This window comes from Chiloscyllium plagiosum, unplaced genomic scaffold (genome assembly GCF_037043375.1).
Source record: "Chiloscyllium plagiosum isolate Xiang-an unplaced genomic scaffold, Cpla_swu_hap1 HiC_scaffold_4, whole genome shotgun sequence".
Lineage (NCBI taxonomy): Eukaryota > Metazoa > Chordata > Chondrichthyes > Orectolobiformes > Hemiscylliidae > Chiloscyllium > Chiloscyllium plagiosum.
The window spans coordinates 137158809-137447166 of NW_028270142.1; the positions used below are offsets into that span (position 1 = coordinate 137158809).

The 288358-nt window shown below is 43.7% G+C and overlaps 1 protein-coding gene across 1 annotated transcript; it reads right to left on the reverse strand.

Annotated features, from left to right (window-relative positions):
* Positions 1-30232: 30232 nt before the first annotated feature.
* Positions 30233-199048, reverse strand: LOC122548764 (cadherin-7-like). The gene is made up of 12 exons (XM_087986720.1): positions 198911-199048; positions 157515-157854; positions 137963-138257; positions 131840-131959; positions 120847-121014; positions 107496-107683; positions 101037-101290; positions 93882-94012; positions 89357-89478; positions 44844-44961; positions 35804-36055; positions 30233-31948 (listed from the first exon to the last, which is right to left on the reverse strand). The coding sequence occupies exons 2-12, from the start codon at positions 157713-157715 to the stop codon at positions 31455-31457; spliced, it is 2343 nt and encodes a 780-aa protein (XP_087842846.1). The 5' UTR covers positions 157716-157854; positions 198911-199048; the 3' UTR covers positions 30233-31454.
* Between the last annotated feature and the right edge of the window lie 89310 nt (positions 199049-288358).

The following is a 288358-nucleotide window of genomic DNA, read 5'->3' on the forward strand; positions in this document are numbered from 1 at the left end:
ATATTGACGATTAATGTACAGAAAGCTTCACTCGGTGAGTTGTGTAATACTGTCCTAAGGGGCTCCTGACATTGACACTCTGCCCAGTCACTGGCATTAACCATCCTTTATTGGCGAACACGGAATTCGTGAAATGGCATGACAAACACAACTAAAACAACAATCAGATAACAGCATACAAACAATGTGTCTAAATAAGTCCTCATAATCTGCTGTAATGAGCTAAGCAAGATTCTGCGAAGAAGTAATGACATTTTAATGGTTGAGTCAACAATACACTTAAATATTGATCATGAATCACCTACACAGATATGTAATCACCTTACAGCTAATGTCTTCATAGAGTTTGTGTTAAAGTGTTCAGGATGAATTCTGAAACAGATTGGTAATTATAATTTTCATCATAATTGCTTATTCCAGCCATTAACGATAATCATTTTGGCAGGAACCTTATTGCAGAAATTGTTGTTCAGTATCTTGCTCCCAACAGAACTATTAGCCTCAGATATTTATGTGGCTTGATCATGAGGCAGAAGACTGAAACTGTCTGTTTGTATTATTTAAAAAATGAGGCAGGTCAGCTCTTAAAAGAAAATATGAAATGCAATGCAAGGTTGAGGAATGAACTTAGTTTTTCAATTAGGCACCTTCAAGCCTGAATATTTTTTTAAAAACATATTCACAGGATCGCTGGCATTTATTGACTGTCCCTAGTTGCCCTTGAGAAGGTGATAGTGAGTTGCCATCTTGAACTGCTGTAGAGACAAACATAATACCATTAAGGAGGGAATTCCAGGATTTTGACGCAGTGACAATGAAGGAATAGTGATATATTTCCAAATCAGAATGGTGAGGGGCTTGGAGGGGAATTTGCAGATGGTGGTGTCCCCTTGAATCTACTACCCTTGACTTTCTGGAGGGAAGCAGTCATGGGCTTGAAAGGTGCTGATTGATGAGCCTTGGTGAATTTCTGCAGTTCATCTTATAATTGTTGTTGTCAATGTGCAATAATAGTGGACACTGTGAATGAATGTTGAAGGTGTTAGATTGGATGCAAATCAAATGGGCTGCTTTGATCTGATAATCCATCACACTCCTAACTTGTGCCTTGTAGATGGCAGACTGGATTTGAGAAGCCAGGAAATGAGCTTCTTGCTGCAGTACGATTCCCAAGCTCTAATCTGCTGTTGTAGCCATTTTATTTCTACAGGTAATCTCGTTCAGTTTTCGGTCAAAGGAAAATGCAGGACATTTTTCATAGGGAATTCCATGATGGAAACACCAATGATGTGAAGGAGAGAATGCTATACTTTTCTTGTTGGAAATGGTTATTGCCTGACACTTGTGTAACTTGAAAGTTATCTAAAACTTATTACCCTGAGTCCAAATGTTGCCCAAGTTTCACTGCATTTGGATATAGACTGCTTCAGTCTCTGAACAATGAGCAAACATCCTCACTTCTGACTTTAGGATGGAGGGAAGACGATTGATGATGGAGCCAAAGGTGGTTAGTATCCAAGTTTAAGAAGGGAGGTAGAAGTCAAGAAAGTATAGGAAAATGCAGGACATTAATCATAGGGAATTCCATGATGGAAACACCAATGATGTCAAGGAGAGAATGCTATACTCTTTATTGTTGGAGATGATTATTGCCTGACACTTTTGTGACTTAAAAGTTATCTGAAAGTTATTACCTGAGTCCAAATGTTGCTTAAGTTTTACTGCATTTGGATATAGACTGCTATGGTCTCTGAATAATTAACAAACATCCTCACTTCTGACCTTAGGATGGAGGGAAGATGATTGATGATGGAGCCAAAGGTGGTCAGTATCCAGGTTTAAGAAGGGAGGTAGAAGTCAAGAAAGTATAGTGTGGTTAGGCTGAACTTGGTCACTGATAATATTGTGGACTCCATTATTAAGGATGAGATTGCAGAAAACTTAGATGTGCATGATAAAATATGGCTGAATCAGCATGGCTTCATCAAGGGGCGGCCATGCCTGACAAACCTGTTAAAATACTTCCAGGAGGTAATGAACAAATTTGACAAAGGGGAGCCAGCGGACGTGATCTCTTTGGATTTCCAGAAGCCTTTGACATGGCGTCACACAGGATGCTTCTAGATAAGAAAAGAGGCCATGTTGTTAGGGGCAAGATACTGACATGATTAAAGGAGTGATTGACTAGCAGAAGGCAGAGATTGAGGATAAAGTGGTCTATTTCAGGATGACAACTGGTGATTAGCAGAGTTCTGCAGCGGCACATTTGGGACCACAACTATTTACGTTATACATTCATGATCTGGACGAAGGAACTGAGGGCATTGCTTTCTAAGTCTGTAGATGACACAAAGAAAGGTGAAGGGATGGTAGTGTTGAGGAGGTGTGACATGGCTGAAAGGGCTTGGAGAGTGGGCAAAGAAATAGGAAAATTTGAGGCTATGCATACAGGGAGAACGAACGGACTATATTGCAGAACTGAGATGAGGAGGAATTTCTTCAGCCAGAAGGCAGTGAATCTGTGGAATCCTTTGTCCAGAGAGCTGTGGAGGTTAAGTCATTGAGTGTATTAAAGATAGAGGTAGATAGGTTTATGATTGCTGAAAGGATCAAGGGTTGCAGGAGAAGGCAGAGGAATGGGGTTGTGAAACATATCAGCCAAGATTGAATGGTGGAGAAGACTCAATGGGCCGAATGGCCTAATTCTGCGCCTATGTCTTATGCACTAGGACACTATATGTTCAATAATTTAGACTGTAAACACTATCCTTCTTTTAGATAACTTGACTAAAAATGCCTCTGCTGTAACCATTTGCTTGCCCTCTGAACCTAGATTTTGTTTCTTTCCATTTCCCATCATCAGTTCCTTTGGCACTGCACCATTATTAATTTTCTTACTTTATCACTACATACATCCACTCAGCAATGGAGCGTCCTCCTTGTACTTCTCCCTCCTCCCCTCAGCCCCACCTCTCAATAGCTTCTCCCTTGTTTGATCTTTGATTTCTTTCAGTTCTTAGGTAAGAGAATTGCCCCGAAGCAATTGTCAAAGTAATGCTGAGGCAAATGAAGCTTGCCATTATTCCAGTGTACATGTGTACTTCAGATGATTAAACAGAGAGATATGAAAGTTGCTGTTGGATATGCAGCACATAGCTGCTTGATTTGTTAAATTGGCTTCTTGCTGTCTTGCTGCCCATTAAGATGCATTGGGCAAGAGGAAATTGTTGGATCAGTTTGGTACATAAGCTAATCTCACCACAGCATGTTCTATCTTTTCCAGTCTAACTGTCTTTTTAATGACATGATAACTATTGGATACAGCTCATCAACTTTTCCAACACAGGCAATTAACTATAACAAATCCTTTAGGTTTTAATAGTTGTTTGAGATTTTGATTCAGAAATAATGCTTTTCTTAAAATCTATTCTTTGTATTTTTTTCCTTTGCTCCCTCCTTTTCTCAAAACTTTCATCTCTTACTTTCATTTTCATCCCAGTGTCAATTCATCGACTTGGAGAGTGGGCTATGTTTCGATTCTCTGAAAATTCTTTCACACTTAAAATCAGGGTTGGTGGTCCAGAATGCTACTCAGATAAATTGTGAGCCACACATGGCAAGAAAGCTTTGGGCCATCTGTAATGTTCCATACTTTTGAAACAATATTTTCCAATCAACACGTTCCATGATGTTATCATGCACCTTTGAAGCAAGGGATGGATTTGAATCCAGGTCACATGGCTCAATGGTAGCATCAATACTTCTGTGTCACAACAGCCCTCAACTGTAATATTTAATTGCTCTTTGTTCACTATGTCAGCTTGGGAATTGATCTGTGCTCGATGGGTTAGGCCTGGACACAGACTCAGTGCTAAATTAGTCAGAAAATCCTAGAAGCTGAACTGAAAGCATGTGCGTAAGCACTTTGTGATCTCAGAAATATTTAGAACACTGTAAATAAAAGCTGTTACACCAGAGACTGGCGTGTCATCTCTGTATTATCTAAAGGGAAATTGAGTGGATAAAATATATCACAAACTGTCAAATACAGAATGCAATCTGTTTCAGAGTCGCGTTCTTGAGTTATGCACAAACGTTTCTCTCAGTTCTATTTGCGGTCTCTCTTTTCACTTTAATACTCCTTGATATGATGAAAAGTTATAAGGACGAATTTAAAAAGAAATCTTTTTGTTCACAGGTGGACAATACCATATCTAATAGCATTAAATCTGTTCACGGTGCAAAATATTGAATAACCAGATGAGGAAGTGACAGAAAGGGAAAAAACTTGACCTTTAGCTGAGCCCATTAACACAGCATACCAGCACCTGCCTTATAATTATTGCGCTAATGCAGTTATGGTTCTTGTCTTGTGATGTACCTAGATAAGGTCATTCATGTTTACCCCTTGTCTCCTCTTTCTGTCAGTAACATTTGATCTCCTAATGCAGGTTAGCATTATCTCAATGAAGATCAGTGGACACTTTTTAATGACTTTCATGGCAAATGCTCAGCATTAATTTTCAGTCATTTCTGCACACGTTGAACCCATCAAAACACTCATGACTAGCCTGTGCAAAGCATTTTGAGCACTTTAATTGGAGCATGCACTGAGCCTCGAACCGGACTTATAACTTGATGTAACATGCGATTGCAAAAAATAATGATTTATTCAACTTATTTTTTTTTAAATTTACACAATACTCAGATGGGAAAAGGAAAAGTAGTCTAGCTATAGTCTGAGCTAATCACGTAGTTGTGAAGTAAATGGATCTCAAGGAAAGCATGTTCATGTTTGTAATGTCATCTTACATTTTAACTGAAACTCCATGCCTGAAATTCTCTAACAACCTGATAAAGAATGACTGACTACATTTAATTATGAAGGTGGTGGGAATTGACATCTCCAAGATGGAAGTAAAGATAAAGGCATGACAGATCCAGAGGGCTGCTCCCTCACCAAACTTCAGGTAAAGGGATGAGGTCAAGAAGGTAAGACTTTCAAGGTGACCTCAGATGGTGCAGAAATTGAACCCATGCTGTTGGTGTCATACTGTATCGCTGACTGAGCTACCTGACCCCTTCAGATGCCACGAAGTAACACATCGACAGATTGGATGCTGGGAATGATGGTTGGGAGACCCAGAATAATGGGGGGGGGGGGGGGGGGGGGGTGGAAGAAGGGGGGCGGCGGGGGGGGTGTGCGCAGAATAATTTCAGGATAGCAGGTAGACCATTCCAGATTGAGGTCAGGAGAAAATCCTCAGTCAGAGAATGTAAAGCCCATAAAATTCTCTAACACTGTGGAGACAAAATCTCTTGATATATTGAAGAAGGAAACATTTTTTTTAAGAACTACTCATTTAAGGGATGTGGGCATTGTTGCCTGGGCCAGCATTTATTGCTCCATTGCTCATTGTCCTTGAGAAGATGGGGGTGAGCTGCCTTCTTGAACCGCTGCAGTCTGTTTTGTGCAGGTAGACGCACAATGCCGTGAACAAGTGGTTTGGAGGGGAATGTGTGAGTGGTAATGGTCCCATGTATCAGTTTCCCTTATGCTTGAGCTAGAATGAACGTAAAAGGAAGCTCTGAGAAACAGAAAGTAGTCCTTAACAAATAAAAACATTTGTGACTTGGAGTATTTTATTCTCTTTGTACTTGGCTCTGTGCTGGGCATAGTCAAATTGTGGTTAATCCCAATTTAAAATGAGACAATATTGACCATATCTTTCTGTGATCAAAGTCAGCTTGTGTGAATAGAAATAACATGTTATTGCAGGTGAATGGGATGGTGCTAATTTACTGGAAGTTCATTGCCATTTTGAATTGAAATTGGAGGTGTAGTGTACAGCCAAGAAGGTTATCTCAGAGTACAAATGGATATTGATTAGATGGACCGACGTGCTGAGGAGTGGCAGAATGGAGTTTAATTTTGATAAATGTGAGGTGCTGTATTTTGGAAAGGCAATCAGAACAGGACTTATACACTTAACAGTAAGGTTCTGGGAAGTGTTGATGAACAAAGAAACCTTGGAGTGCAGCTCATAGTTCCTTAAAATTGGAATTGCAGGGAGATAGGATAGTGAAGAAGGTGTTTGGTATGCTTGCCGTTATTGGTCAGTGCATTGATTGTAAGAGTTGAGAGGTCACTTTGTAATTCTGGTCTCCTTCCTATCAGAAGGATGTTGTGAAACTTGAAAGGGTTCAGAAAAGATTTGCAAGGATGTTGCCAGGGTTGGAAGGTTTGAGCTATAGCGAGAGGCTGAATAGACTGGGGCTGTTTTCTCTGGAAAGTTGGAGGCTGAGGGGTGATGATATAGAGATTTATAAAATCATGAGGGGCATGGATAGGGTGAACAGTCAAGCTGTTTTGCACAGGGTAAGGGAGTCCAAAACTAGAGGGCGAAGGTTTAAGGTGAGGGGGAAAAATTTATGAGGGGCCTAAAGAGCAACTTTTTCATGCAGAGGGTGGTGTGTGCACGGAATGAGCTGCCAGAGGAAGTGATGGAGCCGGTTGAAATTACAACATTTAAATGGTATCTGGACGGGTGTATTAATAAGAAAGGTTTAAAGGGATATGGGCTAATTGTTGGCATATAGGACCAGATTAATTTAGGATATCTGGTCGGTATGGACAAGTTGGACTGAAGGATCTGTTTCCATGCTGTACAGTTCAATGACTCTATAAATTGGAATTGAAATCAGGAATCATGTGAGAATAGGTCAAAATATTCTTATTTTTCCCTATGATTATTATTTGGGGAGGGGATTATTATGAAGTTCAAGTGTTCTGGATGTTCTTGCTGCTTGGATATGTCATAGGGTCAGGTTCAATAAACCAGAGCGAGTTGCACAGCATGTATAACCAAGTTGCGTGCGATTGTCTGACAAAGCTCTGCTCATAAAGCATATCACTAAAGACTGAGCTATTGATGGTGTTTATTAAAAAAAAGCAAGAAGATTTGTTCAGCCTATGTAACAGTGTTTAACTTCATAATGACTACTATTCTCAATTCTGGGCATCAGGGGACCTCTCCCTGGGTCAGGAGACAAGGGAGAACTTATTTGTTCTTTGAAATAGTGCTATGCAAAATAGTCTTTTACATCTGCATGAACAATAGATGGAAGATCCCATTCAAAAGACAGTACTCCCTTAGTGTAGCATTCACGTTTTAGATGATAATTTTATGTCCAGTCCTCTGAAGTAGGGATTGAGTACACAAAGTTCTCCCACAAACAGTGACAGAACTACCAACTAATCCATATGGCTTTGATGCTTATATCAAAAGCTGGTAATGTACTTTAGGACCAGCACAACAGTAATCTCTCACCAACAATAGACTGATTAAACTTTACAGGTTTTCCAAATCGAATATTCACTGTTTATTTCCAACTTTTGAGATTTTATTCAAATATGGGATCTCTGTGCATGATTAATTTAAATCTATTAAATAGAAAAGGAAGTCACTTGACTGAATGAAGTCATCCCCTTGTAATATCAGCATTGGTAATCTGTATATCCTGCTATAGGAACATCAATTCATTATTGACATAAATCTTGTCCATGGCAACAATTTGTTCTCAGTTAATATAAAAACCACCCTAGAATTGTGTCCTAAATCAGTAACTAGCTAGGGCATTTACTTTAATTGTACAACCGTGCATGCAAATATATCCAACATTCAAATGTAATTCCCTACCACCTAAATGTTACGTTCCACACAACAAAACAATATAACATTAGTAGAACATTTGCTGCTGACTAGTCACATTGCATTAATTGATAGTCAGCTCACATTGATTCCTTATCCCCCCCCTACTAATCATTTGACATGTCAATTCACATATGTTTAAACCAGAATTTAATATTTTCATTGCCATATCCTGGTCTTTATACAATTCAGTCAATCATTAGGGCTATCGGGTGGACTATATTATTGAAAACAAATGAAACACTTTGTGTCTCCTGACCACTCAGCGACAGCACTCACAGACTAGGGAGGAACCTCGATTATCTGGCATTCGATTATCTGAATATCAGATTATCCACATGTTATCCGACATTCAATTATCTGGAATTCAATTAACCAAACGAAATACCCCCCCCCGCCATGTCCTTTGGATAATCGAGGTTCCTCTGTATAAATATTATAGTGCTAGGTTGAGTGCAGGCCGATCAGAAAATGAGACTCATCTTCAGCCTCCGAAAACAGGTGCAGCCTCATTGGACCGCTGTCTATCTTTAGCATTTTCATACCAACCATCATGATGATTGATTATCGTTGGGTTTGCCAACTTTCTTTTCAATGCTCAACACCATTCTCTTGTTATTACAGTGAATCCATGTCCGTACAGAAAGGTATAACAACCCTTTAGTGGTAGTTGTCAGTTTTGACTCGATGGGCCAAAAGGCCTTTACTGTACTGTTATGACTCTATGACAAGGGAACCATTTAGAATATGACTATAATTTTTGGACTGTACATTTTATCTTTGAACACATAAAAGCTTCAGAGTCCACAACAAGCCTGGGAGACATACCCCCGCGGGCAGTTCTGACATATTTGGCTTTGCTTTGTCTGACAACGCTTCTTTCAAAGTGAGCATAACAGCCACATCTCACAATTGATCAGAATAAAGCTGTGAGACTGCACTTTAAAATCAGAATTCTCTCGACATGCCTAGGATGACTGTAGTGCTTTGAACCAAGTGGATCTTATTGATTATGAGATCCTTGATTGTGGTCAATCAGGGAGCTTTGGCTGACCAATGTTACCAGGAGATTTAGACTCCTCTCAGTTTAGAGGACTGACTCTCTGCTGGCTGGGCCACAGTCAGTGTGTTCCTGCTGCTACTGTTGGTCTCTGGTTTTGGAAGAGGAGAGATTGTTTTTCTTTTCCCCTTGTCCAGGGAAGCCTTTTTATTTGGTTTTCTTTCCTTTAATTTGAGCTGTGCTCAGCTGTGCAAGCAGCTACTGCTGCTGCTGCTGTAGCATGGGCCTGCTCCTATTACTGCAGCCTAGACCTTGCCCACACCTTTACACCTCAGCACTGCTACTGCTGCTGCCTGGGCCCCATCTACACCTGGGACTCTATAAAGGAAAATATAACCAGGAGATTAGAATCTCCTCATTCAGAGGACTGACCCTGAGCTGTGCAAATGTAAATAAAGAGTGACATGGTGACAAAATACTGGCTTTCAATGACATCATGAAAAAGGGATATAGCGAGGAGCCAACAGATGGGGCTAGTTTAGTTTGGGATTATGGTCGGCATGGATTAGTTGGACTAAAGCGTTTGTTTCCACACTGTATGACTCTATGACTCCATGAGAGTTTTCAGCACAAGAGAAAGGTTTGTCTCAGGAATCAACTACAGTTCTGCAAAAATGTTCAGGCAAACCACAAGTGCCATAAACACAGAATGAGATTGAAACAGGAAAACCGATTCTTCTCAAATACTTACTGGGTTAATCTGTGTGAGAAGTCTCCAATTATTAAAGTACAAAGCTACAGCAACTGCCAAATTCTGACTTCACATTTATAACTCGGCTTTGAAAGAGGAATCTTCAAATGAGGAATGGTCCAAGCGATAATTGACTAAACTGACGTTAATTTTATAAGCATTCTTTATCCGCATCTACTTTGAATGTTTGTATCTGTACTTTATCTAATAACTGTATCACATAATAACTTCCAGCAATCATTGTGTATGAGACTAAACTTTGATCTAATTTTAAAACTAAAGCTTGCTTGTTATTTTTAAATTGGAGTGTTCAATTAAAAATTGAACGGGGGGAGTGAAGCCTTTCTAAGTTCACAGCTCAATGACGACAATGCGGAGATGCCTAGTAGTCATGATAGTTGCAGGTTTAAAGCGAGTGTCTAAAAAAGTGCCATGACGTTTTTATACAGAGGGTTGACACAATTTGGACTGCACTACTTGAAAGGGTGATCAAACAGATTCAACAATAGCTTTCAAACGGATATCAGGCAAAAACATTAACTTCAAAGGAAGCAGCTGCAAAATGACAGGAAAGAACAGGAGAGTGCAATTAATCTAATAGTACTCCAGAAGATCTGACACAAGCATGATCAAATGGTAACGTTCGACATAAGATACATGGACTAGGTCAGGTTTGGATGCATGTGGGGCAGGAGCAGGCAGATGGGACTAGTTTAGTTTGGAATTAGTTCAGCATGGACTGTTTAGACCAAAGGGTCCATGCCGTATGACTCTATAAGTCTATGTAGCAGCAGTATTAGGCCATTTGGCCCATTGGGTCTGCTCTACCATTTGACCATGGCTGATACGTTTCTCAATTCCATTCTTCTGCCTTCTCTCCATAAGCTCTTACTAAACAACAGCTCATTTATGTCTGTCTTAAATATACTCAATAACCTGGCCTCCACAGCCTTCTGTGGCAGTGAATTCCACAGATTCACCATCCCCTGTTTGAAGAAATTCCTCCACATCTCAGTGCTGTGTGATGCTGTTAAAGATAACCCTGGCATCATGTTTTAACTGGGTGAACATATTTGACTTGTGGTAATGACTTGTGTGCAGTTCTGAAGGTAACATTAAGTATCCTCTGAAAAGCAGAATTAGTGTCATTTCAGAGAAGATGAGGAAATGGTATGAGCTGTAGTATTCACATTCATTTCCTTCAAATGCAGGCACTGTTAGTAAACCTAATTGGAGCTTAATTATGGAACGTCGAAGATTCCTTTCATATTAAGGCCTCAGAGCCTTCCCCAAAGGGGCTGACTTGTCACAATCAGCCTAAACCCCATCCCCCCCCCCCCCCCCCCCTCCCCCCACCACCCCACACGGGGTGCCCAAAGATCACGAGTGTGGGACTGAAATGCAACCAAAAGCAGAGGAGAAGGTTCTCTAGAAAACTAAAAGGGGAGTGCAAACACCCACACCCCATGTGTACATTGGCCACGGACTCCACAGCACCACAGAACAAGCAGTTGGGCTGGGAGTCTGTGAACCACCGCAATCTGCGGTTGCGGGCACCATTATGTGCAGCACCCTCCACCCCAGATCCCCGAGAGAAAGGGGGAGGTCTCCCACTTAGGGAGCCCTCCACTTGTCCAATGTATTGGTTCTGAAGGAATTAATGTTCATGTTCCATTGAGCTCCACTCAATATGATGATGTTACACAGTCACTGAGTGGAGACAATGAGTAACTACAGGGCATAGATATATTCTTTCAACTCCCAGAGTCCTTCATAATTATGCCTGACTGGTAGTGTAAGCTGCACCTATTCTGATCATAAGATTACCTGCCTTATTAGATATGATAAGAAATTCTTCTGTTTCATTTCACCAGTGGTCTATTCTCTACTAATAATAATTAGTCAAGGCCTAAACTCAACATTGAGATGGAGGATGGTTAGCAATGAACTACTCAAACCAGATGAGCTACTCAAACATGGTGACAGTAGTATCTGAAAATGTAACATTATCCATCATCCATAAATGATTGCTATTGAGGAGTCAAGATATATTAACAAGTAATTAGCACACAATGTGAATTCTAATTTGTGCTTCTTCTGATCACTAAAGGCATTTGACAGATCTGGGTTCCAGTATTGTTAAAAGGTTTAACTCCACATTGTCGCATCCTCAGCAATCAAATGGAGCAGCACTACAGTAGAGTTATATACATGTAGAAATCTGAAGCTCTCACCTCTAAATAGCTGCTGAAACCAAAAGTGAATTGAAGACATCAAAATTTAGAGTCTTAGAGATTATTGAGTAAAGATATTAAGGACTGGGAAACAAAGGCAAACAAACAGAATTAAAATACTAATCAGCATAATCGAAATTGAATGGTTGGAACAGACTCAAGGGATTGGGTTCCCATCTCCTATTATGATACTGGAAACAAAAGATGCTGGAAATCACAGCAGGTCAGGCAGCGTCCATGGAGAGACAGCAAGCTAATGTTTCAAGTCTCGATGACTCTTCATCAGAGCCGACTGAGCTGCTGAAGAGTCATCCACACTCGAAACGGTAGCTTGCTTTCACTGCCTGACTCGCTGTGATTTCTAGCATTTTTTGCTTCCAGTATAGATTCCAACATCTGCAAGAATTTGCTGCTGCTATGATACTTCTAACCATTAAGTTCATATCAAGAACTACTTAACATATGCAACAAATCATAAGGAGTAACTTTAAGAAGGAATGTGACTGTTAATACAGTTTTAAATGGTTGAATTACGAAGGGATTATTAACGAAAGTTCCTCCTTGCTAATATGTTGAGAACTTTTAATGTTACATCACAGCTTAATTGCAGGATCAAAAATGAATAACATTCCTTAATACATAGGACCCACAAACAGTATCCTGGGCATTGACATTTCAGAGCATTGTGACTTCTGAGAATGTAACACTGTTTGCAGGAGTTGTAGAAAAAAATTCAGCCAATTAAAATACTTCTGCAGCAATAATCCTCTGACATTTTCCATGCAGCTGAAGAGGCTGCTGAGAGCATACATTTCCATGTCGTCAATAAGGCATTGTAGTGTTAAAGCCAGTGAATTCCAATGAGTGTACACAGCGGCTCAGAAAATTTACACTAACAAGAGAATTGATGGAGTCAATTTGAATCCTCAAACATCCGATCAGAAAGTGCTGGAAACAGTCAGCAAATCAGGAATTATTTTCCAAATATATTCCTGGGCAGTGCTGTCTCAGCAAGAATTTATTCGGCATCTTCCCGCTCAGAAAGGCGGTTAGCTCCACTCACCCGACAGCTGAAAGTGGGATGAGTGCAGCTAGGTCAGCACAGACTCGATGTTCCGTAAGGTGAAGGGTCACCCATCATGCTGTTAGCAGGGGATTTCCTGGATTGTGACCAAACAATGGTGAAGCAATGGCCACCTAACTTCCAAACAGCATAGTATGTACCTGAAGGAGAACTGCAGGTAGTGACTGAAATAACTCCACAGAGGTCTGTATCCTGTCGCTAAGTCAACCCTTTATTTATACATGTCGAATCCTTGATACTGATTCAGCTCCCTCAGAGCCAGTTCTCAGACTGAACAGAATCTCTGACACTCCTGTTTATATCTGTCAGCCAGGGCTCACTGATTGCCCCATGGTTAACAGCCCCAATCAGGGAACTCATATTCTATGAGGTCCACCTGGCTGACCTCATTACAATCGACACAATGATGTTCCTATTTATTGACTGTCCTTGTTCTTTCTCAGATGTCATGTTGATTTTGTCAAACATGTCTTGGTGAGTTGCTGCAATGCACCTTGATGGTAGGTACATACTTCCTCTACTGTTCCCTGTGGACAAGGGAGTGGATGTTTGGGATGGTGAACGGTCTTCCAACCAGGAGGACTGCTTTGTCCTTGATGTTTGGTAATGCAATATTCTGATGGACACTAATTTGCGTGATATATTGTATCACGGTCTCTGCATGTAACCAATCAGTAAATTCCATGCAGTCTTTTACCAGCTTCCTACCTTTTAATTTTAATTTCTATGGAAATAGGGTCAATGATCCCTTTTAGTTATAAGCATCGTTTCCCATGGCTTTCTATAAGTCAACCCAATCCAGGAAATGATGACAGATGGGAGAAACACCACAAACTGCCAGGGCATTCATAGCAAAGTCATATATTTCCCAGCAAGGTCCATTTGCATCAAGAGCTGGATTATATCCATTCTTGGGCTGATAAGTGACAAGTATTATTTGTGCCTGACACAGCTAACTCACCCCGATCCATTTGTCATTTCTTTTGTTTGGCCATGATGTGGACGTGCCAGTGTTGGACTGGGGTGGAAAAAAGTCAGGAGTCAGATGACACCAGGTTATAGTCTGGCAGGTTTATTTGAAACCACAAGCTTTCAGAGCCCTGCTTCTTCATCAGGTGCTTCCCTCCACTTCACCTGAAGGAACAGCACTCTGAAAGCTTGTGATCTCAAATAAACCTGTTGGATTATAACCTGATGTTATGTGAATTCTGACTTTGTCCTTTGTTTAGATTTAGGGCCCGAGTTTTGGATTGGACTACTTCACTTTGTCCCCCAGAGAAGAATTTGATGATGGGGTTAAAGCTTTGGTTCAGTAACACCTCATCAGATGCTTCTGACCTGCTGAGTTTTTCCAGCATGTTCTGTTTATATTTCAGATATCCAGTGTCGACAGTTCTTTGTTTTATCAGATAAGAAGTTGATGATGTTATGGTCATTATTTCCTAAAGGAACCATAAGTAGATAATGCTGGATACAGCATGGGTTAAATTTTTTTGTGGAATATGAATTTGATCCTAAACAAGTACATCAGAAAGAAATGCAGAATTAGGTTAGGTTAATATGTAAGATTCGTATGTTTGAATCCATTTATCCCCATTCAAGGAAGTTTCAGTAGTGGAGAGTTTGTTCCCAGATACCCATTGTGTCCAGTTTTGCTCAGGCCCCATGATGAAAAGTGAGATAAAGGGCTGTGGGAACAGGCAGGGCAGTGGATTTGAAACTGGGATAAGATCAGCCACCATCATGGTAAATGGCAAAGTGAGCTTGAATGGCCAAATTCCCTCTCCTGCTTTTAATTCCTACATTCACTACATTCCATACTTGATATTGAAAGCTGTCACTCTCACCTGACCTGGCACATAGGAAGATGGTGGTAGTTGTTCGGGGTCAGTCACTCAGCTCCAGAAGATCCCTCAGGGTAGTCTCTGAGGCCAAACCATCTTCAGCTGCTTCATCAATGACCATCCCTCTAGCAGGCAGTCAGAAGTTCCCTCACGTTTGCACAATGTTCAGCATCATTCATGACTCCTCAGATACTGGAGCAGTCAATGTTCAAGTGAAACAAGATTTGAGCAATATCCAGGCTTGGGCTGGCAAATGGCAATTACCAGGCGAAAGTGAGTACTGCAGATGCTGGAGATTAGAGTCAAGAGTGTGGAGCTGGAAAAGCACAGCAGGTCAGGAAGCATCCCAGGAGCAGGAGAATTGACGTTTCAGGCAAAAGCCCTTCATCAAGAATGAGGCAAGTACTATTCGTGCCACACAAATTACCATCTCCAATAAGAAACAAACTGACCACTGCCCCATGACATTCAATGGTATTACCATCACTGAATTTCCACTAGCATTATCCTTGGGGTTACATTGATCAGAAGCTCAACTGGATTCACCACATAAACACAGTGGCAACAAGAGCAGGTCATAGGCTGGAAACACTCAACAAGTAACTCCTTCCTTACTCCCCACAGTCTGTTCAAACATCTACAAGACACAAGTCGGGATGGTGATGCAATACTCCCCAGTTGCCTGGATAGGTGCAGCTACAACAACAGTCAAAGCTTGACATCACCCAGGACAAAGAAGCCCACTTGATTTGCACCATGTCCACAAACATCCATGCCCTCCACCACCAATGCTAATTTGCAGCAGTGTCACTAAAGATCCTCAAACAGCACTTTCCAAACCCATCACTACTTCCAACTAGAAGGACAAGGCCAGCAGATACATGGGAACAAGACCAACTACAAGTTCCCCTCCACGCCACTCACCATCCTGATCTGGAAATATATTGCTGTTCCTTGACTGTTGCTGGGTCAAATTCCTGCAATTCCATCCCTAAGGGCATTGCGGGTCTACCTACAGCACTAGGGCTGCAGTTGTTCAAGAAGGCAGCTCACCCCCACCTTCTCAAGGGCAACAAGGGACGAACAATAAATATTGACCCAGCCAGCGACACTCATGCCTCATGCACGCAAATAGAAAAGAAAGGTTTGCTGATGTGGCAGACACATGGAACCTTGTAAAAGTGTTGACCTAACAATAATCTTTGAGATTTCTTAAGGCTGCAATGTTGATGATCCGATACCACTGTGAGGAAGGTCACCAATCAGGCAACTGTGAGGACCTCAAAGCGATGAGAATAAGTACAGACTCTAGAAAGGACACAGGACAACTCCTGAAAGATAGGAAGAGGAATGCTAGGCACCTCTACCATTTGGAATGTGTGAAAAACGAGGTGCTGGTCTAAAACGGAACCTAAAATAAGAAAGCAAAGCTTCATGTGTTGCTGAGGATTTCATTAGTTTTCCAGAGCAGAAGGATACTGGAGCTTAAAGGATTAAAGTCTTTAATAATGAGGACAGTCCCCGACAACTCGAATAAAACCAAGAACTATGGATGTTGAAAAACTGAATAGCAGGAGAAACTCAGCAGAACTGGTAGCATCTGGGGAGAGAAAACAGAATGGCTGTTTCGGGTGCAGTGACCCATCATCAACTTGACTAATGTTTCGGTAAGCTCCGAGTTGAGGGCTACCTTCCCAACTCTGAAGAGATGCAGTAAAGTAGAAACAAAAACTGAACTTCGAGAAAAACTCAGCAGGTCTGGCATATCTATGGAGAGAAAACAAACCCTTTGACTCTGAAGAAACATCGCAGGTCTTGAAACACTAATGTTGATTTTTTCCAGTCCCTCTCTCTGCAGATGCTACCAGACCTGTTGAGTTTCTCCAGCAATTTCTACTTTATTTGTTTTAGATCTCCAGTATCTACAGTTCTATGTTTTATCGAAACCTTTGAGACCAGGTACCATTTTTCCCACAAGTGTGTTAAAAAATAACTGCTGAATTCTGAGTTAATTGAAATTTTCTGAACAGAAGTTGATAGATTACTGGCTGACTAGAGTACTGAAGACCATGGAACAAAAATGAGGATTTCCAACCACTTCCATAAGGCATATGGAATGGTGCAGGTGTCCTAATACGCTTAAATACGCACAATACGCTTAAAGTGTTCAATTATTGACTATATCTAGTCCGACGGAGCAAGGTGTAAAGTCATCAAGACATTTAAAAAGATGACAATTTTCACCCAGAATAAGAGCATCATAATGTTGAAGAATAGGCCGTAGTCAATCCATTTAAATAGATTTAGAATTGTAGCATTTACTTTATTCTGTATTATATTTTTTTTTACATTAAGGTAGGTTAAGAGTGTGTTGCTGGAAAAGCACAGCAGGTCAGGCAGTATCCGAGGAGTAGGAGAATCGATGTTTCGGACATTAGTCCTTCATCAGGAAGCTGCCTGGATGCTGCTTGACCTGCTGTGCTTTTCCAGCACCACACTTTCAACTCTAATTTCCAGCATCTGCAGTCATCACTTTCTCCTATTAAGATGTTATGTTGACTTAATTAAGTGAATCCAATCAAAGCTGCTGTCTGCTGTATTTACCTAACCATGTAATAATGTCATTTAATAGTTATTATCTCCCTTGTTTTAGACCATCCTGAAGAAATTTGAAGAAATTAACCATTGATCCATGGTGTAGTGCCAACAGGTGTTGGGCAGTGTTAACTTTTAGTAAAGGAAGTCGCTTAAACTACCTATTGGCACAACCAACACAGACTGTTTTGAGAGTCTGTGTGGAAGGGTTGGGGATCAGAGCGTTCACTATGTGCCATGCTCAGCATTCCCACCTCATCGAAAAACAAAATTGACTTGCCTTTGATCTCCTTCATTGGAACTTGAGTAACCCTGCTGCGCATAAAATGATTATTGTGTTTTATGTGATGAGTGTGATTGTGTGTCAGGTTTTATTTGTTTTCCATGAGAAACTCTCTGAACAAAGTGAAGACACACACACAGACACAGACATACACGCACACACAAACACAAACACACACATAGGTATGGACACATACACATACAAACACAAACACAGGCACACTCACACAAACATAAGCACAGACAGACACACACACACACAAAACTGGTCCTGATGAAGGGCTTTTGCCCGAAACGTCGATTTCAAAACTCCTTGGATGCTGCCTGAACTGCTGTGCTCTTCCAGCACCACTAAGCCAGAATATGGTTTCCAGCATCTGCAGTCATTGTTTTTACCTGGTCAGAAGTAGCTGTGTGTATGTTACTGGTTTACAATGAGTGATATTTAGCACATCAGTTTAACATTGGTGATGGGAAGCAATAATTTGCATCAAAATGAACAGTCACTTGGGCAGTTTAATTTACAGGAGTCAGCTTGGATTTCAGAAGGGACAATTCTGTTGAACTAATTTATTGGGAGTTTTTTGATGGGGTAAAAAAGTAGTGTTGATGGTGGCAGTGCTGCTAATGTGACCGACACATATTTCCAGAATGTGTTTGATACAGTGGCACACAACAGACTAGTGACCAATATTATAGCCAGTGGAATAAACAGGACAATGGGAATAAAGATTCTAAAAACTGGCTGGGAAACAGAGAGCAATGATGTTTTTCGAATGGGAGAAATATTTATAATGGGGTCAATTTTGTGACTCTGGTCTTTGTGACGAATGAATAAAGTGAAGATACACACATACAATGACGAATGCACAGTTTCAGCAGTGCCATATGGTAACAAGCTATGAAACGTTGTCAATATTGAGAAAGACAGTGCAGCATTTCAAAAGGACATAACAAATTGGTGGAATAGGTGCTCCAGTGTCAGGAAAATTCAACATCGAGGAACGTGATTCCTTTTGTTTGAAAAAGCTTGAACAAACAATAGAAAATAAATAGTACAAATCTAAATGGTACAACAACAATAATAATAATAAATAGTACAAATCTAAAAAGGGTGCAACAGCTGACATGCCGGAATAAGTGCATAATGCACTGGAGACAGCAGATCAGTTTAAGAACACAGTCGATTAAATATAAAAAATATCCCAGGTTTTATTAATAGGGGCTAACAGTACAAAAAACCATGGAGGTTTTGATAAACTTGCAGAAAACATTGATTAAAACCCGTTGTGTCTAGATCTGGCTACCCAATGGAAGGAGGATGCAATGGCATCAGTGAGAGTGAAGAGAAGAATTGAGGGGATGAGGAACTACAATTAAGTAGAAATTGAGTCTTTTTTTTCATGGAGAAGGTTGACATGAGATTTCATACAGGTATACCATGAGGACACTGGGCAGAGTAACAATGGAGAAACTGATTCCAACGGTGGAAGGATGATGGTGTATAGAGTGAAGGAGATGTTTACACTAGTAGGAGAGACCAGAACCCAATGGCAAAGCCTCAAAGTGAAAGGAAAACTCTTTAGAACTGATATGAGGAGGAATTTCTTCAGGCAAAGGGTGGTGAGTCTGTGGAACACATTGCCACAGAGGGGTGTGGTGGCTGACTGTTTAAGACAGAGCTGGATGTTTCTAGATTATTAAGGGGATCAAGTGTTATGGGGAGAAGGCAGGACAATGGAATCGAGAAATGTATCAGCTGTGATTGATCCTTTCATCCAGAGAGTGGTTATGATGTGGAATGCAGTGTCTGACAGTGTGGTGAAGGCAGGCTGAAGTGAGACATTCCAGGGGGAATTAGATGATCATCAGTAGAAGAAGAACATGGAGGGCTAGAGGGAAAAGGTGGAGGAATGGCTCTAAGTAAATCACTCATTTGGAGAGCGAGTACAGAGAAGGTGGGCTGAATGGTTTCTTTCTGTGCTGTAACCATTTTGTGACTTATCATAGAATCCCTACTGTGTGGTAACAGGTCATTTGGCCCAATAAGTCCACACCAACCCTCTGAAGAGTATCCCACACAGACCCATTCCCCTATGTTTCTCTTGAATAAGCAGCTAACCTACACATCCCTGAACACCATGGGCAATTTACTATGGCTAATTCACCTAACCTGCACATCTTTGGACTGTGGGAGGAAACCCACACGGACTTGGGGAGAATGTGCAAACTCCACACAGACAGTCGCATGAGGCTGGAATTGAACCCGGGTCCACGGCACTGTGCGGCAGCAGTGCTAGCCACTGAGACACCTTGCTAATTTATACCTTATCATGTTTTCAAAGACTTCCAACTGCAGATTGAAGTGAATACATCTTGCGAACACTATACTGGATGTTGTCACTGAAGAAATGGAATGAATGTTTAGAAACATCAAGGGAGTAAAATTAATCCTCAGGGTTATAAACTGGCAGAAGTAAAATCTGTTCAAAATTGCAAATATACCTGCTCCACTTTTAATTGGCAAACTCTGCTAATGCATTGCCCAATAACAATGAGTGAAATAGCTGTAAACAACATGGCTTCAGCCTCAGCATGGAGCTCTCTGAGCTAAAATGAGGCTGAGTGAAAAGGGCATAAATTATTGTTTTATTCGTGACTATTTATTGAAGGGATGTGAGGTCAGTATTTAGCCACTCTTCACCACAAATTGGCTTGCCAGGCCATTCCAGTGAGCAATTGAGTGTCACCCACATTACTGTGGATCTGGAATCACATGCAAGAAAAGGGATGTGAGCTACTGAGGGAATGTAGCGAGGTTTCACTGGACTGACTCCTGCAGTAGCAGGTTTGTCCATGAGGAGAGACTGGGTCAAATGGACCTGTATTCACTGGAGTTTCAAAGAATGACAGGGGGTTGCATTGAAACATATCAGATTCTGACAGAGTTGGACAGACTTGGTGCAGGAATGATGCTTCCCTCGGTTTGGTGCCCAGAACAAAGGGTCATGGGCTCGGGCAGGCTGCCTTAAGCACAGATAAAGTGAAATGTCTTCTCTCAGAAGGTGATGAACATGCGTAATTGTCTTCCCCAGAAAGATGCGGAATCCAAGACACTTATTTAATAATGAAAGAGAAAAGTTGATTTCCAGAGACTCAAGGGGAAAGAGCTGGAGTATGACATTGGGATAGAGAATCAAGAATGATCTAATTGAATGGCATAAGCATTTGATGGGCTGAATGGCCTTTTCCTGCTGCTAGTTTCTGTTTATATGTCAGATTGGGTAAGGATGACAAATTTCCTGATTGAAAGAGGCACAAGTGAATCACCAGATGTTAGAGAAACAGTCAAACACAATCCAGATGTTAGAGAAACAGTCAAACACAATCCAGCAGATCTTGTGAAATGAAGACTATTTATGTATGTTTGGAGACCTGCAGAAATTGATTGTCTCGGGTTGACACAAAGTTTTATATGAATTAAAATTTTGTTGGTGAGCAATGTATATTAGTAACTTATTCCTTAAATGCAAAAATATGGTCTGCACTTTCTTCTGGAAAATGGATGTTTGAAGAAATCTAATTGTAATTTGTATGCTGGCTGGCTAGCTTTCCATAGTCATGGAGTCACACAGTCATAGAGCACGGAAACAGACCCTGCCCCACATAGTACAAACCTAAACTAGCCCCTCCTGCCTGCTGCTTGCTCATGTCCCTCCAAATCGTTCCTATTCATGTCTCCATTCAAATATCTTTCAATTTGATTGTACCCACACCCACACTTCCTCAGGAAATTCATTCCATACGCGGACTGCCCCCTGTGTAAAACAATTTGCCTCATGTCTTTTTTAAATCTCTGTCCTCCCCCCAAAAAATGTGTCCCCTTGTCTTGAAGTCCCCCATCCTATCATTAATTCTACCTATACCTCTCATTATTTTATAAACTTCTGTCAGATTGCCTCTCAATCTCTTATACTCCAGTGAAAAAAGTCCTCGACTATCCAGCCTTTCTATATAACTGAAACCTTCCATACTTGACAACATCCTGGTAAATCTCTTCTGCACCCCTAGGTCCCTCTGTTCTGCAAAACTACCCAAGGCCCTGTCATTAATTGTATAAGAGCTGAAAATGTGTTGCTGGAAAAGCCCAGCAGGTCAGGCAGCATCCAGGGAACAGGAGAATCGACGCTTCGGGCATAAGCCCTTCTTCAGGAATTCGGGCTTATGCCCGAAATGTCGATTCTCCTGTTCCCTGGATGCTGCCTGATCTGCTGCGCTTTTCCAGCAACACATTTTCAGCTCTGATCTCCAGCATCTGCAGACCTCACTGTCTCCTCATTAATTGTATAAGCTCTGTCATTGTTTGTTGGACCATAATGCAATACCCTGCAATTATCTAGACTGAACTTCATCTGCCATTTTTTAACCCATTGACCTATTTGATCAAGATCCCTTTGTAATTTAAAAAAAAACTCTCATCACTGTCTACTATGCCACCAATTTCAGGGTCATCTACAAACTTACTAACCGCGCCTTCTATATTCTCATCCAAATCATTTATATAACTGACAAACAGAAGAGAACTCAGAACCAATCCCTGTGGAACACCACTGGTCGCAGGGATCCAATCTGAAAGGCAACCCTCCACCATTACTCTCTGTCTCCTACCATTAAGCCATTAAGCCAATTATTCATCCAATTGACACGCTTACACTGAATCCCAAATAACCTAACTCTACTATACAGAACCTTGTCAAAGGCTATACTAAAATCCAAGTAAACAATGTGTACTGCTCTACCCTTATCAGTCTTTTTGACAACTTCCTCAAAACTGTGCTGGTTGCCTCTACATGAAGTGGCTACCTTTACATGAAGTCTATAGCAGCCATTAAACACACATTATTTGAAACTCACTGGGTCTAAAAGGAGTGAAGGTTTTGTAATGGAGCGATCAGTAGCTCTGAATACATTTGACGGAGTTCTAAAAAGACAATAATCTATCTTCAAAAATTCTTATCAATCAATCTTTGCAATTATGCTCTGGTCATTTACATCTTTTTCCTGTAAAGTGGCTATGGTGATTGTGAGTTACAATCAGTAATGTATAGGCTTATGGTTTAGCTGCTTTCTGGTCAATTAAGGCACTGATTTCTCATCAGATGCCTATTTTGTATGCAGTGGTACATCTGGCACAGGAGCAATTGTGATTAACTTTGTGATGAGTGGTTATAAGAACATTTCAATGCTTAACACAAAAGCCAAAAGAGTACAGATATCTAAACATTATCAATGAATGTAAGAACTCAGAGCAGGGTGGTTAATTCGATTCCATTTTCTAAGATCATGGCAGATGTGGCCTCAACTCTGCTGCCTTGCCTCCCCATGATAACCTTTGGCTTCCTCCCCAATCAAGACTCAAACTCCCTCATTCTTAAATGTAGTCAATGACCCATCTTCCATGTTCTCTGGCAAAAACTGAGGCCTGACCCTCTGGGAGAAATAACTTCTCCAAGCTTAGGTGGAAGACCCCTTCATTGTAAATGGTGTCTTTTAGTTCCAGTCTCTCAAGGGGAAACATCCCACATCCCCCATACCAAATCCCCTCAGGATCTTATGTGGTTCAACAAGGATTAACAAACCAGGAAAGGCAAAAAGTCTTTTTGACATTAGGTTCACCAGGGATTTCTTCAGGCAGTTATTATACTGAGAGATAATGATATTCTAATCCCAGCACTTGCACATATTTCCTGTTAGCTGGGTAAAGCCATCTCAAAATGGATACCCTGCTGCCTCAGTTGTTGCAAGACAATACTAATAGTCTCATAGTGAATTCATCTGTGCACATACCAAATATAGGAGCTATGCAGGGTAGTTCTGAATCGTTATCAGGGTCTTTATCAGTCATGACATGGGGTATAAGAACAGGGAGGTCAAGTTGAGACTGTACAGTACTTTGGCTAAGCCACAGTTGGAGTACAGTGTGCAGTTCTGGTCACTACACTACAGGAAGGATGTGATTGCCCTGGAGAGCTGCAGAGGAGATTCACCAGGATGCTGCCTGGGATGGAAAAGTTCAGCTCAGCAGAGAGGCTGGATAAACTCTTTATAGCAGAGAGGCTGGGAGAGGATCTGACTGAGGTACAGTACAGCACAGGAACAGGCCCTTCGGCCTACCAAGACAATGCAGAGATATTTCCAAAGTAAAATGATGCATCTTCCAAAATAATAACCTTTTGCCCCTGTGTGGTCTGTATCCTTCTATTTCTTTCCTATTCATGTATGTGTCAAGATGCCTCTTAAACATTGCAATTGTATCAGCCTTCATTGAGTTATAGAGACATACAACACGGAAACAGACCCTTCAGTCCAACTCATCCATGCTGACCTCGTTTCCCAAACTAAACTAGTCCCACTTGCCTGCATTTGGTCCCATGTCTTTCTAAACCTTTCCTATTCGTTGCCTATTTTCTGTCCAAATGTCTGTTAAATGTTTTAACTCTACCACTTCCTCTGACAGCATATTCCAGATACTTACCACCCGCAGTGTAAAAGACTTGCTTCTCACCTTACCTTCTTTTAGCTTAAACCCATGTCGGTTAGTTATTTTTCTAACCTGTTCAAAAGACTCTGGCTATCCATTTTATCCATGCCTCTCAATTTATTAAACTTCCAGTAGGTCACCACTCATCCTTCGATGTTCCAGTGAAAACAAACCCCAAGTTTATTTAATCTCTCCTCATAGCTAATACTCTCCAAACAAGGCAACATCCTGGTAAGCATTTTCCACCCCCTCTCCAAATGCTCCACATCCTTCTGGCAGTGTGGTGAACAGACCTGTACACAATATTCCAAATGTGGCTGAACTAAATTTCTATTCAGCTGCACAGTGAGAACAGCTATGGCCTATTCTCTACAGGTGTATGAGATTATGGAAGCCAAGGACAGCGCTGAATAGAGAGCAGCTATTCTCCGTTGTTGAAAGGTCAATAACCAGAAAGCACACATTTAATGTGAAATGAGGTTTAAAGGAATTTTGAAGAAAAATGTTTTCATCCAGAGGGTGGTGGGAAGCTGGAATGCACTGCCCGGGAGGGTCATTGAGGAGGGTAAGCTCACAAACTTTAAAAAGTATGTGGATGAGCACTTGAAATGTCGTAACATTAAAGTGCTGGGTCAATTGCTGCGAAGTGGGACTAGCGTAGATGGGTTGGTGCAGACTCGACGGGCCGATAGGCCTTTTCTGTGTTGTGTGACTCTGCTTTTTTGAAAGTTGCTGTGGGAACTGGGATTTGCTTAAACCCTTTGGGGGCAGCTAGAAACGTGCACAAAGGAGAAAGGCATTGAAGAACATGGTTATGGTTGTGATTTTAAAAAAGGGTGGGAGATGGCTGATGTAGGCTATAAAAACCAGCACAGACCCATTGGGCTGAATGGCCTGCTTCCATTTTGAAGACTTAGTAGCCTCACATTGACAATACCAGATCACCAATTCACCCAAACTGCACCTACATTCTTGCGTACACGCTGAAGTTCTCTTGTGCAAATCCAATACACTGACTCTATTATTGCAGACAAAATATTTTATTTTTAAAGATATATATAAATAGAAAACTGGCAATATATGTTTCGAATTAATATGCAATAAAAGATTCCACAGGCAACCACAGGCAATTTTGTGACATGGACAAAGGTTAAAGTCCAAATGTTGGTATCGAAACAACTCATACAGCAAGTGTTAAATAACTCAATAGGTTTTCAGTAATTCCTGGTTGTAAAATACAGGGAATTATCAGCTGGTAATGTAACTAATGTGGTTTTCAGCAATGGGTCACTCCGTCCGGCTTTACATCGATCTAGTTCCGATGTCAGGACCATGATCTTACCAATACCAGCCTGAAGTGCCAAGTGAGTTCCTGGATCTTTGGTTCTGTATTTCTGGAGTACCAGAATTCTGGAAATTTATCTCAGGATACAAATCATCAGAACAATATCTGTTTATGGGATGTGGGTAAGTCCAGCACTCAGTGTCCTTCCTTAATTGCTCTTGGGATGGTGGTGGTGAGCCATCTTTTTGAAGCACTGCAGTACATCAAGTGCAGGGATTTTGACCCTGTGATGTGAAAGAACAGTGATGTAGGCAGCTTGTTCATTCTTGAAGGGGAACTTGCAAATAGTGATGCTCCCATGTCCCTTCTGCCTTTGTCCTCTTGGCGAAAGCGATGCACCAGTGGTGGAAGGAATGAATATTGAAGGTTTTTAATGGGAAGTCTGTTAAGAAGTCTTAGGTAGTGCCAGGCGTGTTGAGTTTGTTGAAGCTACAGTCATTCAGGGAGTGTTCAATCACACTCCAGACTTGTGTCTTGTGTAAGAAAGTGGATTTGAGGATTATCGGATCAGCCATGATCTCAGTGAATGGGCGAACAGAATCAATGGGCTGAAGGGCCTGATTCCGCTGACTGCTTAATATTGTTGAAGCAAAGGTAAGCACAAGAAATATATCTTTTCCAACCAAATGATCCTGGTGATATTTTTCAACATAATGAATGCAAATGTAAAGCCAAGATATACCTAAGATATGCAGAAAAATGACTGAAGAAAAAGCACATTTCTGACAATGTTTTTCAAAATAGCCATAAAGTATTTTGAACAGGCTCAGCATATGCTTGAGCTCAGCAGTTTCTGACTCTCGTCAAAATTACTGTGTACAACAGAATGCCTGTCTTGATAAAAGACTCTCCATCCATGTCACTAGTTACAGAAATGGCTCCAGTTATGCTTCCTTTTTCACTTTCCTTCCAGCAGGCACACTTCTGTAGATATTAGAAAAATTATTGGAAATATTGCCAGTGACAGTCTTTGCCAAGGATGAGTTAGGAACCATTTGTCCAGAAGCACACTCAGTGAATCCGATCCCATTAAAGGACAGTTGCTTAAAATCAGGTACTGTCAGCCTAGGTGCTACATTCAAATGTGCACTAATTCCCAGCAACACTGATCTTTAATTCAGAGGAAACTATTTGGACACAACATTCAGGTATCCTTCTTGCCTTCATGGGGAGCGAATTATTAGAGTACCAATAGTCACCAGTGTCATGGGGAGAAAGATATATATAAACTAGAGATCACTTAGTGGAATATTAGCATACTGGCAATGCAAACATTCATATGCAGTGATCAACTCTATTTGGCAGAGATGTGAATCCATTATATTAAATGTGTTAATAGCTGTGTTAAAACAGGAGCTGGAGAAATGATACACAAAGCTACCAAATGTTTGTTTCCTGAGATTACTAACCCCCAGTGCAACCCCCTTTCCCCGCCCCCAGCAGATTAAATTGTCAGGAGGATCAGAAATCAGAGAATCCCCAGCTCATTGTCAAGCAAACTGGGGATGGAGAGAACTAGGAATAAAACTAAATAATATGTGTATACAAATAAATGATGTACATCTTGATACAAGGAGGGCATAGAATCCCTATAGTGTGAAAACAGGCCTTTCAGCCCATCAAGTTCACACTAATCTCCATAGAGCATCCCACCCAATCTGCACAACATTAGCATCATATATGGCTAACCCACCTAGCCTGCACACTATCGGCAATCCAGCATGGCCAATCAACCTAGCTTGCACATCTTTGGACTGTGGGAGGTAACTTGAGCACATCCACACCGAGAGAATGCACAAACTCTACACAGGCTAGAATCAAACCCAGGTCCCCGTCACTGTGAGGCAGTGGTGCTAACCATTGAGCCACCATTCCACCCTCTGCACAGCAATTTCAAATTTCTCAGGGGACTCAAAATTCTTGAAAGTATTTTGAACCATGAGGAGGACTGTGTACAACTCCAAAAGGGTATTGACAAGTTGGGTGGAGTGGACAGATATGGTTCAAGGCAGAGGATGTGCACCGTGGTGCAATGGACATCGAAAACCAATTTAAATAATGTAAAGGGAGTGCAGGAGCTGAGCATATCTGTACACAGATCATTGAGGATGGCAAGACAAGTGGAGAGAAAAGTTAGGAAAGCATGCAGTACCCTGGGCTTTATTAATAGGGGGATAGGGTACAAGAGTGAGGAAGTGGCATTGAACTTGGACAGGGCACTTGCTGGCTCTCAGCAGGACCATTGTGTATAGTTGTGGACACCACTTGATGTGAACATATTGGAGAGAGTGCAGCAGTGATTTACAAGAATGGTTCCAGGAATGAGAAGCTTCAGTTATGAGGAAGATTGTGAAGACAGCTGTAAGAAGATCGAATAGAAATTTTCAAAATTATGAGAAGCCTGGATAGAATGGATAGGGAGAAAACTTTTGTTGTACTTGTAAAGGAGAAAGAACAGAAAGGAATAGATTTAAAATGATCTACAAGAGGAGCAAATCTGATGTCGGAAAAAGATTTTCACATAGAGTATTTAGGCTATCAAATGCACTGCCTGGAAATATGGTAGATGCAGGTTCAATTGAGGCATTCAGGAGGGTATTGGAGGATCATTTGGATCAAAATGGTGTGCAAGAGTCTGGTGGAAGGAACGTGGCACTTGGTAATGATATTCATTTGAAGAGCTGTACAAGCATGATAGGCCAAAAGGCTTTTTGTGCTCTCTAACAATTGGGTGATTCTGTGGTTCTGAGTAGGAATAATTGGACACAGCTCTTTCAAAGAGCTAGGATATATACAATGTTTCCAATAGTCTCACTCTCCATTATATTTTAACACTATATCTGCCAGAATTCCAGCGATGCTTTAACTTGGTGGCACCAACTGCACAATTTCCTTTCTCCTGGATGGTGTTGAGCTTCCTGATTGTTGTCGGAGCTGCACCCATGCAGGCAAGTGGGGAATATCCATCACATTCCTGACTTGTGCTGTGTGGATGGTGGACAGGATTTGGTAGGTAGTGGTGATCCTTTGACCCCTGACTTCTTGATAGATGTGTAGATTTTTTCCATTTTCATCAGGCTCTTGGAGAGATCCATCGACCCCAGCAATTTATAGTAAAAAGAATTTTATTTGTGCGTAAATTATTACTTTTGAAAGAAACCAATCTTTATCTAAATACACTTCCCTGGCTCTCAGATAGATAGATTCCCTACAGTATGGAATCAGGCTACACCGGCCCTCGAAAGAGTAACCCACCCAGACCCATTCCCCTATTTATCCCTGACTAACACAATGGTCAATTTATCATAGCTAACTTACCTGGCCTGCACATCTTTGGATTGTGGGAGGAAACCAGAGCACACCCACACAGACATGGGGAGAATGTGCAAACTCCACACAGACAGTCATCTGAGGTCAGAATGGAACCAGGGTCTCTAGCGCTGTGAAGCAGCAGTGCTAACCACTGAGCCACCTTGCCACCCATTTAAAGATAAGCTTACTCTCTACCTTTCTTACTCCCTGAAAAATCCTTCTTTTCCAGTGATATATCTCACCTCTCCTACTCATTGTCATTATTTGGAGATAATGCTTCTATTTATAGTCTTGTTAGTTACATTTGTTTGGAGCTATTGGGGAGTTATTTTGGAGCAAAGGAGGTTGAGGGGAAATTTGATACAAGTGCACAAGAACACAGTAGACAAGGAATATTTTTCTTTTATAGTTAATGGTGTAAAGGTGAACAGAACCCAGAATTAAGGGTTTGGGCAAAAGATGTAGCAGAAATGTGTAGAGGAAAGTTATCAACCTCAACAGTGGAGCTTGCTTCACACAAGGGTGACGGAAGCAAAGATCATCATTAGTTTTATCAACACTTTGGGTGAGTGAATGAAGCAAATAAACTTGCAGGACATAAGGGCTGGATGCAGGCAATGGAGTGGATTGCTCCATTGAGAGCTCTTTTCCCTAAATGACTCTATCCACTTCTAATTATATTTCAAGATGAGCCAAGGTTTCTTTATCTTCATTATTGAGTTCTTCACAACTACAAAGGGCAGTACTGGCAGAGAAAGAGGTTGAGAAGATGTTTCCAATTATCGGAGAATCCAAAACAAGTAGAGGTGATCATTGATAATCCAATAATGAGTTCAGAAACGATTTATTTACCGAGTGCATGATGAGAATGAAACATGTGATGATTGAAATGAATGGCATCATGAAAGCCAAGGGGGAAGAAAGGCATAGACGAATATAATGACATAATATATAACATAATATAATATAATTAGGGCAGCACGGTGACTCAGTGGTTAGTACTGTTGCCTCACAGCACCAGGCACCCAGGTTCAATTCCACCCTTGGGCGACTGTCTGTGTGGAGTTTGCACATTCTCCCCGTGTCTGCGTGAGTTTCCTACAGGTGCTCCGGTTTCCTTCCACAATCCAAAGGTGTGCAGGTTAGATGAATTGACCATGCTAAATTGCCCATAGTGTTAGGTGTATTAATCAGAGGGAAATGGGTCTGGGTGGGTTACTCTTTGGAGGGTCGGTGTGGACTAGTTGGGCCGAACTAGTTGCTACTTCCTTTCCTGGCATTGGCTAGTCACAAAACCATCCCTAACATGAATTGTTAGTGTCGCAGTGAAGTAGCAATGGGTGATTCTCAGAGCCTGGGTTAAAGTGGAATCAGTTTTGTTGTGAAGCATGCAGAGCTGACTTTGTTTGATGTACACACTGTACAACAAGAAAAGCAAGCATTTAGTTTTCCAGCATCTTTCTCCTGAATAAACCCAGATGTTCTCTGAACATGTAAAATGCGAAGAGCAAGAAAAGTCAACAGAATCAGAATCATAAACGATGATTCTTTACATAAAATGCAACACAAAAATTATGTTGACCATTACAATGGGGGATTGTCAGCCACAGACGACCATTCTAGTTTTCCAACAAAGTGTAAAAACAAAAGGAATATTTTGCAAGGGAACATGTACCAAAGGCTTGAAATTACTGCTCTTGATGCAACTGTGGGACACAAATGTGCCCCTATCTCTTTTCTCCCTCAGCTGTTAAAGCAAAGCCATTAGCACATTTATACCTTCACAGAGTTTGATACTGAATGTCAGCACGTAGTTGATCACCAGCAATAACTTTTAGATCGTGAGAAAGAACCTGCCTGTTATGACCTCAGGGCGCCCATGGCACATTGCAGCCAATCAAATGCTTTCTTAGCTGCTGTCACCGTTATAATGTCAGACACAGGCAAACCACACACAGCAAGATCCCACAAATAACAGTGACTAAATAATCTGTGCGAAGGAGCATCCAGGAAGGGATAAACGAGTCAGATCTTTGACGCTCGTGCGCAAGGATCTCATGAGAAAGAAAGCACCTCTGCCAGTGCAGCACTTCCACAATGCTCCACTGGGGATGCCAGTCTGAGTTGAGTACTCAATAAGCTAAGGGGGGAATGTTAGCTACACGTCCTTCTGGGCTCAGAAACAGGAATGTGAGAGCTGATCCACACCTGCTCCATCCCCTGACTAAACCCCACTTTGCAGTTTGTGCAAAGAGTACATTTGGAGAGTGATCTGAGGCTGGTCTTATTGGTACTCTTGAATTCACGTTCATCAAGTCCAGGACTGTCCTGATAAAGATGTCACTTCATTATTTTGTTAGTAACAGAAGTCTCAAAATCTAGACCAGATGTGGAATGGGAATGGATTGAGAAGACAGGTATCTCCTCAACACGTTCCAGTTAAAAGCTCATATCTCATTCAGATGACACATTCAGAGATTCTGCGATATCTCCTACACAGGGTAAAGAATTCTGCAAACCACCTGACTACAGGTAACTTTTAGGTATTGGGGTTCTGATGGCTGGACCAGCATTTCAGAAACTCAGGTGGGCTGCAACAATAACTTACGGGATTTAAAAGAAACAAATAGAAAATTCCTGGTGGTGAAACGTTCAATACACACTTGCAGAGGTGGGCAGGCTTGACATTAGAATTGCAAAATCAGAAGAATATCCCTTGCCATGAAATTTCAATGTTCTTCTCCCTCCCTTGCTTCATGTATCTGGTTGATTTCCATTATCCCCGTACAGATCCAACAACGTATTGAAGCATAGTCCCCAGTCACTGAGGTAATCGTAATAATCGTCGAAACCCGAGCAGGATGAAGCCAAAGAACTCAAGGACCCAGCGACTGAGCCGGTCCCCTCAAATGCGTACATCTGCAAAGAATCGAATGGGGGAGCTGAGGGATCAGAGTCAGCTTCTCTCAGCCTCTCCCTGACGAACTCTCGGAAGACGGCTTGATCCGGCATCCCACGGAGCGACTGCCTGTAAGCTGACGGAATGTCGGACTTCACGCCTCTCCTTGCTCTGGAGCCACGCCTGACCTGAGAGTTCCTCAAGGTGGCCATGCTGAACGCTTCCGTGTCCTCTTCACCCCCACCTTCGTCGTCGTAGCTGACGATGTTTTCGCGGATGTCGTCGCGTTCGGTGGCAAAGCGAGGGTCTTTCCTGTGCCGCCGGAGTACCAGGAGGAGAAACACAAATGCTGAGGAGGAAACAGGAAGGAAAATGGTCAGGGTAGCTAATTGCACTGCACACACTAACTAATCTCCTGCTTGTCTGCATTGTTACCCAAACGCATTACGTGGTGACAATTGGATGGGGTCTTGTGTTAATGTCCCTACCCCTTGGCTCAGGTAAAAGGTAAGGTTTCCCTAGTGTTACCAAATTTTTCAAGTCCCACTTGCTCCACTTACTTGCATCAGTTGGACCAAAATAATGTGCACAGTGACTATTGCTGATTCAAAGGGAATCAAATTGAGTCTTTCCTTTGTTGCAACACATGCCTTAACTTTCTTTATTCCAGAGAAAATTTCTGAAAATATTACACTTTGATTAGATTAGATTACATTACAGTGTGGAAACAGGCCCTTCGGCCCAACAACTCCACACCGACCCGCCGAAGCGCAACCCACCCATACCCCTACATTTGCCCCTTACCTAACACTACGGGCAATTTAGCATGGCCAATTCACCTGACCCTGCACATCTTTGGACTGTGGGAGGAAACCGGAGCACCCGGAGTAAACCCACGCAGACACGGGGAGAACGTGCAAACTCCACACAGTCAGTCGCCTGGGGCGCGAATTGAACCCAAGTCTCTGGCGCTGTGAGGCAGCAGTGCTAACCACTGTGCCACCGTGCCACCCACTTATCCAACTCATTCAACAAGGAGAAGGAGGTGAGTGATGGCAAGATTAGGGAGGGGTAAGCTAATATCCTAGGGCATGTCGATATTAAGGAGGAGGTGGTTTTGGGTGTCTTGAAAAGCATTAAAGTGGATAAATCACAGGGGCCTGATGGGATCTATCCTAGAATACTAAGGGAGGCAAGGGAGGAGATTGATGGGCCCTTGACAAAGAACTTTATATCCTCCTCAGCCTCAGGCAAGACCAGAAAATAGCCAGTTCTCAGTTGTTCCTTTGTTTAAGAAAGGTAACAGGGATAATCCTGGAAATATTGGCGATGCAAACCTGTTGGACTATAACCTGCAGTCATGTAACTTCTAACTTTGTCAACACTGCCACCACCACATCATTTCTCCATTGTGTAAGACGTTTGGAAAATTTAGCCTCTGTGCGAATTGCTTACTGTAAAACGCTTGTTGGGTGGTTTATAAAGACAATTTTAATAGAAATGGGCCAATGCATTTGCTTCATGAAATCTCTTCACCTGCAGAGTGAATAATACATAATATGATTGCAATGCAGCCGTGAGCAGGGAAATATGCAAAAATATGATGATCCAAACAACAAATTCTGTGCAATTATGAAAGAGCCAGGAGGATAACTAGGCTTTCTTTGCTCAGAATCTTCAAAGTTATCACAACTATATCTTCATTCAAATTTCCCCTGAGCTGCTATTCTGTTGTCAACTTTGTTGCTTTGGTGGAATTCTGTCAACGGAAAAGAAAAACCAGTCAAACTTAGAAATGACTGTTTCTTATACAAGACCACTTTGGATCATTAAAAGTTACATCGAAGTTTTGCAGGACTTTCCTTTCCATGAAGCTGTAATTATACTTACAGTTACAATGTCCTTCAACTTAAAAGATAAAGTTGCCTTAATCCTATCAGAGCATTGGAGAGAGGGCGAAGATAGAGAGAGAGAGAGAGAGAGAGAAAGAGAGAGAGAGATGACTGGTGGTGGTTTAACCTGAGGGTCACCATGCCTCAGGTGAGGGCAGAGTTTGACTAGAAAAGTCCTTCATGGTCACCTCAGCCAGTGTGGGATTTGAACCCACCGCTGTTGGCATCACTCTACATCACAAATTGGCTGCCAAGCCGATTCCCAGATGACCAACAAACAAGGTTGATATGGAGTCATAGAGATGTACAGCTCGGAAATAGACCCTTCGGCCCAACCTGTCTATGCCGACTACATATCCCAAATTAATTTTGTCCCATTTGCCAGCATTTGGCCCATATCCCTCCAACCCCTGCCTATTCATATACCCATCCAGATGCCTTTTAAATGTTGCAACTGTACCAGCCTCCACCACTTCCTCTGGCAGCTCATTCCATACAGGCACCACTCTCTGTGTGAAAAAGTTATTGGTTAGGTCCCTTTTAAATCTTTCCCCCTCACCTTAAACCTCTACCCTGTGGTTTTGGATTTCCTTATCCTGGGGAAAAGACTTTTATCCTATTCATGCCTCTCATGATTTTATAAACCTCTATAAGGTCACCCCTCAGCCTCCGACGCTCCAGGGAAAATACCCCCAGCCTATTCAGTGTCTCCCGATATAATGAAGAATATCATGCATTCGCTGAAATTGCTTTGTCGAAATTAAACTCTTCAGCCTGGCATTTCTGCTCAGTCACATTGTTTATTCATTCAGTGCAACTTTCTCAAATTCAGCTTAACTGCAGCAAATGATTGCGGATACGTAAATGCAATTACAGGACAGTGCAATTCATGTTGCCATGATCTTTTGTACCGACGCCTGTCAATCAAAACAGGCCACACACACAATCCCCTGTTCCACCATGTTCTGTGAATTGTGCTTGTTTGCAGGTTTTTGAGAAGGCTACATAAATTAAATTGATTCTTTTGGAAGCAAACTTGAAAATCTTTTGAATCCAATTTTTAATAATAAATTGCGACAAAGCTTACTGTCAAATTCCAACAAAGCTGACGAGTCATCTTATATATTTATTTAAAAGTTAATTGTTAAAATCATTTCAAGTTGATTGCCGATAAGAATGGATTGAAGTGGAGGGTAAAAATTATTATTTTTGTGAGTTTTTTTGTCCCATGTCCATTAAGAACATCGGAAGAGGAGCTGGAAAAGTTAATGGTGTGCTTCATTCAGCAACCAATGTGATCAGGGTTGATCTTGGGTTTTAACTCCTATTCCCACTCCCACCCCGACCCTACCCCATCCCACCACCAACCCCCCCCACTCCTCCATGTCCCTTTTATTCCCTCGGAGACATGAAGTCTGCTTCCCCAGCGTGTAATAAATTCAATGACAGAGAATCCGCAACACTCCGGGTTGAATGATTTGAAAGAATGAAGGAATTCATCGACTTCTTTGTTCATAAACAATTTCCCCTTATTCCTTTATTATTCACAACAGGTCAGGCAGCATCCAAGGAGCAGGAGAATCGACGTTTCGGGCATGAGCCCTTCTTCAGGGATGGGTGCAGCTCCAACAAAACTCAAGAAGCTTGTCACCATCCATCCCTGAAGAAGGGCTCATGCCCGAAACGTCGATTCTCCTGCTCCTTGGATGCTGCCTGACCCGCTGCGCTTTTCCAGCAACACATTTTCAGCTCTGATCTCCAGCATCTGCAGTCCTCACTTTCTCCTTTATTATTCAGTCTTATGACTTAAGTGTTGGTGGCTAGACTAGTTTCATTGACCATCCCCAATTGTCTGGAGAACAGTTAAGAGTTAACCAGACCTGGAGTCACGTGTCGGTCAGATTGGGTAAGGGGACATCAGATTTTATTTCCTGAAGGACATGACTGAGCCAGATGGTTTTTTTCCAACAATGGTGGCCTCTTCAGCCAGATCCTCATCGAATTAATATTTTACCATGTACCATGATGAATTCATATTTCACCATGTTCCATGATAGTATTTGAACCCACACCTCCAGAATATTAGCCTCTGGCTGCAGATGACTAACTCAGACACTGCCACCCAATAATCTTGCAATTCTAAGTTCCCCAGCCAGGGAAACACTCCCTCAGTATCTACCCGCTTTGGACGTTTGTTAAGGACACAGCACCAATAACACAGGGATTGGCAAGACTCCTGCTTTTAAATCCCGCCCCACTTTCAATTCATTGGCTGACACGGTGGTGACACTACCAGTTGCGAGATTACTCACCCAGTATCATCAGGGCACAGATGAGGATGGCGATTAAAGCCCCGGTGCTGAGGCCAGCAGGCAGGAAGAAGGCATGAGCATTGCACAGTTGGCCAACGCCATTGTTGTTGCACTTACACACTCGGATAGTGAGGGTGTTGGTGCTGCTCAGTGATGGAGCCCCATTGTCCACTATCAGGATGGGCAAGAAGTGTACGGCTTGCTCTCCTCGACTATAACCAGCTCTCTGTGTCAGAACGGCAGCCGTGTTATCTGACAGGTAAGGATGATCAAAAGGAAAACAAGTTCAGCTGATAAATGCAGTGACAGATGGAATGAACAGACAAATACAGAGCAGAATAGACCATTCAGCCCCTCAAACGCACATCAACATTGCCCCAACAATAAAACCCTGCTTGATCTGAATCATAAGGATCCCAATGGCTGCATTATAAGATTCTACAAAATACCGGATTTGATATCCCATGCACTTTGTCTGCTTAATACAGTGATGTAACTATGAATTCATCACTCAGTGGTTTGGGGGGATGGCCTAACAAACCACTCAGAGTACTCTCGACTGACTGATACACAGTGGCACGTCACTCTGCGAGCAGCTTATCGTCTACCTTGCCTTTGATTCCAACCGTCTCCATCACATCCCACTCAGGAGAACCAATCATTTGATGACCTGCCAGTTCCATTTCATTTCCTAGAGATAGTTAATACCTTGGGGCTTGTGTAAGAAACAGACTTGACGTCACTGCAGAACACAGTTAAACAGGTAACCAGATTCAGCAATAAAGAAGGAAAATACCAGAATCCCCTCAGCTGGTCACACCCCACACACACACACATACACACACTCACACACAAAATCAAACACACACTCATACACACACACTCACACACACAACACACACACATTCACACACACACATAAACTCATTCACACACACACACACACTCTCACACACACACACACTCACACACACACACTCACACACACACACACACTCACTCACACACCCACACACTCACACACACACTCACACACACACTCATACACACACACTCACACACACTCTCAAACTCACACACAAACATACACTCACACACACATACACACACTCACACACACAACACTCACACACACAACACACACACTCACACACATACACTCACAAACACACACACATACACTCACACACTCACTCACACACACACACTCACACTCACACACATTCACACACTCACACACATTCACACACTCACAAACACTCACACACACACATATACACACACACTCACACACACAGTCACACATTCACATACACACTCACAAACACACTCACACACACACTCACACACACACTCACACACACACTCACACACACACACTCACACACACTCACGAACACACACACAGACACACTCACTCACACACTCACAAACACACACACACTCACACACATACACACATACACACACTCACACACACACACTCACTCAAACACTCACTCACACACACACTCACAAACACACACACTCACACACACACACACACTCACTCGCACACACACTCATACACACACACTCACACACTCACACGCATGGACACACACACACGCATTGACACACACACGCGTGGACACGCACGCCAGACACGGACACACACACACGTACGCGTGCACACACACACGTGGACACGCACACGTACACACACACACACACGCACACACGGACACACATACACATGTATCAACATGAATTGCGTTCACTTTAATCTCACATGATTACATTTTTTTAGTTCTTTTCACTTAGTGAAATAATGAGAAGTTGTTCCCGGGATGTCTCAGGGTTGAATGTGTCAGGGTACAATTTAGTTGATATTGAATCTATAGAATGCAGGAGACAAGTACACAGGAAACTCGATTATCCAGCATTTCATTATCCGAGTATTGGATTATCCAGCAAGATGGCAAGGTCCTGATGCTTGGCTAAACAACATCATCTGGCATTCGATTATTTGGAATTCGATTAACCAACCAAAATACTCCCTGCCCGTGTCCTTCGGATAATCAAGGTTCCTCTTTACTTGTAAGACCACATTGGGAAAAAGTTAGTCAAGAGAGTGTTGAGTTAAGAGATGGAACAAGGGAGGGAGGGCGTAAAACAAATGCCACTTTTCATGTCTTAATGAATTAGCATTGGTGTGCTCATGAGAAACATAATTTAAGCATCTAGGATGTCTTCAGTGAGTTCTAGAGAGAGGTGAAATTGGATTCAAAAAGGAAGAACAAATGTAACAAGTCTACCCAAAAAAATAAGAATGAGGTAATCCTGTTGAAACCTCTGTATTTCTCCAGCTTAATCTTCCAAGCAACAGCAATGATAACTGGATAGCCACTGTGCTTACAGATTCCCTTCACTCAATGTATTTCTCTGGGGGTCTTGGTCAGTGGCCCTCTCAGGGAACTGTATCAGGGATGGGGAAGAGTCAGGGGAGCACTGGACTTATTCCCATTTACCACACTAGCTGCTGTGTGGTAAATTTGAAGCTCCAGTCTGAAGATGAGAGAACGGATGAATGGATGGGTGAGTGAGGTAGACAATGAGCAAGGCCAGCTCCAGAGTCCTGAGTTATCCAGAAGCATGCTGGGTAAGATAAAGCAGAAAAAAACCCAAAGCTTAACTCAATCTCAAAGGAAGTGCTTAATTGGAAAACTTGGAGGAACAGAGAAAGTACATGGCAAAATGATAAAGTTAAATCAGGAAAGCAAAGAGAAGATATGAAGGTATGTCAGCTGGTAAAATTAAGGAAAATCTTAAGAGGTTGATGATGGTAAGGGTTGGGCTCTCTGAGATGTATATAGTAACTTGTATGTGGATATGGAAGATGTGGGCATGGTTTGAAATGAGTAATTTGTTTCTGTTTTCAGTTAATGAGGAGAGTGTGAAACCTCAAATAAAATAAGCATAAAGGGAAAGTAAATACTTGAGGAATACCAGTCCACACCGACCCTTCGAAGAGTAACCCACCCCGACCCATTCCCCTACCCTACATTTACTCCTGACTAATGCAAGTAACCTACACATGCCTGAACACTATGGACAATTTTAGCACGGGCAATTCACTTAAGCTGCAGATCTGTGGACTGTGGGAGGAAACCGGAGCACCCGGGGGAAACCCATGCCGACACGGAGAGAATATGCAAACTCTGCATAGATGATCGCCCAAAACTGGAATTGAACCGGGGTCCCTGGTGCTGAGCCACCGAGCCAACCATCTTGTAAACTTTATCTGATTCAATGGTTCCAACTGGATAGAGTGTACTCTGAGGATACAGTGGTTGGAGGATTTTGGTCCATTGTCTGTTTCAGAACTCGGTCAGATACAACATTGTATTTCTGGACACATTTTTACTGTCTGATTTAAAATGCTTCCAGGAGAAGCAAACAGGATTGATATTTCGAGTAATAACTGCTCATCAGATCTTTTCAGGTTTGGGAATAGTTTGTTTGACTGAGATAAACATATGCGTGAGCTAACATTTCAGCAATGATTCTCAATTCTCTCATCCTGATCGGGAGGTTTCTATGAAAGTTATTATGGGGGAACAGAGAAGTCAGTGGAAACTTACGCTGTGTGACAATTCCAATTCCATCAATGAGGAAGAGAACAATGAAAGAAAGGAGGAAGAGAACGACTGAGGCGGAGGGAGATTTGTCGAGAGGTGAGAGTGAGGAGCAGAGGGCTGCTGGGAAGGTGAGTAAAACTGTTAAAAAAAAAACTTACCTCAGGCATCGGGTCCTCCGCTTGTCAAGAGGTGAGAGTGAGGAGCAGTCTCTCTTTTTAAAGGAGCAGCAGAGGAAGAGGCCACAGCCAGGAGCAGAGGCTGCTGGGTATATATTCGGGCAGCAGCTGAAGTAAACACGTGGCTAAGAGATTGGTGTGGGGAAAGAGGGATTCTATTTCATGGGGCATTGGCATCAGTTTTGGAACCGGGGGGGATCTGTACCGATGGGACGGTCTCCACCTGAACCGATCTGGAACCAGTGTTATGGTGAAAAGGATAAATAGGGTGGTCTCTAGGACTTTAAACTTGTGAGTCGGGTGGGGAGGAGAAAGGGAAAGCAACAGGGATAATGGAGTCAAGTAGAAAGATAAGCAGCAGGTTAGTGTATGTGCAGGGTGTAAGTTCAAGGCAGACTAGGAATGAAGCAAAAAGGAATGATAACTTAGGACATATTACGAGGGAAGTTGGAAATCATGAGGATAAGAAAATTAGCATTAAGGCACTTTATCTAAATACTCATAGTATTCGTAACAAAGCAGATGATTTAAAGGCACAAATCATCGTGAATGATTATGATGTGGTAAACATCACAGATGTAGTTGCAGGGTTTCAGGACTGGCAGTTAAACATTCAATGATTTACAATTTATCGAAAAGACAGGGAGGTGGGCAGAGGGGGCGGGGTTGCCTTGTTGTTAAGAATGAGATTAAATCGATGGCACTGGATGACATAGGGTCAGATGATGTGGAGTCTGTGTGGGTGGAATGAGAAACCACAAAGGTAAAAAAACCCATAATGGGAGTTATGTACAGACCTCCCAGCAGTGGTCAGGACCAGGGGCGCAAAATGTACCAGGAAATAGATAGGGCATGTCAGAAAGGCAAGGTCATGGTGATCATGGGAGATGTCAATATGCAGGTGGACTGGGTGAATAATGTTGCTGGTGGATCCAAAGAAAGGCAATTCATGGAATACTTACAGGATGGCATTTTGGAACAGCTTGTGATGGAGCCCACAAGACAGCAGGCTATTCCGGACTTAGTTCTATGTAATGAGCCAGACTTTATAAAAGGTCTTAAAGTAAGGGAACACTTAGGAGGCAGTGATCATAATATGGTAGAGTTCAGTCTGCAGTTTGAAAGAGGGAAGGCAAAATCAGATGTAATGGTGTTACAGTTAAATAAAGGTAATTACAGGGGCATGACAGAGGAACTGACGAAATCGACTGGAAGCAGAGCCTAGTGGGGAAGTCAGTAGAGCAACAATGGCAGGAGTTTCTGGGTGTAATTGAGGACACAGTACAGAGGTTCATCTGAAAGAAAAGAAAGGTTATCGGTGGAGGGGGATGGAATTAGACAGCCATGGCTGACAAAGGACGTCAGGAAATGTATCAAAGAAAAAGAGAGAGCCTATAAAGTGGCCAAGAGCACTGGGAAATCAGAAGATTGGGAAAACTACAAAAACAAACAGAGGATAACAAGGAGAGAAATAAGGAAGGAGAGGATCAAATATGAAGGTAAGCTAGCCAGTTTTATTAGAAATGATAGTAAAAGTTTCTTTCAATACATAAGAATCAAATGAGAGGCAAAAGTAGAAATTGGGCCATTCCAAATTAGTGCTGGAAGGCTCGTGATGGGAGATAAGGAAATAGCCGAAGAACTTAATAGGTACATTGTGTCAGTCTTCACCATGGCAGACATGAGTAATATCCCAACAATTAAGGAGAGTCAGGGGGCAGAGTTGAGTATGGTAGCCATTAAAAAAGAGAAAGTGCTAGAAAAGCTAAAAGGTCTTAAAATTGATAAATCTCCTGGCCCAGATGGGCTATATCCTCGAGTTCTGAGGGAGGTGGCTGAGGAAATAACGGAGGCATTGGTTGTGATCTTTCAAATGTCACTGGAGTCAGGGAAAGTCCCAGATGATTGGAAAATCGCTGTTGTAACCCCATTGTTCAAGAAAGGATCAAGACACAAGATGGAAAATTATAGGTCAATTAGCCTAACCTCAGTTGTTGGTAAAATTCTAGAATCCATCGTTAAGAATGAGATTACTAAATTCTTGGAAGTCCAGGTCGGATTAGAACAAGTTAGCATGGATTTAATCAGGGGAGGTCATGCCTGACAAATCTGTTAGAATTCCTTGAAGAGGTAACAAGTAGGTTAGACTAGGGAAATCCAGTCGATGTTATCTATCTATACTTCCAAAAGGCCTTTGATAAGGTGCCTCATGGGAGGCTGCTGAGTACGGTGTTCGAGGTGAGCTACTGGCATGGATTGAGGACTGGCTGTCTGACAGAAGGCAGAGAGTTGGGATAAACATTCTTTTTCGGAATGGCAGCCGGTGACAATTGGGGTTGCGCAGGGTTCAGTGCTGGGACCACAGCTGTTCACATTATATATTAATGATCTGGATGAAGGGACTGGGGGCATTCTAGCGAAGTTCGGCGATGATACGAAGTTAGGTGGACAGGCAGGTGGTTCTGAGGAGATGAGGAGGCTGCAGAAAGATTTAGACAGTTTAGGAGAGTGGTCCAGGAAATGGCTGATGAAATTGAACATGAGCAAGTGCGAGGTCTTGCACATTGGAAAAAAGAATACAGGCATGGACTATTTTCTAAATACTTAGAAAATTCATAAAGCCAAAGTACAAAGGGATCTGGGAATGCTAGTCCAGGATTCTCTAAAGGTTGTTGTGCAGGTTGAGTCCATGGTTAAGAAAGCAAATGTAATGTTGTCATTTATCTCAAGGGGGTAGGAATATAAAAGCAGCGATGTGCTTCTGAGACTTTATAAAGCTCTAGTTAGACCCCATCTAGAATGCTGTTTCCAATTTTGAGCCCCACACCTCAGGAAGGACATATTGGCATGGGAGCGTGTCCAGCGAAGATTCACACTGATAATCCCTGGAACTGTAGGCCTAACATATGATAATTGGCAGAGGATGCTGGGATTGTATTCATTAGGGTTAGAAGGTTGAGGGGAGATCTAATAGAAACTTACAAGATAGTGCATGGCTTAGAAAGGGTGGACATTTGGAAGTTGTTTCTGTTAGGTGGGGAGACTAGGACCCATGGGCATAGCCTTAAAATTAGAGGGGTTCAATTTAAAATGGAAATGAGGAGACATTTCTTCAGCCAGAGTGGTGGGCCTGTGGAATTCATTGCCATGGAGCGCAGTGGAGGCCGGGATGTTAAATGTCTTCAAGGCAGAGATTAATAAATTCTTGGCCTCGATATGGGGAGAGTGGGGGTAAGTGGAATTAAAACGCCCATCAGCCATGAATAAATGGCAGAGGGGACTTGATGGGCCAAATGGCCTTGCTTCCACTCCTATGTCTTAAGGTCTTATGGAGATAAGAGAATGAATGAAGGACTTTGAAGATAAAAGAAAAGAGATAAAGAGTATGACATATGGAGGGAAGAATAAAGGATAGAGAAGTGAAAAAAAGCTAGTTTGGCTAAATGGGTCCAAATTAAAGCTGATCTTTGGTGAGGCTAACCCCATGTCAAATCAGACACTTGGAAGAGGTAAAACTGGAGCATTAGAATTATATTTTTCTTTAATTAACCTTGATATATCAAATTTATAAGAAAAATAATTGATGTAGCTATAGTATCCCTCCAAGGAAGAAATGTCATTTACACCACCAGATAGATTTTACAGTTTACACATCCTAATTGGGCCATAGGTATAAAGTCATCTCCTGATAAGATCTCATGTAAATCTCAACGTGTCAAATTCTCCATCGATCTAATTACTTCACAGAAACAGCTTCCTTTGTGTTAAATCTGACAATGATCTAAAAAGCAATCAGCTTTATAATGTTATAAATGCTCCTTTCTGGTTATGAGTTATTGTGTTTTACACATCAATATGCCATTCATTGTGGGCTTTAATATCTTGTGAAGCAATTAGGATGAAGAGATATGGATTCAGTTTGAGTCATATTTTTACACAGTTCCTGAGTACTTGATCCATCTATTATACACGCATTTGAGAACAAGTTCCTTCTTCTTAACTATGAATGGGTGAATTGTGGATAAACTATACATTCAAAGAGAGGTCAATTATTAATATGTACTCACACTGAAATCAATAAATGATTTCAATAGCATTTACTCAATTATTGAGGTAAAAGAGGCGAAAAAGACGAAGAGAGGAAGACAGAAAGAAAGAGCATGAGAGAGAGAGAGAGAGAGAAAGGTGGTGAAAGATGGGAGGGAGGGAGAGAAAGGAAGAAAGAGAGGGGGGAGGAAGAAGAGAGAAAGCAAGAGAGAGAGAAAGAGAGAGAGGAAGAAGAAAGTGTTTGAAAGAAGAGGAAAGAGGAGGAAGATAGAAAGATGAGAGGCAGGAAGAAAAAGAGTAAAGGAAGGAAGACAGAAAAGGAAGAAGGGAGTGGAGGAAGAGATTGAGGGAGAAAGAAAGAGAGAAAGAAGAGGAACAGTAAGAAAGTTAGGGAGAAGGAGAAGATAGAAGATAGAAAGAGAGTAGAAGGAAGAAGAGAAAGAAAGATCAAGAGAGATGGGAGGGAGAGAGTGAATGAAGGAAGGAAGAAAAAGAGGGAGGAAGACAGGTGAAAAGAGAGAGGAAGCGAGAGAGAGTGAAGGAAAGAAGAAAGAAGGAAAAAGAGAGTGGATGAGGAGATGAGGGGAGAAAGAAGAGAGAAATGGTAAGAAAGAGAGAGTGGAGGATGGAGGAAAAGGGACAGAGAGAAAGAGAGAGTAAAAGGAAGAGAAGTAGGAAGAGAGGAGCTAGGAGAAGGCAGTTGTAGAGTGAGGAAGTAAAATCAAGCCAATATCAAACATGAACATCATCTGACGAACTGTGACAGCACGATAAGGTTGTTCTGAGGAGCTGAATGTCAAATAGATACACAGCAAATTAAATCCCGTCCCAACCAATATGCAGATGGATTGTTTGCATTGACGAAGCAATAATCCTAGGGTGCTGTAGTGAAAGGAGAGGGAGAGGCTGCCAGCACTCTGCTGATTTACAGTATTCCAGCGGAGAAGGAGTTGATGTTTTTGGTCCTGGTGAACAGGCAACAGCGCAACAGCTGCTTTTCCAGTGATGAGATTGTCTGTTGCTGCTGTACCTGTTGGATCCATCACAATTATTGTCAATCACACACCAGGAAGCGTGTTGATAAGGTGCAAATTCCAGTTAGTATCAGAAGTTCAATCTCGTACACAACAGGGATCATCACACAATGCCTGTGTTGGAACATAGCCCACTCACTATGACATGCTCCTTGTGTCCTACCTTGACGATCCCGAACAGTAAAATTGGGATTACTGGCAGCATCTGGAGCCAGGGAGAAGTAAAAACGCTGTCCCTCCAATGGCTCATCCTTGTCCACGGCGCTGATGGTTTGGATCAGCTAAAGAAAGAGAGAGAGAGGAGAGCAGATGAAACACAGAGCTGACAGACATCTCCTCGTCCTTTGTTTCAACATGAGCTGATTGGCAGGGAGGAGCATGGCTGGGAGGTATCATTATTGGGATGAACTGTGCTTCACTGGGAATCTGAAAGCAAATGCTGGAATACTTTTCTGAGAGATACTGTCAGTCCGCACACGCTGAGGGAGACGCAAAGATCTGGTGGAAAGCTTGAAGAGATTGTTCTTCAGTGACTGATGCCATGGAGGAAGGAAGATTACTGAGATGGTGGAAACGTAAAACAGAAAGCTCATGGATTTGGGATTGTACGCTGGAAAGATCAATCCAGTGCAACAAGTAACCTCAGGGTCATTCTGTCAAACAAGATTCAAAAGGGACACTTCAGGACACTGCAGACTCTACACAGAATATCGTGCACACATGGAGATTCAGGGACACTGCAGAATCTACTCAGAATATAGTGCACACATGGGTATTCAGGGACACTGCAGAATCTACACAGAATATCGTGCACACATGGAGATTCAGGGACACTGCAGAATCTACACAGAATATAGTGCACACATGGGTATTCAGGGACACTGCAAAATGTACAAAGAATATAGTGCACAAATGGGGATTCAGGGACACAGCAGAATGTACACAGAATATAGTACACAGGGGGGATTCAGGTACAGTGCAAAGTGAACAAAGAATATAGTACACATATGGGGATTCAGGGACACTGCAGAATGTACACAGAATATAGTACACACATGGGGATTCAGGGACACTGCAGAATCAACACAAAATATAGTACACACATGGGGATTCAGGGAGACTGCAAAATGTACACAGAATATAGTGCACACATGGAGATTCAGGAACACTGCAGAATGTACGCAGAATATAGTACACACATGGGGATTCAGGGACACTGCAGAATGTACACAGAATTTAGTGCCCACACATGGAGTTTCAGGGACACTACATAATGTACACAGTATATAGTGCACAATTGGGGTTTCAGGCACACTGCAGAATCTACTCAGAATATAGTGCACACATGGGTATTCAGGGACACTGCAAAGTGTACAAAGAATATAGTGCACAAATGGGGATTCAGGGACACTGCAAAGTGTACACAGAATATAGCGAACAAATGTGAATTCAGGGACACTACAGAATGTACACAGAATATAGTGCTCACATGGGGATTCAGGGATACTACAGATTTTACACAGAATTTTGTGCACACGATGATTCAGGGACGCTATAGAATGTACACAGAATATAGTGGACACATGGGGATACAGGGACATTATAGAATGTACACAGAATATAGTGCATGCATGAGGATTCAGGGACACTGCAGAATGCACACAGAATATAGTGCACACATGGGGATTCAGGGATACTACAGAATGTACACAGAATATAGCGGACACATGGGGATTCAGGGACACTATAGAATGCACAGAGAATATAGTGCACACGTGGGGATTCATGGACATTGCATAATGTACACAGAATATCGTGAACACATGGGGATTCAGGGTCACTATAGAATATACACAGAATATAGTGCACACATGGGGATTCAGGAACACTATAGAATGCACACAGAATATAGTGCACATATGGGGAATCAGGGACATGCAAAGTGTGCACAGTGTGGGGATTCAGGGACACTGCTGAATGTACAGAGAATATAGTGCACACCTGGGTATTATGGGAAACTGCAGAATGTACACAGAATATAGTGCTCACATGGGGATTCAGGGACACTGCAGAATCTACACAGAATACAGTGCACACATGGGGATTCAGGGACACTGCAGAATTTAGTGCACACGTTGATGCAGGGACACTTATAGAATGTACACAGAATATAGTGCACATATTGGCATTCAGGGACACTGCATAATTTTCATGGAATATAATGCACACATTGTGATTCAGGGACACCGCAGAATGTACACAGAATATAGTGCACACATGGGGATTTAGGGAGACTATATAATGTACACAGAATATAGTGCACGCTTGGAGAATCAGGGGCACTGCCTAATGCACACAGAATATAGTGCACATGTGGCGATTCCAAAACAATGCGGAATGTACACAGTATATAGTGCACACATGGGGATTCAGGGACACTATAGAATATATACAGAATGTAATTCACACACGGGGATTCAGGGAAACTGCAGAATGTACACAGAATATAGTGTACACATGGAGTTCCAGGGAAACTGCAGAATGTACACCGAATATAGTGCACACATGGGGATTCATATACACAGCAGAATGTACACAAAATATAGTACACACATGGGGATTCAGGGACACTGCAGAATCTACACAGAATATAGTGCACACATGGGGATTCAGGGACACTATAGAATGTACACAGAATATCGTGCACACATGGTGATTCCAACAAAATGCGGAATGTACACAGAATATAGTGCACACATGGGGATTCAGGGACACTGCAGAATCTACACAGAATATAGTGCACACAAATGCGGAATGTACACAGTATATAGTGCACACATGGGGATTCAGGGACACTATAGAATATACACAGAATATAGTGCACACATGGGGATTCAGGGACACTGTAGAATATATACAGAATGTAGTTCACACATGGGGATTCAGGGACACTATAAAATGTACACAGAATATAGATAACATTTGGGAAATCAGGGACATTGCAAAATTTACACAGAATATAGTGCAAACATGGGGATTCAGGGACACTGCAGAATATATACAGAATATAGTGCACACATGGAGATTCACGGACACGGCAGAAAGTACAAAGAATATACTGCACACTTGGGGATTCATGGACACTGCAGAATGTACACAGAATATAGTGCTCACATGGGGATTCAGGGACACTGCAGATGGTGCACAGAATATAGTGCACACATGGGGATTGAGGGACACTATAGAATGTACACAGAATATAGTGCACATGTGGGGATTCCAAAAAAATGCGGAATGTACACAGTATATAGTGCACACATGGGGATTCAAGGACACTATAGAATATATACAGAATGTAGTGCACACACGGGGATTCAGAGACACTTTAGAATGTACACAGAATATAGTGCAAACATGGGGTTTCAGGCACACTGCAGAATGTACACAGAATATAGTGCAAACATGGGGTTTCAGGCACACTGCAGAATGTACACAGAATATAGTGCACACATGGGGATTCATATACACTGCAGAATGTACACAGAATATAGTAAACACATGGGGATTCAGGGACACTGCAGAATCTACACAGAATATAGTACACACATGAGGATTCAGGGACACTGCAGAATCTACACAGAATATAGTGCACACATGGGGATTCAGGGACACTATAGAATATACACAGAATATAGTGTACACATGGGGATTCAGGGACATTGCAGAATATATACAGAATATAGTGAACATATGGGGATTCACGGACACGGCAGAATGTGCACACAATATAGTTCACATATGGGGATTCAGGGACACTGCAGAATGCACAAAGAATATAGTGCACACAAGTGGATTCAGGGACACTGCTGAATGTACACAGAATATAGTGCACACATGGGGACTCAAGGACACTGCAGAATGTACACAGAATATAGTGCACACATTGAGTTTCTGGGACACTGCAGAATGTACACAGAATATTGTGCACACATGGAGATTCAGGCACACTGCTGAATGTACACAGAATATAGTGCACACATTGGGATTCATGGACACTGCAGAATGTACAGAATATAGTACACATATGGGGATTCAGGGACACTGCAGAATCTACACAGAATATAGTGCACACATGGGGATTCAGGGTCACTATAGAATGGACACAGAATATAGTGCACACATGGAGTTTCAGGGACATTGCATAATGTACACAGAATATAGTACACACATGGGGAATTAGGGACACTGCAGATGGGGTGCACAGAATACAGCGCACACATGGGGATTTAGGGACACTATATAATGTACACAGAGTATAGTGCACGCTTGGAGATTCAAGGGCACTGCCTAATGCACACAGAATATAGTGCACATGTGGGGATTCCAAAAAAATGCGGAATGTACACAGTATATAGTGCACAAATGGGGATTCAAGGACACTACAGAATATATACAGAATGTAGTGCACACACGGGGATTCAGAGACACTTTAGAATGTACACAGAATATAGTGCAAACATGGGGATTCAGGAACACTGCAGAATGTACACAGAATATAGTGTACACATGGAGTTTCAGGGAAACTGCAGAATGTACACAGAATATAGTGCACACATGGGGATTCATATACACTGCAGAATGCACACAGAATATAGTACAGACATGGGGATTCATATACACTGCAGAATCTACACAGAATATAGTACACACATGGGGATTCAGGGACACTGCAGAATCTACACAGAATATAGTGCACACATGGGGATTCCAACAAAATGCGGAATGTACACAGTATATAGTGTACACATGGGGATTCAGGAACACTATAGAATATACACAGATTATAGTGTACACATGGGGATTCAGGGACATTGCAGAATATATACAGAATATAGTGAACATATGGGGATTCACGGACACGGCAGAATGTACACACAATATAGTTCACATATGGGGAGTCAGGGACACTGCAGAATGCACAAAGAATATAGTGCACACAAGGGGATTCAGGGAAACTGCAGAATGTACACAGAATATAGTGCACACATGGAGTTTCAGGGACATTGAAAAATGTACACAGAATATAGTGCACACCTGGGGATTTAGGGACACTGCAGAATGCACACAGAATATAGTGCACACATGGGGATCTAGGGTCACTATAGAATGTACACAGAATTTAATGCACACATGGGGTTTCAGGCACACTGCAGAATGTACACAGAATTTAGAGCACACATGGGGATTCAGAGACACTATAGAATGTACACAGAATATAGTGCACACAAGAGGATGCAGGGACACTGCAGAATTTATACAGAATATAGTGCACACTTGGGGATTCATGGACACTGCATAATTTACACAGAATATAGTGCACACATGGAGTTTCAGGGACACTACATAATGTACACAGAATATAGCGCACACTTGGGGTTCCAGGCACACTGCAGAATGTACACCGAATATAGTACACACATAGGGATTCAGGGACACTGCAGAATATACACAGAATATAGTGCACACATGGGGATTCAGGGACACTGCAAAGTGTACACAGAATATAGTGCACAAATGTGAATTCAGGGACACTACAGAATGTACACAGAATATAGTGAACACATGGGGATTCAGGGACACCATAGAATGTACACAGAATATAGTGCACGCATGAGGATTCAGGGAAAATGCAGAATCTACACAGATTATAGTGCACACATGGGGATTCAGGGACACTATAGAATGTGCACAGAATATCGTGCACACATGGTGATTCCAACAAAATGCGGAATGTACACAGTATATAGTGCACACATGGGGATTCATGGACACTATAGAATATACACAGAACATAGTGCACACATGGGGATTCAGGGACACTGTAGAATATATACAGAATGTAGTTCACACATGGGGATTCAGGGACACTATAAAATGTACACAGAATATAGATAACATTTGGGAAATCAGGGACATTGCAAAATTTACACAGAATATAGTGCAAACATGGGGATTCAGGGACACTGCAGAATATATACAGAATATAGTGCACACATGGAGATTCACGGACACGGCAGAAAGTACACAGAATATAGTGCACACTTTGGGATTCATGGACACTGCAGAATGTACACAGAATATAGTGCTCACATGGGGATTCAGGGACACTGCAGATGGTGCACAGAATATAGCGCACACATGGGGATTTAGGGACACTATATAATGTACACAGAGTATAGTGCATGCTTGGAGATGCAACGGCACTGCCTAATGCACACAGAATTTAGTGCACATGGGGGGATTCCAAAAAAATGCGGAATGTACACAGTATATAGTGCACACATGGGGATTCAAGGACACTATAGAATATATACAGAATGTAGTGCACACACGGGGATTCAGAGACACTTTAGAATGTACACAGAATATAGTGCACACATGGGGATTCATATACACTGCAGAATGTACACAGAATATAGTACAGACATGGGGATTCATATACACTGCAGAATCTACACAGAATATAGTACACACATGGGGATTCAGGGACACTGCAGAATCTACACAGAATATAGTGCACACATGGGGATTCCAACAAAATGCGGAATGTACACAGAATATAGTGTACACATGGGGATTCAGGGACACTATAGAATATATACAGAATATAGTGTACACATGGGGATTCAGGGACATTGCAGAATATATAGAACATAGAAGAATACAGCGCAGTACAGGCCCTTGGGCCCTCGATGTTGCGCCGATCCAAGCCCACCTAAACTACACTAACCCACTATCCTCCATATACCTATCCAATGCCCTCTTAAATGCCCATAAAGAGGGAGAGTCCACCACTGTTACTGGCAGGGCATTCCATGAACTAACGACTCGCTGAGTGAAGAACCTACCCCTAACAGCAGTCCTATATGTACCCCCCCTTAATTTAAAGTTATGCCCCCTTGTAATACCCGACTCCATACGCGGGAAAAGGTTCATACTGTCTACCCTATCTAACCCCCTAATCATCTTATATACAGAATATAGTGAACATATGGGGAGTCAGGGACACTGCAGAATGCTCAAAGAATATAGTGCACACAAGAGGATTCAGGGAAACTGCAGAATGTACACAGAATATCGTGCACACATGGGGATTCAAGAACACTGCATAATTTACACAGAATATAGTGCACACATTGAGTTTCTGGGACACTACATAATGTACACAGAATATAGTGCACACATTGGGTTTCAGGCACACTGCAGATTGTACACAGTATATTGTGCACAAACGGGGATTCAGGCACACTGCTGAATGTACACAGAATATAGTGCACACTTTGGGATTCATGGACACTGCAGAATATACAGAATATAGTACACATATGGGGATTCAGGGACACTGCAGAATCTACACAAAATATAGTGCACACATGGGGATTCAGGGTCACTATAGAATGGACACAGAATATAGTGCACACATGGAGTTTCAGGGACATTGCATAATGTACACAGAATATAGTACACACATGGGGAATTAGGAACACTGCAGAATGCACACAGATTTTAGTGCACACATGGGGATTTAGGGTCACTATAGAATGTACACAGAATATAGTGCACACATGGGGTTTCAGGCACACTGCAGAATGTACACAAAATTTAGTGCACACGTGGGGATTCAGAGACACTATAGAATGTACACAGAATATAGTGCACACAAGAGGATTCAGGGACACTGCAGAATTTATGCAGAATATAGTGCACACATGAGGATTCAGGGAGACTGCAGAATGTACACAGAATATAGTGCACACATGGGGATTCAGGGACACTGCAAAGTGTACACAGAATATAGTGCAAAATGTGAATTCAGGGACACTACAGAATGTACACAGAATATAGTGGACACAATGGGGATTCAGGGACACTACAGAATGTACACAGAATATAGTGGACACAATGGGGATTCAGGGACACCATAGAAAGTACACAGATTATAGTGCACGCATAAGGATACAGGGACACTGCAGAATGTACACAGAATATAGTGCACACTTGGGGATTCAGGGACACTGCATAATTTACACAGAATATAGTGCACACATGGAGTTTCAGGGACACTACATAATGTACACAGAATATAGCGCACACATGGGGTTTCAGGCACACTGCAGAACCTACTCGGAATATAGTGCACACATGGGGATTCAGGGACACTGCAGAATATACACAGAATATAGTGCACACATGGGGATTCAGGGACACTGCAGAATCTACACAGAATATAGTGCACATACGGGGAATCAGGGACATGCAAAGTGTGCACAGAATATAGTGCACACATGGGGATTCAGGGACACTGAAGAATGTACAGAGAATATAGTACACACCTGGGTATTATGGGAAACTGCAGAATGTACACAGAATATAGTGCTCACATGAGGATTCAGGGACACTGCTGAATGTACACAGAACATAGTGCACACATGGGGATTCAGGGACACTATAGAATGTACACAGAATATAGTGCACACATGGGAATTCAGGGACACTGCTGAATGTACACAGAATAAAGTGCACACATGGGGATTTAGGGACACTGCAGAATGTACACAGAATATAGTGCACACATGGGGATTCAGGGACACTGCAGAATATACACAGAATATAGTGCATACATGGGGATGCATGGACACTGCAGAATCTACACAGAATATAGTGCACATACGGGGAATCAGGGACATGCAAAGTGTGCACAGAATATAGTGCACACATGGGGATTCAGGGACACTGAAGAATGTACAGAGAATATAGTACACACCTGGGTATTATGGGAAACTGCAGAATGTACACAGAATATAGTGCTCACATGAGGATTCAGGGACACTGCTGAATGTACACAGAACATAGTGCACACATGGGGATTCAGGGACACTGCAGAATGTACACAGAATATAGTGCACACATGGGGATTCAGGGACACTATAGAATGTACACACAATATAGTGCACACATGGGGATTCAGGGACACTGCGGAATGTACACAGAATATAGTGCACACATTGGGATTCATGGACACTGCAGAATGTACAGAATATAATACACATATGGGGATTCAGCAACATTGCAGAATCTACACAGAATATAGTGCACACATGGGGATTTAGGGTCACTATAGAATGGACACAGAATATAGTGCACACATGGGGATTCAGGGACACTATAGAATGTACAGAGAATATAGTGCACACATGGAGTTTCAGGGACATTGCATAATGTACACAGAATATAGTGCACACCTGGGGATTTAGGGACACTGCAGAATGCACACAGAATATAGTACACACATGGGGAATTAGGGACACTGCAGAATGCACACAGAGTTTAGTGCACACATGGGGATTTAGGATCACTATAGAATGTACACAAAATATAGTGCACACATGGGGTTTCAGGCACACTGCAGAATGTACACAGAATTTAGTGCACACATGGGGATTCAGAGACACTATAGAATGTAAACAGAATATCGTGCACACATGGGGATTCAAGGACACTGCATAATTTACACAGAATATAGTGCACACATTGAGTTTCTGGGACACTACATAATGTACACAGAATATTGTGCACAAACGGGGATTCAGGCACACTGCTGAATGTACACAGAATATAGTGCACACATTGGGATTCATGGACACTGCAGAATGTACAGAATATAGTACACATATGGGGATTCAGCGACATTGCAGAATCTACACAGAATATAGTGCACACATGGTGATTCAGGGACACTATAGAATGTACAGAGAATATAGTGCACACATGGAGTTTCAGGGACATTGCGTAATGTACACAGAATATAGTGCACACCTGGGGATTTAGGGACACTGCAGAATGCACACAGAATATAGTACACACATGGGGAATTAGGGACACTGCAGAATGCACACAGATTTTAGTGCACACGTGGGGATTTAGGATCACTATAGAATGTACACAAAATATAGTGCACACATGGGGTTTCAGGCACACTGCAGAATGTACACAGAATTTAGTGCACACATGGGGATTCAGAGACACTATAGAATGTACACAGAATATAGTGCATACATGAGTATTCAGGGACACTGCAGAATGTACACAGAATATAGTGCACATACGGGGAATCAGGGACATGCAAAGTGTGCACAGAATATAGTGCACACATGGGGATTCAGGGACACTGAAGAATGTACAGAGAATATAGTACACACCTGGGTATTATGGAAAACTGCAGAATGTACACAGAATATAGTGCTCACATGAGGATTCAGGGACACTGCTGAATGTACACAGAATATAGTGCACACATGGGGATTCAGGGACACTATAGAATGTACACAGAATATAGTGCACACATGGGGATTCAGGGACACTGCTGAATGTACACAGAATAAAGTGCACACATGGGGATTCAGGGACACTGCAGAATGTACACAGAATATAGTGCACACATGGGGATTCAGGGACACTATAGAATGTACACAGAATATAGTGCACACATGGGGATTCAGGGACACTGCGGAATGTACACAGAATATAGTACACATATGGGGATTCAGCGACATTGCAGAATCTACACAGAATATAGTGCACACATGGGGATTTAGTGTCACTATAGAATGGACACAGAATATAGTGCACACATGGGGATTCAGGGACACTATAGAATGTACAGAGAATATAGTGCACACATGGAGTTTCAGGGACATTGCATAATGTACACAGAATATAGTGCACACCTGGGGATTTAGGGACACTGCAGAATGCACACAGATTTTAGTGCACACATGGGGATTTAGGATCACGAGAGAATGTACACAAAATATAGTGCACACATGGGGTTTCAGGCACACTGCAGAATGTACACAGAATTTAATGCACACATGGGGATTCAGAGACACTATAGAATGTAAACAGAATATCGTGCACACATGAGGATTCAGGGACACTGCAGAATTTATACAGAATATAGTGCACACTTGGGGATTCAAGGACACTGCATAATTTACACAGAATATAGTGCACACATGGAGTTTCAGGGACAGTACATAATGTACACAGAATATAGCGCACACATGGGGTTTCAGGCACACTGCAGAATATACACAGAATATAGTACACACATGGGGATTCAGGGACACTGCAGAATATACACAGAATATAGTGCACACATGGGGATTCAGGGACACTGCATAGTGTACACAGAATATCGTGCACAAATGTGAATTCAGGGACACTACAGAATGTACACAGAATATAGTGCACACATGGGGATTCAGGGACACCATAGAATGTACACAGAATATAGTGGACACATCGGGTTTCAGGCACACTGCAGAATATACACAGAATATAGTACACACATGGGGATTCAGTGACACTGCAGAATATACACAGAATATAGTGCACTCATGGGGTTTCAGGGACACTGCAAAGTGTACACAGAATATAGTGCACAAATGTGAATTCAGGGACACTACAGAATGTACACAGAATATAGTGGACACATGGGGATTCAGGGACACCATAGAATGTACACAGAATTTAGTGCACACATGGGGATTCAGGGACAGTATAGAATGTACACAGAATATAGTGGACACTTGGGGATTCATGGACACGGCATAATTTACATAGAATATAGTGCACACATGGGGATTCAGGGACACTGCAGAATGTGCGCAGAATATACTGCACACATGGGGATTCAGGGACACTTTAGAATATTCACAGAAAATAGTGCACACATGGGGATTCAGTAACACTGCAGAAACTACACAGAATATAGCACACATGAGGATTCAGGGACACTGCAGAATGTACACAGAATATAGGGCACACATGGGGATTCAGGGACACTATAGAATGTTCACAGAATATAGTGCACACATGGGGATTCAGGGACACTATAGCATGTACACAGAATATAGCGCACACATAGGGATTTTGGGACACTGCTGAATGTACACAGAAAATAGTGCACACATGAGGATTCAGGGACACTGCAGAATGTACACAGAATATAGGGCACACATGGGGATTCAGGGACACTATAGAATGTTCACAGAATATAGTGCACACATGGGGATTCAGGGACACTATAGCATGTACACAGAATATAGCGCACACATGGGGATTTTGGGGCACTGCTGAATCTACACAGAATATAGTGCACACATGGGTATTCTGGGTCAGTGCAGAATCGACACAGAATATAGTGCACACAAGGGGTTTCAGGGACACTGCATAATTTACACAGAATATAGTGCACACAAGGGGTTTCAGGGACACTACTTAATGTACATAGAATATAGTGCACACATGGGGATTCAGGGACACTGCATAATTTACACAGAATATAGTGCACACAAGGGGTTTCAGGGACACTACTTAATGTACATAGAATATAGTGCACACATGGGGTTTCAGGCACACTGCACAATGTACACAGAATATAGTGCACACATGGGGATTCAGGGACACTGCAGAATGTACACACAATATAGCTCACATATGGGGAGTCAGGGACACTGCAAAATGCACAAAGAATATAGTGCACACAAGGGGATTCAGGGAAACTGCAGAATGTACACAGAATATAGTGCACACATGGGGATTCAGGGACATTGCAGTATCTACACAGAATACAGTGCCCACATGGGGATTCAGGGACACTGGATAATTTACACAGAATATAATGCACACATGGAGTTTCAGGGACACTACACAATGTACATAGAAAATAGTGCACACATGGGGTTTCAGGCACACTGCAGAATGTACACAGAATATAGTGCACGCGTGGGGATTCAGGGACTCTACAGAATATATGCAGAATATAGTGCACACATGGGGATTCAGGGACACTGCAGAAACTACACAGAATATAGTGCACACATTGGGATTCAGGGACACTGCAGAATGTACACAGAATATAGGGCACACATGCGGATTCAGGGACACTTTAGAATATTCACAGAATATAGTGCACACAAGGAGATTTAGGGACACTGCAGAATCAACACAGAATATAGTGCACACATGGGGATTCAGAGACACTGCAAAGTGTACACAGAATATAATGCACACATGGGTATTCAGGGACATTGCAGTATCTACACAGAATACAGTGCCCACATTGGGATTCAGGGACACTGCATAATTTACACAGAATATAGTGCACACAAGGAGTTTCAGGAACACTACATAATGTACATAGAATATAGTGCACACATGGGGTTTCAGGCACACTGCAGAATGTACACAGAATATAGTGCACACATGGGGATTCAGGGACATGATAGAATACACAGAGAATATAGTGCACACATGGGGATTCAGGGGAATTGCAGAATCTACACAGATTATAGTGCACACATGGGGTTTCAGGCACACTGCAAAATGTACACAGAATATAGTGCACACATGAGGGTTCAGGGACACTGCAGAATCTACACAGAATATAGTGCACTCATGGGGATTCTGTGAAACTATAGAATGCACACAGAATGTAGTGCACTCATGGGGATTCAGGGACACTGCAGAATGTACACAGAATATAGTGCACACATGGGGATTCAAGGACACTATAGAATGTACACAGAATATAGTGCACATATGGGGATTCAGGGTCACGATAGAATGTACAGAGAATATAGTGCACAAATGGGGATTCAGGGTTACGATAGAATGTACAGAGGATATAGTGCACACTTGGAGTTTCAGGGACACTGCAGAATCTACACAGAATATAGTGCACTCATGGGGATTCTGTGAAACTATAGAATGCACACAGAATGTAGTGCACTCATGGGGATTCAGGGACACTGCAGAATGTACACAGAATATAGTGCACACATGGGGATTCAAGGTCACTATAGAATGTACACAGAATATAGTGCACACATGGGGATTCAGGGACACTGCAGAATCTACACAGAATATAGTGCACACATGGGGATTCATGGTCACGGTAGAATGTACACAGAATATAGTACACACATGGGGATTCAGGAACATTGCAGAATATACACAGAATATAGTGCACACATGGGGATTCAAGGTCACTATAGAATGTACACAGAATATAGTGCACACATGGGGATTCAGGGACACTGCAGAATCTACACAGAATATAGTGCACACATGGGGATTCATGGTCACGGTAGAATGTACACAGAATATAGTACACACATGGGGATTCAGGAACATTGCAGAATATACACAGAATATAGTGCACACATGGGGATTCAGGGACACTATACAATATTCACAGAATATAGTGCACACACGTGGATTCAGGGACCCTGCAGAATCTACACAGAATATAGTGCACACATGGGGATTCTGGGTCAGTGCAGAATGTAGACAGAATATAGTGGCCACATGGGGATTCAGGGACACAAACTAATGTATACAGAATATAGCACACACATGGGGATTCAGGGACACTACATAATGTACATAGAATATAGTGCACACATGGGGTTTCAGGCACACTGCACAATGTACACAGAATATAGTGCACACATGAGGATTCAGGGACTCGACAGAATATATGCAGAATATAGTGCACACATGGGGATTCAGGGACACTGCAGAAACTACACAGAATATAGTGCACACATTGGGATTCAGGGACACTGCAGAATGTACACAGAATATAGTGCAAAATGTGAATTCAGGGACACTACAGAATGTACACAGAATATAGTGGACACAATGGGGATTCAGGGACACCATAGAAAGTACACAGATTATAGTGCACGCATAAGGATACAGGGACACTGCAGAATGTACACAGAATATAGTGCACACTTGGGGATTCAGGGACACTGGATAATTTACACAGAATATAGTGCACACATGGAGTTTCAGGGACACTACATAATGTACACAGAATATAGGGCACACATGCGGATTCAGGGACACTTTAGAATATTCACAGAATATAGTGCACACAAGGAGATTTAGGGACACTACAGAATCTACACAGAATATAGTGACACATGGGGATTCAGAGACACTGCAAAGTGTACACAGAATATAATGCACACATGGGTATTCAGGGACATTGCAGTATCTACACAGAACACAGTGCCCACATGGGGATTCAGGGACACTGCATAATTTACACAGAATATAGTGCACACAAGGAGTTTCAGGGACACTACATAATGTACATAGAATATAGTGCACACATGGGGATTCAGGGACACTGCAGAATGTACATAGAATATAGTGCACACATGGGGATTCAGGGACATGATAGAATACACAGAGAATATAGTGCACACATGAGGATTCAGGGACACTGCAGAATCTACACAGAATATAGTGCACTCATGGGGATTCTGTGAAACTATAGAATGCACACAGAATGTAGTGCACTCATGGGGATTCAGGGACACTGCAGAATGTACAGAGAATATACTGCACATATGGGGATTCAGGGTCACGATAGAATGTACAGAGAATATAGTGCACAAATGGGGATTCAGGGTCACGATAGAATGTACAGAGGATATAGTGCACACTTGGAGTTTCAGGGACACTGCAGAATCTACACAGAATATAGTGCACTCATGGGGATTCTGTGAAACTATAGAATGCACACAGAATGTAGTGCACTCATGGGGATTCAGGGACACTGCAGAATGTACACAGAATATAGTGCACACATGGGGATTCAAGGACACTATAGAATGTACACAGAATATAGTGCACACATGGGGATTCAGGGTCACGATAGAATGTACAGAGGATATAGTGCACACTTGGAGTATCAGGGACACTGCAGAATCTACACAGAATATAATGCACACATGGGGATTCAGGGTCACGGTAGAATGTACACAGAATATAGAACACACATGGGGATTCAGGAACACTGCAGAATATACACAGAATATAGTTCACACATGGGGATTCAGGGACACTAGACAATATTAACAGAATATAGTGCACACACGTGGATTCAGGGACCCTGCAGAATCTACACAGAATATAGTGCACACATGGGGATTCAGGGACACTGCAGAATATACACAGAATATAGTGCACACATGGTGATTCAGGGACACTATACAATATTCACAGAATATAGTGCACACACGTGGATTCAGGGACCCTGCAGAATCTACACAGAATATAGTGCACACATGGGTATTCTGGGTCAGTGCAGAATGTAGACAGAATATAATAGCCACATGGGGATTCAGGGACACAAACTAATGTATACAGAATATAGCACACACATGGGGATTCAGGGACACTGCATAATTTACACAGAATATAATGCACACATGGAGTTTCAGGGACACTACATAATGTACATAGAATATAGTGCACACATGGGGTTTCAGGCACGCTGCACAATGTACACAGAATATAGTGCACACATGGGGATTCTGGGACATTATAGAATGCAGAGAGAATAGATTGCACACATGGGGATTCAGGGGAATTGCAGAATCTACACAGAATATAGTGCACACATAGGGATTCAGGGACACTGCATAATTTACACAGAATATAGTGCACACAAGGAGTTTCAGGAACACTTCATAATGTACATAGAATATAGTGCACACATGGGGATTCAGGGACACTGCAGAATCTACACAGAATATAGTGCACACATAGGGATTCAGGGACACTACATAATGTACATAGAATATAGTGCACACATGGGGTTTCAGGCACACTGCACAATGTACACAGAATATAGTGCACACATGAGGATTCAGGGACACTGCAGAATCTACACAGAATGTAGTGCACTCATGGGGATTCAGGGACACTGCAGAATGTACAGAGAATATATTGCACATATGGGGATTCAGGGTCACGATAGAATGTACAGAGAATATAGTGCATAAATGGGGATTCAGGGTCACTATAGAATGTACACAGAATATAGTGCACACTTGGAGTTTCAGGGACACTGCAGAATCTACACAGAATATAGTGCACTCATGGGGATTCTGTGAAACTATAGAATGCACACAGAATGTAGTGCACTCATGGGGATTCAGGGACACTGCAGAATGTACACAGAATATAGTGCACACATGGGGATTCAAGGACACTATAGAATGTACACAGAATATAGTGCACATATGGGGATTCAGGGTCACGATAGAATGTACAGAGGATATAGTGCACACTTGGAGTATCAGGGACACTGCAGAATCTACACAGAATATAATGCACACATGGGGATTCAGGGTCACGGTAGAATGTACACAGAATATAGAACACACATGGGGATTCAGGAACACTGCAGAATATACACACAATATAGTTCACACATGGGGATTCAGGGACACTATACAATATTAACAGAATATAGTGCACACACGTGGATTCAGGGACCCTGCAGAATCTACACAGAATATAGTGCACACATGGGGATTCTGGGTCAGTGCAGAATGTAGACAGAATATAGTGGCCACATGGGGATTCAGGGACACAAACTAATGTACACAGAATATAGCACACACATGGGGATTCAGGGACACTGCATAATTTACACAGAATATAATGCACACATGGAGTTTCAGGGACACAACATAATGTACATAGAATATAGTGCACACATGGGGTTTCAGGCACGCTGCACAATGTACACAGAATATAGTGCACACATGGGGATTCAGCGATATTGCAGAATCTACACAGAATATAGTGCAGACATGGGGATTCAGGGACATTGCAGAATCTACACAGAATATCGTGCACACATGTGGATTCAGGGACACTGCAGAATGTACGTAGAATATAGTGCACACATGGGGATTCAGGGACACATTAGATTATTGACAGAATATAGTGCACACATGGGGATTCAGGGACATTGCAGAATCTACACAGAATATAGTGCACACATGAGGATTCACGGACACTGCAGAATGTACACAGAATATAGGGCACACATGGGGATTCAGGGACACTATAGCATGTACACAGAATATAGTGCACACATGGGGAGTCAGGGACACTGCTGAATGTGCACAGAATATAGTGCAAACATGGAGATTTTGGGACTCTGCAGAATGTACACAGAATATAGTGCACACATGGGGATTCAGGGACACTTTGGAATCTTCACAGAATATAGTGCACACATGGGGATTCAGGGACACTGTAGCATGTACACAGACTATAGTGCACACATGGGGATTCAGGGACACTGCTGAATGTGCACAGAATATAGTGCAAACATGGAGATTTAGGGACTCTGCAGAATGTACACAGAATATAGTGCACACATGGGGATTCAGGGTCACGGTAGAATGTACAGACAATATAGTGCACACATGGGGATTCATGGACATAGCAGAATGTACTCAGAACATAGTGCACACATGGGGATTCAGGGACACTATACAATATTCACAGAATATAGTGCACACACGTGGATTCAGGGACCCTGCAGAATCTACACAGAATATAGTACACACATGAGGATTCAGGGACACTTTAGAATATTCTCAGAATATAGTGCACACATGGGGATTCAGTGACACTGCATAATTTACACAGAATATAGTGCACACATGGGTATTCTGGGTCAGTGCAGAATGTACACAGAATATAGTGGACACATGGGGATTCAGGGACACTGCAGAATGTAGACAGAATATAGTGGACACATGGGGATTCAGGGACACAATATAATGTAGACAGAATATAGCACACACATGGGGATTCAGGGACACTGCATAATTTACACAGAATATAATGTACACATGGAGTTTCAGGGACACTACATAATGTACATAGAATATAGTGCAGACATGGGGTTTCAGGCACACTGCAGAATGTACACAGAATATAGTGCACACATGGGGATTCAGGGACATTGCAGAATCTGCACAGAATATAGTGCACACATGGGGATTCAGGGACACTGCACAATGTACACAGAATATAGTGCAGACATGGGGTTTCAGGCACACTGCAAAATGATACACAGAATATAGTGCACACATGGGATTCAGGGACATTGCAGAATCTGCACAGAATATAGTGCACACATGGGGATTCAGGGACACTGCACAATGTACACAGAATATAGTGCACACATGGGGATTCAGGGACTCGACAGAATATATGCAGAATATAGTGCACACATGGGGATTCAGGGACACTGCAGAATGTACATAGAATATAGTGCAGACATGGGGTTTCAGGCACACTGCAAAATGATACACAGAATATAGTGCACACATGGGATTCAGGGACATTGCAGAATCTGCACAGAATATAGTGCACACATGGGGATTCAGGGACACTGCACAATGTACACAGAATATAGTGCACACATGGGGATTCAGGGACACTGTAGAATATTCACAGAATATAGTGCACACATGGGGATTCAGGGACACTGCACAATGTACACAGAATATAGTGCACACATGGAGATTTAGGGACACTGCAGAATCTACACATAATATAGTGCACAAATGGGTATTCTGGGTCAGTGCAGAATCTACACAGAATATAGTGCTCACATGGGGATTCAGGGACATTGCAGAACGTACGCAGAATATAGTGCACACATGAGGATTCAGGGACACTGCAGAATGTACACAGAATATAGTGCACACACGGAGTTTCAGGGACACTACATAATGTACATAGAATATAGTGCACACATGAGGATTCAGGGACACTGCAGAATGTACACAGAATATAGTGCACACATGCAGATTCAGGGACACTGCAGAATGTACACAATATAGTGCACACATGGGGATTGTGGGACACTGCAGAATGTACACACAATATAGTTCACATATTGGGAGTCAGGGACACTGCAGAACGCACAAAGAATATAGTGCACACAAGGGGATTCAGGGAAACTGCAGAATGTACACAGAATATAGTGGCCACATGGGGATTCAGGGACATTGCAGTATCTACACAGAATACAGTGCCCACATGTGGATCCAGGGACACTGCATAATTTACACAGAATATAGTGCACACATGGAGTTTCAGGGACACTACTAAATGTACATAGAATATAGTGCACACATGGGGTTTCAGGCACACTGCACAATGTACACAGAATATAGTGCACACATGGGGATTCAGGGAAACTGCAGAATGTACGCAGAATATAGTGCACACATGGGGATTCAGGGACACTTCAGAATATTCACAGAATATAGTGCAGACATGGGGATTCAGGGACATTGCACAATCTACACAGAATATAGTGCACACATGTGGATTCAGGGACACTACATAATGTACATAGAATATAGTGCACACATGGGGTTTCAGGCACACTGCACAATGTACACAGAATATAGTGCACACATGGGGATTCAGGGACACTGGAGAATGTACACTGAATAGAATGCACACATGGGGAATCTGGGACACTGCAGAATGGTCACAGAATATAGTACACACATGAGGATTCAGGGACACTGCAGAATGTACACAGAATATAGTGCACATATGGGAAATCAGGGACATGCAAAGTGTGCACAGAACATAGTGCACACATGGTGATTCAGTGAAACTGCAGAATGTACACTGAATACAGTGCACACATGGAGTTTCATGCACACTGCAGAATGTACACAGAATATAGTGCTCACATGGGGATTCAGGGACACTGCAGAATGTGCGCAGAATATAGTACACACATGGTGATTCAGGGACACTGCAGAATCTACACAGAACAGAGTGCACATATGGGGATGCAGGGACACTGCAGAATGTACAGAGAATATAGTGCACATATGAGGATTCAGGGTCACGATAGAATGTACAGAGAATATAGTGCACATATGGGGATTCAGGGTCACGATAGAATGTACAGAGGATAGAGTGCACACTTGGAGTTTCAGGGACACTGCAGAATCTACACAGAATATAGTGAACTCATGGGGATTCTGTGAAACTATAGAATGCGCACAGAATATAGTGCACTCATGGGGATTCAGGGACACTGCAGAATGTACACAGATTATAGTGCACACATGGGGATTCAAGGACACTATAGAATGTACAGAGGATATAGTGCCCACATGGGGATACAGGGACACTGCATAATTTACACAGAATATAATGCACACATGGAGTTTTAGGGACACTACATAATGTACATAGAATATAGTGCACACATGGGGTTTCAGGCACACTGCACAATGTACACAGAATATAGTGCACACATGGGGATTCTGGGACATTATAGCATGCAGAGAGAATAGATTGCACACATGGGGATTCAGGGGAATTGCAGTGTCTACACAGAATATAGTGCCCACATGGGGATTCAGGGACATTGCAGAATGTACACAGAATATAGTGCACACATGGGGATTCTGGGACACTGCAGAATGTACACAGAATATAGTGCACACATGGGGATTCAGGGACATTGCAGAATGTACACAGAATATAGGGCACACATGAGGATTCAGGGACATTGCAGAATGTACACAGAATATAGGGCACACATGGGGATTCAGGGACACTATAGAATGTTCACAGAATATAGTGTACACATAGGGATTCAGGGACACGATAGCATGTACACGGAATATAGTGCACACATGGGGATTCAGGGACACTTTAGAATCTTCACAGAATATAGTGCGCACATGGGGAGCCAGGGACACTGCTGAATGTACACAGAATATAGTGCACACATGGAGATTTAGGGACACTGCAGAATCTACACATAATATAGTGCACAAATGGGTATTCTGGGTCAGTGCAGAATCTACACAGAATATAGTGCTCACATGGGGATTCAGGGACATTGCAGAACGTACGCAGAATATAGTGCACACATGAGGATTCAGGGACACTGCAGCAACTACACAGAATATAGTGCACACATGAGGATTCAGGGACTCTGCAGCAACTACACAGAATATAGTGCACACATGAGGATTCAGGGACATTGCAGAATGTACACAGAATATAGGGCACACATGGGGATTCAGGGACACTATAGAATGTTCACAGAATATAGTGTACACATAGGGATTCAGGGACACGATAGCATGTACACGGAATATAGTGCACACATGGGGATTCAGGGACACTTTAGAATCTTCACAGAATATAGTGCGCACATGGGGAGCCAGGGACACTGCTGAATGTACACAGAATATAGTGCACACATGGAGATTTAGGGACACTGCAGAATCTACACATAATATAGTGCACAAATGGGTATTCTGGGTCAGTGCAGAATCTACACAGAATATAGTGCTCACATGGGGATTCAGGGACATTGCAGAACGTACGCAGAATATAGTGCACACATGAGGATTCAGGGACACTGCAGAATGTACACAGAATATAGTGCAGACATGGGGATTCAGGAACATTGCAGAATCGGCACAGAATATAGTGCACACATGGGGATTCAGGGACACTTAGAATATTCACAGAATATAGTGCACACATGGAGATTCAGGGACTCTGCAGCAACTTCACAGAATATAGTGCACACATGAGGATTCAGGGACTCTGCAGCAACTACACAGAATATAGTGCACACATGAGGATTCAGGGACATTGCAGAATGTACACAGAATATAGGGCACACATGGGGATTCAGGGACACTATAGAATGTTCACAGAATATAGTGTACACATAGGGATTCAGGGACACGATAGCATGTACACGGAATATAGTGCACACATGGGGATTCAGGGACACTTTAGAATCTTCACAGAATATAGTGCGCACATGGGGAGCCAGGGACACTGCTGAATGTACACAGAATATAGTGCACACATGGAGATTTAGGGACACTGCAGAATCTACACATAATATAGTGCACAAATGGGTATTCTGGGTCAGTGCAGAATCTACACAGAATATAGTGCTCACATGGGGATTCAGGGACATTGCAGAACGTACGCAGAATATAGTGCACACATGAGGATTCAGGGACACTGCAGAATGTACACAGAATATAGTGCACACACGGAGTTTCAGGGACACTACATAATGTACATAGAATATAGTGCACACATGAGGATTCAGGGACACTGCAGAATGTACACAGAATATAGTGCACACATGCGGATTCAGGGACACTGCAGAATGTACACAATATAGTGCACACATGGGGATTGTGGGACACTGCAGAATGTACACACAATATAGTTCACATATTGGGAGTCAGGGACACTGCAGAACGCACAAAGAATATAGTGCACACATGGAGATTCAGGGACACTGCAGAATGTACGCAGAATATAGTGCACACATGGGGATTCAGGGACATTGCAGTATCTACACAGAATACAGTGCCCACATGGGGATTCAGGGACACTGCATAATTTACACAGAATATAATGCACACATGGAGTTTCAGGGACACTACGTAATGTACATAGAAAATAGTGCACACATGGGGTTTCAGGCAAAATGCACAATGTACACAGAATATAGTGCACACATGGGGATTCAGGGACATGATAGAATACACAGAGAATATAGTGCACACATGAGGATTCAGGGACATTGCAGAATCGACACAGAATATAGTGCACTCATGAGGATTCAGGGACACTGCAGAATGTACGCAGAATATAGTGCACACATGGGGATTCAGGGACACTTTAGAATATTCACAGAATATAGTGCACACATGGGGATTCAGGGACACTGCAGAAACTACACTGAATATAGTGCACACATGAGGATTCAGGGACACTGCAAAATGTACACAGAATATAGGGCACAAATGGGGATTCAGGGACACTATAGAATGTTCAAAGAATATAGTGCACACATGGGGATTCAGGGACAATTTAGAATCTTCACAGAATATAGTGCACACATGGGGAGTCAGGGACACTGCTGAATGTACACAGAATATAGTGCACACATGGAGATTTAGGGACACGGCAGAATCTACACAGAATATAGTGCACACATGGGGATTCAGGGACACTGCAAAGTGTACACAGAATATAGTGCACACATGAGGATTCAGGGACTTTGCAGTACCTACACAGAATACAGTGCCCACATGGGGATTCAGGGAAACCGCATAATTTACACAGAATATAGTGCACAAAAGAAGTTTCAGGGACACTACATAATGTACATAGAATATAGTGCGCACATGGGGTTTCAGGCACACTGCAGAATGTACACAGAATATAGTGCACACATGGGGATTCAGGGACATGATAGAATACACAGAGAATATAGTGCACACATGGGGATTCAGGGACACTGCAGAATCTACACAGAATATAGTGCACACATGGGGATTCAGGGACACTGCAGAATCTACACAGAATATAGTGCACACATGGGGTTTCAGGGACATTGCATAATGTCCACCGAATATAGTGCACATATGTGGATTCAGGCACACTGCAGAATGTACACAGAATATAGTGCACACATGGGCATTCAAGGACACTATAGAATGTACACAGAATATAGTGCACACATGGGGATTCAGGGACACTGCTGAATGTACACAGAATATAGTGCAGACATGGGGATTCAGGGACACTGCAGAATCTACACAGAATATAGTGCAGACATGGGGATTCAGGGACACTGCAGAATCTATACAGAATTTCGTGCACTCATGGGATTCATGGACACTGCAGAATCTACACAGAATATAGTGCACACAAGGGGATTCAGGGTCACGGTAGAATGTGCAGAGAATATATTGCACACATCGGGTTACAGGGACTTTGTATTATGTACACCGAATATAGTGCATACATGGGGATTTAGTGACACTGCTGAATATTCACAGAATATAGTGCACATATTGGATTTAGGGACACTTCAGAAACTACACAAAATATAGTGCACACATGTGGATTCAGGGACACTGAAGAATTTGCACAGCATATAGTGCACACATGGGGATTCAGGGACACTGCAGAATGTATAAGAATATAGTGCACACATGGGGATTCAGGGACACTGCATAATTTATGGAGAATATAGTGCACACATGGAGTTTCAGGGACACTGCAGAATGTACACAGAATATAGAGCACACATGGAGATTCAGGGACACTGCAGAATGTGCGCAGAATATAGTACACACATGGTGATTCAGGGACACTGCAGAATCTACACAGAATAGAGTGCACACATAGGGATGCAGGCACACTGCAGAATGTACAGAGAATATAGTGCACATATGAGGATTCAGGGTCACGATAGAATGTACAGAGGATATAGTGCACACTTGGAGTTTCAGGGACCCTGCAGAATCTTCACAGAATATAGTGCACACATGGGGATTCAGTGACACTATAGGATGTACACAGAATATAGTGCACTCATGGGGATTCAGGGACACTGCAGAATGGACACAGAATATAGTGCACACATGGGGTTTCAAGGACACTATAGAATGTACACAGAATATAGTGCACTCATGGGGAATCAGGGACACTGCAGAATCTGCACAGAATATAGCGCACACATGGGGATTCAGAGACACTGCAGAATGTACACAGAATATAGTGCACACATGAGGTTTCAGGGACACTGCAGAATGTACACAGAATATAGTGCACACATGAGGATTCAGGGACACTGCAGAATGTACACAGAATATAGTGCACACATGGGGATTCAGAGACACTGCAGAATGTACACAGAATATAGTGCACACATGAGGATTCAGGGACACTGCAGAATGTACACAGAATATAGTGCACACATGAGGATTCAGGGACACTGCAGAATGTACACAGAATATAGGGCACACATGGGGATTCAAGGACACTATAGAATGTTCACAGAATATAGTGTACACATAGGAATTCAGGGACACTGTCGCATGTACACAGAATATAGTGCACACATGTGGATTCAGGGACACTTTAGAATCTTCACAGAATATATTGCACACATGGGGAGTCAGGGACACTGCTGAATGTACACAGAATATAGTGCACAAATGGGTATTTTGGGTCACTCATGGGGATTCAGGGACATTGCATAATGTACACCGAATATAGTGCACACGTGGGGATTCAGGGACAGTATAGAATGTACACAGAATATAGAGCACTCATGGGGATTCAGGGACACTGCAGAATCTACACAGAATATAGTGCACACATGGCGATTCAGGGACACTGCAGAATGTACGCAGAATATAGTGCACACATGGGGATTCAGGGACACTTTAGAATATTCACAGAATATAGTGCACACATGGGGATTCAGGGACACTGAAGAAACTACACAGAATATAGTGCACACATGGGGATTCAGGGACACTGCAGAATGTACACAGAATATAGCACACACATGGAGATTTAGGGATACTGCAGAATGTGCACAGAATATAGTGCACACATGGGGATTCTGGGACACTGCAGAATGTATACACAATATATTTCCCATATGGGGTATCAGGGACACTGCAGAATATAAAAAGAATGTAATGCACACATGGAGATTCAGGGACACTGCAGAATGTACGCAGAATATAGTGCACACATGAGGATTCAGGGACACTGAAAAATATACACAGAATATAGTGCACACATGAGGATTCAGGGACACTGAAAAATATACACAGAATATAGTGCACTCATGGGGATTCAGGGACACTATAGAATGTTCAAAGAATATAGTGCACACAAGGGGATTCAGGGAAACTGCAGAATCTACACAGAATATAGTGCACACATGGAGATTCAGGGACACTGCAGAATGTACGCAGAATATAGTGCACACATGGGGATTCAGGGACACTGCAGAAACTACACTGAATATAGTGCACACATGAGGGTTCAGGGACACTGCAAAATGTACACAGAATATAGGGCACACATGGGGATTCAGGGATACTATAGAATGTTCAAAGAATATAGTGCACACATGGGGATTCAGGGACACTTTAGAATATTCACAGAATATAGTGCACACATGTGGAGTCATGGACACTGCTGAATGTACACAGACAATAGTGCACACATGGGGATTCAGGGACACTGCAAAGTGTACACAGAATATAGTGCACACATGGGGATCAGGGACATAGCAGTATCTACACAGAATACAGTGCACACATGGGGATTCAGGGAAACTGCATAATTTACACAGAATATAGTGCACAAAAGAAGTTTCAGGGACACTACATAATGTACATAGAATATAGTGCACACATGGGGTTTCAGGCACACTGCAGAATGTACACAGAATATAGTGCACACATGGGGATTCAGGGACATGATAGAATACACAGAGAATATAGTGCACACATGGAGATTTAGGGACACTGCAGAATCTACACATAATATCGTGCACAAATGGGTATTCTGGGTCAGTGCAGAATCTGCACAGAATATAGTGCACACATGTGGATTCAGGGACACTGCAGAACGTACGCAGAATATAGTGCACACATGGGGATTCTGGGACACTGCAGAATCTACACAGAATATAGTGCACACATGAGGATTCAGGGACACTGCAGAATGTACACAGAATATAGGGCACACATGAGGATTCAGGCACACTGCAGAATGTACACAGAATATAGTGCACACAAGGAGTTTCAGGGACACTACATAATGTACATAGAATATAATGCACACATGGGGTTTCAGGTACATTGCAGAATGTGCACAGAATATAGTGCACACATTGGGATTCGGGACATGATAGAATACACAGAGAATATAGTGCACACTTGGGGATTCAGGGACATTGCAGAATCTACACAGAATATAGTGCAGACATGGGGATTCAGTGAGATTGCTGAATCTACACAGAACATATTGCAGACATGGGGATTCAGGGACACTGCGCAATGTACGCAGAATATAGTGCACACATGGGGATTCAAGGACGCTGCAGAATCTGCACAGAATATAGTGCACACAAGGAGATTCAGGGACACTGCATAATGTACGCAGAATTTAGTGCACACATGGGGATTCAGGGACACTGCAGAATGTACACACAATATAATTCCCATATGGGGCATCAGGGACACTGCAGAATGGACACAGAATATAGTGCACACAAGGGGATTCAGGGAAACTGCAGAATGTACACAGAATATAGTGCACACATGGGGAATCTGGGACACTGCAGAATATAAAAAGAATATAATGCACACATGGAGATTCAGGGACACTGCAGAATGTACTCAGAATATAGTGCACACATGGGGATTCAGGGACATTGCAGAATGTACGCAGAATATAGTGCACACATGGGGATTCAGGGACACTTTAGAATATTCACAGAATATAATGCACACATGGGGATTCAGGGACATTGCAGAATCTACACAGAATATAGTGCACACATGGGGATTCAGGGACATTGCAGAATGTACACAGAATATAGGGCACACATGGGGATTCAGGGACACTTTGGAATCTTCACAAAATATAGTGCACACATGGGGATTCAGGGACACTATAGCATGTACACAGAATATAGTGCACACATGGGGAGTCAGGGACACTGCTGAATGTGCACAGAATATAGTGCAAACATGGAGATTTAGGGACTCTGCAGAATGTACACAGAATATAGTGCACACATGGGGATTCAGGGTCACGGTAGAATGTACAAACAATATAGTGCACACATGGGGATTCATGGACATAGCAGAATGTACTCAGAACATAGTGCACACATTGGGGATTCAGGGACACTATACAATATTCACAGAATATAGTGCACACACATGGATTCAGGGACCCTGCAGAATCGACACAGAATATAGTAAACACCTGGGGATTCAGGGACACTTTAGAATATTCTCAGAATTTTATGCACACATGGGGATTCAGGGACACTGCATAATTTACACAGAATATAGTGCACACATGGGTATTCTGGGTCAGTGCAGAAACTACACAGAATATAGTGCACACATGGAGATTTAGGGACACTGCAGAATGTAGACAGAATATAGTGGACACATGGGGATTCAGGGACACAATATAATGTACACAGAATATAGCACACACATGGGGATTCAGGGACACTGCATAATTTACACAGAATATAATGCACACATGGAGTTTCAGGGACATGACATAATGTACATAGAAAATAGTGCACACATGGGGTTTCAGGCACACTGCAAAATGATACACAGAATATAGTGCACACATGGGGATTCAGGGACACTTTAAAATATTCACAGAATATAGTGCACACATGGGGATTCAGGGACATTGCAGAAACTACACAGAATATAGTGCACACATGTGGATTCAGGGACACTGCAGAATCTTCACAGAATATAGTGCACACATGGGGAATCAAGGACACTATAGCATGTACACAGAATATAGTGCACACATGGGGATTCAGGGACATTGCAGAAACTACACAGAATTTGGTGCACACATGTGGATTCAGGGACACTTTAGAATCTTCACAGAATATAGTGCACACATGGGGAATCAAGGACACTATAGCATGTACACAGAATATAGTGCACACAGGGGGATTCAGGGACACTTTAGAATCTTCACAGAATATAGTGCACACATGGGGAGTCAGGGACACTGTTGAGTGTACACAGAATATAGTGCAAACATGGAGATTTAGGGACTCTGCAGAATGTACACAGAATATAGTGCACACATAGGTATTCAAGGACATTGCAGTGTCTACACAGAATACAGTGCCCACATGGGGATTCAGGGACACTGCATAATTTACACAGAATATAGTGCACACATGGAGTTTCAGGGACACTACATAATGTACATAGAATATAGTGCACATATGGGGTTTCAGGCACACTGCACAATGTACACAGAATATAGTGCACACATGGGGATTCAGGGACACTGCAGAATGTACACAGAATATAGTGCACACATGGGGATTCAGGGACACTGCAGAATGTACACAGAATATAGTGCACATATTGGGAGTCAGGGACACTGCAGAACGCACAAAGAATATAGTGCACTCAAGGGGATTCAGGGAAACTGCAGAATGTACGCAGAATATAGTGCACACATGGGGATTCAGGGACATTGCAGTATCTACACAGAATACAGTGCCCACATGGGGTTTCAGGGACACTGCATAATTTACACAGAATATAATGCACACATGAAGTTTCAGGGACACTACATAATGTACATAGAATATAGTGCAGACATGGGGTTTCAGGCACACTGCACAGTGTACACAGAATATAGTGCACACATGGGATTCAGCGATATTATAGAATGCAGAGAGAATAGATTGCACACATGGGGATTCAGGGACATTGCAGTGTCTACACAGAATACAGTGCCCACATGGGGATTCAGGGACACTGCATAATTTACACAGAATATAGTGCACACATGAAGTTTCAGGGACACTACATAATGTACATAGAATATAGTGCACACATGGGGTTTCAGGCACACTGCAGAATGTACACAGAATATAGTGCACACATGGGGATTCTGGGACATTATAAAATGCAGAGAGAATAGATTGCACACATGGGGATTCAGGGGAATTGCAGAATCTACACAGAATATAGTGCACACATGGGGATTCAGGGACACTGCAGCAACTACACAGAATATAGTGCACACATGGGGATTCAGGGACACTGCAGAATGTACGCAGAATATAGTGCACACATGGGGATTCAGGGACACTGCAGCAACTACACAGAATATAGTGCACACATGGGGATTCAGGGACACTGCAGAATGTACACAGAATATAGTGCACACATGGGGATTCAGGGACTCTGCAGCAACTACACAGAATATAGTGCACACATGGGGATTCAGGGACACTGCAGAATGTACGCAGAATATAGTGCACACATGGGGATTCAGGGACACTTTAGAATATTCACAGAAAATAGTGCAGACATGGGGATTCAGGGACACTGCAGAATGTACGCAGAATATAGTGCACAGATGGGGATTCAGGGACATTGCAGTATCTACACAGAATACAGTGCCCACATGGGGATTCAGGGACACTGCATAATTTACACAGAATAATATGCACACATGGAGTTTCAGGGACACTACATAATGTACATAGAATATAGAGCACACATGGGGTTTCAAGCACACTGCACAATGTACACAGAATATAGTGCACACATGGGGATTCAGGGACACTTTAGAATATTCACAGAATATAGTGCACACATGGGGATTCAGGGACACTGCAGAAACTACACAGAATATAGTGCACACATGAGGATTCAGAGACACTGCAGAATGTACACAGAATATAGGGCACACATGGGGATTCAAGGACACGAGAGAATGTTCGCAGAATATAGTGTACACATAGGGATTCAGGGACACTATAGCATGTACACAGAATATAGTGCACACATGGGGATTCAGAGACACTTTAAAATCTTCACAGAATATGGTGCACACATGGGGAGTCAGGGACACTGCTGAGTGTACACAGAATATCGTGCAAACATGGAGATTTAGGGACTCTGCAGAATGTACACAGAATATAGTGCGCACAAGAGGATTCAGGGACACTGCAGAATGTACACAGAATATAGTACACATATGGGGATTCAGGGACACTGCAGAATGTACACAGAATATAGTGCACACATGGGGATTCAGGGAAATTGCAGTGTCTACACAGAATACAGTGCCCACATGGGGATTCAGGGACACTGCATAACTTACACAGAATATAATGCACACAAGGATTTTCAGTGACACTACAAAATGTTCACCGAATATAGTGCACATATGGGGTTTCAGGCACACTGCAGAATGTACACAGAATATCGTGCACACATGGGGAGTCAGGGACACTGCAGAACGCACAAAAAATAGAGTGCACACATGGGGAGTCAGGGACACTGCATATTCTACAAAGAATATAGTGCACACATGTGGATTCAGGGACACTGCAGAATCTACACAGAATATAGTGCACACATGGAGATTCAGGGACACTGTAGAATGTACAGAGAATGTAGTGCATACATGGAGTTTCCGGGATACTGCAGAATGTATGCAGAATATAGTGCACACATGGGGATTCAGGGACATTGCAGTATCTGCACAGAATACAGTGCCCACATGGAGATTCAGGGACACCGCAGAATGTAAGCAGAATATAGTGCACACATGGGGATTCAGGGAGACTTTAGAATATTCACAGAATATAGTGCACACATGGGGATTCAGGGACACTGCAGAAACTACACAGAATATAGTGCACACATGAGGATTCAGGGACACTGCAGAATGTTCACAGAATATAAGGCACACATGGGGATTCAAGGACACCAAAGAATGTTCACAGAATATGGTGTACACATAGGGATTCAGGGACACTGTAGCATGTACACAGAAGAAAGTGCACACATGGGGATTCAGGGACACTTTAGAATCGTCACAGAATATATTGCACACATGGGGAGTCAGGGACACTGCTGAATGTACACAGAATATAGTGCATACATGGAGATTTAGGGACACTGCAGAATCTACACATAATATAGTGCACACATGGGTATTCTGGGTCAGTGCAGAATCTACACAGAATATAGTGACACATGGGGATTCAGGGACACTGCAAAGTGTACACAGAATATAGTGCACACATGGGTATTCAGGGACACTGCAGAACGTACGCAGAATATAGTGCACACATGAGGATTCAGGGACACTGCAGAATGTACACAGAATATAGGGCACACATGGGGATTCAGGTACACTGCAGAATGTACACAGAATATAGTGCAAACATGAGGATTCAGGGACACTGCAGAATGTACACAGAATATAGTGCACACATGAGGATTCAGGGACACTGCAGAATGTACACAGAATATAGGGCACACATGAGGATTTAGGGACACTGCAGAATGTACACAGAATATAGTGCACACAAGGAGTTTCAGGGACACTACATAATGTACATAGAATATTGTGCACACATGGGGTTTCAGGCACATTGCAGAATGTACACAGAATATAGTGCACACTTGGGTATTCAGGGACATTGCAGAATCTACACAGAATATAGTGCACACATGTGGATTCAGGGACACTTCAGAATCTACACAGAATACAGTGCCCACATGGAGTTTCAGGGACACTACATAATGTACATAGAATATAGTGCACACATGGGGTTTCAGGCACACTGCACAATGTACACAGAATATAGTGCACACATGGGGATTCAGGGACATTATAGAACGCAGAGAGAATAGATTGCACACATGGGGATTTCGGGGGAATTGCAGAATCTACACAGAATATAGTGCACACATAGGGATTCAGTGAAACTATAGAATGTACACAGAATATAGTGCTCTCATGGGGATTTAGGGACACTGCAGAATGTACACAGAATATAGTGCACACATAGGGATTCAGGGATACTTTAGAATATTCACAGATTATAGTGCACAAATGGGGGTTCAGGGACACTGCAGAAACTACACAGAATATAGTGCACACATGGGGAGTCAGGGACACTGCAGAATGTACACAGAATAAAGTGCACACATGGGGATTCAGGGACACTATAGAATGTCGACGGAATATATTGTACATATGGGGTTTCAGGGACACTGCAGAATCTGCACAGAATATAGTGCACACATAGGGATTCAGGGATACTTTAGAATATTCACAGATTATAGTGCACAAATCGGGGTTCAGGGACACTGCAGAAACTACACACAATGTAGTGCACACGTGGGGCTTAAAGGACACTATAGAATGTAGACAGAATATATTGTACACATGGGGTTTCAGGGACACTGCAGAATCTACACAGAATATAGTGCACACATGTTGATTCAGTGAAATTATAGAATGTACACAGAATATAGTGCACACATGGGGATTCAGGGACACTTTAGATTAGATTTTAGATTACATTACAGTGTGGAAACAGGCCCTTCGGCCCAACAAGTCCACACCGACCCGCCGAAGCGAAACCCACCCATACTCCTACATTTACCCCTTACCTAACACTGAGGCGGGAATTGAACCCGGGTCTCTAGCGCTGTGAGGCAGCAGTGCTAACCACTGTGCCACCGTGCCGCCCATAATATTCACAGAATACAATGCACACATGGGGATTCAGGGACACTGCAGGAACCACACAGATTATAGTGCACACATGGGGAGTCAGGGTCACTTCAGAAAGTACACAAAATATAGTGCACACATCGGGATTCAGTGACACTACAGACTGTACACAGAATATAGTGTGCACATGGGGATTCAGGGACACTATAGAATGTACACAGAATATAGTGCACACATGGGTATTCAGGGTCACTATAGAATGTACAGAGAATATAGTGCACACTTGGGCATTCAGGGACACTATAGAATGTACTCAGAATATAGTGCACACATGGGGATTCAGGGACACCGTAGAATGTACAGAGAATGTAGTGCACACATGGAGTTTCAGGGATACTGCAGAACGTACATAGAATATAGTGCACACATGTGTATTCAGGGACACTGCAGAATGTACACAGAATATAGTGCACACATGGAGTTTCAGGGACACTACATAATGTCCACAGGATATAGTGCACACATGGGGATTCAAGGACACTATAGAATGTACACAGAATATAGTACACACATGTAGATTCAGGGACACTGCTGAATGTACACAGAATATAGTGCACACATGGGGATTCAGGTACACTATAGAATGTATTCAGAATATAGTGCTCACATGGGCATTCAGGGACACTGCAGAATGTACACAGAATATAGTGCACACATGGGGATTCAGGGACACTATAGAATGTACTCAGAATATAGTGCTCACATGCGCATTCAGGGACACTGCAGAATGTACACAGAATATAGTGCACATAAGGGGATTCAGGGACACTGTAGAATGTACAGAGAATGTAGTGCATACATGGAGTTTCCGGGATACTGCAGAATGTACTCAGAATATAGTGCACACATGTTGATTCAGCAACACTATAGAATGTACATGGAATATAGTGCACACTTGCGGATTCTGGGACACTGCAGAGCATCCACAGAATATAGTGCACACATGGGGATTCAGAGACACTGCAGAATGTACACAGAATATAGTGCACACATGGGGATTCAGAGACACTGCAGAATGTACACAGAATATAGTGTACACATGGGGATTCAGAGACACTGCAGAATGTACACATGCATGAAACACACACAGAATGTAATACAGTTCAGAACACACTAAATAAACCATGTGCTGCAAATGCTTCCAAATTTCAAACCATCGAAAAGAGGAGCAGCAGTCGCCCTTTTGGCCCTTGAGGTCTGCTTCGCCCTTCAATAAAATTGTGAGTGTCCAACCTACTTTCTATCCTGCTCCCACCTGCAATCCTTCATTCTTCAAGCTAAGGGCATCACATGGTAATCAGGTTTCCGTCACTCCTGAGAGATGGGCAGCGCTGGCTGGGCCAACATTAAATGTCCGCTCCTGAGCTGCCTTCTTGAATCACTGCAGTCCATGAACTGTCGGTGTACCCACAATGCCATGAGGGAGGGAATTCTAAGGTTTAGTCCCAGCAACACTAAAGAAATGAGAATACATTTCCAAATCAGGATGGTGAGTGGCTCGGGGTGTGGTTGGCGGGGGGGGGGGGGGGGGGGAGCTTTCAGCTGTTGGTGTTCCCATGTATCTGATGCTCTTGTCCTTCCAGATGGAAGTGGAGGTGGGTTTGGTGGGTGTTGTCTGAGGACTTTCCGGAAAACCTTTGAAGTTTTGACTTCACGGTGATGAAGTTGTGCAGAATCATAACACGAGGTCAGGCGAGTACTGAAGCCACAATGCCTGAGCACTCCAAGGGGTTCAGGCACGGAATTCTTTGAACATTGCATCACAGGGTGGTTAAGAAGGCATTTTGCACACTAGCCTTTATTGCTCAGAGATTTGAGTATAGCAGTTGGGATGTCATGTTGAGGTTGTACAGGTCATTGGGTGAGGCCACGTTTGGAGTACTGTGTGCAGTCCTGGTCACCTTCAAGGGCAATGCTGAGTAGCTCAGAGCAAGAAGGAACAGGAGAGGGAAGACCATAAGGTGCTGGAGAAGAATCCCCATTTAGCCCATCAGGTCTGCTCTGCTGTCCAATGGGATTGCAGCTGATCTGATAACCCTCAACTCCACTTTCCTGTCTTTTCTCCATAACCCTTGATTCCCTTCCTGATTAGAAAACCGATCAAGGGCAATTAGGGCCAGGCAAGTAATTCTGACTTCGCCAGTATCGCCCACATCCCTGAGTGAATGAGAAAAGGGTGTTGGCTGGTGAGTGAAGTCGGGCAATGAGGGATGCAGAGTGGCTGTGAAGTGATTGAGAAGGGGTTCACTGACCTCGACTACTCATGTGGCGCCACTGACCTGCACTCGACTCCTTGAGGCGTGGCAGCAATAGCTGGGGCTGAGGGGTCCCACAGGGTTCCCCTCTCCGTGTCTCGCTCCTGCTCCAAACCCTTCAGCGCTGCGCTGCACAATGTCAGAAAACATTCTCTCCTACCCCTGCAGCACCCACCTCCAGCCATTTTCCAGATACACTTGGTGAGCCATTCCCACTGCCTGCTGCAGTTCCCCTTCCAAGGGTGTGGGTTGGTTTTAAACAGCTTTAAGTGGCACTCACCCCTGAGTGAGGACCCTGCTGGAGAGTGCACAAGGCTTGAACAGCCATAGCAACTTTTGTGCAATACTTTGGGCAAACTATGATCCTATTAACCTAATTATTCCTCCATCGAATCTTACAGCACAGAATGGAAGCCATTCAACTAATTATGCCACGCTTTGGCTCTCAAGGACAGTAACCTGGGAGCAATAAGGGGCGGCACAGTAGCTCAGTGGTTAGCATTGTTGCCTCATGGCACCAGGGACCTGGATTTCAGTCCACCTCGGGCAACTCTCTGTGTGGAGTTTGCACATTCTCCCCGTCTCTGCGTGGGTTTCCTCCGGGTGCTCTGGTTTCCACCCACTGTCCAAATATGTGCAGGTCAGGTGAATTGACCGTACTAAATTGCCTGTAGTGTTACGTGCATTAGTCAGCGGTAAATCTAGGGTAGCGGAATACGTCTGGGTGGTTTACTCTTCGGAGGGTCGGTGTGGACTTGTTGGGTCAAAGGACCTGTTTCCGTACTGAAGGTAATCCAACCTGATTTGACCCACTCTCCTGCTGGTTTCTGGCATTCCTTTCAATTTGATGTGTACCCTTTTTGAACAGTAACCATTTATCTTTCAAGAGCAGAGCGAGGCGGGAGCTGGGCGGAAGTGAAGTCGGAGCGCAGAGCTGGTCGGGAAGGTAAGTGATTGTTATTTGAGTGGAGAAGGAACCCGAGACACTACACGTGTAGTGTCTCCCACCCTCCCTCCTCCTCTAACCTAAAACAAGGTTAGGTTGACCAGGTAAGCGACTTAGTGTTCTTGCTTTGGAGACGAAGTGTAGAGTAATGGCAGCGCAGGCAGTGGAATGTTCCTCCTGCCGGATGTTTGTGGTAGGGGTGACCACCGATACTCCTGCCGACTTCATCTGCAGGAAATGCAGCCAGCTCCAGCTCCTCACAGATCGCGTTAGGGAACTGGAGCTGGATGAACTGAGAATTATTCGAGAGGCTGAGAGGGTGATAGATAGAAGCTACAGGGACATAGTTACGCCAGAGAACAGAGGTAGCTGGGTAACAGTTAGAGGTGGGAAGGGGAGGAAGCAGGCAGTGCTGGGATCCCCTGTGGTCGTTCCCCTCAACAATAACTATACCGCTTTGGATACTGTTGGGGGGGAACGACCTAGCAGGGGTAAGCTGCAGTGACCGGGTCTCTGGCACGAGGTCCGACTCTGAGGCTCAGAAGGGAAAGAGGGAAGAGGAGGAGAGCGCTAGTTATAGGAGACTCTCTAGTTAGAGGGACGGACAGGCGGTTCTGTGGACATGGGCGAGACTCTCGGATGGTTTGTTGCCTCCCGGGTGCCAGGGTCCGAGACGTCTCAGACCGTGTCTTCAGAATCCTTAAGGTGTGCTGCCAGAAGTCATGGTGCACATTGGCACCAACGACATAGGTAGGAAGAGGGGTGGGGAGGTCATTCAGGGGCTCAGGGAGTTAGGCTGGAAGCTAAAAGCTAGGACGGACAGAGTCGTCATCTCTGGGTTGTTGCCGGTGCCATGTGACAGTGAGGCAAGGAATAGGGAGAGAGTGCAGTTGAACACGTGGCTGCAAGGATGGTGTAGGAGGGAGGGCTTCAGGTATTTGGACAATTGGACTGCATTCTGGGGAAGGTGGGACCTGTACAAACAGGACGGGTTGCACTTGAACCAGAAGGGCACCAATATCCTGGGAGGTAGGTTTGCCAGCACTCTTCGGTTGGGGGGGGGGGGGGTTTAAACTAATTTGGCAGGGGGATGGGATCCGGACTTGTAGTCCAGCAAGTAGGCTAGCTGTTTGTCAGGATGTCCAAGAATGTAGGGAGGCTGTGGAGAAGGTAGCACTGACAGGGAATACTTGCAGACACAGAGATGGGTTCAAGTGTGTATACTTCAACGCAAGGAGTATCAGAAATAAGGTGGGTGAACTTAAGGCGTGGATCGGTACCTGGGACTACGAAGTTGTGGCCATCACAGAAACGTGGATAGAAGAGGGACAGGAATGGTTGTTGGAGGTTCCTGGTTACAGATGTATCAGTAAGATTAGGGAGGGTGGTAAAAAAGGAGGGGGTGTGGTATTGCTAATTAGAAATGGTATAATGGCTGCAGAAAGGCAGTTCGAGAGGGATCTGTCTCTGGAGGTAGTATGGGCTGAAGTCAGAAATAGGAAAGGAGCAGTCACCTTGTTGGGTGTTTACTATAGGCCCCCCAATAGCAGCAGAGATGTGGAGAAACCGATTGGAAAACAGATTTTGGAAAGGTGCAGAAGGCACAGGGTAGTCATCATGGGCGATTTCAACTTCCCAAATATTGATTGGAAGCTCTTTAGATCAAGTAGATTGGATGGGGCAGTGTTTGTGCAGTGTGTCCAGGAAGCTTTTCTAACTCAGTATGTAGATTGTCCGATCAGAGGGGAGGCCATTTTGGGTTTGGTACTTGGTAATGAACCAGGACAAGTGATGGGCTTGTTAGTGGGTGAGCATTTTGGTGATGGTGACCACAATTCTGTGACTTTCACCTTGGTTATGGAGAAAGATAGGTGCGTGCAACAGGGTAGGTTTTACAATTGGGGAAAGGGTAAATACGATGCTGCAAGACAGGATCTGAGGAGCATAAGTTGGGAGCATAGGCTGTCAGGGATGGATGTCGTGGAAATGTGGAACTTTTTCAAGGAACAGATACGACGTGTCCTTGATATGTATGTACCTGTCAGGCAGGAAAGAAATGGTCGTGTGAGGGAACCTTGGTTAATGAGGGAGGTTGAATGCCTAGTAAAGAGGAAGAGGAGGCTTACATAAGGTTGAGGAAACAGGGTTCAGACAGAGCAGTGGAGGGATACAGGATAGCCAGGAGGGAGCTGAAGAAAGGGATTAGGAGAGCTAAGAGAGGGCATGAAAAATCTTTGGCGGGTAGGATCAAGGATAACCCCAAGGCCTTTTATGCGTATGTGAGAAACATGAGAATAATGAGAACGAGGGTAGGTCTGATCAAGGACAGTAGTGGGAGACTGTGTATTGAGTCGGAAGAGATAGGAGAGGTCTTGAATGAGTACTTTTCTTCAGTATTTACAAATGAGAGGGACCGTATTGTTGAAGAGGAGAGTGTGAATCGGACTGGTAAGCTAGAGGAGATACTTGTTAGGAAGGAAGATGTGTTGGGCATTTTGAAAAACTTGAGGATAGACAAGTCCCCCGGGCCTGACGGGATATATCCTAGGATTATGTGGGAAGCAAGAGAGGAAATTGCAGAGCCATTGGCAATGATCTTTTCATCTTCACTGTCAACGGGGGTGGTACCAGGGGACTGGAGAGTGGCGAATGTTGTGCCCCTGTTCAAAAAAGGGAATAGGGATAACCCCGGGAATTACAGGCCAGTTAGTCTTACTTCGGTGGTAGGCAAAGTAATGGAAAGGATACTGAGGGATAGGATTTATGAGTATCTGGAAAGACACTGCTTGATTAGGGACAGCCAGCATGGATTTGTGAGGGGTAGGTCTTGCCTTACAAGTCTTATTGAATTCTTTGAGGAGGTGACCAAGCATGTGGATGAGGGTAGAGCAGTGGATGTAGTGTACATGGATTTTAGTAAGGCATTTGATAAGGTTCCCCATGGTAGGCTTATGCGGAAAGTCAGGAGGCATGGGATAGTGGGAAATTTGGCCAGTTGGATAGAGAACTGGCTAACCAGTCGAAGTCAGAGAGTGGTGGTAGATGGCAAATATTCAGCCTGGAGCCCAGTTACAAGTGGAGTTCTGCAGGGATCAGTTCTGGGTCCTCTGCTGTTTGTAATTTTTATTAATGACTTGGAAGAGGGAGTCAAAGGGTGGGTCAGTAAATTTCCAGACGATACGAAGATTGGTGGAGTTGTGGATAGTGAGGAGGGCTGTTGTTGGCTGCAAAGGGACTTAGATATGATGCAGAGCTGGGCTGAGGAGTGGCAGATGGAGTTCAACCCTGCCAAGTGTGAGGTTGTCCATTTTGGAAAGACAAATAAGAATGCGGAATACAGGGTTAACGGTAGGGTTCTTAGTGAGGTGGAGGAGCAGAGGGATCTTGGGGGTCTATGTTCATAGATCTTTGAAAGTTGCCACTCAGGTGGATAGAGCTTGTAAGAAGGCCTATGGTGTATTAGCGTTCATTAGCAGAGGGATTGAATTCAAGAGTTGGGAAGTGATGTTGCAGCTGTACAGGACCTTGGTAAGGCCACATTTGGAGTACTGTGTGCAGTTCTGGTCGCCTCACTTTAGGAAAGATGTGGAAGCGTTGGAGAGGGAGCAGAGGAGATTTACCAGGATGTTGCCTGGAATGGAGAATAAGTCGTACGAGGATAGGTTGAAGGTGTTAGGCCTTTTCTCATTGGAACGGAGAAGGATGAGGGGTGACTTGATAGAGGTTTATAAGATGATTAGGGGAATAGATAGAGTAGACAGTCAGAGACTTTTTCCCCGGGTACAACAGAGTGTTACAAGGGGACATAAATTTAAGGTGAAGAGTGGAAGGTATAGGGGAGATGTCAGGGGTGGGTTCTTTACCCAGAGAGTGGTGGGGGCATGGAATGCGCTGCCTGTGGGAGTGGCAGAGGCAGAATCATTGGTGACCTTTAAGCGGCAATTGGATAGGTACATGGATGGGTGCTTAAGCTAGGACAAATGTTCGGCACAACATCGTGGGCCGAAGGGCCTGTTCTGTGCTGTATTGTTCTATGTTCTATGTTCTATGTTCTAAGAGTGCTTCACAAAGATAACAGCTCACTGCAGACGAAAAGCAATACTCATTCGCTCTGCTTTACTGCCCCCCCCCATCTCTAACACTTTCTTTGAAACACTATTTTGTAAAAGTGTGTGATATCTGAAGTGTGACAGATTTACTGCAACGCTATCACAGCGACACGTGTCAGTTCAAGTTATACGTTGGAATGTTGCTTCACCACTCGCTGCCCTTGAGTCACTGGTTTGCTGTGACATCTTGTCAATCTGTTATTTCTTCCAAGCAATCCCACGCGATACTTCGCTCAGGCAGCGGAGCAACACCGAAGCACAGAGCCAAGGTTTGAGGTCACGAGGGGCTAGGCTCGGGTTTGAAAGGACATGCAACTGGGAGCTCATTTCCCCAGTTCCCACCCAGGAGAAAGTGAGGACTGCAGATGCTGGAGATCAGAGTCAAAAAGTGTGGTGCTGGAAAAGCACATCGTCAGATGTTGCCTGACTGGCTGTGCTTTTCTGGCACCACACTTTTTGACCCAGCTGGGATACTGTAATCAGTTTCCGGTCCCTCCTCTGAGGAAAGATGCACTGACATTGGAGGCAGTCCAGGCAATGTTCATTAGGAAGGATATTAGTAAATTGGAATAGGCGCAGAAAAGATTTACAAGGATGTTACCAGGATTGGAGGGTCTAAGTTTTCAGGAGAGGCTGGATAGTCTGGGACTTTTTCCCCTGGAGCATGGAAGGTCGCAGGGGTGACCTTGTAGAGGTTTATAACACAATGATGGGCATAGATAAGGTGAATAGCAAAAGATCTTTTCCCTAGGGTCGGGGAGACTAAGAGCAGGTCATCTGCTTGTAGAAGGTACTTTTAGGCAGAAAAAGGGCACTAGTGCTCCAGGTAATAGGCCCCATCTGCCCACCTGACACCAACTGCAGCATGATTTCCAACCGTCACTACACCCACTGCCCATACATCTCTACCTCCCCCACACCACCTCTCTTGTTACATTTACTGGTTTGAGATTGACCAATTCACCAACTGCACTTACAATGCCCAGGCATTGAAGGTTATGGGTCACGTGTTGGGATACAGGATTGGAATAGTCAGGTTATGAAAGGTGCTGAATCGATGGGCCAAAGGGTCTTTCCCTGTGCTGTAGATCTCTACGATTCCATAATTCCAATCCAATCAAAGTCCTATCGGTGTGTCTGTCTCACACTTACCCTCACTGCAGGGGCCTGAGGACCACTGAGCACGTCCTTCCCATCGTTCAATGGATAGAACTTTACTCTCCCGGAGAAGGTGGCGAGTATGTCAGAGGGGCTTGGCAATAGGCAGCTACCCCCCAGCTTTCCACCACCACAGGAACCAGGTTCTGGGTGGAAAGGCCCTGCTGTCTATTGAAATACTGAAGTGATTGATGAAAAGCCTCATTTCACCTGAGCAGCAACCACCTCAGCTCCAGGCCGATGAGATCAATTCGGCCTACTCAGCAGTGTGGGCAGGCTGAAGGGAGGTTTCCATCAATCCTCACTAGTTAGAGCCAAGCTAAGAGAACGGTGTTAGACCAGACTCTTGGCCTTTCATGACCCACCTCCTTTTCCTTGCACACAATGACTGAACCCACTGCCCACAGTCCAACTCCCTCCACATCTTCTTAGCCCAACACCCACTTCCCCAGCTCTCCACTCCCTCAAACAGCACCAACCTTTCTCAGCAAAAAGTGTCTATCCTCATCTTGGGAGGGGGCAGGGTTGTTTTGTCACATCCTGGTGTTGCTGAGATCTAGAGCAGCATCGGCATCTGATTGGCCAACTCCACCAGGTGGATGGGTCTCTCTACTCATGGACCTAATTCCGGCAGAATCCCCAATGTTGGGCAGGAGCTGGCATCATGGGAATGTCATTGGAGTAGTAACCCAGAGCCCCAGTTTTTGTTTATTCATTCATGGGATGAGGATGTCACTGGATAGGTCAGCATTAGTACCCCTCCTTAATTGCCTAGAAATCAGTTAAGAGTCAACCACACTGCTGTGGGTCTGGAATGACATGTAGGCCAGAACAGGTAAGGATGGCAGTTTCCTTCCTGTAAAGACATTAATGAACCAGATGAATTTTCCCAACTATTGACAATGGACTCATGGTCATCATTAGACTCTTTAATCCAATTTTGTTAAAAATTGAATTCAATTCCACTTATCATGGAGGGATTATAACCCAGATGCCCAGAATGCTATCAGGGCTTCTGGATTAATAGTCCAGCAATTATACCACTAGGCCATCATCTCCCCTCCTCCACTTTAATGTTCTGAAGATAGTGGTTCAATTCTCACTGTACCCAGAGGTGTAATTTGAATTCAATAAAAAAAAACCTGGAATTAGATTGTTGTAAAAACCCAACTGATGTACTTTAGGGAAAGGAACCTGCCTTCCTTATTCCGTCTGGCCTACATGTGACTCTAGACCCATTGCAACGTGGTTGACTTTCAAGTACCCTCTGCAATTGCCTCAGCAGACCACTCATTTCAAAGGCGATTAGGGATGGGTAATAAATTCTGGCCCAGCCATTGAGACCATTAAAAACAAAGTTGCAACATTTGGTGGGAAGTCTCGTCAAACTGAGCTCGAAAATGGAAAAATCCCCAACCACTACGATTGCTGGGAACACTTTACGTTTCAAACAAGGCACAGATAGAGTGGATGCACTCCATCTTTTTTCCCAGGGTTGGGGGATCGAAGACTAGAGGGCATCAGTTTAAGGTTAGAGGGGAAAGAATAAAAGGGAACCTGAGGGTCAACTTTTTTACACCGAGGGTGGTACACATATGGAATGAGCTGCCCGTGGACGTGGTTGAAGCAAGTCTATTAACACCATTTAAAAGGCATTTGAACAAATACATGGATAGCAAAGGATTAGAAGGATATGGGTCAAGTGCAGGGAAATGGGGTTAGCGTGGATGGACATTTTGATAGGCATGGCCCAAGGCCTGTCTCTATGCTGTTAAAAAAAAATACAACTGTTTCAGGAGTAGCATACATCACCTGGTCAAAGCAGGAACTGGGAGCTTGAGCTGTGATGCATTTCCACAATGTAACAACATTACAGCCAAAATAAAAACAGAAACTGCTGGTGAAATTCAGCAAGTCTGGCAGCATCTGTGGCAAGAAAGCAGCGCTAACATTTCTTGTCTTTTGACAGAGCCTCCTGCAATTTCTGTTTATGCCTCAGATCGCCAGCATCTGCAGTTCTTTGTTTGATTACAATGACGGGGACTATCTCACATTCCCAGGGAGCTCTTACCTGCCCATGCTTTGCGTTTTCACAGACAAATGCTTCGTATGAAACTGGGAATGCTGGAGGATGATCATTGACATCGAGAACCTGAATATGCACCGAGACTGAAGTCACTTTCTTCGGGTTACCTGGAGGAAATGTGAATAATCGAGAGGATAAGCATCAAGTGTAGGTTCACTTATGTCTGCAGATCTTTTCTGCAAAGTGAGTCAATGAACTTTCACTGGGGTGACGATGGTATAATGGTAACACTGCTGGCCTAGTAATCAAGCCATTCAGGTTTTTGATTTGATACATAGAGCATATAAGAGCACAGGCCCATCATGTCTGTGGGTTATTCTAAACTAATCCAAAGTTAAAAATCACACAACACCAGGTTATAGTCCAACAGGTTTAATTGGAAGCACACTAGCTTTCGGAGCGATGCTCCTTCATCAGGTGATAGTGGAGGGTTCAATCGTAACACAGAATTTAGAGCAAAAATTTACAGTGTGATGTAACTGAAATTATACATTGAAAAATTGATTGCCTGTTAAGCCTTTCATCTGTTAGAATACAGTGATAGTTTCACTTCTTTCATGTGTAAATCACAAAACCTTTTTTTTTAAAGTTGCATTCTCGGGTTAGCTGTTAACAATGGTGATAGCTAGACAATATGTTGAAACAATGTTCGTCCCCTGTGTTCTCTGTCTATGACCTGATGTTTAGATTGATTCTAATCTAAAAAGTGAGATAACAGAGTTTTACATAAATTCATGCAGTTTTTGAGCTACATGAATGCATGCAGTTTTTGAGCAAAGTACAATGTAACTCTGCAAGTACAAATTCACCCCACAAAATATATGTGTGCATGTGGGTCTTTGTCTGTCTGTCTGTGTCTGTCTGTCTGGGTTGTGGGGTTGTGAGTGTGAGAAAGTGTGTGTGTGTGTGTGTGTGTGTGTAGTGAGTGCAGAGTGTCTTAAGTCTGTGAGGGGGTGCATGTGTGAGTGTGGGAGTGTGTGTGTCTGTAAGAGCGTGTGTGGGTGTCTGTGTGCGCGTCTGTGTGTACCTGTGTCCGTGTGTATGTGAGAGTGTGTGTGTAGGAATATCTGTGTGTGTGTGTGTGTAGTGCAATGGTGATCACCTGTAATGTGACATGAACCCAAGGTCCCGGTTGAGGCCCTCCCTATGGGTACCGAACTTAGCTATCCAAATCGTAAACTAATCCCAGCTGCCTGCACATGATCCGTAACCCTCTATTCCTTGCCTGCTCCTGTCTCTGTTGAAATGCCTCTTAAATAATGCTGTTGTAGATGTGGATCTGAATCCCACCAGGGCAGTTATAGGGGACTTAGTTTCAGGTCATTGTTTTCTGAAAAATATGGAATATAAAGCTACTCTAAGCAATTAGAATTAGAAACCCTGCAGTGTAGAAACAGGCCCTTCGGCCCAACAAGTCCACACCGACCCTCCAAAAAGTAACATAGCCAAACCCATTCCCCTACACTTACTCCTGACTCATAACCTACACTACAGGCAATTTAGCATGGCCAGTTCACCCAACGCGCACATCTTTGGACTGTGGAAGGCAACCAGAGCACCCGGAGTAAACCCACGCAGACACGGGGAGAATGTGCATACTCCACACAGAGAGTCACCCGAGGCTGGAATTGAACCTGGGTCCCTGGTGCGGTGAGGCAGCAGTGCTAACTACTGAGCCACTGTACTGACCCCATATTAACCACAAAAACAATCATTGTGTGAAAACCAGAAAGTGCTGGAAAAACTCAGCAATTTTGGCAGCATCTGTAGGGATAAAAAAAGAGAGTTAATGTTTCCAGTCCAATGATGCTTTGTCAGAACTGAAATGTCTGGGAAAGGGTGGTGTTCATGGTGATGACAGCAACAAAAAGACCATTAATGGGAAGCTGAGAGAGAGGGGTTAATGGTTATTAGGGTGCTAACTGGAATGTAAATGGTTAAAAATGGGTTGGCTTTGCTGACAGCCAGCTGTACAAAGCAAGAGATAGTGTGTGTTTGGGAGGGAGAGGGAAGGGTCAAATAACTCCACAGAGGCCAGCACTCTGTCACCCAGTCCCCCTTTATCGACACATGGAGAGTCCTTGACCCTCATCCAGCTTCCTCAGATCCAGCTCTCAGAGTGAACAGAACCTCTGACACTCCTGTTGATATCTGTCAGCCAGGTCTCTGTGATTGGACCAAATTAACAGACCCAATCAGGGAACTCATATTCTATGAGGTCCACTTAGCTAACCTCATTACAATTACTTCAGTGGGTGACAAACATAAAGTTACTTTCTGAGTGTAATGGGAGACATTTCTCTTGAGGAAGCTGAACAATGCACAAGGTCATGAGAGAAGGATGTACTTGGATGATCTGAAGCCAATGATTGGAGCCTTGGATCATACAGTGTGCAAGACAGGATCATAGAAGTGTTACAGTGTAGAAAGAGGCCATTCAGCCCATTGTGCCTACACCTGCTCTTCAAATGAGCATCTCCAACTCGTGCTAATTTCCTACTTTGTCCCAAAATCTTTGCACATTGCTTTTATCCAATGCCCATCTTGAATGCCTCAGTTAAACCCGCCTCCACCATTTTTCCAGGCAGTGTATTGTATACCCTAACCACTCGCTGTGTGAAAAGATTTATTTTCTCACACCATCCTTGCTCCTTTTACAGATCACTTTAAATCTATGTGCTCGTGTTCTTACTCTGTAGTTGAATGGGAACATCTTCTCCCTACCTATTCCATTCAGTCCATACATGAATTTGAAAACTTCTATCAAATCTTTGTTTTGCCTTCTTCTCTCCAAGGAGACTACTCCCAGCTTAGATCATAGAATCATAGAATCCCTACAGTGTGGAAACGGCCGAACACATTCACACCGGCCCTCCGAAGAGTGTCCCATCCAGACCCATTCCCCTATTACTCTAATACTAATGCATCTAGCCTACATATCTCTGAACATTATGGGCAATTTAGCATGGCCTATTCACCTAACCTGCACATCTTCAAGCTATCCTCATAACTGAAGCTTATCATTCCTGGAACTGTTATTCTAAATTGTTTCTACTCCTTCTCCCATGAATTCACATCTTTCCATGGGCGGCACGGTGGCTCACAGCACCAGAGTCCCAGGTTCGATTCCAGCCTCGGGCAACTCTCTGTGTGGAGTTTGCACATTCTCCAAGTGTCTGCGTGGGATTCCTCCGGGTGCTCTTGTTTCCTCTCACAATCCAAAGATGTGCAGTTCAGGTGAATTGGCCATGCTAAATTGCCCATAGTGTTCGGTGCATCATTCAGAGGGAAATGGGAACTGGGTGGGTTACTCTTCGGAGGGTTGGTGTGGATTTGTTGGGCCAAAGGGCCTGTTTCCACACTGTAGGGAATATGTGGTGTCCACAGCTGTCCAGCTGAGGTCTATCAGGAGTCTTATACAAGTTCAGCATCACCTCCCTGCTCTCGTACTCTATATCTTTTATTTGTAGGAAATATAGTGGGGTGAAAAATAAATTGCAGTGACAGAATTAACTCAATTTGAGAAGAAGCAGCTGTGAAGACAATTGAAATTGGAGAAATTAAATTTGTGTATAAAATGCATAATTCTCTTACTTCTTGTAACTTGGCAACCGAGCAGGGCGAACAAACAGAGAAATAAATACTTGACTGAGAAATCTAGCATTCCATCTGGATACATCTTGGCTTGGTATGGCAACTGCTCCATCCAGGACTGTAAGAAACTACAGAGAGTTGTGAACACAGCCCAGTCCATCACACAAACCATCCTCCCATCCAAACTGACTCCACCTAGACTTCTCACTGCCTCAGAAAGGCAGCCAATGTCATGAAAGACCCCTCCCATCCCGGCTATAGTCTCAGCAGAAGGTGCAAAAGCCTAAAGACTTGTACCAACAGATTCAAGAACAGCTCTTTTCCCGCTGTTACTAGACTTCTGAATGGACCTCTCAAATTTAATGTTGATCTTGCTCTTTGGGCACCTTGTCTGCAGGAGTACCACTGTATTCCTCGCTGTACTCTAATACCTAAACCACATCGTACGGTATGATCTGCCTGCAAAACAAAACTTTTCACTCTACCTAGGTAAATGTGACAATAAAAAATCAAATCAAATCAAATCAAAACAAATGAGGCCATTCAGCCCCATATTTTCACAGGATCATGGCTCATCTTTATTTTAACTCCACCTGCCCACACTGGTTCTGTACACTCTGATGTTTATGCCCATTAGAATGAAGGAACTAGGTGAAAATGAAGTCTGCAGATGCTGGAGGTTAGAGTCAAGAGTGTGGTGCTGGAAAAGCACAGCAGATCAGACAGCATCCGAGGAGCAGGAAAATCGACATTTCGGGCAATAAACCCATGCAATCAATGGCCATAACATAGGTTTCAAATATAAGACCTGAGCATGAGAGATTACTATGAAAAGTATTGAATAGGTTACAAGGAAAATGAGAAATAATACATGTTATTTGATAAATTTCAGATGAATACATCATCAGGGACTTACTTGCTTCTGATGCTGAGATGGTTAAGTTGTACCAAGGGATCTCCTCGCGATCAAGGGGTTGTAATGTGGTTATGGTTCCATTCTTTGTATCAACATTGAAAGATCTGGCACGGTGATGATCAAGGGAGTACCTGCACGATTTACACAGAAGAATTCAGATTTTATCTCTCTCAGCTCTATAACCTGGCGCTAGAAAGTCATGTATGAATACCGGTGTCAAGGATATTGTGTGTAATCTCAACTGGCCAGACATTTCCGACAAAATTAATTTACTCACAAGCGTTTGATTCACTCAAGTCCAGCAAGCCTCCTCCCATGGGGTTTGACAGTTTAGCAGCACTAGCTGTCTGTGAAACATTATGATTTTCAGGCGGGTTGAGCAGAATTCCCTCAGCATTTCCCAAACATCACTTTTTGGAAGAGTACACAAAACCCGAGTTTTAAAGGATCCAGGATGCTGTCTAAGTGACCTATTCCTCACCCACTCAAAGTTTTTTTCTGAAAAGATAGGGGTTTCTCAAGCAATCTACAGGGCCAGTGGTCCCGAGGCTGCACAAAGTCCCTTTAACATGTTCCATCGTCAGTAGAACCTTGGTTGGACTGTACTTTGAGTGCTGCTTCGATAGATGTAAAACCTAAAATAGTAGTAATTCCTCTTTTGGGACTATTAGTATGATTTTCATGGAAAAGTCATCGGCAACCATGTACACACACACTTTTAGGTATGAACTGAGTACACCATGAAGGTCCCACCTTCTCCCCCTCAGGTTAAACTTATCACTGAGGAAGGATCACTGGACCTGAAATGTTAACTTTGATTTCTCTTCACAGACGTGCTGAGCTTTTCCAGCAACTTATGTTTTTGTTTCTGATTTACAGCATCCACAGCCCTTTTGTTTTTTTTTAAACCTAATTACTCTCTAATGAGAGAGTAGCCCTTTGGTCCTTTGGGACTATGACAAATTTGCAGCTACTTTTCGGATGGGTCACACCAGATTCCATACTGGGAAAGGGGTTGGACACCATACAGTGGAAGCAGACAGAGTAAGCAGGCCTTGGGACCAATGGTTCCAATCTTCGAGGAGAAAGTGAGGTCTGCAGATGCTGGAGATCAAAGTTGAAACTTTATTGCTGGAACAGCACAGCAGGTCAGGCAGCATCCAGGGAACAGGAGATTCGACGTTTCGGGCACAGGCCCTTCTTCAGGAATGAAGATTCCTGAAGAAGGGCCTGTGCCCGAAACGTCGAATCTCCTGTTCCCTGGATGCTGCCTGACCTGCTGTGCTGTTCCAGCAATAAAGTTTCAACCAATGGTTCCACAATGCTGACTTAATACCCGGAGAGTCATTATGGAGTAGGAGAAAGGGAGGACTGCAGATGCTGGAGATTAGAGTTGAGAGTGTGGTGCTGGAAACGCACAGCAGGTCAGGCAGCATCCGAGGAACTGGAGAATCGACATTCCGGGCATAAACCCTTCATCAGGAATGAGTCAATATGGAGTGCAATGCTTCAGCTAATTCTCTCTTGTAATCATAGGTGACTAAATGGAAGGAAAGACCCCGTGAATGCTATTTAATGGGATGGTCAACAATGTGCGGGTTAATTTGTGGTTGTGTTTTTCCTGACTGTTGCCATGTTTCTACAAGTGGAAGGTACTTTCTAAAATAGTTTCAAGGTTCGGGGAGTGGTATAGCGGGTGGTGAAGGATGTTTCTGCCGACTACAGGTTTCTGCACTGAGGTGCTGTTCTCAGACAGGGATGCACCAGCTCATATTCCTCTTCGGATGCAGCATGACATGACGAATCAGGTTGGGCTCACAGAGCTGGAAGAGAGAGGACAAAGGGAGAGGTCCCTCACCCTGAGGATGGGGTTGGAGATTCAGGATGCAGGTTACCTACTCAAGTCTCAATGAGGAACAACGGCTCAGACACCTACATTTTATGAAGAACTGCATCATTGAACATAGAACAGGAACAGGCCCTTCAGTCCATCATGTCTGTGCCGACCATGTTACCATTCTAAACTTTGCCTGCAAGTGGTCTATATCACTCTATAGCTTGTTCATGTGTCTGCCGAAATGCTTCTTCAATGTTGCTATCATTGTTGAAATGTTGCCCCAGCTGTAAACTCAGAGAAGAGAGAGGACAGCATTGGCTCTGGCTGTGCATGTGACTGGACTCACAATTAGGCAGACATTTTCCAGCAATACCACGTGATATTTGTAATATCTTCTCGCCTTCTGTTTATTGTTGCAGATTGAAGTCTTTGTTCGAAACAAAATCCTTTCCAGGATGTCAGTATTGCTGGCTAAGGCTACACATATTGCTTAGAGGGTAAGATATTGCCGTGGGTCCGGAGTCACATGCAGAATAGGGGATTTTATTTCCTAAAAAGACATCAGCGGATTAAATGGAATTTTATGACAATCAAAAGTGACTACATGGTCACCAATAAATTATCTTTTACCTCAGATTTTAATTTTTATGAAATTCAGAAATCACCACCCACCATGGACCCCTACAAAATTCCCTTAGAGTTCATGGATTACTAGGCCAGTGATTTCACTAGTACAGTACCATTGACGGCCATTCACTGGTTCAGTTCTCAAGGCAATGCTGTAGCCAATCAGAGTTAACTTGCCTGGTTTAAAGGTTAAAACAATACTTGGCAGTTAACTGTCAATCAGAATTGATGGGTGCATTATCAATTTTTGATTATCAATGGCAATGCCTCTACCAGACAGCAACCAATCAGCGCACTTCTCTCTTAATGGTATAAATACTGATTTTTCTTCCCCTTGCATTTGTATTCTTGGAAACTTCCCTGAATGCATGATGAAAACCTTCAGTAAAATGAGTCTTCTTTAAACAATAGACCAATTACTTGGATGAGGGAAACCAATGTAATATTACCAAGTTTGTTAATAACATAAAAATAGGTGATGTTGTGAGTCATGTGGACATTATAAAGAGGCTTCAGATAATGATTTAGACAGGCTGAGTGAGTGGGCAAATGCATTGAAGCTATCGTATAAAATGGTGTGGAAATGCCAGCATTGGACTGAGGTGGACAAAGTCAGAAGTTAATTCACCTGACGAAGGGGCAGCACTCTGAAAGCTTATGATTTCAAATAAACCCATTGGGCAATAACCTAGTGGCTTGTGTGACTTCTGACAATGTAATATGGACAATTGGGAAATTCTCCACATTGGTTGGAAAAACAGAATTGTAGTGTACTTTTTAAATAATGCTGGATTGGGAAATTCTGACGTACATCGGGACCTGGGTGTCCTTGTGCACCAGTCAGTGGAAGCGTGTATGCAGGTACAGCAAGCAGTCCAGGAGCTGACTGACATCTTGGCCTTCACTGCAAGAGGTTTTGAATACAAGAGCAAGGACTACAGCTGCACAGGGCCTTGGTGACACCATACCTGGAGTATTGTATACAGTTATGGTTTTCCTACTTGTTCTGGAGGGATTGCAGCAAAAGCTCACCACAATTATTCAGATTGGTAGATTTCTCATAAGAGGCAAGAGTCATAAGAGGATTTCTAATAAGAGGAAATGCACAGCAGGTCAGACAGCATCCGAGGAACAGGAGAATCAAGTTTCGGGTGAAAGCCCTTCATCAGGATGCCTGGATCTCCATTCTCCTGCTCCTCAGATGCTGCCTGACCTGCTGTGCGTTTCCAGCACCACACTCTCGACTCTGAGCTCCAGCATCTGCAGTCCTCACTTTCTCCTAGATCTGTCGTAAGAGGAGAGATAGTGTCAACTGAACTTGTATTCATGGGGTTTAGGAGAAAGAGAGAGGGTCTCACTGAAAAATATTTTGTTGAGAATGTCTGTGGTCTCTTTATCCAAATCACTTTTATAAGTTGTAAAAAGGAATTGATGCTCTAGCAATGATCTTTGTGCCACACTATTCATTACATCTTGTAAATGACCTCTTAAAGCCTCCTGTCTGTTTTTTGTTAGCTAGCCAATTTTTGACCCATGCCAATATGTTACCCCCAACACCATGAGCTTTCATTTTTCTTTATTTGAAGTGGTACCATCTCAAATGTCTTCCAGATATCCAAGTCCAGTACAACCACCAGAGCCTCTTTATCCACAGTAAAAGTACTTCTAGCAAGTTTTCTCTTATAATCTAACTTTTCCCTCCTTATTAAACTTTTAGCCACTCTGCTATTCTGTCCAATAATCTCACTCACCGGTCTTTGTGCAATTATATATTTTCATTTAAGTTTGATACTATCTTTAATCTCATTTAGTTAACCACATTTGGTAGGTCCTCTGTTTGGACCTTTCCTTTCATGTTAGAATGTAATTATTTTGAAATATTACCTCAAATCTCCACCATTCCACTTCCATTGACTTAGCTCTTAACCATCTTTACTTCAATTTACTTTGTTAAATGTCACACAACCACCCGATGAAGGGCCATCGCTCCGAAAGCGAGAGCTTCCAAATAAAACTGTTGGACTCTAACCTGGTGTTATGTGAATTTTAACTTTGTCCACCTCAGTCCAACACCAGCAACTCCAAGTCAATTTACTTTAGCTCACTCTAAGCATACCCTCATAATTGCCCTCATTTAAGTTTTAAAATCCTACTCTTGGACCACTCTTCTATTTCACAAACTGAATGTGAAATTCAACTATATTATGATCACTGCTATCTAAAGGTGCCTTCACTCAGAGGATATTAATTAATTCTATTATATTACAAAAAATCATGTTTAGATTAGATTACATTACAGTGTGGAAACAGGCCCTTCAGCCCAACAAGTCCACACCGACCCGCAACCCACCCATACCCCTAACCTAACACTACGGGCAATTTAGCATGGCTAATTCACCTAACCTGCACATTTTTGGACTGTGGGAGGAAACCGGAGCACCCAGAGGAAACCCACGCAGACACGGGGAGAACGTGCAAACTCCACACAGTCAGTCGCCTGAGGCAGGAATTGAACCCGGGTCTCAGGCACTATGAGGCAGCAGTGCTAACCACTGTGCCACCATGCCACCCACTAATAGCATGTTCGCTGAGTGGTTTCAGCAAATGCTGTTCTAAGAAACTATCCCAAAAACATTCTATGGACTCTTCAACTAGGCATTCATTGCCTGCCTAATCTTTCTACTAGATTCAAACCATACAAAAACAGAAATGGAGAAACTCAGCAGGTCTGACAGCATCAATGGAGAAAAAACTGAATGTGCATTTCGAATTCAGTGACCCATTCTGTGCAGTTAGAAGCTAGGGGAAGTCCTTGGAGCTCATTGGTGCAGGTAAATGTTGGAGCTCATACTCAGAGAAATCCTGTGAGTCTCAGATGATTCATTCATTGGTGGCTAGGCAAACATTTATTGACCATCTCTAATTGCCCAGAGGACAGTTCTGTCACGGTCTCCAAAAAATTATTTGGGTCTCTGGATTACTAACGTTAGTATCACAGGGCCATCCACTCCCCTTTAGTGAAGCTGAGAGTGTGGGTTGATATTGGTGAAGTTCATTGTGATAGGAGGCCAGGAAATTACCCTGGGGAAGCTGGAGTGTGGTTTCCATAATACAGGGGAGCACATGGCCAGGAAAAGGGAACCAAATGATCAGAGTGTGAGCAGCCATTGAGGCAATCAATGAGGATGTAACCTTTGGTTAAGTGTTGAAGGTCACTCCCTAATAAATATACGCAGGTAGACAGGCTGAGATTAGAATGGTCAGCACAGACTTGGTGGGCCAAAGGGTTTTTTTCTGTCCTTTACTGTTCCACGTTTTAACAATTGTAAATCCCTTGATGAGATTTTATAACCGATGGTTTCACTAATATCTTTGCGAATATGAGGAGGGAGGAAAAGTGCAACTGTTTCATGGTAGGGAGAAAGTGAGGACTGCAGATGCTAAAGATCAGAGTTGAAAAGTGTGGTGACGGAAAAGCACAGCAGGTCAGGCAGCATCTGAGGAGCAGGAGAGTTGACGTTTCGGGCATAGGCCCTTCCTAATGAAGGGCTTATGCCCGAAACATCAACTCCCCTGCTCCTTAGATGCTGCCTGACCTGCTGTGCTTTTCCAGCACCACGCGTTTTGTCTCTGTTTCATGGTATGTCTGAGTCAGAGATCTGGAAAGGATGGCCTTCAAAATTCAGACTGACATCGAGCAAGGCTAATTGACAACCCTCATCCTATTTACAATCCAATAGTGGTTATCCACCTCTTCAAAAAGTGACTGCCTTCCAGTGACCATATTAGATACTGCTGAAATGGAAAAATCTTTAACCTCAGCCGCCTCTGTACCTGAACAGTGCACTGCACCGCTCTGAAAGTTAGTGCTTCCAATTAAACCTGTTGGACTATAACCTGGTGTTGTGTGATTGCTAACTCTATGGAGAAGCAGAGTCAATGGTAACAATTTCTGGATTACTGTGTTTACCTGTGGATTCCAGAAATTGACATCAATTTCACAGGCGTTAAAAAAAGGTGAACGGTAACAGTTCTGCAAACACTGCAAAGTCCAGGCCAAATTCTCTTTATTCTTGGTCATGGCTTCCTCTGCATCACACGCACATCTTACTTAATGAGTCTAGCATGGTGTTTCACAGTTAGTTTTGTCTTTGCTATCAGTACACACTTCAATATTAAGGGACAGATGAAAATGGTGTCGCTCTCACTTGGTTCACAGTTCTCAACAGAAGTCTGGTGCATCTCCTAATATTGCTGTCTTGTTTGTTGTAATATTGACACCAGAATTCTATTGACTTGAAGAGATAGGTTTGACACATTGCACCTGAGTCCACTTACAGAAACAGCAGACAATGCCAGAAGAGATGAAATATGAGAAGAAATATCAGCGCAATCATGTCAGTCATGAATAAGCAATGAGACACTTGGAAGTCAATCATTTTCTTAGAGAAAATGTTGGAAACCCCATTAAACGTAACGCCTAAAAGCTAATAATGGTCCCCACTTTAACCATTCAGCGGTTCTCACAAACCGACTTGAATGTTTTATATTGTTTAAAGTGGCATAGCTTAACATTTGCAATTTTCTCTCAGTTTTGAGAATGGAATTGCAATCCGCACAGGGACGGATGGGGAGTTTCCACACCGTTCCACAGAATTGGCAATCGACTCATCAGTTGAAGCATCACCTACCTGATTGAGTTGTTCGCTGCATCTGGGTCCCTTGCTGTCACCACCCCAACAAAGGCACCAGCCTCTCTGTTTTCTTCAATCTTGAAAATGTATTCAGGAGACACAGAGACCGGCGGCTCATCGACGTCCAGCACATTGATTTTGACATTTGTGATATCTTTAAATGGTCCGAGGTTGAGGAATCGGGGATCAATGTGTTTGTTGATTGCTGCCACTCTGGTGTTAAATCTCCCCTTGCTCTCATAGTCCAATGGCTGTAGCAAAGCACACACACGCATCTGCCCTCTATTATTCATCATTGGCTCCAAAAGCATTGGTTTATTGATCAATCACACACTCCAAGACATATCACTTGCCACCGACCTGATTAATCAGTCGCCTTATATGTAGACTTCTAACGAGTTTTGCCCTTTATTTTTAATTAGTACTCGGAATATGGGCTTCACTGGTAAGCATGGCCTCTATTAATCATCACGAGGTACCTGGTGTGTGGTACAAATGAGATGGCTTGCTAGGCTGTTTTGGGAAGCAATCATGGCCGAATTCGTTAATACACACTAAACTCTGAGGGGATTCGTCAAGTTAATTGTGGACAGGATGATTCCCCGGCCCATTAAAAGGATCTAGAACCAGGGGACCCACTCTCAGAATAAAGGCAAAAATCACACAACACCAGCTTATAGTCCAATAGGTTTATTTGAAATCACGAACTCCGAAAGCTTGTGATTTCAAATAAACCTGTTGGATTATAATCTGTTGGCGGGTGATTTTTGTATTTATCCACCCCAGGACGACATCGGCACCTCTGCATCATGAGTCTCAGAATAAGAAGAGAACGATTTATGAGATCAGGAGGAATTCCTTCACTCAGAAAGTGCTGAATCTTTGGAGTTTTGTGCCCCAGAGGCACAGTCACTGGGTGTGCTGAAGAAAAGAGATTGATAGATTTCTAGATGTTAGGAAGTACCAAGGAATGGTGTGGGAGAATGGGGTTGAGGTGAACAATTTAGCAAATGGCAGAGAGGGTTCAAGGACTGAATGGTCCAGTTCTGCTCCAAAGTCCCTTGTTCCTCATGGTGTGGGCCTAGAATCCTGGCAAAGCGATGTCCACTGGAATTGAGAAGAGTAAGGGGCAACTTGATTAAAGTATATTTATTCCTGATGAAGGGCTTTTGCCCGAAACGTCGATTTCGAAGCTCCTTGGATCCTGCCTGAACTGCTGTGCTCTTCCAGCACCACTAATGCAGAATCCATTCCACGCCCTTACCACTCTCTAAGTGAAGAACCTGCCTCTGACATCTGTCTTAAATCTATCACCCCTCAATTTGCAGCTATGCCCCCTCGTACAAGCTGACGTCATCATCCGAGGAAAAAGACTCACTGTCCACCCTATCTCATCCTCTGATGTCTCAATTAAATCCCCTCTTAGCATTCTTCTCTCCAATGAGAACAGACCCAAGTCTCTCAGCCTTTCCACATATGACCTTCGCTTCAGACCAGGCAACATCCTGGTAAATGTCTTCTTTTCCAATGCTTCCACATCCTTCCTGTAATGGAGCAATCAGAACTGCACAGAATATTCCAAATGAGGCTGCACTAGGGTTTTGTACAGTCGCAGTATGAAATCACGGCTCTGGAACTCAATCCTTTTATTAATGAAATCTAACATACCGTATGCCTTCTTAACAGCACTAACAACCTGGGTGGCAACTTTCAGGGATCTATGTACATTGACTCTAAAATCCCTCCACACACCCACACTACCAAGAATTTTTCCATTGACCCAGTATTCTGCCTTCTGTTATTCTTCCCAAAGTGAATCACCTCTGCATTGAACTCCATTTTCCACCTCTCAATCCAATTCTGCAGTTTATCCAAGTCCCCCTGCAACCTGCAACATTCTTCCACACTGTCCACTACTCCACCGACTTTAGTGTCATCTGAAAATTTACTAACCCATCTACCTATGCCTGCGTCCAAGTTATTTATAAAAATGACAAACAGCAGTGGTCCCAAAAATGATCCTTGTGGCACACCACGAGTAACCAGACTCCAGGCGGAATATTTTCTATCAACCACCACTCGTTGCCTTCTTACAGAGAGCCAGTTTCTAATCCAAACTGCTAAATCACCCTCAATCCCATGCCTCTGCATTTTCTCCAACAGCCTACCATATGGAACCTTATCAAAAACTTTACTTAAGTCCATGTATACCACATCAACTGCCCTACCCTCATCTACATGCTTGGTCACTTTCTCAAAAAACTCAATGAGATTTGTGACACATGACCTGTGCTTGATGAAGCCATATTGACTATCTGAAATCAAATTGTTGCTTGCTAGATGATTATAAATCTTATCTCTTATAATCCTTTCCAAAGATTTTCTGACAACAGACTTAAGGCTCACTGGTCTATAATTACCTGGGTCATCTCTATTGCCCGTCTTGAACAAGGACACAACATTTGCAATCCTCCAGACCTCTGGTACTAAACCTATAGACAATGATGACTCGAAGATCAAGACCATAGGCTCTGCCATTTTATCCCTAATTTCCCAGACAATCCTCGGATAATCCCATCTGGCCCAAGGGACTACTTTCACACGTTCTAGAATTGATAACACCTCCTCCTTACTAACCTTAATCCTTTCAAGTCTAATACCCATATCTCAGTCTTATCCTCTGCCATATTCTCCTTTACCTGAGTGAAAACAAATGAGAAATATTCGTTTAGCACCTTTCCGATCTCCACAGGGTCCATAGGTTTAACTAGCCCTATTCCTACCCTAGTTTAGATTAGAGCGGTGCTGGAAAAGCACAGCAGGTCAGGCAGCATCTGAGGAGCAGGAAAATCGATGTTTCAGGCAAAAGCCCTTCATCAGGAATAGAGGCAGGGAACATCCAGGGTGGAGGCTCCACTCTGCAGGCACCCTGCCTCTATTCCTGATGAAGGGCTTTTGTCTGAAACATCGATTTTCCTGCTCCTCAGATGCTGCCTGACCTGCTGTGCTTTTCCAGCACCGCTCTAATCTAAACTCCTGGTTTCCAGCATCTGCAGTCCTCATTTTTGCCTATTCCTACCCAGTCATCCTTTTATTTCTCACATGCCTTTAGAAAGCTTTAGGGTTCTCCTTTATTCTAACTGCTAAAGACTGCTTATGTCCTCTCTTTGCTCTTCTTAACTCTCCCTTTAATCCTTCCTAGCTAATCTATAACTCTCCATTACCTCATTTGAAACATCACGTCTCAACGTCACATAAGCCTCCCTCTTCCACTTAACAAGAGATACAATTTCTTATAGTAAACCATGATTCCCTTATCTTATCACTTCCTCCTTGCCTGACGGGGACATACCTATCAGAGACGTGCAATATCTGCTCCTTCAACCAGCTTCACATGTCGACTGTCCCCATCCCTTGCATTTTGGTGCCCCATTCTATGCCTCTTAAGGCTCACCTAAGCGCATTATAATTGCCCTTCCCCCATCTGTAACTGTGGCATGTACCTATCCCTTTCCATCGCTAAACTAAACATAACCAAATTATGGTCATATCTAAATAGTTAACTTACACTATAAATAACAAGGGGCCCAACAACAAAGCTTGTGATATGCTGCTGGACACAGGCTTCCAGTCACAAAAATATCTTTTGGCCATCACCTTCTGCTTTCTGTTATTAAAATCAATTTTGGATTCAGTTTGCCAAATAGCCTGGATCCCATGGGCTCTCAATTGGTCTCTAATGTGAGAGATAATCAGAGGCCTTATGAGATCCATGTTGACAACACTTACTGCTTTACTCTCATCTCCTCGGAAAACTTAACCAACCCTAGAAAACAAAATCTCCCCCTTATAAAGCTATGCTGACTTACCTTCATTAATCTTTGCCTTTCTAAGTGGAGATTAATTCTGTTCCTCAGAATATTTTTCCAAAAGCTTCCCTACCACTGACGTTGGAATCACCAGCCAGTAGTTTTCTGGCTTATCCCTACCACCTACATTCAGCAATTCTACCACATTAGCTAACCTCCAGTTCTCCCTCAGCCTTCTGTGCCCAGAGAGGATTTGTAAGTTAACATCACAGGCCTCTGTAATCTCCTTCCTTGCCTCCCACAGCAGCCTTGGATACATTTTATCTGGGCCTGGGGACTCAGACACTTTCAAGCCTGCTAAAGCCACTCATATCTCCTCTCACTTAATGCTAATTTTTTTCAAGTATGTCACAATCTCCCTCCTTGATTTCTACACCTACGTCTAAATAATTAATACAGATGGAAAGCACTCACTTAAACCTCAGCCATGTTCTCTGACTCCACCTACACTTTGGTCCCTAATTGGCCGCATTATATTCCCAGTTATCCTCTTCCCTCTAATGTACATATAAAATGTCCTTGGCCTTTCCTTTATTTTATGTTCGTGATTTTCACACATCTTTATCATTTTCCCTGTACTTTATAATTGACTCTGGAGTTTCTGCTGTTCCGAGCCCTTGAGATCTACCATACAATTCCCTCTTTATCCTTGGCCAATCCTGTCCATTCCTTGATCGTCAGGGTTTATGGACATTTTGGTCCATCCTTCACCTTTAAGGGAATGTGTTGGTCCTGCCCTCTCACTCTTACCGTTTTGAATGATTCCCATGAAGTACTTCGGAAATAGAACCAATCCGGACTCAAGATTGGGAAGCAGGCAGACTCTAACCTCACAGCTTTAATACACTGTCTGAACTGGGATGTCACCTTTTTTTGGGTTAAAACATTATCTCGAGAATGTGACTTAAAAGAAGTTCTGGGATTTACATATTAATGAACCGAAACCTGCAACCCATCCTAAAAGGTGGAAGACTTAACAGCAATCTAGGTTTGTTCAGTATATCATTTTAATTACATGACACTGTGGTCTTTTGCTATAAATTCTGCATCTTATGATCCTGCTCCATTAGTTGCCTGATAAAGGAGCAGTGCTCTGAAAGCTAGTACTTCCAAATAGACCTGTTGCACTATAACCTGATGTTGTGCGATTTTTAACTTTGTCCCATGAAATAGTTTTTTCCTGCAAGTTGCTGCTCCCAGTCTGTTTTGGCCAGATCCTGTCTCATCATATTGAAATCAGTCTTTCCTTACTTCAGAACATCTATTTCTAATTTGTCTTGGTGCCTATCCATTACCATCTTAAATGTGACTGAGTTATGATCACTATCAGCAAAATACTCGCCACCCCCCACAATCTGAAATATGGACACTTGAATACAAACCCAGACTTGTTCCCTCAAATTATGATCCAGCTGTTTCTATCTCTCCCTGACTGTTTGGGAGTCCTAAGTACCCCTCCAGCAAGGTGATATCTCCCCCCGCCCCCCCACTTTTATTTTTATAACCTACACATATGGTCTCAGTTGAGGAACTTTTTAAGCTATCGTCCTTCTTTATTGCAGTAATTGGTTCCTTGATCAACAGTCCAGCACATCCCTTTTATATATCTCTGTGCCCCAAAATACTGAGCTACCAGACCTGTCCCTCGCTCAGTCATGTCTCTATGTTAGCAATGATGTCTTCTCCCCATATGTTACTCATACATTCATCTGCCTTACTCACAATACTCCTTGCATTAAAGTACATGCCACCCATGCTCCCTTGTGCCTTAAGGTGAAAGCGAGGACTGCAGATGCTGGAGATCAGAGTCTAGATTAGAGTGGTGCTGGAAGAGCACAGCAGGTCAGGCAGCACCTGAGTGGCAGGAAAATCGATGTTTCGGGCAAAACGCCCTTCATCAGGAATCAATTCCTGATGAAGGGCTTTTGCCTGAAACATCGATTTTCCTGATCCTAGGATGCTGCCTGACCTGCTGTGCTTTTCCAGCACACCCTTGTGCCTTAACCTGACTATAAACACATTCATACTTCCTGGCTGACTTGTTTTATTTGTCATAATTATCTGAACATCACCCTGTGTTATACATGGACTCCATATTCCCTTCCTCTGGCAAAGTAGAGTAAATCTCCACTAACAGCATTCCTAACTACCCTTTGGTGAATGGCTTGCAGTGCCATTTTAGAGTTAATCACATTGCTGTGGTCTGGAGTCATATGTTGGCCAGTCCAGATAAGGATGGCAGATTTCCTTCCTTAATGGACATTGATGAACTAAATGGGTTCTTGTAGCAATCAGTAGTGGTTTGATGATCACTATTTCTGACACTAGAGCTTATTTGTCTGAAATATTTATTTAGTTATTATCAATGAATCAAACAAATTTGAGTTGCCCCATCTGATAGCAGGATTTGAGCTCATGACGTCAGCAAACTAGTCTGTCAGTGTAGCAATATTATCACCATGTCACCTGCTCCCTCCATGAAGCAGCACACATTTGTTATTTTTGGCTAAAAAGAGAAGCTAAATTATTAGCGACAAAAGAGAGGATGGATCAAAGACAATCTCAGGATATTCCTGTTATATCTGACCTTCTTTAACTTGATGACACCTTCCTGGGTCTTCCTGTCGGTAAATACAACAAATGAATCTGAACTGTCGCCAGCTTCAACCACGTAGTCCATTTCTGCATTTTGTCCAATATCGACGTCTGTCGCCATGATCCTCCCGACGGTGGATCCAATACTGCCTGACTCCAGAACAGAGAAGTGATACAGCTCTGAAACAAGAGGTGGTTGATATAGGAGTGATTTGATCAGTCCCGGTGATCAATAGTTAGCAGTACACCCTACTACATAGAGAGTGGTACGTGTATGGAATGAGCTGCCAGAGGATGTGGTGGAGGCTGGTACAACTGCAGCATTTAAGAGGCATTTGGAAGGGTATATGAATAGGAAGGGTTTGGAGGGATATGGGCCGGGTGCTGGCAGGTGGGTCTAGATTGGGTTGGGATATCTGGTCGGCATGGACTGGTTGGACCTCCAGGGTCTGTTTCCATGCTGTACATCTCTATGACTCTATGACTCTATGAGATCGTAGGCCATTTCCCCATTGTGTGGACCAGACCAGACTCTTCAAGATATTCAGAAGGTAATATGGACCCTAACCTTTTCTTATTTCATGGGTAAATATGAGGTGTTGTGTTCCAGATGCAACTCAATTGGTCAAACTACTCGATATGAAGCAAAATACAATTTATTCAAACACTATAGTCAAAATACAACAAGAGGAAGGGGAGCGTGGAACAACTTAACACTATTGGAAAACATAACAGAATAAGAGATACAGTAACTATTACTAATTAACTGTTCCAGTATTGTAACATGCCATAAACACACCCTCAGCAAAAGGCAAATTCAGAAATTAAATTGTCTCACATGCAGTTCTTCAATCCAGGAGGAAAGTGCATCAAAAGACAATTCAGCGAGAGTGAGAGTGAGAGTGTAGCATCTGGGAGAGAGTCACTGCCTTCCAACCCTGCTGAGATCCCAGCAAACATCTGCTGCAAGTTAAAGCTAAAAATCCTGGTTCTGTGGGTGCGAACTTGACCACACCCATTCTGGCTGCTTCTATTGTTACAACTTTAAAAACAAAACACCCAGGGCTTCACAAGTTGTTAATCTTCTCATAAATTGCTTGCTTCCTGCCCCCAAATCTCTGTCTAAACAAAACCAGGATAAAATAACACCCACCGCTCCCCCCCACATTAAAGCCTCAGCAGACATGACCAGTCTAAATTTATTTGGCTTCATAGAATCCCCACAGTGTGGGAGCAGGCCATTCAGCCCATAAAGTCCACACCAACCCTCTGAAGAGCATCCCACCCAGACACACTATCCTACCCTATCCCTGTGACCCTGCATTTCCCATAGCTAACCCACCAAGCTTGCACATCCTTAGACACTATGGGCAATTTAGCATGGCCAATTCACCTAACCTGAACATCTTTGGACTGTGGGAGGAAACCCCCGCAGACACAGGGAGAATGTGCATACTCCACACAGGCAATCACCCGAGGCTGGAATTGAACCCAGGTCCCTGGTGCTGTGAGGTAGCAGTGCTGCCCCTTAACATATAATAATTAGACAGTAAGAAGAAGGTAGTCAAGTTGTACATTGAGAGTGCTTTTTACGGCTAGTTATGGAATAGGGCAGAGCAAACAGTTACTAGTTTCAAGACAGATGCAGAACCACAGACTGGCATTGACGAGGGAAGAGCTTCTGCTGTGGTTACAATTAGGAAATTGCACACACAATTGATTCGGAATCATGCTGGTTAAATTAGCTCAGCAAAACATAACTGTATCACACTGACGACAAAATCTTGCATGCACCGGGGCACTTAAAAATAACTATTTCATTTATATTCTTTGCGTCAAAGAATGGTAACCCAGAGAGATAAAAAAAGGTCTATTTTTGTTTACGGTGCCCATTCATTTAATGAGGACTGTCCTGCTTTTTTGATCAGAGATGTGAGTGTCACTGTGCAGGCCAACATTCATGGCTATTCCCTCACAGCCCTTGAAGAGGCAGAGATGAGCAGTCTTCTTGTTCAGATGGCGCAGGGTCCTGTTTGGAAGGGCCTTCCCAGACTTTGATTCAGGGGCAGTGAAGGAACAGAGGTATAGTTTGAAGCCAGGACTGTGTGTTGCTTGGTGGAAATTGCATGTGGTGCTGTTCCTCACACAGCCCTTGTCCTTCGTGGTAAAATCACAAAAAAAAAATTTGAACAAACAATACTGAACCATCTTGTTGCTGCTGCTGAGTGCTAGTCAGTTCTCTAGTAAGTAAAACAATGTTTGATACAAGAATCGTTTGAACCTGTGCCAATCAATGCTCTGCATACCGCTGAGATTTGATTTGATTTAACTTATTATTGTCACACGTACCTCTGTACAGTGAAAAGTTTTGTTTCCTGTGCAGTACAAGCAGATCATACCATACAAAGTGCATTAGTGTGACAGAACAAAGTGAGAAATACAATGCTATGTCTGCAGAGAAGGTGCACAAAGAGCAAGATCAGCATTAAATTAAAAAATTGAGAGGTCCACTCAGAAGTCTAATAACAGTGGGGAAGAACCTGTTCTGAAAAAACTATTAAGTTTTATAACTCCTGCCTGATGGAAGAGGTTGAAAGAGATTTTCACCAGGGAGAAATTGAACACACTTTGAAGAGTTACCATGAGCCAACGCTGGTGAGTCTGTCATCCTCAGGGTTGTTGTTGGCAATGTGTGATGGTCCTGGTGAATTATTTTCTTTGTTGGAAGTGAACATGATGGGCTAAGCCAGTAGTTTTCAGCTCATGTCCATAGCCCAGAGGAGAGTCAAGTATCAAGCACATTACTCTGGGCCTGAATTCACAGCCAAAGCAGGCAAGGCGAGTATATGTCCTTCCCTCAGATCCACAAATTTTACAGCTTCCCGTGAAATCAAACCTTCGAAACTCCAGTGAACATACTCCCAAACAGTCCAGTCTCAATTCATACTTCAATCTTACCATTCCATCGGCTCATGTTTAATTTTGGGATGAATCTTGGAATCCCTGCAATGTGGAAGCAGGCCATTCAGCCCATTGAATCCACACCAAACCCCTGAAGATCATCCCACCCAGACCCAAACTCTTACCCTAGCCCTGTAACCCTGCATTTCCCATGGTTAATCCATTCCTGAAGAAGGGCTTATGCCCCGAAACGTCGATTCTCCTGTTCCCTGGATGCTGCCTGACCTGCTGCGCTGTTCCAGCAACACATTTACAGCCATTGTTAATCCACCCAGCCAGCATATTCCTGAACATTATGGGGCAATTTAGTATGGCTAATCCACCTAACCTGCACATCTTTGGACTGTGGGAGGAAACCGGAGCACCCAGATGAAACCTACGCAGACATGGGGAGAAACTCCACACAGACAGTCACTCGACACTGGAAATGAATCCAGCTCCCTGGTGCTGTGAGGCAGCGGTGCTAACTACTGAGCCACCGTGCTGCCCTAAACAGGTTGGAATGACCTTCTCCATGAAGTTCCCAGAATTCACTATTTCCCGGATGCCCAAACCGTGAGGCCAAGAGAGAACAAAACAGCTTTACCCAGCTTCCTCTTCAATCTCAGGAGTAGAGCTGAAAATCCAAACACCTCACAGCTGTCTGCAGCACTTTCAGACTCTCAGAAAAAAATGGCAATTCTTCATGTGTGACAAGGGAGTACCAACAGCCCATTTGCTCACCGGTGCCAATCACAGTGGAGACAATCCTCAGCCCATTTAATACTTATACTTTTCCTGAACACCATTTTCTTTCTCCCTATCCATTCCTTGCTTCAGCCAACAGTATCCTATTTTTGAGCCATTACTTTTACAGGGTGCTCTATCAATTGGCTGCTCTATTAAGATACTAGACAATTTATTTATATGATTAGTTCCAGCGAGATGGTGAGATAATTCTTCAATCTGCTTTGGTCTGCAGTGAGCAAAGATTCATGCTTGATACTCATTTCAATTGCTCAGAAATCCAGTGAATCTGATCAGTGTTTGGTCGAGTTATTCAGATGAGGTAATAAATCGTGGCGTGAGCCATGAGCAGAAATGACCGTTTTAAGTTCAGCAGAGAGATGTTCCAGCAGGTAGATATGCAATGATACCTGGGGGCTCAGCATAAAATAACAACCTGCAACTGGGATTCTCCAGTCAGCAGATAACGTCCAAAGCAAAATTGATTTGTATATTTCTGAGGAGGAATCTTTGGCATTGCACCAAAGATATCAGTGTGTCCATTCTGAAGATCCATGAGTATTGATTACCCTGTTAATTTCAGGCACTTCCAATTTCTCCAACCAGTAACAGACTTTGGAGATCCACTCAGTGGCTGTAGAAATTAGGGGGAGTGTAGATCAGAATTACAACTTCGCAAAATCCTAAAAGTACTAGTTCTGAGTAGGACCTTTTGCAGTCAGAGATATTGATAAGGTTGGAATGATTCAATGATGAGGTCCACAATGATGATGAGATCCATAACTTTTCTTCCTGTCCAAGAGCAGTGGGAGACAGAGCGGAGGTGATGTTGGAGACCAGAAGGTTGCCGGGAAGGTAAGGACTTAGTATAAATACTTACCTTTGAAGCCCATGGCCTTTTTCCTGTCCAGGAGCAGAGGGAGACAGAGCGGAGGTGACGTTGGAGACCAGGAGGTTGCCAAGGTGGTAGTGATCTCAGTATTGCTACCAGTGCCACGTGCTAGCCAGGGTAGAAATGAAAGAATAGGCAGGATGAGCACGTGGCTTGAGGGATGGTGCAGGAGGGAGGGGTTCAAATTTGTGGGATATTGGGACCAGTTCTGGGGAAGGTGGGACTATTACAAATTGGATGATCTACACCTGAAACAGACTGGAACTAATGTCCTTGGGAGAGTTTTTGCTACTGCTGTTGGGAGATTTTAAACTAATGTGGCAGGGGGCTGGGAGCCAGGAGAGAAGACTAGTAGACACTGAGGTGGAAACTAGAGACGATAAGGATCATGAAGTTAGCATTGCCAAGGGGAAGAGTAGGCAGAGAGCAATTGAATGTAAAAGAACTGGCAACCTGAAGTGCATTGAGTCGGGTATGACAGAGGCCTTGGAGTATGACGTTATTGTGATCACAGAGACTTGGTTGAAGGAAGGGCATGATTGGCAACTAAATATTCCAGACTATAGATGCTTCAGATAGGACAGGGAGGGAAGTAAAAGAAGAGGAGGAGTTGCATTGCTGGTCAGGGATATATCACGGCTGTGCAAAAGAGGACACTATGGAGGGCTTGAGCAGTGAGGTATTATGGGTAGAGCTGAGAAATAAAAAGGGTGCAGTTACACTATTGTGTCTGTATTACAGGCCTCCCAACAGCGAGCTTGGGATAGAAGAACAAAAAGGTAAACAGATTATGGAAAGAGGCGACAGGGTGATGGTGATGGGAGATTTTAATTTTCCGAACATTAATTGGGATACATTTAGTTTCAGAGGTCTGGATGGGGCAGAATTTGTAAGGAGCATCCAGGAGAGTTTTCTAGAGCAGTACATCAATACTCCGACGAGGGAAGGAGCCATATTGGATCTGGGGTTGGAGAATGAGCCAGGCTAGGTGGTAGAAGTTGCAGTGGGGAATTTCTTTGGGAATAGTGACCACAATTCTGTAAGTTTTAGAACACTTGTAGACAAAGCTGAGAGTAGTCCTAAGGGAAGAGTATTAAACTGGGCCAAGGCCAATTATATAAAAATTCGGCAGGAGCTGGGAAATGTGGATTGGACACAGTTATTTGTAGGGAAGTCAACATTTGAGATGTGGGAGGCTTTCAAAGATAGGTAGAAGATAGTGCAGGATAGGCAAGAGAAAACAAGAGATAGAAAAGGCAAGATTCATGAACCTTGGATGAAAGGAGAAATTGTACGACAAGCCAAGAGGAAAAGGGAAGCATGCATAAGGTCGAGGCAGCTAAGACCAGCATGGGCCCTGAAACAATATCGGAAGAGAAGGACAAGTCTTAAACGAGGAATCAAGCGAGCTAAAAGGGGTCATGAAATAACTTAGCAAGCAGAATTAAGGAGAATCCCAAAACATTTTATTCATATACAAGAAGCAAGAGGGTAACTACAGAAAGGGTTGGTCCTCTGCAGGATAAGGAAGGAAGGGTTGTGTGTTGTAACTGAGAAAATGGGTGAGATTCTCAATGATTACTTTGCATCAGTGTTCACTGAGGAGCGGGACATGATGAATGTTGAGATTAGAGTTTGAAGTTTGATTAGTCTGGATCAAGTTGACATAAGTAGGGAAGATATGTTGGGTAGGCTAAAGGTTATTAAAGTGGACAAATCCCCAGGACCGGATGGGATCTATCCCAGGTTGCTGAGGGAGGCGAGAGAGGAAATAGCTGGGACCCTGACAGATGTCTTTGTGGCATCCTTAAACACAGGTGAGATGCCGGAGGACTGGAGGGTTGCTCATGTGTCCCCCTGTACAAGAAGGGTAATAGGGATATTCCGGGTAACTACAGACCAGTGAGCCTGACGTCAGAGGTGGGAAAGTTGCTGGTGAAGGTACTGAGGGATAAAGTCTATTTATATTTGAAAAAGAATAGGCTTATCAGTGATAGGCAACATGGTTTTGTGTGGGGGAGATCGTGCCTTACCAACTGAATAGAATTCTTTGAGGAAGTGACCAAGTTGATAGATGAAGGAAGGGCTGTAGACATCATACAGAACTGGCTTAAAGGTAGAAGACAGAGGGTTGTGGTGGAGGGTTGTTTTTCAGACTGGAGGCCTGTGACCAGTGGAGTGCCATAAGGATCGGTGCTGGATCCTCTACTTTTTGTCATTAACATAAATGATTTGGATGCGAGCATAAGTGTTACAGTTAGTAAGTTTGCAGATGACACCAAAATTGGAGGTGTAGTGGCCAGCAAAGAGAGTTATCTCTGATTACAACAGGATTTTGACCAGATGGGCCAATGGGCTGAGAAGTGGCAGATGGAGTTTAATTCAGATAAATGCGAGGTGCTGCATTTTGGGAAAGCAAATCTTAGCAGGACTTATACACTTAATGGTAAGGTCCTAGGGAGTGTTGCTGAACAAAGAGACCTTGGAGTGCAGGTTCATAGCTCCTTGAAAGTGGAGTTGCAGGTCGATAGGATAGTGAAGAAGGCGTTTGGTATGCTTTCCTTTATTGGTCAGAGTATTGAGTACAGGAGTTGGGAGGTCATGTTGCAGCTGTACAGGACATTGGTTAGGCCACTGTTGGAATATTGCATGCAATTCTGGTCTCCTTCCTATCGGAAAAATGTTGTGGAACTTGAAAGATGTTGCCAGGGTTGGAGGATCTGAGCTACAGGCTGAACAGGCTGGGGCTGTTTTCCCTGGAGCGTCGGAGGCTGAGGGGTGACCTTATAGAGCTTTACAAAATTATGCGGGGCATGGATAAGGTAAATAGACAAAGTCTTTTCCCTGGGGTGGTGGAGACCAGAACTAGAGGGCATAGGTTTAGGGTGAGAGGGGAAAGATATAAAAGGGACCTAAGGTTTTCACGCAGAGGGTGGTACGTGTATGGAATGAGCTGCCAGAGGATGTGGTGGAGGCTGGTACAATTGCAACATTTAAGAGGCATTTGGATGTGTATATGAATAGGAAGGGTTTGGAGAGATATGGGCCGGGTGCTGGCAGGTGGGACTAGATTGGGTTGGGATATCTGGTCGGCATGGACGGGTTGGACCGAAGGGTCTCTATGACTCTCTGACTCTATATACATGGACTTTAGTAAAGCATTTGATAAGGTTCCCCATGGTAGACTAAAGGAGAAAGTGAAGTCACATGGTGTGTAGGGTGTTCTAGCTAGGTGGATGAAGAACTGGTTGAGCAACAGGAGACAGAGAGTAGTAGTTGAAGGGAGTATCTGGAAATGGAGAAAGGTGACCAGTGGTGTTCCACAGGGGTCAGTGTTGGGGCCACTGTTGTTTGTGATATACATAAATGATCTGGAAGAGGGCACTGTTGGCATGATCGGCAAGTTTGCAGATGACGTGAAGATTGGTGGAGTAGCAGAAAGCATAGGGGACTGTCAAGGAATACAGGAGAATATAGATACACTGGAGAGTTGAGCGGAAATGTGAGGTGATCCATTTTGGAAGGCCTAATTCGAGAGCGAACTATGCTGTAAACGGAAGAGCCTTGGGAAATGTTGATGAACAGAGAGATCTGGGAGTTCAGGTCCATTGTACCCTGAAGGTGGCTGCACAGGTGGATAGAGTGGTCAAGAGGGCATATGGTATGCTTGCCTTCATCGGACGGGGTATTGAGTATAAGAGCTGGCAGGTCATGTTAAAATTGTACAAGGCATTGGTTTGGCCGCATTTAGAATACTGTGTACAGTTCTGGTTGCCACATTACCAAAAGGATGTGGACGCTTTGGAGAGGGTGCAGAGAAGGTTTATGAGGATGTTGCCTGGTATGGAAGGTGCTAGCTATAAAGAGAGGTCGTATAGGTAGTCACGGTCAGGTCCACGCCCCCCCTACAACCCACCCTCCCGTCCTGGCACCTTCCCCTGCCACTGCAGGAATTGCAAATCCTGCGCCCACATCTCCTCCCTCACTTCCATCCAAGGCCCTAAAGGAGCCATCCACATCCATCAAAGGTTTACCTGCACATCCACCAATATCATTTCTCCCGATGCGGTCTCCTCTACATTGCGGAGACTGGACACCTCCTAGCAGACCGCTTTAGGGAACATCTCTGGGACACCCGCACCAATCAAACACACCGCCCTGTGGCCCAACATTTCAACTCCCCCTCCCACTCTGCCGAGGACATGGAGGTCCTGGCCTCCTTCACCGCCGCTCCCTCACCACCCGACGCCTGGAGGAAGAATGCCTCATCTTCCGCCTCGGAACACTTCAACCCCAGGGCATCAATGTGGACTTCAACAGTTTCCTCATTTCCCCTTCCCCCACCTCACCCCCGCTCCAAACTTCCTGCTCAGCACTGTCCCCATGACTTGTCCTACCTGCCTATCTTCTTTTCCACCTATTCACTCTACCCTCCTCCCTGACCTATCACTTCATCCCCTCCCCCACTCACCTATTGTACTCTATGCTACTTTCTCCCCAGCCCCACCCTCCTCTCATTTATCTCTCCACCCTTCAGGCACTCTGCCTGTATTCCTGATGAAGGGCTTTTGCCCGAAACGTCGATTTTACTGCTCCTTGGATGCTGCCTGAACTGCTGTGCTCTTCCAGCACCACTCGAATCCAGAAGATGCATGAGTAGGTGGGGAGCAGAGGGATACAGATCATTAGGAATTGGGCGATAGGTTTAGACAGTGGATTTGGATCGGCACAGGTATGGAGGGCCGAAGGGCCTGTTCCTGGGCTGTAAATTTTCTTTGTTCTGCTTTGTTCTAATTCTGTAGGAGTGACTTTGGGAGATACACCAGTGACACACCCTTGATCCGAGATTGTGGAATAGGAATCGCTATCGCAAAAGATAGACTGATTATATTCTGCAGAATGTGGATTGGAATTATGGCACACTACTGGTCACAGGCCTCGAGTCTGAAAAACATCCCTCCACTACCACCCTCTGTCACACATTTTCAAGCCAATTTTGTATCCAAATGGCTAGTTCCTCCTGGATTCCGTGTAATCTAACCTTGCTAACCTGTTTACCATGCAGGACTTTGTCAAGCGTGTTGCTTAAGTCCATGTAGACAACGTACATCATTCTACCTTCATCGGTCTTCTTTGTCACTTCTTCAAAAAAACTGAATCAAGTTAGTGAGACATGATTTCCCATGCAAGAAACCAAGCAGCCCGGCCTTTCCAAATATGTGTAAATCCTGTCCCTCAGACTGCCTCCCCATGATCTACCTACCACTGTTGTCAGGCTCACCAGTCTATAGTTCCTTAGCTTTTCCTTACCACCTTGCTTAAGTAGTGGCAACATGTTAGTCAACTTCCAGTTTTCCGGCACCTCACCTGTGACTATCAACAATCCAAATATCTCAGCAAGGGGCCCAGATATCACTTCCTTAGCTTCCCACAGAGTTCTGGGATGCATTTGATCAGGTCCTGGAGGTTTATCCAACCTTATGCAGTTTAAAACGTCCAGCCTCCTTTGTAATAAAGATACTTTTCACGATATCGCTGTTCATTTCTCCACCTTCTCTAGCTTCTCCACATCAAATACTGACACAAAGGTTGGTGATCTTTAAGGGGCCCTATTCTCTCCCTAGTTAACCTTTCACCCTTAATGTATTTGCAGAATCTTTTTTAGGATTCTCCTTAACCCTAATTGCCAAAACTACCTCCAATCCCCTTTTTTTTGTCCTTCTGGATTACTGTTGTCTTCTAAGACAGGAAATCTGGCACCTGTCCATGCCTCTCATAGTTTTATATGCTTCTATCAAGTTGCCCCTCAGCCTCCAACGCTCTTGCAAAAACAATCCAAGTTTGTCCAATCTCTCCTTATAGCTAATACCTTCTCTGAGAGGCATGGATAGGGCAGATAGTGTCTTTTTTTCTGGGGATGCCAATGTCAAATACTCAGGGGGGGCAGAAATTTAAGATGAGAGGGGAATGTTTAAAGGAGATGTGTGGGGAAGCTTTTACACAGAGGGTGGTTGGTGGCTGGAACGCATTGCCAAGGGAGGTGGAAGAAGCAGATACAATAGCAACATTTAAGAGGCATTTTGTAAGGCACACAAATACAGGCAGGGAATAGAGGGATACAGACCTTTTACAAGCAGATGGGTTTACTTTGGAGTGGTGTCATGGTGGGTCAAAGGGCCTGTTCCTATGCTGTACTGCTCTATGTTCTTGAAGTCCTCACAAGCAAAAGAATCAACTCAGCAAACCCTGTGAACTGGGGCCCTTCAACTCTGGTTCCCTCCATCCATAAAACCAATTTCTTTTTGTTTGTCTGCGCCTATCTGAGTATGTGTGTAGGGAGTCAGGACGCGGTTTAGTGATTTAACTAATTCAGTCATATGTTGAGAGAGCTCACAGTTGCTTACTTGTGATTGGAATTTATTCATTTCTAACAATTATTGTGATTTGGAGATGCCGGTGTTGGACTGGGTGGGTGGTCAAAGTTAAAAATCACACAGCACCAGATTACAAGCCAACAGGTCTATTTGGAAGCACTCGCTTTTGGAGCGCTGCACCTGATGAAGAAGCAGCGCTATGAAAGCTAGTGCGTCCAAATAAATCTGTTGGACTCTAATCAGGTGTTGTGTGATTTTTAACTTAATAATTATCAATTCCTCTTCAGTTACAAAATCCTGGTCTGTGTTTTCTATTAACTCAGGTCTATCCCGCAGATAAGTGAGAGACTTTGTGTGCTTTGATAAAAATATTTAACACCTTTTTGTCACCTGCGGGAATAACAACGCTTCATTTTCAATGAGACATCCTAATGAGTCGTAACACAGGTGAGAGTGAACTACATTCCTGTAGGTGTGGAGTCACCCATAGCCCAGCTCAGGCAGATGGCAGATTTCCTGCTTTCGAAGACATCAGTGATCCAGATGGAGCTTTATGACAATGAAGAATGCTAGCTTTTTCTTTCTGAGCATTTTATTGAATTGAATTTTCACCATCTGTTGTGATGGGATTTGAATGCATATCTCTTGAACATTAGCCCAGTGACATCAGCACCACCTCCCCGTCATATGAACCATAATTACCAACAGGAGTCTGTTGAGTCTAATAATCATATTTTGACGCATCAATGTAACTGCCCCCTCTGATAATGACAGCCCAATGCTTTGTATTTAACACTGCAATGCAGTTATACTGAAACTGGAGTGACACCTACCAAATGGGGCTTGAAGTGGCCATACTCTGTGTCAATAGGATCTGAGTGTTTAACTGATTCACAAGTGTTTACATTCCCAATATCTTTTGAGTTTCCTGTCTTCACTGTTGCTCAGTGTACTTGCCACACGGTTTCTCAGAACCTACCACATTGCCCATTTTGTTTGGTGCCCTTCATTATCTTACTTGTCACGGAGTGCCACCTGCTGCAAGATCAAGGGAAAAGAGGAACTTCAAAATAACTTCGAAGTCAGTTTAAGATGGTGCGCAATCTGCCCTCTGTTGCTTTTGAATTGGACGGTGAGCACCGATGTGGTGCTGCGGGTGGACCAGGCCTTGAAGGAGATGTTTTGAGACTGTGACACAGATCACACAACCTGAGGATGGAAGCAGAATGGCCAATCCCAGTGGCCTGGGGAGACGGGGCATTGAAGGAATCAGTGCACCTGAATAAACATTAACGTATTGCACTGGGAAGAAGGATGGACCCAGAAAAGTGAGACTTGAGGCTTTAATGGAGGAGAATGACTCACAGAAAATATTCATCCAAAGTCCCTGGCACAGAACAAGGCCATAGTGTGTCGCAGTTGAGCAATGGGCCACCAGGTTTAACACTAGCACGGCAAGAGACGGAACTTGATTTGCATATCCAAACTTTTATTTAGATAGGCTTTTGCCTCTGCTACCCAATCAGGCAATGAGTTGCAAAACCCATAAAGATCCATCTCCTACTCCTCAAAGCCTACCCACCGAGGCACAAGTCAAGAATGTGATGGGCATCTCAACAGTTGTCTAGACGGCTGAAGCCCCAACAATACTCAAGAAGCTCAATACCATCCAGGCCAAAGCAGCCTGCTTCAATGGCATCACATCCACAAACATCCACTCCCTCCACCATTCACTCACATTTACTCTATGACACTTGTCAAAGCACCATCTACAAGGCGTCAACCACACATCTTCCCAGTTGGGAGCCATTTTACCATTCCTTCACTGTCACTGGCTTAAAATCCGAGAATTCCGCTCCTAACAGCACTGTGGATGCTCCAACACTATAAGGAATGCCACACTGCAGGTAGGTAGTTCACTACCAGCTTTTCAAGGGGATGAAGAATAAGCAACAAAAGCTGGTTTTGCAGCGATAATCACATTCCACAATAAAATTAAAATCAATGCAAGAACAGGTGTTCAGAACCAGGTGTGGGTGACTTGGCTCTGGAATGAGAATGACCCGAATCTCAGTACATCATTGCAAAATAAAACAAAACACATTGAAGCAAAAACTCTTAATTGTTGTGTTCAAAATATGATGGCAACTGCATATCGTAGTTAGGACTCTGGGATGGACTCCAAATCCCTGAATTATTTATCTTTTTTGAAAAAAACTGACAGATTGCCACTCCAGGTGGCCTCTGAGAACATAGTTGCTCTGTGTGTTGGAAAAAGCAGTTAAGCCTACAAGTATATGCTAATAGTTCCAGGAAAACATCAAGCCTTGTCCTCAATATTTATAACTTTTATGATAATGAGAATTCCCGTCGAGTTCAAAGTTACTTACTGTGCTGGAATTTCGGTCTGTTGTCATTAACATCAGACAGGGTAATGGTCACGGTGGTTGTCACGGAGAGACCTCCCTTTAGCCCAGCCATATCTTTAGCCTCGATAATAACCACGTGCTGTTCTTTGGCCTCTCTGTCTGTATTAGGCGAAGCAACTCGAATAACTCCTGCAGAATGCATTCCCAATTAGTTTAAAAATAAAAATATCCTTGTATCTGAAATCAGTTTGGAACGATAAACAAGAAAAGAATTTCCAATTGGTTCTACTATGTCAGATAATGTAAAAAGTCCCACAGATCAGAAATTATTTCCCCCTGGATTAATGTCTGGGAATCACCAAAAGGCAATTTCTACTGATGTTAGAAATTTAAGGTTCATTATTTTTCCAAGGAGTGACATTTCAGCTACGTAAATCATTTATTTATTGAATGCTTCTCTGTAGGGCACATAAACATGACAAAATGTATTCCAGTTGTAGCTGAGATATGAGCACCTTGTTTACCTCCACAGATTAAATACTTCCTTTTCCACTCAAGTAATTGTCCAATTAGAACATCGAACATAGAGCAGTACAGCATAGGAACCACCCGGGTGTTTGCCTATTGTGAGTGTATAAAAAAAAAACAAATACAGCATAGGAACAGGCCCTTCGGCCCACCATGTCTGTACAGACCATAATGCCATTGTAAACTAATCCTATCTTCCTGCACATGCTCCACATCTCTCTATTCCCTGCCTGGTTCAGATGTCTGTCTAAATGCTTCTTAAGTGTTGCCACTGTATCTGCTTCTCCCACCTCTCCTAGCTGTGTTCCATTCATCTACTGCCACTTGTGTAAAAAAACCTGCCTCACACATCCTCTTTAAACTTTCCCCCCTCACTATAAATCAATGCTCCCTAGTATATGACATTTCATTCTGAGGAAAAAGACTCTGACTATCCATCCTGTCTGTGCCTCTCGTAATTTTTATTCTTCTCACAGGTCTCCCCACAGCCTCCAATGCTAAGTGAAAACATTCCAAGTTTGTCCCGTCTTTGAACCAGTGCTTTTTCGTGAAAAGCCAAGTTCAAGTCACTCTTGTCTTATCAGATGACACAGCTGCTCTCATTAGAGAGACACAACTAGTGGTGATTTAACCTGAGGGCCATTGTACCTCAGGGGAGAAGAGAGGTTGAGAAGGCAAGACCTTTATGGTAACCTCAGTCAGTGTGGCAATTGAACCCATGCTGTTGGCATCATACACCTTCTCACACTGACCATCCAGCCAACTGTGTTAAACCAATCACCAAAGTACAAAGTTAGAATATCATTGACTCTCTCTTAGGTCGAATGTGGAGATGCTGGTGTCAAACTGGGGTGGACAAAGTTAAAAATCATACAACACCAGGTTATAGTCCAACAGGTACTTCTGAATAAACCTGTTGGACTATAACCTGGTATTGTGTGATTTTTTTAACGTTGTCTCTCTTAGGTGGCTGGGTCGATTTTGTGAATGGCTGCGAGAGCAAAGCAATAAATAATCCAGGCCTGGAGGATTTTGTATAAGGCCAAATGAATCATTAGATTGACATCACCACCATTCCTTCCTCCCAAGACGACATTATTCTCCAATTTGTCCCAATTCACGCATAACACTGTAAATAAAATGGGCATAAATTTACATACTTTATCCACTGAGTTTGAAAAATGTAGGCATAATGTAAGCCTTAAATTCTCCAGGGACTATCTAGCATTCTAAAAAAGTTGGGAACACAAGAATATCTCCTTTCGAGTGAGGTGAAAGAGTGCAGGCTACGCAGCAATCAGTTCACTGGATGTGTGTTCCAATTGCTTGTTCCTCTCAGTTGACTGCTTCAGAGAGACTCACTGCTTGTGGACGTTGGTTTGTAGGTCTTCCTGGTCAAGATAAAGAAAGATTTGCATTTTGTTTTTGAGGCTCCCAGGCCATTCCAAGAACCCTTGTATCACTTTCAAAGTCTTTGCAAGCTCCCACAAACTGCAGTGCGATGGTGGGCACCTTTAGCCCCGCTGATTGGATCAGATAAAAATCAGGGCCTGGATGGGTGCCCTCTTCTTGTCTTCAAACAGTACCCATGCCTGTAACGGAGAAGGCAAATGGAAGGGCAGTTTCATCCCTCACCTGAAAGCAAAGCTTCCTGAACTCTCTGCACAGAGGCCAGTATCCCATCACCCTATATTTACATGTGCACAGTACATGGGCTCTGACCAGCTGGCTCAGAGCCAGTCCCTGGACTGGAGAGACATTCAGAATCTCCTTTTTTTTATTTTATTAGACAATACAGTTTACAAAACAGTTAACATCAACAGCAGTATACAGAGAAACAGCAATTTTACAAGGAAGTGGAATTGCAAAGCCAAATCCCAAGCCCTATCGTTCAACCAGTTTTCAGGGAAATGAGGTCAAACCTCAAATTCCCCTGTTTATTTTCATTTTCCTCTGACACTCCTTTTGTTTATTTATTTTTCTTTCTTTTTAAAATTTTTAAATTCTTTCTTTTTACTCTGTTTTTATGTTGTGTGTGTGCACAGATGTGAGACACAGTGAAAGACACAAGGTGTACGAATCTTTATTCAGTTTCCACCACCAGGAAGAAAGGAAACACTCGAGTGGCCAGTGACAAGCAGTGCCCTTCACATCAAAGGGCAGTGCTGTGTGATCAAACAGTGAAGGGGAGGGTAGGGACTAAATCAAAATAGAGTTGGAGGGGGAAATAATGCACTCCACTCCCTGCGGTGCCCACCTCTCCCTGAAATCCTCCTGTTATTTTTTTTTTATATTTTAACCCCCACACTACCACCTAAGTGCGGTAGTGCTTATTTTTTCCCCAGCACCCATGGTGTGTGTGTGTGCAGGGGTGAGACACAGTGAAAGACACAAAGTGCACAAATCTTTATTCAAATTCCACGACCAGGAAGATAGGAAAACACCCGGGTGGCCAGTGACAAACACTGCCCTTCACATCAAAGGGCAGTGCTGTGTGATCAAAACAGTGAAGGGGAGGTTAGGGACTAAATCAAAATAGAGTTGGAGGGAGAAATGATGCACTCCACTCCCTGTGGCGCCCACCTCTCCCTGAACAACTCCAGGGTGTTGGTGGATACCGCGTGCTCCTTCTCCAAGGACACCCGGGCCCTAACGTAGCCGCGGAAGAGGGGCAGGCAGTCGGCCCTAATGACCCCCTCCACGGCCCGCTGCCTCGACCTGTTGATGGCCAGTTTGGCCAGGCCCAGGAGCAGACCCACGAGGAGGTCTTCAGACCTGCCCTCCCTCCTCCGTACCGGGTGCCCAAAGATCAGGAGCGTGGGACTGAAGTGCAGCCAAAAACAGAGGAGAAGGTTTTTAAGGAAATCAAAAAGGGAGTGCAAACGCCCACACACAATATACACGTGGTCCACGAACTCCACAGCGCCACAGAACAAGCAGTTGGGTTGGGAGTCCGTGAACCACCGCAACCTGCAGTTGCAGGGGACTGCTGCATGCAACACCCTCCACCCCAGATCCCCGAGAGAAAGGGGGAGGACTCCCGCGTAGAGAGCCCTTCACTGGGGATCCTCCTGTTATATCTGTCAGCCAGGGCTCCCTGATTGGCCCAGGTTAACACTCCCAATCTTGAACTCATAGTCAATGAGATCCACCTGGTTCCAATCACTACATCTGATAGTGGTACACTGCTATGGGGAGTCAGTCTGCATCAGTCAGGGTTTGGAGAAAGAGTGGGATTAAGGCTTTTCCAAAAATAAGCCCAAGAATGGACCCGATATGATACTAACTGACATGAATCCTTAAACATTAAAAGACATAAGCAAGTGTTTTTTTTTTATCTTGCACTCTTCAGTATTCGGCCTCATGAACAGATTTGTGAAAGAAGCATCAACTCATACTTTGCTCAAGTTGGAAGAATGGAAGGCTTGGCCTTCTTGTATTTTTTAGCAATGTTTAAGTTCTATACTACTAAACAGTTTTTTTTCCAAAAACGGGATATAAATATAACTGGTTTGGCCAGCAATTATTGTCCAGAGGGCAGTTATGAGTCATTGCTGTGGGTCTGGAGTCACAAACTAAGTAAGGATGGCTTTCTATAGGTATGTCAGGTATAAAAGAATGACTAGGGTAGGAATAGGTCCAGTCAAGGATAGTAGTGGGAAGTTGCGTGTGGAGGGTGAAGAAATTGGGGAGACACTGAATGAATACTTTTCGTCAGTATTCACTCAGGAACAGGACATTGTTGCCGATGTGAATACTGAGTCACAATTAATTAGAATGGACGGCTTTGAGGTATGTAGGGAAGAGGTGTTGGAAATTCTGGAAAGGGTGAAAATAGATAAGTCCCCTGGGCCTGATGGCATTTATCCTAGGATTCTCTGGGAAGCAAGGGAGGAGATTGCAGAGCCATTGGCCTTGATTTTTAGGTCCTCATTGTCTACAGGAATATTGCCAGAAGACTGGAGGCTAGCAAATGTGGTTCCCTTGTTCAAGAAGGAGAGTAGGGATAACCCTAGTAACTATAGGCCGGTGAGTCTCACTTCTGTTTTGGGCAAAGTCTTAGAGAGAATTGTAAGGGATAGGATTTATGAACATCTGGATAGGAATAATGTGATCAAGGATAGTCAGCATGGTTTTGTGAAGGGCAGGTCGTGCCTCACAAACCTTATTGAATTCTTTGAGAAGGTGACTAAGGAGGTGGACGAGGGTAAAGTGGTAGATGTGGTGTATATGGATTTTAGTAAGGCGTTTGATAAGGTTCCCCATGGTAGGCTACTGCAAAAAATACTGAGGTATGGCATTGAGGGTGAGTTGGAGGTTTGGATTAGGAATTGGCTGGCTGGAAGAAGACAGAGGGTAGTAGTTATGGTAAAGGTTCATCTTGGAGTGCAGTTACTAGCGGTGTTCCGCAAGGATCTGTTCTGGGACCATTGCTGTTTGTCATTTTTATGAATGACCTGGAGGAGGGGCTAGAAGGTTGGGTGAGCAAGTTTGCGGATGATACGAAAGTCGGTGGAGTTGTTGATAGTGAGGAAGGATGTGTCAGGTTACAGCGGGATATAGATAAGCTGAAGAGCTGGGCAGAAAGGTGACAAATACATTTCAATGTAGGTAAGTGTGAGGTGATTCACTTTGGTAAGACTAACAAAAAGATGGGGTACTGGGCTAATGGTCGGATACTTGGTAGTGTGGATGAGCAGAGGGATCTTGGTGTCCATGTACACAGATCTCTGAAAGTTGCCACCGAGGTAAATAGTGCGGTGAAGAAGGCATATGGCGTACTGGCTTTTATTGGTAGAGGAATTGAGTTCCGGAGTCCTGAGGTCATGTTGCAGTTGTATAAGACTCTGGTGCGGCCGCATCTGGAGTATTGTGTGCAGTTTTGGTCGCCATACTATAGGAAGGATGTGGAGGCACTGGAACGGGTGCAGAGGTGGTTTACCAGGATGTTGCCTGGTATGGTAGGAAGATCGTATGAGGAAAGGCTGAGGCACTTGGGGTTGTTTTCATTGGAGAAAAGAAGGTTTAGGGGTGACTTGACAGAGGTGTACAAGATGATTAGGGGTTTAGATAGGGTTGACCATGAGAACCTTTTTCCATGTATGGAGTCAGCTATTATGAGGGGGCACAGCTTTAAATTAAGGGGTGGCAGGTATAGGACAGATGTTAGGGGTAGATTCTTTACTCAGCGAGTCATGAGTTCATGGAATGCCCTACCAGTAGCAGTGGTGGACTCTCCCTCTTTATGGACATTTAAACGGGCATTGGATAGGCATATGGAGGATAGTGGGCTAGTGTAGGTTAGGTGGGCTTGGATCGGCTCAACATCGAGGGACAAAGGGCTTGGACTGCGCTGTATTTTTTCTATGTTTCTATATTTCTATTTCCTTCCCTGAAGGCTATTCACATCCAGATCGGTTGCAGTTCCAGATTTTAACTGAATTCAAATTTCACCATCTGCCCAGAGAGAGATTTGAACCCATGTCCCCTTGGCATTAATCTGGCATGCTTGAATTATTATTCAAGTGACTTCACTACTCCACCACAACCTTCCCATTTGAAGGCAGCCAGCTCCAAAGGCTGGCAGAGACTGGAGATAACCTGAAGGTTAATTGGTCATGCTGTGCTTTTGAACATGCATTGCTGTTAGAGAGAGAACTGTGAAGGTGTCCATTAATCCCCATCAGTGGGGAGTAGACCAGAAGCTGTCTGGGTTACCCTAATGTCTGATCCAACTGCTCATCAAATCAAGACTTCATCACATCTCGTATTTCAGATTCCCAAAACCTCGTGGAAAGGAGATTTGTTGAAATATAACTCAGTACAGACACACGTACCAAAAGGTTCAAGAACATCTTCCCTGCCATTATTAGACTGCTGAATGGACCTCTGTAACTTCAGATAATGTTAATCTTGCGTAGTGCACCTCCTGTGCAGCTGTAACCTTGTATGCATCGCTCTGTCTAAGCACACTATGATCTAGATGTCCCTTGTTTGCTACGATCTGGCTGTACTGCCCACAAAACAAAACTTTTCACTGTACTTAGGTACATGTGATGGCAATAAATTAAATCAAATCAAATCAAATCAGTAGTGTTTTTTTTTGTCTCCTCTTCAGATTTCCCTGTTATTGACTATCCAAAAGCAGCCTGCAGAGCAGAAGACTCTCCAACCTGGTTGGCAGAATTGGCAACACTATCTTGACCATCTTGCACCAGAGTTCAGCAGTGGAGTGGCTCACTCTTCCACGAAATGCCGTGATCACGGCCAACACAACCCTTACCATCTGGGTGGCACTGCAAGATGGGGAGAAGGAGATTCAAGAGGAACGTGCAACAGGGAAGTGAAAAACAAAAATAAAACAAGTCACAGGGTTATGTGGAAGGGGGAAGGGGAAACTGGACTGACTGAAAAAGGCCCTGTTTCAAAGGGCCAGAACTGGAATGATTGGCTGAATGGCCTTTTTCTGTGCTGCATTATTCCACAATTGGATGATACCACATTGGAAGCAGTAAGTAGTTGTAATGATTTTCTGTCAAGGCACAGTTTTTCAAGACTGTCCTTTCCACAGATTTAAAGTGATATGCGTACAAAGCAAGGGGGAATATAAGAAAATATTTTTTCACACAGCAAGTAGTTAGAATATGGGATTCAATTCTTAGAAATGTTGTGGAGACAGAAGCATTCAAGAGGGCAGAAATATGTGAACAAGGCTGGAGATTGGCACTCGATAATAGAACCAATGGATTGAATAGCCTCATTCTGCACCATACAATTTTGTGATTCCTCAACAATAAGTAATATTGTACTGCACACCCTTCTCTAACTCATTGACCTCCTGAGGATTGGTTATTATCAGGAAGTTACCCTCTTCACCACTCCAGCTTTGGCAAACAGTAACCTGCTGTCCCAACCTCATTACAACCCTGCCCTCACTGAGGCACAGTTTCCCAGGCAAGTAACGTCACAAATTTAAAATTCTTCTCTTTACTTTCAACTCATCCTATGGCCTTGCTAACACCACCACCCCCATCTCCATACATCCAACACGAAAACCTTCAAGATTTCTGCACTCCTCTCATTTCTAATTCCTTGCCCATGTCCAACAAAAATTTCAGATGGCTGTGTCTTGCTTTGTTTCAGTTCCATTTCCCCTTCTTCACATTGCGCACCCCCCCCCCCCCCCCCCCCCACCGCCCCGCTCCACCACCCCACCACCCATCTCATATTCCTCCTTAAAATCCATCACTTTGACCAACCTTTTGGTGGCTATTCATTGTCTGAGTGCAGATAAGAAAGTAGCTTTGACTCTGGGTGTGAGGCAAGAGGAGTAAGGCTCAGCAAATCAATAAACTCCCTCCTCAAAAGAAAAATCATATATCCTGGTTTCAACCTCATAGACTGGCCTGCAATCTATTAATATGTAACTGGGGGGCATTTGCTGCTTCAAAGAAGACAGCAGTCAAAACATTTTACTGCATGCTATAATATTTCCTCAAGGAATGAGAAAAGAGAAGTGGGGGATCTCCAAATAGTTTCCGTTGCTTTTCCAGAGTGAGCAGTCAGAGATCCTGCAGGAAAATATGAACTGCTCCAGTGGCTCAGGAGAAAGGTGGTGAATATTAATGGCAGGAGTATCTGCATGCACTCCAAAGGCATGAATCTTTTCCTGACACTCCTAATTTAGAATATTAATTTTCCTTCAAAAGTTATAAACTCTGGGGTTTCTTTTGGTTGAATCTTGGAGTGAGTCATCCCTTGAGCAATTTGTAGACTCTCTAGAAATCTATTACACAGTACTCTATAATCTCCTATTTGATCTGAGTATCTTTGTTTTCCTCTCAAGAGTGATTTTCACTTCAAGGTAGTGATTTTCTTATTTCATCAATTAAATCTGGAATTTACTCTGTGTTTATCAGCAGATGTATATAGAGTCATAGAGTCATAGAGATGTACAGCATGGAAACAGACCTTTCGGTCCAACCCATCCATGCCGACCAGATATCCTAGCCTAATCTAGTCCCATTTGCCAGCACTTGGCCATATCTCTCCAAACCCATTCATATACCCATCCAGATGCCTTTTAAATGCTGTAACTGTAACAGCTTCCACCACTCCCTCTAGCAGCTCATTCCATACACGCACCACCCTCTGCATGAAACAGTTGCCCCTTAGCTCCCTTTGTAGCCTCTAACACTCTAAAACTTTCAGCAAGATTCGCTAGTCTCAAATTCTCTTGATTTTTCACGTTCAACTGATAGACAATCTTGTCGAGCTCATGTACGTCCATAGCGTAGGACCTTTTCTCCTTCAACCCTTCCTTCGAATTCAAAACACTTGTTTTTGGAAGTACATCTTTACAAATTGTGGTGGTAAACGTTTGCAATTCTCTCTCTGCATTTGGGAACTGAGGCTAAAATTGTTCATTTTCAACCTGAGACTGATGGATGTTTGCTGCCCAAGGTATTAGGTAGGGTATTAGCCAATGTTTAATCTAGCCTTGTGGTTGGTGTGAGGTGATAGAGTGACAGTGACTGCCCAGTTGCGTACATTCTTACTTCTACGTTGAAGTTCCACTCTAAAGTTTGAGTAGAAAAATTAAGGTTAATGTTCCAGTGCTCTGTCAGCTGAGATGCTTAATTGAGCTTTCATCTGCCTGCTTGGTCAGATGCAGGGGGCCCCTATTTTGAAGGAGAGCAGGAAGGCTATCTCTTGTGCTCAGGTTAATGTTTATCCCTCAACGTTACAAACCAAAAGTCAGATTACAGTGCTGACCCCGAAATCCGAACGCCCTATTGTTTGAACAAATTGGAATCCAAACAATTATTTCAAGAAAATTTTGCCCGAAAATCCGAACACATTTTCAGAATCCGAACACCACGTACCGTTCAGGTCGCATATTGTTTGTTCAGTTCGTCCCGGGAAGTAGTCGTGTAAGCATCTCTCATGTGTCCATCACTAGTTTACCTTGTGTTTTCACCTTGATTTGTGCTTTTTTTAAAATTATCACCCTTGTGCATTCACCATGGCACCCAAGAAGAGCAGTGAAGCAAATAAGAGTAAGAGGAAGTCCGTGGGAACAACAATTGAGTCTCCTGTGCTCTATTTACTTCAACTGAGACAACTATCAAATACTTGCTATTTAGGTCATTTACTCATCTTGTTTTACCTTAACCATGTGTATTTGCAGTTAAAAGTATCTTGAAAATGTTTTTTTTTGGGTCCAGAAATGGATTAATTCACTTTCCATTATTTCTTATGAGAAAAATAGTTTCGGAATCCAAACTTTTCACAATCGGAACAGCTCCTGGAACGAATTAAAGTCGGATTCCGAGGCACCACTGTATTTGACATTACTACATTGCTGTGTGTGGGGGCTTGGTGTTTGTAAATTGACTGTCATTTTTCCTACATTACAAACATCATTTATATTGTCTTTTCGATTCTGACTAATGAGAATCTAACTTTGGGATAGGATAAGCTCAAGAAGTTGAATGGCCTCCTTCTGTTCCTGGTGCCCTTTAGGGATGGAAATCTGCCATCCTTACCTGATCTGGCCCTATAAACTCACTGTGATGTAATTGACTCTTAGGTGCCCTCTGAAATGGCCAGTCGGTTAACCGATAACTAGCTCCTTGATCAGAATATGAGTTGCGTGAACATTCACAATCGGTGATAGTTTAATGCCAATCTAGTCACAAGATATCTTTCCTTTCTCCTTCATGGGATGTGGGTACTGTTGTTTATCCCCAGTTATCTGTTAACCAACTGGCTATTTCAGAGGACACCTAAGAGTCAATTACGTCACTGTGAGTTTATAGGGCCAGATCAGGTAAGGACGGCAGATTTCCATCCCTAAAGGGCACTCTGTGATGCTGATGGTGATGCTGATGGTGGTTCCTATGGTCACCATTTCTGAGATAAGCGTTATATTCTAGATTTATTGACTGAATTTAAATGCCACCAGCTACCCTAGTAATCAGAGCATTAGTATGGACTATGCTGGATAACAAACTATAGGGGATAGGTTTAAGGTGAGAGGGCAAAGATTTATAAGGGACCTAAGGGGCAACTTTTTCATACAGAGGGTGGTGCATGTATGGAATGAGCTGCTAGAGGAAGTGGTGGAGGCTGGTACACAATTACAACATTTAAAATGCATCTGGATGGGTAATATGGATAGGAAAGGTTTAGAGGGATATGGGTCAAGTACTGGATTTATTTAAAATGGCTGGTCATAATGGACAAGCTGGACTGAAAGGTCTATTTCCTGCAAGTATAGAAAAGTATAGAAATTATAGACTGGAAGTACTAAAAATACATGCAACTGGGCAGTCACTGTCATTCCATCACCTCAGACTAGCCACATGGCGAGATTAAACATTAGTTGACAGTACTGACACATGAGGAACAGTCAATGTCACTGATTTACTCTCCCTAGACATTGATGTCTTTCTTGCTGCCAGCTCTATGAGACTTGGGTTACCTGTTGTTGGCTCCACTGAAAAGTACGGCTGTCCCTGCAGGATTTGGTAGACTATCCTGGCATGACTTCCATAGGAAGGATCATCTGCATCTGTCGCCGTCACCTGGGTAACGAAGGTTCCTGTATAGAGTATGAATAGTTAGTTCACTACCATTTTCTCCTTTACCTGGTGAAACACTAACTTTTTCCCACTTCACTAAACTGAAGACGTGCTTCTGCACAAAGGTATCACTGCAGAGCAGTTTCAAAGCCCCAAGAGGACATAGTCTAAATGAACAGAACAGTAACAAAGAGTCTTTTCACCCATCCTTGCTCCGAGGGTTCGACTTCTAATAGGTTGGGTCATGTATACGGGAAAGGTATTGCCTTCTGTTCTCACCTCTGGCCTTCAGGCTTAGTGTTTAGATGAGTGAGGAGTGGAATCTTATAGAAACCAATGAAATTTGAACAGGACTCAACAGGGTAAACACATGAAAAATGTTGAGAGTGTCTGGTGCTGGAAAAGCACAGCAGGTCACGCAGCATCCGAGGAGCAGAAGAATTGACATTTCAGGCAAGAGCCCTTCATGAAGGATGTTCCCAATGATCAGGGAGTCCTGAACCAGGGGTCACAGATGAACAATACGCATAGGTCATTCAGGACTTAGATAAGGAGAAAAGTCTTCACCCAGAGAATGCTGAGCCTGTGGAATTCTCTACCATAGAAAGTAGCCAAGGTCAAAACATGGAATGTTTTCAAGAAGAAGATGGATCTAATTCTTATGGTGAAAGGGATCAAAGGTAGAGAGAGAAAACAGGAACAGTAACTGAGTTGGATAATCAGCCATGATCATATTGTGGTGCAGACTTGAAAGGCTGAATGGACTCCTCCTGCTCTTATTCACTGTTTCTATGAGCTAGAGGATGTGGATGTAACTAAAGGGCTACCACAGGGATCAATGCTGGGGGTTCAAAAGGATTTGGGAGCCCTCGTCCATGAATCACAAAAAGCTAGTCTCTACGTTCAGTGGGTGATCAGGAAGGCAAATGAAATGTTGGCCTCAATGTAGAGTAATTGAAACATTGAGATGTACAGCATGGAAATAGACCCTTCAGTTCAACTCATCCATGCTGACCAGATATCCTAAATAAATCCAGTCCCAGTTGCCAGCACTTGGCCCTTATCCCTCTCAACCCTTCCTATTCATATGCCCATCCAGATGTCTTTTAAATGTAATTGTACCAGCCTCCACTACTTCCTCTGGCAGCTCATTCCATACACACGCCACCTTCTGTGTGAAATTTTTGCCCCTCAGGTCCCTTTTAAATCTTTCCCCTCTCACCTTAAACCTATCCCCAATAGTTTTGGCCTCCCCAACCCTGAGGAAAAGACCTTACCTATTTATCCTCTCCATGCCCCTCATGATTTTATAAACCTCTATAAGGTCACCCCTCAGCCTTCGACGCTCCAGGGAAAAAAGCCTCAGCTTATTCAGCTTCTCCCTGTAGCTCAAACCTTCGACTCCTGGCAATTTGCTTGTGAGTCTTTTCTGCACCCTTTCAAGTTTAACAACATATTTCCAATTGCAGGGAGATCAGAATTGAACGCAGTATTCCAAAAATGGCCTAACCTATATCCTGTACACCCAACTCCTATATTCAATTTCAAAGAGAGTAGGGGATAAAAGTCCAGTTTTTGCTAAAATTACACAAGACATTGGTCAAATCTCAACTGGAATACTGTGAACTGTTTTGGTCCCCTTGTCTAGGGCAAGTTATACTGGCATTTCAGGCAGTCCAGAGAAGGTTCACTTGTTGCTGATATCAGCAATAGAATACTGTCTCCTGAGGAAAGGTTGAGTAGGTTGGGTCAGTAATCACTGGAATTTCGAAGAATGAAGGGTTGACCATATTGAAACATTCAAGATTCTTAGGAGACCTGGCAGGGTGGATGAAAGAAAAGATTGTTTCTCCTTTTGGGGGAGTCTAAGTCGAGAGGGTAAAATCTCAGACCAAAGGGGTCGCAGAGATGAGGAGATTTTTTTTCTCTCTCTTAGAGAGTAGTGAATCTGTGGAATTCTTGAGCTGTCCAGTTTGATTCATTGAGTATTTTTAAGGCTGAGGTAGACATTTTTAATCAGTAAGGGAATCGAGGGTTATGGGAAGAAGGCAGAAAAGTGGAGTTGAGGGTTATCAGATATCATTGAATTGGGGAACAGACTCTATGGCTGAATAGCCTGAGCCTATTCCTAGATCTTGTGGCCTTTGCTGGACTGAGATTGAACTTAGAAAGGCAAGGATGAGGCTGATGGGTTAATGGATATGAATGTGAGTCAGCAATGGGGCTGTGAATTTGGTACAAAACCATTGACAGAACACAGGTGGCAGAGTGGCTCAGTGGTTAGCACTTCTGCCTCACAGCACCAGGGTCCTGGGCTTGATTCATGTCTGTTTGGAGTTTGCACTTTGTCTGTGTGGATTTCCTCTTGCAAGCCAGCTGAATTGGCCAAGCTAAACTACCCATAATGTTAGGTGTGTTAGTGTTTGGCGGGTCAGTGTGGGAGTGTAGGGCTAAATGGCCTGTTTCTACAACGTAGGAAATCTAATCTAACTCAGAGCAGAGGGCACTTAAAACATTCATCGCTGTTGCAGATGCATTTAAATCAGGAGAAGATATGTAAAGTCGATACAGTAAAAAATATAGAGAGGGAACACAGAACTGCAGTGCTCTCAGTAATGCAGTCAGCATATTTACCTGAGTAAATCAACAAACTGTCATTCTAATGTGATACTTTTATTATTTTTTGCATGGCAGTTACCAACAGAAATATTTGTTGTAGTGATAAAAAAAATGAATTTTTCATTATTTCTAGTCAAGATATCTTGGGAGACAGAATCAAAATAATAAATGTTGTGCTGGAGGCATTGGGATAAGGGGCACACATTTAAGATGAAAGGCAGAAAGTTTACAGGGGATTTGAGGAAAATGTTTTTTCAAACAGAGTATTGTGGGGGTCTGGAATGTGCTGCCTGGGAGGATAGCTAAGAAGGGAAGCCTCAGAGCCTTTATAATGTACTTGCACCAACACTTGAAATGTCATAATATTCAAGTCCAGTGTAGATTTAGTGGGGTTTGTGGGTGGTACAGATTCGATAGACCAAAAGGCATTTTCTGTACTTAATGATTTATCAATGTGTTCGGCTTTAAGATGCAAATTAAATGAAGGAGAGGCAGAGAGGCAGAATGGTTTAAGGGGAGAGAGAGGAAGGAAAATGATCATAGTTTAGAGGGTATGGGTTGGTGGTGGTAATATTAAAAGCAAATCTGCTTTGTTTGTTAATCATTTTAAATTTAAACTCTTTCATTCTTGTCCCTTTAATGAGTGGAAATGTTTTCTCCAAGGTTTCCAATCTTCCCTCATAATGATTTTTTATATCCCTGGTCCCACTCTCACCTTCCACCTCTCACATTGAATTTCATTTACTATCCACGTGTCTACTCCATCAAGACTGGGGAAGAGTCAATAAAGTTACTTGCGTTTGGAGTCAGATAGAGACCACATTTCCTTTCCTCAAGGACATTAGTTTATGACAATCTGGTAGCTTCAGCCTCCCTGGGGATGATTCAGTGATTAGCGAGGCTGCCTTATAACACCAAGGACCTAGGTTCAATTCCACCCTCTGGCAACTGTCCATGTGGAGTTTGCACATTCTCCCTTTATCTGTGTGGGTTTCTTCTGGGTCCTCCGGTTTCCTCCCATAGTCCAAAGGTGTGCAGGCTAGGCGGATTGGTTGTGGGAAATGCAGGGATGGGGTGGGTGGGATGGGTCCAGATGGGATGCTCTTCAAAGGATTGATATGGACTCAATGGGCCAAATGGCCTGATTCCATACTATAGGGATTCAATGATTCTATTCTGTGATAGCTATAGACTCCAGTACCTTTAATTATTTGACATTTGCTAGTTATCACAGTGAAACATGAAACTATATTCATTGTCTTCATAAAAGTGTTAATTTGGCATCACTAGTAGGGCAACATTTATTGCACATTAAGGGCCATAGTGAAGAGTTATCCACATCTCTGTGATCCTGGAGTCACATGTAGGACAGAAGATTTCCTCCCCATAAAGGACATGTGAACTAGTTGGGATTTCACAACAGTTAACATGGTCACCATAAGGTTAAACTTTCCTTGGAGTTATAATTCACCATCTCCCGCAATAGAACTTGAAGCCACATCCCTAGCACAATTACCGAAGAGTCTACTGACGTGACGAACATTCTATCATTGCCCCATGCAATTAAATTGACTCTTTAGATCAGGTCTTAGTGAAAAAGCTAGCTAGTGATAGAACAACCATGCTATCACATCATAAATGCTTTACGACAGGAACATTGAATGCATTACACTCCTACATATTAGACTTTGCTGTGCATTCATATGCAGGCGCTCTGAACCTATCCTGTGAGGTAAATGAGATGACTGTAGAATAACAGCAAATGTTTGCTCTGTGACATTCTCCAGACAGTGATGGGTACATACCCAGCCAGATGTATCTGAAATGAGAACTGCATGAGTTGTTCATTATTTCTTCTTTGCAGACTCCCTCTGCTGGTACATGTGTATATGATAGTCCAAATGGACAAAGTTACAATTGCAACACACCAGACCGTTCTTTCTTGTGGTGCTTCCAATATTGGAGGAAATCTTCACAGAGCCAAATCAAATTAATAAATGCCATAGAAAGTAAGAGAGTGTCAGGAGTGCTTTCAATGAAACAAGTAGAATATGACAGGTCAGAATGGGTTTTGGAGAGGAGTTATAGAATGTGGGTCTTCAGGGGTTGAAAGCATAATTAGTGAAGATGGAAGATCTGCTTCAGAGGAATGATGGGATATAAACCAAACCTCACATGGAAGGAAAATATTGTGGGTACTGGAAATCTGAAATTAAAGTGTAGAATATTATAACCACTCAGCAGGTTTGACAGCACTGACAGAGAGAGATTAATGGCACACACCTATTTCAGTTTGATGAACTTTCATAAAATTTGTTTCTCTCTCCAAAGATGCTGACCAAACAGCTGAGGATTTCCAGCATATTCTGTTTGTTACTGTCATGTAGAAACTCAAAATGAAGGCATTGAGAGTCAGTTTCAGGGGCCCATATGCTGTATACCTCAAAGATCTTGAGCTCAAATTTCACGGAGGGACAGATAGTGGAATATTTCCAGGTGGAATATTATGGAAACATTATCATAAAGCTGTAAGCTCCTCTGTATGTTTTTGCAAGTACCCAGTATCTGTTACACCTTAGGGACATTGGATCTCTCACAGCAGGGCTGGTGTCAAGTCTTTGATGGAGGTCACTAAAACACATGAGGTTGGCCCAGATTAAACTCTATCCCAGGTCAACTTTAATTTTCCGCAGGGGCTAGACATTTTCATGAGGCCATCTTGAATATGATAATGGAGGTTTGGACTGTGGATCCCTTACTGTCTGACTTTCATTAGTCAAAACATTGAGTACAGGAGTTGGGATGTTAGGTTGCAGCTGCACAAGATATTGGTAAGGTTGCTTTTGAAATACTGCATACAATTCTGGTCACTCTGCAGTAGGAAGGATGTTATTAAACTGGAGACAGTGCAAAAAAGATTTACAAGCATGTTATCAAGAGTGGAAAGTTTGACTGAGGCTGGGAAAGTATCTGAAATGCCTAAGGATGACAGGTGACCTTACAGAGGTTTATAAAAACATGAGGGGCATGAGGGGCAAGGCGAATCGCCAGGGTCTTTTCCCCAGGGTGGGGGAGTCCAAATATAGAGGGCATAGGTTTCAGGTAAGAGGGGAAAGGTTTAAAAGGGACCGAAGGGGCAACTTTCTCACACAGCGGATGGTGCGTGTATGGAATGAGCTGCCAGAGGAAGTGGTGGAAGGGGGTATAATTACATTTAAAAGTACATTTACAAGTCCATTTAAAAAACATTTGGACAGGTACAAGGACAGGGAAGAACTTAGAGGCCAAATGCAGGCAAATGAGACTCGTTCAGTTTAGGAAAGCTGATTGGCATGGACAAGTGGGCCAAAGGGTCTGATTCCACCCTGCATGACTCTAATGTGATAATAATTTCACTCCCTTACCGTCAGGTGACCTTTCAGGCACCGTGGCAACGTATGGTTCATCCAGAAACTGCGGTTCATTGTCATTGATGTCCTGGACCTTAATGTGGAACTCGGACTCTGGTTCTACATATTGGTTGGTTTCTCTGTCAACCACTTGCGCCCGCAGGATGTAAAATGGCTTCTCCTCTCGGTCCAGCTTCTTTAAGAGGAATATATCTCCATTGTCCTCATCGATGGTGAAGATTGTGCCAGCTCCATCACCCGTCAGGTTATATCGTAAAGAACCATTCCCATTGTCCGAATCAGAGTGGAGCTGTGGGTGTCAGTCATGTCAATAGAATCATAGAATCACAGAACTAAAGTAAATAGTTGAGCAAGTACCATACAAAGACGTGACAAACTGGCTGATATTATAAGAGTGACTTTCAGGTCCTTAATGCAACACCATTTTCAGCTTAGCAACAAAATGTCAAGGAATATTCTGAATGACATAGGGGCTATAAGAGGTTACACAATGTTATACACTTAAAATCAGGTTGTGAGCTGACACATACTTGACCCCAATAGGCGCAATGTCAGCCCAGTATTTGGTTACAAGAGTTTGAGGAAGGGGATGGGGTAACTGGGGCAGAGGAGGACAACACAGAATTGTTACAACAAGAAGGAGGCCATTTGGCCCATTGTGTCTGCACTGGTTCTATCTCCTAGTGTCAATCTCCTGTCTTTTTCCCATAACTGTGCACATTATTTCTATCCAAATAATTGTCCAATACGCTCTTGAATGCTTCAATTGAATCTGCCTCCACTCCATTTCCAGGCAGCACATTCCAGACCTGAACTACTCGCTGCGTGAAGTGTCTTTTCTCCTGTTGACCCTTGTTTTATTTCACATCACTTTAAATCTATGCCCCATGTTTCAAGTAATCTTAGAGTGCGCAGACTTGGAATTAACAACAGGGATTCAGCAAATTCATGTTCTGCTGACACTTCTCTGCAACTATCCTCAGGTGACTGTCTGTGTGGAGTTTGCACATTCTCCCCGTGTCTGTGTGGGTTTCCTCCGGGTGCTCCAGTTTCCTCCCACAATCCAAAGATGTACACGTTAAGGTGGATTAGGAGAAAGTGAGGATAATGCCTGAAAATTCGATTCTCCTGCTTCTCGGATGCTGCCTGACCTGCTGTGCTTTTCCAGCACTAAACTCTCGACTGAGGTGGAGTAGCCGTGGTAAACTGCCCATAGTGTCAAGGGATGTGCAGTGTTACAGGAATAGGGTGGGGGGAGGAGGGTATGTGTGGGATGCCCACTTGGTGGGCCGAATGGCCTGCTTCCTCATCGTAGGGATTGTATGATTCTATGATTCTGTGAAATGAAATTGTGATTTCTACATTCTCTGCCCATTATCAAATCTCAGACAGCTGTTTCTGGACCCAGGGATTCTTGTTTGGATAAAGATTTCCACTGTTGGGAGATCTTGACATTTTCTTTGGGGGCTGAAATTATTTCAAATCGCAGCAGATTTTCAGATATCAAACAATCACTCAAGGTATTAAAATGTCAGGCTATCGTTTCCTTACAATGCTGCACCAAATAAGAGCACAGCCCCTCCCTCCTCCGCACGCTGGGTCAGGATGAAACGTTTCACTTAGTCTTGACGAAGATATGAGTCCGTTTGCACTAATAGGTTGGTCAGAGATTTGTTGTCTCACTGTTTTCCCGAAAAGCAGTCTGTGCCAGCTTACGCAGCTGAATCAACAAAAGGTAAGCTTCTATCCTAATCATTTATCCTTTTGTTGGTGTCTACAGTAGGATATTTACCTGATGTGGAAATGCTTATGCATTGTGGTATTGAAGGATCTAACAGATATTTATTACATCAAGCCTCATGTATAAAGATTTCATTCCTCAGGCACACAAGAGGAGCCTGCTTCAAGTGATCAGGTGTAAGATGGATTATGATACACAAGGTCACAGGAATGATACTGTCTCTTATAGCTACACTGACATAGCAACCGTGAGACATAACACAATATTGGTCACCTTTGACTCGACTATTTTACTACACTTCTATTTATATGGTGAACCATATTCTACCTTTGATAAACATTATAGTTCAAAACTTTGCTCCCTGTGTCACACCACACAGTCCTGTTCTCCTATTGCTTCTGCACTGGCTGACCTATGAAATTGCTTCCAGACAAGAAATATCTTGATTATAAAATTGTCATCCTCTTGTGCCTCCATGGCCTCCTCTGTCCTAATTCTCTGCCAGTTTGACAGCCCTCTATATGATCTGCAGCTCTCTGATTCCGACTGGATTGAGATCTGGCCGGAGGTCATCTTGACCTGAAATGTTAACACCTTCTCTCTGCACAGGGTCTGACTGACCTGCTAAATATTTCCAGCATTTTCTATCAATGTTCCTCTACTCTGGGCCCTTGAACTTTAGTTTTAAAAAAAATTCTTTTCTACTTAATTCTTAATCTTTTAGTGTTTCATTGTTGAATTTTAATGGATCGGCTCTTCCACTGCCCGGATACACTCCTCTTCTCTCCTTCAACCTGTCCTCCTTCCCAGCATTCCTGAAAGTCTTTGATTTCTACTTTAATATCTCCATGTGTGGTTTGGTGTCATGTTTTATTTTGTAACAGTGCTGTGAAGCACAGAATGCTGTTTTATTATATTAAAGGTACCACTGAAGTGCATGTTACTGTCACACATACACCAGAAAATTTAAATAAAAGGCTAGTGGTGTGTTCAATAAATAAGGAACTCAGTTGGGGACTAAAATGGCCATTCTGTTACGATCTTTTATTTTTAACCCCTCTGCAAGGCTGCTTTTAATCCCATTCTTGATTACATCTGTTTTCCTCATGTTTTACAGAAGCAGGGAAGCAAACTATAGAGTAAGGGACCATTCTGCCCTCAGAGAATGTGCCATCTCTTTCAAGGAACTACACAATTACACGAGGTAAAAACAATGACTGCAGATGCTGGAAACCAGATTCTGGATCAGTGGTGCTGGAAGAGCACAGCAATTCAGGCAGCATCCGAGGACAGGCAAAATCGACGTTTCGGGCAAAAGCCCTTCATCAGGAATAAAGGCAGAGAGCCTGAAGCATGGAGAGATAAGCTAGAGGAGGGTGGGGGTGGGGAGAGAGTAGCATAGAGTACAATAGGTCAGTGGGGAAGGAGATGAAGGTGATAGGTCAGGGAAGAGAGGGTGGAGTGGATAGGTGGAAAAGGAGCTGGGCAGGTCGGACAAGTCCGAAATGACCTGGGAGTTGCAGTGAGAGAGAGACTCCCTGAGATTCTTGTAGAGAGAGGAGGAAAACTTCTTCAAGGCAGGCATCCTTGCAAGAGGATTCGCAGTAGGGTTAAAATCAACGAGGTAAAATCAATGACTGCAGATGCTGGAAACCAGATTCTGGATTAGTGGTGCTGGAAGAGCACAGCAATTCAGGCAGCATCCGAGGACAGGCAAAATCGACGTTTCGGGCAAAAGCCCTTCATCAGGAATAAAGGCAGAGAGCCTGAAGCATGGAGAGATAAGCTAGAGGAGGGTGGGGGTGGGGAGAGAGTAGCATAGAGTACAATAGGTCAGTGGGGAAGGAGATGACACGCCCTCCCCTGGTCTTGCCTCCATGCTCTGGCGATTTTCTTCCCTTCAAGTATTTATCCAACCTGCCTGTAGACATTACGATCAACATCCTGGAGGCTACCGTTGATGAAAAACTGACTTGGTCACCCGTCTGAATATTGTGGTTACGTGGGCGAGTCAGAGGTTAGGAACTCTGTGGTGAGTAAATCACCTTCAGTCTCCCCCAGTGTCCATTCCTCCCTCCCTCTGCAAGGCACCAGTTTGGGGTGTGTTAGAATGCTCTTCGCTTGTGTGGATGCATGCAGCTCCAACAACACTCAAGAAGCTGAGTAACACCCAAGACAAAGCAGTCCACTTGATAGCCACCCTGCCCTACCTTAAATATTCACTTCCCTCACCATCATTGTCCAATAGCAGCAGTATGTATCATCGACAAACGCATTGCAGTGTCTCACCCAGGCCCTGGCAATAGCACCCTCCCCCATCTCGTAGGACAAGAGTGCGAGTATAATGGAAGCACAATAACCTGGGAATTCACCTCCAAGCCGGGGTCAAAATCCTCAAATTCCCTTTCTAAAATCACGGTGGTCACTTCGATTCCTCAAGGGCTGCAACGCAAAAGGCAGTTCCCCACCACCTTCTCAGGGGCAATCAGAGGCGGCCAACATTTGCTCGTCTATGGAAAGAATAAAAGAAAACTCTGTTTCTACCCCCCTTTCAGGCAGTGCTTTCCTGACCACCACATTCGAAAAATACTCAGTGTCCCACCTCGTTGATCAGAAGACAGAGATACACCGAATGTTTTCACATTCCTTTCTCCTGCAATCCCACTCAGCCACTGGAATCTATCCTGAGGTGCGGTGTGTGATTTGTCTTTCGCCCCTGTTATTCCTACCAATTTCCATAGCATTCCCTGAAGCTTCGCCAACTGGTGGTCTCCCTGGGTGAACTGTTACCAATCCACAGACAGAAAGTATGGCTTCTATCTCAAGATACACCCTGTGCAGTGGCAACAATCTATCAGTGTCACAAAGCAACTTATCTTCACGTTCCTGGAGTGAGCACTCGGGTAGGTCGACCCTGAGGTACGATGGCAATGTGAGAAAATCAGCCCTGAGCTATTTCACGGGAACCCAGTGCACATTATGAATTGGCTTAGTTACCAAAAATCTCTAGCTAGAATTTGAACAAGTACAGAACATGATGGATATCATGTACCACCTGATGAAGGAGCAGTGCTTTGAAAGCTAGTGCTTCCAAGCAAGCATCTGGTGTTGTGTGATTTTTAATTTTGTTTCAAGACTCTCTCCCAGTGGGTTTTTTCTCTCCATTCACGGGAAATGGGCGTCATTTTTATTTATTGCCTGGCCTTAATTGTCCAGAGAGCTTTTAGGTGACAACAAAATTGCTGTGGGTCTGGAGTCACATTCAGGCCAGACCAGATTCAGACAGCAGATTTCCTACCCTAAACAGCATTAGTGAACTAGATGGGTTTTATAACAACAGTTCCTGTTTTTCTCATTAGGCTAACATTTTTACATCCAATTTTCTTTTCAAACTGAATTTATATTTCACTATGTGTGGTGGCTGGTGGGTTTCTCACCCATTTCTCCTAGATCATTAATCTGAAATTCTGGTTTATTAACCATGTGACATTACCACTGTGCCACCAGCTCCCCTAATGTAGACATTTTCTAACTAACCGGTTCAGGGATGGTATTACATACCTCTGGAGCAGGTGAGACTTGAACCCTCGTCTCCTGGCTAAGGTGTAGGGACATGACTACTGTTCCACAAAAGCATCTGCCACTGTTAAATTCCATTTGTGTTCTGCACAATATGAAGGGTTTTGGGTCATTGTCTGTCAGAGAATTGCCTGGAGCCAATTTTCTTGGCAGTGCTGTTTTGCACTACCTTCTGATCTTAGGGATAGGACAAAGAGGCAGGACCGACTGTCTGGCAGGAACTGGAACTGAAGCCATTCTCTTGGGTGCTGTTCAGAACCACATACTCGCTAACACGGCTCACTGATTTGTGTTATTTGTCAAGTGATAGCCCAACTTCAACCAAGAGAAAAATAATGGGGTACTTTATCAACTCTTACAATTTGCATCATTTATATAACATTATTTCTTCATATTGCAAATCATCTCCAGGAGTTTTACTGAGTGTAATTTGATAATAAGGCACATAACAAGATTATTAAAGTGTTTGAGAAGATAAAAATAGAAAAGATGGTTTCTACATGTACAAGAGGCCAAAACTACAGCTATAAATATCTGTTCATCACTAATAATGAATTCAGGAGAAAATTCTTCGCTCAGTGTTATGAAAGTGTGTTATTTGAAATCATAATTTAGAACATCATTGACAGGAAGTATATCTATATCTGAGAGATTTTGGGAAAGAAACACTTTGCTAAGTAAAGGAGACTGATATTTAGAGGGAGAACTTTCTCATCAAAATTTATGAAATGAAAACCACTGGAAAATCTCAGCACCACAACTGGTACAACAGAGTGTTACAAGGGGACATAAATTTAAGGTGAAGGGTGGAAGGTATAGGGGAGATGTCAGGGGTGGGTTCTTTACCCAGACAGTGGTGGGGGCATGGAATGCGCTGCCTGTGGGAGTGGTAGAGTCAGAATCTTTGGTGACCTTTAAGCGGCAATTGGATAGGTACATGGATGGGTGCTTAAGCTAGGACAAATGTTCGGCACAACATCGTGGGCCGAAGGGCCTGTTCTGTGCTGTATTGTTCTATGTTCTAATGATTCTTAAAAGGAAAATTCATAATCTGTAACACTGTCTCCTGAAAAAGAAATCCAGTAACTGATTCCGAACGATACCCTGGGGCCATTGTCTGCTTTTTGCTACAGACCAACATTTGAAACAATCCATGATTTTCCTTTTACTGAATGTAATGTTACTTGGCCAACTGTTTTTAAGACAACACTTTGCCAAGTCATACACGTTTTCTAAATGGTATGTGGATTTATGTCTGTGTTGATTATATTTAAAGCTTTTGTTAACAATCTTTCAACCTTTATTGATGCAAACATGTAAAATGGGAGCAGAAATAGGCCATTCAGCCCCTTAAACCTGTTCCCCCAATCAGGAAGACCATGGCAGATCTGTTTGTGTTTGGAATTTCATGCTCTCATCTCGTCCTGATTATTTTTGATATTCCTGCCAAACCAGAATCTATCGATTTCTGTCTCTTTTTTTAGATTAGATTCCCTACAGTGTGGAAACAGGCCCTTAGGCCCAACAAGTCCACACCGACCCTCCGAAAAGTACCCACCCAGACCCATTTCCCTCTGACTATTGCACCTAACTCTACGGACAATTTAGCATGGCCAATTCACCTGACCTGCACACCTTTGGACTGTGGGAGGAAACCGGAGTACCCGGAGGAAACCCACGCAGACAACGTGCAAACTCCACACAGACAGTCGGCCAAGGCTGAATCGAACCTGGGTCCCTGGTGCTGTGAGGCAGCAGTGCTAACCACTGAGCCACCATGCATCTTAAAAAGATTCAATGGCCAATTGAGTACTTGTAAAGGATCTGAGAAGATTGAAAGCAGGACACAAAAGGATACAAACACCTGAAGAAGGGCTCATGCCCGAAACATCGATTCTCCTGCTCCTTGGATGCTACTTGACCTGCTGCGCTTTTCCAGCAACACATTTTCAGCACAAAAGGATACATGCAGATAAGTTACAGGAAGCTCCTAAGTTGTTTTCCAGGTACATTAAGGGTAAAAAGATAATGAGGGAAAGAGTTTGGCCCATGAAAGACCACTGTAGTAATTTGTGTGTGGAGCTGGAGGATGTAACTGGGTTCTAAATGAATGCTTTGTGTTGGTGTTCACCAGCGAGAGGAACGGTGTGGGTAAAGAAATCAGGGAAAAGGTCTGCGATACAATTAAAGATATTAACATAGACAAGGAGGACGTGATCTGACAGGCTTAAAATTATGTAAACCTCCAGATGAAATGTATCCCAGATCGCTGAGTGGGGCAAGGGTGCAAATAGCTGGGGCATTTGCAAAAGTTTTCAATTCATCTCTGACCACCAGAGTAGTGCTGGAGATTGGAGGACAATATGGTAGAGATATTCAAGAAGGGAGCAAAAGATAAGCCAGGAAACTACAGGCCAATCAAACTAACCTCAGCGACAGGGAAACTATTGGAAGGAGTCCTCAGGGACAGAATTAAACTGCAATTGGAGAGGCAGTAATTAACCAAGAACAGTCAGCATGGTTTTGTTAAGGGGAAGCTGTATCTGACCTTGAATGGATTTTTTGAAGACGTGGTCAGGTGTGTAGATGAAGGAAAGGACTTCAGCAAAGCTTCTGATCAGGTCCTGAATGAGAGACGGATAGCACAGCCGAGAGCACATGGAATCCAAAGAAACTTGGAAATTGGATCCACAACTGGCTGTGTGCCAGGAAGTCAAGGGTGATGGATAAGTGCTATTTTTGTAACTGGAAATCAGTGTCCACTAGGAGCCTGATTGGGCCCCTTGTTTTTTGTGGTTTATATAAAAGATTTAGACTTGAACACAGCAAGATTTTCAGTACGTTCACACATGAGACGAAAATTGATGCTATGGTAAACGAGTTATCAAGATGGCGACAGATGAGGCCTATGGAGATGGGGCTCATCAACTCCAACTGCTTTTGTTCTGTTATTTTCATCTCATTTCCTGTTTCTCGTTTGTTCTTTTTTTTAAACTTACTTATTGTATGGAGATCAGACGGTTTCATGACGACAGAAAAGGGTCTCAGTGCAGACACATGGCGCAGTGTGTGATCCCAGTGTGGACACATGGCGCAGTGTGTGATCCCAGTGCAGACACATGGTGCAGTGTGTGATCCCAGTGCGGACACATGGTGCAGTGTGTGATCCCAGTGCAGACACATGGTGCAGTGTGTGATCCCAGTGTGGACACATGGTGCAGTGTGTGATCCCAGTGCAGACACATGGTGCAGTGTGTGATCCCAGTGAGGACACATGGTGCAATGTGTGATCCCAGTGTGGACACATGGTGCAGTGTGTGATCCCAGTGTGGACACATGGCGCAGTGTGTGATCCCAGTGCAGACACATGGCGCAGTAAGTGATCCCAGTGTGGACACATGGTGCAATGTGTGATCTCAGTGCAGACACATGGTGCAGTGTGTGATCCCAGTGCAGACACATGGTGCAATGTGTGATCCCAGTGCAGACACATGGTGCAATGTGTGATCCCAGTGCAGACACATGGTGCAATGTGTGATCCCAGTGTGGACACATGGTGCATGTGTGATCCCAGTGTGGACACATGGTGCAGTGAGTGATCCCAGTGCAGACACATGGTGCAGTGTGTGATCCCAGTGTGGACATATGGTGCAGTGTGTGATCCCAGTGCAGACACATGGTGCAGTGTGTGATCCCAGTGCAGACACATGGTGCAATGTGTGATCCCAGTGTGGACAGATGGCATAGTGTGTGATCCCAGTGCAGACACATGGTGCAGTGTGTGATCCCAGTGCAGACACATGGTGCAGTGCATGATCCCAGTGCAGACACATGGTGCAGTGTGTGATCCCAGCGCGGACACATGGTGCAGTGTGTGATCCCAGTGTGGACACATGGTGCAATGTGTGATCCCAGTGTGGACACATGGCATAGTGTGTGATCCCAGTGCAGACACATGGTGCAGTGTGTGATCCCAGTGCAGACACATGGTGCAGTGTGTGATCCCAGTGCGGACACATGGTGCAGTGTGTGATCCCAGTGCAGACACATGGTGCAGTGTGTGATCCCAGTGCAGATACATGGTGCAGTGTGTGATCCCAGTGTGGACACATGGCGCAGTGTGTGATCCCAGAGTGGACACATGGTGCAGTGTGTGATCCCAGTGTGGACACATGGCACAGTGTGTGATCCCAGTGCAGACACATGGTGCAGTGTGTGATCCCAGTGCAGACACATGGTGCAGTGTGTGATCCCAGTGCGGACACATGGTGCAGTGTGTGATCCCAGTGTGGACACATGGTGCAGTGTGTGATCCCAGTGCAGACACATGGTGCAGTGTGTGATCCCAGTGTGGACACATGGTGCAGTTTGTGATCCCAGTGCAGACACATGGTGCAGTGTGTGATCCCAGTGCAGACACATGGTGCAGTGTGTGATCCCAGTGTGGACACATGGTGCAATGTGTAAACCCAGTGCGGACACATGGTGCAGTGTGTGATCCCAGTGCGGACACATGGTGCAATGTGTGATCCCAGTGCAGACACATGGTGCAGTGTGTGATCCCAGTGCAGACACATGGTGCAGTGTGTGATCCCAGTGTGGACACATGGTGCAGTGTGTGATCCCAGTGCAGACACATGGTGCAGTGTGTGATCCCAGTGCGGACACATGGTGCAGTGTGTGATCCCAGTGCAAACACAAGGCGCAGTGTGTGATCCCAGTGCGGACACATGGCGCAGTGAGTGATCCCAGTGTGGACACATGGCGCAGTGTGTGATCCCAGTGTGGACACATGGTGCAGTGTGTGATCCCAGTGTGGACACATGGTGCAGTGAGTGATCCCAGTGCAGACACATGGTGCAGTGTGTGATCCCAGTGCGGACACATGGTGCAGTGTGTGATCCCAGTGTGGACACATGGTGCAGTGTGTGATCCCAGTGTGGACACATGGTGCAATGTGTGATCCCAGTGTGGACACATGGAGCAGTGTGTGATCCCAGTGCAGACACATGGTGCAGTGTGTGATCCCAGTGCGGACACATGGTGCAGTGTGTGATCCCAGTGTGGTCACATGGTGCAGTGTGTGATCCCAGTGCAGACACATGGTGCAGTGTGTGATCCCAGTGCGGACACATGGTGCAGTGTGTGCTCCCAGTGCAGACACATGGTGCAGTGTGTGATCCCAGTGTGGTCACATGGTGCAGTGTGTGATCCCAGTGCAGACACATGGTGCAGTGTGTGATCCCAGTGTGGTCACATGGTGCAGGGTGTGATCCCAGTGCAGACACATGGTGCAGTGTGTGATCCCAGTGCAGACACATGGTGCAGTGTGTGATCCCAGTGCAGACATATGGCGCAGTGAGTGATCCCAGTGTGGACACATGGTGCAGTGTGTGATCCCAATGTGGACACATGGTGCAGTGTGTGATCCCAGTGCGGACACATGGTGCAGTGTGTGATCCCAGTGTGGACACATGGTGCAATGTGTGATCCCACTGTGGACACATGGTGCAGTGTGTGATCCCAGTGCGGACACATGGTGCAGTGAGTGATCGCAGTGTGGACACATGGTGCAATGTGTGATCCCAGTGTGGACACATGGTGCAGTGTGTGATCCCAGTGTGGACACATGGCGCAGTGTGTGATCCCAGTGTGGACACATGGTGCAATGTGTGATCCCAGTGTGGACACATGGTGCAGTGTGTGATCCCAGTGTGGACACATGGCGCAGTGAGTGATCCCAGTGTGGACACATGGTGCAGTGTTTGATCCCAGTGCAGACACATGGTGCAGTGTGTGATCCCAGTGCAGACACATGGTGCAGTGTGTGATCCCAGTGCGGACACATGGTGCAGTGTGTGATCCCAGTGCAGACACATGGTGCAGTGTGTGATCCCAGTGTGGACACATAGTGCAGTTTGTGATCCCAGTGTGGACACATGGTGCAATGTGTAAACCCAGTGCGGACACATGGTGCAGTGTGTGATCCCAGTGTGGACACATGGCACAGTGTGTGATCCCAGTGCAGACACATGGTGCAGTGTGTGATCCCAGTGTGGACATATGGTGCAGTGTGTGATCCCAGTGCAGACACATGGTGCAGTGTTGATCCCAGTGTGGACACATGGTGCAATGTGTGATCCCAGTGTGGACAGATGGTGCAGTGTGTGATCCCAGTGCAGACACATGGTGCAGTGAGTGATCCCAGTGCAGACACATGGTGCAGTGTGTGATCCCAGTGCAGACATATGGTGCAGTGTGTGATCCCAGTGTGGACACATGGTGCAGTGTGTGATCCCAGTGTGGACACATGGTGCAATGTGTGATCCCAGTGTGGACACATGGAGCAGTGTGTGATCCCAGTGCAGACACATGGTGCAGTGTGTGATCCCAGTGCGGACACATGGTGCAGTGTGTGATCCCAGTGTGGTCACATGGTGCAGTGTGTGATCCCAGTGCAGACACATGGTGCAGTGTGTGATCCCAGTGCGGACACATGGTGCAGTGTGTGCTCCCAGTGCAGACACATGGTGCAGTGTGTGATCCCAGTGTGGTCACATGGTGCAGTGTGTGATCCCAGTGCAGACACATGGTGCAGTGTGTGATCCCAGTGTGGTCACATGGTGCAGTGTGTGATCCCAGTGCAGACACATGGTGCAGTGTGTGATCCCAGTGCAGTCACATGGTGCAGTGTGTGATCCCAGTGCAGACATATGGCGCAGTGAGTGATCCCAGTGTGGACACATGGTGCAGTGTGTGATCCCAATGTGGACACATGGTGCAGTGTGTGATCCCAGTGCGGACACATGGTGCAGTGTGTGATCCCAGTGTGGACACATGGTGCAATGTGTGATCCCACTGTGGACACATGGTGCAGTGTGTGATCCCAGTGCGGACACATGGTGCAGTGAGTGATCGCAGTGTGGACACATGGTGCAGTGTGTGATCCCAGTGTGGACACATGGTGCAATGTGTGATCCCAGTGTGGACACATGGTGCAGTGTGTGATCCCAGTGTGGACACATGGCGCAGTGAGTGATCCCAGTGTGGACACATGGTGCAGTGTTTGATCCCAGTGCAGACACATGGTGCAGTGTGTGATCCCAGTGCAGACACATGGTGCAGTGTGTGATCCCAGTGCGGACACATGGTGCAGTGTGTGATCCCAGTGCAGACACATGGTGCAGTGTGTGATCCCAGTGTGGACACATAGTGCAGTTTGTGATCCCAGTGCAGACACATGGTGCAATGTGTGATCCCAGTGCAGACACATGGTGCAGTGTGTGATCCCAGTGTGGACACATGGTGCAATGTGTAAACCCAGTGCGGACACATGGTGCAGTGTGTGATCCCAGTGTGGACACATGGCACAGTGTGTGATCCCAGTGCAGACACATGGTGCAGTGTGTGATCCCAGTGTGGACATATGGTGCGGTGTGTGATCCCAGTGCAGACACATGGTGCAGTGTTGATCCCAGTGTGGACACATGGTGCAATGTGTGATCCCAGTGTGGACAGATGGTGCAGTGTGTGATCCCAGTGCAGACACATGGTGCAGTGTGTGATCCCAGTGTGGACACATGGTGCAGTGTGTGATCCCAGTGTGGACACATTGTGCAGTGTGTGATCCCAGTGTGGACACATGGCACAGTGTGTGATCCCAGTGCAGACACATGGTGCAGTGTGTGATCCCAGTGTGGACACATGGTGCAATGTGTGATCCCAGTGTGGACACATGGCGCAGTGTGTGATCCCAGTGCAGACACATGGTGCAGTGTGTGATCCCAGTGTGGACACATGGTGCAATGTGTGATCCCAGTGTGGACACATGGTGCAGTGTGTGATCCCAGTGCAGACACTTGGTGCAGTGTGTGATCCCAGTGTGGACATATGGTGCAGTGTGTGATCCCAGTGCAGACACATGGTGCAGTGTGTGATCCCAGTGTGGACAGATGGTGCAGTGAGTGATCGCAGTGTGGACACATGGTGCAGTGTGTGATCCCAGTGTGGACACATGGTGCAATGTGTGATCCCAGTGTGGACACATGGTGCAGTGTGTGATCCCAGTGTGGACACATGGCGCAGTGAGTGATCCCAGTGTGGACACATGGTGCAGTGTTTGATCCCAGTGCAGACACATGGTGCAGTGTGTGATCCCAGTGCAGACACATGGTGCAGTGTGTGATCCCAGTGCGGACACATGGTGCAGTGTGTGATCCCAGTGCAGACACATGGTGCAGTGTGTGATCCCAGTGTGGACACATAGTGCAGTTTGTGATCCCAGTGCAGACACATGGTGCAATGTGTGATCCCAGTGCAGACACATGGTGCAGTGTGTGATCCCAGTGTGGACACATGGTGCAATGTGTAAACCCAGTGCGGACACATGGTGCAGTGTGTGATCCCAGTGTGGACACATGGCACAGTGTGTGATCCCAGTGCAGACACATGGTGCAGTGTGTGATCCCAGTGTGGACATATGGTGCGGTGTGTGATCCCAGTGCAGACACATGGTGCAGTGTTGATCACAGTGTGGACACATGGTGCAATGTGTGATCCCAGTGTGGACAGATGGTGCAGTGTGTGATCCCAGTGCAGACACATGGTGCAGTGTGTGATCCCAGTGTGGACACATGGTGCAGTGTGTGATCCCAGTGTGGACACATTGTGCAGTGTGTGATCCCAGTGTGGACACATGGCACAGTGTGTGATCCCAGTGCAGACACATGGTGCAGTGTGTGATCCCAGTGTGGACACATGGTGCAATGTGTGATCCCAGTGTGGACACATGGTGCAGTGTGTGATCCCAGTGCAGACACTTGGTGCAGTGTGTGATCCCAGTGTGGACATATGGTGCAGTGTGTGATCCCAGTGCAGACACATGGTGCAGTGTGTGATCCCAGTGTGGACAGATGGTGCAGTGAGTGATCCCAGTGCAGACACTTGGTGCAGTGAGTGATCCCAGTGCGGACATATGGTGCAATGAGTGATCCCAGTGCGGACACATGGTGCAGTGAGTGATCCCAGTGTGGACACATGGTGCAGTGTGTGATTCCAGTGCGGACACATGGTGCAGTGAGTGATCCCAGTGCAGACACATGGCCCAGTGTGTGATCCCAGTGCACATACATGGCGCAGTGTGTGATCCCAGTGCAGACACATGGTGCAGTGTGTGATCCCAGTGTGGACGCATGGTGCAGTGAGTGATCCCAGTGCAGACACATGGCGCAGTGAGTGATCCCAGTGCAGACACATGGTGCAGTGTATGATCCCAGTGTGGACACATGGTGCAGTGTGTGATCCCAGTGCAGACAGATGGTGCAGTATGTGATCCCAGAGCAGACACATGGCGCAGTGCGTGATCCCAGTGTGGACACATGGTGCAGTGAATGATCCCAGTGTGGACACATGGTGCAGTGAGTGATCCCAGTGCGGGCACATGGTGCAGTGAGTGATCCCAGTGCAGACAGATGGCGCAGTGAGTGATCCCAGTGCAGACACATGGCGCAGTGAGTGATCCCAGTGCAGACACATGGTGCAGTGTATGATCCCAGTGTGGACACATGGTGCAGTGTGTGATCCCAGTGCAGACAGATGGTGCAGTATGTGATCCCAGAGCAGACACATGGCGCAGTGCGTGATCCCAGTGTGGACACATGGTGCAGTGAATGATCCCAGTGTGGACACATGGTGCAGTGAATGATCCCAGTGTGGACACATGGTGCAGTGAGTGATCCCAGTGTGGACATATGGTGCAGTGAGTCATCCCAGTGCGGTCACATGGTTGGGTGAGTGATCCCAATGCGGTCACATGGTGCAGTGAGTGATCCCAGTGCGGACACATGGTGCAGTGAGTGATCCCAGTGTGGACACATGGTGCAGTGAGTGATCCCAGTGCGGGCACATGGTGCAGTGTGTGATCCCAGTGTGGACACATGGTGCAGTGAGTGATCCCAGTGTGGGCATATGGTGCAGTGTCTGATCCCAGTGCAGACACATGGCGCAGTGAGTGATCCCAGTGTTGGGTCATGTTGCAGTGTGTGATCCCAGTGTGCACTCAGAGTGCTGTGAGCGATCCTAGTGCTGACCTGAGTGTGCCCTTACTTACCTTTCTGGGGCGAGCACGGGACCTAGCATTGGAATTGCTGTCTGCCTCCTCGGATGACGAAACGCCGGCAAGAGATGTTGCCTGAGATTCGGTGACTTTGCCGTGGTCGGGTCCAGTGTAGACACTGGTAAAGTGCTGGCAGAGGGAAAGTGGCCCAGCAGCCAAAGGTGGTGCCTTAGTATTTCAACATTGGTTGGGTCCGGTGTATATGGCAGCAAGATTGTTGGGGAAAGGACAACAGTGCCGGTGCCATTGATGATGTGTTGGTTCAGGACCATTGGACTCTTTTGAAGCTACATCTCTCCAATCTTTTTTTCTGATTGAACTGTGTAAAATGGTGACAGATTATGGTGACAGTGGAAAAGTTTTCTATTGTATTTTACTGTTTTTCTCACAGTACAGTAAAATCATTCACTTAAATAGTCAGAGGAAGAACCTCAATCACAGGAGGATATGACTGGGCTGGTCAGGTGGACGGATCTGTGGTAAATGGAATTTAACCTGGATAATGTGAGGTGATACACTTGGCCAGGCCAAATGAAGCACAGGAATCCATGATGAATAGCAGGATCCTGGGAAACTCCTAGGATCAGAGGGGCATTGGTGTGCATACACACTTAAGACGTCAGGACTGGTGGATAATATGGTGAAGAAGACATATCGGATACTTGCCTTTGTCGTCAAGGCATGGAGTTTAAGAATAGGGAGGTTAGCTGAACCTGCATAAAACCTGTGTATGTCACAGGTAGAGTATTGTGTGCATCTCTGGAATCCACAGTATCGGAGGGATGTGATAGCACTAGACAGAGTGTAGAGGAGACTTACCAGGATGTTGCCTGGACTGGAGAGCATTCGTTATGAAGAGAGATTGGACAAACTGGGGTTATTTTCCTTAGAGCAGAGGAGATTGAGAGGAGACATGACTGAGATGTGTAAAATTATGACAGGCATAGATAGGGTGGCCAGGAAGAAACTTTCCCTTTAATGGAGCAATCAATGACCTGGGGGCATAGATCTAAGGTAAGGGGTAGGAGATTTACAGGAGATATGAGGTAAGGTTTTTTTTTCACTCTAGGCCAAATGCTGGAAAATGGGATTGGGATAGTTAGGGCTTGTTTTTGACCAGCATGGGCCCTGTAGGCCAAAGGGCCTTTTTCCATGCTGTCAATCTCTCTGAGTCTATGACCCCAGCTCCACCACCTTTTGAGTCAGAGAGTTTCAAAGTCACATGACTCTCTGAGAGAGAAAACTTCTCCTCGTCACATTCTGAAAAGCATGATCCTGACTATAAAACTCACCCACAGAAATAGAAATACCTTTATATATCTCTCCTGCCAAAACTATTCAGAATCTTATATTCTATAATCAGGTCACTCTTCTCAACTCCAGTGGAAGCAAGCCCAGTCGGTCTCAGCTATCTTCATTCTTGGTATCAATCCTGTAAGCTTCCTCTGCACCACATTCAATATGCATTTACATCCTTCCATCATTCAGAGTCCAAAACTGCACGCAATATTTGAGACATGGTCTCTCCATTGAACATCCATACTCTGATGTTCAATTCTTCTCTTAGTTAAGGACAGTACTCCATTGGCCTTCTTGATTACTTGAGTTGAAGGCTGGAAAAGTACAGCCAGTCAGCATCCAAGGAGCAGGAGAATCGACGTTTCGAGCATAATCACTTCACCAGGAATGGTCAAGAGCTTTTGCTCCAAACGTCGACTCTCCTGATCCTCAAATGCTGCTTGACTGGCTGTGCTTTTCCAGCACCACACTCTTTGACTCTGATCTCCAGCATCTGCAGTGCTCCCTTTCTCCCCTCCTGATTTCTCATTGTGCCTGCACACTAACGTTTTGTGACTTATAGACCAGAACACCAAAGTACCTCTGCATCTTGGAATTCTTGTCATTTTCCATTTAAGTAATATGCTGCTTTTTCATTTTTCCTGAGAAAAGCGAACACTTTCACATTTCCAACATTATGTTCAATCTGTTAGATTTGTACGCACACTTCCAACCCACCTGTATCTGCCTGCCATCTCATTCTGTCTTTCACAACCTGTACTCTTACCTCTCTTGGATTCTCTCAAGGTAAACTTGCAGGCTGAGTCAGTGGTTAGGAAGGCAAATGCAATGATGGCAGTTATTTTGAGAGGATTTGAATTATAAAAGCAGGGATGTACTTCTGAGGTTCTCTCAGGCTCTGGTCAGACCACATTTGGAGTATTGTACAAAGTTGTGGGCCCCATATCTCAGGAAGGGTGTCCTGGCCCTGAAGTGTGTTTACAGGAGGTTCACGAGAATGGTCCCAGGAACAAAAAACTTAACATATGAGGAACATTTGAGGATTCTGGGTTTACGCTCCATGGAATTTAGATAGATAAAGGGGAAACTAATTGAAACTGACAGAATACTGAATGGCTTGGACAGAGTAGATGTTGGGAAGATGTTTCAATTGGTAGGAGAGACTAGGACCCGAGGGCACAGCCTTACAGTAAAAGAAAGACCTTTTGGAACGGAGATAAGGAGAAACTTCTTCAGCCAGAGAGTGGGGAATTTGGAGAATTCACTGTCACAGAAGGGTGTGGAGGCCAGGTCATTGAATACATCTAAGAGTGAGACAGGTAGGTTCTTGATTGTCAAGGGGATCAAAGTTGAAACTTTATTGCTGGAACAGCACAGCAGGTCAGGCAGCATCCAGGGAACAGGAGATTCGACGTTTCGGGCACAGGCCCTTCTTCAGGAATCCTGAAGAAGGGCCTGTGCCCGAAACGTCGAATCTCCTGTTCCCTGGATGCTGCCTGACCTGCTGTGCTGTTCCAGCAATAAAGTTTCAACTTTGATCTCCAGCATCTGCAGACCTCACTTTCTCCAAGGGGATCAAAGGTTACAGGGAGAAAGCAGGAGAATGAGATTAAGAAACATATCCGCCATGATTGAATGGCAGAGCAGACTCGATGGGCTGAATGGTCTAATTTCTGCTCCTATATTTTATGGTTTTATCTTGGTGTTTTAACTACCATACCATTGCTCCCCTCAACTATGTCATTAATAGATATTGTAAAAAGCTGAGTCCCCAGAACAGATCCCTGTGAAACCCTAATCATCACATCTTACCAATCAGACAGTGACCCGTTTACACATACTCTCTGCCAATCCTCGATCCAGGCTAATATGTTAACCCCTGATTAGATTAGATTACTTACAGTGTGGAAACAGGCCCTTCGGCCCAACAAGTCCACACCGACCCGCCGAAGTGCAACCCACCCAGACCCAGTCCCCTACATTTACCCCATCATCCAACACTAGGGGCAATTTAGTATGGCCAATTCACCTGACCTGCACCTTTTTGGACTGTGGGAGGAAACCGGAGCACCCGGAGGAAACCCGCGCAGACACGGGGACGATGTGCAAACTCCATGCAGTCAGTCGCCTGAGGCGGGAATTGAACCCCGGTCTCTGTGCCTTGAGCATTTTTTTAAAAAATTAACTTTTGAAGTGCATTTTGCCAAGTGGCTTCCAGAAATCAAAGTTCAATAAAGTCTATTGGTTTTCATTTATCCACAACACATGAGAGGGGAAAGATATAAAAAAAGACCTAAGGGACAATGTTTTCACACAGAGGATGGTGCGTGTATGGAATGAGCTGCCAGAGGAAATGGTGGACGCTGGTACAATTACAACATTTTAAAAGAATCTGGATGGGTATATGAATAGGAAGGGTTTGGAGGGATATGGACCGGATGCTGGCAGGTGTGACTAGATTGGGTTGGGATATCTGGTCGGCATGGACGGATTGGACCGAAGGGTCTGTTTCCTTGCTGTACATCTCTATGCTTCAATGACTCTATGACTCTAAGACATAGACAACACTTAAAAAGGTACTTCAATGGCTTTGGGGTCATCAGTGCTTGTAAAAGGCACTATGTAAATGTACGCATTTCTTTGCACTCGATATTTCAAGTAGTTTAGGGTGAAGTTGCCATAGTCCTCAAGGACCATGGGGCTGCTCTCTCAGAGAGAGAGAGGCAATTGCTGATGTGTTTAACCTGAGAGTCACCACACTTCGGATGACTGTAGAGGTTGAGAAGAGGTGCATTCATCTCATATAGACCTACCTTGCCAATGTAGAGTGGCTCTGTTTCTAGATGCTCTTCCAATACAAAGAACTGATTCCACACCCATTTCCTCTTGACGCGATGAAGAGAGGGAAGCTGATTTGCTGCTGGTTCAGCTCCAGAATGAGCACGGTCTATCAGACAATATTCTGTTATTGCACAGCCTATTAGGATAGTCCACCGTCCACACCAGGTTAGCATTCCTGGCACTCAGCAAGTCCGGCTGGCAAAAAGAATTAGCGCCGCAGATTTCTTGAATAATAAAGGACTGAGCTCGTTGGGTACCCAAGGGGTAAATTCTCGCAGAATGGCTCAAAATCAGCACCAGCACTTCACATTCCTGGAAGGGAAATAAAATGGGGTGACATTTATCCGTATATCTTATTGCATGGTGGAATGTATTTAATGTCTGTTCAATGACAGGATTTGGGCAAGGTCAGCATTGCTTGCTTATCCCTAATTGCCCTTAATAGTGATTAAGGGTGAACCTCATTGCTGTGGAGTGTGGAGCCACATGAATTGACAATCCATGTAAGAATAGTAAGTTTCTTTCCCTCAGTGGTGAAGTCTGCTTTTACAGCAATGGTCACCTTTACACATGTGTACATTCATGACTGGGCTAGACAGAATGTTAGTCTTCCAGGGAATCGAACGATATGGGGAGTTTTTTACTTACTGCTCGTCCCGAGATGCCTCTTGAGAAGGTAGTGATGAGCTGCCCTTTTGAACCGCTGTTTTCCCTGGAACATTGGAGGCTGAACCTTATAGTGGTTCATAAAATCATGGATAGGGTAAATAGACAAGGTCTTTTCCCTGGGGTCGGGGAGTCCAGAACTAGAGGGCATAGGTTTAGGGTGAGAAGAGAAAGAAATAAACGGGACTAAAGGAGTGACTTTTTCACACAGAGGGTGGTACGTGTTTGGAATGAGCTGCCAGAGGAAGTAGTGGAGGTTGGTACAATTGCAACATTTAAAAGGCATCTGGATGGGTATTTGCATAAGAAAGGTTTAGAGGAATATGGGCCAAATGCTGGCAAATGGGACTAGGTTAATTTAGGGTATCTAGTCGGCATGGATAAGTTGGACAGAAGGGTCTGTTTCCATGCTGTACAGCTCTATGACTCTATAACTATGACCCTCAATGCCATAAAGGAAGGAGTTTCAGGATTTTGACTGAAGGAACAGTGATATATTTTCAAGTCAGAATAGTGAGTGGCTTAAAGGGGAACATGCAGGTGGTGGTGTTCCCTTGTATCTGCTGCCCTTGTCCTTCTAGATGGAAGTGGTTGTAAGCTTGGAAGGTGCTGTCAGAGGAGCTTTGATGAATTTCTGCAGTGCATCTTGTGGTTAAGGGGTGGGGACATGATGCTCATAATCAGTAGTGATCAAATTGAATGAGGGATCTGGTTCAATGGGTTACCTGGCTTTTGCATGAAATGTCAATTTTCCTGCTCCTCGGATGCTGCCTGACCTGCTGTGCTTTTCCAGCATCACTCTAATCTCAACTCTAATCTCCAGCATCTGCAGTACCCACTTTCACCTGTCTTGTTTGACAGAGACTAGAGTTTCAATTCCCAATTACTCCATCAGGTACACGGGTGGATTCCAATCAGTGGCCCCATAATCATTGCCTGGCCCTGTGGCTGATGAGTTAAATGAAATTGCCATAACACTGAATGGTGGAAATGGCTTGAGGGGCTGAATTAGAGTGGTGCTGGAAAAGCACAGCAGATCAGGCAGCATCCAAGAAGCAGTGGGGATCTGGTTCAATGGGTCATCTGGCTTTTGCCCGAAATGTCGATTTTCCTGCTCCTAGGATGCTGCCTGACCTGCTGCGCTTTTCCAGCACCACTCTAATCCAGACTTGGGTTTCCAGCATCTGCAGTCCTCATTTTTACCAGGCTTGAGGGGCCTACTCCTGTTCTGATGTCCCTATCAGTATCTTGTCTTAACTGCTGTAAGTTAGATGGCAAACATAGATAGAAAAAAATACTCGTCAATTTTACACATTTTCATTCAGCTCCTGGAGAAGATATCAGATTGCTGGACACTATGAGGGTGATATCTATTCAACTGGTTTTTATAAATCTGTCCTGATCCAACCACAATGTAAAACACTTCCAGAAAGTGTAGAGGGAGCATAGTCCGCATAGGGTGCAGTGACGTAATGGTTATGTTATGACTGATCCTGAAGTAGGATTTAAAATCCCATTATGGTAGCTGAGGAATTTAAATTCAGGCAACTAAACTAATCTAGAGTTTGAGAAAAAAAGGCAGCAGCATCTGTGATGATGACAATGAAATGATTGAATTGTTGCAAAAACCCATCTGCTCCTCCCATGTTCTTTAAGGAAATAAAACTTCACTTCTCACCTCGTCTAGCCTTAATATGACTCTTAAACTCACAGCAATGTCTGCTAACTATCCTCTGACACAATCCAGCAAAACACTTTGTTTCATTGGGATGGGTTATAAATGCACCACTAACATCCCATAAAGGAATTGAAAAGAAATACTTGCAACGCTGCTGAAGAATATTGAATAATTAATTCAGGTTATTATGCAGGAGTATCAATTCAGGGGGCAAACCAAAATGTATATTGCATGAGAGGACATTGTTAATTAGAGTGAAAGCGGACTATGATTAGTGGAGATGTTGACATAGTAAATGTTCCCCCAATCCAGATTGACAGTTAACAGCTGGGCTTTGTTTAAATATTAAACAAATATTGAATCATGATGGCTCTGATTGTTCAGGGCAACCATATTGATTTTCCCCTGGAATTGATATTCTTGTAAAATATCCTGATGCAAGATGAAATGCTTCAACAAAATATATCTTTCCAACAATACTTAAGTTCCGTACTGCTCAATGGCTATTTCAACAATTAACTCACAGTACATGAGGCTGATGCATTCCCCATTTAGAACTCTTATGTTTTCTCCTTACTTTGCATTTCCTTTGTTTAATATTTCAAATGATTCCTGTTCACGTAAAGTGCAGCTTCTAGGCAGACTGGCAGCTTTGTGCACGGCATTGGAGCTGCAGCCATCCAGGCAAGTAGGGAGCATTCCATTCCATTCCTGATTTGTGCCTTGTAGATGGTGGACCATCTTTGCAGAGCAAGGGGGTGAGAATTATTCATTGCAGAATTCCTAGCCTCTGACCTGCTCATTTTATTTATCTGGTAAATTCAGTTAAGTTTCTGGTCTATGGCAACCCTAAGAATGTTGATAGCAGGAAATTCAGTGATGGTCACACCACTGAATGTTATGAGTGATGCTTAGATTGTCTCTTGTTGGATACGGCCATTGACTGGCACTTGGGTGGGATGAATGCTACGAGCCATTTGTCAGCACAAACCTGGATATTGTCCAGTCTTTCTTCACATCAGCATGGAATTCTTCAGTATCTGAGGAGTCACAAATGGTGCTGAATATTGATTAATCATCAGCGAAAAACTCCACTTCTCATCTTATAATAAAATGTAGTTCATCGATGAAGCAACTAAAGACGGTTGGGCCTAGGACACCAGCCTGAGGAATTCTTGCAGAGATGTCCTGGAGCTGAGATGACTGACCTCCAACAACTAAAGCCATTATCCTATGTGTCAGGTATGACTCCAAACAGTAAAGATTTTGTCCCCTGATTCCAGATTTCCTCAGCTTCCTTGATGTCACACTCAGTCAAATGCAGCCTTGGTGTCACACTCACCTCATCTCGAGAATTCAGCTCTTTTGTCCATGTTTGAACCAAGGCCATAATGAGTGGCCCTGGCGGAACCCAAACAGGGTGTCACTGAGCAGGTTATTGTTGAGCAGGGGCTGTTTAATAGCACTGTTGGTGACACCTTCCATAACTTTACTGATGATCGAGAGCAGACTGACAGGGTGGTAATTGGTTGGATTGGATCTGACCTTACTTTTATGTATAGAAGATATAGGTGGGCAGTTCCCCACATTGTTGTGTAGATGCTGTGGGGTACTGGTTTGTAACTTGGAAGGAATGAGGCGGGGGAGTGATCAAAGTGAGGGGCTGGGAATAAGGAGGAGGGATGTTTTCTCTTGAAAACCACTGAGCCCAGAGGAAATCTATTTGCGTAGCCTACCTTGGAAACTGGCATCTTCTTAACCTCTTCCTGGGTCACCCGAGCTTCCAATTCTACCCATGCTAAACCTGAACACATGCCAGAAGCGTGAGTGACTATTTTTAGTGGCCTTCTCCATTTATTTGACCAATCAACGAAAAGCAGGACCAAAGTGATTATTTTGAGTGCAATCTGACTCTTTGGAATCTGAGTTATTGGGCATGAAAGACTAAGTCTGTTCTCTTCCCACAGATATTTTGCTCCAGTTGCCTTTACTAATGTTGTCAATCACTTTAAAATTGTGTCCTCAATTCTATCCAATTGACATTGTTAAATAGGCACCAGCTAATCAAATATGACCTGCCTTAGGAATTGCGAATTGTGTTCAGTTTTGGTCATCTTGCTATAGGAAGGATGTTATTAAACTGGGAATAGTGCAGAACAAATTTCCAAGGATGTTGCCAGGATTCAACAGGGAGAGGTTGGACAAGCTCGGGCTTTTTTCTTTAGATAGTAAGAGAATGAAGGGGGGACCTTATAAAGTCATAGAGTCATAGAGATGTACAGCATGGAAACAGACTCTTCAGTCCAACCCGTCCATGCCGACCAGATATCCCAACCCAATCTAGTCCCACCTGCCAGCACCCGGCCCATATCCCTCCAAACCCTTCCTATTCATATACCCATCCAAATGCTTCTTAAATGTTGCAGTTGTACCAGCCTCCACCACTTCCTCTGGCAGCTCATTCCTTCTGCGTGAAAAAGTTGCTCCTTAGGTCTCTTTTATATCTTTCCCCTCTCACCCTAAACCTATGCCCTCTAGTTTTGGACTCCCCGACCCCAGGGAAAAGACTTTGCCTATTTATTCTATCCATGCCCGTCATAATTTTGTAAACCTCTATAAGGTCACCCCTCAGCCTCCGATGCTCCAGGGAAAACAGCCCCAGCCTGTTCAGCCTCTCCCTGTAGCTCAGATCCTCCAACCCTGGCAACATCCTTGTAAATCTTTTCTGAACCCTTTCAAGTTTCACAACATCTTTCTGATAGGAAGGAGACCAGAATTGCACGCAATATTCAAACAGTGGCCTAACCAATGTCTTGTATAGCCGCAACATGACCTCCCAACTCCTGTACTCAATACTCTGACTAATAAAGGAAAGCATACCAAACGCCTTCTTCACTATCATATCTACCTGCGACTGCACTTTCAAGGAGCTATGAACCTTCACTCCAAGGTCTCTCTGTTCAGCAAAAGTCCCTCGGACCTTACCATTAAGTGTATAAGTCCTGCTAAGATTTGCTTTTCCAAAATGCAGCACCTTGCATTTATCTGAATTAAACTCCATCTGCCACTTCTCAGCCCATTGGCCCATCTGGTCCAGATCCTGTTGTAATTTGAGTTGACCCTCTTTGCTGTCCACTACACCTCCAATTTTGGTGTCACCTGCAAACTTATTAACTGTACCTCATATGCTCGCATCCAAATCATTTATGTAAATGGCAATAAGTAGTGGACCCAATCCTTGTGACATTCCACTGGTCACAGGTCTCCAGTCTGAAAAACAACCCTCCACCATCAAGGTGTATAAGATCATGAGGGGCATGGATAGAGTGGATTCACTTTGTCTTTTTCCCAGGGTTGGGGAATCGAGGACTAGAGGGCATCAGTTTAAGGTTAGGGGGGAAAGAATAAAAGGGACCCTGAGGGTCAACTTTTTTACACAGAGGGTGGTACACATGTGGAATGAGCTGCCAGCAGAAGTGGTTGAGGCAGGTACATTAACAACATTTAAAAAGCATTTGGACAGACACTTGGATAGGTTGAGAAGGATATGGGCCAAGTGCAGGGAAATGGGGTTAGTGTGGATGGACAGTTTGGTCAGCATGGACCAGTTTGGGCCAAAGGGCCTGTCTCCATGCTGTAGGACTTTATGACTCTATGCCTCTAAATGGTAGGCATTTCTGTTGAATTTGCGGGGGCTGATGCCTTGCTCCATATTACGGAGGTGCTGGAAAAGCACAGCAGGTCAGGCAGCATCTGAGGAGCAGGAAAATTAATGTTTCGGGCAAAAGCCCCTTCACCAGGAAAGGCTTTTGCCCGAAACGTCGATTTTCCTGCTCTTCGGATGCTGCCTGACCTGCTGTGCTTTTCCAGCACCACTCTGATCTTAAACTCTGGTTTCCAACATTTGCAGGCCTGACTTTTGCCATACTAGGGAGAAGCATCCCCAGCTTGAAACAGGACAGAACCGGACTTCCCCCAGACAAATTTTAAGAATTTCTTTTAAGCAATGTGGCTTTGCTGGCTGGGCAAGCCTTTACCATCCATCCCAAGTTGCTCTGGTGAATGTAGAGGTGAGCTTCCAATCACCACTAAGTTCTGAGGAAGGGTCACTAGCCCCAAAATGTTAACTCTGGTTTCTCTTCACACTTGCTGCCAGACCTACTGGGCTTTTCCAGTAATCTCTATTTTTGTTTCTGATTTACAGTATCTGCAGTTCTTTCGATTTTTCTTTCCTGTAACCACTGTTGTCCACCACACTGTTAGGCAGAAAATTCTGGGATTTTGGCCCAGCGACAGTGAAAGGATGGTGATACAACTCCAATTGAGGATGGTGAGTGGTTTAAGGTGAAACTTGCATCCATTGCCTTTTCCTTCATGACGGTAATGGCTGTGGGGTTGGAAGGTGCTATCAGAGGAGCCTTGGTAACTTGGGGCAGTCAACCTCATGGGTGGTTCACCCCGGTACCACTGTGGACCAGTTCATTAGTAACATTCCTGTTTCAACCAACACCATTGTCTGGAACAGATTGCATATTAATATTGGAAAAACATGAAAAGGTGTATGATAAAGCATCTGGTAATGAGATTAAGACAAAATTAATTCTGTGCTAAAAGTCATTATGTTCTACTACTGGTTTCCACTGGTTTAAGGTTTGATCTGACCACCATCTGATCTTGAGTGAAGAAGAAGCTGATTTGCTTTTCTACAAATGATTGACCTCACTCATTCCTTGGGTTATTGTTCCACCTTTGAAACTGTCTATGCCAACGGTGTTGACTGTCTTTACCACCACCTGGCAGGTAGGCCCTAACCTGGACTCATTTGGGGACATTCAAACCAATCGTACCTTCACCTCAACGATAAAGCTTCAAGAGTCATAGTGTCATACAGCATGGAAACACACTCTTCAGTCCAACATGTCCACGCCAACCAGATACTCTAAATTAACTTAGTTGAAGTTGTCAGCATTTGGCTCATATCCCTCTGAACTCTTCCTATTCATATACATATCCAGATGCCTTTTAAATGCTGCAATTATACCAGCCTCCACCATTTCCTCTCGCAGCTCACTCCATACATACATCACCCTCTGTGTGAAGAAGTTACCCCTCAGGTTCCCTTTAAATCTTTCCCCTCTCACCTTTCGCCTATGTCCTCTACTTTTGGATTCCCCTACCTTGGTTAGTCACCTTATCCATGCCCCTCATGATTTTATAAACCTCTATAAGGTCACCCCTCAGCCTCCGATGCTCCATGGAATATAGCCCCAGCCTATTCAGACTCTCCCTGTTGGTCAAACCCTCCAACCCTGACAACATCTTATAAATTTTTTCTGAACCATTTCAAGTTTAACAAGAGTGTACAGATAGTTCCTTTGATTTCTGTACATATACTGTAGGAAAAATAATCTGTAGCAATGTTGGAAATGTGGCAGCCACAACAAAAGTCTGCAAAAACTATCTGACAGTGATTGAATAATTTGTTCTTAGCGATTGAGGGATGCCTTTTACGCCTGCACCCCAGGGAGAACAGCCTTTGTTTCTTCAAAATCACAAGATTGGGATTTTTTTACACAGCCAATTGACCATGTGCTTAATCTGAAAGATCTGCTGCCTCAGCAGAGCAACAATCTACATACAGAAAAATTGCAGAAACACCCAGCAATGGAGATATTCAATCCATATGAAATAGGCTTTCATTTCCTAAAGCAATCTTACTTCTATTCCTTTGTGGAATTTGGTTAACGCTAGCAAGGATCTGTCCCTAACTGCCCTCAGGAAGGTCGTGGAGAACTCCCTTCTTGAACCCCTGGGGTTTCTGTGGATTATAATCACAAATGTATTTTTTTCAAGGAACTTGTTCCCAACACAAGGGTGTATGGAGTTTTGTAGCACTGCTGCTGTAGCTCAGTATCTTAGCCCAGTTGGCTGGATGGTAGGTTAGTGATGCAAATGAGCTCTCAGTGTGAGTTCCATTCCCACACTGGCTGAGGTTAATGTGAAGTACTCTCCTTCTTAACTTGACCCTTGAGTTAAAATCCCCTCTGGTCATCTCTCTAATGAAAGAGCAGCCCTTGCCGGTGATGGCATCTTTCCCCTTTACTTGAGCCTGATAAGAGTCAGTTAAGAATTAACCACATCACTCTGGGACTGGGGTTACATGTTGGCCATACCAGATAAGGAAGGGAGATCTCCTCTGCTTGTGATGTGAGTGGGTTTCTTTATTAAACCATTATTTTCATAGTTCATATTATAGAAACTATACTCGTTGGAATTTAGAAGCATGAGAGGAGATCTAATTGAGGCACGTATGATGGTAAAGGGGATCAACACAGTAGATAGAGGAATGATATTTTCTCATGTTGGCAATCTAGTAAGAGGAGTCTTAGTAGGATCCTCAATCTAGTAGGATAAGAGACATCTGATGTAAAACAGAGATGAGGAGGAATTACTTCACTCAAATGGATGTGAATCTGTGGAAATCACTGTCCGAGAGTACAGTGAATGCTGGGACATTGAGTAAATTTAAGGAGGAGACAAGCAGGTTTTTAATGAGTAATGTGTTGAAGTGTTGTGGAAAGTGGGAAGACAAGTGGAGTTGAGGCAGAGGTGAAATCAGCCACGATCGTATTGAGGGGCTGAATGGCCTATTCCTAACTCTGCTCTTATGTTCATAAAACCCATAGTACAGATTTATTTAATTAACTCCATTTAAATCCCTCAGATGCGGTTCAACTCAGAACTCTGCGCTATAATTCCATGCCTCTGGATTACAAGGCAGGCAACATAACAATTCTGTTACCATGCCCATAATCTTCATTTTGGACTTTTATAATCAAATAGTCTACTCAATGCTGGACATTTTCTGAGCTACCATTAGTTCTGAGGAAGGGTCACTGGACCAATAATGTTAACTCTGATGTCTCTTCACAGATGCTGCCAGACCTGCTGAGCTTTTCCAGCAACTTCTGATTTTGTACTTAATGCTGGGCAGTGCAACGAGAAATCTTCCTCACGAAGATGATAATTGAATGCTTTCTCTATTAGTCTGAGCAAGTGTTATTGACCTGCATCTGACAAGGAAAAGAAACAATATTTATTGGTATCCGAATCCATTAATAGGCAGAGATCCAGCTTCTTTCTTCTCTCAGTCATACTTTTGTCAGGAACCTCTCCTAAAAGTAATTCAGGGATGTTTTTACCACATTCAGGGAGCTATGTCAGTGCATGTTATGGTTGTAGTAATTTCACTGCTGATGATTCGAGATTGCTGTGTTGAAATGTCAGATTCCACAAACCATTTCCTAGCAGGTTATTTAATAAAATAAAGCAGAAAGGGCAAGGAAGAGGAGCTCATTTCTTTTTTAAGGTGTCTGCTGTGAATTTTGGATAATGACAAGATCTATATTTCATTAGGCAGTGAAACAGCTGGAAAGGATCCAATCTTAAAGGTAGGAACTTGCTTTGATGACAGATTCCCTGGGCAGAAATGTAGCAAATAGCTTTTGTTTTTTTTTTGCTCTGTGACAGATAAAATATTTTTCCTGCAAATGGTGTGGCTGCAATTTGAATATGCTCAAAAAAAAACACAGAATCATTACTTGGACCCATGTTGACTGCCTGCATGAATTGCCTGCTGAATTTGCGGAACGTCGGTGTGTTCTGTTGATCCTGTGTACTGAACGAGTGCAGAATATATTTTCTCCTCCATTTCCCACCTTTCCCAGCAGGGCAGCTGACTGACTTTAAAAGCCAAATGCCAAAACAGTAAAGGAAATAACCCTGCAAAGTAAAATGCGTATTAAAAAAAAACCAGCTGCAGTGCTCTGCTTTCGAGTCAGTCAGAATTAACTGCCTCATCTCAGTCAATGGCCTTTGCAATTCAATGTTTTTCAAAACAGACAAGGGAAAGATCTAGCTCTGAAAAGCCAGATTCTCCACCTGTCAGTTTAACTGATGGCGTAAGTTGTCCTTTTGTGAGGCAAACATTTCTAAGGATTCAGATACATTAGCTTTGGGTGTGAGTGACTTCAATATTGTTGAATGAATGCACTGTTATTCTATCTTAACGCATCCTAGTCTTACCCAAGTCTAATAGAACGTTCTTGCTCCTTTCCTTGGACCTATCTTTCGTGCATCTCCATCTGACTAGCTTCCCTGCAGGAAATGAATGTGTTAATAATTTGGTTAAACAGCTCATGTCTTGCCAACATGCTGTTGTTCTGGACTGACTCCTCCCCCAACCCCCATCCACACTGGCATGCGATTTTGAGCTTTTTTAAAAAATTCACTGTTGGACTTTGGCAATATTATCTGGGCCAGTATTTATTGCCCGTCCCTAGTTGCCCCTTGAGAAGGTGAGAGTGACCTGCTTTCTTGAAACGTTGCAGTACGTGGGTTGTGGGTAGACCCACAATGCCCTTAGGGAAGGAATTCCAGGATTTTGACTCAGCGACAGTGTAGGAAGGGTGATATATTTCCAAGTCAGGACGGTGAATGGCTTGGAGGGGAACTTGCAGGTGGTGGCATCCCCATATATCTGCTGGCCTTGTCCTTCTACCTGGAAGTGGTCATGGGTATGGAAGGAGCTGTCTGAGGACCTTTGGTGGATTTCAGTAGTGGATCTCGTATATAGTACACCCTGCTGCTACTGAGCATCGGTGGTGGAGGGAGTGGATGGTTATGAATGTGGTGCCAATCAAGCGGGCTGCTTTGTCCTGGATGGTGTCAAGCTTCTTGTGTGCTGTTAGAGCTGCACCCATCTTTATTGAGAGGCAGCAGATCACTGCCTGACACCTTTTCAAAGCAAGCCATGACCTGGAGGACAGTTGGGAAAGAAAGGTTTGTGAACACTCAGTTAGCTGGCAAATGAGAAACCGAGAAATGAAACAGCCGTCAAATTCCAGAAGTTGCAAGTGAAACACAAAAATGGAAGAAAGGAGACCATTTGACCTGATGCAATCTCGGCTGATCACGGGCCACTTTCTCATATCCGTTCTTCCCTGAGGAAACAAACTTCTTGCTGTCCCAGCCTTAAATGTATTCAATGATGGAGTAATCGTAAGCCTCTGAGGAAGAGAACTCCAAATTTTCAGAACCCTTCAAATGAAGAAATTTCTCCTCCTCTCGGACGGCTATCTCCAACACCCCTGCATTTTTGAATCTCTGACCATTGCAAACACTCAGTCTCGACCTTGTCATGTCAAAATTAGTAGCTGTTTCAATTTCCTGTCAAAACTATCTTTTATATGGATTAGATCATAAATAGTTGCAAACACGTAACAGCATTCTTGAACAATAAGGTAAGGTTTAGTCTCAAGATGTGATGCCCACAAAAAAAAACTTTTCATGAAGTTAAACTGAGTAAGCGCAAGTAAATAGGGTTGAATCGATTCACTGTGTCTAAGTAGCCTTGCACTTGCAGAATGTCAATAGCTTTGCTTTAACAGCTGCACTCAAAGCAATGGGCTGCACACGCTGCTGCCTTGATATATTGCTGCAATCTCGATCAATATTATTAGGGAACAACTCAGATTGTGACACCCTTTCGTCCCATCCCAACTATGTTGAAAAGTATTACCATGAGAGTTCAGATCACTCCCATTACTTTCATCACTGAATACTGTGTTCTTCCTGGTCCTTTATGGTAAACATTACCACAGTTTTTGCCTGATAGTGTAATGGTCCTGAGCGTTATGGACCAGACCAAACCACCTCAAAGTATATTAAGAAGATAGCTTAAACTCCAACTTTTCCTTATTTTAAAGGCAAGTGCCAGGTGGTGCAGTCTGGATGCAATTCGATTGGTCAAACTAGTCTTGGAGCAGAGCACATTTAATTCGTATGCTATAGTTAAAATACAACAAGAGAAAGAAGATATTGGAATAACTTAGCTCGATTAGAAAGCTTAACAAGATAATAGATTATTTAACTCCTGAACAGTAACTGTTCCAAAACAGCAATATCCCATAAACCCACCCTTGGCAAAGGCAAATTCAGTAATATAGATTGTCTCACATGCAATTCCAGCAGCAGGAAGGGAATCCTAGCTTTTAGCTGTAACAAAAAGAGGAATAAGAGCTTCCACATCTACCTTCAACACCCCACCAACTGCAGAAAACTGAAACTAAAAATCCTGCTTCTGTGGGACACTGACCCCATCCATTCAGGCTGCTTTTTTTTCCCAAATTTAAAGAAAAGCCCCTCATAAACTGTTTACTTTATTGGTTGAAGCAGGCTGCTTGACACCTCTGTCTCAACCTCTGTTCATAACAAAAACCAGGATTAAATTCACCTCTTAAAGCCATAGTACTGTCACACTAAGGTTGAAGCAGTCATTCACCATCACTACTCCATTGTCAGCAATGTCTGGAGTCTGCACATTTGCAGAATGAGACATAAATCCAGACAATGAATTTATGTTCCAATACACCATTGAGGTTCATATCAATCCCACTGTGCCAGAGAACAATCAATTAGAAATCACAGAAATGCTGAAAACTTCCATTTGTTATTATCTCATTCGAAAAAAAATCACCTTTTGAAATGGCTATACCCAGTGTAATGTGGTATTTAATGGTTGCTAATATCATAATTACTGCTCTAACTGATTCTGAAGAGTTAATTCTGATGGCAGCTTTTAAGGGCTAGTGGGGTTTCTTAATTGACCACCTGAATGGTTGCTGGGGGAATAGCATTCCTGGTGATTCCTGGTAACGCCTCCAAGATTCATTGCTCTAAGGAGACTTCCCTAAAACCTTCAAACTCACCCTCAGTCTGATCAATCCGGGGATCTGTAGACCCGATGGTGTCACGGTGATCAGTGGCCAGGTAGTCTATAAATTCAAGACCTTGGAGTTCAGGACTAGGTCAGTGAGTTTGACTGGTTTGGTAATGTCCAGAGTCGGGGTGTGGGGAGACCATGGGGTGAGGTGGAGCGTGCTATTCAGGGGAAAGAGCCGGTGTTCTGACTCAGAGGGGATGGAGCACACATGGTGTTTGGAAGATAGGAGGCAGGAGGTTGCTGACATGGGAGGGGAAAGTGCCAGACCTGCTTGAGAGCTGTGGGACACCCAAATCGAAACACCACACCTTTCTCCAAATGAAGCCCTCTGGCTGTTTGAATTAGCAAGGTCTTCCTCTTTCTTTAACCAAGTTTTGCCAGCTTTATAAACTGAAGCCATTTACAGTCATAGAGTCATCGAGAGGTACAGCACGGAAGCAGACCCTTGGTTCCAAATCATCCATGCCGACCAAATATCCGAACCCAATCTAATCCCAACTGCTAGCACTTGGCCTATATCCCACTAAACATCTATTCATAAACGCATTCAGATGCTTCTTAAATGTTGCAATTGTACCAGCCTCCACCACTTCCTCTGACGCTCATTCCATACACGTACCACCCTCTGTGTGAAAAAGTTGCTCCATAGGTCCCTTTTATATCTTTCCCCTCTCACCCTAAACCTATGCCCTCTAGTTCTGGACTCCCCCACCCAGGGAAAAGACTGTGTCTATTTATCCTATCCATGCCCCTCATGATTTTATAAACCTCTATAAAGTCACCCCTTAACTTCCGATGCTCCAGGGAAAACAGCCCCAGCCTATTCAGCCTCTCTCTATCGCTCAAATCCTCTAACCCTGGCAACATCCTTGTAAATCTTTTCTGAATCCTTTCAAGTTTCACAACATTCTTCCAATTGAACGTAGGCCAGAATTGCACACAATATTTAACAGTGGCCTAACCAACGTCCTGAACAGGTCAGGCAGCATCCAAGGAGCAGGAGGATCAACGTTTCAGGCATGAGCCCTTCTTTCAGGGCTCATGCCCAAAACGTTGATTCTCCTGCTCCTTGGATGCTGCCTGACCTGCTGCGCTGTTCCAGCAACACATTTTCAGCTCTGATCTCCAGCATCTGCAGTCCTCACTTTCTCCTCCAACATCTTGAACTGCCACAATGTGACCTCCCAAATCCTGTACTCAACACTCTGACCAATAAATGGAAGCATACCAAATGCCTTCTTCACTATCCTATCTACCTGTGACTCCACTTTCAAGGAGCTATGAATCTGCACTCCAAGGTCTTTCTGTTCAGCAGCACTCCCTAGGACCTTACCATTAAGTGTATAAGTCCTGCTAAGATTTGCTTTCCCAAAATGCAACACCTCGCATTTATCTAAATTAAACTGTGATTTATCAGCCCATTGGCCCATCTGATTAAGATCCCTTTGTAATCTGATGTAACCTTCTTTGCTGTCCACTACACCTCCAATTTTAATGTCACCTGCAAACTTACTAACTATACCTCTTATGTTCACTGTGGCTCAGTGGTTAGCACTGCTGCCTCACAGCACCAGGGACCCGAGTTCGATTCTAGCCTTGGGTGACTGTCTGTGTGGAGTTTGCACATTCTCCCTGTGTCAGCGTGGGTTTCCTCCGGGTGCTCCGGTTTCCTCCCATAGTCCAAAGATGTCCTCCCATAGTGCAGGACAGGTGAATTGGTCATGCTAAATTGCCCATAGAATTAGGTGAGATGGAAATGTGTTGCTGGAAAAGCGCAGCAGGTCAGGCAGCATCTAGGGAACAGGAGAATCGACGTTTCGGGCATTAGCCCTTCTTCAGGAAAGCCCTTCTTCAGCCCTTCTTTCGGGCTAATGCCCGAAACGTCGATTCTCCTGTTCCCTAGATGCTGCCTGACCTGCTGCGCTTTTCCAGCAACACATTTCCATCTCTGATCTCCAGCATCTGCAGACCTCACTTTCTCCTCATAGAATTAGGTGCATTAGTTAGGGGGAACGGGTCTGGGTGGGTTACTCTTTGGAGGGTCAGTGTGGACTAGTTCGGCTGAAGGGCCTGTTTCCACACTGTGGGGAACCTAATCTAATCTAATCAATTGTGCAAATCGTTTATATAAATGATGAAAAGTAGAGGACTCAGCACTGATCCTTGTGGCATTCCACTGGTCACAGGCCTCCAGTCTGAAAAACAACCTTCCACCACCACCCTCTGTCTTTTATCTTCAAACCAGTTCTGTATCCAAATGGCTAGTTCTCCCTATATTCTCACCTTGCTAACCAGTCTCCCTTGGACAACCTTGTCAAACACCTTACTAAGGTCCAAATAGATCATGTCCACCGCTCTGTCCTCATCAACCCTCTTCGTTACATTTAAAGACACATTTTGGGTAGGAGGTGGGTGAACTGCCTGATCAGTTTCTGCAGTCTCTTGTAACACAAAGGAGAAAGTGGGGAAGGTTTAGAGATTGGTAGGGAGGCTGTTGAGGTACAATAGTTTGATTCCCTTATTGGAGATGGTCACTGTCTGGCACCATACAGCATAAATGTTACATAGCATATGCCAGCCCGAGTCTTGTTACATTTGGGCATGGATTACTTCAGTATCTGGCAAGTTGTGAATGATGCCAAACATTGTACAATTGTAAGAGACCAAAACCACTCACAATACTCCAGGTTTGGTCTCACGAATGCCCTATTTAACTGCAGTAACACATCCTTACCTCTGGACTCGAATCTCTTTTAATGAGTGCTAACATTTCATTTCTCTTCCTAATTGGTTGCTTCACTTGCCTCTCTTCTTTCCTTATTTGGTGGACAAGCTCCTGGATCCCCTTGTACATCCACACTTCCTGATACATTGCAAGTTGGATAATACTCTTCCTTTCTGTTTTTCAAACAAAAGTGTAAAACTTCACATTTCACCAGTAGTACTGCATCTGCCAAATGTTTGCCCACTTACTCGACTTATCTAAATCACTCTGCAGCCTCCTTGCTGCTATGGATGGATTGCCTTATCAGCAAAGGCTGAGAAGTTTGGGAGTCTACTCATTGGAATTTCGAAGAATGAGAGGTGACGTCGTTGACGTATAAAAGTTTCTAAAGGGGTTTGACAGGGTAGTTACTGAGAGGCTGTTCCTCCTCATGAGAGGGGCTAGGTTCAGAGGGCATGGTTTTAGAAATAAAGGGGTGCCAATTTAAGACTGCGATGACCAAGACAAGATTGAGGGAAGAATAGGTCTGGCAGCTTAACATTCCAGGGTATAGAAGCCACAAACAGTGTGAGAGAGGTAGAGGGCTTGCATTATTAATGAAGGAAACCATTACTGTAATAATGAGGGAGAATGTCCCAAAAGAGTCTTCAAAGTAGGCCTGTGGATAGATATAAGAAATTTAAGAAGCTGCAATTACCTTGCTAAGATTACAGACCACTCAACAGTCAGAGGGAGACAGGGAAGCAGATATGTCAGCAAATCACAAAAAGGTGTGAGAGAAGCAATGTATAGTTGTAGGGGATTTAAAATTTGCTAACATTAACTGGGATCATCTTAGTGTAAAAGGATTAAACGAGGTGGAGTTTTTAAACTGCATCCAGGAGAGCTTTCTGTGCCAGTACGTGGATCGTCCGACTGGAGATGGGTCAATTCAAGATCCAATTCTAGGAAATGAAGCCAGTCAAGCTGTTATGTTCAGTGGGATGAGTATTTTGGGAATAGTGACCATAACTTCGCAAGTTTCAGTCATTATGGAAATGGATAAGCATGTTGCAGAACTGGTGGAAAGCCATTACAATATCATTACGCAGGGTCTGGCAAACATTGACTGGAAGCAGCTATTTGCAGGTAAGTTGATATCTGAAAGGTGGGAATTAAAAGAAATAGTACAGTGAGAATTCAGCGATAGTGTGTTCCTGTAAGAGTGAAAGGAAAAGGCCGGAAGTCCAAGGAAACCTGGATGCCAAGTGATATTGTGAGTTTGACAAAAAAAAAGAAATAAGCATATGTCAGATATAGTGCATTAAAACTGAGGAAACCCTTCAAAAGTACAGACACCGTAGGGGGATTGCTTAAAAAAGATATTATGAGAGCAAAGAGGGATCACAAAATATCTTTGTCAGATAGGATTAAGGAAAATCTGCAAGGTATTTTAGAAGTATTAAGTGTAAGAGGATTACCAGGGAAAGAGTGGAAACTATTAGAGACCAAAGAGGCAATCTATGTGACTGGGAGCCAGTGGACATGGGTGAGGCCTTCAATAAATATTCCTCATCTGGTGGGGGCAGATACTCTCGCAACACTTAAGAAGCATCTGAATGAGCACTTAAAGGGTGTAGTAGGCTATGGACCAAGTGTCGGTAATGGGATCAGTATAGTTTGGTGTTTGTTGGTCAGCATAGACATGGTAGGCCGAAGGGCCTGTTTCTACGCTGCATGACTGTCAATGAATATGAGGAAGAATTGTTTCTCTCAGACTACTTTAAGTCTTTGCAACTCATTGTCACAGACAGCTATGGGGGGACAATCCTTGTGTATTTTTAATGCTGAGAAATATAGATTCTTGATCAGCTGGGGAATCAAGAGTTATGGGGAAAGGGCAAGAAAGGATTTTGGATTAGCCATGGTATTATTGAATGGTGGAGCAGGCCTGTTGCTGTTCCTATTTCTCCTACCAGACCTGATGAGCTTCTCCAGCATATTTCAGATTTCCAGCAACTGCAGTTTTTTTTAATTATTATGTTAGTGCGTCTCTGTGTTGCAAATGTTATGCAACAACTGTGGCGTCATTAACTATTGGATAACTCACTGAGCTATTAAAATTATTAATGCATGGTTTCAGAAATGTACTCTGTAAAAAGAAACACAATGTAAAATAATTATAAATAATATAATTCTTTAATATTCCCTCAACATATTTCAGCAAAGCTTCATTGCAAATTAAACTTGGTCGATATGGAAGCCAGGTGGCTGATTTAATTTCACCGATTTTAAGCTGACTACACCAATTCAAAGTTAGTCCTTTGAAATTATTCTGCTGAATTAAGATTCCACAAATAGCACAGGAAAGGATGGCTTGGCAATTTGCTTGTTTCAAATCCATACAGAGTGGAAAGAGGCCATTCAGCCCACACCATCCCTCTGAAGAGCATTCCACCCAGACCTATCCTGTTAATCCTGCATTTCCCACAGCCAATCCACCTAACCAGACCAATCCCTGGACAGTGGAAGGAAACCAGAGCATCCAAAGGAGACAGCTGCTCAAGGCTGGAATTGAACCCAAGTTCCTGATGCTGTGAGGCAGCAGTACTAACCACTGTGCCAGTCAGCATCATACAAGCCACTGGACTTAAAAAGTACTTTACTTGTAAACCACTTCAGGATCTCTCGAGGTCATAGAAGGTAATATGTAAATGCAAGTCTTTTCTTCAAATCTCGAATAATGCCAAGGACAAAAGCTTTTAAACGTGCCCCTCGCCTTTTCCATTTTCTTGCCCTGTCATGCTTCATTGATAGAGTTGCTGAACTATCTATTTCTGGATTGCTTTTTGATTCAGTGTCAGAAACTGCTCTGAGAGGGAACAGAAAGACATTGTTGAGAGGATTCCCCACTGCCAGAACAATAAAACCTAAAGAGAATCTTCAGTGAGTGCCGTGAAAAGTTGAAGAATGTAGCGAGATAATAAATACATCGCGGCCAAGGTTGAAGAAAGTTGGGAATACACAGAGAAAAAAAACTATACATAATGTCATTACGTGATGAAACCAAATATTTACTGCACATAGCTCATAATGTTGTCAGACTACACATATACAACGATGGCATGCATATTAATTAACCGTAAGAATAGCATGACTTTGTAAGAATGAAATGGATAGTTTTTTTAAATGATTCAAATGGTTAGTAAATTTAAAACCAGAAAGCTTAATGCACACCTTCAGAATGGCAAAATACAAAGTCGTAAAAGAGACATTTTGTGTCATGTGGAAATATAATATTCAGATGACCTACTTTAACCAGTTGATTCATTGAGCACATTATTGTACACCCTATGATGACAGCAATACTCCAGCTTTAGTGATTTATCAGGTGTTAGTCTCCAGAAGGCTCCCAAAAGGTTTGAATTGAATGTTGAGAAAGGTATTAATCAGGTATCCCAGAAAATAAAAATTAAAGAAGCAACAAAGAAATCCCTAATGACAGGTTCAACACGGATCAAGAGGAAGGTAAATCTCCAAACTATGAAGCCAAGAACAAAGTCAAAGCTCCTTAACAAAGTTATTCATTCAGCGTGATACTACTGCCTATCCATCTCAGAGATAAATGCTTGATTAATCCAGTCATATGTTCAGAGAAAGGACAGTACAGAAACATTTGCAAATTAAGCTGGGAGAGATGTGTTTGAAGTGGCTCTCCTTCCTTCACTGTGTTAATTAGCAGTGAATCAAAAACAGCACAGAGAGAGTGAATGTGTCACCTAATAGTCATTCATGAGGCATCAACACTGAAATTGGAGACACATGTTGCAGTGGATCCTGCGATGCTAGCTCAGTGGTTAGCACTACTGTCTCACAGCGCTAGAGACCTGGGTTCGATTCCTGCCTCAGGCAACTATATGGAGTTTGCATATTCTCCCCGTATCTGCGTGGGTTTCCTCCGGGTGCTCCGGTTTCCTCCCACAATCCAAAGATGTGCAGGTTAGGTGAATTGGCCATGCTAAATTGCCCATAGTGTTAGGTGAAGGGGTAAATGTAGGGGAATGGGTCTGGGTGGGTTGCTTTTCGAAGGGTCGGTGTGGACTTGTTGGGCCGAAGGGCCTGTTTCCACACTGTAAGTAATCTAATCTAATCCTTACAGCTGAGATTGGATCCTAGCCCTTTGCAGAATCAGCAACACAAAAATCTCCACAAAAGCAACACTTTTCCAAATGATTCAAAGCTTGGGGAAAAAGGAATCTGAGAACACTGAAAAATTCAAGTATCATTAACATTTGGAAAGATTTATCGTTGTCACATGTATCGAGATATAGTGAACAGTGTTGGGTTGTTTTGTGTGCTATACAGGCAGATTGTACCATACAAAGTGCATCAGGGTAGCAGAACAGAGGGCAGATACAGTGTTACAGCCACACAGAAGGGGCAGAGAGAGATCAACATTAACGTTTGCGAGGGCTGTTCAAAAGTCTGATAACAGTAGGGAAGAAGCTGTTCTTGAATCTACTGGGAGGCGATTTGAAACTTTTATGTCTTCTGCCCAACGGAAGAGGAGAAGGAGAGTATAACCAGGGTGGGAAGGGTCTTTGATTATGGTGGCTGCTTTGCTGAGGCAGTGGGAAGTACAAATGGAATCATTGGATGGAAGGCTGCTTTGTGTGATGGACTGGGCTGTGTCCAGGACTCTCTGTAGTTTCTTGCGGTGTTGCCATATCACACTGTGATGCATCTGGATCGGGTGCTTTCTATGGTGCATCTGTAAAAATTGGTAAGAGTCTTTGTGGATTTACTGAATATCCTTAGTCTCCTGAGGAAGTAGAGGTTTTCTTGATTGTCCCGTTGATGTGGGTGGACCAGGACAGATTGCTAATGATCCAACGCAAAGGGTGAGCTGAGCTGTGTAGGAACTGGTCATCAGAATGAGGGGATGGAATGTTGCATGAAAATGGCTCAAGTAAAATAGACAAGTATTTATTTGTCACTTCACTGTTGGTTGAGAAACCCATCAACCAGCTACAGTTGATCATCCACCATCTTCAACATGCAGTTCCCCCACCATCACCGCTGTAGGGTGGATTGTCTCCAAGTTGCACTGCAGCCTGCTTTGACAAGTGTGTAACCTCTCTCACTGAGAAAGAGAAGGGCAGCAGATGCATGGGGGCTCCATTACTCATGAGTTTTTCTCAAGATGTAAATCTTTCTGATTTGGAATGATATCACCAAGCCTTCACTCCGCTGCATTAAAATCCTGGAACTCACTTCCTAACAGCTTTGTGATTGTACCTGCACACTTAAGGTCAAGATGGCAGTGGATCAAGAAGGCAGCTTACTATGACTTTCTAAGAGCAAGCAGGGCTCAGAAATGAATGCTGGCCCACCAGCGAAGAGCACATCCTGCAAAAAAAAATTAAAAGGGACAAAAATAGAAGTTGCTGGAAAAGCACAGCAGGTCTGGCAGCATAGAACATAGAACAACATGGTTCAGTACAGGCCCTTCGGCCCTAATGTTGCACCAACCTTTTTCACTACTCTATGATCAAACCAACCAAGATACCCTTCATTTTACGATCATCCATGTGCTTACCCAAGAGTCGCTTAAATGTCCCTAACATTGGGGATCAGCCATGATCTCATTGGATGGTGGAGTGGACTCAATGGGCAGAATGGCCTATTGCTGCTCCTACTCTTATGATCTTGTGGATCAATCTTTCGGTCATTTGTTTAAATATCACCTTAAGCAATTGGAATTTTATCTTTCAACACGCCCATGAAATGCTTCACCAAATGACAGAATTGTAACAGTACTGAAGGATCAGCTCATCTGTGATCCTAATAAATATTTCACTTCTTGCTATTCTTATGTCTTCTCCCCATAAACCTGGATACTCTTCCTTTCCAAATAATCATCCAGTTCCCCTTTGAATGTTTCTACTGAACCTGAGAGCCCACCACACTCCAGACCCTAATCACTAGCTACATGGGAGAGGTTATTTCTCAAGTCACTTTCCCTTGTTTTGTCAATTTCCTTTAAATCTGCACAAATCTCATTTTTGATTCTTTTGAGAATCATAGAACCCCTAAACAGCAGCTCATTCAGCTCACTCTGACCCTGCAAAAAGCATCCCACCCCCACTACCCTAACACTGCATTTCCCACGGCCAATCCACCTGGTCTACAGATCCCTGGACACTATGGGCAATTTCCCATGGCCAATCCACCTAACCTATACATCCATGGACTGTGGGAGGAAACCGAGCACCTGAAACAAGCCCACAGAGAGAATATATAAACTCCACACAGATAGTCACCCAAGAATCGAACCCAGTCACCCAGGGATCAAACCCAGGTCCTTGGCACTGTGAAGCAGCAGTGCTAAGCACTGAGCCACCATGCTACCCATGTTGGAACAGCTTCTCCCAATCTGCTCTGCTCAGACCCTTCATGATTTTGAACGCGTCTTTCAAATCCCCCTTCAGCATTGAGGCATTTTCTTCTGCTAAAGATTCCATATAAATCCAAATTGTTATTGTTGCAATGAGTGATCTTGTCAAAATTTAGCACTCTTTATTTTTCTCACACATCTGATGAGATAGTTATTCTGCTAACTCTTCTAGATATTCAATCATGTCCGACTGCTATTGTATCCTTTGTGTTCCTGTGACAAACTGCATGCTGATCTTCTTTAGATGCACAAAGCTGCTTTCAATGTGATGTCTCTATTGCCTTGGCTGTCGGATTGGGGATAAACCGTTTTTGAGTTCATTTGCTCATAAACCTTAAGGGAGCCACCCAACTTTGAATGTGCTTCCTGTTATCAATCAGACACAGGGTGACTTGTTCCTGACGGATGTGTGCATTTTATTTCAAGAGAATTTCTCTCTTTTCTTTTCATCCAAGTTTTCCTGCTTGAGGGCGGGGTATATTTAGACTATTTTAAACATTTGGGCCAAAGCTGACTGATGTTTTGAATTTGCATCAGCAAGGAGCCGCTGTCGTTTTAAGATTCCTCATCGTCCAATTATGTCACTTACAATGCCTGAGGATGATTCTGACAGGGATTTCTGTGTCCAAGGGTGCTTGACAGACTCAAGAACATTGTCTGTTATAACCTTTTTTGGAAGATTATAAGATCATTTATCTTGAGTATACGATCTGAGCTTCTGACATCGCAACCTTGAGATAGACGACTCAAGAAAACTGAGCTCCAGTTCCAGCAAGTAAATCACAGAGTTATTATAGCATAGAAGGAGGCCATTGGGCCTATTGAGTTTACACCATCTCTCTACAAAGCAATCCAGTCTGTTCCATTTTTTCTTATTCATTCATGAGATGACGGCATCGTTGGCTCGACCAGTATTTATTGCCAATCCCACAGGGCAGTTAAGAGTCAACCATATTGCTGTAATTCTAGACTTTCTTGTCAGCCAGACAAGGAAGGCAGTTTCCTTCCCGAAAGGACGCTAGTGGACCAGATGGAATTTTCCAACAATCACCAATGGCTTCTTGGTCATCATTAGACTCTCAATTCCAGATTTTTACTAAATTCAAATTCCACCATCTACCATGGCAGGATTTGAACCTGGTCACCTAGAACATTCCCTGGGTTTCTGGGGACAGTCCAGCAGTAATGCCATCACCTCCTTCTATATCCCTGTCACCCTATATGATGGTTTTCCTTCCCAGTTTTGTTCAAAACCATTGATTGTTTTCACATCCAAACCATTCCAGTCATTGTCACCATCACAATGTAATGATGTTTTTCCTCATTTCTTGCTCACAACCTTGAAATCTATATTCCTTGGTCCTTAAAACATGAACCAAAGGGACCTACTTTACTTTGTCTTATCTAAATCTTTCATAACCATGTACCTCATTGTGGCTCCCTTCAACTTTTTTTGCTCCAACTAAGTATGAGTCCAACATGCACACCCTCCATTTGTAGCTAAAATCCGCCTCCCAACGCCCATTGTGGTAAATCCCCTCTACATCCTCACAGGGTCCTTCCTGGAATTGGGAAACAGCCGAGTTGTGGTGTAAGCATTGAATTTTACAGATTCAGCACAAATCCCTTGCTTAGTGCCTTGAGTCTAGGTACAAATACACTTTTCTGACTGTGCTCTTAGTATGTCCTGCCACTTTCAAAGGTCCAAGCATATTGATTCCTAGGTCCTTCCGAGACTGTGCTATCTTCAGGACTGTTTCATATACTGGGTCTCCTTATCCTTTCTGCCGAAGTGCACCACCCCACCCTTCTCTCTATTCAGTTCCAGCTGGACCTTGTTGAGCCATTCTGCTACATCCTGGGGTAGCTGATTGGTATCATCTTCACTCTTTGTCACATCTTCAAGTCTGATGCCCTTTGATGAGCTTTCTATTAAAAGTTTACTTGGAGTTCCCATATCCAAGTTATTTTAATTGGGGGGCACCACTCTTTACCATCAACTGACACAAAAACTCACTCAATTAATTTGGAAGGATCTAATCTATTTTGGCTTCCAATGAAATATGCAAAGCTCCATATGTTCAAATGAGTCTAAAACTAATACTTAATGTTGTCCAATCAAATCCCTACTTGTATTTTTTCAAGGGATGTGAATGTCACTAACAGGGCCAACATTGATCATGTTTCCTTGGTGCCCTTGGACTGAATGGCTTGCCAGGTTAAAACTTGGAGAACAATTAAGAGTCAACCACATTGCCGCAGATCTGGAGTCTGATGTTGGCCTATCCCAGTTAAGGATGTCAGATTTCATTCCTTCAAGTACGTTAGTGAACCAGATAGGTTTTTAATGGCAATCAACAATGGGTACATGATCACCGTTACAAAGTCGAACTGAAACAGACCCTTCGGTCCAAATCATTCAGCTGACCAAATATCCTAAATTAATCTAATCCCAATTGACCATATCCCTCTGAACCCTTCCTATTCATGTACCTATCCAGATGCCTTTTAAATGTTGTAATTATACCAGCCTCCACCACATCCTCTGGCAGCTTATTCTAGACACACACACAACCCTCTGCATGAAATAGTTGCCCTTTAGGTTCCTTTTAAATCTTTTCCCTCTCACCTTAAACCTATGCCCTCTCATTTTGGACTTTGTGGGAAAAAGACTTTGTCTATTTAACCTATCCATGCCTCTCATGATTTCATTAACCTCTGTACTGTCACCCCTCATCCTCCAACACTTCAAAGACTACAGCTTTTAATCCCAGTTTCTACTTCTACAGTGGTGAGGTTTGAACTCATGTCCCCACCCCATTATCCTGGGGTTCTGAATTTCTAATCCAGTGGCATTACCTCTGAATGATAGTTTTTTGTTTAGTCTAGTTTACCAGATGGGTTCAGTGAACCAGATAGGTTTCTGCAACAATGGTTACATGGCCACCCTTAAACCACCCTGACACCGATACCACTCCTTTGCAGATTGCGCAATGTGTGTCATTTATAAAGAGGTTTGTGTGCGTCTGGAATTCCCTCCTCAGCAGCATTTTGGGTCAGCCTACAGCAGGTGAACTGCAGTGGTTCAAGGAAACAGCTCATCCCCACCTTCTCAGGGAGCAATCAGGGACAGGCGATAAATACTGGCTCACAGAACCCAATATTGTCTTTCACGGTTGTTAAGTCCTCCTTGTCCAGCAGGTCTCCAACACAACTGGTACTATCTGCAAGGAATGGATTGTAAATCTTAGAATTGTTACAGCATAAAGGGAGGCCATTAAGCCCTTTGTGCCTGTACTGGCCCTTCAAACGATCATCAGCACCTGGTGCCAATCTCCTGGTGTTTTCCCAAATAACCATCCAATGTCCCCCTTGAATGCTTCAATTTGACTATCACGTTTCCAGGCAATGCTTTCTGTGCATGGAGCTTGTACACTTCTGTTTCCCCATTCACTATCCCAATCCCTAAATGAGATTCATTCTGATGAATTCTGTTTTACCGAATGATGTATGGATTCCAAATAATGGGAAATACATTCACAACTGGTAAAGACTTTGTTCAATATATTTCTTGACACTAATCCTCAAATGAATCCCTGCCAGACTGAATAGCGATTTCTTGATGGTTGGTTGATTTTTCAACCCTTTCCCTCGCTGACACATTCAGTATATAGATTGCCGGTATAAGTGATGAGGATGATGTAAGGTTTTGTTTGAACTGGATGGACAGGGAATAATGAGAATAATTAGCCTGTACCATTTATATCTTCTATGGTGAGTAATCACAATGTGTCATCCATTTCAGGCAATCGAGGTATTGAACGTGGCAAAAAAAGATTCAGTAAACTATCTTCAGCATCAAGGCAAACAATGGTAATGAGGGAGGGCACTGAGTGAAGGATATTGATGACATACACAAATTGATAGGATGTATCTGGTGATATCCCCAGATATTTGCATTGATTCAACATTTCACTCTTTATACAAGGAGGGGGCAATGGTATTGTGGTAACATCAGTTGGCTAGTAATCTAATCTGTAGTCCACTGCTCTGAGGACATGAATTCAAATCTGAATTTGATAAAATCTGGATTGGCAAATGCTGTTGAATGTTATAACCATTGTTGTAAAAAAACATCTAATTCACTAATGTCCTTTAGGGAAGGAAATTTGTTGTCCTTACCCAGGGTGACCTACACATGACTCCAAACCCAAACAATGTGGTTGACCCTGGACAATATCCAGGCTTAGGTTGACAAGTGGCATGTAACATTCATGCCATACAAATGCCAGACAATTACCATCTCCAATAAGAGACAATCTGGCCACTGTCCTTTGAAACTCAATGGTCATCATCTTTGCACTCCCTCACAATGAACATCCTGGGGTTATCATTGACCAGAAAATAAACTGGACCCACCACATAAACAAAATAGCTACAAGAGCAGGTCTGAGGTTAGGAATACTGTGGTGAGTACTCAGTACTGAGTACTATCCACCATCTGCAAAGCACAAGTCAGGAGTGTGATGGAATACTCCCCATCTGTCTGGATGGGTCTCCATAAATACTCAAGAAGCTTGACACCATCTAGGACAAAACAGCCCAATTGATTGGCATCACATCAACAAACACTCCAGCACTAATGCTCAGTAGCAGCACTGTGCACTTTCTACAAGGTGCACTGCAGAAATTCACCAGACACACTGAGACAACACCTTTGGCTATCTAACCAAACTCATGGCTACCACCATCTAGAAGGACAAGGGCAGCAGATACATGGGAACACCACCATCTGCAAGTTCCCTTCGAAGACACTCACCACCTTGACTTGGAAATATATCACCATTCTTTCGTGTCGCTCGGTCAAAATCCCAGAATCCCCTCCCTGAGTAGGTAGACTGCAGTAATTCAAAAAATAGACAGGCAGGAGAATGGAAGAACACAGCATGCCAGACAGCATCAGAAGGTGGATATGTCAATGTTCTGGGTATAGCCTTTCTTCAGGACTTGGAATGGAGATGAGGAGAGCTGCAGATAAAGGGGTGGGGGGTAATGGTGGAGAGAGGGACAGAGTGGTGAGGTAGCAATAAGCGAACGCATCAACCCTGGTTGGTCAATGGGAGGAATGAATTTCATTGGTGGCTGGAAAGAAGGGTCGATCAGAGGAATGGAAGGGAGGGGTAGGAGCAGGGAAGGGAGTCGGGGGAGGTTATTTGAAATTGGAGAACTCAATGTTGAGTCCTCCAGGCTGTAGGCTGCCCAGGCGGAAGGTGAGGTGTTGTGCCTAGATCTGTAGTCTAATTCACTGCAGCAATGGAGGAGGCTGAGAATGGTTGTGTTGGAGAGGCAGCTCACCACTGCCTTCTCAAGGACAACTAGGAACAGGCAATAAATGTTGGCCCAGACAGCGATGTCCATGACCCATAAATGAATTACCAAGAAATGTAGGTTTCTAAGGAGCCTATTGAGCAAAGTAAGAGAAGCATAGGGATTTAGGGAGGGGACTTCAGAGGTTGGGGACACAGAAGCTGAAGACACGGTTGCCAGTGGTGAGATGATGGAAAAAGCGAATGCTCAAGATGGCAAAATTGGAGGAGCGCTGAAAGTTGGAAGGAAGGATGTTGTGAAGCTTGAATGGGTTCAGAAAAGATCTACAAGCTTATTTCAAGGGTTGGAGAGTTTGAGCTACAGGGAGAGGCTGTATTTTCTGTGGCTATACTATCTAGAATATTGGAGGCTGAGGGGTGATCTTATTAATGTTTATAAAATCTTGAGTGGCATGGATAGGGTGAATAGCCAAGGTCTTTCCCCCAGAAGAGCAGAATCCAAAACTGGAGGACATATGTTTAAGTTGAGGGGAGAAAGATTTAAAAAGGACCTCAGAGGCAACTTTTGCATGCAAGAGGGTGATGTGTATGCTTGGAATGAGCTGCCAGAGGAAATGGTGGAGGCTCATACAATTACAACATGTAAAAGGCATATGGATGGGTACATGACTAGGAAGGGTTTGGAGGGATATGAGTGAAATGATGGCAAATGGAACTAGATTAATCTGGTCAGCATGGATGAGTTTGACCAAAGGGTCTGTTTCCGTGCTGTACATCTCTATTACTAAACAGAGGTAGGGGAAGAGCACAAGTAGGGTCACTCGAGAAATCTCTGCATGAAAATATTTTTAAAATGCTCCATATTTTGTCTCTGCCTCCCATATTTCCACCAGTAGGGGGATAGGAGGGTGATTCAAAGACAAGGCATTGCCAGATCAGTAAACACCGCTGATTAGCAAGAGAGGAGTGATGAATAAATGGGACATGGTGCATGTTCATCTTTGGACAGCAAATTTAATGCAAAACCTTTGACAGAGCAGAGAAAATATGGCTGTTTCTTCACCTTAATCTATTTAAATCAGATTAAGGTTGACACATCCAGTAAAGAAGCAAAGATGCAATTTGAACTCTTATGCAGTTGATAATGCACTCAGCATATTTAACCAAGTTGTCCTAAACAGCCATTTTAAAATCTTATTTTATTTTAATCATCTTCCATGTGTCAGAAATGTGGGATGCAGTGACTAAAAAAAAGCAGCATTTTTTTCATTTTTCCTTGTAGAGATTTCTCAAGTGATCCTAACACCAAGATTACTATTTCAGGTTGCATGAAAGGGATGAGGCACAGAATTCATTAAGACGTAGCCTTCGGTGGCGTTGTTATGATTCAGTGGCACTAATTGTTTTTCTCTAGTACAAATGCGTTTTAATTAAGACTCACTGATATTCCACGATGTTAACCTTGGACAAAAAGAAAACTCAACATAATTTTAAAGTATCAAATTAAACATTACAAATTTATCTGCTTGTTTTCACCTAGTATTTGTATGTTCAAAATCAATTTAATTGTTTGAATCTGTGTTTTGTTTTTCCTTAGCAACACTGGGTTTACAAATCTCTGATTATATTTCTGCTCTAATTATCTTTTGTGATTACTTATGTTTTCTTTTCAATACATTTACTCGTGCAACTCTACATCAATGTTTAACAACTTCTGCAATTTTTTTAAGAATTACATCCTTCCTCATGAACAGCATAAATCTCTTTGCCTTGACATTATGCCATGGGGCAATAACTTATAAATGCTTAACGTTATTGCTTCAAGTTCCTTTCTCCATTATTTTAGTGGGACCATTAACCCACGGTTTTAAAACAGAGGAATTCTAGGCGGGTATATTAATCATTGGAGTCTTTGGCCTGCAGCAAAATTTTTCCAGTACTTCCCATTTCTCTTTTATTAAATTCATTCATTATATCTTTCTGAAGAAGGAGTTAGAGAAATTGCTGAGAGGGAGAGATATAAACTATGCAAGAAGTCGCACTCTGTGGCCACAGTATAGGTACCTCCTCCCCCAGCGACCTCTCCGTGAGATTAAATAATGTAATTTGGCAATGATGGCGATGATATTTGACTGGCAACTGCCATTTGCCATGAGCTGTGGGCATGCATGCAAAACACATCTTCCAAGTTTGTTTAATTAACAAGGTAGCAAGGTTGTTAAAAGACCCACTTATGTGTCACCTCTCGCTGCCCACTTTATTTTCAGATATCGGAACGGGAAAGGTTTTGAAGTTTGACTGAGTTGAGGGGGAATTTCTTCTCCCAGATTGTTGAGAGCCTTTGGAACTCCATACCACAGAGAGCTGTGGGGGCAGAGCCTTTGTGTATATTTAAGGTTGAGAGAGAGAGATTCTTGACCAGTCCAGGGTTACAGGGAACATAGCAAAATAGTAGGCCATTCAGCCCCTTGAGCCTGTTCCACCATTCATTGAGATCATGGCTGATCTATGGCCTAACATTATATATCTGCCTTTGGGCCATAACCCCTAACACTCTTGATTAAATAAAACATATCTATCTCAGATTTAAAATTAACAACTGAACCTGCATCTACTGACGTTTGTGGAAGAGAGCTCCAAACCACCCTTTGTGTCGGACAGCACATGAACGTGTTTATAAGGAATGCCAGATAAGCCGGGATCGTATTGAATGGCAGAGCAGGCTCAAGGGGTCATACAACAGAATCCCTACAGGCAATTTGATCCACTGAGTCCATACCGACCATCCAAAGAGCATCCCACCAGTCTCACCTCCCTGCTCTATTCCTGAAAACCTGCATTCCCCATGGCTAACTCACCCAGCCTGCACATCCCTGGACACTATAGCATGGCTAATCCACCCCAACCTGCATATCTTTGGACTATGGGAGGAAACCCACGCAGACACGGGAAGAATGTGCAAACTCCACACAGACAGTCACCTGAGAGTGGAATTGAACCTGGGATCCTGGCACTGTGAGGTAGCAGTGCTAATCACTGAGCCATTATGCCACCCCCTGTGTGGCCTACTCCTGTTCCTGTTTCGTATGATCTTATGGACATATGGCAGCAATGGCACACGGAAGGAATAAAAGGGTTGGGAGCAGCAGAGTGTGCCAGTGTTTGGACATGATCAAATGCAGATATTTATGGTTTCAGGCCTGCTGTCAAAAATATGGAGAGTGACCATGGCACAATGCTCTCTCCTGACTTATTGTGTGCAGTTTTGATCCCCTTATCTGAGTAAGGATGTTCTGGCAATGGAGAGAGTGCAACAACTATTTACCAGACTGCTTCCTGGGCTGGCAGGATTGATATATGAAGAGAGACGGGATCAGAGTTATATTCACTGGGGCTCAGAAGAATAAGGGGCTTTCTCATAGAAGCCTACAAAATTCTAATAGGACTGGACAGGGTAAATGCAAGAAGGATGTTATCATTGACTGAGGAGTCCAGATGCAGAGGTCACAGCCTAGAGGTAAGGGTTAAGCCATTTCTGACTAGGATGAGAAGGTATCTTCACCCAGAGAGTGGTGAGCCTGTGGAATTTTCCACCACAAGAGACTGTGAGACATTGAACACTTTCAAGAAAGATCTAAATATCGGTCTTAGAACCAAAAGCATCAAAAGATATGGTGAGAGCGTGGGAATAGGTTATTGAGATGGATGATCAGCCATGATCATACAGAATGGTGGAGCAGGCTTGAAGGGCTGAATGACCTACCCCGATGCCTATTTTCTATGTTTCCCGATGCTTGATCTAACTCCTCTGCTGACTGACATCCCAGCCCGGATGCTCACTTGGAGACGGACATCTCCCACCATCACCACCTGCCAATCTTTGCACAGTTAATTGGCTGCCTGCCCGTGAGCTGGCCACGAATTAGACATCCAATGTATGATTTGCACAGCTACAAGAATGGCGCCTTCCTGACAATGTGGACATTTGCCCAGGTATATCCTCCACATAAAACAGCAGGAAAAATCCAACCCAGCCAATTAGGGTTTGGAGGGATATGGGCCGGGTGCTGACAGGTGGGACTAGATTGGGTTGGGATACTATGACTCTATGACTCTATCACCCCATCAGTCTACTCGTGATCATCAATAAAGTGATGGAAGGTGTCATCAACAATGCTATCAAGCAGCACCTGCTCAGCAATAACTTGTTCAGTGATGCCCAGTTTGGGTTCCGCCAGGGCCACTCAGCTCCTGACATCATTACAGCCTTGGTTCAAGCATGGATAAAACTGCTGAATTTTCCAGAGGTGAGGTGAAAGGGACTGCTCTTGACATCAAAGCAATATGTGACTCAAGGAGTCCTAGCCAAACTGGAGTCAACAGATGTCAGGGGGCAAATTCTCCTCTGGTTGAAGTTATACCTGGCAGAAAGGGAGATGATTGCAGTTATTGGAGATCAGTCATTTCAGTTCCAAGACATCTCTGCAGGATTTCCTCAGGGTAGTGACCTAGTCTCAACCATCTCCAGCTGCTTCACCAATGACCTTCCCTCCATCATAAGGCCAGAAGTGGGGATGTTCGCCAAGGATTACACCATGTTCAGCACCATTCGTGACTCCCCAGATACAGAACCAGTTTGCGCCCTTATGCAGCAATATCCAGACTTGGGTTGATATAGGTGGAGAAAGTGAGGTCTGCAGATGATATAGGTGCCATTTAACATTGCCATACAAGTGCCAGACAATAACTAAATCCATGAAGAGTGAATCTAACCAGTGCCCCTTGATATCTAATGGCACCATCATCAATGTATACTCCACTATCAACATCTTGGAGTTTACCATTGACCAGAAATTGAATGGGACCAACCAAATAAATACCATTGCTTTAGGAGCAAGTCAAAGGCTAGGAATATTGCAGCGAGAATTCAACTTTCGATTCCCCAAAGTTTTTCCACTACGTACAAGAAACAAGTCAGGAGTGTTGAGTAATACTCCACACTTGCCTGGATGAGTGCAATTCCAACTACACTCAAGAGTTACATCCTTTGGTCCATTCATGAGTTTGCCTGCTATATAATGAGAAATCCAATTAGGATAGTCATCATCTATGGGATGGCTTTGAAAATGCCTTATTTTGACATCAAAATGGCCCAGTGAGCAAATGTGTTGGGCTACATTTAAGAGATTTCTGACCTGGCAGCTTTATCTCAGGTGGAATTGTAGGTATCCTGATGCATATGTTGAATGGTGAAGGACAATAGAGGACAGTTCCAGACCAATTTCCCAAGACAGAAGGGACAAAAGGGAATGTGATTCCTTCTCATGTATGAACACCATCATTCCAGTGCCTTCACCGCTGATTCTGAAATTTTCCCAGTCTGCCTCAGATTACCCTGGATGCGTAAAGTATTTCAAGATCTTGAGCTCTGTATGAAGCGAGCTGTTTTACTTTAGCAGCACAAGTGGTTCACCACTAACATTGTACAGCATCAAGGCAAAAATACATCTATCTAACACACAAAACAGTAATGTGGTATCTGAATTTCAGTGCTTATGTGATGCCAGGTATTTAGACAGTATATCCCAAAGTTTGGTTGATTGTATCAAACAGTACATCAAATTGTTTATTTACAATTAGCACAGTGTTGACCATACCAATCAGAGTCCACTCCCCATCCGAACTTGTCTCTCTTACGGCGTCTAACTCATTTTCACTTTTATGTTGGCATTTCTTGTGAATTGTCCTGATGAGTGCAAAGTATTAACAAAATGATTCTTTATTCATCAATGTTCAAGTTCTATACTACCAGAACAAAACTACGGCTTGCTTTCTTGACAAAGCTCCTTTTGTTAGATTGAAAGGTGACCACCCTCAAAAATGGTACACCATGTAATCCCCTAAAGTTCAGTGTACTATACACATGGCTGTACACACAACAAGGTGATTAGCATGGGAACTGAAGAGAGAATTTCTTCCGTGAGCGGCACGGTGGCTCAGTGGTTAGCACTACTGCCTCACAGCGCCAGAGACCCAGGTTCAATTCCCGCCGCAGGCGACTGACTGTGTGGAGTTTGCACATTCTCCCCGTGACTGCGTGGGTTTCCTCCGGGTGCTCCGGTTTCCTCCCACAGTCCAAAGATGGGCAGGTCAGGTGAATTAGCCATGCTAAATTGTCCGTAGTGTTAGGTAAGGGGTAATGTAGGGGTATGGGTGGGTTGCGCTTCGGCGGGTCGGTGTGGACTTGTCGGGCCGAAGGGCCTGTTTCCACACTGTAAAGTAATAAAAAAGATTTAGCAGCATCAGTCCTCATGAGGCAAGCATGCTGGTCATTGAGAAGACCGTGAGAAAAATTGATACCTCTGCCTGCACTGAGGACAGAAAACTCTAAGAAAAAGAAAATTCATGGCAACACTTCATGCAAAAGGTTACCTCAAAGGATAACAAATAAAGCACTCCAGAACTGATAGGAGATGTGCTGGAACAGAAGAAATCAGCCACACTGAACTATCACATGGAAGTGGTGACAGAATCATAAATATTGTTACAGCACAGAGGGAGGCCATTCACTCCATCGTGCCTGCACTGGTCTATCCCCTAGTGCCAGTCTCCTGCTTGTTCCCCATATTCCGGAACATTCGAACCTGAACGTAGCTAAGTTTAAGATTTCAAAAATTTTAACTCAATTGGCCTTCACCTCCACATCTTGGGTGGTTACGATGTTTAATTGAGTGAAATAAATTTTTTAAATGCTGTTACTCCTTTAGCTGCTTGTATTACCTTGATGCCACAATTACTCAATTCTCTGTCAAAACAAAATAAAACATTTACACTGAAGCTCTTATAGCAAGATGCTTTGTGTGCTATGTTAAAAAAAGAACCAAAGCAGTTTGGCTTTTTATTATGTATTTGTTTATTCACTGAATGTAGGCGTTGTTAGCTAGGTTAACATTTATTGCCCATCCCTAGTTGCCCTTGAGAGGGTGGTGGTGAACTGACACTACAGTTATGTGCTATCGGTAGACCCACAATATCACTGGGGAGAGAGGTTTTAAAACACTGACAGTGAAGGAACAAGCTCAAAATCACGGAACTCACATCCTTTTACAGCTTTGGGCTGAATCTCATGTTTTACTGGCTCAGATCGAGTTGTGTTTATTTTTCTGGGGGGTTTATCATTGTGAGGGCCGACAAACCTTTCTCACTGTATCTTTCCAAACTCACCTCACAAACTACCTACCCATCCCTAATAGCCCTTCTTGCATCCGATTTCTGTCCCATCTTGCAACGTTCCCTTCCTGGAGCAACTTTCCACTGCCGGGACGCCACAGTATGTATCCCTCGTGCCACTGCGCATCTGGTAAAGTTGTGTCAGTCTGGAGATCCCCCGCATGGTTCCTGGCACTTGACCTTGTCACGGCAAGCAGGGGGTGAATGGCACCCTGGTTTGTGAGTGGTCCCTGCCGGATGGGGTGGTGTACAGGCAGCATCATCTTTGCCCACAGGACTATCAGTGAAGGCCACAACACCAGAACTTGCCAGCCTGCTCCAAGTTTCCACCCAGGTTAGTATTGTCTCTGCTCTGTACACCTCCAGATGGCAATGTAGGAAGACGATCAATGACGTTCTCCACTCTGCCACAGTAGATGCCACTATCTTCCCTCTGATAGCTCACACTGACCCCCAACAGCATTAACCCTGTGTGAACCTGCATTCTGGGACACCTCTCCACCACCCGCTTTCATCACCCTTAACACCTGCCCACCCGTCAACTCTCACTCTAGAGGACAAACACAGCCACAAAAGGAACAGAAGGTGGATTGTGGGAAACCTGATATTCAGCTGCTCAACCCTTATGAGGAGAGGCTCCTGACTCTGACTATCCTGAGCAGCTTCCTGACCATGTCGACTGGTATCTAAATCTGTCTTTGACTTACCGAGGTCCCTGAACAAAGACTACCCTCCTTGATTTGACTGAGGCCTGCTGACCACAGAGCCAAGCTTCCCAGCTCTGTGCCCACGCTAGGGCAACACAGTGACACTGGGAGCCTGGTATCTCTGGCTGAGAGGGAGAAACACAAAAAGGCAAGGCACAGCAATGCAGGGCAGGGGTGCTCTAGGCAACCAGTTGGCCTCAGGGTGCATGAGTGCTTTGCCAGTGAGTGATAGAGTCTGGAGACACAGCCTAGTCCAGTCCATGAGTTGGGTGTGCGTCCCAGAGCGCACAATGTCCTTGCTGCAATGTCACAATAGTTATCATTGCGTCCCAAGATGCAGCATCGAAGTGCAGATGCACATTGATTGGGAATATACCCATGAGAGTTCTCCGAGGCTGGTTCAGTTTGGATGCCAAAGCCCATGGACATGAGGTACATGTCGCCATGGAGTATGCCCTTGAGATATTGGTGTTCGGTATCCAACATCGTGGGTTGTTTGGAGCAAGCAGTGAGTTGAAGTCACCAGGTACCCATTCTGTTTACCTTGTTTGGTGAGATACAAAGCTGAATATTAATCAGCTGAGTTGGGCCATCAACAAGGCTAAGAAATAATTTGCCCCTGTAATTGGTAACTTATTGATGCCTCACAAGAAACCTACCTCGCCTCTTGAAGAAAGCACATAAGATAATGCAAGATGGGCTTCACTGCATCCCTTGTAAAACTCGAGGATAAATTTTGTCATAGTCACCATAGCTTAGACCCCTGAAAGATTCCTCCCATCGTTTACTTAGCCAGTGTATTTCAGAGAGCGAACGAATTTTGACAAATAGTCTGAACCAGTGCAGCCAGAGGAATCGCATATCATCTACCTGGGGCAATGATTTTGTTGAGTGGGGTATGGCTAAAGTGAATTGAGAGTGTGTTGCTGGAAAAGCACAGCAGGTCAGGCAGCATCCGAGGAGCAGGAAAATCAATGTTTTGGGCTGGAGCCCTTCATCAGGAATGAGGCTGGAAGCCTCGGGGGTGGAGAGATAAATGGGAGGGGGGGTAGGACTGGGGAAGAAAGTAGTATGTAATAGGTGGATGGAGGTGGGGGCAAAGGTGATAGGTTGGAGGGGAAGGTGGTGCCAATAGGTGGGAAGGAAGATGGACAGGTGGGACAGGTCATGACGACAGTGCTGAGCTGGAAGTTTGGAACCGGGGTAAGGTGGGGGGAGGGGAAATGAGCAAACTGCTGAAGTCCACATTGATGCTCTGAGGTTGAAGGGTCCTGAGGCGGACGATGAGGTGTTCTTCCTCCAGGCGTCAGGCGGTAAGGGAGTGGCAACTGAGAAGGCCCAGGAACTGCATGCCCTTGGCAGAGTGGGAGGGGGAGTTGAAATGTTGGGCCACGGGGTGGTGGGGTTGATTGGTGCAGATGTCCCGGAGATGTTCCCTAAAGCACTCTGCTAGGAGATGTCCAGTTTCCCCAATGTAGAGGAGACCGCATCAGGAGCAATGGATACAATAAATGATATTGGTGGACGTGCAGGTGAAACTTTGATGGATGTGGAAGGCTCCTTTGGGGCCTTGGATGGAGGTGAGGGAGGAGGTGTGGGTGCAAGTTTTGCAATTCCTGCGGTGGCAGGGGAAGGTGCCAGGACGGGAGGGTGGGTTGTTTTGGGGGGGAGGGAGGAGGTGGTAGACCTGACCATGTGGTCACGGAGGGAATGGCCTTTTTGGTAGGGGTGGGGAAGGAAATAAATATATCCTTGGTGGTGGGGTCTGTTTGTAGGTGGCAGAAATGTCGGCGGATGATGCGGTTTATGTGAAGCTTGGTGGGGTGGAAGGTGAGGACCAAGGGCGTTCTGTCCTTGTTGCTGTTAGAGGGGTGGGGTTTGAGGGTAGAGGTGTGGTACATGGATGAGATGCATTGGAGGGCATCTTCAACCATGTCGGAGGAGAAAGTTTGGTCTTTAAAGAAGGAGGCCATCTGGGTGTGTTCTGTGGAGTAGATGCAGCAGAGGCGGAGGAATTGGGAATATGGGATAGCGTTTTTGCAGGAGGCAACCACAACAAGGACAGAACCACCCCCCTCTCCACCTCCCCCCCCCCCCCCCCCCCCCCCCACCTCCCCAACTGCTGTTCCTGAACTTCAGAGGTGGAGGGAAGAGATGCTTGTGGATGTGGTGCCAGTCAGGCAGGCTACTGTGTCCCGGATGGTGTCAAACTTCTTGAGTGTTATTAGAGCTGCACTTATCCAAGGAAATGGGGAATATTTCATCACATTCCTGACTTGTGCTTTGCAGATGGTGGACAGGAGATTCAAGAGGTGAGTGATTCACTGCAGGATTCATAGCCTCTGAACTTCTCCCAGAGCCATTGCGTTTATGTGGGTAGCCCAGTTCAATTCAGACTGGGGATCTTAAACCAGTTTTAGGATGTAAATCTACTGACCAAATTCATAATTTTCCTGTGTTTCTTGCTCTCCCTCCGCATTAGTTTATTTGTCAAAGGGTCTTTCTGAATAATGATGGAGATTTCCCTGCCAATGAATTTTTGCCTTCCAGAAATTTCTACACAGTAAAAATATCACTGGGCACGGGTATAGTGTGGGAAAATAGACTGTTGCTCCTACTTCCTACATTCCCAACTCAGGTATGAAACTCCAAGTTCCAAAACCAATTGGAAGCTCAGTTGATTATATTTTGAGCACCATTCAAATCTTCAGCAGAACCTGTTGATAAATCAATTAAACTTTGAGCAACTATAGGACTGCATCTCAGGAAAAATTTCTCTTTATGTTCACCTTAAAGCAACTCTTACAGCAATTTAACTGATCACTTCACCATGATTTCCAGACACAACTCAGTAACAGCAGTGTGTCCCACCTATGCAATGAGAATGTTCACTCAGTTTGTAATGCTAACCGCTGCCTCACAGTGCCAGTGACCTGGGTTCGATTCCACCCTCGGAAACTGTGTGTGGAGTTTGCACATTTTCCCCGTGTCTACCTGGGCTTCCTCTGGCGTATTCTGCTTTCCTCTCACAGTCCAAAGAGGTGGCACTGTGGCTCAGTGGTTAGCACTGCTGCCTTACAGCACCAAGGACCAGGGTTTGATGCCAGCCTTGGGTGACTGTCTGTGTGGAGTTTGCATGTTCACCCTGTGTCTGCATGGGTTTCCTCAGGGTGCTCAGGTTTCCTCCCACAGTCCAAAGATGAGCAGGTTAGGTGAATTGCCCATGCTAAATTGACCACAGTGTTCAGGGATGTGTAGGCTAGGAGCATTAGTCAGGGTTAAGTATAAGGTAGGGGAATGGGTCTGGGTGGGTTACTCTTCAGAGGGTTGGTGTGACCTTGTTGGGCCAAAGGGCCTGTTTCCACACTGTAGGGATTCTATGATGTGCAAGTTAGGTGGATCAGCCATGGAAATAGGATCTGGGTGGGATGCTCTTTGGTGTGTTGGTGTGAAGTCAATGGGTTGAATGGCCTGCTTCCACATTGTGGGGATTCCATCAAATGGAAGGGTGGGTTTAATTCCTGAACTTAGCTGAGGCTGCCATGAGGGGCTCTCCTTCTCAACCTCTCCTCTCGCCACTGATGACAGAGTAGTCCAGTGGGACAATGGTGACTTTACTTGGACATTTACCAACTATAAGATACAGTGCAGCAACTCACCAAGGCTTCTTAGATAGCACCTTCCAAACCCACAACCATGACTACCTGGAAGAGAAAGTGGCAGCAAATGCAGGGGAACACCACCACCTGCAAATTCCAGTCCAAGCCAGTTACCACCTGCATTGTAAATAGACACCACTCCTTCAATGTCAATCACTGGAGTTCCTTCACCATCTTTTCATGAATTTGAAAAAAAAACTTTTTATCCATCAGAAAAAAAAGCAAGTTGGCAAAATGACTGTTCACTGCACGCCAAAGAAGTGATTAACTGACTCAGTGGGTTTTTAAAAAAAAATATTTTCAGTGATTTTAAATCACTCACAGGTGGGAACTCTTTTATTAAAAATATTCCAAAAATGATGATAAACCCATTTTCAGATGCATTAATGAAACCAAACCAAGTTATAGGCTCTCAAACACATCAAGGCATACTTTGTAATGGGAAAATAAAACAAAAGAAACAATTATGTTTTATTATGCTGACTGCTTGCAGTTGTTCATGGAGGGTTTTACATTTGAGAATACACATGAGTTTTAGTCAAAGTTTGCCGGATTTCTTAACTAATGCAATATCTGATGTCTCTGCAACAGCAATGCAAGCATTACCATTTCTAGTTTATAACTAGTTTAAGTTAATATGTATTTTGAAACGAATTCAAATCTCAGCATTATTGTCAATCATTATGAGTTAGTAGTTGCAGAATCACAGAATTGTTACAGTGCAGAAAAGATCATTCAGCCCATCATGCCTGTTCCTGTTCGCTAGCCCAGTGCCAATCTCCTACCTTTTCCCCATATACCTGCACGCCATTCCTATCATCTTGAGTGCCTCAGTTCAACCTGCCTCCACATTTCCAGGTAATTAAAGGTCTAGCACGAATCGCAGATTCTGCATTATTTCTTAAAAGTTTTATCGATTTAGACAGTGCAGACCCCGAGAGGAAGATGGAGGTGTGGTGGTGATATCAACCTTCGCCTGACAAAGCAGCAGCGCTCCAAAAGCTCGTCAGTTCAAATTAACCAGTTGCACTACAACCTGGTGCTGTGTGACGTTTGACTTTGTCCACCCCAGTCCCAACACCAGCACCTCCACCTTGTGATATCAATTGAAGAGAACAGTTCTGAGTTTGTGAATTCAAATCCCATCACAGCAGTTAGTAGAGTTTAAATTGAATCAATTAATCTGGTATGATGAACAGTGATCATGACAAAGCATGTTTTATTTTTTATTGTAAAAACGCATCTAGTTACCTTGTGTCCTTTTGGGAAGGGAATCTGACATTCTTATACAGTCTAAGCTACAAGTAATACGATGAACTCTTAATCCCCTCTGAAACATGGCCTCGCATTTCAAGGGCAATTAGGAGTGGGAAATAAATGCTGGCCTTGCCTATACATCAGGAAAGATCCTTTTTTAAGAAAATGGTCGACATTAATATGATGAGGCTGGTATATAAATATTTGAAAAATGCCTTTCAGCAGTCAAACTTGGATGCACAAAATGGGTTTCACACAAATTGCCAAATGAGATTTTTTGTTTTAACACACCAGTATTTCTTTCCAATGAATGAAAAACATTGTCAAAGTGTTCACTTCCAAACCTAAAACCAATGACAAATGAAAACAGAAGTTGCTGGAAAAGCTCAACAGGTCTGGCAGCACCTGTGCAGAGAAATCAGAGTTAACGTTTCAGGTGTGGTGACCCTTCCTCAGAACTGATGACAATGGGGCCAGCAAAGATCACCCCCAGAAAGGGTTTGAAATTCTGCAGACTTCAATGGGAAGAATATTAAACATCGAGAAACATCAGCTTCTCATTCGTTCTGACCTTATGACTAAAGGAAGATGCTGAAAATCTATAATCATAACCAGAAAAGGGGACAAATATCAGCAGGTCAGGCTACATCTGCACAGAGAGATGGAGTTAATGGTTCACATTTGTGACCTTTCACCAGAACATTGAGACCCTGTTGTACGTGTACTGCAAGACAGTCAGCAATGTCTTCAACATCAAGAATATATCAGCAAAACATTTGGAAAATTCGTCTTGGGAAGCGTGCATTGCAAATCACACGACCTCATTATAGTAATTGCAATGTTCTCTCATCGTGCAAAACACATTTAGTGTGTTTGCAAAAAAGTCAAACTGGAACTTACCTGTGTGTCCAGAAGTGGAGTCGGCAGAGCCAGAACTGGAAACGTTCGGGTCCCCCTCCTGATCAGATATTTCCAATGGAGAACTTTCTGCTAATCTCAAACTACTCAGCTGAATCCTCAATTGCTGCCAAAAGTTGCTGGACACAATATATGTTTGAAACCTTTCCTTCTTGGTGAGATTTCTGCTCCCTGTCAGCGCGTGACTCTCAAAGGGTACAAAAGAACTTTTGTGGGCTATGACAACGCAGGGCCACAGCAGGGGCAGTGCAAGTGGAATTTCTGACAGAAGAATCAGAGCTTATTGGGGAGAGAAGGAGATTCATCTCGTGCTAAAGAATTTGCAAGTGCAACAAACGTGCCTTCCACTTGGCAATTAGTCAACAGAACAAATAATCATGTTACAGACTCTGCAGTGAGGAAGGGAAACTGAATAGCAGTAGAAAACTTTGCCTTCAGGGATGATTTTCTCCATTGACTCTCCAATGATTATTTCTTTTATAAACACAACTGGGCAGTTTGGGAGAATACTGGTGACTGATATGTGTGTGTTAAGTCTCCTCATATTCACATCAACTCGAGAGAGAGAGAGAGAGAGAGAGAGAGAGCTAAAGCACCAACCTGATTACACAGCTCCCATTTTGTGTATTCGTCTCAGGATAGTTTCATGGGATCTGTATTTCCATTCACCGCCGAACTAGAAATATAAACACGCGAGGTTAGTTGGAATGTCAGGAAAGTTTCTGGTGACACAGAAAAACAGTCAATTAATCAAAAATTTGGAACACAGTCCAGCACAGGAACAGGCCCTTTGGCCCACCATGCTGTGCCTAACATGACGCTAAATCGAACTTGGTCCACCTCCCTCCATTCCTTTCATATTCATGTGCTTATCTAAAAGCTCCTTAATGCCCTTATCGTATCTGCTCAGAGAAAGGGTTGTACCCATAATTTGGCAGTATTATTAGGAGAGAGATTCACATGTCCTATACGATTTCATGTTTATTATAGTCTTGCAGGAATGTAGAAATTAGAAGCACACAGCACAGATGTAGGCCATTCAGCTTGTGTTCTAGCTCTGTGGAAGAGTGTTCTAATTAGTCCCACTTATAGAGACATAGAGTCATAGAGATATACAGCACGGAAACAGACTCTTCGGTCCAATTCGTCCATGCCGATCAGATGTCCTAAATTAATCTACCCATTTGTCAGCATTTGGCCCATATCCCTCTAAGGCCTTCCAAGACATGTACCCATCCAGAGGCCTTTTAAATGTTGCAGTTGTACCAGCCTCCATCAGTTCCTCTGCCAGCTCATTCCATACACGCACCACCCACTGCGTGAAAAAAATTGTCCCTTGGGTCCCTTTTAAAGCTTTTCCTTCTCACCTTAAACCTATGCCCTAGTTTTGGGCTCACACATCTTAGGAAAAAAGATCTTGTTTGTTTACCCCATCTGTGACCTTCATGATTTTATAAACTTCTATAAGGTCACCCCCTCAGCCTCCGACGCTCCAGGGAAAACAGCCCCGGCCTGTTCAATCTCTCCTTATAGCTCAAACCCTCCAATGCTGGCAACATCCTTGTAAATCTTTTCTGAACCCTTTCAAGTTTCTCAACGTTTTTCCTGTAGCAGGGTGACCAGAATTGTACGCAATATTCCAATAGTGGCCTAATTAATGTCCTGTACAGCCACAACATCACTTCCCAACTCTTACACTCAATACTCTGACCAAGAAAGGCAAGTATACAAACACCTTATTCACTATCCTGTCAAGCCTGTGACTCCACTTTTAAGGAGCTACGAACCTGCACTCCAAGGTCTCTTTGTTCAGCAACACTCCCCAGGAACTTACCATTAAGTGCATAAGTCCTGCCCTAATTTGCCTTTCCAAAATGCAGCACCTCGCATTTATCTAAATTAAACTCTATCTGTGCCACTCCTCAGACCATCGACCCATCTGATCAAGATCCTGTTATACTCTGAGACAATCATCTTCATCATCCACTCCACCTTCAATTTTGATGCTATCTGCAAATGTATTAACCATTCCTCCTATGTTCACACCCAAATCTTTTATGTAAATGATGAAAAGAAATGGATCCCAGCACCAATCCATCACCTCCGTGTTTATTCCTTGTGGCCTCAGTAATGCTTTACTTTGTTTTAAGTGCTAAACTACTTCCCTTATTCTTGACCTGGTCTCTGTCAGTATTTCAGATAATGCATTGACACAGTGTAGGAAGTAAAGATTCTCCACATCTTGTAACTCATTCTTTAGCCAATGATTATAAGTCTGTTTCCATGCTGTACATCTCTATGACTCTGTGACACTGTATGGTTTGGGTTGCCCGACTCTCTTGCCTTCTCTAAACCTTCTCCTCAGTTATCTTGTAAAAAATAAGAATGAACTTGTGCTTCCCAGGCCTTTCCATTGTGATCCCAATTTGCAACTTGAAAAGTGTCATGGCCGCTCTGTGTGTGCCAGGATCAGGAAAGCTAGGATGGTGTAGGGGGTGGGAGAGTCAATATTTGAGTTCCCACTTTGCAAAGCGCTATCTTAAAGGCATTCATTAAATCTACCATTTAACTTTTTCTGCTCTCTGAATAACAATTTAATCTTGACCAGCGTCTCCACAGAACTGAACAGTCCCTTACAGCAGCATTCTGTTTGCATACATATCTGCAATCACTAAATGCGGATGTTCGGTCACAGGCTATCTCTGACGTGTCCCGGCCAATACAGTCACCACACAACGAACATCAACACAAGATTGTTTCTTGTCATTAAAGTTTGTGGGATCTTGCTGTGCATAGGTCAGTTGCATGACAGAAATGGCAGCGGCTCAAGTGAATGTCATTGGCTGTACAGTGCTTTGGAACATCCTGAGATTGTCGTTGGTGCTAGCGAAGTGCGGACCATTTTTCTGAGAGTGGGGAGAAGATGGACATTGTGGTTGTGAGACTGAGGGGAGGATAAAGTTCAGTCCTGATGCTTCTGCTATAGGATAGATTACAGATACCTACTGTTTGGAACTGAGCCATCGCGCCTGGAATTGTATGAGGCTCAAATGCTTGCCAATACTGAGTCAGTGAGGGAGCTTGACGACCCGAAGCTAAAGGATGGATATTTATAAAAACAGCCACAGTTGTTTTGTTGTTCAGTATCTAGTGGCCCTGAAGGAAAGCCAGTATGTCGCTGCATCAGCCAATATTCAGCGATTAACCCTCTCTCCTCTGAGGCAAATCCGTCAGCTCACATACTTGAGGAAGTGCCGGCTTTCAGAAGCAGTAGTAGACAAAGGCAGTATTCTGCTGTCTCTGCAGAGATTCCAGGGCACTATTTATAAGTGAGAGCAGGATAAATTTTCCCTTTTCTGTGTCAGCAGTCATCTCTCAACTGATCTTATTTAAAAAAAAACAGATTGTCCCATCATTGTCGCATTGCAGTCTGTGGGATCTTGCTGTACACAGATTGGCTGCTGCCACTTTCTACATTGTGAGTGACTACTCTCTTTGGATGCAAAGATGTTTGGGACTCTCTTGAGGTCATGAAAAGTGCTATACAAATGCAAGTCCCTTCTTCCCCCTTAGCTGTTCAATGTGGACAGGATGGAACATTTCTGCTCAGGCCTGCTCAATGGAATTCGCTCCCCACTCCTTGAGGTTCACACAGGGAAGTTGGAGGAAGTAACAGAACCAGCTGTGAAACCTCAATCCAACATGCCTTTGAGTGTTCTTGAGAGGCGGGAGAGAGAACTCTCTGTAAATTTATAATCCATTTTGCAGACACTCCCTTCTGCACCATCAAAATGGGAAGTTTTTGAAAAAATATCTGCTCTTAACTGAAGGCAATAAATAACAGACTCGACTTCAACATGGTTTCACACAAAGACAGCGATGGAGTGTTTTAGAATCCCACGTCAGTTCTTTGTTCAGGCAACTTCCGATGTCAAAAAGAGAAAGGAATCTTCTTCAGGCTATAAAATATCTCCTGGGAATAATGCAGAGAAAGTTGGGAAGCTATGCAGATCATCTGACTGCTCATATGAAAGCATTAAGATGTAGGAGCAGAAAGAGGCTGCTCAGCCCATTGAGTCTGCTCTGCCATTCAGTGAGGACATGGCTGATCTGAGAATCCAAGTTTCTGTCTTTTCCGCATAACCCTTGATTCCCTTACTGGTTAAAAATCCTGTCTATCAATGACCATACTGATGACCCAGCCCCGACAGCCCTCTGCAGTAAGGAATTCCAACTGAGAGGAGATACTCCTACACACCTCTGTACTAAAGGTGTGAGTCCTTATTTTGAGACAAAGATTCTCCCACAAGGGGAAACAGCCTTTCTGTATTGGCCCTGTCAAGACATCTAATAATCCCATGTGTTTTGACAAGGTCACCTCTCATTCGTCCAAATTCCAACATGTACGGACCCAACCTACTCAAACTCTCCTCATCGGAAAGTGTCTCCATACCCGGCATCAGTCGAGTGACTCTGGACTGCCACCAAACATTCCTTAGATAATGTGGCTGTGGTCTGACTTGTGCCTTGTACAGTTTTAGCAAAACCTCACTATTGTTATATTCTGTCCCTTTAAAAATAAAGGCCCCCCCTCCTAAATACATTGACCTGTCTACCTACTCACTGTGTTCACTGTGTTGCATGTTTGGATGGTGTGGTGGGGAATCAGGGGTCCTCAGGGATTCTGAGAGAACAATGGTTAAGTGATTAAGGAGGCTTATGGGATACTTGTCTTTGTTAGTTGAAGCATAGAATTTCAGAGGAGGGCAGTGATGTACTGAATGTTAGTTTGGGCACAACAAGAGTATTGCACGCAGTTATGAAATCCACACTGCAAGAGGAATGTGATTAGACCGGAGAGGGTGTAGAGGACATTTGTCAAGATGTATCCTGGGCTGGAGGTTTTCAGTTATGAAGAGAGTTATCGGACAGACTGGTGTTGTATTCCTGAGAGCAAAGGAGATTTAGAGGGGTCATGATAAAATTATGCGGGCATAAGTAGGGTTGGCAGGATCGGTGACCAAGGGTATACCTTTAAGGTAAAGAGCAGACGTGAGGAAAAAGGTTTTCACCCAGAGGAGGGGGTGGGAATCTGGAACTCATTGTCTGTAAGAGTGAGAGAGGCAGAAACTCTCAGAGCATTGGAGAAATATGTAGATGTGCACTTGTGATGCCAAGACCAAGTGCAGGAAAATGAGATGGGAATAGTTAGGGATTGTTTTGACTGGTGCAGATTCAATGGGCCAAAGGGCCTTTTATCTCTATTGTAGTTCTCTATGACTCTAATTCCCAGCCTTGACAGACTGGTTGAGTGAAAGTGGGAAACAGACTCAACACTTCTCGACTCAATGGTAGGAAAAATGCATGAAGAGATTTAGAGCAATAAGCCAAAGCAAACATAATCTAATTGAATGTCGTCACAGACACAGGGGGCTAAAATGCCTACTTCTGTTCCTGATGCTCATAACCCTAGTTCCCTCACCACCAGCATTGGGAACACCTGAAGAATTAGATCTAATAGAAGAGAAATATGAGAGTTCTTCATATTCAGACAAGGGTTGCATTTAAGGGTCCTTCTCCAGTTTTTCGAGTGTTCATAACTGATCCCATGATGCAGAGGAGTAAGGAGTCCTCCCTGTTTGTTGGACAGTCCTGAAAGAAAGGCAGGTCCTATTCAAAGATTGGACTATATCACCATTGGTGCTGTGGACTGGGGGAAGAATACAATTACACCAGAGTTCCCTATCAGCTCCAGGATCCTGCAGCATTGAACAACTTGCTCAATCTCTGAGATGGAGTAAGGTCAGGTGTATTGGAGTTCCTTATAAGAGTGACATGCACGGTGGATAAAGGGAAGCCTTATAGGCATGTTACAATTAGATTTCCAAAAGGCATTTGATAAGATGGCTTCATCAAAGGTCATTGGGCAAAGTAGGAGCTCATGATGTAGGGGGATATTATTCACATAGGTCAAAGATTGGCTGGCTGGTGGGAAACAGAGTATGCATAAAATATTGTCTTTCTGACTGGCAGGATGGGATAATTGGAACACTGCAGGGTACACGCTTGTCAGTGTAGGTAGGAATGTGAAATTGTAAGCACCAACAGACCAACCATATCTTTAACAACTAGCAAATCAGGCTTTAGGGATTGAATGGCCTTCTGCTCCCAAATTGTATGTTAGTACATTTAAATCTGTTGTGCCAAGAACCTAGCTGACAGTATGATTAGAGATGTTCCCACAAGTGAAATCTGGCTAAATGGATCGTACTTTGTTTTTCAAATTTAACATGCTCACCTTTCATAGAATCATAAGTTTAGTGTTGCAGGTTTGTTTGTAACAATATAACAGAAGTTTATTACACAAAAGAAATTAAAATAGAAGAAACTATGCTAGTTACAGATAACACAATTTATAAGATTTGAAACACATGGAAGAACAAAATCCTATTTCCATTACATTGCAGTGCTCAGTTACCAGACAGACATCCCCTTCCTGATTATATCTACCAGTTTGATTTTACATCTTTATAAAATTCCCGCTCTTGAGACATTGATACCCTTTTCCAGGATGATTCACATAATTGAGCTTAAACTTTCTTAGTTTCAAAAACTCCGTCAGGATTCTTACCAAGCATCTTGATCTTACAGTTTAAAGATAAAATCCTTACAGAGAGGTAAACCAATTTCCTAACTGGTCTCCAGAAAAAACTTTTCTTAACCGAACAATTTTTCCAATCAGGGTTTTCCCTGAGCAAAAATTATTGCTTGATACTTATAAATCAAAAGTGAGCTAATGCCTTCAAATTTTGCTCTCTCTGAAACTCTCATAATACAAACAAATTTGCATTATCACTCCAGGAAGGCTTCAGTCAACTGCTCCCCCAAATATACTGGCTGAAATAGGGAGAGGCTAAACAGGCTGGAGCTGTTTTCCCTGGAGCGTTGGAGGCTGAGGGGTGACCTAATAGAGGTTTACAAAATTACGAGCGGCATGGATAGGATAAATAGGTAAAATCTTTTCCCTGGGGTCGGGGAGTCCAGAATTAGAGGTCATAGGTTTAGGGTGAGAGGGGAAAGATATAAAAGACACCTAAGGGGCAACGTTTTCACACAGAGGGTGGTATGTGTATGGAATGAGCTGCCAGAGGAAGTGGTGGAGGCTGGTACAATTGCAACATTTAAGAGGCATTTGGATGGGTATATGAATAGGAAGGGTTTGGAGGGATATGGGCCGGGTGCTGGCAGGTGGGACTAGATTGGGTTGGGATATCTGGTCGGCATGGACGAGTTGGACCGAAGGGTCTGTTTCCATGCGGTACATCTGTATGACTCTGTGACTCTATGACATTATTAAAAAAACCCACAATTTGTTCCTTCTTATACACAGGAGAAAGTGAGGACTGCAGATGCTGGAGATCAGAGCTGAAAATGTGTTGCTGGAAAAGCGCAGCAGGTCAGGCAGCACCCAAGGAGCAGGGGAATCAACATTTCGGACATGATCCCTTTCCTGAAGAAGGGCTCATGCCCGAAACATCGATTCTCCTACTCCTTGGATGCTGCCTGATCTGCTGCGCTTTTCCAGCAACACATTTTCAGCCCTTCTTATACACACCTGTGCTCACGTATACATACTATCACTCAAGTCAAAAGCTTACAATAATACACTGAACAGATGTTTCTGGCTTTAATTCTTTGTGGCCTTGTATACACATCCTAGGCATTGTTCTAATTCATGCTAAATCTCTCACATTATGCAGTCCAGATCGTCTCTCGTTGCCACAACCAACACCCTTCACTGTCCCAGTGGATGCCAAACTAGAAATCCCCTCACTGGGATCATCCAATAACATATGGACAAGAAACAGGAGTAGGCCACTTGGCTCTTCAAGCCTGCTCTGCCTCTCAATAAGGTCATGGCTGATTGGATTTTAACCCCAGTTCTGCATATCCCCGGTAATCATTCATCTCCCTGGAAATCAAAAATCGATCCATCTCTGTCTTAAAGTACCTCTGCATTTTTGCATTTTGAAGAAGGAAATTCCAAAGACTCATGATACTCTGCAAGAGTTTTTCCCCTCATCTCATCTTAAGTGGGTACCTTCTTATTTTGTAACCTCTGGCCCCCCGATCCCTAATTTTGGATTCATCCATCAGAAGGAGACATCCTTTTCCAAATCCACCTGGTCAAGTCCCCTCAGGTTCTGAGATGCTTCAGCTAAGGCCAGCCGCAGGATTTGAACAATAGACCTACTGGACAATTGGGAAAGGGGTGCTACCTGGGGGCCAAAGGATTACCTCTGGTAGTGCTGTTGTCTCTCACAAAAAAGGGTCTATGGAGAGCACAGAGCGGGGGATTTTGGTGACATTCAGCTCACAAAGGGTTAATGGAAACGGTGGGAAATAATTGTTTCAGTTTTGGAGCTGCGTGAATTGTGAACCTGAACTAAAGAGGAGCCTTTGGAATCAACTCAGCCCAGAGGTGCAGGAAGCACAGTGCATGCTAAACACGACTGGGATATCACGTGAGCAGCTCATTGCCGGCTCAAACATAGGCCCATGTGTAATTCATTCCCAAAGCTGCCATGAAGCCAGAGTTCAATTCATCACTATTTTGGAAGTAAATCTCACACAGAAAAAACAAAGCATGTTTTGAATTTATTTTTATGTTTGTAACTAAGCGGGCATTAATTCATGGAAGCACATAGCACACTCAGAGGCCATTCAGTGCCTGTGCAGTCTCTTTGGAAGAGTGATCCAATTAGATACACCCTCCTGCTCTTGACTCTCAGCTGTGCAAACCTTTTATCTTCAAGTATTTTCGTACCTGGTCCCCATTTAAGTCATTACATTCTATATGACCGAAAGTGTCCTGTGCATCTTCCCAAAGGTTGTTTAATTAATTTTAGAGTCCTAGTGTAGTATGTATAGTGTAGGAACAGACCCTTTGATCCAACTCCTCTGTGCTGACCAGATATTCTACATTAATCTAGTCCCATTTGCCAGCATTTGGCCCAAGGTAGACAGGCAGGAGGTTTAAAGAACACAGCAAGCCAGGTAGCATCAGAAGGCAGAGAAGTCACCATTTCGGGTGTAGCCCTTCTTCAGGACTGCGGGGGGGGGGGGATGTGGGGGGAGCTGCAGATAAAGGGGGTGGCAAGGCAGGGTGGTGAAGTGGGGATAGGAGAAGACAGGTAGAGAGTACAATCTGGTTGGTCAATAGGAGGACTGAATTCATTATTTACAATAAACAAAACTGCACATTGAAGGAACAACATCTCATCTTCTGCCTGGGCAGCCTACAGCCTGTAGGACTCAACGTTGAGTTCTCCAATTTCAAACAACCTCCCTCCCCATCCCCCAAATCCCTTCCCAGTCCCCCTCCCTTCCACTCCTCCCAACAACCGATGAGATTCATTCCTCCCATTGACTAACCAGGTTGTACCCTCTTCCTATTCATATACCCATCCAGATGCCATTCAAATGTAATTGGATCAACCTACAACAACTCCTCTGGCAGCTCATTCAATATACGCGCCACCCTCTGTGTGGAAAAGTTGCCTCATGGATCCCTTTTAAAGCTTTCCACTTTCACCTTAAACCTATGCCCTATAGGACACCCCTATATTGTGAAAAAGATCTTATCTATTCATCCTATCCAAGACCCTCATGATTTTATAAACCTTTATAAGGTCACCCCGCAGCCTCCAATGGTCCAGGAAAAACAGCCCCAGCCTATTCAGCCTCTCCCTGCAGCTCAAACCCTCCAACCCTGGTAACATTTTCGTAAATCTTTTCCGAACCATTTCAAGTTTCACAACATCCTGCCCATAGCAGGGAGACCAGAATTGCAGTATTTCAGAAGTGGCTGAACCAATGTCCTGTACAGCCACAACATGACCACCCAACTCCTGTACTCAATGCATTGACCAATAATGGCAAGCATACCAAACACCTTCTTCAGTGTCCCCTGGTTACTACACGTCAGAAGAATAATTTCTCCCTATTTGCTGTAGTGAAACCATTACTGATCATGATCACACCGTAAAGCATCCCCTTCATCAGCTCTCCTCTCCCTGTGAGCAAGGTGAGATTCTCCAGTCTCTGCACGTGACACCAGTCTCTGGGCTCCCTGTAGAATTCCTCTGGACCTTATTCAAGACCTAGCTGTCCTTCCCCATGTAGGATGCCCAGAACTCGGCACCCATCCATCCAACTGAGGCCAAATCAGATATTGTTTGAGAGAATCCAAAACACAGAAAGAGGCCAATTGGCCCAGCAAGTGTGTTCTGGCAGTTTCAAAGACCAAACCTGTTTACCCAATGTATGTGCTCCCTCCTCATATCCTTTCTGAAGCATTTTTCTAATTCTTTCTTGAGTACTATTGACTCCATATCCACCACACTCTCTGTTGTATCATTACAGTGTTGTTGAAGAGCTAGGAACCATCATGGCTTATGTATAGCTTAGTGGTACGATAAACAGTGTGGTGGTAGAAGGCTGTTTGTGTAACTGAAGCCCAATACCATTGGTGTATCACAGGGAGATCTTGTTGTTTGTATTATTAATAAACGTTACAGATGAGAATGTAAGGCGATTGGTAAGTTTGTAGATGACACAAAGATTGGCTGAGTGTTGACAGTGAGGAGGAAGGTGTTAGATCACAGGAGAATATCAAGAGATTGGTCAGGTGGGCAGATCAGTGGCAGAAAGAATTTAAACATGATAAATGTGACAAAATGCACTTTGGAAGAAATAACAAGACAGGGGAGTACTCAATGAATGGCAGCCCACTAGGAAGCTCAGAGGACAGAGGAATTCTGGGGAGCTAGTCCAAAGATTCCTGAAGGAGACAGGACAGGTTAATAGGCTAGTTAAGAAAGCACATGGGACATGTGCCTTTATTGGGCAAAGGGCAGGAAGGTTACGTTGGAATTGTAGAGACTTTACTTAGGCCCCAGCTGAAGTACAGTGTGCAGTTCCGGTCACTTCACTACAGGAAGGATGTGATTGTATTGGAGGGGGTGCAGAGGAGATCCACCAGGATGTTACCTGGGGTGGAGCATTTAAGAGATGAAGAGAGGTGGCTAAGCTCAGGTTGTTTTCCTGGGGCAGGGAAGGCTGAGGGGTGACCCAATAGAGTTATATAGGATTACAAGAGACGTGGACAGTTCCTAATGAAGGCCTTATGTCCGAAATGTCAACTCTCCTGCTCCTTGGATGCTGCCTGATCTGCTGCGCTTTTCCAGCATCACATTCTTCGACTCTGATCTCCAGCATCTGCAGTCCTCACTTTTTTCTTGTAAGGGACATGGACGGGGTGAATAGAAAGCAGCTGTTCCCCTTAGCTGAAGGGTCAATAACATGGAGGAACACCTCTCAGGTCAAAGGCAGGAGGTTTAGACGGGTTTTGAGAAAGAATATTTTTCACCCAAAGGGTGCACTGCCTGGGACAGTGTTTGATGTAGGTAGTCTCAAAACCTTTAAAAAGTACGTAGATGAGCTTGAAGTGTCATGACATTCAAGGTTATGGGCTGAGTGCTGAGAAATGGGGCTAGTGTAGATTTGATATATGTTTTGGCAGGTCAGACTTGATGGACTGAAGAACCTCTTCTGTAATGCATAATTCTACGATTCTATATTGTCCAGGGGTGACACAGTTCACTGCTGCACAATTTACTGCTGTTCCACATAGTAATATATCTGTCCACCAAGGAGCATAGTGAAAAAGTATACTATAAAGCCCTGGTATTTTGTGTCTAACCTGTAATTATGTCCAACTTACGTGAAACAAAGAAACACAGGCAATGTGTTGTGAATTCTAAACTGCATAACACCATCGCTCCTCCTGTGCCTGGGTTTTTAGCCTATTCCATTGTATCGAAAACAAGACAAAGCACTGCTGATGCTGGAGATCTGAAAAAATCAGAATGCAGAAATTCAGCAGATCTCGTAGCATCTGTGGAGAGATAAACAGAGTTAATGTTTGGGGTCCTAAGACCCTTCATCAGAACGAAAATAAATCTACAGTCAAGAGTGTGATGCTGGAAAAGCACAGCAGGTCAGGCAGCATCTGAGGAGCAGGAGAATCGACATTTCAGGAATTCCTGATGAAGGGCTTATGCCGGAAACATCGATTCTCCTGCTCCTCAGATGCTGCCTGACCTGCTGTGCTTCTCCAGCACCACACTCTTGACTCTGACCTGCAGTCCTCACTTTCTCCTAAGATAAATCTACACCCTCTATTTATGCATCTTTCAACCACCTCTAGATATATTCTCATCACTTTATCTAAAACCTTGGTGTTTCTAAACAGGTTGATCATAATTCTCCTCTTCTGCTCTGAGAAGAGCCACCTACAAGTCATCCATGTACATGCAATCTCTCACCTTTTTGTGGCTCAGTTTAGGGAAGTGACAGGTGCAGTGCAATGTAACGATGTCAGAGCTTCTATACGGGGTCTCGCACTTTGCCATTTCGGAATGTACTCTGTACAGCAGCCACAAAGACTATCTCACCATAGCAAGCAATGGCGACAATTAAATTCAGCCAGTGCATCTTCTTAGGAATAGTCAATATGGCTTTGTGCGTGGGAAGTGGTTAGCACTGCTGCCTCACAGTGCCAGAGCCAGAGACCCGGGTTCAATTCCCGCCTCAGGTGACTGACTGTGTGGAGTTTGCACATTCTCCCCGTGTCTGCGTGGATTTCCTCTGGGTGCTCCGGTTTCCTCCCACAGTCCAAAAATGTGCAGGTTAGGTGAATTGGCCATGCTGAACTGCCTGTGGTGTTAGGTGAAGGGGTAAATGTAGGGGAATGGGTTTGGGTGGGTTACGCTTTGGCGGGTCGGTGTGGACTTGCTGGGCCGAAGGGCCTGTTTCCACGCTGTAAGTAATCTAATCTAATCTAATCTAAAAACTTGATTGAGTTTTTTGAGAAAGAAACAAAGAGGATTAATGAGGGCAGAGCAGTAGATGTGATCTATATGAACTTCAGTAAGGTGTTCAACAAGGTTCCATGTGGGAGACTGATTAGCAAAGTTAGATCTCAGAATACAGGGAGAACTAACCAATTGGATACAGAATTGGCTCAAAGGTAGAAGACAGAGGGTGGTTGTGGAGGGTTGTTTTTCAGACTGGAGGCCTGTGACCAGTGGAGTGCCACAAGGATCAGTGCTGGGTCCTCTACTTTTTGTCATTTATATAAATGATTTGGATGAGAGCATAAGAGGTACAGTTAGTAAGTTTGCAGATGACACCAAAATTGGACAGCGAAGAGGGTTACCTCAGATTACAACAGGATCATGATCAGATGGGCCAATAGGCTGAGAAGTGGCAGATGGAGTTTAATTCAGATAAATGCGAGGTGCTGCATTTTGGGAAAGCAAATCTTAGCACTTAATGGTAAGATCCTAGGGAGTGTTGCTGAACAAAGAGACCTTGGAGTGCAGGTTCATAGCTCCTTGAAAGTGGAGTCACAGGTAGATAGGATAGTGAAGAAGGCATTTGGTATGCTTTGCTTTATTGGTCAGAGTATTGAGTACAGGAGTTGCGAGGTCATGTTGCGGCTGTACAGGACATTGATTAGGCCACTGTTGGAATATTGCGTGCAGTTTTGGTCTCCTTCCTATCGGAAAGATGTTGTGAAACTTGAAAGGGTTCAGAAAAGATTTACAAGGATGTTGCCAGGGTTGGAGGATTTGATCTATAGGGAGAGGCTGAACAGGCTGGGGCTGTTTTCCCAGACCGTCGGAGACTGAGGGGTGACCTTATAGAGGTTTACAAAATTATGAGGGTCATGGATAGGGTAAATAGGCAAAGTCTTTTCCCTGGGGCCGGGGAGTCCAGAACTAGAAAGCATAGGTTTAGGGTGAGAGGGGAAAGATATAAATGAGACCTACGGGGCAACTTTTTCACACAGAGAGTGGTACATGTATGGAATGAGCTGCCAAAAGAAGTGGTGGAGGCTGGTACAATTGCAACATTTAAGAGGCATTTGGATGAGTATATGAATAGGTAAAAACAAAGACTGCAGATGCTGGAAACCAAATTCTGGAGCAGAGTGGTGCTGGAAAAGCACAGCAGTTCAGGCAGCATTCAAGGAGCAGGAAAATCGACGTTTCAAGTAAAACTTTGTTGGATGTGGAAAGCTTCTTTAGGGCCTTGGATAGAGGTGAGGGAGGAGGTGTGGGTGCAGGTTTTGCAATTCCTGCGGTGGCAGGGGAGAGTGCCAGGACGGGAGGGTGGGTTGTTGAGCGGCATGGACCTGACCAGGTAGTCACGGAGGGAACGGTCTCTGCGGAAAGCGGAAAGGGGTGGGGAGGGAAATATATCCCTGGTGGTGGGGTCTGTTTGGAGGTGGCGGAAATGTCGGCGGATGATACGGTTAATGCAAAGGTTGGTAGGGTGGAAGGTGAGCACCAGGGGGGTTCTGTCCTTGTTACGGTTGGAGGGGTGGCATCAGAGGGCGGAGGTGCGGGATGTGGACGAGATGCGTTGGAGGGCATCTTTAACCATGTGGGAAGGGAAATTGCGGTCTCTAAAGAAGGAGGCCATCTGGTGTATTCTGTGGTGGAACCGCTCCTCCTGGGAGCAGATACGGCGGAGGCGGAGGAATTGGGAATACGGGATGGCATTTTTGCAGGAGGTAGGGTGGGAAGAGGTGTAATCCAGGTAGCTGTAGGAGTCGGTGGATTTGTAAAAAATGTCAGTGCCAAGTCGGTCATCATTAATGGAGATGGAGAGGTCCAGGAAGGGGAGGGAGGTATCAGAGATGGTCCAGGTAAATTTAAGGTCAGGGTGGAATGTGTTGGTGAAGTTGATGAATTGCTCAACTTCCTCGCGGGGGCATGAGGTGAGTATATGAATAGGAAAGGTTTGGAGGGATATGGGCTGGGTGCTGGCAGGTGGGACTAGATTGGGTTGGGATATCTGGTCGGCATGGACGGGTTGGACCGAAGGGTCTGTTTCCATGCTGTACATCTCTATGACGGTATGACTCTATGACTCTTGCTGGTTGGAGGCAGGCTGCAGTGGACTTTGATACAATGCTACATTGTCAGGGTAAGCTCTTGGCATTAACAAGGGAAATGCAGCTTGATGGCTGGAGATTGAAGGAAGAAGGAAGGTTTGTTTTGATCTCAGTTCCAAGTGTGTCGCATTCTAATTGTAGTGTGAGTCCGAGCAGAAAGAAGTCATTTTACCCTTATCCCTGTAGCCATGCACTTTCTATGGTAAAAACAATGACTGCAGATGCTGGAAACCAGAGTTTAGATTAGAGTGGTGCTGGAAAAGCACAGCAGTTCAGGCAGCATCCAAGGAGCAGTAAAATCGACGTTTTGGGCAAAAGCCCTTCATCAGGAATACAGGCAGAGTGCCTGAAGGATGGAGAGATAAATGAGAGGAGGGTGGGACTGGGGAGAAAGTAGCATAGAGTAGAATAGGTGAGTAGGGGAGGGTATGAAGGTGATAGGTCAGGGAGGAGGGTGGAGTGAATAGGTGGAAAGGAAGATAGGCAGGTAGGACAAGTCATGGGGACAATGCTGAGCTGGAAGGTTGGAACTAGGGTGAGGTGGGGGAAGGGGAAATGAGGAAACTGTTGAAGTCCACATTGATGCCCTGGGGTTGAAGTGTTCCGAGGCGGAAGATGAGGCATTCTTTCTCCAGGCGTCGGGTGGTGAGGGAGCGGCGGTGAAGGAGGCCCAGGACCTCCATGTCATCGGCTGATTGGGAGGTGGAGTTGAAATGTTGGGCCACAGGGCGGTGTGGTTGATTGGTGCGGGTGTCCCAGAGATGTTCCCGGAAGTGCTCTGCTAGGAGGCGTCCAGTCTCCCCAATGTAGAGGAGACTGCATCGGGAGCAACGGATACAATAAATGATATTGGTGGATGTGCAGGTAAAACTTTGATGGATGTGGAAGGTTCCTTTAGGGCCTTGGATGGAAGTGAGGGCAAAGGTGTGGGCGCAGGTTTTGCAATTCCTGCAGTGGCAGGGAAGGTGTCAGGACGGGAGGGTGGGTTGTTGGGGGGGGTGTGGACCTGACCAGTTAGTCACGGTCGAAACTTTCTATGGCCAATCCACCCAACTTGCACATCTGTGGACTGTGGGAGGAGACTGGAGCATTGGGAGGAAACCCACACAGATGCAGGGAGAATGTGCAAACTTCACACAAAGTTAAATATCACACAACACCAGGTTATAGCATCTGCAGTCCTTACTTTCTCCAGGTTATAGTCCAACAAGTTTATTTGCAAGCACTAGCTTTCGGAGCGCTGCTCCTTCATCAGGTAGTTGTGGAGTATAAGAATGTAAGACGCAGAATTTATTGCAAAATTTTACAGTGTATGTAACTGAAATTATACATTGAAAAAGATCTGGTTGTTTGTTAAGTCTCTCATCTTTTAGAATTACCATGTTGGTTTCAGTTCTTTCATATGTAAATTACAAAATGTTTTTAAAAAGTTACACTCTCAAGTGAACTTTAACATTTGGTGTCATGTCGGCCCAGGTAATCCACTGGAGGTGTGAGCTGCCCTGTGTGAGACAGTTTGTGTCACAATGGTCAGACTGATTCTAATCTTAAAAAAAATGGATTTACAGAATCTTACATGGATTCATGCAGTTTTTTTGAGTAAAGGATATCATATAATTCTGCAAATATAAACTCACCCCACAAACCTGGGGGTGGTTATGAGTGTCTGAGTGTAAAGGGGTATAAGTCTGTGAGAGGGTGTGGTCTCAGTCTCTCCAGGGTGGAATTGAACCCAGGTCCCTGGGCCTGTAAGGCAGCAGAGCTAAGGACTGAGCCACCACTCCACCCAAATGCTTCATCTTCCAATGGTGCACACAGTTCCCTCCTGAAAGCCACAAATGAATGTGTTTTTGGGACATGTGAGCTCCAGGAACCAACAACTCACGGTGTGCCAAACTGTTTGCTTGTGAAAGAATTGTTACAGGGGCAGAAGCAGGCCAATCATGTCTGCACTGGCTCTCTGAATGAGCGTGTTAATGTATGGCTATTCTCCAGCTCCTTCCCTGTAACCCTGTATGTGTGTGGATGCTGTGGACAGGCTGGGAAACCATCTGTTTGCTGTGATGAGGTTTCCTACTGTTAAATAGTCAGCCTCCCTCACTCAGTGACGCAGGTCACCCTTCACCTTCCCACAAGGATTTTCCAAAGGTCAATGGTGATTTCCAGGTTTGACAGGGAAGGTTTTAATTTTTGAGATCAGATTGCAGATTGAGTTTGATCAGGGACTATCGGATGGATAATACTTTATGAAACACACAGACAGCTGAAACTCATTAATCTGACAGGAGATCGCTCAGACACAAGCAGCCTGCGGTGTGAATTGCAGTTCCAGGCAGTTTGTACAGCAACTGGGACACAGAGAAGAGTTTCAGTTTAAGCAAGAAGATATATCTGCACACGATATAAGAACATAAAGACCGGGAGCAGGAGAAGGCCATTCAGCCCCTCGAGCCTGATCCACCATTCAATATGATCTCAGCTGATCGCATCTCGGCCTCAGCTCCACTTTCGTGCCATTTTGCCATAATCCTTCAACATGTGACTAACTAAAAACCTCTCTCTCTCCTCTTTCAGTTTCCTGGCAGCACTGCAGACTCGGGGAAAGAATTCCACAGATTCAGGCCCTTTTGAAAGAAGTAATTTTCCCCACCTCTCTTTTAAATCTCCGCTCCTTAATCCTCATCCATATCCGTGGGGTGGCATGGTGGCTGAGTGGTCAGCACTGCTGCCCCACAGCGCCAGGGCCCTGGGTTCGACTGCACCCTTGGGCCACTATTTGTGTGGAGCTTGCCCATTCTCCCTGTGTCTGCGTAGGTTTACTCCAGGTGCTCCAGTTTCCTCCCACAATCCAAGGATGTGCAGATTAGATGGGTTGGCTGTGGGAAATGCTGGGTTACATGGTTAGGGTAGGGGGTGGCACTGGCTGAGCTGTTCTTCAGAGGGTCCATATAGACTTGATGGGTTGAATGACCTGCCTCACACTGTAGGGATTCTAAGTGCATCTTAAAACTAGGACCTCTTGTTCCAGCTAGTCCCACAAGGGGAAATATCCTGTCTATGTTTGCTTTGTCAATCCCTTTAGTGTCTCATGCACCTCAATTAGATCTCCTCTCATTCATTTAAACTCCAGAAGCATAGGTCTAAGCTGCTCAATCACTCCTCTTAAGACAAACCTTTCATCTCTGGATTTAATCAAGTGAACCTTCTCTGATCTGCCTTCAGTACAGTTACATCCTTCCTCAGGTACTGGGGCCAAAATTGTACACAGTGCTGCAGGTGTGTCCTCAGCAAAGCCTTGTACAGGTGCAGCCAATGTCCTGAAAGCATCTTTCAAAGTTTAACAATTTGGATTGAACTGTTTTATTGATAACTGCAGCAGGAGCTGAAGTGCCCATTGATTGTAGAGAGTCGATACTCAGGAGTTTGAACTCTGCCCTCCTCTGTCATCCTCCAGGTAGTTGCCACTCCAGTGCCAAGCTGTGACTGCCCACAGACACTGTCATTTCATCAGTCAGTGATGTCATTCACATTAAAATGCAGCTACAACTTATTTCTATTTAAATGATCATCTCATACCCCTTTGGTAAACGTAAAATGATGTGGATGCTGGAAATCTGAAATAAAAGTAGAAAGTGCTGGAGAAATTCAGCAGATCTGGCAATATCTAAGGAGAGAGAAGCAGTAAATCCAGCACAACGTTTCTATGGAAGAATTCCAAATTTCCATAGAGTCACATTGGCAACATGACTATGCACGTTGACTTAAAGAGTCTCTTTGTCTCTGACACATCGAACTGCAGCTAAAATGTACTTTCCTATGTGAAACATGTCCACTTCTGGCCGTCCTGTAACTGAAGAAGAAATCCTTTGATAGTGAAAATCCTTTAACGTTTGTTTTGGTTTACAAGTGGATTGTGGTGCAGTTGATTCATTGACTTGGCCCAGAATGGCTGGCTGTTCAAACAGCTTCTATGGTGCAAACGTTTCTTACACCGAGCAAAGGTCAGCATAGAACATTCCTTTCTCCTTTGTTTATGAGTGACTGACATCTGGGAACATCAGATGCTTGCAGTCAACTGATGTACCGTTCCACGATTCATTCACAGTGATCTGATTAACTGCTTCAAGGGTAGAAAGAGATTATATAAAACAGCTCACCACCTCAATTCCTTCTGAAGTGTACAAAGTTAAAAATCACTCAACACCAGGTTCTAGTCCAACAGGGTTATTTGGAAGCACCAGCTTTCAGAGCTCTGCTCCTTCATCAGGTGACAAACCCCTGATGAAGGAGCAGCGCTCCAAAAGCTAATGCTTCCAAATAACCCTGTTGGATTAGAACTTGGTGTTGTGTGATTTTTAACTTTGCACACCCCAGTCCAACACCGGCATCTCCAAATTCTGAAGTGTAGACATCGCGAGGGTCTGAGACCCAATAGATGGTGGAGTCAGATTCAATTGAAGCATTCAAGTGGGTATTGGATGATTATTTGGATAAAAAGGGGATGGGGGAAAAGCAGGAGATTGGCACGAGGCAATGATGCTCATTTGAAAAGTTGATGCAGGCACAATGGGCCAAATGGCCTCTTTCTGCACTATAAGAATTCCATTATTCTGTGAAGTTTTGTCTCAAGCCACTTGGGCTTTGTTTGCAATTGAGTTTAAATATCTTGCTCGTGTTCCTTTTGCAAGTGCGGACAGTTTCTCCCTATCTAACCCATCCAGCCATATTACAATTGCACTATCATTGATGGCCATCCCTTGGGTTGCCTGAGTCTTTACCGCAGGGATTCCCTTCCTAAACCTCACAAGCTCTTCACAGAATCTTGGAAATGTACAGCACAGAAGACCCTTCAGTCCAACCTGTCCATGCTGACCAGAGATCCCAACCCAATCTAGTCCCACCTGCCAACACCTGGCCCCTATCCCTCCAAACCCTTCCTTTACATATACCCATCCAGAGGCCTTTTAAATGTTCTAATTGTACCAGCTTCACCACTTCCTTTGACAAATCAGTCCATACATGTACCACCCTCTGTGTGAAAGATTTGCCCCTTAGGTGTCTTTTATATCTTTCTCTTGAGGTTTCTTTCATACTTTAAGACTTCTTAATTGATGGGCCAAAGGGTCTAATTCTGCTCCTATATCTTATACCTTATTGTACTTCTTTGTCAGCTTTGGATCACTTTCCCAATATTTCCTTATGCCCTTTAGTGAACAAAATTTATCCTTAAGGCACCATGACATTTTTTTTTGGTTGAAAACATCAACTTCTTTTTCATAAATTCATTCACCAGAACAAAGGCATCGCTGGCCTGGCCTGCATTTATTGCCTATCTCACATTGCCCAGAGGACAATAAAGAGTCAAACACATTGCTGAGAGTCTGGAGTTAGGCCAGACCAGATAAGGACAGCAGTTTCCTTCCCTGAAAAACATTTGTGAATTAGTTGGATTTTTGTGACAATTGATAATGGTTTCATTGGGCTCATAAAACCAGCGTTTTATTGTCTTCACGTTGTTTAGTTTAGTTTAGTTTCCCTGCAGTGTGGAAACAGGCTCTTCGGCCCAACCAATCCATACTGACCCTCCGAAGAGCCACCCACCCAGACCCATTTCCCTCTGACTAATGCACCTAGCACAATGGACAATTTAGCATGGCCAATTCACCTAACGTGCACATCTTTGGACTGTGGGAGGAAACTGGAGCACCCGGAGGAAACCCATGCAGACACAGGGAGAATGTGCAAACTCCACACAGCCAGTCACCTGAGGCTGGAATCGAACTTGGGACTCTGGTCCTGTGAGGCAGCATCTAGCCACTGAGCCACCATGCTGCCCCTATGTATCATGTGCTGGACTCAAACCAGGTGCCCAACACAGTGACAAAATCACTCGGCTATCACCTCCTTTTAAACATGCTCTCAAAATGCAAGCCCTGTTGGCGTGAGAGTGAATTAAACAATTCTGTTGCTGTGTTCCTGTCTTCAATACCGGTAACAGATACAAAACTACAAAACACAGCTGAGCGTAGAAAGCAAAGGTCTTTAAAAAGCACTGGCCTTAAAGGATAAATCACTGGGCACATCAAATTTAATAAGACACAGCAGTACCACTCAAATGAAGCATGAGTTAGCGACGAACGAGCGCAGGACATAAAATTGTTTCATTAAAGACCAGCCTCACATGGCTTGGGATATTGTGTGCACCATTTCTCTCTTCTGTGTGCCTTTAATGTGACAATTGCATTCAAAATCTGCCAGGCTCAGATCAAAACAGTCAAATCCTGTCCCCCCCCCCTCCCACACACACACTCACACACACACTCACACACATACTGAGGTCAGTAATTCTGAAACTTAAAAAAATAAAGATTCTGCTCTGGGGACTGACAGGTTTTGTAGTAAAACGTAGCGTGCAGTCACCAGATATGGCTGACAGATGTCACCGAAACAAGACAGCCTGCAGAGTGGATGCTTTTTTATCTATTTTGTCTTCTCCTTTCTGATGCTCTCTTCCTTTATTTAGAAAGGGAAGGCTCCCACAGAGTGTTGCTTCATTTCTTTTGGATTTCCAAACCATGCAGGAGACCATTCTCTTGAAGCTGCGGAGAGAAGTAGTTGGTGTTGGGCAGATGAAAGGAGGGAAACTGGTTTAAGGAACCGCTCACTGGGGTCAAGCTCCTCTCACACTTTGCGTCTGTTGGTGATTAGCAGAACAAATTAGTGCAACAGGAACCATGGCGGGAGCACAGGACAGGCCCTGTCATACAACAAAGGAAGACAAGGCCATCTTTTTAACCCCCACCATCCCCAGCCCCAACAAACAAGGCTGTCAACAGCCCAGTGTGAAAATAAGTTAGCTACACTTCTTCATCAGACACAAAGGAAACCCTATGTAGCGTGAGCACAAAGAGTTCACACCTCTGATCTGCAACTTTTTTAATATAACGGACCCTGACTGATCTGACTCCGTTTTTTTTTCTCTCTGCTGGATTTGCAAAGAGTTGCGGAGTTGAAAGAACATCCGAGAGTCATTACCAAAAGCCCTAAAAAACACGAGTAAACTTATTCCCCTCAAGATAGGATTCGATTCTGTCATGATCTGTGAGACAGCTCCAGAGAAAAGTGATGATTAGAAGTACCAGCCAGAAAGATTGGATTGAAGATTTAAGGCACAGATAATGCTGTAGGTCTTGGAAAGGATTCTTTTATTACAGATTAAACACTATGATTTGTAAAGGTGCACCGTTAGTACAGTAACTAGTGATAACTAAAGCATTATTCAAGTACCCCCTGCTAACCCACTACTTAGCTCAGGTACCAGTAAAATACAGTGAGGCAATTAGATTGGGCAGGTTTGTCACTCTTAGTGCCACATTACCCTCACTGAAGCATATTTAGAGTCATAGAGTCATAGAGTTGCACAGCTCAGAAACAGACCCTTCGGTCCAGTTCGTCCATGCTGACCAGATATCCTAAATTAATCTCGGAGAAAGTGAGGACTGCAGATGCTGGAGGTCAGACTTGAAAAGTGTGATGCTGAAAAAGTACAGCAGCTCAGTCAGCATCCAAGGAGCAGGAGAATCGACATTTCGGGCATAAGCTCTTCATCAGAAATTAATCTAGTTCGATTTGCCAGTATTTGGCCTCCATCCTTTCAAACCCTTCCTATTCATATACTTATCGAGTTGCCTTTTAAATGTTGTAATTGTACCAGCCTCCACCACATCCTCTGGCAGCTCATTCCATACACGCACCACCCTCTGTGTGAAAAAGTTACTTCTCAGGTACCTTTCAAATCTTTCCCCTCAAACCTTAAACCTATGACCTCAAGTTTTAGACTCCCCTACCGTGGCAAAAAATGTCCTTGGCTATTCACCCTATCCAAGGGGATCTCGTAGAAACCTATAAAATTCTATCAGGAGTAGAGATGCAAGGTGCTCACAAGTCTCATTCCTGATGAAGGCCTTATGCCTAAAACGTCAATTCTCCTGCTCCTCGGATGCTGCCTGACCTGCTGTGCTTTTCCAGTACCACACTCTCGACAATAGTGGGAGAGTCCAGAACCAACAATCATATGTTAAGATTAAAAGATAAAACTTTCACCCTGAGGTGAGGAGAAATTTCTTCACCTGGGGGACAGTGGGGATTCTAATTTTGGAATGTCATTCCTCCCAGCCCATTCACTGATGGAGGGAACCGCAGACCAGTGATTGTGGCGATTTCTGGAGTTTGTCTCGAGTGGGAATCTCATGTACACATCTCATGGCAAAATGGTCAGACTGTCCATAAATGGAGCATTTAAAAAGAAGAAGGTTCAAGGGATCACATGAGGTGTTATCTGAGAGAGCTATAGGGCTGCAGGGCACTCTGGTGAGAGGGAGAGATAGAGGCAGAGAGTGGCTAGGCCACAGATACCTTTGAAAACAAGTCACTTGACTAAGGGACATACCTCCTTCACCCTTGGCTGTCCCCTCAATTCCAAAATGGTGTTCCACTTGCTAAGGTCACAAGTCTAAGAATCCCCTACAATGTGGAATCAGACCTTTTGGCCCAACAAGTCCACACCAACCCTTCAAAGAGTAACCCATCCAGACCCCTTCCCCTACATTTTACCCCAGACCCATTCCTATACCCTATATTTACCCCTGACCAATGCATCTAACCTACACATCCCTGAACACTGTGGGCAATTTAGTATGGCCAATTCACCCTAACCTGCACATCTTTGGATTGTGGGATGAAACCAGAGCACCCAGAGGAAACCCACACAGAAACAGGGAGAATGTGCAAACTCCACACAGATAGTTGTCCTAGGTTACAATCGAACCTGGGTCCCTGGTGCTGTGAGGCAACAGTGCTAACCACTGAGCCACTGCGCCATCTTGGGTCTTCATGTGACTGAACAGTCTGCCTCATGACCCATGATCTTTGCACACATGGGAGTGAGATGTCCCCATGAGACAGTGAGACATGAAATATGGGCCTTGCTTCTTTATCTTGTCTTCACTCACGGTCTTGCTGAGAGGACTCCTCCTGCTCCATACGTTTGTACGTTCTCCACAACTATTCTGCCTCATTGTTGAGCTTGAGTCTTTTAGCGAGTGAAGGGGTGACAGGGAACAGGACGCGGTGTGAGGTAGGGAAGCATTGTATTTGGTGATTTTGTTTACAAGTTCATGGAATCCCCACAGTGTGGAAGCAGGCCATTCAGCCCATCAAGTCCATACTGACCCTCCAAAGAGTATCTGACCCAGACTCACACCTGTATCCTATTCATGTAACCCTGCATACCACATAGCCAATATACCCAGCCTGCACATCCCTGGACTCTGGGAGGAAACCAGAGCACCCGGACAAAACCCCCGCAGAGGCGAGGAGAACTTGCAAACTCCACACAATTGCCCAAGGGTAGGATTGAGCCTGGGTCCCTGGGGCTGTGAGGCAGCAGTGTTAACAGAGCAGTAAAATATGAGGAGCAGAAGAGTCAAGACCAGTGGTTATGATGGAGGGTTTCAGCAGCTGATGAACTGGGATGGATATATCGGTGGAAGTACAGGGAAAGTATGGTTTTTATAATAATGATACTAGTCGCAACAGAAGTATTGTCATGGAGATGCAGTCTTAACATCACGGGGTTGATAATCCAGGCTAATTTTCTGGAGTAAGGGTTCAACTCCTATTCATGGCAAATGATGAAATTTGAATTCATTTTAAAAAAGCTGGCCCAAATACACCGTTGGTTGTTTTCAAATCCATCTTGTTCACTAACACCTTTAAGGGAAGGAAATCTGCCTAACATACCTAGTCTGGACTACATGTGACCCCAGACTCACAGCAATTGGATTGACTCTTAACACCAGTGGGCGTCATCAGCAGGAACGATCAGTCAGCATACAGAGAGGAGGTGCAGAGGCTAACGGACTGGTCTCTGAAGGTGGACAGAGAGGTTAACGAACGAGAGGTTAACTTCAGGAGGCCACGGAGCAACCACTCTCTGCTGGACATGAATGGATCCCCTGTGGAGATCGTGAAGAAATTTTCTGGTGTCCACCTGGCAGAGAATCTGACCTGGACTCTCACCATCAGCTCCATAGCTAAGAAAGCCCAGCAGCATCTCTACTTTCTATGTATACTGAGCAAAGCTCACCTCCCACTTCCCCCCTCCTCACCCCCACCCCCACACAGACACATCTCCCCCCATCCTCACCACATTCTACAGAGGGTTCATTGCGAGTGCGTTCACCCTGAGTTGCTACATCACTGTCGGTTCGGCAACTGCACCGTCTTGGATGGTAAGACCCTACAACAGATAGTGAGGACAGCTGAGAAGACCATCTGGGTCTTTCTCCCCTCCATTACAGACATTTACACCACACGCTGCATCCACAAGGCTAACAACATTGTGGCAGACCCCAGACACCCCTCACTCAAACTGTCCTCCCTCCTGCCATCTGGCAGAATATACCGGAGCGTACGGTCTCTCACGACCAGTCTGTGCAACAGTTTCTTCCCCCAGTCCATCAGGTTCCTTAACACTGTATGATTGGACCCTTTCCCATCTGGAATTCTTCACATGACTTCGAATTGCTGTTAGAAAAATATCTATTATTTATCATTCTTCTATTACACTGTAACTTGCGTGTTATGCACTTTTGCCGTGTATGATTATGTAGTTTGTGCTGTCCATGTAGCACCCTCAGTGCTGGAGGAACGCTGCCTCGTTTTTTACTTTATCCGTTGTATATGGCAGAAATGACAAATAAAAAGCTACCTTACTCGACTCTCCTCTACCTGGTCTCTAGGTAATCAGTGATGGGCATAAATCTTGGCCCACATCTCATGTTTGAACATGAAAGTTCTGTACCTCTCTCAGAAAGTTAGTTTTAATTATTTGCCCACTGCTGGGGAAGGGCTGCTTGCTCTGTCGTTACACTGGCTTTCCCTTCCTCCATTTTAAACCGGCACGACTTTAACAGTCCTCTGGCAACCTGTCTTTAGTCAGAGAGGGTTGGAAAACGTTGATCAGACATTCCACTGTTTCTCCCCTTGCTTGTCTGAACAGCCTAGGATACACTTCATTCAGGCTGACGGGTTTAGCTGCACTCAGTGATGCTAATCCCTTTATTAATTTCCTCGCTCACTATATTTATTCCGTAAAATATTACATAGTCCTAATCCAATCCCGTTTGGCCTGATGAAGGGTTTTTGCCCAAAGGGTTGATTTTCCTGTTCCTCGGATGCTGCCTGACCTGCTGTGCTTTTCCAGCACCACTCTGATCTAAACACTGGTTTCCAGCATCTGCAGTCCTCACTTTCACTATATCCCTCCAAACCCTTCCTATTCATATACCCATCCAGATGTCTTTTAAATGTTGCAACTGTACCAGCCTCCACCACTTCCTCTGGCAGCTCATTCCATACACGTACCACCCTCTGTGGAAAAAAGTTGCCCCTTAGCTCCCTTTTAAATCTTTCCCCTCTCACCTTAAACGTACGCCCTCCTCCTCACCACATCTTTTAACATGGGAATAGTTCCTGCAGCTTTTTAACAAAACCATCCATTCCAGTGCTAAAACCCTCGCAGCAAGAGGATTTTAAAGGATTTTCTGTGAGTGTAGAGGAGCAAATGCATTTTGCTCTAACACAGCACTAGAGTAAAGCTGGGTTCAGCAATATGTTCACTGAACAAATTGAAATCCCATTGCTTTGTATTGCCATTTCAATGTAAAAGAACAGCACATTCTCCAGAAGGTGAAGTGGAAAGTGGGATTAACGTCTTTCATTATATTCCTTCTGACAAGGCTACACTTCTTATTATTCGTCAAGGTTTCAAAATGTAATGTAATCACACTCGATGGAAATGAGTTTTAATATCTTACAACTCCAGCGTAAATGCTGCTACCTTACATGTAGATTACTGTACAAATTGGTGATTCTGCGAGCTATATTTGATCTGTCATGTCTCGGAATTATGTGCGGATTTTGAGTGTCAGTTTTCTGGTGCGTAATTGTATTTGTGCTATGCATGGGTGACACTTCATACGAATTTAAGAAATGCATCAAGTTCCGACATAAGCAATATCTAAAAGGGCTCAGGGACTGTCGTCTGGAAGTTAGTCATGTCTATCTGTGAGCTATGGGCTGAAACCTCAATCCCCCCAACTCTGCCATCAATTCCGACAGTCTTAATCTACAGAGGGGGCTATATCTGCAAGTAGCCATAATTGTAAGTAAAGTGCTTTATTCCCAGGCAGCTTGGAGTGTGTGATCATATATGTGACTGGCTGTTTTCCTTCCATTGCATCTGATATTGCTTCCTTTTAGGGAAGTTGAAATCGACAACAACATTGCTTTCAAGTTAATCTGCAGATGTCATCATCTGGCATTCTTACCATCTGCCTGAAAAGGCCAGATTGTCTTGCACTCAAATGTTCACAGAAAGACTCCTAGATGTTGTCACACCAAGTACGTGACTTATGACTTATTGTGCTGCAGAGACTGACACTAATTGAGTTCCAACTCCCAATGAGTATGACAAAGATGGAAACATAAAGTTTCCATTGTACGCTGGCATTTGACTTTCAAAGCCAATGCCAGGAGGCTGGTCAATCAGGCTTTACAGACTGGGGGAGAAAAAAGTCATCTGGAAACTATGAGATTGCCTCAGCCGATAGTCACTAAGTCTTGGCTGCGGACCCGGAGCAGCAGAGCCAGTGATTTGCTCAAGTTCCTTTCTTACAGATACCAGCCACATAGATTTACATTCGCCATAAGAGCTTCACAAGCAAACAAGGTTTAATACCCAGGCACATTAGGAGATAGTAGGGGAGGTGACCCAAGGTGATCAATGAGACAGGTGGCAAGGAATGTTTTATTGAAGGAGACAGGTAGAGAGCTCTATTTACGTGTGTCTACCAGCTCCTTCCGCTTCTCTCTGCATAGCCATTTTCCTGGATCTCTGCCCCTGAAGCATGTTGTCTTGTATACCTGTATTGCCCTCCCCCACACTGTTTGTGTACGGGACCTTTCATACGAAGGTGAAAGGTGGAGGCTGACCCATTTAGGAGGACCAGCTGGGGATCTCGGTACCTGATTCCTGACACATGCCAACCAAAACACCTTAGAAATTGGTGTGAAGCAGCTGCCCAATGCCACTATCAGAACCAGATGTCCAAGAGGTAACTGGCTGGTTAAGGGCAATTTTCCAGGTGATGGACAGGGATGAAGATGTATCGAAGAATTGTGGGTCTTCGATTTGCAAACTGTGAAGAAATGGGATGCCTACATTTCCAGTGCAAGCTCAGGGACAAGTGGGCGGCACTGTGGCACAGTGCTGCCTCACAGCGCCAGAGACCCAGGTACAATTCCCGCCTCAGGCAACTGTCTGTGTGGAGTTTGCACATTCTCCCCATGTCTGTGTGGGTATCCTCTGGGTGCTCCGGTTTCCTCCCACAGTCCAAAAATGTGCAGGTTAGGTGAATTGGCCATGCTAAATTGCCTGTCGTGTTAGGTGAAGGAGTAAATGTAGGGGAATGGGTCTGGATGGGTTGCTCTTCGGAGGGTCGGTGTGGACTTGTTGGGCCGAAGGGCCTGTTTCCACACTGTAAGTAATCTAATCTAAGAACACACTTTAATTCTTTCTTTAAACCCTACAAAAGAAATAAATATAACAATGGATAGCTAACCAAGTGGCATCCTCACTATGCTTTGCCTCCCCCAGGTTTTAACCGTGACAAGACACAGGGCACCAAAAGTTTTGATCTTGTACTCATCAGGATACTTCCAGGCTTTATTTAAATTTTAAACTAGGCAGGTTGACTTTGCTTGGTCAGGGCTTTGCCCAGAGAAATGGTTGTCACCTATTTTGTTGAGATGAAAAAGGCACAATGTGTACGTGTACTTTTTGTCTGTGAAGAATAGGGTCCTGTGCATTGATACATGTAGCTTCCTGTACACACTGTGAGCTTGACTGAAAATTCTAAAATCTAAATTGTCTGTATACTTCTTCACACACTCAGGATTATCCAGCAAATGCAGTCCAATTGTAGTCAATTGAAGATATAAATAGAAAGTGCGAGAGAAATTCAGCACATCTCGGACTATTTGTGGAGAGACAAACAGACATAATGTCTTGAAGGCAACAAGACCTTTATTCAAAGCTGTCCTTGAAGATGCCTAAATGTAAGTATTAGCATGCAGGGACGGTAAAAGGTCTTCACCCAGATCATGGAGAGGTGAAAGCTATAGCACGAGATACAGAAACCAACAGATGTGAAAGCAATGCAACAATTTATTGGAATCATGAACTCTTCTGCGAAACTGTCTTTTTTAAAAATTTAATCTGGTTGAACCATCCTAATTTCCCTTGAGAAGGTGCTGATGGGCTGCTTTCTTAGACCACTGTAGTCCTTAGGATGTAAAGACGCCCATAATGCCAATAGAGAGGGTACTACAACTCTTCGTTGTTGTTTTTTATAATATGTACTTGTCACCTGCTAGGCCAGGCTTATTCTCCATCCTAATTGCCCAGAGGTCAGTCACAAGTCAACAACAATACCCAATATCAACTTCAGCAAGGCATTTGATAGGGTTCCCCATGGTAGGCTCATTCATAAAGTCAAGAAGTACGGGATACAGGGAGATTTGGCTATCTGGATTCAGAATTGGCTGGCTGACAGAAGGCAGAGAGTGGTTGTAGTTGGAAAGTATTCTGCCTGGAGGTCAGTGTTGAGTGGGGTCCCACAGGGCTCTGTTCTTGGGCCTCTGCTCTTTGTAGTTTTTATAAATGACTTGGATGAAGAGGTTGAGGGGTGGGTTAGTAAATTTGCAGATGAAACAAAGTTTGGAGGTGTTGTCGGTAGTATAGAGGGCTACTGCAGGCTGCAGCGTGACATAGATAGGATGCAGAGCTGGACTGAGAAATGGCAGATGGAGTTCAACCTGGATAAATGCGAAGTGATGCATTTTGGAAGGTCGAACTCAAATGCTGAATATAGGATTAAAGACAGGATTCTTGGCAGTGTGGAGGAACAGAGGGATAGGGTTGTTAAGAAAGCATATGGTGTTTTGGCTTTCATTAACAGGGGATCCGGTTTAAGAGCAGTGAGATTTCGCTGCAGCTCTACAAGTCCCTGGTGAGACCACATTTGGAATATTGTGTCCAGATCTGGTTGCCCTACTATAGGAAAGATACAGACGCTTTCGAGAGGGTGCAAAGAAGGTTTACCAGGATGCTGAGTCATTGGGGTCATTTAAGGGACTGCTGGACATGTACATGAATAGCAGTGAGTTGAGGGGTGCGTAGGTTAAGTTACTATATTTTATATTAGGATTTAACCTCAGCACAACATCATGGGCCAAAGGGCCTGTTCTGTGCTGTACTTTTCTATGTTCTGTGTTCTATGTTCTATCACTATCACTAGAAAAGCTACTGATGGGCATCTAATGTAATCAGGGTGGCACGGTGGTTCAGTGGTTAGAACAGCTGCCTCACAGGTCCCGGGACCTGGGTTTGATTCCACCTTTGGGTGACTGTGTGGAGTTTGTATGTTTCTTCCTGTGTCTGTGTGGGTTTCCTCCCACATTCCAAAAGCTGTTAGGTTAGGTGAATTGGCCATGATAAATTGCCCATAGTATTAGCTGTGTTAGTCGGGGGGAAATTAGTCAAGGTAGATTAATTTTCAGAGGGTCAGTGTGGACTTGTTTGGCGAAGGGCCTGTTTCCAAACTGTAGGGGATCTAATCTAATCATTCCTTGTTTGCACCACTAAGCTATCAAGGTCTTCTCTTTCACCTTTATATTTTGTAGGGAAACAGGTCTTTTAGCCCAACAAGTCCACACCGCTCTTCCGAAGCGAAACCCACTCAAGCCCATTCCCCTACCCTACATTTACCCCTGACTAACGCATCTAACACTTGACCTGCATCTTTTACTGATTTCATAAGATGTGCTAGGCCAGCATTTACTGCCCATCAGAAAGGATGGCACAGTGGCTCAGTGGTTAGCATTGCTGCCTCACAGTGCCAGGGACCTGGATTCGATTCCAGCCGTGGGCGACTGTCTGTGTGGAGTTTGCATATTCTCCCTGTGTCTGTGTGGGTTTCCTCCAGGTGCTCCAGTTTCCTCCCACAATCCAATGTGCAGGTTAGGTTGGAATAGCCATGCTAAATTGCCCATAGTGTTTAGGGACGTGTAGGTTAGGTGCATTAGTCAGGGGTAAATATAGGTTAGAGGGAATGGGTCTTGGGTGGGTTACTCTTCAGAGGGTCAGTGTGGACTTGTTGGGCCGAAGGGCCTGTTTCCACACTGTAGGGATTCTGTGATTCTATGATAATTGCCTAGAGGTCAGTCAAAGGTCCACAACATTACTGAAAGAGATATAATTCTCCAGAAGGCTGAGAATTCTAACATTGGGGCATTGTTGGAGAAGGTATCAATGTAGTCCAAAACACTTTGAGCAAATGCCTATGTTAGGACCACTATTGCTGACTGAGCTAAGAATATCTAATGATGGGATTGAAAGTTACCAACTTTCCTTTTTTGTATGACAAAGCTATCAAGATTTGATTTCCACCACTAAATGTTTCTGTCCAACTGTCTGCTATTATTAGAGACTGTGTATTTTTTACTGTTTTCATTGAGATGACTGATTTTTTTAACAGTGCAACCCCTCAAATGAAACAGAATTTTATCACCCACTCGGTGGCAATGAAAAGGGCAGCTTGACAACTCAAATGAAAGATTATCGACCCGAAGTGTTAACCTATGTGTCTCTCCCTGTACATCAGATTATTGTTTTCTTGCAACTTCTGCTTTCATTTGACAGCGAGACAGTTCTTCTTTGAGAGTAACCCAGACCGTTCCACTGAAAGAACATACGTTTTTGCATTTGTTTTATTGTAAAGGCTGTACAGCTGCCAGTAAGTAATAAACTAGTCATCAAATGTTTTTCTCAGAAATTGTGGTCCAGAAGAGTTTTTGTTCATGAATGAATGAATCATTATGAATGGGACGTTGTTTTATAAGTCAATTACATACAGTATAGCGAATTAGGAACATGTAACATCAACATGTTGCCTGACACCACCGCATATTTCTAGCTGCTTCAATTTTAATGTAACATTAACAGGGAGGTGATGACTAACTGATATATTAATATCCTGATATTATCAATAGGCTGTTTTTCCAGAGACCCCAGGTAATGTTCTGGGGAGCTGTGCCCAACTCCTGCCGTGTTTAATTTTAAGACTAAGGTAAATTGGTTCTTGATCAGTCGTGGAATCAAGTAATTTCATAGAATCTCCACAGTGTGGAAGCGGGCTATTAGGCCCATTGCATCCATACTGACCCTCCAAACAGCACCCCAGTGAGACCCAGACCCACACCTCTATCCATGGGTAATCCATCCAGCCTGCACATCCCTGGAACTATGGGCAATTTACCATAGCCAAACATGCATATCTTTGGACTATGGGAGGAAACTGGAGCACCCAAAGGCTAACCACACAGACACAGGGGAGAATGTGCAAAATCATGCAGACTACTATCCAAGGGTGGAATTGAAACCAGGTCCCAAGAACTGTGAGACAGTAATGCTAACCACTGAGCCACAGTGCTGTGATTATCAGGAAAGGGCAGGAAAGATAACATGAGGATATTGGATTAGTCTTGATCCTATTGAACCGCAGAGCAGGTTAAAGGGGCCAATTGACCCATTTCCATTCCTATTTGTTACGTTCTTCAGGCAGATGTTGAAGTTTGAATTGAATAACAATTATAACGGACTTATGATGATTGTGAAACAGCTAACACTGGGATAAAACAAAACTGTTGTTGACTGTCAGGAGTACTGTCTCACTTTAGGGCGGGAAATTTACCATCTTTATTTGGTCTGGTTCTTTGTGACTCCAGATCCACAACAACATGGCTGACTCTCACCTGCCCTTTGGGCAATTAAAGATGGGCAATAAATGCAGGCCTGGCCACGTCCTGCAAATGAATAAGAACAGGTTTTGGTTTGATCAATGCAGCTTTAAGGTGGCGTGACAAGGAAGCCCTTGGATGTTGCTTCAGCCGCACTTAGAATCCTGTGTTCAGTTCTGGGCGCCACATTACCAAAAGGATGTGGAATTTTGGAGAGGATGCAGAGAAGGTTTACGAGGATGTCGCCTGGTATGGAAGGTGCTAGCTATGAAGAGAGGTTGAGTAGGTTAGGATTGTTTTCATTAGAAAAAAATATTGAGGGGGGACCTGATTGAGGTTTACAAAATCATGAAGGGTGTAGACAGGGGAGATAGAGGTAAGCTTTTTCCCAGGGTGAAGGATTCAATAACGAGAGGTCACACTTTCAAGGTGAGAGGTGAAAAGTTTAAGGGGGATACACACGGGAAGTACTTTACACAGAGGGTGGTGGGTGTCTGGAACCCGTTGCCATCAGAGGTGGTAGAGGCAGGCACGGTAGATTCATTTAAGATGGGTCAGGACAGATGCATGAGTAGGTGGGGAGCAGAGGGTTACAGATGCTTAGGAATTAGGCGACAGGTTTAGACAATGGATTTGGATCGACTCAGGCTTGGGCCAAAGGGCCTGTTCCTGGACTGTAAATTTTCTTTGTTCTTTCTTTGTTCTATGTGGGATCACAGACAATCTTACTTTCGGGGATCAACTGAGTTGAGCAATTTGTTCTTTTGTTACAAGTGTCAGCAGAAACTCAAATGGGGAGGACTCTCCGCTTTGAGCCATGGGGTTCAAATTGAATCCCCTGAGAACTGAGCGCAGTAGTTTGACTGACACTGCAGGGATAGCGCTAACAGGGTGCTACACTGTCAGGGGTACTGTCTTCTATATAAGATGCTAAAGCAGAAAGACCTTTTGCTGTCTTGTGTTGAGGTAAAAAAACATGATCATTATTTTAAAGGAGGGCGGGGGAGTTCACACCTTGACACACTACGTTGTGATTGGCATCACTAAATCACATGATCCAATCACTACCACATTGATGAGTTTGGGAGCCAGCTGTGCACCAATTGGTTGCTATATTTTCTGCATTATACGATGCTCTTGGAATGTTCTTCACTGACTGAAACGTGCCTTGTGTTGTCCTGAGGTCATGAAAGGAGCTATAAAATGCAAATGTCTGTCTGTTTCTAACCTCCAGGGATACTTCTAGTCTTTCATGGATGTGTGTCGAAGAGTGTGGTGCTGGGAAAGCACAGCCGGTAGGGCAGCATCCAAGGAACAGGAGAATCAACTTTTCAAGCATACACGCTTCATCAGAAATAAGGGGGTGGCCCAGGGGGTATGAGAGATAAATGGGGGCGGGAAGGTGGCTGGAGGAAAGGTAGCTGGGAATGCGATCGGTAGATGAAGGTGAGTGGTGAGGGTGATAGATGGGAGAGGAGAGTCAGGTGGTTAGGAAGATGGACAGGCAGGACAGTTCAAGAGGGCAGTGCCGAGTGGGGATGAGGTGGGAAAGGGGAAATGAGGAAACTGGTGAAATCCACATTGATCCTGTGTGGTTGGAGGGTCCTGAGGCAGAAGATGAGGCGTTCTTCCTCCAGGCGTCTGGTGGTGAGGATTTGGCAGTGGAGGAGACCCAGGGCCTTCATGTCCTTGGTGGAGTGGGAGGGGGAGTTAAAGTGTTCAGCCGCAGAGCGCCTAGGGTTGTTTAGTGTGTTTGTCACAGAGATGTTCTCTGAAACGTTCCATGGTCAGCATTTATTTACCATCTGAAATTGTCGTTGAGAAGGTGGTGTTGAACTGTCTGAACTGTCTTCATGAACCGCTGGAGTCCATTTGACAAAATCATAGCTATTCAAAGTTCTTGCTCATCATCTGCTCTGATTTATTCAAATCTTTGACACTCGCACCCTAACTCTCATTAATCCCTCTTCACTGGTCACTCCTGTGTCTACTGATCTTCACTAATTTGACTACTCAGTTCTGGTCTCCCTGCTGTAAGGTATATGTTGTGAAAGGGTTCAGAAAAGATTCACAAGGATGTTGCCAGGCTTAGAGGGTTTGTGCTATCAGGACAGGCTGAATAGGCTGGGGTTATTTTCTGTATAGCATAGGAGGCTGAGGAGTGACCTTATAGTAGTTTGTAAAGTCATGAGGGAGTCTCAAACTAGAGGGCATAGGTTAAAGGTGAGAGGGGAAAGATTTAAAAGGGTCCTCGGGGCCAACATTTACAGGCAGAGGGTGGTGCGTGCATGAGCTGCCAGAGGAAGTGATGGAGGCTGGTACATTTACAATATTGTAATTGTATGAATAGGAAGGATTTAGAGGAATATGGGCCAAATGCTGACAAATGGGACAAGATTAATGTAAGATATCTGGTCAGCATGGACGAGTTGGACCAGGGTCTGTTTCCGTGCTGTACAGGTCTATGACTCCATGACTCTATAACACCTCACGCTCAAAACACTCATCATTGTGTGACTCCCTCCGTGGCCTCACCTCTGTAACCTCCTTCCGGTCAAAGTCTCTACATGCCTCCACTCTCTGCCTTGTGTGCATTTCCAAATTTTCATCACCACCACCATTATTGGTCATGATTTGGAAATGTCGGTGTTGGACTGGGGTGTACAAAGTTAAAAATCACACAACACCAGGGTATAGTCCAACAGGTTTAATTGGAAGCACTAGCTTTCGGAGCGCCGCTCCTTCATCAGGTGGTTGTGGAGGACACAATTGTAAGGCACAGAATTTATAGCAAAAGTTTACAGTGTGATGTAACTGAAACTATACATTGAAAAATAACTTGATTGTCTGTTGAGTCTTTCATCTGTTCGAATACCATAATGAATAACCACCTAATGAAGGAGTGCCACTCCGAAAGCTAATGTGCTTCCAATTAAACCTGTTGGACTATAACCTGGTGTTGTGTGATTTTTAACCATTATTGGTACCCATGCTTTCAGCTGCATGTCTCCTATCCCCCGGAATACCCTCCACAAACCTTTGCCTCTATGCGCCCTGTTTTGAAAAACATCTTCCCTCTTTAATCAAAATATGAAGCACAATTCTAATAATCTCTTCAAGAGGCTCGATGTTAAGCATTTCTTGACAATGCTGCAATGCTTGGGATGTTAAAAGTGCTACAGAAATGCAAAATGTAGTGGTTAGTTCTCATGCTGATTCTGGTGCACTATGCAGACAATAAATTATTAAATATATTTGGAAGCTTGAACTTAAGCGGAAAATGTGATTAGCTTTCATTGCTAATTCTTCAATACACAATATTAGTTCAGATAATGCATCCAGCTAATTGCCATTTAACTGTTGTACGCGTGACAGCACAGGATGTAGCAGTCTGTTAGATATGGTCACTGCATGAGATTGGCCCAGGTATTCCCATGGCTAGACTGTCCATGGGGCAGTGCAGACTAGAGTTACGTGTCAGGGGCCTGCAGAATCCCATGCTCAGCTGACATCATGGGAATTACCTGGGAAATTGACGATTCTGATGTGTCATTCCCCCTTGTGGGCAGAAAGAGCCAAGTGGCATTATTGCTAAGCTATTCATTGAGAGACCCAGCTGATGTTTAGGAGACTTGGGCTCAAATGCCAAATGGTGGAACTTGAATTCAACAAAAATCTGGAATTAAGAAGCTGACATTGCTGTCACACTAAATAGTTATTTAGTCCTTTTTTTTTGAAGAGAGGTTGTAAGGCAGAGGTCTCGAAGAAAATAAACAATTTATGAAGCTTTTGGGGTCTCAAAAGAGTTGGAAGCTTCAGTGAATGTCTCCTGGCTGCTACTTTCCCTAAGTTTTTCTTTGATATTGTTTCCTCCTGGATTGGAGAACTGCATGTGATACTTTGTGTCGGAACTTACCTTTTTGCCAAGAGGTGAGTTTATGGAATGTTACTGTATTGGAACAGTTAATTCGTAATAGTTATTTGCTTAAGTTTTCTAATAGTTAAGTTATTCTAAATTCCTCTTTCTCTTGCTTGTATTTTAATAAATTGTTTAACTGCTTTAAGTTTTTAAATAAATTGTGTTCTGCTTAATGTTAACGAGTTTGACCAGTCGAATTGTATCTAGAACACAGCACTTCACATTTATCTTAAAAATAAGAAAAAGTTAGGGTCTAGGCTACTTTTTCAAAATATGTTGAGGGTGTCCATAATATGACCAAGAAACCATTATTCATTGTTGGAAAAACTTACCTGGTTCACTAATGTTCTTTAAGGAAGGAAACTGCTGTCCTTACCTGGTCTGGCCTACATGTGTCTCAAGACCTACAATAATGTAATTGGCTCTTGACTGACTTTTGGGCATTTAAGGATGGGTAATAATTGCTGAACTTTTTAAAAAAATTCTGGAATTTACCGGAAGAAAACCTTTAACCTCAGAGAATTCAGTTCTGTTGCCATGATGTCAATGGTTACCCAGGGAATTTTAGATAATTAAAAACCAAGTCTAATTCGCAGGTAACTATTAAGCTGAACTTTCACCCACAATTTACTATCCAACTACCCCAACTCCAACCTACCCGTCTGGCATGTTATCCTTTTACCAATTACCATCCAAACTGCACATTTACCTGACCTTTAACCTTTCAGACCAGTTACCAAAGTATCTAGCTGTGTTGTTGTATATTTAAGTATCACACACTGACTGCGACAAGATGTTTTTAATCTCCCAGTAACCCTGCACTATGAGGGAACAGTCTGATATCAGATCCACTTGGCACTTCTGAACAATTCAGGAAGGGAGTTCCTGGTTAGGAACTCAGAGCCCTGGGATAATATTAACACAAAGCAACCAAGTGGAAATGCAACTGTAATTGGCATCTCTCGGAATATTCAGGCTGTTTATTCCCCATTCTATCAGTTTATTTGAATCGAACTCAGAGCGAAGTTGATGTTTACCCATATTAATGTTCAGATACGAGTCCTCTGCTTTTCATGGGATGATTCCATATTAAATCATAACATCTTTTCTGTGGAGGTAGATTACAATGTTTTCATCATTTTTAACTGTATTAACTCTGCACTTTTGTCCTTAGTGGCCCTTAGTTATTCAACTTGTCTAACCTACACATGTCTTGATTAGGCATCATTGTAAATTATGTTGCAAATTCCAACATTGTATTTACATTCTTATTTGAAAATCTGAGGGGCTCCAATTGCAATGGTTTATGGAAAATATCCTATGAGTATCTTGCCTGAGGAGGAGGAAACTACCTTAACTTGAGAAGGGATGTAGTTGTCTTGGACGTAATTCACAGAAAGTTCACTGGATTAGTTCCAGAGATGAGTCTGATAGGGGGATGTTGAGCAGTTTATGCCTCTGTTCTCTTGGGTGAGAGGTGATCAAATTGAGCTACCTATAATGTTAAATGGATTGACAAAGTAGACATTAAAAAGCACGCTACAAAAAACAGAAATTGCTGGGGAAGCTCACCAGATCAGGCATCATCTATGGAGAGAAAGCAGAGCTAACATTTTGGGTCCAGTGACCTTTCATCAGAACTAATAGTGGTTGGAGAAGATGATACACGCACACACACACACTCACACACATATACACACAAACACACACACACACATATACACACATACACATACACACACACATATACACACACACACACACACACTCACACACATATACACACAAACACACACACATTCACACACACATATACACACACGCACACACACACACATATACACACAAACACACACACATTCACTCACACACATACACACACACATATACACACACACGCGCACACACACATGCACATACAGATGCACACACACGCATACGCACACGCACGCACACACGTGCACATACACACGTACACACAAGCACACACATACACACACACACGCCTACACACGGGCACACACACACACGCATGCACACACACACACGCACACACACATATACACACACGCACACACACCATACACACGCACGCACATACATACACACACAAAAGCACACACACACGCGCAAACACACATGCACACGCACCCACACGTGGGCACACACACACACACGTGCACACACACGCACACACACATATACACACACGCGCACACACACACATGCGTGCACACACACCTCACACACGCAAACACATACACACACAAAAGCACACACACACGCACCCACATATGGGCACACACATACACGCATGCACACACACACACATACACACACGCGCATACACACACGCACACACGCGCACACACACACGCACACACACACGCACACACACACACAAAAGCACACACACACGCACACACACGTGTACACACATGCGCGTGCACAAACGCACACATGCACGCATGCACACACACAAGCACACACATGCACACACATGCACACACACTTGCGCACACACGCACACACACGCGCGCGCACACACACGCGCACACACACGCACACACATATGCACACACACGCGCATACACACACACACACATACACGCCGACAGTGTGGAAAAAGGCCAGTCAGCCCATCGAGTCCACACTGACTGTCTGAAGATCATGCCACACAGACTCCCCTAACCCTACATGTCCCATGTCTAATCCACCTAACCTGCACATTCTTAGACATTGTGGGCAATTTAGCACCGCCAATCCACCTAGCATGCACATCTTTGGATGGTGGGAGTAAACCCATGCAGACTCAAGGAGAATGTGCAAACTGCATACAGACTGTTGCCCGAGGGTGGAATTGAACCCAGCTCTCTGATGCTGTGAGGCTGCAGTGCTAACCACTGAGCATTGGGCATACCACCCAACAGGTGGGGATGGAACTCAGAGAGAGATGAAGACAATTAAACAAACACAGGGATGGATTATGATAAGCCAAGGAAAGAGGAAAGCTGATAATGGGGGCCATAAATAGGAGAAAATGGGTTAGCTGTGCTAAAGCAACTCATAGAATGATAAGACCTGGAGTGTGGAGGATGGGGTAAGGACATGGGAAAAGATGCCTCAGGTCTTAAAATTATTGATCTCAATATTGAGTCCTGAAGGCTGCAGGGCCCCCAAGCAGAAAATGAGATTTTGTTCTTTCAGCTTGCACTGAGCTTCACTGGAGCACTGCAGCAAGCCTGAGACAGAGATGTTGGCCAGGGAACAGGGTGGGGTGTTAAAGTGGTAGGCAACTGGAAGCTCAGGGTCTTTTTTGTGAGCAGAACATTGGTGATCTGTCAAACAGCCACCCACCCAGTCTATGCTTTGTTTCATCAATGTAGAGGAGACCACACTGTGAGCAGCAAGTGCAGTAGACTAGATTGTGTGAGGGACAGGTGAAGTGCTGCTTCTCCTGGAAGTTGTCTATAGGCCTTGGAAAGTGAGAAGCAAGGCGAAAAATGGTTTCTCAGCTACACGAAGAAGCCAAGGAACCTGGGATTGTTTTTCTTAAACAGACGATAGTGAAAAGTTCTTAATTTATGGGATGTGACCGTAAACTGGATTGACCAACATGTTTCCCATCTCTAATTACTGTGTGGTGGTGGTTAGCTGCCATCTTAAACCAGTCAGTCTTTTGGTGCGAGTACATAGACAGTGCTATTTAGGAAGGGATATTTTGACCTCGCAACTGTCAATATAATTCCAGGACTTTGACCCAGCAACAGTGAAGGAATGAGGATGTACTTCTAAGTCAGGATGGTGAGTGGCTTGGAGGGGAACTTGCAGCTAATGGTGATCCATATATGTGCTGCCCTTGTCCTTCCAGATGGAAGTGGCCTCAACTTTGGAAGGATCCCTGGTGAATGCTTGCAGTGAATGTTATGGATAGTGTACACACATTACTGAGCTGTAACAACATTAATGGAGAGAGCCAGTGTTTGTGGATGTAATGCCAATCATGAGTCCTGCTTTCTCCAGGATAGTATCAATAGTCTTGTTGAATGTTGTTAGATCTGCACTCACCTCGGTAAGTGGTCCAACACACTCCTGATTTGTGCCTTGTAGATGTTAGACAGGCTTTGTGAAGTCAGTCGGTGAGTTTCTCGCTGCAATATTCCTACCATCTGATCTGCTCTAGCAGCCATTGTATTTATACAGCTAGAGTTAAGAGTGTGGTCCTGGAAAAGCACAGCAGGTCAAGCAGCATCCAAGGAGCAGGAAAATTAACGTTTCAGGCAAAAGCCCTTCACCAGGAAATTCGGTAAAGGGCTTTTGCCTGAAACATAGATTTTCCTGCTCCTTGGATGCTGCCTGACCTGCTGTGCTTTTCCAGTACCACACTCTTGACTCTAATCTCCAGCATCTGCAGTCCTCACTTTCGCCTATTTATATAGCTAGTCCAGTTCAGTTTCTGGTCAATGGTGACCTCCAGGGAAGAGGATAATAGGAGATTTTGTGATTATTATGCTGTTGAATGTTAAGGGATAATGGCTAGATTCTCTCAGGTTGGAGATGGTTATTGCCTGGCAACTGTGTGGTGCAATTTTTACTTGTCACTTTCAATATATAACACTCCCATATTGAACAGTGGGAAGAGGTTGGATTTGCACGGAAGTGTTACCCATGCCATCTAGTTGTGTTCCCCTCTCACTACAAAGGGCAATTCCTGGCTGACAACACATGAGTTGGTGCTTGGCTCAGCTTTAAAGATGGTGTTGGAGCTGGGAAGGTGGAGGTGATGGCCTAGTGGTATTGTCTCTGGATTACTAATCCAGAAACTCAGCTAATGATCTGGGGACTGGGGTTCTCAGTATTTTAACTCATTAAAAAATATCTGCAATTAAGAATCAACTGATGACCATGAAACCATTGTCAGTTGTCAGAAAAACTAATGTCCCTCAGGAAGGAAATCTGCCATCCTCACCTGTTCTGGTCTACACGTGACAACACACAGCAATGTGGTTGAGTCACAATTGCCCACTGAAATGACCTAATAAGCCACTCAGTTGTATGAATCACTACAAAGTCTCTTCAAGGGCAAGTGGGGATGGGCAATAAACGCTGGCCAGCCAGAGTCACCCATGTCCCACAAATGAATAAGATTAGACAAGCCAGGAGATCTCAGCAGCAGTGAGTCTGTCTGCTCTGGCTGGGCAGAGGATAGTGTGAGCTGGGTGTGCTAGAGGTGCTCTGCGGAGAATTGTGTGAAATAACTCACTCGGGTTCACAAGGAGAAACCCTCCGTGAAAATCCCCAGAATTGACCCGGGGGTGTTGGGAAAAATTTCAACTCTTGGTGGAATATCACTGAATAAAAGTAAGGAGAAATGGAGCTGGGTTATACCATTCCTTTGATGTTTTTACTCAGGCAAAAAGTGGCAATAAAATGCAGCTCAGTCACTTTTATGAACTCCCATTTAAATTGCAGGTGACAACTTGTCACTTTTCATGTAAGCAGGAGTGTGTAATGTACTGTTAAATAGACAATAGGGTGATGCTGTGCAGGTATTGTGTGTATGTATAATATAACAGTAGGATACCCAGGACATTGTACATAATGAGATGCCCCCTGCACAGTGTAATGTCTGTTAAACGTAGTTCATTTGCCAGTGAATAGGGGAGAGAAATTTCAACACATTATTATCAAGTCAGCTCACATCACACAGTAAATCAGAAGCTCTGCACATGCTGCTGCTTATACAGAATATCATTCAGGTAAATATTTGGACAGTTAAAGACACAACACAAATGCACGGCTGTGGCTTTCTGAAATAAACCTGAGAAGATTTTTTAACTGGAAAAGGTCCCAAATCTTGTCACACATGGGGAAGCATGCGCCATGGTGCGGTGGGATCCTAAGCTTCCCTTTCTTTCCTTCTCTGCCTCTGCTCTATCTTATTGTTAAGGCGTTTGGACTCAAAGCATGAAGCAGCTTGACAGACAGGTAGTGCCATCGTTATGGTCCTGGCTGATGGTAATGTTGGACAAGTCAGATCCCAGAATTAAACCTGGCTTGATGGATCATAAATTGCATCCTTGCAGTTGGTTACCATGGTAGTTAATCACTGAACGTATTCACACAAGGCTGCCAAGATTCTTTTAACACAAGAACACAAGTTTATTACTCAAGAGAAAAATAAACAAATAAAGCTTTATATATCACAGAATCATGGAATTGTTACAGATCAGAAGAAGACTAATCGGCCCATCATGCCTGCACTAGTCCGATCATGAAGTGGCAAACATTTCAGCAAAACCCTGCGCAACATTTCTATCCAATTCACCACCTGGTGCTGCCTCAATGGAACCTGCCCCACTGTCACATTTCTAGGCTGTGCATTCCTTACCCTAACTACTCGTTGTGTGAACATGATCTTTTTCTCACAACACATTTGCTTTATTTGTACATCACATTAAACTTGTGTCTGCTCAACCTTTTTCTTTCCTTTTCCAAGAATGTGTAAGTTAATTATATATAAATTAATTTGCAAAGACCTTAAACAACAAAAATGTATATTCAAATATTGTTCCAGCAAAATCCTTGTCGGATATTCAATCCCACAGATATATTATTCCTACTGTGAACTCTTTAATTTTTTAAAATTAACTAACTCTCTCCAGTCTGACTTCTTGGACAGCTCAAGCAGTTACAAGACTTCTTTCAGCTTGAATGGCCTGGATCCTTTGGACCAACCAGTCCATGCCACCCAGATATCCCAACCCAATCGAGTCCCACCTGCCAGCACGCAGCCCTCCAAACCCTTCCTATTCATATATCCATCCAAATGCCTCTTAAATGTTGCAATTGTACCAGCCTCCACCACTTCCTCTGGCAGCTCATTCCATACACGTACTACCCTCTGCGTGAAAATGTTGCCCCTTAGGTCTCTTTAATATCTTTCCCCTCTCACCCTAAACCTATGCCCTCTAGTTCTGGACTACCCCACCCCAGGGAAAAGACTTTGTCTATTTATCTATTCATGCCCCTCATAATTTTGTAAACCTCTATAAGGTCACCCCTCAACCTCCGACGTTCCAGGGAAAACAGCCCCAGCCTGTTCAGCCTCTCCCTATAGATCAAATCCTCCAGCCCTGGGAACATCCTCGTAAATCTTTTCTGAACCCTTTCAAGTTTCACAACATCTTTCCAACAGGAAGGAGACCAAAAAATGCACACAATATTCCAACCGTGGCCTAACCAATGACCTGTACAGCCGCAACATGACTTCCCAACTCCTATGCTTAATACTCTGACCAGTAAAGGAAAGCATACCAAATGCCTTCTTCACTATCCTATCTACCTGTGACTCCACTTTCAAGGAGCTATGAACCTGCACTCCAAGGTCTCTTTGTTCAACAGCACTCCCTAGGACATTATCATTAAGTATCTAAGTCCTGCTAAGATTTGCTTTCCCAAAATATAGCACCTCGCATTTATCTGAATTAAACTCCATCTGCCACTTCTCAGCCCATTGCCCATCTGGTCACGATCCTGTTTTAATCTGAGGTAACCCTCTTCGCTGTCCACTACACCTCCAATTTTGGTGTCATCTGCAAACTTACTAACTGTACCTCTTATGCTTGCATCCAAATCATTTATGTAAATGACAAAAAGTAGAGGATCCAGCATGGATTCTTGTGGCACTCCACTGGTCACAGGCCTCCAGTCTGAAAAACAACCCTCCACCACCACCCTCTGTCTTCTACCTTTGAGCCAGTTCTGTATCCAAGTGGCTAGCTCTCCCTGTATCCTGTGAGATCTAACCTTGCTAATCAGTCTGTCATAGGGAACCTTGTCAAACGCCTTACTGAAGTCCATATAGATCACATCTATTGCTCTGCCCTCATCAATCCTCTTTGTTACTTCTTCAAAAAATTCAATCAAGTTTGTCAGACATGATTTCCCATGCACAAAGCTATGTTGACTATCCCTAATCATCCTTGCCTTTCCATATGGGCGGCACGGTGGCACAGTGGTTAGCACTGCTGCCTCGCAGCGCCAGAGACCCGGGTTCAATTCCCGACTCAGGCGACTGACTGTGTGGAGTTTGCACGTTCTCCCCGTGTCTGCGTGGGTTTCCTCCGGGTGCTCCGGTTTCCTCCCACAGTCCAAAGATGTGCAGGTTAGATAAATTGGCCATACTAAAAAAAAATTGCCCGTAGTGTTAGGTAAGGGGTAAATGTAGGGGTATGGGTGGGTTTCGCTTCGGCGGGTCGGTGTGGACTTGTTGGGCCGAAGGGCCTGTTTCCACACTGTAATCTAATCTAATCTAATCAAATACATGTATATCCTGTCCCTCAGGATTCTCTCCAACAACTTGCCCACCACCGATGTCAGGCTCACTGGCTTGTCCTTACTGCCCTTCTTAAACAGTGGCACCACGTTAGCCACCCTCCAGTCTTCCGGCACCTCACCTTTGACTATCGATGATGCAAATATCTCAGCAAGAAACCCAGCAATCACTTCTCTAGCTTCCCACAGAGTTCTAGGGTACACCTGATCAGGTCCTGGGGATGTATCCACCTTTATGCGTTTCAAGACATCCAGCACTTCCTCCTCTGTGATATGGACGTTTTGCAAGGTGTCACCATCTATTTCCCTTCTTTCTATATCTTTCATATCCTTTTCCACAGTAAATACTGATGCAAAATACTCGTTTAGTGTCTCCCCCATTTTCTGTGGCTCCACACAAAGGCTGCCTTGCTGGTCTTTGAGGGACCCTATTCTCTCCCTAGTTATCCTTTTGTCCTTAATGTATTTGTAAAAACCCTTTGAATTCTCTTTAATTCTATTTGCCAGCGCTATCTCATGTTGCCTCTTTGCCCTCCTGATTTCCCTCTGAAGTATTCTCCTATTTCCTTTATACTCTTTTCAGGTTTCACTCGATCTATCCGGTCTATACCTTACATATACTTCCTTCTTTTTCTGAACCAAACCCTCAATTTCTTTAGTCATCCAGCATTCCCTATACCTACCAGCTTTTCCTTTCACCTTGACAAGAATATACTTTTAGGAGAAATGACAAATGTTACAAATTCCCCTGCTGCTACAATGAAACTGCAGTCCTGAACAGCAAGCCTGATTCTCTCACTAGGATGAGATTGTTCAGCTGCTTATACAAAACTGAAATCTGACTCTTTTCAACTGAACTCCAACTAAACCATCATGGGGTCATAACCATTCGGTTTTCTGTATGTCATAAACATAGCAGCGTAAGAACATCATCTGCTAACATAACAGTTACCAGGTTAATCAGCCAAGTCACACACTTTGCTTGAAATGATGGATTGAGGTCACTTTGCCAAATTAATTTCTAACTTCTTAAAAAGAACATTACCTTCACAGAACTGAAACCAAAACCCATAAGGCTCTGTTCTATAAATCCAAAGTTGTAAATGATATTAATAATATATCATAGACATTTATCACAGCATTCTGAACAGTTAATGCAACTCCTCTCAAACATTAATGCCAATGTTCCTACACTTTAAGGAGAACATCAATAGTGTCTTTGGCGCAGTCTTCTTGACCTCCCTTGGACCATTGACTGTTTGAGAATTGAGAAAACAGTATCGGCCATTTCAAATGACTACTTTTTCTTCCCTTTTATATTGTTACTCTCTTAAACATTCTCTAGAACTTGCTGCTCAGCCAGCCAAGCTGTTCCAGGACAGTCATAACACTGGCATCTCTCTGAAAACGTGAAGAATTGTTCAATACGTCCTGTAAACAAAAAAGAAAATCAAATGTAACCTAGCAATTACTGGCTACCAGTCTACTCGCAATCATCAATAAAGTGATTGAAGATGTCATCAACAGTGCTGTCAAGAGGCACTTACTTTGCAATAACCTGCTCAGTGACACCCAGTTTGGGATCCACCAGGGCCACTCATCTCCTGATCTCATTACAGACTTGGTTCAACCATAGACAAAGGAACTGAATATGAGAGTTGGGGAGTGAGTGACAGTCCTTGACCTCAAGGCAGCATTTATCAGAGTATGGCATTAAAGAGCCCTTGCAAAAATTGAGCCAATAGGAATCAGAAGAAAATCTCTTCACTGGTTGGAGTCATCTGCAGGACAATATAGGATGATTGTGGTTGTTGGACGTCAATCATCTCATCCCCAAGACGTCTCTGCAGGAATACTGCATAGTAGTGCCGTCAGCCCAGCTATTCTCAGTTGCTTCATCAATGAACGTCCCTCGATCATAAAGTCAGAACTGGGGATGTTCGCTGATGATTGTACAATATTCTGCACCATTCACAACTTTGCCAATACTGGACCAGTCTTTTTCCATTTGGTGCAAGACATCGACAATTTCCATGGTTCAGCTGAAATGTGGTAGCCTTTGCACTCAAAACTGCCAGGTAATAAGTGCCTCCAATCAAAGAGAACCTCACCATTTCCCCTTCAGATCCAAAGGTGCTATTATGACTTAATCTCCTAGTACCAACATTTTGCGAATTACCATTCACCAGAAACTCAAACGGACTCATCACATAGACACAGTGGCTCCAAAAGCAGATCAGATGCAAGGAAATCTAAGGCATACAACTCACCTGCTGCCTCTCTATGCCAGATTTAAATGTTTTAAATGGGTTATCCTGAATAGAAATGCTATTGGCACATTTGTTGAAGTCTGTAATAAATAGCTAGATTTATTTTTAAACTTAATTTCAGTATGCACTTAAGAGCGGCATATAATGGATGCTGGCTGGTTTAACATGGAGGTCACAGAATCTTTATAGTGTGGAAACACGCTATTCGGCCCAACAAGTCCACACTGACCCTCTGAAGATCATCCCATTCGGACCCATACCCCTACTCTTTCCCTGTAACCCTACATCTCCGATGGCTAATATACCTAACCTGTGCATCCCAAGACACTACGGACAATTTAGCATGGCCAATCCACCTACCCTGCACATCTTTGGACTGCAAGAGGAAACTGGAGCATCCGGAGGAAACCCACACAGACACAGGGAGAATGTGCAAATTCAACACAGACAATTGTCTGAGCATTGAATTGAACCTGTGTCCCTTGCACTGGGAGGCAGCAGTGCCAACCACTGAGCCACTGTGCCACCCTGTGTCCTGTCTCAGGTTTCCTGTCTCATGCATCTGTCCAGATGCATCTTAAATGAATCTACTATGCCTGCCTCTACTACCTCTGCTCTCAATGTGTTCCAGGCACCTACCACCCTCTGTTTAAAATACTTTCCATGTGTATTCCCCTTAAATTTTTCTCCTCTCACCTTGAACACATGACCTCTCATTATTGAATCCCTTACCCTGGGAAAAAGCTTATCCCTATCCACACTGTCTATACCTCAGTCAGGTCCCCCCTTAATCTCCTTTTTTCTAATGAAAACAATCCTAACCTACTCAACCTCTCTTCATAGCTAGCACCTTCCATACCAGGCAACGTCCTCATAAACCTTCTCTGCACCCTCTCTAAAGCGTCCACATCTTTTTGGTAATGCGGCGACCAGAACTGTACACCGTATTCTAAATGCTGATATAGCTGTCCAGACTCCATCAGTGGACTATTCTGAGCTAGTCAATCCCCCAGTACTCCAGGGAGTTGAATGTTACACGGAGATTGAGTAAACCAGTCTGCGGTAATAATCCCCTACTTCAGCTGAAATGTGAGGCTCTCACTTTTGCTTTCTGAAGAGAAATTGCATTCCCTAACTCGGTAAGTTAGTACTCCTTTGTTTCACAGCCTTGTGGGTTGTTGAGTGTGACAGACTGAATACTGAAAACCTGAGGGCGAGTCAGGAGGCTGGAATCTGATCCAAAAATCCATCTGATGTCGCAAGGTAGAGAAAGAAAGCTTTCGTGATTTATAAGCATCACCCTCAACGCTGAAATTAGATTATAGCCTTGAGCCCTGTGCCTGTGGATTTGTTACTTTTCCTGTTTATATTATTTTATGACTATAAATTATAATGTGTGTTGTAATTGTTGGGAACATTTCTATGCCTGTGCATTGAGACTATTACATTGACAGGGTGATATTAGCCTCCTCTAAGATACCATTATAGTAGTTTTGGCCTGGGTTTATTCAAAGTAGAATTACAAATATGATAAATATGTATTATTGTAACATTATGGGCTGTATCTGCAAAAATAGTAATGAAATTGCTGGCTGTAATATGAAACACAATCTAGTTACTCATAATTTATACTATTTTCCGAATTCATCATATTCAGCAGGAATCTGTTCCATTGCTGTGATTTTGGGATCAGTTGCATTGTTTGGGAAGGCATTTTCAAAAACGTGGAAACCATCAAACGTTGCTGGCTTCATTGTCAAACATTCCTAGCACATTCCAGATAACGCATGCCAGTCAGGGCAATAGGATTGTAACCATGTTGCCAGGATTGGAGGGTTTGAGCTACAGGAAGAGGCTGAACAGGTCGGGGCTGTTTTCCCTGGAGTGTTGAAGGCTGAGGGGTGACCTTATAGAGGTTTATAAAATCACAAGGGGCATGGATAGGGCAAATAGACAAGGTCTTTTCCCCAGGGTAGGGAAATCCAGAGCTAGAGGACATAAGGTGAAAGGGGGAAGATTTAAAAGGGACCTAAAGAGCAATTTAGTGGCGTGTGTATGGAATGAGCTACCAGAGAAAGTGGTGGAGGCTGGTACAACTACAAGATTTAAAAGGAATCTGGATGGTATATGAATAGGAAGGGTTGAAAGGAATATGGGCCAAGTGCTTGCAAATGAGACTATTTTCAGGATATCAAGTTGGCACGGACGAGTTGGACTGAAGGGTCTGTTTCCGTGCTGAACAACTCAATGACCCTGTAAGAATATCTCATTTCTTCTCGCAAACATTCAATGTTTTGGCCTCAGCCATTTTCAGTGGTGGAGAATTCCATAGGCTCCCCATTCTCTGGGTAAAGAATCGAAGTCTCACTCTGATGCCAGCAAAGATCGCAAGGTTGCTCTGGCCTGGCAAGTAGCTGCTCCTGGTGGGCTCGCTGAAAAACTAGATTTGCATTTACTGCTCCCCTTTCGGGATGGAAGATCAAGCCAGTTATAAATCAAAGAGTCAAATTAAGGTCGGAGCCATCTGCCCATCTGTTCTGAGCCCTTTCATTCTGGTACAACACACACTATGGCTCCAGGTCAAAAAGAGGTTTGAGCACAGCAAGCTAAAAAGCCATTTACAGCAGGTGATTCCTTTTTAACATGCCAATTAATGCAGTCGAAAGTCTAATGCATCGTCTGTTCTGAAGCATTAAAAAGCTCAGGAAACACTTGCAGAATTCAAGCTTTCCAGAGCACAGCAAAAGGTGAGATTGTTTTGTAACACTGAATGTCAGCAAGTTAACTCTCATGTAACTTATACAGTGCTTTAAACTTTGCTGTTTGTGATAAGGAATTCCATCTCTCCCAGTTTGTTCACCTGTGCATAATTTGCAGGCAAAATAAATGAATGTCATTTGCCATTACTTCTACCCAAATCATATGATCTGATGAGAGATCGATGCCAGGATGTTTATAGAAATCAAAATGTTTCTGTCCATGAGCTGTTGCTCCACCAAAATCCTCACAAGAAATGCCACGTTACCATCTTTAATTCAGATAAATGCAAGGTGCTGCATTTTGGGAAAGCAAATCTGAGCAGGATTTATACACTTAATGGTAAGGTCCGAGGGAGTGTTGCTGAACAAAGAGACCTTGGAGTGCAGGTTCACAGCTCCTTGAAAGTGGAGTCGCAGGTAGATAGGGTAGTGAAGAAGGCATTTGGTATGCTTTCCTTTATTGGTCAGAGCATTGAGTACAGGAGTTGGGAGGTCATGTTGCGGCTGTACAGGACATTGGTTAGGCCACTGTTGGAATATTGCTTGCAATTCTGGTCTCCTTCCTATCGGAAAGATGTTGTGAAACTTGAAAGGATTCAGAAAAGATTTACAAGGATGTTGCCAGGGTTGGAGGATCTGAGCTATAGGGAGAGGCTGAACAGGCTGGGGCTGTTTTCCCTGGAACATCGAAGACTGAGGGGTGGCCTTATAGAGTTTTACAAAATTATGAGGGGCATGGATAGGGTAAATAGACAAAGTCTTTTCCCTGGGGTGGGAGAATCCAGAACTGGAGGGCATAGGTTTAAGGTGAGAGGGGAAAGATATAAAAGAGGCCTAAGGGGCAACCTTTTCATACAGAGGGTGGTACGTGTATGGAATGAGCTGCCAGAGGAAGTGGTGGAGGCTGGTACAATTGCCACATTTAAGAGGCATTTGGATGGGTATATGAATAGGAAGGGTTTGGAGGGATATGGGCCGGGTGCCGGCAGGTGGGACTAGATTGGGTTGGGATATCTGGTCGGCATGACCGGTTGGACCGAAGGGTCTGTTTCCGTGCTGTACATCTCTGACTCTATGATGCTGTCTGACTCATCACTGAAATGCTTTGAGTGACACTGCCGAGGTGAACAAACCTCAGAACACTCAGTCAGCATGGCTTGGTTCAGCAACTGCTGTGCCCAGGACTGTGAGAAACTACAGAGAGTTGCGAACACAGACCGGTCTATCACGCAATCCAACCTTACATCCATCGACTCCATCAGCACTTCTCAATGCCTCAGGAAGGCAGCCAACATCATCAAAGACCCCTCCCACCCTGCTTATAATCTCTCCCAACCTTTTCCATTTGGCAGAAAATACAAAAGCTTATACACACATACCAACAGGTTCAGACACAGCTTTTTCCCTGCTGTCATTAGACTTCTGAATCGTCCTCTCAAATTTCAAATTTAGTGTTGACCTTGTTATTCGTGCACCCTCTCTGCAGCCGTAACATTGTATTTCTTGCTGTGTTCTATTACCCTTATGCACTTTGTATAGTCATGTTGCTTTTTGTAGTATCTTGTGTGCAGATTAACAAACAAATTTCCTGTGTTAAAGCAGAGTCACCAATTGAACTTTTCCGCCTGTGAAATATTTTGAGATGTCCTCATTTTGTAAACACAAATGTAGACTAAATGTGTGAGTCTTTCCTTCATTGAATTAGCTTTATTGTCACATGTTATCACACGAGTCCAGTGAAACGCTTACAATTTGCTGCTTACAGTGCCATCTTTGACACCTCAGTACAGATTCTTGAGTACAAATTCTTCAGAAATAAAATTAGGGAATATAGGGGCAGCACAGTGGCTCAGTGGTTAGCACTGCTGCCTCACAGTGCCAGGGACCCAGGGTTGATTCCACCCTTGGGTGACTGTGTGGCATTTGCCCCATCTCTGCATAGATTTCCTCCCACAGTCCAAAGATATGCAGGTTAGTTGGATTGGCCATGCCAAACTGCCCATAATGTGCAGGCTATGTGGCTTTGCCATGGGAGATGTGCAGAGTTGTAGGGTAGGGGGTTGGGTCTGGGTGGGATGCTATTCAGAGGGTTGGTGTAGACTTGATGGGCTGAATGGCCTGTTTCCACACCATCGGGTTTCTATGAAAAAGTCCAGCATTACAGAAATTCAAAAATCTTAGTCATAAACTAGAAAAATGAGAAGATCAGAATAGCAGTCCTTCTACCGTAACATAACAAAGGGAAAAAAAAGGACATTTAAAAGCTTCACAAGAGAAATTATGTTCTGATTTACATGACGTTATCAGGACAAAGCAATTGCTCTGCTTCACCTTGAAGAGAGAATCTCACTATAACCTACTGACATATCCCCTTTTATCACATTCAGAAGCACAGTTAAGATCCACTCATCCAACAATGATACAAGAGAGTTTTATGACTTTGGTTCTTCAGAGAGTAAACCATATCACTGGACCCAAACTTCCAGGCAAATGGGCCATTTGGGGGACATCTCTATCCAACCTTTGCTCCATACTACAAGACAACCTCACTGGCAAACTCTTGCTTTTTACAGAAAGTTACAAAGGGATTAGGGAGTTCTGACACATAAATCATGAAAAGCTGACATCCAAACTCAGTAAGTAATAGGGAACTCCAATGAAGTGTAGCTTTTATTTCAAAGGGAATGGTTACAAAAATAGAGAAGTGTTGTTAAAACTAATCAGAGTATTAGATAAACCACAACTACCATATTGTGAATAGCTTTTTTTTATCTCTCAGGGAATGCTCACTCTATATAATTCTTTATCACTGAGGACAATTGAGGCTGTGTCTCTAAGTTTATTCAAAGCTGAGAAGGACAACTTTTTAATCAGTTAGGAAAATGGTACAAGTGAACTGTCATCGGATCAGCCATGACCTCATTGAATACTGGAATAGTCTTGGCCTGAAACTCTTACTTCCGCTCCTACATTGTATGGTCTTATGTGATTTCAGTCAATTGCTGGAGCAGATACCTGTGGTGATAATGAATAAAATGCTTTTAATCCTGGGTTTATGACAGCAAAAGTTTAAAAATCACACAATACCAGGTTATAGTCCAACAGATTTATTTGGAAGCACTAGCTTTCAGAGCGCTCCAAAACCCTGTACTTCCAAATAAACCTATAGGACTATAACCTGCTATTGTGTGATTTTTAACTTTGTCCACTCCAGTCCAAAACTGGCACCTGCTCATTACGACAACAAAGACAGATATATGCCTTTGAGTCAGAGATGTACAGCACAGAAACATACCCTTCCGTCCAACTCGTCCATGCCGACCAGATATCGCAAACTAATCTTAATCCCATTTGCCAGTACTTAGCCCATATCCCTCCAAATGCTTCCTATTCATATACCCATCCAGATCCCTTTTAATGCAATTGTACCAGCCTCCACCACTTCCTCTGGCAGCTCATTCCATACACGTACCACCCTCTGCGTGAAAACCTTAGATCCCTTTTATATCTTTCCCCTCTCACCCTAAACCTATGCCCTCTAGTTCTGGACTCCACCACCCCAGGGAAAAGACTTTGTTTATTTACCCTATCCATGCCCCACATAATTTTGTAAACCTCTATAAGGTCACCCCTCAGCCTCCGACGCTCCAGGGAAAACAGCGACCAGCCTGTTCAGCCTCTCCCTATAGCTCAAATCCTCCAATCCTGGCAACATCCTTGTAAATCTTTTCTGAACCCTTTCAAATTTCACAAATCCTCCCAATAGGAAGGAGACCAGAATTGCACACAATGTTCAAACAGTGGCCTAACCAATGTCCTGTACAGCCGCAACATGACCTCCCAACTGCTGTACTCAACACTCTGACCAATAAAAGAAAACATACCAAACGCCTTCTTTCATTATCCTATTTACCTGCGACTCCACTTTCAAGGAGCTATGAACCTGCATTACTTTAATTTTAACTTCAGAACAGCATGGTTAAAGTTTTAGTTCAGTGGAACAAGCCACCTCAATAAAAGGGGCTTTTGTTCATAAAGCAGTCAAACTGTGAGAGTTTGCAAAAGTGTCCCTCTTGTGGTGCAGTGATAGTGTCTTTGTCCCTAGAAGCTTGGGTTCATGTCCCACTCACTCTGGAGGTACATAATAGCATCCCTGGTCAGATTGGTTAGTGAAATAGGTCACCTTACAAAAACAAGTTGTTGGATTTAGAAAGGAGTTGAGGAAACTCTCAGCAGATTGGGAAGAATCAGTTCAGCAAAAAGTTACCAAGTTGAGATGGGATTGAGTTTCCTCAAAGAACAGTTGAGAAGCAGGTTGAAACATATTTTGCTGTTAAGATTAGAGTACCCACAGTGTGGAAACAGGCCCTTTGGCCCAACAGGTCCACACCCGTCCTCTAAAGAGTAACCCATCCAGATCTGTTTTCCTCTGACTCATGCACCTAACACTATGGGCAGTTTAGCAAGACCAATTCACTTGACCTGCACATCTTTGGACTGTGGGAGGAAACCCACACAGACACAGGGAGAATGTGCAAACTCCACACAGTCAACTGAGCTTGAATTGAACCCAGATCCCTGGTGCTCTCAGGCAGTAGTGCTGATAACTGAACCACTGCCACCCCAGAGCTATATAAGATATATACCTCTGTTTATTTTTTTCTTAACCTGTAGAATGAACTTGTAGTATTTTACTGGAGAATGTTTGCAGCCCTATGTGTATATGTTAGGTGATTACCCACTATGGTAATCAACTGCAAGAATTGAATTTATTATCTACTAAGCTAGGTTTCACTCTGGGGTCTGACTTCCTATTCATGTACTTAACTAAGTGTCTTTTAAATGTTGTAACTGTGCCCACATCCACCACTTCCTCAGGAAGTTCATTCTACATGAGAATCACTATCTGTGTAAAAACTTTACCCCTTGTGTCTTTTTAAAAAGTCCCAGTCTATCCAGCCTTTCTTTATAATTCAAATCTTCCATATCTGGCAACATCCTGGTAAATCTTTCCTGAACTTTCCACAGCTAAATAATATCCTTCCTATCACAGGGTGACCAGAACTGGACATAGTACTCCAAAACAGACCACACCAATGTCCTGTATAAATTTATTATTAGGTGGTCAGATTCAGCAAATACTTTCCAATATGTAACTAAAGCATACAAATACAAATAATCTTTATATCGTGTGTCAGTCTGTGCATCCAAATATATCGATATATTTAAGTCATATATTAAGTGCTGCAGAGTGGTAAGCCATAAATTCAAATGAGGATTGATGTGAATCCAAGCAGTGCGGGCAATGGAACCCAATGTGGATCTAAGAAATGGAAATCCTGGTTTGCCTTAGAGCTGGTGTCTGCTCATTTCTCCACATCTCACATTCCACCTCATCTTCCTCTTCATTTGCACATCGAAGCCTCCCGTTTTCCACTCCAATGAGCAACGTGACTCCATGCATGAGCTGCATTGTGTTGCTTGTATCTCAGAGCTATGCAGAGATGACACACCAGCTTGTATGTTTGAAGGTAGATGAAGAAGTGTCTACTTTATGCTTTCAGATTTTACTTCTAGCAAGTTCTGCAATGTTTGTTTGCCTTTTTCTCCTGAGTTCACAACCTGGCTTAACTAATCAGGCATGATAACCATCATCAATACGCCTACTGATATTATCATACACGGGAAAGTTAGAAGTGGTTTTTAATGCCTTTTTTGTTTGCTGTCAAGACATCAATGGTCCTCCACCAAAGCTGTCATTATCCCCTAATGAGCTTCTGCCATCACAGCTAAGATTAATTTGTTCTGCTGTTGCCCCAGGTTCATTAGCGGAGTATGGAATTCTCAGCTGGGCCTCACAAAAAGAGACATAAACATCTCCTGTGATTTCAAATGATCCTGCCACCTTTCCCAAATTTCCATGAATCTTCCCAAATCTTCCTCAAATAACAATGTTAAAAAATCTGGAGAAAAGGCTGATCATCAATTGCATAATTTCTCTGAGATATCCACAAGCCTTTTATCAAAGTTGACTTTTGTAAAAATCCATGTTTGGCTCATTCACATGCCTTCTCTGTATCTACACAAAGCCAGAGAATAAATATTCAATCAAATATTGAAACTATTTCAGGCTCTCAATGGGCATTCTATTAATACCAGTGTAATTATGATTGATACATTGGATTAGACTCCAATGCTACGGATGGTAGTGGGGGTGCAGCAGTCAGGACAGTCTTGAGTTATAATTTTGTCTGAAGATTGTGAATGAATTGGATTGGATTTAATGGAATGTTTGATTGAACATTAAGAAAACAGACAAATAGTTCTATGAATTAATAAGTTCAGAAAATAAGGCAACTATTTCTCAGATCCTGCATTACTACAATATGCTTAGAAAGGATGGTCTATCTTATGCACACAACATGCACCAATCTGAATCAATGACAGCTTCAACAATCATGGCTAAGTGTGGCAACGAAAGACTTCAATATGCTTTAACATAATTTCTCCAAAAGAAATAAGTATTAACATTATCCAGGATTATATCAATTGACATTACTTTAATGAAGTGTAACAATATATTTGAAATGCCCTTATATTTTAATCCATTGAGTTTTGCAAAGTGTTTATTTCAATGCCATTTTTTAAGATGATGTGGAGGAGCTGGTGTTGGACTGAGGTGGACAGAGTTAAGAAGAAACACACAACATCAGGTTATAGTCCCACAGGTTGATTTGGAAGCACTAGCTTTCAGAGTGCTGCTCCTTCATCAGGTAGCTGTGTTGTGATGTTTAATCTTTTAGGCTGTTCACACGCAGTAACATTTCTGCTTTGGTTGTGCTCTATAGAACTCCCTTCTCCAAACACTTCACTTTCTGCTTCCCCCACTCCATTCTCCTGGGAGCAAAAATGCCTCCTCCAAACTCACTCATTACTATAAACCTAGAGTAAGGGCTGCGTTCCAAGGATTGAATGATGGAGAGCAATTACAACACCGTGGTTGGATTCCCCAACTTTAAAAGGCTACAGGATTAATTTGGTTGAATTTTGAACATGTTCAGAGGAGATAAAGAGAAACAATTGCCTATCGTTGGCGAGTCTAAAATTAGGGGATAATCCAAAAATTGGAACTAAGTCTTCCAAGAGTGAAAGTAGGAAATATTTTCACCTACTAAGTGAAACACAATTATTGAATGTTCTTCTACAAATGGTAGCTAATGCTAGATAAATTGTTCATTGTAAAACTGAGACTGATAGATATGTCTCACTGCTATGATCCTAGTTATGAGAATACTGAACTAGGTGGTTATTTACCTTGATAGACCACATTCCTTTGAAAGAATACAACACGTTGATGCACTCGGTATAAGAAAATAACTTAACTCCAGGATTAAACTGAATTGATAAAAAGAATGATTACTGTGAATACCTGAACACAAAAAGCATAAGTAATTAGGACTAAATAAGCATGTTGAGCAAGTGAAGTGTTTCTAATATTCACTATTGCCTTAAATTCAGTTGAACAAACTTTACCCAACATAATTTCTTGTCCATTTTGTCAGGCTTTGAAATATAGTCATACACCAGAAGTTGGCTCCTTTTCACTCTGCACTGTTCACACCACATGCCTTTTAAGATCAATATTTTCAATCATTCAGATGTGACATATCTCTGGATCAAGTGAGACTTGAACTTGAGTCTTCTAATCCAGAGGCAGGAACACTACCACTGCAATACAAGGGCCCCTATTACAACATAATTAAAGCTAGGATTACAGACAAATGTAGCTGGGAGGATTTGAACCCCACAAGGAAAGCTATTAGTCAAACATACACTAAAGTTATTTACCTTAAATCAGAGATAACCACATCAGAAGGACCTTTTTTGAGAATAACTGCTCTTGGCATAGATTTTTTAAATCAAGCTGGTCAGGCATATTATGTCACATTTCTGGAGAAGTTGGGAATTGAACTTGGACCCTCTGACCCAGGTGGGATAGAGACTCTACCACTGGACCACTGGAAGTTTGAGATCTATGGCACCAACACACCTACCTGGTACTGACATACATGTCACTGACAGTCTCACACCATAAACCTACCAGAAACACTTACCCCCTGCTCCATTCTCTAGAATTTACAATTCAAACATGGGGAGTTGGGTTATTTGGTTTTAATTCAACAGACTGATCTCTGCAGATTCCAGGTAAACTTCCTTCCCATTTATTTCTGTTAATAAAACCAGAACCCACCTGTTCTTTTTCTTTAAAGCATAGTTCAGCAATTTCCCCACAGTGACCTTTTGTTGTAAAAGTATCTCAGACAAATCAAAAGTTAAAGCTTTTACAATGCACACAAAACTTTAAAAAAAAACTTTAAGTAAACAACCAATATTCCACCTTAAACCAAAATCCAAATTACGTATTTATTTTAATATAACCTACAATAGAGGATGTAATATCACTATGCAAATGAATTCTGGGAAAGGAACAAAGTCAGGAGTTAGGTTGCATATCATCTGAGTTTATTAAAGTCAGAAGTGCCGTGGGCCTGAATCACTTCCTTCTCTTCTTTAAGCCTCCCTCTTAAAGGTTTATTTTTAATTCATTCACGGGATGTGGGCTGGGCCAGCGCTGATTGACCAGAGGGCAGATAAAAAACAACTACATGCTGTGGGCCGGAAGTCACATGCAGGCCAGAGCGGGAAAGAATGGCAGTTTCCTGCCCTCAAGGGCATTTATGAGCCAGATGGGATTTTCCCTGACTGCAGCAATTATCATTAGATGTTTAATTCCAGGTTTTTATTGAATTCAAATTCCACCATGGAGGGTTATGAACTTAGTCCCTTGGAGCATTACCCTGTGTTTGTGGATTCATTGTGTAAGGCAAGAGGTGGCATGGTGGCTCAGTGGTTAGCACTGCTACCTCACAGTGCCAGGGACCTGGGTTCAGTTCCAACCTTGGGTGATTGTCTGTCTGTGTTGCTTTCCTCCCATAATCCAAAGATGTGCAGGTCAGGTGAATTGACTGTGCTAAATTGCCTGTAATCTTCAGGGAATGTGTGGGTTAGGTGCATTAGTCAGGGGTAAATGTGGAGTAACAAGGCAGGGTCATGGGTCTGGGTGGGTTACTCTTCAGAGGGTCAGTGTGGACTTGTTGGGCCAAAGGGCCTGTTTCCACACTGTAGGGAATCTATGCCACTAAATCATCACCTCCCATCTTGACATTGCCCTTTCTAAGCAGTATTGAATTTCCTTTTAATTATCTGAAAAATGTTTCAACATGTTCTGAACATTACAGGCAGTTTATAACAGTGTTGCTGTTGTTTATCAAAAAAATGGAAGACAGGACAGGCAATTCACATGTCAATAGAGCATGGCAGAATTAGACTTGTGAAAAGCTTTTGACTCTAACATCAGGAATTGAATGCGCTTGGCAATTTTAAACAAGAGATGGTGAAGATCAGACTGTGGGTTATTGTACAATATCACCTAATATATCACCTAATCTTGGATTCACATTCTGTCCATGACCTGTGTGAAATCTACATGATAAGGTAACAGGAGAATAAGCCAAGATTCCTTGCACTCCATTAATTACTTGCTTGTTGATTTCCACCATTCTTTCTCAGTTTAACAATTACTTTGTTGCAGTCTGAAGCATGTAATAGCTGAGGTTTTAAGTCTAAGAAGTACCACAAAATAATTAATTCCCAAATATCTAAAGCAGAATAAAATTGTTTCAAAAGAGGGCATTGTTTAAAATTTGATCATTCTATTTTGCAATCTGAATAATTAAATTACTATTCTGCAAATCCAGGAAATATCAAAAGGCTTTGAAGGCTTTTGTTCGTAACATTGGACACGCTTTCAGCTTCTTGATTAAAATGAATCTTTATTGTTATAAAAGGCATTCTGTTAAATTCCATTGTACAACTCACATATTCATTAAAAGATGGCAGAAAGATAAATTGAAGTGATTATTTGGCTGACAAATAGGTAATGAGATTTTGTCTCTGTAATCTTGCCCTCTGCTGCAGTTATCTCCTTTGCCACTTCCTCTTTGCTGGTCCCAGGTTACTGACGGCTACTTTATGGTTTGGGGTAGATTTTCATAATTGTGGGTGATGAGAAAGGGATGTGGCCAGCCCATTATGTACCACTCTTGACTGTCCTTGATCTCCTATCCATGTAAAGACCAATTTTGATAATGCATATTAGTTATATTTGATAAATCACAAGTAAATTAAAGTGTTGAAATGATGTTTTTCATAGGATATCATCATAGCTGTCACAGTCAGCATTGGCTATCGATTCTTAATTGCCTTTGAACTCCATCTCATAGGGCAATCAATAGTCAACAACTTCACATTCATACTATCCTTGAAGGACATCGCTGAACCCGTTGTTTAAAATAACAAACAACGATAGTTTCACTGTTACTATTACTGAGGCTCTTTATAGAATTAATTGAGTTTAAAATCTATCAACTGCCATAGTGGGACTTGAACATATGCTGCCTCATTGGCTCTCAAAGTACAGGCTGAATGATATTATCACTGTACCACCAGCTTCTGCTAAATAGCATTTATAGCACATTTGCTCGGTTACATGGCAGACAAAACATGATTAAGCAATGAAGAGAATTAAACAGATGCACGTGGAAACAAGGTTACTGTGAACTCCATCTGTTTTTCTTGTTTCCACATTCCATACCCAAAGAGTGTGGAATATATTGGGGCCCAAAATAGTGGATCAATGGCAGCTGGAAAATCTGAGATTAAAAACTGGCACCAGTCACAGTTACCTTGACAATCACATGATTTGCCATAAACACCCATCCCATCATCCATCCTTTATAGCAAGGCAATCTGCTATCCTTACCTGGGTTTGGCTTCCTTGTGACTCCAGAGCCTCAGCAATATGGTTGGCTCATAACTGCCCCCCGAAATGGTGAAGTAAGTCACTCAGTTCAGGGGTCATTAGAGATGGAAAACATCCTTGCCAGTTTTGCCCACACCCCATGAGAAAAATTGGAATTGAAACCTCAGCCGTCTCTCAGCAATAGTGATCATAAAACACCACTAGTTGTTACAAAAACACAATCCAGTTCACTAATGTGATTCTGGGAAGGAAATCTGCTATCCTTACCTGCTCTGGCTTCCACGTAATTTCAGACTTATATGGCAACGTAACTGAATCTTAAACTGTCCTTTCCAATGAATTGGTGAATTAGGGATGAGAAACAAATACTTGTCTTGGATTTTTTTTTTGGAAAACTTTGTATTAAAGTTCCTCCCTTTCCAGAGATTGAGAGCAACATCCAGGCCGATGATCCCTGTACAGTATTGAGGAAATGTTGCATTGTCAGAGGTACTGCCTTTTGAGTTAGGACTTGGAAACAGACTGCCAAATCAAATCAGCCGATCACTGCATTCACAAATCAGTAAAATTACAACATTTAAAGAACCTCAAAACTGACCCCATTGGTTCTTAACCAGAATTTTTGAATAACTGATAGCAGACATCTAGTTTACAGCTTAAAACCATAAGATATAATAGCTGAATTAGGCCATTCAGCCCATCGAGTCTGCTCCACCATTTGATCACGGCTGATATGGTTCTCAAACCATTCTCCTGCCTACGCGCGGTAATCCTTACTAATCAAGAACAGCACAGAAACACAGTAGCTCAGTGGCGAGCACTGCTGCCTCGCAGCACCAGTGACTGGGTTGGAGTCTACCCTCAGGCGACTCTCTGTGAGGTGGAGTTTGTACATTCTCCCCGTGTCTGCGTGGGTTTCCTCCGGGTGCTCCAGTTTCCTCCCACATTCCAAAGATGTGCAGGTTAAGTGGATTGGCGATGCTGAATTACCTGTGGGTTCCAGGGATGTGCAGGCTAGGTGGGTTAGCCATGGGAAATGCAGGGTTATAGGTGGGATGCTCTCCTGATAAGCCACAAGGCTTTAGGCATTCCATGACTCAAACCTCCGTGCTGCAGCTTTTGCAGGCACAGTCCTTCTGACTTAAACACAGCTTAAAACCAGTTCAAACTTTGGTTTCTCTTTACCAGGCTGGGTATCATGCTATGAGGGCCCCAGTTACTGTTCAACATTTCCCATCTGAGCATAATGCATCGAAAGGTCCAGAGCGTTCTTTCAACAACAATCAGCCTGCAATTAACCTCAAGGACTGGCCTCAGAAACAACATTCAGATTGCTTGCGCTCTGTCTTTAAAATACAAGTTGTTGCTCACCGTCAAAGGCCACTTTCAGCTCTCAATTCACAGCTCCAAACAAAAATAATAAAAATAAAATATTGAAGGCCTCAATATTTGGAACCACGGTTGCGGGTGCAACACTGTTCGAGCTCTACAGTGGGGAGGGAGCTCTCCTTGTGTCCAGGACAATACTTCCTCCGTGACTGATAGTGCAACCTGTTCATTATCACCCTGTCCTTTGTGGGATCTTGCTCTGCATAACCTTGCTGCTGCATTCCCTCCATAACAAGGACTGATCCCAGGGAAGGCGGGACTGATGTATGAGGAGAGATTAACGAGATTAGAATTGTTTTCGCTGGAGTTCTGGCGAATGAGGGGAGGTGGGGTGGAATCTCATAGAGACAAATAAAATTCTAACAGGACTAGACAGAGTAGATGCAGGGAGGATGTTCCTGATGGTGGGTGTGCCCAGAACCAGGGGACACAGTCTGAAGATTTGGGGTGGACTATTTAGGACGGAGATGAGGAGACAGTTTTTCACCCAGAGAGTGGGGTGCCTGTGGAATTCTTTACCACGGGAAGTAGTTGATGCTAAAACATTGAGTGTATTCAAGAGGCAGCCAGATATAGCACTTGGGGTGAATGGGACCAAAGGTTAGGGGGAGAAAGGGGGATTAGGCTATTGTTACCACACGGGTTAAATCCTCCTGCTTAATTTAAAACCAACAACACAGAAAAAAATTATCCTGCGCAGTAATCTGTAAAAATTCGATAGGCCAAGAACTAGTTAAAGTAAAAATTAATAACTTTATTTCTCAAAGTATAACAGAGAATAATGAACTACAAACTATTCACAGTCCTTCCTCTAACTTATCTTTTACCTTCCCTTCTATAATACTCATCCAATAAAACTCCCAATTAAGATTTACAAAACAAAACATCTTATCTCAAAACCAGGCAGCTTTCGGTTCTTCTATTTGGATCTTCCTGTGTCTTCTTCTTCTGAGGGATTCTGTGTCACAGGTTATTGATCAATAAAGGTACTTTTTGAGAGAGCTATTTTTCAGGCAGTCATTTACATGCTGATAGCTGGGCAGTTCTCCTCCCAACTGTTTAAGTTTTCCCCGGTCTTATACCCCAGAGCATCAGATTGTGTCATTGGCTTTTAAGATTGTCAATATACTCAATTCAAACTTAATTGGAATTTGGTATTTTTTCAGGCTATAATTTAAATTGAATGGCCTAATTCAAATCTGTTTTTAGTTGTTTCCAGGCAACCAGCGACTCCAGTAGCTGGAACACGTGTTACATTGTGTCTTATTGAGAACACGGTGCTGACGCTGCTAACTTTTAACTCTCTTAAAAGGTATAGTTCACCCACATCTACTTAACACTATTGAGTTGGACGATCAGCCATGATGGTGATGAATGGTGGAGCAGGTTTGAAGGGCTGATTGGCCTCCTCCTGCTCCCATCTTCTATGCTTCTATGACTACACTTGAAAATAATTTAACCAGCTGTGCAGCAGGCAGGGACAGTCTGAGATCATTGAAAGCACGAGAAAAGAAAGACTATATTTCCTTTCTTTATTTTTACCCTTCCTTTGTTGTCCAACACTGCTCTGATGTTCTGCCAACATTTTCAGTTAATTCTTGGTGGGATTGGCTTCAGTACAACATGGTTTTGGTCAAAATAAGACTAAAGGCAACTGTAATTGGTTTTCAGGCAGTGCAAATACATTTGATTTAGCGTTGCAAACTGGAAGATTTGTGAAGGAACCACTCAAGGGAATCACTTTATTCAGAAGCTGTTCATAGCAACCCATTCCAATATAAATTAGATGGGACAATTCCTAGTGGGACTTGCCTCATACACAATGATGTGAAAGCCAACTTTGCACTGTCCATCTACTGCTAGTCTGAGTGACACTTTATTCATATTCTTTCACGAGATGCTGGCAAAGCCAAGATTTGCAGTCCAACCCTAATTGCCCTGGGTCTGAGGCTTGCTCGGGCATTTCAGAGGGCAGCTCAGTGGCAACCACATTGCCATGGGTCTGGGGTCACACAGAGTAAGTGAAGAGAGCAGATTTCCTTCAACAAAGGGCATGACTGGAGTGTCAGAGGCTGAAGGGTGATCTTATAGAAGTTTATAAAACCATGAGCACAACGTGAACAGCCAAGGTCTTTTTTTTTCCCCAGGCTAGGCTAGTCCAATACTAGATAGCACAAGTTTGAGATGAGAGGGAAAAGATTTAGAACACAGAGCATGGATTCCCTAAAGTGTGGAAGCAGGCCATTCAGCCTGTTGAGCCGACCCACTGAAGAGCATCCCACCCACCCCAGTCTCCTCCATCCTTCTAACACTGCATTTCCCATGGCTAACCCACCTAACCTGCACATCCTGAACACTATGGGACAACTTAGCATGGCCAATCCACCTAACCTGAACATCTTTGGATTGTGGGAGGAAACCGGAGCATCCGGGGGAAACCTGCACAGAAAAAGGGAGAATGTGCAAACTCAGAGGTTGGCATTGAACCCAGTTCCCTGACACAGTGAGGAACCTAAGGGACACCTTCTTCATGCAGAGGGTGGTAGGGTATGGAATGAGCTGCCAGAGGAAGTGCTGGAGGCTGTTACAGTTACAGCATTTAAAAGGCATCTGGATGGAGATATAAATAGTAAGGGTTTAGAGGGATATGGGCCAAATTCTGAAAAATGGGATTAATTTGGGATTTCTGGCCGCCATGGATAATTTGGACTAAATGGATCTATTTCTGTGCTGTACGTCTCTGTGACTATGACTGTATGATTATAAATAAATTAGATTAGTTGTTATAATTACCATTTTAAAATTACCTTTTAAAATTCCAAATTTGGTAATGAAATTTATTCTACCAGAGTTTGAATCCATGTCTGCTACAGCATTAGGCTGGTCTTCTGGATGGTCTAGCCCATTGAAAATATCCCTGAACCATCATCGCCACGCATGCAATAATTCTCTTTTATGTTCAGCACTGAGGTGAGACCAGAGAGAGAGGCTTCCCCTTCCTAAGGCCACTGAGGCTCCACCTACACAAAATGGACTGCAGTAGCTCAAGAGGGCCTCCAAAGAGTGGGGAGCCTGTGGAATTGTCCCACAGAACGTAGTTGAGGCCAAACCATTGAATGCCTTCGTTCTTAGGGCTAAAGGGGTCAAAGGGTATGAGGGGAAAATAGGACCAGGGTGCAGAGTTGTCTAATCAGCCATGATCATATTGAATGATGAAGCAAGCTCAAAGGCCCTACTCCTAATCCTACTCACAAGGTATTGATGTCAGAGATAACAGTATGGGGAATGTAAACAGACTGGTCAATCCATGCTCAGTTCTATTGTAACTGCTGAGAGAAAACAACAAAATATATTTTAGTGTACCAATTCACTTACAGACAACCCAGTGGAAGGACAAGACTTATCTGTACTTCTTTAGTTTGCAGAAATAGAGAATTGTTTCCCACAGATCAACACAATCAATTGGTCTGTCTCAACATAACATGGCTTTGTCCAAACTCGTTCCCTTCATTAATCTTTTCAAAAATGTTTGTGCTTTTTATCTAACTGTCAGTAGGTGATGATCAATAAAATATTCCTAATTGTATGATATTTTGCTGCAGCTACCAATTTATTAGAGCTCCAATCCATTCTGAATACTTGCTGTAATTCAGTTATGTCATTTTGAAGGGAATTAGACTTTTCACCTCATTTTATGTCTTGTGGTGCTTTGAGGAAGGAAATGAATTGTGCACAAATCATTTTCACACAGCAGTAGCCACACCATAGTACCTGCTGATTACCTCTGAACTGCTTCGTGACAGTCAAGCCAATGCTACATAGTCTGGAACAAAACAAAACAAAGCATCGCAGATGCTGGGTATCTGAAACCAAAACAGAAATTGCTGGAGAAACTCAGCAGGTCTGGCAGCATCTGTGCAGAGAAGACAGAGTTAACATTTTGAGACCAGTGACCATGTTTTGGAACAGCACAGACTGAAGTTCTATTCAACTTGATCTGTTGTTTAAATGTAACATTGCAGTCTGTCATAATCAATTAGGTTCTTAGACAGGCTACAATTGTTTGAGGAGATCAGAGATTTCCCCAAGTATACTTCTTTTATACTGTAAGCCCTGGGATTTTACCTATGCCTTTCTGCTATTCCTTTGAGTGTGCATTGATACGGTGGGGATGTAGTGGAGAGAGAGTGGTGAGTGGGTGGGAAGTGTCTACTCATGCTGTTCCATTCACTACTGAGCCAATATCTTATTAGCCCCTTCCTAAGAGCACTGTGGGCTTACCTACATCAAATCCTCTCAGTGGCTGAAGGGGGCAGCTCAGTACCACCTTCTCAAGGCCAATTCTGTTTGACTCCTATTGGCCAGACAATGTAGAAATAACTCAGAACCAATCTCTCCCCAGTATAGATTTAGTAGCAGAGTGAAATATTGCAATTACAAACCTTCTAACTCAATGCCATGATGCTGTCAGTAAGCGCTTCCTTTCACTTTCTTTCCTCATGGGATTCTATCTATCTAACCATCTCTCTATCTATCTATTTATCTGTCGGTCTGTCTGTTTATCTATCTATCTATCTATCTATCTATCTATCTATCTATCTATCTATCTATCTATCTATCTATCTATCTATCTATCTATCTATCTATCTATCGATCTATCTGTCGGTCTATCTATCTGTCGATCTATCTGTCTATAAATCCATCGATCTATCATCAAATTCTAATCAATCTGTTCAGAAATGTTTTTACACTCCTCTGGAGGACATTCCTTCTTTTATTCTTTTGAAAACAATTTTTTTTTTACCAATTCAATCAAATTAAGAGTTATTAACCCTTTAAAGGGCACAGTTGTTTTGGTCAAAATCAAGAGTTTGAATGCAACATTAAGTTAAAACATCTGTTTTGGCAAAGGCAACACCTTCTTTGGTGCCCACTAGTCGTGGAAGGCTGGGGTGTACCAGTAGGCACAGTATGATCCCGCTCCATGGACAGTCAGGCACAAACCTAAGTATGGAAGTTGGGAATAATGACCTGTGTCATTACCTGGAGATGTTTGTGGAATGATTTCGTTTTTAAAAAGTTAACCTGCTTGGCCAATGGTATAATACACCTCTATAGTAAGTGGGACCTGGACCTCCTAGTATCAGATATAGGGACACTGCAAATATACCACAAGAGATCTCAGTGAAAGAGAGGTTTGAAGCATTAAATGAATGCCAAGCGTTTTTTTTTTAAATCAATCTGCTTAGACATATTCTGATACATCATTGGAGCAGGTGCGATTTCAACCTAGTGCTCCAGGTTGTGAGATAGGGACATTATTACTGTGCCACAAGAGTCCCTTACAGAAAGCTGTCTTTCAATGAGCTGATGTACCAGCCCAATTAATGCCCTCCAACTGCAATTCGTTAACAACGATATAGTTGACAAACTTAATAATTCAGGGTGAACACCAAATGCTGGATTCTTCTCATCCAATGGAAGTATTAAAACTGAATCATGATTAATGGACCAATGTGTTACCTTCCTGCTCAGAAGTCTCATTTCTTCAATATTGAGATGTAAATCTTCCTATTGTTACTCATTAACCACAGCCATGAAGAAGAAAAATTCTTTTGTGCCATCAGGTTAGACCCTTGTTAATAATAGGAATTATTTATGTGTTTTTGATGCATAAACTGTAACAGAATCATCTTAGTGTTTATAGTAGAGAAAGGAGTTATTCGACCCTTCTATCTGTGTTGGCTGTCCAAGTGAGCACTACACTTGGTGTCACTCACCCCCCATTTCTTCATTGACCTGTACATTCTTCCTTTCCAAGGAAGAGCACCAAGATTGCAGTTTGTCCAGTCTGCTCATTTTTCTTCTTCTTTCCTTCTTTTTTCTTCTCTTTTCTTCCTCTTAATGCTTTTCGTTTCTCCTTCTCTCATGGCTTCCAATGAGACCCAACCTTCAGTGACGATCCCGGCCTGCAGTGCGCGACGAACCCAGTTTCCAGTGAGCGATGATTCCTGGCCTCCGGCAAGAGTCCATTCCAGCATGTCCTGAAATGACCCCACCCTCAGTGAACGATGATTCCCGACCTCGAGCAATGATTCCTGGCCTCCAGTTAGCGGTGATTCCAGACTTCTGGCAACTGATTCCCCACCTCTAGCAAAGATCCCTGGCTTCTGACGAGTGACAATTTCTGGCCCTCTGGCAATGATTCTTGGCCTCCAGTGAGTGATGATTCCCATCCTCCAGAGACCGACAATTCCCATTCTCCGGCAATGATTCCCGGCCCCTAGAGAGCGATGATTCCCAGCCATCCGGTGATGACTCCTGGTCTCCAGTGATGACTCTTGGCCTAGCACAACAACCTCCCGTGGCAGCCTCCTGGCGCGGTGATACCTACCAGGCTGGCCTCCTGGAGTGGCATTCTGAGACTGGCATGGCGGTCTGAAACAATCTCCCAGCCTCATGATCCTGAAGGTGAAACTTCGCATGGTCAGGAGCCAAGGACTGGTGCGGACTGGGAACTAGGGGCCTGCATGGTCTGGTGTTCTGACCTTCTTTTTCTGCAATGCTGGACATTTTATTTTTCTACTTCTGACATCTTGTAACAAAAGAAGCTGTGCCTAGGTACCTTTGTATCTAAGATGGAGCTGTAAGTGGCGATGTGTAAACTTTTCACTGTGTTCATTGAATGTATGTGACAATAAAGACTAATTTTGTCTCCAAAAGAGGTGGTGGTGCTGTCGTAGTAAAGTCACTAGACTAGTAACCCAGATCCTCTGGTCGATATTTTGGGGAGAGGGGTTTGAGTACTTTCATGGCAGATAGTGAAAATTAAATTGAATAAATCTAGAATCAAGCATTAGTCTAATGGTGACCACTGTCAATTGTTGTAAAAGACTTATCTGATTCACTAATGCCCCTTAGGGAAGGAAATTCCCAAGCTTACCTACATGTATAGCCTACATGTGACTCCAGACTTAGTGCAATGTGGTTGACTCTTAACTGACCTCTGGGCAATTAGGGATGGGCAATAAATGCTGGCCTGGTCAGAAATATCCTGTGAATGAATTTAAAATCAAGCATCCAATTTTCTTTCAGCTATCCCGATTGAAATTCCATCATACTCCTAGGCAACACCTTCCAGGCCGTAATCACTCACCATGTCAACAAACTTTTCCTAATATCATATTTGCTTGTTCTACTAATTACTAATCTATATCCTCTTGCTCTTGATTCTTTCAATGAGTTAGATGCTTTCTCCTGATCTGTTCTGCTTAGAAGCTTGAGAATTTCAAACAGACAGTCACTTAATCTACTCCTCTCCAAGGAGATCCATCCCAACTTCTCTAACCTGCCTTCTGAGCTGGAATTCCCCATTGCCATTGGCATTATGATGTTTAGATTAGATTCCCTATAGTGTAAAAACAGGCCCTTTGGCCCACCAGTCCACACTGTTGCTCTGAAGAGTAACCCATCCAGACCCATTTCCCTCTGAATGATGCACCTAACACAATGTGCAATTTAGCATGGCCAATTCACCTGACCTGCATATCTTTGGGTTATGGGAGGAAACCAGAGCACCCGGAGGAACTCACGCAGACACAGAGAGAATGTGCGAACTCCACACAGACAAATGCCCGAGGCTAAAATCGAACCTATGACTCTTGCTGTGAGGCAGCAGTGCTAACCACTGAGCCACCATGTCACCCTTAAGGAATCATCTCTCTCATATTTAAGATAGAATAGAATAAAATAGAATCCCCATAGTGTGGAAACAGGCCCTTTGGCCCATACTGATCCTCCAAAGAGTATCCCACTGAAGCCCATTCCCCAGTACATTTCTCCCTGACTGATGCACCTAACCTACACATCCTGGTTCACTATGGGCAATTTAGCATGGCCAATTCACCTAACCTGCACATTTTTGGATCGTGGGAGGAAACTGGAGCATTTAGAAGTAACTCACACAGACATGGGGAGAATGTGCAAACTCCACACAGACAATCGTCCGAGGCTGGAATCGAACCCAGGTCCCTGGCGCTGTGAGGCTGCAGTGCTAACCACTGAGCCATTGTGATCCAAGCTCACCAAAATATAAAGTTCAGGCAAGATTTCAAATCGGTGGCAGCTTGTGCCATTTGATGATAAAGGAAGAAGAATAACTATGATAGTTATGGTTCGGAGTTGCCAATGTTGGATTGGGGTGTACAAAGTTAAAAATCACATAACGCTAGATTATAGCCCAACAGGTTTATTTAGAACCACTAGCTTTCGGAGTGCTGCTCCTTCATCAGGCGGTTGTGTCTCAGTACATCTTCAACTTACTTTAAATCACTTTGGGGAATTCTTTAACTACGTTACAAATCACTTTGGGTAATTTGTTGAAGTAATTTAAAGAAGTGAATTACTTACCACTTATCTCCTTACCTGAACATCAAACATGCGGTGCAACAAGCTGAAGACTATTACATTGTTTTTGGAGAAAAACGGTGAGGCATTATCGGTCCTTATTTGATGAAACATCTTCTCCATTCCATGGTACAAAGAAAGCGTCATGTTTGTGATAAAACAAATTAGATTCCAGTGAAGTGGAAGTGATAGCCCTTTGATGAGCACCCATCTGTCTTCCTCCTCATGTGAAAACCTATTAGCAACCTGCTCTCGAACACTCAGAGCTTTGGGATATCTTTGCCAATGCTACTCTTTTCTTTTCAGTTGCTGAACGTACAGTTCCAGGAGAGTTTCAGGCCATTGCCCTCCTGCGCCATTTTGAGTAACATCAAGGAGACCTTGAAATAGTAATTAACAGACTTTGTGAGGGAACGATGTGGTTGGGGATACTTGTAGTTAAATAGGAACACTTGTAGTGAAATGTTTCAGTCAACAGAGTTCGGAAAATTCTTTCGCAGCTCTTAGTGCTTAATGAGCAGGTTGCTAATAGGTTTTCGAATGAGGAGGAAGACAGATGGGTGCTTATCGAAGGGGTATCACTTCACTTGACTGGACTCTAATTTGTTTTATCACATTCATGCCGCCTTCTTTGTACCATTGAATGGAGAAGATGTTTCACCAAATAACGACTGATCATGTTCTCAGCTCTTTTGTTGAAATAGTATATCTGCAGCTTCTGTACGTCAGCGTATAAGATTAATTTATATGATCCTGAGGAGTTTTGACAGGGTGGCTACTGAAAAGGTGTTCACTGTTGAGAAAGAGACGAGAACAATGGGGCATGGTTCGAAAATAAAGGGACTCGTACTCAAGGTGGAGATGAGGAGAATTTCTTTTCTCTCAGGGGTTTGTGAGTCTGTGAAGCATTCTTCCCCAGTAAGCTGGGTTCATTCCATGGTGAGTAAGATAGATGTTTGGTAAACAAGGGAGTCAGGGATTGTCAGATGCAGTGGGGAGACCACATCAGCTTCGATCAGCTTCGATCTTGCGGGCTTGATGTGCTAAGTTGTCTGTTCCTGCTCCTGATTTATCTGGTTGTAAATTTTGCAAAAACGTAAGCAGAAGCAAAGCAGAGATGCTATTTTTAAAATTATTTTTTCAAGAATTACCACAGGCCTCAGGTAAAAAGTACAAATAAATAACCTCAAAAACTTTGTGATTGACCATTTTAAATGACTGAGCTTCAAAAGGTTCTCAGAAGCTGCATCATGTTGAGTAGGAAGTTAAAAGCAAGTGGGCAGAAGGATGCCCGAGGTGAGGATGAGATCTGTCATTATTTTCTGGTGCTCATGAGAGATCACTGAGCGTGATGCTTTGCAACGTACTCTGTTGGTTGCTGTCAGATGCACTCTTCATCTCTGACATGTCAGTGCTGTGGTTTGATTTGATACTTTTGTCATCTGTGACAGGAAGATCCTTAATTTTCTGTTTGGTGAGCAATTTTAATTTTGTCTCAGTTTTACATTTTTTATCATTATATGTGATCCCTGTCATTGACATAGGTGCTTTGGTGAGGCAACTGATAAAACTTTTCATTGTATTTTTCATGTAAAAGTACATGTTACAATACATTTCCATTTTATTCTAATATTTTGAGGTGTAGTGATTAATTCTCATTAATTGGGCAGCACGGTGGCTCAGTGGTTAACACTGCTGCCTCACAGCACCAGGTTCCCAGATTCGATTCCAACCTCTGGCCACTGTCTGTGTGGAATTTGCACATTCTCCCCGTGTCTGCGTGGGTTTCTTCCAGTTTCCTCCCACAGTCCAAAGATGTGCAGGTCAGGTGAATTGGCCATGCTAAATTGCCTATAGAGTTAGATGCATTAGTCAGAGGGAAAATGGATCTGGGTGGGTTACTCTTTGGAGGATCGGTGTGGACTGGTTGGGCCAAAGGGCCTATTTCCACACTGTTGAATTGAATCTAATCTAATTCATTCACCAAATGGAGGAGGCACTGGCTGGGTCAATGTTTGTTGCATTTCCAGAATTACTCTGAAGGGGGTGGTGGTGAGCTGCCTTCTTGAACTGCTGTGCTGCATGTGGTGTAAGCACACCGATAGTGCCAGGAGTTTGACACTGAAGGAACGGCAATAGACTTCCATGTCAGGATGGGGAGTGGCTTGGGGGTGTTGATCCTACATATCTGCTGCCCTTGTCCTTCAAGGCAGTGGACTGTATTGACTACAGCAGTTCAAGAACACATCTCACCCTCACCTTCTCAAGGTCAACCAACAAATGCTGGCCCATTTAATGATGACCAAGTCCCATGAGTGAATTAAAAACTGTAGTGGTTGTGGGTTTTGGACAGTGATGTTGAAGGAGCCTTGGTGAATTGTTGCATTTCATCTCAAAGGCACGGCTGCCACCAGGCATTGCTGATGGAGGAAGTTAATGTCGAAGGTGATGGATGTAGCACCAATCAAGGCAGCCGCTTTGCCAAGGGTGCTGTTGAGCTTGAGTGCTGTCGGAGCTGCACCAATCCAGACAAGTGAAGAGGATTCCATCACATTCCTGACTTGTGCTTTGTAGATGGTGTATGGGCTTTGTTCAGTCAACTGCAGAATTCTAACATTCTGACCTGCTCTAGTAACTGGAGTATTTCTATGTCTGATCCAGTTCAGTTTCCGGTCCATGGTTAATCCATAATTCTGATGTTGGGAAAAAGCACTGCAGCCAATCAGACTTTGGCATTTGAATGGGAATCGTTGACTGAATGTGACATGTTCAAGGCTGTTAATGATTATTTCTGTTTCACAGAGATTGCAATGGTTAACAATGATATGCTCTGTGGATGGTGTTTTATTTTCAGATTTTCCATTGATTGAAATTTCAACATTTACCATGGTTTTTCTTTGGACCCACATACCCAGAGCATTAGCCTGGACCACTGAGTAGTATTCTAGTAGTGGGCGGCACGGTGGCATAGTGGTTAGCACTGCTGCCTCACAGCGCCAGAGACCCGGGTTCAATTCCCGCCTCAGGCGACTGACTGTGTGGAGTTTGCACGTTCTCCCTGTGTCTGCGTGGGTTTACTCCGGGTGCTCCGGTTTCCTCCCACAGTCCAAAGACGTGCAGGTCAGGTGAATTGGCCATGCTAAATTGCCCGTAGTGTTGGGTAAATGTAGGGGTATGGGTGGGTTGCGCTTCGGTGGGTCGGTGTGGACTTGTTGGGCCGAAGGGCCTGTTTCCACACTATAATGTAATGTAATCTAATCTAATCTAGTAACAATACTACTTTACTACTCTGAGGAACGGTCACTCAACTCAAAACATTAACTCTGATTTCTCTCCACAGATCTCAGCCAGACCTGCTGAGATTATCCAACAGTTTCTGTTTCTGTCTTCACTTTGCTATTTGCTCGACACCACAGTGGCTCCTGGCAATCATGCAGTTGATTTTCTCGTGAACACCTCTCCCAGGACTGACAATAGCGAAACATCACCCCCACCCCATTCCCACAACCTGACTTGGAATGGACCAATGGGGTCCTCTGACTAATCTCTGTGCACCTCCCAAACAGACTTCCTGCTAGTCTCCAGACAATGGTGGCAATGGTGCTGTTGGAATGACTTTAGCCCACTCCCTGGACTGTAATGACCCTGACCACCAGCAGTGGCTGATTGCCTGTGTCTAAGCCCCTGCACTGAGCTTAGGCAATGCCCTTGACTGATTGTTGCAGGTACCCCCTGTCTGATGACAGTCACCCTACACTTTGAGGAATGGCCATCTGTGTGGAGCACACAGTGTGTTTGTTGCAAAAGCTGCCAGGACCTGGTGCAAGAGTGAGATTGACATCACATGATGCTGCACAGCCACATGTCTACTCGCTTAACTGATCATTGCTGGCAAATATGGCAAGCTGCCTGGCCCTATCCATGCACTAAAAGGCAAGATGGGACTAAAATATGGTTCTAAATGAATTAGCAATGTTAAAAAGGCAAGGCATAGATGCTGTGAGCATGGAAGTTGGTGCAAAGGCACTAACAGAGAAGGTGATGATGTACCCTATGCTGGTGCACATGATAGATTCTGGTCTCTGTACTTGTCCTGACAATAACATTGCAATGAAAGGTGGCAAAAGGTTCCAAAGTGCAACATTGAAGTGGTGAACTGCATTTTAAGTGATTTGGTGATGAGACGTGATGATGTGGTGAGACTGGTGCCAATCTCCAAGATCTCAGCAGTCACTGCCTGTGGAGTATGCTCTGAAGATGTCACGGGATAATTGCCAGAATGAAATTCCAGGGAAAGTGCCGGTGTGCTGCAGCCACTAGATAACCGCTCTGACTCCCGTGTTGGGAATTGTCACTGTCCAGTTTCTCCCTGCTGCCTGGGAAGACCGTGACCTGCACATGAATGAGGCAAGATGAGGTAATAATGAGATGCTATGCATGCAGATAGGTCCCTTGTCATTCAATGGTGAGATTCTCATCTCAACTTTGGAACCTTATTTCACAAGATCCAAATTGACGTCAAGGATCAATTCCTGACTGTCTCATCATTGCCCACATCATTCACAGGCTGGGAACATTCAGCCCCCTGGTTCAGTATTGGTGACTGGAAAACTACCATTGGTTATCTTTAAAACTCATCTGGTTCACTAATGTCCTTCATGGAACAAAATCTGCTCTTCTTCTCTGAAGGGTCTACATGTGACAGCAGACCCGCAGCAAGGTGGTTGAAGATGAACTGGCCTCTGAAATGGCTTTAGGAGACAAGCTGGAGGCTGGAAGAGCACAGCAAGCCAGACAGCATCATGAGGTGGAGGAGTCCAACGGTTCAGGTGTCACCCTTCTTCAGGAAACTTAGCTCAAGCGACAACCAGTGATAGGCAACAAATAGTGAAGCGACCGATGTTGCCCATGTCCCAAAAGGAATGAGCTTGAAATAGAAATCAATTGTCTTGTTTAATAAGGTATCACACATGAAACAGTTTAATCAGATTAATGTTGAGAGAGTGGTGCTGGAAAATCACCGCCAGTCAGGCAGCATCCGAGGAGCAGGAGAATCAATGTTTCGAGCATAAGCCCTTCGTCGGGAATGTGGAGGGGATCAAGGGGGCTTAGAGATAAAGAGAAGGGTGGGGCTGGGGGGAGGGAACTGGGAAGGTGATAGTTGGATGCAGGTGGGAGGTGATAGTGATAGGTCAGAAGGGAGGGTGAAGCAGATAGGTGGGAAGGAAGATGGATTGGCAGGACCGTTCAAAAGGACGGTGCCGAGTTGGAGGGTTGGATCTGGGATGCAGTGGGGAGAGGGGAGATAAGGAAACTGGTGAAGTTGCCATTGATGCTGTTTGGTTGAAGGGTCCCAAGGCAGAAGATGTTGCGTCCTGCAAAAATCAATACTTGGGCCCCAATTATTTACAGCATGTGTTTATTAATAACTTGGCTGTAGAAAGTGCATGCACAATAGTCAAGTTTGCAGATGACACGTAAGCAGATGGGAAAGCGAGTGGTGAGAATGGGAGAAAGAGTCAGCAGAGGGGTATTGGCAGGTTAAGTGAGAAGGTAAAAACCTGACAGGTGAAATATAATCTGGGAAATGTGAGGTCATGGACTTTGGCAGGAAGAATAGAGGACCGGGATATTATTTAAATGGAAAAAGGTTGTAGAAAGCAACAGAACATAGGGATTTGGGAGTGCCTTTGCATGAATCACAGAAAGTTAGCATCCGTGTTGAGTGGGTGAAGTGCAGGTTAAAAGGAATATTGGTCTGTATTTCAAAAAGACTAGAATATAAAAGATTTTGCTGAACTATACATAGCACCAGTCAAACCACAACGGACATGCTCTGGGCAGTTACGAGCCCCTTGACTAAAGGAAGATATATTGGCATTGGAGGATGTCCAGAAAAGTTTCCCTCGACCGATAATGGGTTTGGGGGGGCTGCATGATTCATAGAGTCATAGAGATGTACAGCACGGAAACAGACCCTTCGGTCCAACCCGTCAATGCTGACCAATCTAGTCCCACCTGCCAGCACCCGGCCCATATCCCTCCAAACCCAACCTATTCATATATCCATCCAAATGCCGCTTAAATGTTGCAACTGTACCAGCCTCTACCACTTCCTCTAGCAGCTCATTCCATACACATACCAGCCTTTTCTATATCTTTCCCCTCTCACCCTAAACCTATGCCCTCTAGTTCTGGACTCCACCACCCCAGGGAAAAAACTTTGTCTTTTACCCTATCCATGCCCCTCATAATTTTGTAAACCTCTCTAAGGTCACCTCTCAGCCTCCGACGCTCCAGGGAAAACAGCACCAGCCTGTTCAGCCTCTCCCTATAGCTCAAATCCTCCAACCCTGGCAACATCCTTGTAAATCTTTTCTGAACCCTTTCAAGTTTCACAACCTCTTTCTGATAGGAAGGAGACCAGAATTGCACACAATATTCCAACAGTGGCCTAACCAATGTCCTGTACAAAATAGTCTGACCAATAAAGGAAAGCATACCAAACGCCTTCTTCACTATCCTATCTACCTGTGACTCCACTTTCAAGGAGCTATGAACCTGCACTCCAAGGTCTCTTGGTTCAGCAACACTCCCTAGGACCTTACCATTAAGTGTATAAGTGTATAAGTCCTGCAAAGATTTGCTTTCCCAAAATGCAGCACCTCGCATTTATCTGAATTAAACTCCATCTACCACTTAGCTCATTGGCCCATCTGGTCAAGATCCTGTTGTAATCTGAGGTAACCTTCTTCGCTGTCCACTACACCTCCAATTTTGGTGTCATCTACAAGCGTACTAACTGTAACACTTTTATGCTCACATCCAAATCATTTATGTAAATGACAAAACGTAGAGGACCCAGCACTGATTCTTGTAGCACTCCACTGGTCACAGGCCTCCATTCTGAAAAACCACCCTCCACCACCACCCTCTGTCTTCTACCTTTGAGCCAGTTCTGTATCCAAGTGGCTAGTTCTCCCTGTATTCCGTGAGATCTAACCTTGCTAATCAGTCTGTCATGGGAAACCTTGTCGAACGCCTTACTGAAGTCCATATAGATCACATCTACTGCTCTGCCCTCATTAATCCTCTTTGTTACTTTCTCAAAAAACTCAATCAAGTTTGTGAGACATGATTTCCCACGCACAAGCCATGTTGACTATCCCTAATCAGTCCTTGCCTTTCCAAATACATGTACATCCTGTCCCTTAGGATTCCCTCCAACACCTTGCCCACCACCGACGTCAGGCTCACTGGTCTATAGTTCCTGGCTTGTCCTTACCACCTTTCTTAAACGAAGTGGAATAGGTTGGGCCTGTACTCATTGAAACTTAGAAGGATGAGAGGCGATCTCATTGAAACATACACAATTCTTTGAGGACTTGACAGAGTAGATGTGGAAACGTTGGTCCCCCTTGTGGGAGCAGCGAGCACAATCTCAGGGTAAGTCATTGAACATTTAAGGCAGAGATGGTTAGCACACATATCAATATTTTTCACTGTGACAATACTAAATCAAATCAAATCAAGAGGAATTTCTTCTTTCAAATGGCAGTGAATTCATGGAATTTTTTTTTATCACGGAAGCTTGGGTTGTTCAGGCTGAGATAGATTTTTAATCAGTATGGGAATCTAGGTTACGGGAAAAAGGAAGGAAAATGGAGTTAAGGATTATCACATGAGTCATCATCTTATTGAGAGGCAGAGAAAACTGGATGTACCAAATGGCCCAAATCTGCTCTGTCTTCCAGTGTAAGGATTTCAGCCTTAAATAAAAGTTGCTTGGATAAGATTCATTGAAGGCTATAACTGGAATGGGACCAAGCCATCTACTAAAGAAATACAAGTAAGGGAAATGTCCTTTGTATAATGAAATTATTTAAATTCATTATAGAAGCTGATTTAGTTTGGATATTTTAAATAAACAAATTATTCCAACTCCATTTGCGCTGACACCTTTGAATTATTTTCTATTCTTAAGTTCTATGAAACGGAATAGTGCTATTTACCATGCATGCTAAGAGCAGGACTTTATTACACAGTCTAGAGATTAGCTTGATCAGCAGAACATTAGTGAAAGCAAACTGCTCTATGCATTTCTAAGATCCTTTATCTCCACTCCTGACAGAGATGGACGTATGGCTCACATTCTGGTCTCTGAACCAAAACCCCAAGTTCAAAGCTCACTCCACAAGATCATGAGAAATATAATTATATTCAATGACCTCAGTCTCTGGATCAAGCTGACACCAGATCACGCCTTCCTGCTTTGAGGCTAAAGGAGTCCCAGCTACCTGGATAATGTGTGCAACAGGCAAGAGTGGTTAAACAGAATGACGAAGGCTCCTGTCAAAAAGTGCTGCTAATGGGATATATATGGGAATGTAAAGTGGGATCAAAGGAAGTGTGAAGGGCACTGCAATCTGAGCAAGTTGCTGCAGCGATTTCAATCCGAAATCATTGGGTTCAATGTTGGGGCTGAGTCTGGATGGAAAGGTGAGGCGTTGATTGGAACAGATTGAAGAAAGAATGGTAAGAATGGAAATATGTTGAGCAATGGAACCATCTTGTCGATATTGGTTATCAAAATGCCCATTAAAGATGTCCAGCCAGTGATGAAGACTTCCTCTTCCTTTTCTAACATTTTGTGTTTGCAGCAGCTCAGCAAAATTCTCATCACTTTAAACTCCAAGTAAGTGTGTTGCGATCCTGACTCCTATAGTTCTGTTCTTTGACAGATGGAGTTCCCCCTGTTTTTTTTCTCTTGTGAGAGGAAGCTTGATCAAAATGGACAGAAAACAGCCTAAGGAATTCCTTTGGTTTCTTTGTTCTTATTTCCAACTGGGAAGTTGCAAGATGAAGTAGCAAGACAAGCTTATTGATCAAGCCGAGGTTTAACAGGAAAGGTTGTTGCAGAATCAGTTCTGAGCTTCTCACATTTACACTGAGTCAGATTGTTGTCTGAACTTTAATACAGTGAGCCTCAATACTGTAAGTTAGTGCGTTTTAGATTAAGTTAGCAGACCAGCGATTTCCTCTTAGTAAAGCTGAAAAATTGTGGATGTTGCCAACCAGAAGCTAAAACAGAAACTGCTGGAAAAGCTCAGCGGGTCTGGCAACATCTGTGGAGAGAATCAAAGTTAACGTTTCAGGTCAAGTGACCTTTCCCCAGTTCTGAGGAAGGGTCACTCGATCCAAAACATTAACTCTGCTTTCTCTCCACAGATGTTGCCAGACCTGCTGAGCTTTTCCAGCAATGTTTGTTTATGTTAAGGGTTTCCTTTTGCTGTTATTTCTTGACACAAAGAGGCAGGACAATAGTCTAACCCAGGATAGCTGCTTAAACATTCTGCTGTTCAATGTGATATCAAACTCAATGGCTTGGGCAACTGTTGTTCTGGCTCTGATTAGCAAGTTGCACCTCCTGGCATTTGAACCGATTGGCAAAAGTGTGGGTTTTGAGGTGGAACCACAGAGCGATATGAGTTTTAAAGTCAAAGCATTGTAGTCCCAGTTTCAACCTTCTAACTCAGCAACGTCCTCTTGACCTGTACGACCTGTCCATCTTCCTTCCCACCTATCCGCTCCACCCTCCTCTCCAATCTATCACCATTACCTCCAATGTTCATCGACTTATCACATTCTTAGCTACCTTCCCCACAGCCCCAACCCCCTGCCATTTATCTCTCTACCCTCTTGGCTCACCAGCCTCATTCCTGATGAAGAGCTCTTGCTCAAAATGCGACTCTCCTGCTCCCCGGATGCTGCCTGACCTGCTGTGCTTTTCCAGCGCCACACTCTAGACTCTGATCTCCAGCATCTGCAGTCCTCACTTTCTCCCTCTGTGTGATGAGTCACTGAGTTTGTAGTGAACTTCCATGTTTGTTTCTGTATTAATGCGAGTGGCAGGAATTGTAGACTTAGCTGTGCAAATGAAAATAGTTCAGACAACAGAATCAAGCACATTTTATTAGATAGATAGGAAGGCAGACAGACAGGCAGATAGGTATATAGATTAATAAGTAGAAAAATAGATAGAGTATTTTTCCACATTTGTAATGTATAGGGACAATGAAGGTAATATCATTGCCTGCATCTCTTCTGTTTTGATTGCCTTCCACTTTAGCAGAACATTATAAAGGATGGATTCTTCAATCTCAAAAATGATATGATGTACTTTTCATAGCTGCTTACAATGAAGTGTTGAACAAGGCTTTAGCCTTTCTTAATCTAGTTCAGTAAAGTTCACAGGCAAGACAAGGAATATATTAACAGAAATATTTGGAGAGTATGGTATAGATAGATAGGCAGAGAGATGGGAAGAAATTAACTCCTTGAAAAGAATCAGCAAATAGCAAGTGAGTTGTGATGATGTTACAAATAAAACATATAATTATAATTCAAAATGTAAGTATGGGCAATATTTAAAGTTGGAAAATGATACACAAAAGAATTGCACACTTCAGAGGGTCGGTGTGGACTTGTTGGGCCGAAAGGCCTGTTTCCATACTGTAGGGAATCTAATCTAGTCTAATCTAGAATTATAAACTGCCTTAAAATTAATTTCAGTAGATTGCAAAATACGCACCTTGGTCATTTCTATAGCAAATAATGACTAGATTCCCTACAGTGTGGAAACAGGCCCTTCGGCCCAACCAGTTCACACCGATCCTCCGAAGAGTAACCTACCCGACCCATTTCCCTCTGACTAGTGCACCTAACACTATGAGCAATTTCGCATGGCCAACTCACCTGACTTGCACATCTTTGGACTGTGGGAGGAAACCCAAACAGACACAGGGAGAATGTGCAAAATCCACACAGACAGTCGCCCGAGGCTGGAATGGAACCTGGGACCTTGGTGCTGTGAGGCAGTAGTGCTAACCACTGACCCACCGCCCACCGTGCCGTACTGAAACAGGACACAGGATTAATAAGCCTCAGAAGAAGGGAGAGTTAAATGAGGGAGCGGCAGAAATGTCATGAGAAGAGTAAGGGAGTAAGCAAATCATTGAAAGTTATGACAGAGGAGGCTGTTCAGCCCATCGGGCCTGAGGGTGAGAGGATAGTACGCTCACCTTTGAGTCAGATGTTTATTGGTTCATGTTCCAATCAACAAACCTTTGCACAACAGCCCTGTAGAATACTAAAGGATTGAAACATTGAACTGGGGAACAGTCTGCCAGCCCTGCTATTTGTATAGGATTTGACGGCACTTGGGGTGTTGAGGAAGGGCAGGAGAATTATCCCCATATTGACCCCTCAACCACAGAATACTCTTATCACTATCGCAGTGCAGTTTGTGGGATCCTTTGGAGGTTTCCTTCAATGCAATAATGACGACACTTTAAATGTACAAAACCAATGCATTCATCTTGTACATAAATCCAAGTCTTTCTTCTTCTGCAGATGAAGGCTTCCTGAGTATGCAAACCAAAGGAAAATAGTCATAGAAATGTGTCACACGTCCTGCACAACCCAGAACACAACAGATGCAGAACCAAAGTGGCCCAATTGCTTCCCTATCATTCTTCATGCATTTCTGAATTCATGTGTATGGAAGAAAAGAAGGAGAAAAAAAAATCAGAAATAACAAAACGCAGTTAGTCAAGATATGAGACTATCAGAGTAATGATCAGAACAGTAGGGAAAAGGCTCTGCTTCTCTCCACTGAATAAAGTCAGATAGTTACAGCACTGCATGTGCATTACATCTTAGGAGAAGCTTGACCGAGTACCTATGAAGCAGAAGCTAAGGGAGCTGGAAGTCAGGGAGACTGGCTGTGACTGATATCTTTGGAAATAAATGAGCTGAGCTTGTGAGATCGAGGGGAAATGAGAGCTAATTTACCCCAGGGGGTTCAAATGTCCATTGCCCCAGAAAGAAATTCTAAAAGAGAGCTCAGATGCCACAAAGCAAGAGTAATATATATATATAAACTCTACATGCCTTTCTTATACATTAGGAATGCAGCGATTGCCAAAGTACACATACAACCTGTTAACTGGGAATCTGGTGGGCACATGCCACCAGTTTCAGCTGTCAAACTGCATCCATAAGCTGTTAATCAGTTCAATCGAACAGATATAAGTGATAACAAGAGCTCTGATTCAGCTTGTAAAACTGGACCCAATGGAATGTATCCTCAGATCTTAAAGGAAGGAGCTGCAGAGGGTAGTGAATAGTAAATTCCAACAATCCTTAGATTCTAGAAACATTCTACCAATGTAACACCTTTACTCAGAAAGGAACAGAGACAAAAGAAAAAAAGGTAACTCTAAATCAGTAATTATCAGGCTTCCAAAACAATTTTGTGCTCTTCTCACAAGTCTTTGCTCGTTCACTCCAGTTGCTCTGGAGTTTTTCCCAGTTACCACACTCGATTTATGAAACAGTGAAATTCTTCTTGTAGATTCACTCATGAGGCTTGGCTGTCACTGGCCAGTCTAGTATTTATCATCCATCCCTAATTGTCCTTTGAGAATCTGGGAATGAGCTGATTTCCTGCTGATCACTGCAGCCCAGGTGGGGAAGTTATCCTAACAGTGGTGTTTGGAAGGACAGACTGAATATTTGTTCAAGTGATGAAGGAGGAACATCGAACAGGCTGTACGGTCCATCATATCTGAGCCAACATTCCTGCAACATGCCGCCCTCTGCACATCTCTTTTAAACTTTCCCCGTCTCACTTTAAGCCAAAGTATTGGATATTTTCACCCTGGGATTAAAAAAAACTCTATGCTATCCATGCCTCTCCTAATTTTATATGCTCCTTCCAGGTCATCCCTCAGCCTCCGATACTGAGATGAAAACAAAGTAGTGAGGAAATTCCAAGCCAATGATTGTGACGAAACAGGAATTTTCAGGTGACAAGCTTGGGACTGCAACCAATATTACTCGAACCACAACAAGTTCACTCTGCAAATAAACTTTAACCAGTGCATCTCAATATATTTTACCATGGGTCCTTATATACTGGAATCCAATTTGTTTCCAGGTGCAAAATCTATTATAGTCCTCACTAGCAATAGAGACACAGAAACTTATAGCAAAAGGCCCTTCAGCCCTCTATGTCTATACTGACTACACAACTCCAAATTACACCAACCCCATTTACCTGCACTTGATCCGTCCCCTAATATGATCTGATATTTTAAGTGCTCATCCAGATGCTTCTAAAATGTTGTGAGACTACTTGCCTCCACCACCCCCTCAGGCGGCATGGTCCATATATTTACCACCTTCTGGGTAAAAAGAAATAACAGGTATCTCCATCTGTTTTTATATTTCAAAGGCTGCATTTCCCACATCAGCACATATTTTCTATGTTTCTATGTTGACAAAACATTTTATTACATAAACTGGCATCAAGTCCCATTCACCCACCCGCTGATATAGTCACTGGCATCAGATGTTCAATTTTAAAATGATCAGATCATAAAGGAAGCTATCGTGGATGGTGGAAAACTGAAATAAAAACAAAGTACAGTACAGAGAAACAGAGTTAAAGCTTCAAGTCTCATCTTTCAGAATCGTAAAATGCTGCAAGGATTAGAAGGAGATCAGAAGGCAGGACAAATATTAAGAACCAGCAAGGATGAACAAACAAAGGGACGAAGTTTGAGAAATAGAAAAACAGAGAATGTTGGTAAGTGCCCAATGTCTCAAAGAATTCTAAATCTCTTCTTTAAAACAGGCAGGGTTTACTGTCCCACTTGTTTGCCATATCAAACTCTCTAAGGCAAGCTGCAGGAGTAATGCCTGAGTTTCCCTGAAGCAGGGTTACACCGACATCTCCACCTTCTGATGCTGCCTGACTTGCTGTCTTCCTCCAGCTTCCTACTTGTCTCCTTTCGTTTTCCACTTGGACACTTTGCAGCCTCTGAGACCTAATACTGAGCTCAGCATGATCAGGGTATGACCCCTGTCTGACTCTCTGCCCTTTATTTGTTGTTGGTTTTGCATAGAGCAGAGCAGACCATTTTCTCCTTTTCAAGCTGACATTCACACCTATTCTGCATCTAAATAACTCCTTTACTACCATGCGTATTTCATTTGTCCTTTGCTCTGGGCACCCTCCAATCACTTCTTCCTGACACCTCCCAACCCCTCACCCCTCAACAGCCTAGCAATCATGATTTTCCAGCCACTTTCAGTTTCTACGAAAAGTCCTATCCAACTCAAAACTTGAGCTGCCTGTAGAAGAAATTAAAGATGTTGCTAGTCTCTTGGAGGAGGAGTTTCACCTGAAAACCAGGGAAACAAAGAGTGGCACAGTGGTTAACACTGCTGCCTCATAGCGCCGAGGACCTGGGTTTGATTCCCACCTTGGGTAACTGTCTGTGTGGAGTTTGCACATTCTCCCTGTGTCTGCGTGGGTTTCCTCTGGGTGCTCTGGTTTCCTCCCACAGTCCAAAGATGTGCAGGTCAGGTGAACTGCTAAATTGCTCATAGTGTTAGGTGCATTAATCAGAGATAAATATAGGGAGCGGAGTGGATCTGGATGGGTTAGTCTTCAGAGGGTCGGTGTGGACTTGTTCAGACAACCAATCCCACTGCCCCCTGGCTGAACCCTTCAACTCCCCCTACAACTTTTTCAAGGACATGCAGATCCTCAGCCTCTGCAGTTCAGGCAGCATCCGAGGAGCAGTAAAATCGACGTTTCAGGCAAAAGCCCTTCATCAGGAATAAAGGCAGAGTGCCTGAAGGGTGGAGAGATAAATGAGAGGAGGGTGGGGCTGGGGAGAAAGTAGCATAGAGTACAATAGGTGAGTGGGGGAGGGGATGAAAGTGATAGGTCAGGAAGGAGGATGGAGTGGATAGGTGGAAAAGAAGATAGGCAGGTAAGACAAGTCATGGGGACAGTGCTGAGCTGGAAGTTTGGAACTAGGGTGAGATGGGGGAAGGGAAAATGAGGAAACTGTTGAAGTCCACATTGATGCCCTGGGGTTGAAGTGTTCCGAGGCGGAAGATGAAGCGTTCTTCCTCCAGGCGTCTGGTGGTGAGGGAACGGCGGTGAAGGAGGCTCAGGACCTCCATGTCCTCGGCAGAGTGGGAGGGGGAGTTGAAATGTTGGGCCACGGGGCGGTGTGGTTGATTGGTGCAGGTGTCCTGGAGATGTCCCCTAAACCGCTCTGCTAGGAGGCGCCCAGTCTCCCCAGTGTAGAGGAGACCGCATCGGGAGCAACGGATACAATAAATGATATTGGTGGATGTGCAGGTAAAACTTTGATGGATGTGGAAGACTTCTTTAAGGCCTTGGATGGAGGTGAGGGAGGAGGTGTGGGCGCAGGTTTGGCAATTCCTGCGGTGGCAGGGGAAGGTGCCAGGATGGGAGGGTGGGTTGTAGGGGAGGGCGTGGACCTGACCAGATAGTCATGGAGGGAACGGTCTTTGCGGAAGGCGGAAAGGGGTGAGGAGGGAAATATATCCCTGGTGGTGGGGTCTTTTTGGAAGTGGCGGATGATTTAGTTTATGCGAAGGTTGGTAGGGTGGAAGGTGAGCACCAGGGGTGTTCTGTCCTTGTTACGGTTGGAGGGGTGGGGTCTGAGGGCAGAGGTGCGGGATGTGGACGAGATGCATTGGAGGGCATCTTTAACCATGTGGGAAGGGAAATTGTGGTCTCTAAAGAAGGAGGCCATCTGGTGTGTTCTGTGGTGGAACTGGTCCTCCTGGGAGCAGATACGGCAGAGGTGGAGGAATTGGGGATACAGGATGGCATTTTTGCAAGATGAAGGGTAGGAAGAGGTGTAATCCAGGTAGCTGTGGGAGTCGGTGGGTTTGTAAAAGATGTCGGTGTCAAGTCAGTCGTCATTAATGGAGATGGAGAGACCGAGGAAGGGGAGGGAGGTATCAGAGATGGTCCAGGTAAATTTAAGGTCAGGGTGGAATGTGTTGGTGAAGTTGATGAATTGCTCAACCTCCTCACGGGAGCACGTGGTGGTGCCAATGCAGTCATCAATGTAGCGGAGGAAGAGGTGGGGAGTGGTGCCGGTGTAACCACGGAAGATCGACTGTTCGACGTAGCCAACAAAGAGACAGGCATAGCTGGGGCCCATACGTGTGCCCATGGCTACTCCTTTGGCCTAGAGGAAGTGGGAGGAATTGAAGGAGAAATTGTTAAGGGTGAGGACCAGTTCGGCCAAACGAATGAGAGTGTTGGTGAAAGGGTACTGTTGGGGACGTCGGGAGAGGAAAAAACGGAGGGTTGGAGGCCATGGTCATGGCGAATGGAGGTGTAGAGGGATTGGATATCCATGGTGAAGATGAGGCATTAGGGGCCAGGGAAATGGAAGTCTTGGAGGAGGTGGAGGGCGTGGGTGGTACGTTTGAGACGCCACCCATGCCCTCCACTTCCTCCAAGACTTCCGTTTCCCTGATGAAGGGCTTTTGCCCGAAACGTCGATTTTACTGCCCTCAGATGCTGCCTGATCTGCTCTACTCTTCCAGCACCACTAATCCAGAATCTGGTTTCCAGCATCTGCAGTCATTGTTTTTACCGAGATCCTCAGCCTCCTCCACTGCCAAACTGTTGCCAAGTGACACCTGGAGGAGGAATGCCTTGGGACCCTTCAACCACACAGAATAAATGCGGATTTCAACAGCTTCCTCATTTCCCCTCCCCCCACATTATCATAATCCAAAGCCTCCAATTCGGCACTGCCCTCCAGACCCGTTCATCACTGCCCCCTCTGACCTATCACCTTCTCCCTCACCTTCATCCACTTATCGCTTTCCCAGTTACCTCCAGCTAATCCCACACCCCCCTCTCCCATTTATCTCTCAATCCCAACCCTGAAACCTCATTCCTGATGAAGGGCTTAGGCCCAAAACATCGATTCTCCCGCTCCTCGGATACTGCCTGACTGGCTGTGCCTTTCCAGCACCACACTCTCGATCTTGTTCAGCCAAAGGGCCTGTTTAGGAAATCAGATCTAACCTAATCAAAGATCACAAGTTGAGTGGAAAAACATCAAGAGGTAGAATTTCTGTGTCTTTCAGAAACAGTCAAACCAAGCATACAATTTGAATGGTGTAAGTGGCTTATTTTTGACCACTGGCTACAAACACTTAAGATTGAGACAACTTCAAAAAAGGTTTATGAGACAATTTTTCAAGAGGAGTTCAAAGGCTCCATATTAGGAGTATACTGTCAACCCTCCAGTCAGGAAAAACAGAGAGTATATATGGAATCCCTACAGTGTGGAAGCAGGTCATACAGTCCATCGAATCACACTGACCCTCTAAAGAGCATCCCAGGAAAAAGTGAGGAGTGCAGATACTGGAGATCAGAGTCAAAGAGTGTAGTACTGGAAAAGCACAGCCGGTCAGTCAGCATCCGAGGAGCAGGAGAGTCAGCACATCGAGAATAAGCTCTTCTTCAGGATACTTTTTGATTCAGAAGAACATCCCAGCCAGGCCCACTCTATCCCTGTAACCCTGCATTTCCCATGAACATCCTGAACACTATGGGTAATTTAGCATGGCCACCTAACCTGCACATCTTTGGACTGTGGGAGGAAACTGGAGCACCCGGAGGAAATCCATGCAGACACAGAGAGAATATGCAAACAGTCACCAAAATCTGGAATCGAACCGGATCCCGGGCGCTGAGGGGCGCAGCACTAACCACTTTGCCACCCCCAATACATTTGCTGTTAGGTCAGCAAATTTCAGGGAATTGCAAAAATGGTAGTGCAAGAGTAGTTGCAGGTTTCAAATTCCCCAATATTATCGGCAATAGACAAGGCATTGAAGAGAGGGAATTCTGAGAAACAGAATCCAGGAGATATTTTTAAGCCATCACAAACAGAGTCCGACAGGAGATTTAGAAAATGCTGGTGAAACTCAGCAGGTCTGGAAACATCTGTGGAGAGAGATACAGCGTTAATGTTTCAAGTCCGATATGACTTTCCTTCAAAACTCCTGTTTTCCTAGCAATTTCTTCTTTCTTATTCACTCATGGGATATGGATGTCACTAGCTAGTCGTCATTTATTGCCCAGCCTTAATTACCCCTTGAGAAGGTGCTGGGGAGCTGCCTTCTTGAACTGCTGCAGTCCGCATGATGTGAGTAGACTCACAATGCCCTTAGGGAGGGAATTCCACGATCTTGACCCAGCAACAGTGAAGGAACAGCCGATATATATCGAAGTCAAGATAATGAGTGGCTTGGAGGGGAGTTTGCAGATGGTGGTGTTCCCATATATCTGCTGCCCTTGTCCTTTGAGATGGAAGCTTTCATGGGTTTGTTCTGGAAGAACTTGGAACTCTCTCTCTCTCTCTCTCTCGCTGGAAATTTTCTGAGGCTCAACCAGGCTCCATCTTGAACCTGCATTCAGCATCAGATCACATCTCTTTATGAGACCAGGTGTCAACTTCTGTTTGTTATCTCCCCTGCAAAGCTCCTTAGCCTATGTTCCCACAGGCACAATACTATATAAAGACTACAGCTGTTGTGGTGAATGGCACATAAAATACACCAAGAGAAAAAGGACAATAATCTCATAGTTTGCA

Bases quoted from the DNA above. Each gene is read 5' to 3' on its own strand.
- LOC122548764 (XM_087986720.1), bottom strand. From the start codon at position 157,715: ATGCTAACCTGGTGTGGACGGTGGACTATCCTAATAGGCTGTGCAATA. The intron at 138,258-157,514 runs GTAGGTCTATAT...TGACACCCACAG, and splicing joins AGCCACTCTACATTGGCAAG to CTCCACTCTGATTCGGACAA. The intron at 131,960-137,962 runs GTAAGGGAGTGA...TACTCTATACAG, and splicing joins GCCTGAAAGGTCACCTGACG to GAACCTTCGTTACCCAGGTG.